The sequence below is a fragment of the Nipponia nippon genome, unplaced genomic scaffold (assembly GCF_047370975.1).
Source record: "Nipponia nippon isolate SJK-2023a ecotype South Korea unplaced genomic scaffold, ASM4737097v1 scaffold_11, whole genome shotgun sequence".
Lineage (NCBI taxonomy): Eukaryota > Metazoa > Chordata > Aves > Pelecaniformes > Threskiornithidae > Nipponia > Nipponia nippon.
In genome coordinates this window covers 18,076,979-18,365,336 of record NW_028262302.1, presented here as the reverse complement: position 1 = coordinate 18,365,336, position 288,358 = coordinate 18,076,979, and the positions used below count along the sequence as shown (strand labels likewise).

The 288,358-nt window shown below is 42.2% G+C and overlaps 2 protein-coding genes and 2 long non-coding RNA genes across 19 annotated transcripts in view; 2 read left to right on the top strand and 2 right to left on the bottom strand.

Annotated features, from left to right (window-relative positions):
* EVL (Enah/Vasp-like) overlaps positions 1–135,313 on the bottom strand; it is a 162,457-nt gene extending 27,144 nt beyond the window's left edge. Inside the window, exons 1-3 of one of the 6 annotated variants that reach the window (XM_087747690.1) lie at positions 135,250–135,313; positions 51,686–51,854; positions 43,950–44,127 (exon numbers count right to left, since the gene is read on the bottom strand). In XM_087747690.1, the coding sequence (XP_087603816.1) occupies positions 43,950–44,127; positions 51,686–51,854; positions 135,250–135,254 (352 nt within the window). In that variant the 5' untranslated portion in view covers positions 135,255–135,313. Of the gene's footprint in view, positions 1–43,949; positions 44,128–51,685; positions 51,855–60,749; positions 60,903–74,097; positions 74,203–90,858; positions 90,900–109,020; positions 109,225–109,488; positions 109,778–135,249 lie in introns of those variants that run through there. The other 5 variants (XM_087747689.1, XM_009467497.2, XM_087747688.1 and 2 more) reach the window with 5 other exon arrangements.
* Positions 135,314–146,059: 10,746 nt separating this feature from the next.
* EML1 (EMAP like 1) lies at positions 146,060–277,604 on the bottom strand. Of its 9 annotated transcripts, none has more exons than XM_087747678.1 (25): positions 277,420–277,604; positions 202,928–203,110; positions 199,935–199,997; positions 197,251–197,383; positions 188,193–188,327; positions 182,699–182,727; positions 181,199–181,225; positions 178,802–179,032; positions 177,840–177,969; positions 173,661–173,810; positions 171,580–171,649; positions 169,611–169,721; positions 167,169–167,264; positions 166,491–166,625; positions 164,946–165,045; positions 162,635–162,789; positions 161,341–161,466; positions 160,946–161,077; positions 156,739–156,806; positions 155,080–155,168; positions 154,466–154,563; positions 154,252–154,339; positions 153,968–154,063; positions 147,906–148,036; positions 146,060–147,625 (listed from the first exon to the last, which is right to left on the bottom strand). In XM_087747678.1, the coding sequence occupies exons 1-25, from the start codon at positions 277,445–277,447 to the stop codon at positions 147,500–147,502; spliced, it is 2,730 nt and encodes a 909-aa protein (XP_087603804.1). In that variant the 5' UTR covers positions 277,448–277,604; the 3' UTR covers positions 146,060–147,499. The 9 variants fall into 9 exon arrangements, with proteins under 9 accessions (XP_087603804.1, XP_087603802.1, XP_087603807.1 ...); XM_087747676.1 differs by lacking the exon at positions 277,420–277,604 and adding an exon at positions 232,323–232,621; XM_087747681.1 differs by lacking the exons at positions 178,802–179,032; positions 277,420–277,604 and adding an exon at positions 232,323–232,621.
* On the top strand, positions 156,819–188,372 carry LOC148056850 (uncharacterized). Of its 3 annotated transcripts, XR_015702313.1 has the most exons (5): positions 156,819–157,222; positions 167,408–167,517; positions 187,488–187,569; positions 187,775–187,923; positions 188,218–188,372. It is a non-coding gene; the product is annotated as an uncharacterized LOC148056850 (long non-coding RNA). The 3 variants fall into 3 exon arrangements; XR_015702315.1 differs by lacking the exons at positions 187,488–187,569; positions 187,775–187,923; positions 188,218–188,372 and adding exons at positions 167,850–168,020; positions 169,613–169,745; XR_015702314.1 differs by lacking the exons at positions 156,819–157,222; positions 167,408–167,517 and adding an exon at positions 187,094–187,206.
* Positions 188,599–206,061, top strand: LOC148056849 (uncharacterized). Its single transcript, XR_015702316.1, has 3 exons — positions 188,599–188,728; positions 189,913–190,066; positions 205,488–206,061. It is a non-coding gene; the product is annotated as an uncharacterized LOC148056849 (long non-coding RNA).
* Positions 277,605–288,358: the final 10,754 nt, after the last annotated feature.

The window sequence follows — 288,358 nt, the reverse complement described above, 5'->3', positions numbered from 1 at the left end:
ACACACTGGAAGCAGCCCCCAGGTGGGGTTTCTGCAACCCCTATAGCCTCCATGGTGCTTTTGGACCAGTGTGATGAATGTGGTGGGCTAAGGAAAGGGTCTGAAGTCCCAGCTGAATAAGAAATACATCTGGGCTTTGAATTCATGAGACTGAAAATTTTTGTTCTGCATATGAACAGAACATGATGATTTTGTGTGAAAAACCACAGCAGCCTATGGGAGGAAAAGAGGTGAGAGGCAGGCAGACAGCTCTCCCTCACTGCTTGATGGTTTCGGCACGTATTTGGATTGCAGAAGACTTGGGTTCAGGCACCAGGTCTGACCTGTTGTCATTTATATCCTGGGAATGTGACATAAACACTTGCTTATCCTGACCAGAACAGAAGAAATCATTCCAGATTACAAGTTCCTGCAAAGCTTTTCTTTCCCACAGAAATATTTTTCAAGTAAATTGACGTTTTCTGACAGAAAAAAAACCAGTTGTCAGAAGCATTTCTGACCAGTGCTAATCCCAGCATCCCCATTCAGGTACAGCCTGGGCCACCGTTCCCCGTGTCACTGGGCACTCCCCTCCTGGCCGGGCTGCTGCCAGCTCCTGGGGCCAACCTGCAAACCCACTCCAGGGCTCGGCTGGACGATGCATTTTGCTGTCTTCACCATAACCTCTCCCCTTCACCCACACACAGTTGGGGGAGTTCCTTGCTCCTGGCTGCACTGCTGCGCGGTCCCCCCCGAGCACCCCACAGGCAGACCAGCCTTGCGATGTGGGTGTGAAATCAGGTGGGCTGTGGCCCCGCTCCGGCCGGAGGGGAGAAGTTATCTGCATCTCCTTACACCACCGCTGCCCTGGTTCACAGCCTGGCTGTAATTTTAGCTCTCTTGCCGCTGTTGGGCAATCACGCTGCTGCTGCCGAGGCTCTGTCAGCATTGTAAACATCTGCCTCTGCCCTGAGCACCTCAACCTGCTCTCAGCCCCTTCGGTCTGTCCTGGTGGGGACTGCACGTGCCGGAGACATCCTGGCATGGCCACACGCCACGAGGCAGCGCCCACCGAGGGAGCCGGCGCAGGGATCGGGCGCAACATCGCTGTGCTAGTGACACTGCGCTCAAACTCATTAGTAGAGACAATTATCCTGGACAAAGCACCGATCTAATTAGCCTAGATAAAGCACATAGATAAAGCAGGGTGCCTGCACTACTTCTGGGGCCCAAGCTAGTACAACCAGAGTTGGATAACATGGCAGGTCATGCAGACCTAAATTTCCATGGCAAGTTAAAGGACTGGGAAGAGGGATCAGCCCGCTCACTGCTCCCCATCACTGCAGCTGGGCAGAGCCATGGGCCCCTCACGTGTGCTGCCATGGCGTTTCCATGCCCGGGGTCTGGGACTCTGCATGCCCTGCCTCATTTGACATGCCACAGCTCATGCGTTAGGCATGCTGCAGGGAGTGTCTGTCTGACAGGGGTGCAGGGACTGGGGCAAAGCACGGACAGAGGGATGAATGAGGCAGTTTTGTCCATGGGTCACTAGTGGCTCAGTTTTAAAAATTTTAATGCCATTAGGGTTTTGTTGCGCTGTGACAGAGTGCCTACAGCTCCGCACAGGATCCTGTTGGATCATTTGAATCACGGTAAGCAAATCCACCCTGGCAGAGAGAGGGAGCACACCCACCGAAGGGCGGGTACAGTGCCACAAAGCCTGCTTTCAGGCAGTTTGCCTCATTGCTATTAAACATTAACCTGAAATAGAACGAGTTTCAGAGAGTGTTGTTCACAGGCTGGGTGCCTCCACAGCATTTATAACAGAGTACATTAAATACCTTCTATAACGTCATTTACACATGGACCAAGCTTTTCCTCTGAGAACTGCAAAGAACTTTATCAGCCTTAATTAAGCCTCACCAGTGCTGTGAGGCAGAAGTTAAGTGACTCGATTACACCCAGAGCATGTCTGCACAAGTAAAGTTTGTTTGCATCAGTTTACCTGCAGGTGAGATTTGCTACTGACACAGTTAAACCTATGCGAAAGGTCACCTAAGGCACTCTTGTTCTGATGCAGACCAAATTAGTTTTGGTTTGACCTAAGGCAGGAAGAGTGCAGTGAAATGAGCATTTCCAGCTCTGTGCCAGAAAACTTCTCTACCTCCCTCCCTTGTCCCTTGGTGACCGACAGTGCTGCAAGTCTGTGGCAGTGCAAATTAAAACACATCCTCTTAAAACCATCCCTAGCAATGTTTTACATAATCTCATTTTACCTTATACTATGCTCAACAAGGAGAAGCGTGTATCCAGGTACCAACTCTCAGCTGAATTGTAGAAACTCCCAGCTTAGAAGCTCCTCAAAGAGCCATTCCCAAGATTGCAATTGCTTTACTTTTATCTTTTACCTTTTACCTGTAAGATTACTTTAACCTAACATGAAATGGGCCCTCCTTAAACTGAAATAAGGGTGTGAGCACAGGGGGTCTGTATGAAGTCTGTTCATTTAAACTAAAAACTGATTTAACATTCACTGCTGAAACTTTCTGATGTAGATAAGATTTAAGGACAGTGACAGAGCTGGAAAAACAAGCCTGGTATTTAACATGGGAGTGCCCTACCCTATCATTAGTTCACACCTCCCGCGAGTACGTATGTACAGGTGTGTGCACTGTGCACAGTCCTTTTTTTTTAAGAAAACCAACAAATTGCAGGGCTCCCTCGATGCACAACCACACGGCTGTGCATGTGCACTGAGCAGGAGGTAAGACACAAGATCCAGAGAGGAGTTACCAAATAGAAAGGCCATGCAAAGATCCAGTGCTGCAAGATGATTAGAAAGAAATCACCTTCAATTCCCCAGAAGTGCTACTGAACACATCAACATGAAACCAGTGTGCCTTTGACTCAACTGCTAAAGCTGTTAATTCAGTTATTTTGCATAAAATATGATGGCAATTGTTTGATTCTGGCTGTTTATCTGTCATGGCACTGGCACAGCATTTGATAATTTTTCATGCTAGTGTCTTGGTTGAGCTGGAGGAGAAAAACTTAGTTTTTTCATTCTGAATGCAATAAAGATGAGTCGGTGCTAAAGTAGCTCCTGCAGTAAGCAACTGCACTCTGACAGCAGGGATCATTTTAATATGTAAAGGACATGGCTCAGGTGCATTTATCTCAGCATCAGTGCCTCACCTCAGGAGCACAGCTTGGGTTACCTCTCACATAAAAGACAGCACAACTAGCTTTAAAAGAAATTTTAAAATACACACAGGTGACTGTGCAAACAGGAAGCCCTCCACAATGAGGTGGCTCCAGGGCAATCGGGGTCAGCATCTCCCCAGAATGCAACCTGGGGTGGTGGGACTGCATCCCCATGGTTAGGGCATGCAACAGCGGTGGGACATCCACGTGTCTGGTCTGGGACTCCCTGTATTTTATCTGATTAATGTAAAATATAAGAATTGCACGAGACTTGGGAATTATTTTGCTCTCAGCAGCTCAGCTGTAACAGGAAGAAAAAAACTGCATACTGATCTAGAATAGCACGAGGTGGTCAGGGCTGTGGGAGGTGGGAAATGAAAGCTGCAGTTCCCCCTGGGCAGGGGAGGTGGCTGAACCTTGGTCCCCCACTTCCCAGGGAAGTGCTTCAAGCACCAGACCTTGAGGATGGCAGCAAAGTGGAAGGCGATGCATGCACAGCTAACTGGATCAGACCCCAGCACCGTGGAGCCCAGTGAAGGTGTTGGGACAGGACCAGACCCCGTGCAGTGCCAGCTTTCCAAGAAACAGAGAATACAGCCAGCAAGACAAGCGCAGGAAACCTCCGTGCGGGTCAGGGAAAGGTGGAACTGGAGCATCCTGGGGGGATTCTCTTTGCTGTGCTGAGCTCTGAGCAAGAAAGAACTAATTCAGCGGCTGCTCAATGATGCGCTAATGAAATAGAGGCGGGTAAGGCAGCCACCTGCCATGCAGCACCGAGCGGGGACCGTCAGCATCTCCCTCCTTTGCAGGGGCTGACACAGGCGTTCTGCTGCATTTAGAGAAACAGCCTTGTTTCCACAGGCAGTTTCGTGATAAGTAAGCATCCTACTTAGTTGATGACCAATTGCTTTTCTTATGGGAACTGCCTCTGGCTCTAAGGAAAATGGTATGTGCACAGAAGCTATGGGAATAGTTGGGGTTTTCTTGAGGGAAAAAAAAAAGGCGTCGCTGAATTACTAACGGTGTGATTCCAATGTTGCTGGCTTTATAAACATGTACAGGGAAGGTGATGGGACAGGATGTCAATCAGTGCCATAAGTGAAAAAGTAATCTATAAAATTCAGGAGCATGAGACTAGATAAAAAAAAGTATTAAATAAACCCCACAATTATTAATATTAAATAAACAAGCCCACAAGCACTTCAGTTCTTTTTTTTCCCCTCCTTTTTTGATTATTTTTTAGAATGTGCGTCAAGCCTGTTTTCCTGCACATCCAGGTTTGAAAATTTTCAATAAAGGTTAAGATTAGCTCATAATCTCATGCCTCTAGGCAGTAGTGGAACTTTAAGAAAAATGCCAAATATCATCAGAGTCTTGTCAAAATGGAGAGCATTAGCCATAGTGAGAAGCTGTCGCCTCCCTGCCACAGCATGGTGGTCCGGTTAATGCTCCAAAGAAGCTGAGGGTGTAAATCAATACACACCATCTAAACATATGGCTTATATTACAAAGATATTTTCCTGAATTTGGTTTTAATGAGGATATGAATTGTTTCGCTCCGGTGACAGTTTGCCAGGCTCTGTCCCAACAGAGAAGGGAGCACTGCCAATGCTGGCCTCGTGCTCTGCAGCCAGAGCATCACTCAGCTCAGAAAGCACCTTCCCACTGATTTCACAGGGCAATGTCTCAAGCCCCGTGCATCTATCTCATGAAATATAAACTGAATATCTTCCTTTAGCTAAGTGTGACCATGGGTGTACTTCCACATGAGTACATGCATATACCTGTTTATACTCACTTCATACTTAAAATTCCTTACGTCAAATAAAAAGCAGGAATTCAATCCTTTTTTGGGACAAATTGCGTCTCTGAAAATCTCTGAAGCCACAGGGAAAATGAACCCAGCCTCTGGCATGTATAGGAGTTCAATCAGCTGATATTTACACACTTGGCTTGTCAAACATCATCTCTAGTTTTGTTCAACAGTAAGACTTATGACATTTAATTAGAAAAATATATATGCTTAGTGTAGCTTGGTGCAGCACCCAAGGCACCTAGAGCACCACGGTCTATTCCTGGCCCAAGTCCATGTATAACCTTGCAAGGCAACTCTCTCAGTTTTTAAGTGTCTCCTTCCTTTTTCACTCTCCGGTGAGACAGTAAACTCCTCAGGGCAGTCTTCTCCACAACATGGAGAACAGCATGGCCCCGTACATGCATCAAAGCAACATGTACATATAGAAAACACATTATAAACACACAGTTTGCGTCTAGCTAATGGTTAAGATCCAGACAAGATCCATTTTACCACGATTTAAACCCCAACACTGCTGTAAGACAACTAGGATGGGCATCTGCACCTGAACAGAGTGCTGGAAAGCAGAGGACTTTTCAATGAAATACAACTAAATGGAGGGATTTATGAAAAAGTGTGAAAAAACAACATTAGCAATGGGTAGTCCTCCTTGCCAATAAACACACAAATTTAATAAATTCAACAGATAAACAAAAGAATTCAAATACAGCACCTGATCCCCTTCCCACTAACACCAAAAGCCAAGCTCTCTGCTTAAGGGAAGCTAAAGTCCCACTAACTAGGAAGGTCCATAGTGAATCCTCCCATCCTCCTTAGCCTAATGGCCCAACGCTCCACAGTCCTGCAAATCCTCATTTCCAGAAAAGCTAACAGCAATTGACAATCACAGGCAGGTTATTATGGAGAAAAAAAAAAGGTGACTATCCAGATAACTATAGCAAGTATAAAATGCTGCCCTTGTTCATATCTGTTTTTTTAAACCAATATCTATTTCATGAGTACAGACACTATTCCTTAGCAAGTAAAGACAGAAGCAATCCAACACTTTGATTCAGAAGTCATCGTCCCATATTCTCTCTGTAATGACTTTGCCTGATTTAACAGCCCTGACTAATGCCGCTGTCATCTGAACCTAATGGGTCATTTCTTTCAAATATTATCTCAGCATCCTACTGCCCGACTGATGCAATTAAGAGCAAGTGAAAGACAAAGGATCTTTCAATGATCTACAACTGCAAGCAATTTCCCAGCACAACTGGATGGTGGCACAGAACATTTCCATGCAAAAACGCCCTGGCACAAGCATCCCTTCCCCCTCCCTGGGACAGCTCCCACCGGAGCACAGCATGCAAGGGATGGGGCATGCAAGGCGGCGGGGAGGTTTCCAGCACCTACAAGACATTCGGCACAGGATGACGCAGTCACAGTGGCAGAGGCAGAAGCAGTGCCAAATCCATTCCCTCCTGACCATAGTATGGCAGAAGCCTCCTCAGCGCACTCCTTTCTGCACCTTCCTCATGCCCAGCACTTACCGACCGCCCTGCTGCAGGCCAGGTTTCACCAGGTGTAATCTATACACCGCTGCAGCAGCAAAGTGGGCCTGGCCACTTAAATATTTAATCAGACCCTCTTCCTCACCTATCACAACGCTTCGGGGCGTCTGAAGCCAGACCTCATTGTCTGGACTTTCACATAATACCATGAAAGTCAGAAAGAAATTGCATTTTCTGCCCCCTGCCCCAATCAGACCACCATATGCTCGCCTACATGCAAGTAATTACAATAAATGCAAAGCGTGAACAAGCAGAAAGTTAGCTTGTACTGGGGAAAAAACAACTGCAAATGAACATGCAGGATCAAGTTCACCGGCAGTGTGGCTGCTGAAGTCGAAAGGGCTACACCAGCGATGAATGTCAAGCACTAGTTTTAAAATAGAAGTGTGAACATGCTGGATTCAGAAATAAATATGTATGGCTTAAAATCACCATGTACTGTCTTTCAGTTATTTTCATCATCCCATCACTTCTGATCTCCTCTGATCCCACCACTTTTCTCCCTTTCTACTTCGTCTGCTAATCACTTTCCTCTTCTATATTTAAATACGGCAGGTCTCAGAGGGGCAATCCAGTTGAAGTTAATGGACACTTTGTATGAGGAGGCTATATGGAATATTCATTCTCTGTCATCTTTGCCTTATCACCAGTTCTTTGATCTGTTTCTTTCCCTTCTCCTTGCCTTTGCATTATTCTGCCTACTGGGGACTTTACACAGCCCAATCTTGTACTCCTCAAGCAAATTCATAGCTGGTTTAGGGGACGTATCTGCATAGCTTCAGTGATACTACTCTGCTTTGGGCTGATTAATGTTTTGACCCACTGAACTTCGCAGGGAAGTCTTTTCTCTAATATCTAATTTCTAGAATATGCTGAATAAAAACTGTAAGGCTCTTCATATGGTTAGAGCAGGTGAAACCCCAGGTGGAGACAGGCTCATAACTACCTTGCGATATATCAGAGCCACTCCTATCCTTCTCAAGCAATACATATTCAGCATAACTGAGTAGTTGCTCTCTCTCTATACCTGCCTCCTACAACGTTACAACATACTCAGAGCGTTTGAGTGATACATAGATATTCTAATAGCAAAGCTGCTTATCATATGTTTTCTAATGCTTGTTGCTATGAATAATTGATGTCCCATTTTAAGTGTACAATATCGATACCTCTCAGGTATGCTCCACCACCAGATGCAGCAAAACAAGTATTAACTAATTAATATTTGAGACAGCAAAACCTCTGTTAATAGCAAACTATCTTTTTCACTTTGGCACCCAGACGGTCGAAATTCTACCTGCATATGCTCATTGTTTTCTGCTTGCTGGCTTATAAAGCCATTAGAGGCACATCAGCAAACAAGAATATTACACTCAAACCTGAGTGTAAATTCGGGTTTCCATAGCCATAAATGCCAATGGTCTTATGTAATTACTTTCAGAGGGTTTAAAAAAATCCAGAAATAAATTCAGATTAATAAAATTGGCATTAAAATAATAAAATTTTACACTATGTTTTATCACCAGGATTCCAGTTTTTCTAGAGAAAAAGGTATGTTCAAACCATTGCATTCTCAGTTTTGAGGACACTCCAAATCCTTTTTGTTCTCCTTTGCTTTCCTCCTATGTCTCACAATGAGGGGAAGCATCTGGCTGGTGTAAAATATCAGCTCTGATCTCTGAAGCACTGACTTATCCTGCACCACTGTTGGAACCACCTGCTCTTTCAAAAGAAAACACTACTACACAAATGCAGGCAATGAAAAACAATATACCAAACTAATGAGGGAATCTGTAAACACAGAGATGTACAACTTGGTTCTGTCATAAGGATGCATCTAACTTTTTTAAAGACTTATTTGGCCAAGAGTATCTGTTACCCTATATTTTCTTTATTATTGTCTTTATCTCTTACACACTCAGATTTTGGTCGCTAAGGGGTTGAACATGCTCATGACTAATAAAAAGCTGAAAAATATCCTTCAAGGCCAAAGAGCATCTCAGTGAATCTCAGACTGCTCCAATAGAGATTAACAAATTCCTGCAAATCCTTCTGCGGACTTACCACCTGCACAGAAAACACCGTGCCAACAAAGCCTGCCACGCTGCCAGGAAAATGAGTGAGTGGGTACGCTTACTTCTCCCTCCGCCTAACCCTAACATTAATGTAATACTTTTAAATAGCTCATTCAAACACAAAGTTGGGCAGCAGAGCCAGTGCCACCAGGTGACTGAGTAAGTGGCATAGCATGGCTGTAGGTGATCTGCAAGGAGAGCACATATGGACTGAGAACAGCTTCCCTCAGGGACTCCACCATCACTTTTGACTCTGAAATGAAGACTGGGATCCACAATCACGGCAGCAAGAAAGTGACCCCTCGGCAGTGTGAAATAGTGGCATGGCCCACAGGAAATATAATTAAAGAACCTGAGAAAGCAGCTGCCCCAGAGAGTATGACGTGACCCACCACCTCTGCTTCTTTGGGCAAATAAAGTTATGACTTGCTGGACACTATCAGTGTTGGTCTAAGTTTGGAAGAAAAAAATTCAGGTGTGGCCAAAAACATTGTGACCAAATGTTCTTATAACATCTGTATTGGGATTCCTAAGCTGTGGTACATGTGCCACCAGCTGTATGCAAGTCACTTAAAAGTGATACTCGGACGTGCAGCATGTGGTACCGGGCATAAAACCCCCCCGAAACCTCATAATTTCTTACTATCATTATTTGACTCTTGCCTTCACAAAGGTTACAGACCAGCTTGCCTGTGGAAGGACAGATGATTCCTGACCGAGCAGCGCTTGCAGATGTTGTGCACCTAAAGAGATTTTAAGTAACAATTCAATTGACCATCCCTTACTCCTGTATGAAAAGCAACCTTGACCCTGTTTTGAGCACGAACCAATACCAGCTGGCTAGAAGGCAAACACTCCCTCAACTAACTGCTCCTGTAATCCTTGCAACAGGAAATCAATTGTGCAAACTGCATTTTGACAAATATAAATCACTACTTAGTCTATAACAAAGGCTGACAAATCACTCTTGATGCCCAGCGCTTACCTGGTGTAGCAGTCCTCTGAAAGGAGATGTGCTAGAAAAATGTTTCTTTTTAAAACAGAAGTTGGAAAACTGTAATTCCACAATCCATAACAGTAAAAATAAAGGACAGCTCTGATCCTGCAAGTGGCAGCAGGCAGGCAGGTGGCTCTCCTACATGAAGCCTTTTGCAGGAAGGCTGTAATTATCTGTCTGAGCACCTACTGATTATATCTAGAGACTGTGCACATAGGAGCCAATATGCAGCTGATACAACTGGTGTCATGTTAATTTCTGTACATTTTGCCCTTAATTGAAAAGGTTGCTTTCCTTTTTTATTTATTTATCTATTATCCATGCTTGGGCAGGCACTTCCCAGAGCATTGGACAGCTAAGAACCCAGAGGCCATGCCAAAACTGAAATAACACTATGAAGTGAACCGAGTGCTTGGTTTCATGATTTTAGTAGTGTCTTTATCCACCAGCACTCTGAGAAGATCTGTACTCTAAAGAGCTCTGGAAAACACTCAAGAAGGAGACCGATGAACTTTTATGTTCCTCAGCTGGGCAAAATACACTCAAAAAGCCATCGTCATGCCGTTCCCCAGATCATTGTAGTCCTGAAGACGGAAACTGGTTTCTTTTATTGAGGATCAGTGTCAGATGTTTTGTCCTACCTATAGAAGCTGCTTATACTGAACCAGCTTTAATTTTTGATATTGCCTTTCTCTGCTCTCAACCTCCATTTCCATCATCGCTTCCAAAGAATTCCTGGGTACTGTGCTGAGGAGAGCTGAAGTGTTTCCCACCAGCATATGATGCCTGAGGGATGGCTGTTAGTCTACAGACACTGCACTCACATACCCTAGCAATTCGGTTGGAGTAAGGTTGTATGGAGCAGATGTAAGATGTGGAAGAAAGCACCCCACTCATCTCCACATTTTGTCTCTCTGGAGCTGCTCCCTGCACAGAGACCTTGGCTAAGCCCACACTGAGCCGGGACTCCCACGTGAAGTTGATGGATTCTCCCCCAAATTTCTGTGTCTGCAATACCAGTATAAGGGAGTGAGACCAACCCAGAAATACAGCATGTAACCTTCATTTCTTGCAGAGACAGCCCATGTTCAGGTGCCTACACCAAGACTCGCCCACAGGAGTGAGAAGACCCACCTGGCACAGCACCTATTTCAGACCTAGACCCTAATATATATTTCCAGTTACAAACAATTAAAGAGGGTGCAAGACTGAAAGTTTGTGCCAAGAAATAGAGAGCAAGAAGCAGTCCAGGCAGATGTGAGTCTCACAGACTGAGCCCAGAAAACCCCCATCAACACAAGTAAAGATTACAGCTACCAGAAATTTATCTGCGTTGGAGCGTCTTGTACTGATGCCATTCTCTAATAATATGCTATGATTAAATCATGTCAGTGTTTGTGGTACTGAATTAAACTATTTTTAAGAGACATGCTTGCATTTTACATACCTTTTCTTTGCAGGGTACTGCTAGGGGCAAAATAGCTGTACAGGAAAGATGAAGGCTGGTAAGACATTTCTGATGACAGTTGCCCCACTTGCAAGTTATTTAAGCTGCTGCCTGTCAGTAGCCCACAGCATGGTAACAATTAAATAGTCACTAGTAACATACCTGTATTACAATATATTGCTTTCTAAATTGTCTTCTACAAAAAATTTAAATTAATTTAACTGATGGGGAATTTTGAAGTCTATGCTACACTGCTATTATGATCATTTGGTATAAAGGAAGTGCTGGCATGGATTCGATACTTCTCAGAGGGCTCAACTTTAATTAATTTAAACTTGCAAACTGATTATGATTCACTTGAAAATGTTCAGAAAGTGCATTCTGTTCCCTGAGAGTAAGAAAAGGTATTTCGGGGGAGACTCTGGCGTACGTTTCAAATGATGCAGAAAGTCTGAGACACAAGAAAAAGCCCCAAACTCCTGTAAAGAGTCTAGCAAGCACAATTCAAAAATACTTCAGCGTTGCAAACTTCTGGTTGCGTCACCAGTCTCCTAAAACCTCCTCAGTTATCAGTGCCAATCTGAATGAGGGATGAATCCTCCCTGGCAGCATGTCTCTCCACTGATTACAGGAGGAGTCTGGGTGAGACTCCACGCCAGACTTTCAGTCCTGTAAATATAGCTGGGATGAGTCTAATCCTAAGAGACTAAGCCACAAGCTCTACCAAAATACCCGTAGATTAAGGGTGGGTTTAGAAAATGGAATATCACTCTGCATCTTGGCTTACCATTTTGCTCACCGCTGGTGACTCACCGTTGGGTGATGCCAGAGCGAGCCTTGCGGGGGGCACGGCATGCAAACTCTCCTTATAGTGAGTAATAAATACCTGTTTGGCTCTGCCTCACCATCCACAATGGGACCTCCCCTGCTAAATGAAACAGGCTTCCCTCCTCCCTGTTCATCCCCTGGAATAAGGAGCGGAGGTTTATTAATCACTGAGTTTGGGTGACCAACTTTCTGTCCTATTATCTGGCTTTCCTTATTGAAAGGAGGCTGGTGAGGTAAGCGGTTGTGAGACAACTGTGACACAGGGCATGCATCTTCCCTCCCAGCCCAGGGAAAAAGGACTTCCCAGAATGAGAGTTAAAAATAGCTGGTTTGCCTTAAAGGGCGTATTCACTTTGAAACACAGAAAACAAGCCTTAGCTGCCACCTCTAATATGACAGGCATCTTTAGCAGCCTGCTCTCTGTCAAAATACCTGTTGCCCTGCTCTTTCTTCTTCTCTTTAAATTTTTACCATTTCAAATTGTAGATGCTTTTCACCACATTATGAGAAGCTTGGGGGGAGACAGGGCAGATACGGCCTTCTAAATTACATTAAAACCAGCCTTATTTGCACCAAAAAAGCTCTTCAAGGTTATTTCTTGAAATCTATTGCAGCCCTGCCTTTCTTCCCACATTTCTTACATCAGCATTGTTTCAGCTCCCCAGTATCGTCTTTTAGCCCCGCTCGGTGCCGACCCACCCAGGCGGAGGGCCGGCTGGCCACATCCCGCCCAGCGCCAAGATGACCGGACAGTCCAGCTTGGAAACCGCAGATCAGCATCAGCGAGGCAGGTGCCCAAGCTCGGTGCTCTCAGAGGCAAGGTGTATCCTTTCAGACACGGTATTTTATCAGTGATGGTAATGAGCCAGTTGGGAAACCGTAACCGGGGAAGTGGCAGATTCTCTATCAATCACATGCAGTTATTAAATCAAGACTGTGGCTTTCTAAAGTATGCCTTTCTCGCACAAACAGGGCATTGCGTACTTGGTAAAGAATTTGAGGGCAGAACACCGTATGTTTGAACACAGAGGTTAGAGTAGATGGCTTTAATGATCTCTTCTGACTCTCAAAATCTAGGAGTCATTGGTTATCACTTTCTTTACACCAAAGATTTGCTTGACTCTTCTGGGAATCCATTTAAGCTTAAAAGCCTGCCAAGCTGAGAAAATTACCGTGATATTTCCAGCTGCTTTCCCCAGAATTTTACACGAATCCTTCTCCTGGCGTCGAGCAAGCCTTGCCATTTTACTTCTGAGCAGCTTGAGCAAGAAGCATGGTTGGGCTGCTCCTCTCTACAGCTCCTTATGGGCTCCCCCCTCCCCGTGTATCCCCTCTCAGGTATTGCCAAGCCACTGAAGGAACTGGGAAGCTTTCCTTGCCATTCCCTGACATGGGTATAAGCATTTCTTTGCAAGTCTGGAAGCCGGCACCACAACTCACGTCATTGAAGAAGCAGCTGACACGACCAAGCAGAGCCTACCAGGCCTGCAAACAGCTTGCAGATTTAAGTGACAGCCTAAATAAGAACCACTCTGAATGTTATTCATAATAAAGCTGAAAAACTAGCAATGTCCTGCACTTTTCTCGCATGGAGACAGCACTTGGTATCTGGCTGCCAAGGACGGGACCTGGTTGAACACCACCTCCCCACCCGCAGTACAAACCCACCCGAGCAGCCGAGAAACGTGAGCAATTCTGCATTGTGCTGATGAAGTTCTTAATCTACACGTCACCCAAGCTGAACTGCAAAACACGGCTGCCTGCCCTAGTTATCAAATGACCTGAAATTCAGCACGATCATCTGCCATAACAGCTGGTTCACTGACGAAGAGAGAAAAACTCCTGCCTGGCTGCTGAACCAGAGCCAGCGCCAGGAGCCCGGGGACCCGGCACGCCCGCCCTCCAACGCCGAGATGCTGCTCCCATCCCCCTGCATGGCACGGCCTCAAAACGTCATGTGTTCTTTGAATTCTGCACGCTGACTCCTTCCTCTACGTATTTATTTTTCATCTGTATCATTAAAAAGAGATTTCAGAGACCTGGCACTTCAAAGGGGAGAAAAATAATGAAACGCTTTTCCCTAGGAATTAAAGTGAAGGTGAGGCTGGATCTTGTCAGTTCTCTTTCTTTCTACCGAGGGTGCTACATGAATAATAAACAGCACTAACAAATTTACTTCTTTTTACAGTAGCAACCTATATAGGAACATAGCACAAAACATTAAAATGATTGTACGAGTAAGAGTTAAGTGCCCAACACAGGCAAAGTTAGGGAGCTAAATAACTTTGACAGACGTTATGAATTCTTTTTTAGGAGTGACTCATGTTCAAACAGGGTGATACTTTTTGAGGTTGTTTTGATGTACACCTAATTATATGTTTCTGTTCCATTGACAGAAAAATCTAAACACGTACTAGTAAATTTTTACAGTATTATTACTGAAAAAGGTAATATTAGTGATATTTATTACTCCTTAATAATGAAAAAAAACCCCAGAATTAAGTGTTTAGACTGTATCTTAAGATAGTTGCTTTCGTGCTTCTTCCCCAAATAGGAATGAAGAGTGAAAGCTGAACATAACATTTTATTGAAGACCAACCCTTCAGCTGGAACTCAGCGCTACTCCTTTGAACCCAATGGACACTGCTTCCTGCTAAACTTGATCTAGACTGCATGCTTTCTGCGATGATCTGTCCTCGTGGGTAAATAGCATTTTCCCATTCCCTAGCTGAAAGGAGAAATGAGGACTGCACATGTTCTTATTGGGATGTGTCTCAGTCCTGGAAAGTCCAATAGCCTCACACTGCTAATGTTGTGCCTAAGCAGCATCTGTCCTTGGATTTTCACCTACATAGCTGGTTGTAGCTGTTGCTGCAGCATCCATATGTGCATAAGCAAGACCAAAGTTTGGGCTGAACATATGCCTTATTCTCTGTGTTTACTTCAAGGTAGGCTTCAGAATCGTTTCTTTAGCAGAGAGAACATACTGTAAGTGAGAATATAACCATGAATATTTGATTAGGGACACATGAAAAGAATCTGAAATCATACGGTACCAAGACTTTAGGTAAGTATGCATGAACAAGCAATGTAACTAATGTATGCTTGTATTTTTATTGTTCTGCAGTCTTGCCTACACGTCAATGTGAATTAAACAAATTCAAACCCCACATTGAGCAGCATCAGATCTAATTGTAGTGCAAAATGTTTCCTTAATGAATTTAAGTTGTCATATTTTCTGCTACAAATAATATTATCATGCTACCGAATAAAAGCATATTATTAATATATATGGGTAATTTATATTAAGCCAGTTATTTGGCTAATTTATGAGAAAAGGCTGTGAAAATAAACATTTTATCTAGATTAATAAATCTTTTACTTGTGGGCTGCTGTCAGTGATGCCTTGGTTTTATTTTTAGATGCTGTTTGCTAGGTGCTGACAAACACATGCATGGAGTTGCTCCCTATCTTGGAGAGATCATAACCTAGGCCAGTAAGTCTCGATCTTCTAAGAATGGGATTCCTATTTGCGAGGCAGGGACACCCTCCAGCCATACTCCCATTCGCGGAGATCTCCCATCAGCCAGATGGGGAGGAGCGCTGCCAAGCCCTGAGCCTTGCGGTGTTCTGAGCCTTGATCTGCGAGACTGACACATACGCGTAATATATTGAGGATGGCTCGGTGAAACCCAAAGAACAAGAGTCTTCCCACTGGAGGTGGCTGTGCTGCTTTTGCAACTGTACGAAAATTCCTGTCTCCACCAATATCCTTGTTTTCATCTCCTGGAAGAAGGCAATGGTGAAGACATCTTATTTTACACTCGTGTGCTTGCCTGATTTGGAACAACATGCTTGAAGTGGCAGGTTAAGACCCAATTCTGCAGAGTGCTGAGCTCCGCATAAGAGGAGCCAGCACCCCGTCTCTCCTGGCATTACAAGGAGTCAAGAGCACATTCCTGAGATGTGTTGAAGTCAGCACCTTACTATATCAATCCATCCACAACTCCTCCTTGCCATTCATCTTAATCCTGTCCTGAATTGTTCTAATATCTAGAGCATGTGGCACAAAAGCCTTTTCTTAAGCCCCTCTTTCATTCATTAGCTGTGCTGGAGCAGAAGCAGGAACACTGGTATTGGTCAATTTAAAGTGTCCTGAAGGCTTATATCACTTTTGCACCTTCTTGGGGCATTTACTAGATCCTTCTTTCCATGGCTGAAGTCAGATCAGTTTAATTTTGTCTTATGATCCTTTTAAAAAGATGCTTTTTTTGGATGGTAATAATAATAATACAAGTAAGTTTATCATAAAGCTTTCTGCAACAAAATCTTATTCAGTCTTTATTTGACACACAATCTTAAAGTGTTGCTCTGTGAATTAGAGATAGGCTACTTGGGAAATGCCAGATGAGGTATTTGGCTTTCAGCTCTATCGCAATGGACAGCTAATTAAATGCTTTGCTAATAATAGTATCCTATGTTTGAGGAGATAAGCTTAATTACTTGTTGAATTTCAGTGGAGTTTTGCAGACATGTCTGCATATTCCTGAGAGCTAACCCAACTTTTGTTTAATACAATTTGCTCTCATTTCTATTTCTCTAGTTTAGATGCATCATTAATGAACATAAAATGTCACTGATGGAAAGAAATAAAGGAATCTGGCATTTATTAGCTAAACTCTGTTACTACATAAAAAATAACCATCAAGTCAATACAATAACAGCAGACACTCATCACACAAAACCCTCAAGGGAAGTCAATGGAAATCCTTCTGCTGACTTAAGGAGAAACAACAGGCAACACCTAGGATTGTTGTCATTAAAATACTATGATGTTTGCAATTTGCATGTAACCTGTGTTCCCTGCAATACTGTGAAGTTCATTACTTTCAATAAATAATTATCAACACTTTGACAGTGACCAGGGAAACTAAAAGGCTCTTCGCTTCCCAGGTTCTGTGGGAGATACACAGACTTTTCCCAGTGTCGCAGCTGTTCTTAGATCAAGATAACAGAGTTTTTAGCCTTCACACTCCATACTCTCAGAAAGCACAGCTGTGATTTGGAGCTAGTAGTACACAGCCTAAATAAAGGAAATATTTCTTGTTCCTGGAGCAATAATGCCATTTGTTCCATCTCCTCCTTGGGGCATGCCTACCCAACACGGCAGGGTCATGCCAAGGTGGCACGGCAGACCAAGTGAGCTAGGTAGGTGCAGGATAAGAACACTACCACACCAGGCATGCTTTGATTCCCATGCTGACTTCTGCACTGAGCCAGGGAGATGCTAATTCCCTCTGTGTTTTAAAAGACAGAGCATACTATAGAGACATTTGTGTTTTCCTGCTTTCACCCTGAGAAAACATTTTAAATGCTGGCCTGGAAGGAGGACAGCTGAGATGAAAGGCAATGTAAGTCCTCTATATCTAACTGGCCTTGAGCCAGCTCAGCACCAGTAACACTAGGTCCAGCTCTGGACCGCTAATACAAGAGAACCATTGACATAGTCCTGTGATCCAATGGAGGGTGATGAAGATGGCTGGGGACTGCAGGTGGCACATGAGGAGGGGCTGGGGGAGTCATCTTGTTTGGCTCAGAAAAGGGAAGGCTGAGGAGCAACCTCACGGCTGGTGCCAACGCCCAGCTGGCTCATGATGGGAAAGGCACAGCCCTGGAACAAGGGCCTCACCATGGTGGAGAAGTCTCTGTCCTTGGCGATGCACAAAACTCACTGGGACAAGCCTCTGAGCAACCTGATCAAATTTTGAATTTAGCCTTGCTTTAAGCAGGTGTCTGGACTGGATGATCTCAAGAGGTCCCTAAATAACTCTGTCTGAAGACACTGGGGAAATTAAGGAAGCAAATATCACTAGTCTCCACATCTGGAGAGCAAATAAAGGAACTTATCTGACCATGGTTTTTATTGCAAAATGAGTTATCTGCTGATGCCCTGGGGTCCACTAAGCAGCTTCTAGATCTTAATTAAGGTAGTTACTTCAAAGATAATTCAGCATTTAATACCTAAGTATACTCAGTATTCTCCTAAATGGTTTCCTGAATTTGAGCTCTGCTGTTACAGATGACCCCGTAAGAAACAAGGAACAAAAAAGTAGATGGATGCTGACTTGACCCTAAAAGACACAATGCTATTCTGTACGCTACAGCAAAGTAGTCCAAGCCAAAAGATGTACGTTCATTTAATAATAAATAATTTCATGATACTGTGAGAGCCCAGGATCTTTGACCTGGAACACTGTTTGCAGACTTCAAAATTCCCAAATGAAGTTAAGCGAGCTAAATGATGACAACTCCTCCAGTGCTACTCTACTCTTTCTGTGTCAAGAAAGAGTTGTTCTAGGTTATGATTGTTCTTGTTAATTAAGAGGGGGTTCTGGTACAGCCCATGCTGCAGAACTACACTCATATTTGGAAAAGACAAGAAAAATGCAGAGCTAAAATGGCTAGTGCTAAGAAAAGGAAAAGACACGCTGAAAAAACAAAACAGCTAGTGGTTTAATGAAACTTGACTTTGAGCTGCATAAATAAACAGGGCTACAGCTGCTTGCAGAATTTAGGAAAACGCCCTGAGCACATGAAATGCGGCGGTTACCATGGCAATTTACATACAGCCATACATCAGACAAATCCGGTAGCTCTTTTCCAGTTTAAACTCCCAACTAAAAATACAGGATCAGGTACAAACGAGCAAATCTCTTGTCTGCCTGGTGAGAGATTATTCACGTGAGTACTTCCACGGGGGTCAGCTCACGACCTGTGGTGAGTGACCACCCTCCCCATGTGCAGGGGTTTACAGTCTGGGAGCAGCTGGTTGCTCTATACCTCCACCCTGCCTATTATAAGAAGAGTATGGGGGGGGGGGGGGGAGTACTGCATAGTGCTTTTCAGAAAGAAAGGGATGAGACTGAACAAAACACAGGGCTGCTCTTTCTACCCCTGCCACCTGCTTGCATGGCACCCTATTCCATGGAAATGTACAGCAGCTCCTGTAAACCTTCGTACTGCACGCTATCTCCAGGGCCCAGCACTGCTCTCTGCACCTGCGACCTGGCATTAAAAAATCAGCTGTTAGTGCTCTGTGCCTGCCTGGATGCCCGGCGTGCCCAGCCTTGCCCAAGCACTGCCTTGTCTGGGGCCCAGATGTGACCAGCTGCCAGCATCCCCACACAAACACTCGTGTACCGGCTCTGGCTGGGATGGAGTTAATTTTCTTCATAGCAGCCCATAAGGTGCTGTGTTTTGGATTTGTGTCTAAAACAGTGATGGTAACGCACCAATGTGTGTTATGCTCCTTTCCAATTTCTGAAATTAGGGAAAGGGGGGACAGGGTAAGGGAAGCTGGGGAGCAGCTGTGAGGCTGAAATGGCAGAGGGACCTTCCCGTCCTTCCCTTCTCCTTCTGTATGTCCTTGCCAGCTGACTAAGGGCAACATTGCTGACTGTTCGAAGATGTGCTGAGGAGCAGGAAAGCCCCTGCCAGCTCACGGAGGGGATGCAGGCTCCAGGGCCAAGAATGGTGACAGCCAAGGGAGCAGGCATCCACCACTGCGACTGGCAGGTGATGCTCCACTGATTTGGGTTGCCTGGAGAGCCTGCCTGGATGTGCAGCTGGCAGTGCCAGAGTCCAAGCATCTCAGCCATGAACACCCCGAGCAGCCCTGTAATAGCTTCAGAGAGGCTGCGTGAGAAAGACTCTGACCCAGGGACAGCATAAGAAGAAAGAGTCGATACATCTGGACATGCTGTGAAAGGATGAAAAGGCAAAAAAAAAGATGTTATTCTCAGGTCTATGCCCAGAGGGGAAGTAAGGTGCATGGGTCAGGGCTCTCAGCTGCCAGGGTTGTTAACAGAGAGAGACAACAGGATGGGTGAGGGATTGCACCAGGCAGACTGCCTGGGCGCTGCAGGTGGGAACTGTGGCTGCACTCAGGGAGAGGGATCGCAAAATGGCTCTCTCTCAAGGCCATCCTTCCTTCAGTCTTTCTTCCTGACGGATAAACACACTGTGCACAGCTGTCATGCTGGTGCGTGTGGTCTTGGAGAATAAACAAAGGTATGTTCAACGGAAGATGGGAATGAAAAGAAATAGCAAATGACAAGGAAATGCAGAATCAAAAGTTCCCCTGATGATAAAGGTCTCTCTGCCAGACATCACGCTCTCCTCAGTAACGCCACACAACTGCTGAGGCTACAATTTCACTCTAAACAAAAACACTTTTATAAAATACTTCTTACCTGTGGTAATGCAACCGTGCCCTGAACAGCACGGCTCGTGGCAAGAGTGCGCTGTATGGACTTGCTGGAGACGAGGTCTCCTGGCCCGTCTCCTTCCTGCCCCAGGGGATTAGGAAACTTGGGAAAGAAGTTGGCAGCACAGCGAGTCCTCTCCAACCTCCCAATGCCCACACTTTGCTCTTCTGCACTGCGATACTACAATGCCACTTGGATCCTACCACAAGTAGGTGAGCACATGCTTAAACATAAATCTCTGAGCAGTCGCACGGGACGACTAGAGCGGTTACTGCTAAGTACGCACTCAACTGCAATCCCTAACCTGGGCTGGAGTGAATAAATAGAAGTGATGCATTTTAACAGCAGACCTGGAAGCATCATTACATTGTGTTTCCACTTGAAGAGTTGAAAATAATTAATTTTCAGAATATGGATGTCTGACTTTATGTTGCTTCTGTGCCAAAGCACAAGGTGTTTTGTCAGACTTTCTCCACCTGCCATCTCTTACTGTCCTAAAAAAGGAGCAAATGAAAGACAGGATTTTTTTTTTTTTAATTCATCAGTCTCTTTTCAGTTCACAAGAGATCTTTCAGTATCATTTAGAAAATGAAATTATACTCTTCCCCCCCAAATTGGGAATTTTAATTCAAACAAATCTTGGAAGAATAATAAATCTATTTAAATATTTTATTTTTTTTTCAAAATATCTAGTGCTTTTAGGATGATTGAACTGAAAGCCTGGAAACCAAAGCCCATCCTTTCCTCGTTGAAAAGGTTTTGTTTGGACAGGCTGCATACATTTCTGCTTCCTGACTAGCTGATGTGTTTTCATCATGTTTTCCATAAAAATAAATAAATAACAAATCATCTATAACAATGAGAAATCAGGACGATCCACAAGGCAGGAAGACATCGGTTTCTCTTCTGAGACCACCAGAGACAGCTTTTGGGCTATACGCTCTGGACCAGAGAGAACCAGATGGAGAGCCAGTACTCAGAGGCTCTCAAAAAGGCAGACGGGCTTTGCTTTTGAAGGACACTGAGCGTTTTTAACTCCCACAGACAGCACGAATTGCTCAGCTGCTCAGGACTTCTCAAATAGCTGCACAGCAGTCACTTACTCACTCCTAGACTGGACTTCTGCCTTGACTGAAATTTGAACAAGGGAACAAAGGAAAAAAGAAAACCCAAGAAAAGTGCCCCATCCTTGCACTAGTTGCCTCAGCAGCTAGTCACTCCATCCCGTAAGACGTTACACACATGTAACCCATACACGACACATACATGGCTGAGCTTGCTTTAAATGGCATCACAGAGCAAAGACATCCTTCCTCAGTTCTCAAGAAAGCGTGAGAAGAGAAAATGCTGCCGGAGCCCGCAGCAGGCCTGCTGCCTGCTTGCTACAAAAATATCAGAATATTCTAATAAACCAATTATTAAACGCAACTTGTCCTGTTACCTTGCAGTAGGAACTTGTTCTAAGCTGGCACAACAAACCATCATGCAATTCTCATTGCCGAAATATGCCATCCCTTGTGTTTGGATCTTCTCAGAAAAAAAAAAGAAATAAGCAAAAATACCATACTTCACAGCTGGAAAATAAAATAAAAAATGTATAATTACGTATCTGCCTTCTGTTACACTGAAATTAATTTTATAATGGCTCTGTGAATCTCTTCACAAAGATCAACTGCAAGAGAAAGGTGGAGGTGACCAGAAGGTCAGCTGAGTTAGCAAGTAAAGCCTCTCATGCAAGCAGCATTAAAACAGGCCATTCAGAAAAACCCATGCATGCTATGATCATTTCATGTATTACTCTCACTCTTCAATGGGAATAGATAGTATTTTAATAAACCTGTTAGTCTCAACAGATTTGGCTTCCACCAAACGTATAAATCAGAAGTGACTGCACGAAGGCAGTGTGTTGTACAAATGCCATGTTAGAGAATCAGACCTGCAGGATTTACGTTATACAGCAACTGAGGTTGACACACAAAAAAAATTGCAATTTTATTTCTGGCTAGCGCAACAGCTCAGAATTAATATTAGTTAACTTCTTCTGGATGTACAATTCTTTTATCCCCTCTTGCCATCCTCCCAGGGGAAAGTACTGACTGCTTTAGCAACCACGTAGCAATCTACTTGATAGTAAACATTATTATATTTTAAATAACAATAGTTTAAAGATATAAACTGTGGAGGGCTACATCCAGCTATTTTTTATCTTGAAGAAGTGATACTGAAAAACCCAGACCAGCTGTCCAAGGCAGGGCAGGGGTAGTGCTGAGTGCCTTGTAAGCACCATTACCCACATGACGGTTTTACTTCCAGCGAGCGCTTGGGCTGCTGACAGCCCAACGCGCCCCTTCCAGATGACCCTGCCGAGCCCACCAGACTGGTATCTCAAAAAGAAACTTCCCAAATGGCAACATGAACAGAGACATTGTCCAGCCCTGTGGACTGACTTAGGCAATCAGGCACAGTGTCCAAATGAGATGCTGGGAAAGGCTGCCACCTAAACATGGACCCAGTGAATGCCAGTGCAACCAGGGACACCCTGTGGGATGAGGAACTCCCCAGGGAAGGAGGGGGACATCATGTCAAATCCATCGCAAAACTTCAAGACTCCTGAGGCTGGTTTGCATCTCTGCTCACAGAAGCGGTAACAGGAAAAATGAACACAAGCCCCTTTAGACCACGAACGCCCAGGATCAGGCAGATTGTGAAGAGCCTGCATCAGGAGATGGCTTCACCCCTTACCCACAGCCAACGTCACCTGCCTGGCATGAATTGTGCCTGTCTGCGATCAAAGATTTGCTAAGCAAAACTTGAAATACCAACACAATGGATTGTACTTTTCAGTTTCAATGTTAAACACTACTTTGCAAAGGGCGGTATCTCTTGGAAGGTAAGAGAGGGCCCATCTTGGAAGTTAAGAAAGTGCGGTAAGTGAGCGTGCAAGTACGGCACGGCAGCGCTGGGCTCTACAGCAGTACCACACCAAAACTAGAAAATAGAAGCAGAAAACAGAGGTTCTAGAAAATAGAAAATAGAGGTTCTTTTAAACCTCTCGCTTGGGTCTAATGTCCTCTGCAGCAACGCTTACTTAGCTGGTGAAATGTGAAGGGCTTATTCACTCTTAACCTATTTTAGCAAAGCAATTCTGAGGTCCAAGTGTGAAGACGTTTCTGAACGGCAGGCTGGGCTGCAGCAGTCGACGCTGGCTGGGGGTGTATTTACTTTTTACCATTTAGGCCAAAGTAATAAAATGTTCACATCACAAATAGAGAGGAAATTGTAACATGTAGTATTAAACAATTGTAATAAAGCCCTTTTAACCCCAGGGGCATCAGGGACACCAAGTATTCATATCTTCTGTAATAACATGATCTATTTTTAAAACATATTATTAGAGACAAGGAGTACTTTGTATTTAATAATTAGTTTTCAATTTTCACTGTATTCCAATACATAAATACAAAGATACCTGCCAAACAGTTTCTGTCAAAACCTGTTTGTTTTTATAGATCGTCCCCCAAAAGAAAATTTAAAAATAAATTCTCTTTTGCAACCTTGGCATGAACAATTCTGTAAAATCTTTTTTTTTGTATATAATTACAGATATGTGCTGCACTGCATTGGAAGAGAAGAATTATAATGAGGTTTCTGCTCTGTATGTTTCGGCTTAACAGCTCAGCATTAATTTTCCTCAATCTTTAGTGAAGGCTCCCTTGCTACACTCCTCTCGTGAGCACTTCTGGTAGCAGCACACCTCCTCCCAGGGTAATATATATATAGCAGGGAGAGGAGACTAGGCAAGACCAAGTCAGTAGAAGAACTGAGCCATGGGAGAGCTTTAAGACAGTTGTTCTATTTTTTAATCAATCATCTTAGCTGAGATGAAAAATTGCCAAAGGAGCCATGAATAACACCTCGAGAAAGTTTTGGAGAACAGACTCACAATATTATGAAAAAGTGATACATTGACACTTTAAATCTGGATCTCGCGAAGTAGCGGGGTCACAACGATCCCTTACTATCATCAGTCAGAACCAAGGAAGCCCTGACCGTATTTATGAACCCCACAGTCACATTTGGGGATGCGAGTGCATTTTATTTCCTTTTCTAACTGGCATGTTTTACTGGTGAGAGCTAGCCTCTCACTGAAATACCATGAAGCCTATCTCATACCATCAGCATACCCCATTACCCTCAGGCTGAACATTATTTTGACATTACAACTACTCTTCTCAATGTGAAGCCCAACAGCTGAAAATCCAGTTCCTGCATATAAATTTTCTTTCCTCACCGAAGTATTGCACAAGACAGTGGTTTCCTCAAAACACTTCCTCAGGAAACCCTCCTGCAGGAGACGGGGCTGAACTGGGGTGAGAGCACAGAGCAGGAGAGGGACCAGCACGGGCAGGTGTGGAAAAGCAGCGGGGCTTTATTATCCCCCTGCAGGAACCCTCCTTTATTATCCCCCTGCAGATCCCTCCTGCAGGAACTGGGCGCGGGATGGGGATGGAGAGTGGCTGGGAGCAAGAGCCAGGCCCTGGGACTGAGAAAACAAGTCCATGGGCTCTGACTGATGAAGTGGGATGGGGGGGATGGCTCCATCCTATGCCTGGAGGAGAGGTCTGATGCCTACAAAGCAGCGCTTGGACCTGGCACTTTGCAGCTCAGTGCACTCAGTACTGGAACAGGTTGCCTGGAGTAGTTGTGGATGCCCCATCATTGGAAGTGTTCAAGGTCAGGTTGGATGGGGCTTTCAGTAACCTGAGCTAGTGAAAGATCATAGAATCATAGAATCATTTAGGTTGGAAAAGACCCTTACGATCATCGAGCCCAACCATAAACCTAACACAGCCAAGTCCACCACTAAACCGTGTCCCTAAGCACCACGTCTACCCGTCTTTTAAATACGTCCAGGGATGGGGACTCAACAACTTCCCTGGGCAGCCTGTTCCAGTGCTTGATGTCCCTGCCCAAGGCAGGGGGGTTGGACTAGATGATCTTCAAAAGTCCCTTCCTACCCAAACCATTCTATGATTCTACAATTAAAATTGGTGTACTGCAGATTTTCAGGAACAAATTCACCAACATTTTGCACACTGCTGGTGTGGGTGATCACCTTGCAGAGGGTTAGTGTGCTGATTTTGGCTGGGGCAGAGTTAATTTTCTTCATAGTAGCTGGTATAGAGCTACGTTTTGGATTTGTGCTGGAAACAGTGTTGATAACACAGGGATGGTTTCATTACTGCTGAGCAGTGCTTACACGAGTCAAGGCCTTTTCTGCTCCTCACCCCACCCCACCTCACCAGTGAGCAGGCTGGGGGTGCACAAGAAGCTGGGAGGGGACACAGCTGGGACAGCTGACCCCAACTGACCAACGGGCTATTCCGTACCATATGACGTCATGCTCAGCAATAAAACTAGGTGGGATGTTGGCGGTGGGGGGGCCACTGCTCGGGGACTGGCTGGGCATCGGTTGGTTGGTGGTGAGCAATTGTTTTCATTTACATCACTTGTCTTTCTTGGGTTTTATTTCTCTCTCTTTGTTATTTTCCTTTTCATTATTATTATTATTATTATTATTATTATTATTATTATCATTATTAGTATTGTTGTTGTTGTTGTTATAATTATATTTTATTTCCATTATTAAACTGTTTTTATCTCAACCCATGAGTTTTCTCACTTTTACTCTTCCAATTCTCTTCCCCCCATCCTGCTGTGGGGAGGAGTGAGTGAGCGGCTGTGTGGTGCTTAGTTGCTGGCTGGGGTTAAACCACGACACCTGGGCAGGCCGCGGGGGGCAAGAACTTGTTCTGACTGTCCAGGTCCACCCTGCCACTGCAGACCTGTGAGGTGCTGGGGGGACAGCCCTGCTGGCTCACACCACCCCAGACCTGCTCTGCCCAGAGCTGGGATGACTGCTCTGGTGGCTCTCCATCCCTCATCAAGTCTCATAAGCTGCCACTGTGACAGAGACAGCTCTGCCAAGGCAATGTCACACAGTTTGCACACCGTAATTGGGGTGGTGGGGTGTGGCAAGGGGAACCTGGATCCACACTGACTGCTGCCTGAGTCATCGGAGATGAAGCACCATTCCCTGAGGGGACCAGTAACATTAAGGATCCCTGAAGCATCCCTGCTTTGTCTTACCAATTGTAAACTTTATTCCCTATTGAGTTAGAATGACCTTTAATTTCTTTGAAATAAAAATCCGTGTGAATACGGTGCATTATTCGCATATACAATGTGATATCTATTTTCATATCCGTTCCAAATACAAAAGGATATTAATGTATGGGAGCAGGCACTTTCATCTGATAATACAAGATTTCACTGCAATTCAACATAGAAATCCATTGGAAAAGCTCATAACTCTCATAACTGCTATCTGTGTTTAATTCACACAGGGAATGGCACAGGACCTTAATCTGACATGCAAATGAATATAAATCCTTAAATAATACGCTCTCTACATAGTCATCATAGTAAACATGCCCTCATCTTTACTACCCCAAAATAACCCTGAACAACTTGGGTCATGATGGCAGAAGCCCCAGAGACTACAGTTCATCCTTAAGCGCTCTCCTATTAATAGGAACTTGCATGAGGGGAAAAACACACTCCAGCTGAAAAAAACTAAAGAAACTAAGGTTTCACTGTAACTTCTGTATTCACTGAGCTCAGTGAGAAGACTGAAACATGGTGAGAAAAGCCCAGGAAAATACATTTCAAAATCTCTAACTAGGGTTAAACTGGAAAAAAACAAACCCACCTATTTTTAAAGCACACATGAACAGAAAACACAGGCATCGTCATCCCTTTCACAGTGCTGTGGAACAAGGAAAATGAAACCCATAAATCAGCTGATTAGCACAACCGCTTATAAGGAACACAGGAGAAAACAACGCAAGCAGCCCCAGAAATAATGCCTAAAAATAATGTGTTTGCCTCCATGCTGCACCCAGAAATAGGGAGGCCAGAAGCAGGGGCAGCCCCGGGCAGTCACACGCCGGCACGGCTGGGAGCCAAGGGCTAGGACTACTGGTTTACCCGTCTTTCTACTCTTTACATCCACATTCCTCCTGACTTTACATATACATTTTCTTTATTTTATATTAGCAAACATTGCAAGTTTCTCCTCAAAACCACCAATGAAAAAAAGGACACTTTCAGAATAATTTTATATGATAAAAAACCCCAAACACCCTACTATATCTGTTTCTCATGTAATATGAGAGAATATTGGTTTAATTTATGTAGTGTGAAAGCTGACAATATGTTTTCCAGTTTTGTTTAAATAGCTACTGTTCTCACGTTAGCCATAAATGAATCTTAATGCTAAAAATAACCCACAAGAAAAATAATGTGACATCCAGTAATTCAAGATACTGCTGACCAGGAATCATTACTGCATTACTGTTTCTAGTGCAGCAGTGCAAAAAGAATCTGAAGGTAAAATTTTTAGGTTTAATTATAAAAATTATTTTAAAAACAATTTGTGAATCTTCACAGAAATTTATGGGGGTTTTTATTCTGAATAAAAGATATTCCTTTTCTTTTAAAAAATCACAATGTTTCATTTCAGCTTTTCAAACAAAACAGTTCTTTTTCTTTTTTTTTTTTTAATTTGCCTTGAATTTGAGCTTTAAAATGGAAAAGAATTTGAGCTTTAAAATGGAAAAGAATTTTGAATTGGAAAGCTGGGATTTTGTTATCGCCTTCAAGATAACCAAATATATTATTTTACATTATGTGCATTTGAAAAGAAAAGTGAAACAAAAGGTAATTTCAGAATGAAAAATACATACTTTATCTTCTCAGGAAGGTCAAAAGTTCCATTTTGATTTTAGTAAAATAAAAAGTACAATCAGATATAATGCATTTCTGGGAAAACGTTTTGGTTTCTGTTAAAAGAACCTTGAAAACCCTTGAAAACATTTTTCCAAGCCTTGATGAACTGGTGACTTAAGCACCTCATGCCTGGTGTGGACCTCTCAGTGAGTTCCCCAGGCTTGATGTGCCTCAAGAATGCTCCAGAAGAAACACACCGTTTGTTTGTTGCTGTATCTGCAATTTAACTTCAGAAGTTGAAGAGAAACTAGAACAAATATGAGCCGTGGCAGTGAAATGCATGAGAAAACCTGCTTATAAAACAGACTTCGGAGCAGTGCTTGCATACTCAGCCCCCACTGATGCGCCCAACATACCGACGCTGACCTTTACAGCATGACCAAGGACACATCTCTGCACTGCTGAGGTTTTTGCAATCGTTTCTCAATGTATCATTGTAAAAATAGTTTCCTTGTGTATTATGGCTTGCTAACTAGCCTCCCCACCCCCAGCTCTAACAGCTCAATTCAGTGGCCATCTGCCTACAACTTTCTGCACCATTTGCAGTGTCAGGGAAAACATTATTTAAAAATATGGCGGTGTTGAAAGATCTAACTGCAAAATAACGTGATCTAGGACAAGAAATATATAGAGCATGACCCTAGTTGGGCAATTTCTGGACATGCCAGTAAACTCTGACAAGCAAAAAGAAGGCAGTTGGGGGGTGCACTCTCAGGCTGATGAGATAATGAAAAGCCACCCAGGGGCAATCTCATATGTAAGAAAATCATTGCAGTAACAGTAAAAAAATGCAGTTACTCTGGGCTTACAGGAATGTTACAGCAGATAGATAGCAAAAAAAAGGAATGCCAGCTCGCCTAAAGAGCAATATATCTGTTTATTGTTCAAGCTTTAGCCCTGAAGTCTAAATATGAAATTTAGAGTGATCAGAAAGGTCAGAGAGATGAGGAATGAAATAATCAACAGAAAGCATGAGGCATGCTTCCCTTTGAGTCCTCACCTTTGTTACACTTTTCAAACCCTTTTTCCTTTCACAAACTAGGGGTAAATTCCTCATTTATCTCAAAGAGCCAGGAGTTTTGCTGCTGACTCTATGGGAACCAAGCTTTCTCCCAGTGCTTCCTGCCCCCACTGCAGATCCAGAAACCTGTCCACACACTTCGCTCACACATCTCCAGAGTGCTGCAGGGAGCAGCTTGCACGCTGCCCCTGCCCTCTGGCTCCCTGCACCCATCCACCCCTCCGCCCCGGCTCAAGGGTGCCCCTCCTGCGGTGTTGTGCATGCTACATCTTGCCAGCCTTTGCATTAGATGTGCCACCCTTGTTAGTCATCAGCAGCACTTAGTGATTTGGCAGGCTCTGGAGGACAACGAAAGGCTCGTTTCTTTTTGTCCAAGTTCAGTTAGCCTTACTGTTTTGCTGATTTAAAGTGTCTTCTTTTGCATTTAGCAAGGACCCTGTAAGATTTGCTGGTAAAGCATCTTGAGAAGTGAAATTGAAATGTATGTATTTGTAAATGATGCAGGAGAACCTAAGCACCCAGATCCAAATGTGCAGAGTCATTTCTATTGTGGATGCCAATACCGGTTGCCTATGGTATGCCAAAAAAAGAAACACCAAATATCCCATAAACTTAAGTGCCTTAGAACTGAACATCCATTGAATTTCAGGACAATCTGTATTCAGATGGATTTCTGACTATATCCAACCTTCTGAATGTCCTCCTGCTCCTGTCCACAAAGCACCAGACTTGCACGCGGGTACCTGCAGTCCTGCTCCTCGCTCTGCCATGCTGCAGGAAACGCACCGTTTCTTCACAAGAACGAGCAATTCACATTTAGCAAGTTCAAGCAGACAAAAGAGGTGATAATCTCAATGACTTGTGACCACGTGTTTATTTTTAAAGGTGTGACAAAACCCAAGATACTCCTCAGTCAATGCTGAATAATGTTCTTCCTCCTAGCAAACAGCCAAGTAGCGTCATTAGAAATACGTATGAACAACACCAGCTTCCATGTATCACCTGCTGCAAAGACACTGTCACACCGTACGTTGACTTTTGTGTTGCTACGGCTACACCGGCAGCACCAAGAGAAGCCACGCGGCTTGTGTGTTTAAGCCTGCTCCTTCCCAGAATGATAGCTCTGGGCATTGTACCCTGGGAAGTTTACTACCAGGTTCCACCTCTTGTAAGTTTTCGCTCAATATTGAGAGTCTGAACTTACCATCTGAAGAAGACAAAAGTTTGAGCAAACCTGGAGCAAGATCTTTGCCTGCATTGGCCAGGAACAAGGGATTTGGAAACATTAGCTTACCATACCTAGCTGTGGGGATCCGGCCATTTCTGAAAACACCAACAATACTCTCTAATGTCTATATGGCTGGCTCCCTGCCACCTCACCCATTCCTATCCTTCGCACTCTTTCAAGAAAAACAAGATTTGAATGTCAGATCAGGAGGTCCTGCTCTTCTCCCAGTTCTTCCAGTGTATGTCTCTAGCTGTCAAACCTTTAGATGGCAAGTTTCTCAGCATGGTCAATGCACATATTGTCAGTTCAAATACTAATACAACAACAGATTTATCCCTAACAACATTTTTATTCACAATAATACATTGAATACCTTGCAGAAAGCCATTTACAATATTTACACTAATTTATGTAGACAACATTATACAAGAGAAGACTCGCAGATGACAAATCATAGCTCATTGTCACCTACGACAACTAACTGATTCTAAAATTTCTGCTTTACAAAACACATTGGGATCACCTCTCTTGCATTGTCTCCCGGGCAGTACTTTAGAAACCCACCGCCTCCATGTGCGATGCAGTTTTACAGCTGCGCCTTCTGTTTAACTCTTGCAGTTGACAGTGGGGGCATGTGTTTGGAAAGCACCTCTAAGCCAGCTGCCTCTCAGCTTCCCCACAGCAGTATTCTGCCAATTTGCAGAACACCACTGGAAACTGAGAAGAATTCAATTTGTAATTCCCTTGGCTCCTTCTCATGTCCTCTGAATCTTGCATAAGATCAGAATAAAAAGGACTTCCATCCATTGAATTATGCATGGTCTTACAGTAAAAGAAAGTCATGTCCTCATTGTAAAAAAGTGATAGCTCCACTGATTATGTATTAAACTATAATCCTCTATGTATCTGTTGCCTGGATGGTTGTGGTACATCAGGCCTCTGTAATCCCTGGCCTCAAATTCACAATCGTCCTACACAGAGTTGAAACAGAACTTACCTTTCCCATAATCTGCGTACCTGTTTTTGCGAAGTACAAAATTTGGTTAATTATATTGCTGGGATAGGATGCCATTAGTACAGAAATAGTTCCGTCATGGATGGCTCTGTCAGTGCATATTCCCCTCTCTTACTGGACCTTCAGATTAGGAGGTGGATCAGGGCCCTCAGTGCTTACCTGCAGACCAGGGGAAATTGGTTTGGAGCTTGTCATTGCTTAAGCTAAGAGAAGATATTCATACATATTTTTGTCTATGGAAGTGCTGATGTTTTTCTGCTGTCTCCATAAATGAGGAAGGGAGACAGACGTAAGAAAGGAAGACTTAGAAAGGACTCAGGAGGAATGCCCTGGAGATGTGACAGAAAAGCACCGAGTAGCATGGCAAGAGGCTGAGCCTGCAGCTACAGTAAACTGAGCACACCGAACTGAGGTCTCCTTCAGAGGGTATCAGTCCTACTGACTATGAAATATCAGCTCTCTGGCCCATGTATAAGGACTAGTTTCTAGATAACATCTTCTAGTCTGGCAGTCACAGGTGCTTTCTCAAAGGATTCAGAAGGGTTTGGTTAAACCACAGATACCTGTAGCAGATACACTTAGGGTGCTCACTGCTTCAGAGACAAGTGAAGAAATGAAGCATTGTTTTGCAGACACACAGAGGAGGACGCTTCGTCACATGTCTAAGCCAGGGTAAAACTGCAGGTGTTGAGCATGTACTTGTGCCAGCAAAGGCAATGCTGCTGGAAGGCCATCACCCACCACACAACCCTTGGATCCCACCAACCAGAACTGAGAGCTAAGGGACCAGTCCTGAATTTCTTGGGCACCAAACTGTCACCTCAGTGAGATTCTGGGGAGATTAAGAATAGCAGAAGATGGGTCTCTTAGGTAAGAATTGGTCAATATTGGAAAACTGGGCTCATTTAAGCACTTGATTCTCTCCCTTAGCATAGAGGATAGGCTTGCACGAAAATAAAGCAAAACCAGTACAGTAAGTAACTACTGTTGTTTTCCTTCCATTTAGGGAATGAAATAGGCTTACATTTCTCCCTTACATTGCTGGGCCCACAGCATCGACCTCTAATACCGTGCTGTATTGCACAGACGAAGATGCACACACAGTTCTTCAGGCGCTGCACTAACCACCAGAGGGAGTCCCTGGAAACCAGCAGTGGAGGAAACGGAATTAAAACTGATGTTTTCTGTCGAGCACTCCAGAATACTAATCAAGACCGACAGATAAAGCAATCCATGCAAATCTGATTGACGGTGATTGCTTTGCAGGGTTTTGCTTTTTTATCAGTAGAGTTGGAGCAGATTTTTAAATGCACCTTCAAGACCCGAATCACACTGCCTTCTCCTCAGCTGTGCAGCTGAGCACGTACAAGTGCTAGGCGCTTCGTGAACTAAAATCACCTTTTAGCAGATTACTTCCTTCCTGAACTGCAGGACGATCTGAGATTGTTCCATTTTCTCACAGTTGCGGTTTGCTCCCTGCTGCGTTGCAGGGACTGCGCAGCTTGTCGAGCTACCAGCCAGCAGCACAGGAGTACATCCAGCCGTGGAGTGGAACGGAAACTATGCAATTATTGTGGACTAGACGCCTAGCAGTTACATGGCTGAAGTTCAGTTAAATGAATCCCATTTTCAGCTGTATTGCTTCACTGGGATTAACTGGAGAAATTACAACAGTCACTTCCATAAGGGTCTGAGGTTCTGCTTCCAGAATGCCACACAACCCAGAGCTGTTGGGTCTCTGACTTGGTGAAAAATAAGATGCTGGATGACTGCACGGAGTCATCTAAGAAGGCAATTAATAGACTTTGTGTGAGCTCCCCAGGGATTACCAGCCAGCAGCAGAAGCTGCTCTACATGCTTTACTGGCAGCAGCATATGGCGATTCACTCGCTGGCTGGAATTAATCAGTAGACTTTCCCCTTAGCTGAGCCTGCCGTCGGAGAGGGCTGCACAGCTCTGCCCTGCCTCCTGAGCTGCACCACTGGCTGTCCCCGCTCAGTCCTCGGGTCCTAAACGCTGTGCGTTTTGACCAGGAACATGTTTGTATTGAATGTCAACTATGGCGCGTAATGAAAGCAGAGTTTAAAAACAAAGTTCAAAACACTATTAATTTTATTTTGATTACATGTGAAAAATCCTCTCAACCCAGCAACTTATCCCTGACTTCTATCTATGTACGTGTGAATTTCTTCCCGAGTTCACTTCTGGTATAAAACCCAAAAATTTGCATGTACAAAGACCATCTGTTTGCAGAGCTCAGGCAGTCAGAGAAGTGATAATCTGATATGCATTGCTCATGTGAATACACACAAATGGACGCACGCAACACAGACATATTCTTGCGAGTTCTCACTAACTGTCCCAGGGAAATCCATGGAGCATCACTAAAAATACGGCTTACGCACGTTAGTTTCCAGGTCCCTAATTTATTATTATTAAACTAGAGGTTTAATTATTATTCTAGCTACTAATTAATTAGAGCATAATTAGAAATAATTAATCTATTAATTAGAAAGTTTGGGAGAGGATCATAGCAAAATTGTCATAAACCAGAGAGGGGTTCTTAGCAGCACTCCTTTACAGTCAGTGAAGAAAAAGAGAGGAAAAATAGGCTGAATTTTGCCTAGAGTTGCCTGGTAGAGATACCTAAAATACGTAACCGAATGTCCCAGGAGCATCTGTTGCTGTTCCTTGACCACAAAGACAGCCCAGATACAAAACCCTTTACTAGAGATGCTTACATTTCCACTCCAGTTAACAGGAGGATCATGGTCACACAATTATTACTTGTTTCAAGTGGGATCACAGCTAGGGGAGTGTAAGAATTACTGTGTAGAGACAAACTATTGTAAGATCTGGCTTTTAGCTGGGAACCCTGAAAGTCTACTAAATAAAAAAAGGACTAAGTTTCTTGACAACCCAGCAACTAATAAATCCAAACATATCTTAATCCCTACACATCTGTGTATCTCATCTCAAGTTAATCATTGATATAAATTAGCTAGTACGCAACAATTAGCGTAGAGTACCCATGAATAGTATAAAATACGTAATTGGGGGGGCGATAACACTAGAATTAGACAACATCATCATTATCAGAAGGCACCATTTCTGCAACATGATTGAAAATGAATACAATATGTATTCCTGTGTTAAGCATAGTCGGATACTTATTAATGTTGTAGAAACCTGGAGATGTCACTTTCCGTACAATCTCTTGGAAGTTTCTACAGTTTACTTTTCCAAAAATAGATAGTATTTGACAGAGCACAGCATCATCTTAAAAATCAGTCTGTGTTTGGTGATTCAGTTTAGGAATGCCTACTAGTAGTTGTCACTCTTTGCAAATCTGGATCTGTGTAACTACCATCACAGCACACTGCCTGGTCATTTTTTACTTTTAAGAATGAGGGCATCCTTTACAGTATTTAAAATAATTTATTTTCAGTATTCTTTCTCCTCTTTTCCTCTAGTGAGAAAAATTTCATGGAATGTTCTTTTCAACCTATACTATGACATTATGTATCATGAACTATACCAATATTTGGCTTTAAAAATAGCGTGAATCAGTCTGAAGAGTGGAGTTGGATGTCAGTGTATGTACAGAGGTAAACAGAGCATCATTCTGCATGGAATTACAGCACCTCTGATTCATGCAGGGTCTGAAAAGGAAGACAAACTGCCTTAAAAAAGCAATTCTTGTTCTGACACAAATGAAGTCATGTTATTTTAGAGACTACCCCAGGACACCAAATATCAAAGCACCTTAAGAATGACAGAAAATGAACACAAAACTGAAAGAAGTTTTCTGAAAAAAATCAAATCTCTTCGAAGGAGCAATTTCTCTTTCACTGAAAGAAATCAGATGCTCCATCGATAAATAAACGTCCCATAGCCTATTACTGTTGAGCAAAGCAAAATGCACTGAGACCTGACATGCCAAAGTATAGCATTGGAAAAGGTAAAGATAAAAATAGTGTTCTCATCACAAAAAGCCATTTGTTCCTCATACGCTTCAGCTTTTTGAAGAGCTGTGGACTCGAAGCCCAGGCTATGTGCTTACACAGGAGGTAAGAAGCCAGACTGGGGTGTAAACCCCCCCCTTTGCCCATTGCCTGCGTGGAGCAGAGGGGCAAAGTCAGGGCAGAGTCAGGGCAGAGCCCACCACTGCCCACGCAAGGAGCTGCACCCGGAGGGTGCCAGCAACACACTGCTGGTGTAGGCTGGTGGCAGGTACTCCTTCTCCTGCCACGTCCCCGGGGAGAGGAGAGGAAAGCAGAGGAGGGAGAGTGACACAGAGCTGCTTCTGAGGCATGGCATCGCCTGGGACAATAGGACAAGAGGAAATGGCCTCAAGCTGCGCCAGGGCAGGTTTAGATTGGATATTAGGAAAAAATTTCTTCACCGAAAGGGCTGTCAGGCACTGGAACAGGCTGCCCAGAGAAGTGGTTGAGTCCCCATCCCTGGAGGTATTTAAAAGACGTGTAGATGTGGTGCTTAGGGACGTGGTTTAGTGGTGGACTTGGCAGTGCTAGGTTAACGGTTGGACTCGATGATCTTAAAGGTTTTTTTCCAACCTAAATGATTCTATGATTCTAAGGCAGCTTTCACACTTCTGTCGCTCGAGGCTGAGCTCCACTCACAGCCATCACTTAACACAGCACATGGTGTACATATAGTCCAGACTAACCTCCCCCAAAAAGCCCTTGCCAGATGAAGAGGTATATTCAGCAAGGAAACACCCTACAAATGGTATCCAAATGCATAATGGCCAAAATCTGGCCTACACTGCTTGAACATAAATCACTAGACTTCTTAAATTCTGACAATTACTTTTTTTCTAAGCTAATATATTCTTCTGCCACTTATTGTAGTCTAGTGAAAAAGTCACACTGCATCTCCTAACACTGAGCTCCGGGAGCTTTGCACGCTTGCACCAGTTTCAGAAAAACAAGGGTTTGAGGGCAATGGTGCTAGGGAATCTCGCTACCAGAAGTCTTCGCTCTCAACGTGCGTGAGTCTCTTAAATCTCTCAACAATTTTCTCCCCACACAGTTTCCTTCCTGAAGTGGTTCTCATTTAGTGCAGAAGAATTCAGCACAGCAAAACACATCAGTGAGAGACTCAAGAGCCGTTAGATTTGTCATGCTCTTCAAAGAACAGAGGCACCTTTTGTTGTTTTAGACGTGCGACAGCGGCTCTGGCGCTGCCGCTGCTCTAAGCAGGGGTATAATAGAGTCCTGCAGAAAAGTGGCTAAGACGCGTACAAGCAACAGGCCATGGGTTTTTATTAGCATAACACTGGGAGAGCACTTCACTGCCCTGGAAAACTTTCTGCCATGGATCCCTACCATCTGGGGGACTGAAAAACTGAATCGAAAAAAATGATGCCTACTTCTATAGAGCAGAATAATTAAATAACGGTTTGATACTTCCTGACAGATGAATAATAGCAATGATATTTACAGTTCTAACACAGAAAGGAGTCTGTAATCCCAGTTTATCTATTCAAGAGTGAAGCAATTCACCTCCTGTGCTCTAGTCAGCTGGAGCCAAGCTAATACGGAAGATTAACCACTTTTACTCACTGCTCCTTCTGGCTGGGCCAACTTCTTCCAGTTCTGGTTTTAAACATGTTTCTCTTAATGTGAACTCAACTTATGAAGTGTACCCAAGTTCTTAGAAATGTCATATATCCATCTCAGGAAACCCAGGTTGAACTGAGAAGAGGGCACTTGAGCAGTTTTGCAGGCAGGAGAAGCTTGCAAGGAAAGTGCCCATAATTCCAGGAGAAGTGTTGGTTATTTTGGAAAAATGGTCATTGGGCTTGTATACAGGCTGTTATCCCCACCAGCACAGTAAGGAAGAGCCCTGGGAGCAAGACACGAGTGCTACTATGGCCTTAGCTGATGTTTTTCAGCTGTGGTAGCAAGGGACTCCTGCCCTCAAAGGGTCGGGCCAAGACGGGAACCACTGAACACATGATGGGGCACTGGTTGCTCAAGAAAATTCATACCTTGTTTGCTGTGTAACAGCTCATCTCTGTCCAGTTCGCAAAGGAGGAATTTATTCCTATAGTAAGCAATATACTAAAAGATTATTTATGTCAGGTGGATTTTTCTGGAACAGATACAGTGATAAAGCAATGCAGCAGATGAAAGGAAAAAACCTCATCATCTTACTTGAATTTTCCCTCCCTCTTCATTGACTTACAAAGCACAGCAAGTTAGATCAGAAACTGCCCTACCCGGAGAGCATTTCTGAGTGATTAAAGTTTATATTGAAACTGGAGTAGGCATGAGGCTGGAAAAATTGTGAAATTATTTCTCTAAACCTTTCTCTGGTGCTTTTGGAAGATGTCACTTGGGAAAGATTTGTTCCCCTGGGAAAGCTTTGTTTTAGAAGAAGCAAAAGCTTTTTGTATTTTTAACATGTACCCAATTAACCATTCCCTGTGGCTTGCTATTTTGGCTAGCACTAGGTGTCTGACCACATGGATCATATTTACACTAGTAAGTTTAAAAGCTTGTTATTTACAAGTTCTCTATGCCTGCATTATAAATAGGAATGACTTCTGGGATGATTTGGTTAAAAGACCTGCAGCAGAATGGCGTGCTTACGGTCCTGCAATGCCTACGCAATATGAGGTTACATGAGTCTTTAAATGTTATTAGCACACTTAAAAGTACAACATTCACAGAATACACCATCTTAGTGGTTTATAATCTGCACCAACACACCTGATGATAGCGTGGGAAATGAGTACACAGCACAGTATGCGGAGCGCCTCGCATGGGGCACAGATCTCTTTACACCAGCACGGTTTTGGAACCAGCTGGCTGCAAGTGGGCATTGTGTTCTGTGGTGGGTCCCCTCCATTATTGATGAGTTATTTTATGCATTATGCAGTACTGTAATGAAGATGCAGTCTTTTGTCTTTCCACACTGTGTACTCTGTGGTGCTGGGAAGTCTTGGGGCAATATTATCAAATAAAACAGTCACTGCATTGTAGAAGATGAATGCAGCTGCCTGACTTTCCCAGCAGTTACACTTTAGTGCCACTGAAATATCGAGAGACATGGGTCTAGTTGGAAAAATTCTAATGAAAAAATGAACTGACTATAACATTACAAAATTCTATAAAAAAAACATCGTGTAGACTTTCATCTGAAATGCAGTGCACCATAATCTTCACACACATCCTGCACTGACAGAAGCCTTGCAAATACTTAGGGCATCTAACAGGGAAAGAGAATGTATGCTATATACTGCCAGTTTATCTGCTGTTTGATGAATCAATGCTTTATTCTTCTATTTCTCCCCTTATTCTGCAGGGCTCAAAGTACTTTCCAAGGAACTTCCTCCCAGCAATACAGAAATGCAGACACTTCTGGATGAGGATACGAGCAGAATGACTGAAGGAATGGAAAAAGATCTCAAGCTCTGAAGAACTTCATCAAATCCAACTTACGGGAAAGGGGGCTGGAGAAATACCTGTCAAATAATCCACAATGGTGGAAAAGAAAACCCAGCAGATCAGCTAATCAGAAGAAGAGGAGTGAGGAGCAATCCTTCTGACTGCCAAAATGTCCTCCCTGCTGAGTTAAAGCTGGGTCTGTGAAGCTCCATGTCGGAAGGCACGGGGCTGAACTCTGCACCCTCTGTGACCCACGTGTCTGTATCGTGCAGTCTCTCAGCCACTTATATGCAGAACAAGAAAATGTTTTTCTTATAAGCAAAAAAAAAAAAAAAAATCGCTCTTCATTTTCTTCAAACCTCTCACCTACTATTCCATGCTTTCCTCCGACTTCTCCCTTCTTAGTGAGATAAGGCAGCTGACCTCTTTAACTATGACTAACTCTTCAACATAGCCCTCTGCATAAGGCTTTCCAGCACATGGTGTTTACATTTAGAAATACAAATTATATTCTTGCATTGTAAGTCAACAATAGCTATCCAAGCGCCCAGGGCAAAGACATCAAAAGAAAAGCAAAAGTCCATAATACATTATATTCACTATGTCATAGGCAGCATTTACCAGTAGGCTGCACGTATCAGGCTCTCAGTTCTTCTCCAAGTGGTACCAAGTCTTTAAACCATGGAAGGCCAAGACACCCTCAGAGCTGGTCACGCCAAGCCACAAAGCCAAGCCACTGCCTCCTTCTGCAGAATGTTCTGATGGAAACATGCAGGTGCTGCCAGGGACCAGCAGGGAAGCAAGGGCAGTGTCTGAAGTGAGCAGTAAGGAGGAAAAGACATGAAGCCATTCCTTTGCCTGTCTCTAGCAATTTGGTGAGCAAGAAAGGAGAGAAAATAGCCTCATTCCCTCTCTCAGGGAAGTGTAACCATTCACTGGGAGAAGTGCTGAGTGTGCAGGCTCCGTTAAGCTCTGCAGAAAGAGTTACCTTCATCACAGGCACCACTGGCTTTCCCACAAAATTATGTCAGGGAAGAACTTAGTGATATCCTCACCTTATGTCCTGCTCCAATAACTGGGCCATGCAGCCACTGGTCATTGCATTTGTTAAATCTAAGAGGATGTAAGACCTGGAGAACCTGAACCTTGTCTGCTTACCAGACATCAAACAGCCTGTGGGCAGGATCCGTGCAAAATGCTTTTTCCGCAGTGTCCAGCCTGGGCAAGAAGGGGTGATGCTCTGTCCCCAGTGAAACCCCGCTGCAGGTGACAAGGTAGGCCAGTGACACTCCTTGCATCAGGTAATTCATGCCAGTAAAAGGCCTGGCTTCACAAAGTGGACTCCCATGAAAAAAAACCCCAATGTAATGGGAAGTCATTTGTCATACTAATGGTCTTACTAAATGACACCATTAAAGAACCGTAACCATGAGATTGGTAATGAGCAAGCCAATGTTATCATTTGCTCTCATTTTGCAGGCTGGCTCACGACCAACTCTTCATTTCTTATTGTAAAGGAGAACAGATTAAAGAGACATATAAGGAAATCAAAGCAATTAGGCATATAAACAAGCTGGCAGGTAAACGATTGTGATTCAATGAGACAACTGTCAACCTCTAAAGGAAGGATGGTACACGTTTGTATTATTATTTTCCTTTTAGTCTTATTTTATCTCATTTTAGATTACTCCCAACATGATCGTTAGCATCCTTACAAAGCACAAGACTGAGGCGAGTACATGTTCAGCTCCTGCACTGCCAGGCTTGCTTTACCCCACCCTGAGGACATGCACTGGGAGAGGCTCCCATCGCAGCACTAAGAATTTGGCCACAGGGAAGACGGCCAGCCCTCCCCGTGAGTAAGAGTGTGAGTTCATCCACTGCAGAAATACGACTAGACAGCAAGTTTAGATTATGGCTTTTCTCCCAACTTTCCCAGACTTCGGGATGTCAGACCTCTGGGAGGAATCCCTCCCCAGGGATGATCTCGACATGTAACCCAGGTTAACATAGGCTCCTGAGTCAGTAGCTGGATTTCAGATCTGATTCAGCCCATTTAACCTCAGGCATTTAACGAAGCACTTGGTTTAGTTTTCACTAGTGTCCCATGTCATCAGCGTGGAGCAATCAGCACCTCTGTGGTGAATGATCACAGGTCTCATAGCCTCTCTCGTGAAGTAGTGGGACAGTACGGTAAATCTGAATGCTAGTTCATAACTGTATGTTCATTTGAAGTGACTCATTCATTTTAAAGTCAGCACTGCCTAAAAATTATTTCCAACTCCCCAAAACACAGACTGCTATCATTTTTTTAAACTAATTCAGCTTAGTGCGCCATTCAAAAACCCACACCATTGCTTTGCTACTAGGACTAGTTATTTTCCCAAATGTTACAGTACCCTGACTCCACATCTGCTGAAGATATGATGCAGCCTCATATTTTCTCCTGTAGTCTACCATGATTAATTTTAGTCTATGCAAGTGGGCGGTAGAACGAAGGGAGAAGCAGTCATGGAAGCCAGAATCTGTATCCAACTATGGGAAGATTAGCAGTACCTAAACACAATAATATCTCAGCAGGGAATGTATGAAACAAGTAAACATTAAAACCAGCACATCCCAAGTAGTGCATGTAGCATATCCCAGACTGTGGAGCTAGCAGAGAGGTAGGGTATTCTGTACTAAGGAGGAATGTGCCAGAGGGAACCTCTGTTTATCTCTCTGGTTTTGGTTGAGGATTTTATTAGCATGTGAGCAGTTCTGTGTATACACATGAACTCCTTAAAGCTGTCATCAATCTGCATAAGCACATGGGCAACTTTAATACATGGATGCACAGATATAATAACTACAATTTTTTCCTAATGACTTTTCCATATGAAAAATCAAATCCTAATGCAACATGCAGGCAGCAGAATGGATGGAGTATGCAGGCAGTGGCTGTGCCTGAAAAAATATAGGGATATGTGTGTTTGTGTGAATTCCTATCTGCATTAATTCTTGCCCACAAAAGCTTCTGCACTAGCACTGAGCCTAGAAAAGCAGATCTGAAAAAAACATTTTGTACCTTATATCTATTATGTACTTTTGCTGTTAACTCACATGCTGAGATCATTGCAATAACTGGGAAACCTATGCTGATATAAAAGTCCTCAATATAATCTATTATCAACTTGCAGCAAATATAATTTTAGAGAGAAATATTTATAAAAATAAATTTTGCAATTTAAAAAAATAATTTTGATAAAAATTAGTATTTTGGGAATTTGTTTCATAGAATCAGAGTGTTTTTTTAAAAAAACACAAATGCTGAAATTCCCTTTAAACCAAATTTCAGTTTTTGACAAGCTCAGCTGTGAAGAATGGGACAACTGGCAATCTTTGAAACTTTTAACACTTTATGTATGAGAGAAAAGGGACTGTTGAAGACTGAATGTTTACCAGACCATTTTTTTTCTATAAAAGAAAGTAGGAAATTTTTTCATTTGTGACCCAATTCATGTCTGTCTATGTGACAACTACAAACTTTAAATGCAAGCTCTTCAGCATGAGCTGGATCTTATATCTGTAAAGCATCTAACACACTTTGGTGTGCTAAGTAAATGAATAAAAGAATACCCCCAAAAATGCAAATTATTATTTGCTGTATATTCATAAACTTCTCAGAAATCTAATAGGCTTCCCAAGTACTCAAAAATACTTTCTTAAAAATACTTGTTGTTCTTTGCTAGGAGTAGCTAACATAATTAAAGTATCTACTTTAAGATAGTTTCTTTCATTTTAGCCTAAGAGCAATAAATTCTCATCTTGAGACTCATGTTTCCACAAGGCACCTCCCTGGAACAACCTCAAAATCCTGCGAAAACTCCACTCCCTTTGATGGGAAGAGACAGATGGAAAAAAACCCCCAAACTTAAGGGCTTTCAGAAGAAAGGCGGACTCATCATAGACATTAAACCAATCACTACATCAAGACCATAGGCAAAGTATCCAAATTTTGGAGTCTCATCTGGTGGTCTAAAAGGGTTGAGCACAGATGAGCAGCCAAAGAGCTCTGTACTCTTCAGACTTGCATGAGTTTAGGACTGGTGAGTGTTGGCCAGATTTCCTCCTGAACTCTCTTGCTGTGGCACAACTAGAGCTGAAAAAGTTCAAGCTGAAGAAGGCAGAATTCAGTCCTCAGTACTTCTAAATATAGCTCAGAATTTAACACATTTCTTGATTTTTGATGACTTTTGCCTTTGTCAGCTTAATAGGATGAATAGAAATAGCAAAAGAAAAAATATGAACTTTTATATTACAAAGACACCTTTTAGTAAGACATATTTGTGTATTGAAGGTTGTCAGGAGACAACCTCTCTCATAAAGCTGCTGTCCATCGCCAGTGAACACTGCAGTGAAACCTGGACAGCAGCAAGTGATGTAAACCTTGACTCACTGTGTTTTCAAAAGGAAAACAGGGCTGTGGTGTGTATTTTGCCGGAAAAAAACCCACCACACAAGGATTGCTTTCTGTTCCCAGCCCAGGAGCTGCAGAGAGGTCATAGGCGTGTAACTGAGGGCAGTGCTTCATCCAGATACCGCAGAGCAGAAACTGGTTTCCATTAAGAAACCAGAACTTTATTTTGGGCCCTCGTCAAGCTAGTGCAATGACAATTTCACAGAACAGTAAACTTCACTGCAAACTTCAACTGCAGTCAGTAGAGTACTTAGGAACAACATCAGTCAACGTCCAGAGTACAAGCGTTTGCATTTTACCTTATGAAATAACCGAGATGCCACACAATCCTCTTTTTGAAAGCTGGGCCACAAGAACCAATGGCTGTAGCTGACACCCAACACACTGGAAATACCAGCTCTGAGTTCTACCTTATAAAATGTTGCTAATTTTACTCTACCTTCTGTTTATTTAAAGTTATATGCTGCCATCTTACATGTAACACAACGCATACACAGATCCACATGAATCAGTGGGGCTACCTGCCTGCTGAGGCATTCCCAAATAACCATTGATTTCCTATTGTGAGTTAAGGTACCATGAAAAATTAGAAGGAAGGCAAATAAAACCTGAAAACATGTACAATTCATACCACAGCAAATGCTGATCTGAAGGCTGTGTAACAGAGACCAACTTTTTTTATTATACCGTGTTTTATAATGGCATACTACCCAATACAACTGCACTAGGTGATTGATAACAAACATTGTAGAATCAGAGATTAATAAAGAGCGTAGTGGCTGCTAATTTACCTCCATCTTGTGAGTTCATGATATTCAGAGCAAACAGCATTGCATTGGAGAACGTGGTAGCCTCTTCTTTGCTTGCAAAATTCAAGCCATAGACCTGTCGTGCATCGCGCCATTGATGAAAGGTAGGTGTTGCTTGATTGTACTTCAGTCCTTTCACAATTGAGTAATTAATCACTACCTGTGATTTGAAAGAAAGGGGGGAAGATTAAAAACAGTTCTGTTTCAGTGGGGAAAAAAAACCAACCCTTTGGTAAAGGTTAATTAAATCGGTAGAGGCAATTCATATAGCAGCTCCTACATGGCTGTACAGTAAGGCAGTGTGTGTTTCAATGGCAGAAGACCCACACCTGAGGGTGAGGTTTACAGCAGTTCAATTCAGCCTCAGGGACTTGCAAGCTAGTTTTGCAAAATCTATTACCTGCTCATGTTTTCTACAGCACCTCCGCAGGATACAGCTGTGCAGATACTGCAGACAGATGTCAGGAGTCAGGGCCAGCAGCTGTTGCCATCTTTTGGGGGATGATCATGCACAATTGTCAGGAAAAGAGCCAGACAGAGCTCTTGGCACTACCCCTGCCCTGCTGCAGATAAATGTTTGACTCATTGCACCGGCTCTGCTTTTCTCCTCCCATGTGCCTGATCACCACCAGCTTCTTATGTTGAGAGAGTTTTTTCTCTAGAATCAGATAGGCAATGACAAAACCAGACAACCAAATATTTCCTCTCCCACCTCCTCCCTTGCTGTACGTGCTATCATTTCCAGGTAAGGAGTGACTGCAGCAGAAGGGTGTTTCTGTATGTTTTGATTTAATCTGCTAAATACAATGCCCTGTTTATCCTTGGGCAGGGCACGTGGGACACCCAGCTACACAGTACACCTGGGATCCGACCAGAAACCTCCAATGCTAAAAGCATAAGCTGCTCTAGCTGAAGGTGGAGAGGCAGGGGTGTCTGCTGCACCACTAATAAGCCAGAAGGACCCGTGGCAGAGACGGCAGCCCTGAGATAGATACCCATCTGGGGACTGGCAATGGTACTCTGTTGTGATGCAAATTTAAGAAACAAAATGCCAACAGAAGGGATCATAATTATTCTCATAAACAGGCACAGTGCAGTTCAAAACAGAGAAGGAGTAGGAAATGGAGGCTCCCTTTTCATCAGCCCACACAGGCTGGGGGTAGAAGGGAACCAGGGACAGAGGAATGTAAAATTACAAGCAGGAAAAGTCTGAAGTTCATTCTTCAAATATAGCAAATCTAGTTTTGAATATTCGAGATTGTCTCTAAAAATGGAGTTATTTTGGCTGGAGTTTTATCAAGAGCCAGAGCAATCCTACAATTTCTGGTCCTTGTTGAAAGCCAATCAATGGAAATCCTCCATCAAACGAGTCTGTATGGCTCATCTGTAAATTAGGCAGGCTGGACACTGGTACACAGGATTAGGAAGAGGGACCCTGGTGCACGCTGTCCAGGAGCTCACTCTTAGCGCGAGTCTTGCCATCCTGGACTCGGTGTGATGGAAGCAACGACTAAAGTCAAGGGTATAGTGAGCCAGCAACGAATAAATGCTGTAAACAGTATTTATTGTTACAGGTGGATCCCACGCACCAGAAAACCTACCAATACATCTTTTTTGCTGTCTGATTGACCAGTAATTTGGAAAGTTTTCTGTTAGTACTATTATTGCATCTAAAAAACTCCAACATATTTAATTAGATTAACAATATTTTTGCTAGATGACTGACAATTCTTCTCAATTATAAAAGCAGAGTTTTAAAACTAATTTCAAAGATTTACTCCTAGCTCTGAGTTTTGACTTTTCAGTGGATTGCCAATTTAAACTGGCAGAAAAACACTGGACAAGCACCTAATACATAAAGAGCAAATTGTTTTTCACACATTCCTATTTTTGAAGGATGACATTGTCTCATTGATATAGATAGTTAACAGATGTCTGATAACTATACAATACTAATACATAAAAAATTATGGAAACCAGTAAAGGAACCACTACAGCAGCAGATAATTACAGATATACTTTGTTTCTGTAATGCATTTACTTACCTGAGACAGCATTAAACAGTGACATAGCAGATAGTTTTTGAATACTTGGTCTAGCTTTAGGCATAAATTATCCTGATGGTTATTGAACATGAGGCATCTGGTCCAACTGTTGCTCTCAAACCAATATCATTATTAAGCTTCCATGTAAATGCACTGGGCAGCAATCAGACCTACACTGCTTTTTTTGCCACATTTCACAGACAGATTCCTGACCTATGATCCAAAGGGAGATGCAGTCTACATTTGGTATGCAGGCTCCCAAGAGTTGGTCCCCTGAAAATGGGAACCGCATCGCCAGCACGCTGCACGGGAAGCCGCCCACACCAACCAGAACGATGCGGAAACCACGTCGCTCTGGTCACAGCAAAGCCAGGAACTCACTCTTATAGCTTAGATAGCACTTTTCTCTTGAAAAATGGTGACATCACCCCCATTCTACCACTGAGCACTGGGAGAGCCTGTACCGATGTTCCTCACGCTCAAGGAGTCTCTGGAGCATCAAGTAGACTCATGCTTGCAACCCAACAGCTTTAACATATACCAATTTTTAAGTCTTCCAACCACTTCTGAGTAGATTAACCAAGGGAAGGCACAGCCAATATCTTTGAGGAAATGTTTAGAAAGGCTGTGAGCGTCTACCAGGCTTTGCAAAATAAGTATTTCTCACCTACTAAAAGAATCTTCTGTGTCAAAGGACAGCACTATTAAAGTCCAAAGAGCACCAGAGGGTGTAGTGCAGTGGTATAATGAAAGACTGAAATTGTAAAAAACCTATGCCCAAAATCGTTTAATAGAAGTCAGGTAAACTGTTCAAAATTTGCTTTCCCAGAACATTGATCCAAGGAACTCAAAGAATCTGCTCTGTTCTGAGGGTTTGATCCCTTCAGTCTAATAAAGACAAAATTTGAATGTTGACCTTCAGTAATCATCAGGATGCCTACACATGTAATACCTTATCTTCAAACTCAAAACAGAGAGTTTAAAACTGGGAAATGAAACAGAAATCAGCCAGAGCTTCATTTTATCTCCTTTGGCTAATGTTTCTAGAAAACAGAAAAAAGAGGAGGGGCTCTTCTGCTGTTGTTAAGAATGAGTGCACAAAGGTATTTTGTACAGATGGTGTCGAGACTCTGCAAGGCACATGATGGTAAGTGCGTGCTTCAGAGCAGTAATTAAAAGAAAGAAGGTCTCCCTGTTTGGAGCGCAGGGTTTTTTTTACAGGTGTTTCTAAGGGATCTTTACTCTAAAGCTTCATATGTCAGTAAGATAGCATCTGCCACGCTGAGCAGACCAACAGTTCATCTTTTCATCTTCAGCTGTAGTTTATAGTAGGTGAATTGGAGAAACTTCCTGGAAATTTTGTAGAAAGAAGTAATGGATTTGTCCATAACAAACAGTTCTTCTTATAACTCTTCACCCAGAGTTTATCTTAAAAGCTGAAACATGACATTTTATGTGCCTATTTTTTTCTTTCCCGACCCCTTTTACTATTTTCTATCCTGAAACAAAGTAGTCTTGTTACTGATACAAATATCTGCGTTGTTTTGAATCCTGTTAAATTCTGGATTTCAATGATCTCGTAGGGCAAGGAGTTTCACAGAGCAATTGTGCATAGTATTAACATGTTGACACCTTTCAATGTTCCCATCACTATAATGTTAAAAAATTATTTGCTTCACTTCTACCTAGTACTCTCCTCACCCTTTCGTCTCAGTTTCAAGTGTAGGCTCTCTGGGGCAGGCAGGGCATTTTGGGATCTATGAAAAAAACTCAAAAAAAAGAAGCCCTTCCCTTTGACTGCAGTCTGTAGGCTGCTGAGCTATAAATTGTCAGCAGCAATGATGGTGGTGTTTGACAGGACTGACAGGAACGGGGCTAGAAGGGATCGAGGGGGCCTCAGGACCACATCTGAGGTGTAACCACAACCAAGATCACGGGGAGAGCTCCCACACAAGTCTTACCACCCATACTCTTGCTTATTGAACCAGAACAAGCCATTTTCTTGTTTCTCCAGAGTATGAAATGGTTCAGAAGTTTGTAATCAGCTTGGGGCTTGCCATGCTGCCAGTGCTCAGACTCCTCTCATGGGGAGCAGTGGTATGATTGCTAAAGTAGGGAGGATACGGTGTAGCAGCTAAAAACTGCTACAGTTGTGGCCAGATTCTTTATTTCTGTAAGCAGGCCCAAACCTGACCAACCTCTAATAAGTTACAGCGGTGCTTAATTGGTTCTTTATTTTTCAAAAAATGTGGTTTAGTTTATAACTCAAGAATGCTGTCCTCATTTCAGTTTTGGCTTAGGCTCAAATGTAAAATGTCCCACCTGCCCCAAGGCCCTGTTTTTACATTCACTTCTTAGCCACATCAATACACCAAACCCTCAGGAGATATGATTTACTTCTGACTCGCACCCTCCTCCCCGCCTATTTGTTCAGCACATGCCTTATGGTGATGAGATCATGCTAAGCTGAAATCACTTGATGCAAAATCATCATTTTAAACCCTCAGTTGATCAGGACTCTGAACTCGGGAGCTACTGCCTGTCAGCTACGCCATAAAGATGGATCACTAGCATGTTTTTAGCTTTGTGAACTTCTTGCATGGTGACTGAAGCTAACACAGTTCACCTTTACAACAGACTAAGTTAATAACGACAGATGGCAAGCTGCAACATAGGGGTAAACCGTTTGCTTGCAACTGTTAGGCTACAAGAAAAGGAAGGCTTCACAGAAACATCAAAGCTCATGATGTCAAGTGATTATAATACTGATCTGGCCTTAGCTTCAAACCAGTTCTGGCCTCTCTGGCTACTTCAAAGCTTCAAAAGTCTATTTCTGGTTTTCTGAAGATTACTGCTCATGCCAGCATGAGTCTATGCAAATGTGCATGTCTGAGCAGAGCAGAAAGGGGAATTCATGCATTGCTGGTCTGTAACTTAGCACTCCTGCAGCACGCAAGCATGCAATGAGCATGTCACCCAGACACATAAGGACAAGAGGTTGGGTGACCACTTCTTGGTGGTGAGAATGACACTCACGTTCTGTCACTCTAAAAACCATATTTCTTTGTGGTGAACTTTTTAGACACCATCAGCTAGAGAAGAAGATAAACAGATAAGGTAAGCACAGTGAGAAGATAGTATCATAAACTCTAACTCACTCATGCATCAAAAAAGGGCTAGAAAACAAAGGCAGCTAGACAAAGACAACAGAAGGACCCTACAGAAGAAGATACATGAAGAAAAAAAGAGGATGAAAATTAAAGAGAGAGATTATTAGAGGTGTAATATAAAACCAACCAAAATTAAAAGGGAAACATTAAAGGCAGGCAAGGGTGAAGTCACAAAGATTACTCTAGTCTGCACTTTGCCAAACAGTATGTAATAAAACTTAAAATTGTTCCTCTGTGGTATTGTTGTGCTACATATTTTAAACTCGTTTCTCAACTCCTGGAAATCTGTATAGCTTCATTAGCTTCATTATATGCCAAATCACATATTAGCTGAAGATTGGTCCTTTTCAGAAAAACATGGCTTTCCTGGCAAAGCAACAGCTTTTACTAAAACCTCACTTGCAGTGTGATTTAGCACAACCTGAGAGCAAGCAGGAAATGGCTTGTACAGAGAATTATTTTAACTGAAATTAATTTTTGTTCTCCTTAAATGCAAACGCTTAGCAAGCCTAGCAAGCTTATGATTCCATGTGAGACATATAAAATATATTAAATTCTGAATCTTTAGACTTTCAGAACATTCCTTTTAATAGTACCATGCTACGCTGTCTTGAATTTACATTATTCATAATACTGGATTTTTGTAATCATATTTAAGGTGAATACTTTCTTTTAGACAGTTTTAAGTGACAAAGGTAACCTGTACTTTTTTGTTTGTTTGAGGGAGGATTTTTAATCTTTATACTCTAGAAAAATATATTCTTCTACCTGTTTCCTTCTGAATGGAGATGATTTTTAGATGACATGCAGCCTCTTCATAAGTAGGAACATTTGCAACCAAATAGATTGTTACAGTTAATGCAAAACATGTCTAAAGTACAGATCAAGATTTGACTTTTTAATATATCCTACTCTTTAAATTGTATACTCTGATTAAGACAGACCTCTGGTACATAGTCTCCCTTACATATATATGTAGACTTTATGAGTTTTGCTTGTTTCACACCAGCTATTCAGACTCATCTTGGATTCTAGTCACATCATTTACATTCACGTGCTGGCTACGGAAAACAAACAGCTAGCATGGCCTGTTACAAAGCAGTACTGGCTTTCACAACTGACTAAGAAGCCACTGTATTTCATTTATTTTTGAAAATATTTTCTATTTTTGAAATGGAACTACATTAATGTATAGCCCTTGCTCTACTGAGAAGGACAAAAGCAGTGGCAAAAGATAAGGCAGAGGTTTCAAAAGTGCACTGCAAGGAGCTGAAAACCCCCACCTATTTCTATTCTGTGTTTCCTTTTTCAAAATGATGATTGCATATATGGACACTGTAGCAAAGTTACTAACACTTCTAGTAAGCAACCTGACTAGCTTTTCCAGTTGGCCTGAGCATCATTACAGCTGACAGCTGAGGGACATCATCTCCATTTCCATGAGCAGATCAGTCAATTTAACACTTGTGGCAGCTGAGAGGTGGTGGTGCCCTGGCTCCCACTCTCCAGCTTGGCTTGGCTTGGCTAGGCTAGGCTAGGCTAGGCTAGGCTTGGCTTGGCTTGGCTTGCCCTCCCCCTGCCCATCTCGTGCTGGTGGCAGTGCTCGTCACACCTTCCCAGGAGGCAATGCCACTCTCTGAACCAACAGAAAATCCATCACCTGCTTTCTTCTGATTCTTCTGCCAGGTTGAGGGCTCGAGGTGAGCATGGGAGGTGGGCACCCTGGGCAGGCTGGGCTGCCACTGCCGTATCAGCCTCACACCAACACACAGAAGGAGTCCCCAGCTCTGAAATGTCTGCTCTAAAATGCAAATGGCACAACAGTACAGCACCACTACTCTCCCCCAAGTATATTTTTGTAATTTAGGGTCTAAACATGACATTTGGTTATGGATGGTACACACCGCCTGGCACACCCATGAGCCAGGCTGCCGGGATCCGGTGGCCGAGGAAGGTCTGATCCCAGTTCTGATTATCTAAATCCCAAATAACTCCTCTAATACCTAAGGAGGTCCTGCGGACTTATGCTGCCATAAATCAGATCACAGTGTGCACCTAGGATTTTGAAATGCGTTATGAGGAACTAATTACTTATTACAGCAATGTAACAATCGTGCTTTGCGAGATGGCAGTGCAGAACGATTGATTTCTTCTTCTTTTTTATACATAGTACTACAAATGAGCAAAAAGTAAGTTAGGGGGAGCTGAGAGCAAAACCTGCAGAATGAAATAAGACTCATTTCACAAGCAAAAATGGAGGGGGGAAAAATAACATTAAAATCTCTCTGGCATTTACCAAAAGTTCTGTTTGCAAATAAGCAGTAATAAATTATGATACATTCTGTGCACAAAAAATTACACAAAATCTGAATGACTGAAGTAAACAGACTCATAGGCACCTTGCAGGGAGCAGGAAATGTTGCTAGACTGCATTAAGTATAGAACTGATGGTATCAAACGAGATCAAAGCTTAATTTACAGGAAACTTGATACAGTTACTCACTTGTTGATCTTGCAGTTTAACTCCAACTACCCTGAAGGTGTTAGTGGCCGTGTTGTGGTATATGTTGATTCTGCTGAATCCCTGCTGTCCAGGTTTGATTGGCACCCATTTCTTACTGGTATCGTCATAGACCATAACTGAAGCCCGGGCCTGGCAAATACTCTGTTCACTGGAGAGCAAAAACAACAAAATCAGGAAAAAAACCAGTGAATTTGCTGTGTAATATTGAAAACATCTAAAGGAAAAGAAACCAACAGAAACTATCAGAACTACTTAAAACATATGTTTTATAAGAGATTTGCTAATCTTTTGACTGCAATCTGCCTATTAAATTAAAGCTGGCATGTATGTGTTCATAGACTTAAAAAAGCTCCAGTATGCTGCTGTTTCAAACTGATAATCTATTTTATATAAAAATATTAGGCCCTAAGGAATAACTTGTACCACACAAACATTATGAAAACTGTCCAACAGTATGAATGCTCCATTTATTTTATGTACCTATTGGCAAGTGAAGCCTTTCACATTTGCATGAAAACTTACCAATATTTTACAGCTTACTGACAAAATAAACGTGACATCCACAGCTGAGTTACACATTTAAAACTGGAAGCAAGCAGACCTTGAACCAAAAGCCATGTTAGGTAAACTGAAGAAATCAATTACGTTAATCCAGCTGATGCCTAATACCCAGACCCGCTGAGGCACTTAGAAGTCCCAGAATACACAATGCAAAACACAGAGGAACTCTTTTTTCCTTCATCCTAGCAGCAAAGAAAGTGGGAAAGGGGAATCCACCAATGTCTGCATTCCAGTGTTAAAGTACACAGCCATCATGTTATACAGCATTAATAACTATTTTTCTTCTGTAGATTCACAGAAATTCATCAGTTCTTTACCTTTTGCTGCATATTCGTGACTAATACACGTATACTAGATTCATGCTAAAACACACCCTTCATGTACAAGAAATGCCACTGGCAAATACCGTTGAGGTGACATGTCACTACGGATCAGGATTTCAGTTCCCGCTCTCCTGACTTCCCAGCCACTTTTCTTATACCAGAGGAAATAAGAGTTCCTTATACGAAGAAAAAAATGAATCCTCCTAATTTTGGAGATTTGAGATCTTCACACAAAACAGGGATTTTCAACAAGCAAATAGTGCATCTTAGGCCTAAATAAAACTGTTAGGATTTATGTATGTCCTGCAAAAACCTTAAGTTCATGACTGCCCTATTAACTTTAGACCTATATATATTTATATATACCTCCCTTCCTTAGCCCAAGCCATACTAAATAATTTTCAGCAATGCAATATCAAGTAGTAATCCACTTTGCACACAAATCCTTTTTTCCTCCCTCTTGCATATACGTCTTTGTTTTCGTTTTGCCTCAGTAATGCCTCACTTGCACACAAATACACAAGAAGCTCCTGCATGGTGCTAAACCGTATTGCTGCACTGCCACCGTGCCAAATTACACCACTTGTAAATTATACCAACTGTCGCACACCCAAACCCACCCGACTCCGTCACTGTCATCATTTTAATGAAAGGGAGCACGTTACTGTATTAAGAGGATCTGTGTAGATTACAGCAGCAATTTTAGATCTTTTCTGATTTGTGGGTCTCAAAAAGATTTCCAAGGCAGATGCATCCCCCATTGTACACTAAAGCCTACTGACTCTGGCTTGTTTTATCAGTCACTTCGCATTGCCTCCAGGTAGCCCATGGACCTCCTGCAGGCTTTCAGAGTCTGAAAACTCTTCACAACATTTACAGAGGGAGCAACGATGCTAGCAGACACCTCCATAAAGAACAAGGTAAGAAAATTCAGAATAAATTGTATTTTTATTACATAGCATGAAAACAGCTAGACTCTGTTACTGGAGCAAGGTATTTAGATCAGAAAGACTAAACATTATTTTATTTATATTCTTCAGAATTTATAAAATCAAGCTCATCCACCAGTTGCTGTTGCTTTGTTATGTGAGATACCTGGAGAACAGCTGTGCCTTTGCTGATGTACTTATCCAGCAAATACCTCTCCATCCCTTTTTTTAAGGTAAGCTAATGTCTCGTGGCAGCTTCTCCATATCTGACACTAGCAGCTGAGGGATTTGAGCTCACTCCTGCCTGCCTAATCCTCCAGCTGGTGCAAGAGCTGCAGACTGGCAGCAGTGGCAGCACTGCCTGCATCCTCCAGACCTGCCTGGGGACACTCCCTCTGCCTCGGACTCACAGATGGGGAGGATGGGAGACAAATGCACCAGCAAAAAGGCAAGTGCACTGGATTAGCTTTGCCATGTGGAAGTGGAATGGCTAAAAATAATCTCTGGTGTAGTCCTGTGGCTGGATGGTGCCCACCTACCTGTGCTACCAGGTGTCTTGTGCCACCTCCAGCTCCAGGGGTGGGGGGAGGATCAGCTGCCCAGGGCCACAGCAACCCCCTGCCCAGCGAGCCAGCGGGCTCCCAAAAAACGTGGCCCCTGGGGGAGTCACACTCAGCCAGTGTGACACTGAGTTCTTCTCCTCAGGCCTTGCCAGTTGCTACAAGCCTTGCTGTACTAAAGTAAGCAAGAGCACACCACTGGTTTCATCAGAGCAAGTCTGGGACCCAATGTTGTCTCCATTTCAGACGAACTTTGGAACCCACAATTGCCGTGGGCTCCTTAATTAGTCAAAATTAATTAAATTATCCTTACTTACAACAAAGAGAACGCACCTAACCATACACACATGAGGGCCTTACCATGGCATTATTTGTAGCGCCATATCCAGATTCCAGTGGATACAGCAACGTTACCTTCAGACTTTGCTGCCACTGAAAACTACAGCAAAGAACCTCTCTACAGCCTCATGATTGCAATACAGATATAGACCCCAGGAGCAATATTTAATGCATGACAACGAATTGTTACTGTAACATAAAGTAACACATCAAGCTCAATCCCTGCTCTCCCTGCAGTCAATGGAAGTTTTTCATCGTTCATTTAAATGGAAACAGGATTAAGCCTGTTATCTGGCCTCCAGTGAAATAACAGAAAGGAACATAACATAAAACAAGCACAGCACAAGGGGAATCCTTTCCTGCAAAGCACTTCATCAATCTTTCAAAACCTAAAATGCCCCCAGGGACCCACTGCTAGCTTGCTGTCTCACCCTAAATGGAGGTGTAACTCTTTATGCCTGAAGACTCTTTACTGGTCCTACCCACAGAAAGCACAACTCTCCCACTGACGCTTTAAGGGGCTTCCCTGAATACAGTCCAGAAAACGTTCCTCTTATAAAGGTCAGTGAGAACCTCTCTATTACGCTCTGCAGAGTCCATTACTTTAAGCGTAAATCAAGCAAAATTGGTTTCACGAAGCTCCAACAAAATTTTCTCTTATTTTTGGGATCATACACCATTGATACTTATGTCAACTACACATAACAGGTAATAAATATGGGTTTTAGTCACACTATTGTGCAGTCACATTCTTTCTGCATGAGAAGAGTCTGGCAGATATCAGTATTTATACACAAAGTCATGAGTGTAGCTTCTAGAACTTGCCTTATCTTCCTAAGAATACACAAGTTACTGAAAACTGTGTGTGTGTTGCAGAAGACTCATCAAGTTTCACATACCTTTCCAAATATTACTAATTCCCCTATTGGTTTTTTATGTTACATTAACATGCAAGTTGTCAGACTCATCCACCTAGGTTTCCACCACAGGCAATTACTTGCAAAAAAGATAAAAATTGCATCATGGAGGGGTCTTAATTACAACATTGTTCATGTTTGTGCATAAAATCTACTCCAATGCACTGCAGCATGCTCTAGGGCAGATCTGAGACATCTTATTTATATGTGGAGGGGAAGGGGTTCTTCCGAGGGACCCCTTTACACCCCAATCCTAATATCCACCCTTATCTATTCTGAAAACATTTTCTCCTCAGTGCTTTACATCTGTGGGATAGCAAACCTCTGCACCAGGACCACTTGTTTGCCTGAAGTTAAAGCAAATCTGCTTAACTTCATATCTGATAGAAGCAGAGTGCATGGGGAAATCCTTCGTTCACAGCTGGCACCTAAAATCCAGCATTCATTGTTGAGATTTATAGAATATTGTTTCCAGATTACAAAACTATAAATTACAAAAAAGATATATGTTTGCAGGCAATACTGTTTGCTTCATTTTGTGTAACCCATTTTGACCCACTGTCTTCCTTTGTTTAGGATTCGTCTTCGCAAATTAGCAGATCAGCTGATTTGGAGTTAACCCTTCTTGAAAGGGTCGACTTTCACCCTTCTTGCCCAGCCCCAGTGAGAGTGGGTAGCCAAGCACAGTGCCTGGGCTGCGTGGCATGCTTGGGCTGGCCACCTGGATTCGTGGTATCCTCCTTGCTTTGCTATCTATGGTGTCAGCACCGCTTCCAGCCCCAAAGGAGTCATGTCAAGCTTAAAGGTACCAGTTAAGGTACAGAGACTACTGCATTCAGGGAGAGCAGTTGGGGGTAGCAGTGAGGCTGCACTTCGAGACACTGGTGCAATGAAGGTGGCTTCATCCAGAAATGTCTCTCTTCTTCTGTCTGTGCAGAACTTGAATAATGAAGTGCTTTCTTTCTGGCTTTCAGTTAATTTATGATTACCAAGGTCTCATAGCCAAAAAAGAGCCACAAAGGAGTATGGAAAAGATAACACAGGGAGTCTTAGGGAAAATATCTGTATATTTTGTGAATTATCACATGAGACTTAATGGGGCTGCTTGACTTCAGCTGGCTGACTGCAGGTAATTAAATAGGAGGAGGAAACATAGGGGGAAATGAAATGACAGAAATGACTGTGGAGGTTGGGAGTGGGGGAGCCATGGATCGGGGAGAAGTCCTCCTGCTTCACTCTGCCTAGCCCAGTGGGTTATCCAAATATACAAGCTCAGGACGGAATGACAAAAGTCCTCACATATAGAGAATAAACAGACAAAAGGAAGTCCGTCATAATGTTTGGAGGCAAGCCTTTGGTAGAGAGGCTCTGAAGGGTCTTCAAGGCTTTTCTCTTCTGTCCCAGACTGAGCAAAAGGTGAGAGGCCAAGCTGCACTGCTCCTTCGTTGACTTGTTTTCTCTACTTACAAGGTATCTTCTTATGAATAAAACCTTTGCAGAGCATGGTACCGAGTCGCTGAGCCCATCTCTGAACAGCGACCCCAGGCAGAGCCTGCTGTGGCACAGGGTTATCCCAGCCCTACCCCGGACCCCTGGCCAGCACCAGCCCACCCAGAGGGCAATGGAAGAGGTTTTAAATACTTTCTCCTAGAGCCATGGCAATGTTGTACAGCTTTTGGAGCGTCACCGAATCATGTTCACAAAAGGTGCAGCTAATGATGGCAACTAACCAACTGCAGGGTTAAACACCTAATTCTGCGGGCTCTACTCCAGCATGCCAGCTGGACCAGGAGACTTCTGCTATCCCCTATATTTACAGACACAACTGTTTCCTTGGGGCAGAAATTCACTTCGCATAAACTGTGAAAGCTCCCCTGAGAGAAATCAAGCTATCATGCTTTGAGCCTATTATAGATCTACCTTGTTTCAAGCTGCTCATGATTCTCTCACCTTCAAACAAGCTGTCTTCTGCTATTCTTAGGAAACGCAAACAGCTACTTTCACAAACATTTAGCTTATTTTTAATTTCTATTTCCCATCCATTCCCCCCCATGCACTATAAATGATTAATAATTAAAGATTATTTTGGACTGACCTAACCATCCTTATTGGTGTCAAGAAATTGTTAATACTACTTTGCCCAAGGCTTGTCATACCTAGGAACAAACCCTCAGCACACAGAACGTGCGAGATAGATAACTCACAAGCCATTTAACACATCTCGCTCTACTTGTCCACTGAGTCTGCCTACAGCAAGTCACAGCTGTGTGGTTAAACCTGACATGCAAGAAATAGATGCTGATGCTGGTTTAACAAGCCGACGGAATTCTCTCAATGTCAGCTTAAACAACTAACGCAAATATAAAATCCTGTATATGCAGACGTGTGGTCTGTGTGGTATGTATCTGTGTTAACCTCAAAATTAGTAAGCTACAAGTCATGTTCCTGCAGCATTTAAAGTGTACTGCAAACTCTAATGGACTAATTTGCTAAACATTTTAATTGGTTCTGCTACAACAAATATAATAATGACTGGGATGCAGGGAAAGTGTTTCAGTAGTAATCTTTACAGAAACAGGTGGACATTTGGCTCAGACAACTGGATTTACAGAAGAAAAAACCTGGGAGACCCTCTGAACACAAGTCAGTCAGGTCATCTGGGCTCATATAGACCATATCTGAGATCTGAGCTCATTACAGATAAAACTTGCTGTAGTGCAGTGGCTCTCCAGCCTTCTCACCAGAGACTCACCACCAGCTTTGCTCATGACCCCGTTTCTCATTGAGAGCCTCATTTCTCCAACACAACATCAGTCATGCTTGTGACTCCTTCTGGGACCTCTTTTTTCAAAGTCTGCTTCCCTCTGCAATCAAACTGACAGGACAGTCGGTGTCACCATTGTTCACTCTACCTCTGTCCCAGAGCACTGAAGAACTTATTTCCTCAGCAACGCCGCAAAAACTCACAGTGAAAGAACGGCATTTAGCCACTTGATCACATTAAAGGACAGTGGAAACCCATAGGGACTTTACATCCAGATAGGAGTTTGTAATCCTCAGTGACATGCAGATGCCTGAATGTTTTCTAGCAGGCATTTAGAAAAACAGCAGTCACAGTTTTGTATATAATATGGAGGTGCTACAACGACTATCTCCATTTGCTTTTCTGAGTCCCATTTCCTGGGACCCCTTGAAAAACCAACCCATGGACCCAGTGGTCAGAAGTCCTCGATTTGCCCTCACTCCTGGTTGCATGCCTGTGCAGAGAGACCTCCACGACAGTGTTGCCCTTGCCCCAGTCAGCCTGAAGTGAAACCCAGTTCCCAGGGGAGCTGCTATTTTTTAGTCTCCTGCTCAGCTTGCAGGTACACATGGAAGATCTGCCTTTGGTGCTGGGCTTTGGCTGCATCGCCAGCGGGAGATGAGCCTTTTGCACTGAGCATCTGCTGCAGGTGCCTGGCCACCACCTCTCTCCACTGTGAAACTCCAGCATCTAAACAGTTTAATATTAAATAATTACAAGAAAATAGTACAAATACAAAGCCTCCTTTGTAAGCAGCTCTCAAAAAGACTGACGCTGTTAAATACAGTCAAGACACACCTGCAAGATAAATACACATTTTACAGAGCAGGAAATGAAAATACTGGTACCTACAGCACTAACAAGAGTAAGATGAACACCAGTTCACCTGCACAAGGAAGAGTACTTAAGAGTTACTCTTCTTTCTGCTAGCAATGAGACATTAATTTTGAATTCTCCCTTATTACATTGGCGTACCCAGTGGGAACTTCCATGTCCAGTACCTGGTGCAGACATCCATTACAGACACTTCAGCTGGAAACCAAAAAAGAGACAGTTTTGCGAGGCACCCAGATCTCACACTAAGCCAGGGCTTTGGGAGATGAGTTGCTAAATTTGGCAACATGCATGCAATCCTGGCATGACCAGAGAAACTTGCATAACGTTCTGTCATCCCTCAGTGCTCTTGAGCATGGGAGAAGTGAGTAGAAACACAAAAAATAAAGTGTGCAAAATGATAATGCAGTGGAAGAGATGTTCCACCGGGGCCTGACTGTCAGTCCAGAGCAGCTCAGTCCTCAGCACCGCCAGTGAAAGCCTGCAGAGAGCCCTGACCTCTCGGTGTCCGCCACAGCACTTAAATAGCACATCTGCCAATCAGTGGAGATTTAGGACCAGCAGAGCGGCTGCAGACTGATGCCCTCGTAAGCCGGCACATCTGCTTAGTTTATGTTGCTGAGATTTTGAAACTACATGGTGGAGTTAATTTTAACCCATCACTTTTCTGGTAGGTTTTGCAAGCTGAAGCGTAAGAACCTAAAAGATTCTAAGGGGAACTCCAGTCAGCAGTATCTCAACTCAACATCTTAAAAAAATGCTTTAAGAGAACTGCTTTGCAAAGGGCACTTCATAGCGGAAGTGTAGTGATTCAAAGAAGTGCCACCGCTGCCAGGCAGCCAGAATCCCAGAGCCATGCTGTGCTCCAGGAAACTTTCCCTTCGGCTTCTGCCTGCTCCAACAAGGCCAGGTCACTGCTGTCTCCTAACAGAGAAACTCCATTGCTCTGTTAATGCTTTAATTCACGCAACATTTCTTTCTGCAGTGGAGTGTGATTCACTTTCAGATTTTGCGTACCACCTTGAAGATATACTTTGGGAGTTCCTAAAAATAAATATCAAGTAAATGTTTAGAATTTCCTAAAAATAAATCAGGTAAATGGCCTGGGGAAACACTATGAACCCAATTAGTCAAAAACAGTAAAAAGGCAACTTGACTAGATCAGGTTGCTACTAATATAGGCTATTTCCCCTCACCCTTAAATTACAGAAATAAAAACAAGAAGTAACTAATCTTGTAAAATATGCGTTATGCAAAACCCAAAACTGAACTGTCAAGTGAAAATACATGACTGAGGGCTCTCACTCATGGGCCAGCCATATCCTTATTTCAGGAGAACCATACCTAAAACAAAGGCTTTGAAAGATCATAATCATAACTAATCATCAGGAGAGGCAGACTCTTAAGTGAATACAGGAAATCAACATAAAGGTCTTTCATTAAAGCTGGCGTTGCTTTGACTTGGTTTCCCCTCAATCCCAGAAGAAATGCAAATAAATCTGTGGCAATTCCCCTGGAGCCAACGGAGGCAGACCAGGAATGAAGGAGGCTCGCTCCGTCAAGTCAGCCTCTCCCTCAGTGCCAGGGGATACATATTAATGTAACATTGCCATAAAAGCTTAATTACCATTCTATACAATTATAAATTATCCTATGAGGCTATAACCAAAACACAGACCTTCTGCCTTTACGACAATACACGCTCTCCTTCCCACACACTCACATTAACCCTGGTCAACAAGTTCCCTGCCATCCTGCACAGTCCCCAGATACTTACGTGCCTGCCATCGAGGAAGACCTGGTCAGGTAATCCCGCAGGAGTATACGCTCAAGTCCAGCACGTGCGCTTAAACCCAAACAGGCTATTTCACCTGATTACTGAGCAGAAGACAAATTTGGCAGGGAGACAAGCCAGGAATCTCTATGAAGGCTTATAATCAAAACAGGAAAGGGAAGCGCTACCAAGAGAGCAGAAGGGCAGGAAGTAACATTTGTACAGCAGGGGGAGGGAAGGCACTTTAAAGAAGAAATGTATTCTTTCTTTCAGCTGATTTAGCAAACAAAAGTCCAAACAATATAGATTAAGATTAGATGCGCTGCCTTTGCCTCATTGGTGGCATGGATATTAGAAACATTTCGCTTATTTTCTCAAGGTACAAGTTCGCTGTCCAAGAAAAAGAAAAAGCAAACAAACCTCAGACACAGAAAAAATTGCTATTATTCATTTATGACATGGATGTTTGCACGGTGCAGAACCAAACCCAGGGGCCCTGTCGGTACCGAGAGCCCCCGTTGTGCCTTGCCACCAGCCTGGTGTTGCCTGCCAGCTGGTTGGGAACCAGCTCCAGCCCAAAACTTGAATTGGCATGGCACAGTGCCCAGGCTACTGCACGCTGGCTCTCAGCTAGCATGGCATTACAGTTTTTGGATGGGAGCCACCTAGATGTGGTGCTCGAGGACATGGTATAGATGGACCTGGCAGTGTTAGGTTAACGGTTGGACTCGATGATCTTAAGGGTCTTTTCCAACCTTGACGATTCTATGATTCTATGATTCTACACCTGGCTAACTCGGGGTCCAGCCAGAGCAGAAGCTTTTTTTTGGTCACTCTCCAACCCCGTTCTCCTATTTGGAGCATCACCATAAATACATAAACTAAGAAATGCATCTTCACAGAAGGAGGTAGTTGATCAAGTAGCTTATAGAAGGACATGGAAGAAATCTCCAACATTTAAAAAACAAGACAAAATTTGCTCCATGGGTTATGTAAGCAGTGCGTGCCCTCCCTCCATCACCAGCAGCTGGGAGAGCCCCCGTTTGGCCCAGCAGCAGGCTGGCTCTCAGCCAGATGGTACCTGGAGACAGCAAAGATGAGACTTTGTCATCTCTTCCCTGCACTTGTGCCTGCCCCACGCTCAGCCTCCCACAAACAGCATGCGGGATTTGGCTTGGCGTAACCACTGCGGAGATCACAGCCATAAGCTGGAGGATACCTTATCTCACGGCTTCTGCTGTAGAAAATGTGCCATCCGCTATTGCCTTTCAGATAGTTAGTTCTATGTACCGCCTATTTTTTAATTAGCATGCCTTGCAAAACGAAGCCTCCTTGCGCTATGCCTGCAGGAGACCCCTGAAAGACTACAAGCCTTCATTTCCACCCTGCTATGGGCTGCCTACATACGTATTTGCATGCCTCCACGCTCCCGTTAGCAGGGAGGTTGGTTTTTCCCTGCAGTAACATTTCCATCTCCCGTGCTATCTCTGCAGGCTCTCATTTGCCTGCTCTGCCATTCTGTTAACTGGGCATTGCCATTTGGCTATGCCAGCAAGATGGCCTATTAACACAAATTGAAACTCTGCAAATTTAGGAATAATAATTGAAAATATCGCAGCAAAAAGAGTGGAGGTCTTGGAGAGCAGAACAGCAAATTAATACTTTAGTGCTACCTCACCAGGGGTAAAACTGCAGTGGTTTTGATGGGCTGCCTCTCAGTGGTGGCAGGCCCTTGAGACAGATCATCCTTCTCTTCTCCCCATTCCTTGGTTTTGCAAACTTGGCAAACACATGGATGTAAACACCCTGCAAACGCTGTCTAGTCTTCCCAGCTTCACCTCAGGGTGTGGATGCATTATGGCATGAGGAGATTAACAGCAGAGGGAGAACTAACGCCAGGAAAACATGACTGGGAGAACTGGATGGACCCTGCTGTGGTCTGGTTGCAAGTAGAGAAAGCTGGGTTTTTCGTCCCATTTTCACAGGAAATTATCTTTGGGGTTTTTTTGTCAGCGTGCTCACAAGTTCTCTTAACATGTCTAAATACGTCACCTGTTACCTGTGATTACACAAACATGGACAGTGCAAATACAACATGCAAACAACTGCAGAATAAACTCACTGGATGTTCAGAGATTCCAGCTGCCTCTCCCTGCCTCTGGCCATCACAAGCTCTCCCTGCCTGACTTTACGTCCTTTACCTTAATAGCACTTTTTAAGACACATTGCTTAAGAAAATACTTCTCCCATGGCATTACTTGAGCCACCCCACGATGGGATCCTAGGAAGGCAGTGCAGGATCAGTGTGTGGAAGGGGATAGGAAGGTTCATGCCCACTCGCGTGTCACTGCAGCATTTTGCTCAGCCACTTTGTGCCCACCCGGGTATTACACAAACCAGGAACGGACACGTTACCTAATCTGAACCCAGTTCCCTAAAGTGCAATGCAAATGAACTACCTCCCTCCTGTAAACCATTGCACAAAATTTTATCTCACCTACTTTGATCCCTTTTGCCCATCTGCCCAAACTCGACCTGGAGCAGCGATGGCACCAGGTAACGTCCCAAAGCGCTCCACAAATGGCAGAGCTGCTCAGTTCTTGAAGACCTGCTGGAAACACAGCAGGGACCCATGATTTTATCATGGAGGCAGCATGTAGCATCCCATGCACAGAGGTCTTCTCTGGGAGTCAGCACCAGAGGCTCTGAAGTCTCCACTAATAAGAGCAAAACCTGCAGAGCCCTGAGGAGGCCAGTCCTCAGGAGATCACACAATCCCTCATGTCCTTGCAGTGGTTTCAGAGTGCAACATACATGTGAATAACCTCAGATCCCCATTTAATATAGCAAGAAGAGAGGAGTGTAAGAAATAGGCCGAATTTGGCAAGGCACAGCAGCTATATAAACACTTCAGTGTGGCTTCTGTTGGGGAGCAAGGGCTACAAACGCCACTCTACCTGAGCAGTGGAGCAGAGTGCTTTTCACATTCACTGGTTTTCCTGTTATAAAAGATTGCTTTCATGGTCCAACTGAAAGATCTGCAGAAACGATTGGTGAAATGGCACCTAGTAAAAACATGGGTGTCAAAATCCGGTCGCTCTCATGGTTGCTAGTGCATCACCCGTTCAGCTGCAGCTTCTGATTCCTCTGCAGTAAATCTCTGTATGACTGAAGGGTTTCGGTTTTCAACTGATGGGGGAAGTTTAAAACCCAACAAGAAATAAAGTTCTCACTGACATTTAAGCAAAGCTTTACCTGTTGGGTTTTTTTAATGTATTTTTTTTATGTTTAATGAAACATTTTATTATTACTTTTCTGGGATTTCAGTTTGGCTGCATTTTCCTGATACTACACCTTTCTGCTTTGAGATCTGGGTGGATTTTGGGCACTACCTTGTTTCATTCAAAAAATCCTGCTTTTCATGAATTTAAAACTTGACTTTATTTGGAGTCAAGTTGGAGTCAAGAGTCAACTGCTTAGACTATTATAGTAGAGTTTGTCCATGTAAACAGTACTTTACTGCGTGTATTAGAAAAGAAGGACATAACCTGAAAAATGCAACTCCAAATAACTATGGACTCAAATCATTAACTTCCAGCTCAGCCACACTGGCTCCACTGTTCTAGGCAGAGGGATGCAGGAAGACGGACCAAGGAAAGCTCTGAGCAGCCTTTTCATTTCTGTTTTCATGTGTCTGGGATAGTCACTGATTTTAGGGGAAGAAGACAGCACTTAGTTGTCAGAATAGTCTTCCTGCTAAACCAAGCAGATATGATTCTCCTTACACACAAATATCAGCTACAATATCAGCTAGGATAATCTGGTTTTAAAGATTTGGTTCTCCTGGACACAAACACCTTTGAGCACAACTGAAAACTCCCAGCCTCCCCCCAACTCCTGCTAGCACTGTGCATGCCCAAAGCGCAGCAAAGAGCAGGTCACTACTGACACATCCAATGTCACGCCGGGAAACAGTGACAGTGAGTGGGACAAAGCCCAGCGCTGCCTCTCAGTGCTCCCGTCATAAGCCAAATTAATTTCATTAAGCACTACAGCATACATTCCAGCAGAAGTGCCTCTAATCACCCCTTTGCATTGCTAAAATGCCTCCGTGGCCCTGGACTAGAAAGGGAGCACTTAGAAAGAAACAGCACTCTGGGACAAACGGCGAATAAGACCCAGTAGCTGATTTCTATCCGGTCATCACAAAGGACTGTATGCTGGATAAACAGATTATTTCAGTCATGTGTTGAGATCTGCGTGAGAAGATCAGGATTCCTGAACACAGAAGCAAGGCTTTAGTTGCAATTATGTGAATATTCCCATAGGTTTCCGAGCAGCACGTCTGCTGGCCACGTACTAGGTTTTCATGTTCCAAAGATGTCGAAGTAATATATTCGCTTTCTTTAGGAGAGTTTCATTACCAGATGAAACATGATTTGTATGAGACAATAATGTTATATATTTTCAATCCTTAGAGCTACAGACTGAACTGAGAAAAGTGAGCATCTCAGCCTCAAAATGACTCCTCTCCAAATACAAAACCCAGTTAATTTTTTAAGAATGAAATGAAGATGCACTGTAGAATGTGTTGTGTATACTCTAAAAAGACTATTACAATCATAATACAAAACCAAAACTGTAACCATCTAAGAGCTATTTGAAGGCAGACATGATTGAAGCATTTTTTTTTTTTATAATAAACATATATTCCATACCTTCCAAATAACTTTTTATGCATGTATATCTGTTGGGTTTAATTCAGTGTTACTCCAAAAAGGCATCCTATTATACTGTACAAAATTCAAAATTTGCATATGGCAATGTCTTTTGTTTAATGACCTCATGATTAAGAAATCTTAAAGTTCACACTGAAACTGTACACTCAAATTTCACAGACTACAAGAAAATTGTATGAATAGATGCACAAATGCTACATAGCCGCATATAAAATATGAAGTTATATATTCAGATTCTCAAAACTAATTTCACAGCTGTTAATAGTCTTTGAATGTAAGACATTTCCTCATACACTGAGATTTGCAACTGCTAAACATGCTGATGAGACAAAAAAAATTCCTTGTTCTCAAAAACTTTAACCCTGTAGGTTAATATATGCTATTGCTCTCTCAAATCTTTTTTTCATGCTCTTCACTCATTTTAAAGGAGCAGGAGAGATACTGGATAGGAGAGTAGAATATACTTACTTAGTATTACAAGAGCTAAAAATGCGCCATGAGATCAGGTGCTAACTGCCACTTTGACAGCAAAACAATTGTTCCTGCACTGAGCATATTTTACAAACCAGAGTCTTCTGGAGACTGTTCATTTAGGATGCAGACCCATCACTGCTGAGGTCCAAGGAAGTTTTGCCATGGACTTAAAAGAGACAAGACTTAACCCTTGGTATAGATCCATTCAAATAGTGATAAATAAACATATGACAGAAAAAAATATACCAAATCTTTTAAAGGACCTGAGTTATGCAAGATTTGAGGAGCCCTATTTTTTCCTGCCAGGAAGCCCCTGACTCTCAATTCACACAGTACCTGTTCCTAAAATGATTTCATCTCCACCCCCTCGCTCCGCAGAGGGAACTGTCAGGACTCACCTGCTTTCAAGGGGACTGTCTGTTTTGGCTGATGCAAACAGCTTAGGTATTGCATTAAGGAAATAACTGTATGGCAAAGAATTAACTCTGTGGCTGCCTTCAATTTTCCTCTCTATAAACTGTGATGAGCAATGGGCAGTAAGCCCAGACCCCACGTTAAGCAGCATGGAACAAGTTATAGACCATATGGAGAGAAATAAACTGCCACTTCATACACAGGATATCTATAATGCTTTTTTGCTTGAGTCAGCTAATTGCACATCCGCAAATCAGCACATTTATAACAAATGTAGCGTTATGATATCATGGGAAATTTATTTAATATGATCAAAGTTTGCCAGAAAAAGTTCCCCTGAAAGTATGAAAGTACTTAAGAGTCCTGAGTGCCTGGGACATTTTACAGTCCTCATTAAACAAACATTTCCATGTTGTTTCATGGCAGGCAGTGGTGCAAAGGACCATTTCTTCTAAGCCTCCCTGTCAGCAATCTCACTGCAGCCACCAGGACCGGCATCTCCCTGCTGCAGGCAGAAGGCGCCTCCTTGCTTATAGTTAGAACCAGCCACACCACCCACACCTGCCCCAGCAGCAGGTAAAGATCCGTTACTGCTCCCATCAGTAGCCTCAGATGAGGCTTATCATCTCCTGCCTTGTCCAGAGGCTGAGAATTAAAGACTGTTAGAAACCCTCTTCTGTACCGCAGATTTTGAGAGGTGTACTTAGCTTTTCCACATAACTCTTTTTATGTTAAAACAAATCAATGACCTTGATCTAAAGAGCCATTAGCAATGGTCTGAGTGTCAATATAAACTTACTTGGGGTATCAGATGAAAAACATTATTATACTTATGTCACCAAGCCTATGCTATCCCCCACCACTGCTCCACAGCAGGTGTGTTTTCTCTTTCAGCTTGCGTTTTTCCTTAGACTTTAGTAAACAGATTATCACAAGTGGTTTCAGCAGCTGTAGGCAGTGGTCATTTGAACGGCATACATTATTTTTCATTAAATTCTCCTAATTTATGGGGAGGTCATATAAATTTCTGGGGTTTTGATTTGAAACAAGAAATACCAACTTTAACATAGTGTCAAAGAGAGATTAGGAGCTTCTCGCTCAAAACTAGCATTTGCTCATTTCTAGTACTAACCTTTGTTATTCAATGCTATCCAGTGCTAAGTAATGTAATTCAAACATCATGTTTCACTGAGCAGATAAGATAACTTGCATCATGAGACACCTCTATAGCATGTTGTGAGCATCATAACCCAGTGGAAGTGTTTTTATCATAAGCCTTTTAGAGGCACATGGATGGGTGAGGTACAGCCTAGCAGGTGTGAAGATAAGGAGAGGTTTTCTGACGTAAGGGATGCTGGAGTGAAGAGAAGGCATGTAAAAACCGCTTAAGAGACTGGAGGGGAAGAAGCTGACAAAAAATGATCAGAAATTACATTTAACTGTATTTTTATTACTTGCAGTTCTCTAAAGGCATGTGCCTGCCTCATGTTCAGGTTGCCAGACAGAACATTTGATATGCATTGGGAAAGGACTTTTCAAGACAGAAATACCATCCTTTAAAAGTCAGGGCCCAAAGCACAATAGTAAAGTGAAGGCCATGCTGCACAGGATGGCTGCAAAAGCTGGTGATCTCTACTGCTTAGGGAAGAAAGATGCGCTAGGATGGCATTTGTTGAGGTTATAGAAGGACGAGAGACTAGGTTCACACCAAGATGAAGAATGCCTGGCCTTGTTTCTACACCTGTTTCTGATATTTGCGCTTCTCAGAATAGGACAGGTTGGAAATAATACTTGGCTTATGGACACACGGAAACTTCAACTTGCAGAAGGATCCCTGGAGGCGGAATGGGTATGGTCAGCAGTCTGTCATGTCAACTCACCGCATCTTTCATTACCATTTAACACACTGTGGAGTGGACAGACAGGAAAGCTTTCTCCTGTAACAACAGCAGAGTATCCATATTCCTTCCACTTTTTTCGTATCTTACAGTAGATAAGTAGTAGTTCTTACAATAACCCCTTATAACATTTAATAGGATGCTGAGCTAGTTTTGCATGACTCGATACCTGCTCCATTCTTGCTGAAGTTGGTGGAAAAACTCCCATTAGCAATTTCAGCTGCAGCAGAAACATCTTTCATATCATCTGTGTCATCGGTCAGGCAGTAAAACAAGGTAAATGATACTGGGCTATTGGAGCCTCATCTTAAATCCAGAGTCTGTACTGATGGGCAATGAATGTGGCTTCAATGTTTGTGGATGCGCTTCAGCTAGGAAGAATAACAGATTATGCCTGGGCACAAACAACAGTCTGTACAACTGAGTCATAGTATGTATTTAGACTAAGTGTCTTCATTCTGATAAAAAGTGAACATTGCAGGTCTAATCATTTGTAGCTTTTCATCACAGGAAAGGTACAGCCCTGTTCAAGGTGGGCATAAAACAGCACCAACTGTAATGAAACTGTACTCAAAAATCTGTATATTAACATGCTACAATCAGCAGGGTTTTTTTCCCCCTAAATTTCACAAGAAGAATAATTTTCAGATTACTTTAGTAAAAATAAACACAAGGAGAGCTAGTGAATGGAGATGTGCAGCAAGCAAATCCTTTGTCCAAAACTACTGACAGTACTTAAATAACCAGAAATTATGCTGGCAGCCTATTCCTTTCCCCGCCTTCCCTCCTTCCATTATTTCTTGGCAAAGATTTGTCCCCATTGCCTGGCAGATAAAAATATTTCATGAGTGCCAAAATTGAAACAAGATCGCTGAGCCCATTTGTGCACCAGACTTGTTTCCATGCAATGTTTGGAATTTTACAAGATGACTATGTATTTTTCTAAATCAAAGCTGCACGTTGTTTGCAATGCACAAGACACCAAAGGGGAAAGGAAGGACTATTTCAAATAACGGCGGAAGTATTCTTGCTTTCCCGTGATTTGTACCCTTTTTCCACTAGCAACCTTCCTTACCTCTTCTAAAATGATGTTCTTGACTCTGATATGTCCCCGGTGACATTCCCATCATGCAGAGACACCATACAGTGCCACTTCTCAGGAGTTGTGTGTCTACTAAATGGCCAGCTACACAACACATGCAGGTTGGCAGCGAGCGGCTGGTCAACCAGACCAAGTGCTGCCTTCACCTCGGGAAGGGCTCCAGTTTCAATCACTCTTCTCTCCATCCACTTGCTGAGTCTCACAAACCAGTGACTTTTATTCCTCTGTCAAACTAGGCTGACACTTCTGAGTCTGCTGGTCAGCTACTGGGAAGGTGGTAGGGAGAAGGAGAAAGATGGGACAGGCAGAAAGGTGAAGCAACTGCATAAGCCTTATTTCCTTAGGAAAACAAACTAAAAAGAAATTGGTAGCGAGGGCCACCCAAAGAATCGCTGCTCACCTCCACCAGTGCCCTCACAAGCTCCTCCATCTGCAGCCAACAACTGCCAAAGCCTCTGCAATGGCATGCACAGTCCCTTTTAAAGTCAGCTTCAAGCTATTGCCAAATACAGTATCATTTCACTGCTAATGAGTAATAGTATCCAGGACTAAACTTCTACTAAAAGCACTTCAGGCAGTAAATTTAGGCATTTTGGCTACACGTGGCCTGTTGCTGATTTCATTAAATCTTATGAAAGCAATTCCCTGTAACAACAAAACCTGAAGGTGCAAAAAGGATTGAAAGCAATCATAAAGGATGCATTGGGACCACCCTGAAGAATGATCATCATCAGTCTTGCAGGCCATGTGACAGGTTTTGGAGTTGCCACGAAATTACTTGTATCCATGACATGGAGAAGACATTCCTATGGTTTGTGGCAATTTTCACAAATCGGAGTTGACAAACATTCTTCCACATTTCTTGTAGATGAGCTAAAAAGTCACTAGAGCCATGGTCTCCAAACATTTTTGATCAAACACCCCTATCAGTAAAAAACTTTATGCATTCCAATATATATTTAATTATAAATTATATACATGTACTACTGAAGTTCTAAAATCTTCTTCCCATACCTCAGTGGACTGTCTCTTGCACACCTCACTTTTGAGACCATTGCACGAGAAGATGACAAATAATACAGACCCTTCTCTGAGCCCCAAAAGGAAGCAGGTCTAGTAAAACGTCAAGATTTTGTGAAGTGACATCCTTTATTTCTACCGAGCCACAGTGCCCAGAAGAGTGAAATGTATCATGACTGGAAAATTGCTGAGGAAAAAAACCAAACAATTCTAAGGCAAAGCAATTTTCAGTAAAACTTCCAAAGCTGCGTACTAGAAATTTAAAGTCCTTCTGCCAATCTGGAAAGCTATAATGATTTAAAAGAAGGGGGATGGAATGAGTTTTCCTCAAGTTAATGTTGATTAAGAAGAACCAAATCACCTTTGAATAACCATGAGAAATGGAAGACTCAATTATTCTGTGGTGCTGAGCTGTAAAAAAAGACCATATAAATCCCTTTGACTTCAAATGTACACTTGGTAAATAGTAGCACACACAGTTACAGCTCATAAGGGTGAAAGTTCTGTATAGTTCCTATATTCCCCATCTTGTCCCCTCCTTCTTATTGGGAGTTACAGACTTTTTCCAAAAGTATAACTTTCTAGTTCTCTGGCATTTTTTTACTGCCTAAAACATGTAGGTTCTTTGTCAGCACCTCAGACAGACTTGTCAAAAGATAACCCTCCCAGCCAAAGCTTAACATAAAAGTCTAGCCCTTAAGCCACTGTACAGACTGGGAGTGTTCAACAGCCTATGATGTCAAGACGGGCTTTTCATAATAGCACCCTGGTTTTATTATAACAGCACTGAAATATTTAGAACTGTTCTTTTGCATAACTGATACAACATTTTGGAAAAAAAAAATTAAAAGGAGAACCAAAAATCACTCACAAGTCAACAAATTACAGAAAGGAGAGATAGATACAGAGAACGGAGAATGTTTCAAAATTGAACTCCTCTGCCAATGCCTTTCTGAGCTTTCTAAAGCTCCATCATCTCCCAAGATAACAAATTCAGGAGGGCTGAGACGAGGTGGTGGAGGATTTCTAAGAAGTAGCGACAAACCACCTGCAGTATGTCTCCCACTTGGCCAGTGTTAAGGCAGCCCAGCCTCTACAGTAATGCTAATAGCCACAGCCAGGTGGGATCAAAAAGCAAATTCCTCTTTCAGGTGCAGCAACCATTATTTCTCAACCCCAACAAGAGTATGGAAATCAGCATCCAAACCTGCATTATGATTAAATTGTTAATTAAAAAACCCTCCCAAGACTTTTGAAAGATTTAATAAATTGCCATAACCTCCAACCTCTTCCCCTACATCCATGCTGGCTTCTCTCTACACCCTGAAGAGCTTACCAAAATCAAAATTGATACAGAAACCTTCAGTCAGTTTACAGCAGGATCTCTCACAGTGAACTTTGTAATTGGTGTGTTATCAGCTGAGCAACGTTGCAGCATTATTTGGTCTCCTGAAACCAACTCCCCAAAGTGCAAACAGAATACAAATCAGGCAAAGCTCTGAATTGTCTCTTGGGCTGCATACTCAGTTTAGGCAGTTACAGCTTAATGGATAAAACTGTGACCTCTGAGACCCCTATTCAAATCCTGCTTGTGTTCCCGTGACGGGCACTGGAACTGGGTTAGGGAGCATTAGTTTCAAAGAACCATTTTCCTAAGTACTGTCTGCATTTTTTGCCATAAGCCTTTTCTCTTCAATATTTCCGCTTTTCTTGCCTGCCTCATCTCTTTCTGCTTAGGCTGACTGGCTTCTAACATCCAGACAATGGTCCTTATTTACTTAATAATACAACCACAGCTGGAACACAGACCGTGGATTTGGGGAACGCTCCTCTGAAATATGTGATGTGTGAAAACAAAACCTGCCTTACTCTGAAGGTTATGGTAGCCTGCGCAGGGAATGGTCTCCAGCTTTGAGCTTGGTGTTACGCAGCTAGTGGACTCTCTATTGTTTGTCTGGTTTTCCATCCTTCCCCCTTTTCTCTTCTGGATAGAGGCATTTTGCTCTTCAGAACTCCTCCTGCCTGCCCCAGAACATGAGAAAAAGGAAAATAGAATAAAACAACAGCTATTAATTGGTGTGCCATATGCCTCATTGCTCTCAGTCTCTCACTTCCACTGCTGCTTAGAGTTAGGTTCACACCATTTAAAAAATGAGAATAAGAATAAAACCTGCTGATACACGAGATTTTCCATGTCTTAGTTTCTATGCAGGCTCTCTTGGTCCGTGACACGCCTGAGGCAGGTACTGGCAGCTCTTGCCATGCACTCTGCCATGCTCACTGCTGCCAGGCTCACTGCCCAGCTCTGACTTTGCAGTCTCAAGGCACTGCAGTATTTAATAGGAACGCCACAGAAAACAGGCAGAATACTGCTCACTCAGCAGTTTGTACATCCAGACCCAGCAAACTGGCTGTGGCACCTGTGGGATCTACCATTCCCTGCTACACCAGTACCACGCTTGCTTTGCTAGCTGGTGCTCGGTGAACTAAGAAACCCTTTTATGAGCATAAGGTTCAGAGAAGAGAGGGTTTTGTTGCAGATTCCATTTTACTGGTGCTACCAGTATCCCTTCAAGACAGGTTTTGGGCATCAGTCTCTTCAAACCTAGCATCACCCCAGGGCGATCTCAGTCACGTGCCAAAAACGAGACTCACGCTTTACGTGCATCTATGCTCGTCTCAGATCACAGACGCTACACAAGATGCAACTCAGAGCCCCTTTGCACTGAGCAGCAGGAGTCACAGGCAGAGCTAAGCCACAGAGCTCTTCACAGGCAGGCTGGAAATGGTGTAGTACCTGCTCCGCCACAGCAACACCCGCATCTCCAAAGAGGGGAGGCAGACCATGGTTTTGTCAGAAGGAATTAACAGTGACCTCTTGATTTAATTAGTTGCATAAACTTACAAAAGGAAAAATTAGTATGATGGAAACCCTTGGAGGTCTCTGGGAAGTGAGTGTGCTCTGCTAGGATGGGAGCTCTCTGAAACCAAGGTGTGAGGGCAAAGACCCTCTGTATGGGCCACGACACCAAAGAGCCGGGAAACAGAGGGCTGGCTGAATGGTAGGAGAGAATGAGAGGGGGTTTGTAGATTTACATTTTCCTTCACTTTTTCACCTGTACATTTTGTAAACATTTGCAATTATATCATCCACTTCAGATGTTACAAGTAAGAACCATCACTTACATTTTGACATAAGCCAGCTTGAGATAAGGTTAGTCTCCAGGTACCAGACTAATATCACAGCCTTCCTCAAGCAAAATTGTGTCTCTGTTTATAACTGTGATGCTCTAATGAGCTCCCAGCTCATTATAATAAAGGGTAACACAGTGTGCAATGAAGTGTGCCTTGAGAGACACTGCATGGAGCAGTGTGAGAGCCAGCACTACAGGGCAAGGGAGAGAAAGAAATGTCTCCTCCCAAGCAGGGTTACCAGCAAACAACCAGAGCAGAGCCAGTGAGGGTAACACGATATCTTCAGTGTGAGCTGCGGAGACTCATGTTTCCAAAACATCAGAGCTTCCCAGCTCATTCCTAAAGGTACTGGCCAACTTGGTAGCTATCCATGACCCTCTCTGTGTCTCCTTCATTCAGGGGTGCCAAGAGCATCACTTGACCAAGAGTCAGAATAGCCCACAGGCTACTTGTACCGAGCCAATATGAGCCAAACCATTTACGCAAACTAAGAAACTGGTTATACTTACGCATGATCTCCATGTATGACTTGTTTTACACACAAACAACAGCCAAAAATTATTTCATCTTTTTCATTTACAGTATTTTGGTGCACATATAAGGACATTCTTATTCTGAAAAAAAAAAGTAAGGAAATAGTATCCCTTAGTTCTTCAACTTATATTCAATAAGAAGTCTAAAACCTACTTGAAAGACATCAATTGATAGGTCTGTCCTGCAGTAACAAAACCAAATTAAGCCCAATTCAGTTATTTTGGTTCTATTTGTTTTTTAGTGGTAAGACTGGGGTTTCTAAAGATACCTCAGGTAGTTATGTACCCCTCTGAAATCCAAGGGAGACTTGGCACCTGGTATTCTCTGTTTGAGCTTCTTTTTAGGAGCGGTGTTTTTGTTGGAAGTGTGTTGGATGGTTTAATTCCAGCCTACTGAAGAGCAGCCTCCAGGTCATAGATCTGCTGCAGCTAATTTGGCAGAAGCAGCACTGTCTCTTCAGAGAAGGGCAACATAAATCTGCAAATACAGCTTCTGTCTGGGGGAATAAACAGCTTTAATTTGCTGTAGAATGACAGTCACAAAAAAACAAAACAAAACAAAACAAAAAAAAAACCCACGGTAATAAAGCACAGATCCTCCAAAATTGGCAGCCCAAGACGAGCAGGAGGTGCTCACCAGTGCTGATGCTTTCCAAGGCTTTGGGTACGCTGTGTGGCCCAGGACAGGTCAGAGAAGGGATGATGGAGGGTACAGGCGAATGAGCATATAATCTGTAAGGAGTTACCTGCACCCGCCCTGATCCGTGTGGGGGCACATGTCACTGTAGGGAAGAGGAAACAGGCAGGGGAAAGGAAGCACAAGTGGTTGTGCCAAATGCTAATGAGAACATGAACCAGAAAAACCAGACCCAAACCATCCATTGTTCGTCTGTCCCAGGCACTGTTCTTCAGCGTGCTTCTCTTGAGGAGGAAAGATGGCTGTGACCTTCTCCCTGGCAACCAATGATAGAACCCGAGGGGTTCATGATATGCCAGGGGAGGTTTAGGCTGGATATTAGGAAAAGGTTCTTCACCCAGAGGGTGGTGGAGCACTGGAACAGGGTCCCCTGGGAGGCAGTCATGGCACCAAGCCTGACAATATTCAAGAAGCATTTGGACAATGCCCTCAGACATATGGTGTGAATTTTGTGGTTGTCCTAGGCAGGGACAGGAGTTGGGCTTGATGATCCTTGTGGGTCCCTTCCAACTCAGGACATCGTATGATTCTATGACCTCCTCTCTACTGCTGGCACTCTCCTCCCAGAGAAACAACTAGCTCATGCCTGTGTTAGCTCATTTGACTATTACTTACTCTAAGGAATAATCCTGCAGTTCTGAAATCTGAGAATTTCCTCTGTTGACTCACCAACTACTTAGCCACCAAAAGCCAAGATCACAGAAATAAAAAAATATATTTAAAAATATGTTGAAAAATTATTTAAAAATTAAAAAATGCTAAAACCAATGTCTAGTTTAAAATAATTTTCAACCTATTTCCATAATGCTACAGGCAATTTCAGTTAGCAAGATATGTAGTGCATTGAAAGAGAAGCAATCAAAGACATTGTCAGAAAAACAAATGGGATAAACTGTAAATAGCAATCACATCTTTCGGATATTCAAGATGGGCACCACTGGTTTCTTGGTCTTAAACGGAAGATCTATCATTATGGAAATGAAGCTAAATTCTACTTAAAAACAAATCAGAAAACGCAAAACCAAACTGGTGCCTCCAGTAGAGTACCCAAACAAGGATGATCATGGCAATTTTGCTCTGCATCAGTTAACAGAAAACAGTTTTAAGGACTATATTTCTCAACCTTCATAAGCTTTTACAGCTTACAGTACTGTTATCATTTAAACTGTCTCTAGGAACATACATTGCTTCTGTTTGAACAAAACCAAATCAATGTACCCCCCTCATGCAGGTCAGACCTGCAGCGAGCTGGGATTGCTGGGGAAGGTTTGCTTTGCAGCTCAGGCAGAGGGCTGAACGGGTTGAGGGAGAATCTCTTCTATGTATTTCCCTTTCTGCAGTAAGCAAAAATGCCCCACTTTGAAAAACAGCATTTGTAGGTTGTCACAGGATAAAACAAACCTTAAAAAAAGAAATCAAGCTTGACAAAGGGGCTTCTTCTTAACATGGCTAATGGCTCAGGTTCATCTACAAAGACGCTGTTTGACCTACTGCTCTAATTAGAGCGGTAGTGATGTTGACATTTGTGTTGTATAAAGCAGACATGTTAATAGCCAGAGGGAAAGCTGTCAGTGCCTCTAAAGATCACAGCATTCATGGCGATGCACGATGCAGCCTTTAAATATTCAAATAATCAATTCCATGCTTAACTTCTTTTACTGATAACAAGAAACAACCCCCAAATTAGCAAAAAAAGCCCCAAAAACCCAACCTCAACTTCAGTTAGTGTTAATGCTGAAAGATTAACAGGCAATAACATGAATCAGCTTTATTCTGCCGAGTATAGCATTTCCTTCTAGATTGTATGTAATCCAGTTTTGCCATGAAGAAACACAAGCAATTTATACTCCCTGTGTTTTTTCAGTTACTATTAAAATAATAACCACCTGAGACTGTGGTTCATACATTCGTATGTGTCAAGTTCACCTAAGCATGAAAACAGACACATCTTCTCATTTATAAATACATGAAGTGAGTTTTAATTTAACTCTTATCTATTGCATCATATTCCCTTGACATGAGCCACACCATTGCTACAGACAGGCACGTCACATTTTACAGGTCAAAATCCCAGTAGTAAATCCTCTTTGCAGTGCCCAAGTACCCTAGAATGATGGAGAGCCCTTAATGCCACGGCTCAATTAGCTCCACCCCACCCCGATTTTTTCCCCAACATGCGATGTTCTCAAGCCCACTTTTACCCAGGGCGAAGCTAAACATTAAATACAACAGACTGACAGGAGGTTTCGTACTGCAGTCCAAGACTGAAGCTCTCCATTCCCACCTCCTGTATCCCGAGGAAAGACGTCTCCTACAAGTGTGGAGATGAAGAGAGGCTCAGCCTCACTCATCACATCCCACAACATGCTGCTGGCTTGACACAACCCATCCTGGACACAATAATTAGAGCAATATGATAATGCACAAACCAAAAATTTAACTCTTATTTATCTCACTGTGCAGTCCAGCCTTCAAAACCACTGCAATGCGATTGCTACTGTCAATGACTTCTGAAGGAAACAATTTAACCTGGTAGGCACCATGCTGTCCAAGCTTAAAAAAAATAAGAAAAAAGACCTTTACTATGGTATGTATTTTGTTTATACATAGATTGCACCAAACACCTCCCATTCCTTTATTAATGCTTTCAATTTTTTCTCCAGCTTTTTAAGACTGTTCCACTTTCCTTTGCATGGCATCCCATGTGGCCAGCATTGCTCTAAGGGAAGGCACGTGAAGCTCATCTGTCTTCCCCATACAGCTCCAAACGCAGCGCACAGACATATATATATGAAACGTAACAAGATGATCTTAAAACACATTATGGTGAAGGGATCTGTGAGCCTGCAAACATGCTTGGAGGGTAGACTGTGAGGAGACACCCCTTCCGAACAGTGGCAAAGTTCTGAGTTGCTTCAGTACAGTAAAATCTGTACTTTGTTTGTTGATAATCAAGAAAAATCAAGCCTGAAATGACACTCATGTATAAAGAAGATAAAGAAACAGGGCCGCAGTACACTATACATCACAGCAGGGGAGGGAAAGTTAAGTTCATGTCATTCACTCTTCGCTGCACAAGTGCTGCTATTCCCTATTGGTCTCCACAGTAATTGTAAGTAGCCACAGAAAGCCATTTCCACTACCAGGACAGTGCTTTCCAGAAGCAGTTTTCCTGTTTACAATACCCTGGGGAAAAAGACGGAGGAATGCAGAGGAAGGAAGGAGATTCTCCCTCAAATTTGTTTTATACTGACAGAAATACATTGATCTTGTAGGAGTTTTTTTTTCTCATTTGCAAGGACATATCCTTCCATTCCCCAAAATTCTCTGCTCCAAAAATTAGACCGTTTAAGCATAAACTGGGGCATTAGAGGCAGGTACAACAAACATCAGAGGAAAGGGCAGACATACACACAGCAGCAGCAAGACACAAGGCCACAGCAGATGCTTTGCAGTTAGTACAGGGCAAGAGAAGGGATCTGAGGTGGGTGATGTGGCAGGTACGTCAGCATTAAAGGGGAGGGAGATGCTGCCCTGCATAAGAAATGACCGAGAAGGATGAGTTCAGAAATGCAAAGCTCCTGCTGCTGTCCCTGGAGTCACTCATCTCCTGCTCGCACACAAAGGTCTCCCAAAGAACTAAGCTGAGACCCTGTCTTTGGAGAAGGGGCCAAAAGCAACCGTCATTTTGACTCCAATAGGGAGAAGATTTTGGTGGAAGACTGCAGATGAACATTGCAATAGAATCACAGAATCATAGAATCATTAAGGTTGGAAAAGACCCTTAAGATCATCAAGTCCAACCGTTAACCTATCACTGCCAAGTCCACCACTAAACCATGTCCCTAAGCACCACGTCTACCCGTCTTTTAAATATCTCCAGGGATGGAGTCTCAACCACTTCCCTGGGCAGCCTGTTCCAGTGCCTGACTACCCTTTCGGTGAAGAAGTTTTTCCTAATATCCAACCTAAACTTCCCCTGGCGCAGCTTCAGGCCGTTTCCCCTCACCCTATCAGTTGTTACTAGGGAGAAGAGACCGACCCCCACCTCGCTACAACCTCCTTTCAGGTAGTTGCAGTTGTAGAGAGCAGTAAGGTCTCCCCTCAGCCTCCTCTTCTCCAGGCTAAACAACCCCAGTTCCCTCAGCCGCTCCTCTTGTGCTCTAGACCCTTCACCAACTTCATTGCCCTTCTCTGGACACGCTCCAGCACCTCGATGTCCTTCTTGTAGTGAGGGGCCCAAAACTGAACACAGTACTCAAGATGCAGCCTCACCAGTGCCGAGTACAGGGGCACAATCACCTCCCTGGTCCTGCTGGCCACACTATTCCTGATGCAAGCCAGGATGCCATTGGCCCTCTTGGCCACCTGAGCACACTGCTGGCTCATGTTCAGGCGGCTGTCAGCCAACACCCCCAGGTCCTTTTCAGCCAGGCAGCTCTCCAGCCACTCCTCCCCCAGCCTGTAGCGTTGCATGGAGAAACTAAGGATGGTGTAAACACCTTTCCTGAGCATTTCGAGGGAGCAGCCTGTGAGAGGACATAATCGACCCATGTAATGCCATCATGCAGAGTCCAGTTAAGGCATTTAGACTGCGTTATGGTGGCATTCAAAGTCCCAGACCCACCTCCCACACATCACCAGTTGGACTTATCATAGCACGGAAGATGCCTCCTCTTTTCCACCACATCCTTCTTTTTTCAGGAGGAAAGCAGCTTTGCCATAATGGGCTCAGAGCTAGCAAAGGAACAAGCTATATTTATCCTAGAACATTTGCAACTCCTGATGGATCTAGAACATACTATGGTAAAAAGAAACAAACGCTACTTTCCAGTATTGCTGTTAGCACTTGCACAAGCCAAGTGTTATAAAACAGCATCTGACGTGACAGTGCTTTGCCTAGACCCTGCTGAGACAAACCACCACCTGGAAGAAAACAGGGAGGAATCAAGCCCTTTCATTAACAGGAGGCCCCGCAGACCCACATCTCACTGAGAAAGTTTTGCAAATTCATGGTACAAATTTGTACTCTGTTTCCTCTTTATCTCTTCCACATGTAACTGGCACATGATTACCAGGCATTACTATAAAGCAATTTATTTCTCCAGACAATAGGAGGGAGCAGTAGGTTCCTCCAGAGCCAGTACTGCTCCTGCTTTTAAGCTTGGCTAAAAGCAACCATTGCAGACTATGGCAGCTGGCAGGCTCAGCCACAGAGCCTGCTGTGAACTACTGTTAACAAACACATTTGGTTTTATTAAGCCTTTCTTCTTCCTCCAAGTGTTATAGTCATGGTTTCTGGAGTAATCACAGGCACTGTTAAGAAACATCCTGGGAATGAGTGCTTGAAAAGCCCTCACAAGGTTCACCTCGAAGCTGCTGAGTGTAGGGGTTTATTGGCTGCCCCAGAGATGTACCTGCAGCCTCCAGGGTCCGGTGCTTCATGGAGGGATCGGTCTCAACTCCACAGTCCTCAGTTGCTTCATCCAGGGTGTCCCCTTCTCTGTGAGGTTCCCCAGCCTACCTCCCTACCCTGGCAATAGGGCTTCCTTGACAGACATCAATGTTAAACTTCAGATTAGTGTATCAGGGCAGCAACTCCTACTGTGCATGCTTTCAGACCAGAGCAGCGATGAAGCGGGGACCACATATGAATGGAGACTCTGCATCTGCAGCTGAGTGGGAAGGGAGTGGGGGGAATGCAGAGGAAGACACAACTTTCAGGGTTTCAGATCCAAATTTTTGTCCAGAGGAGCTGGACCAGACCACAACTTTCCCTTAATACCAGCCTCATACATGAAACAGTAGTGTTCGCAGTTATCAGGATGACCATTGGGAAATCTGTGAGCTCTCTTAACTTCCAGTGTTCCTAAGGGGCTGTGCCCATGGTGACTGAGAGGGCTGTGTAAAGGATGCTACAAGAACCCACACCAGGAAGCCAGTGGTTTGGCAGAATTACACGCTCACAACCCGCTATCGGGGTTTGGCATCTGCCTGAGCAGAGCCACCATCAAACGGGGCTGAGGAGAAGGGACTGAGGCTGCTGGATGGGGTACAGGGCAACAGCAACGTGCGGACCAAGTTTTCAAGAGGCCTCCAAAGCTGGACAATGAATTTTGCATGTGCTGAGCCTGCCAGGCCAAGAAGGGTTGCTGCTTCACAGCTGCTGAGGCTGTGAGCCTACTGCCCTGAAAATGGATCTGCTTCTCCCATTGTCCTGAAATTCCAGGCTCGGCTTACACCACGTTTAATTAAGTTTTGAAGCTTTCTCTTTTTTTTCCAAAAAAACAATACTGAATAATAACACTTCTGATTAGCCAGCAAAAGAGATGACTGTGCTATTGGACTGAAAGATATAAGGCATCCATAAAGTCTCAAAGGTACCAATCTGGGTACCAATCTAATGCAGTAGAGGAAAATGCGTAATTGCAGGCTCATATATTATGGAGCCAAAGCAAATTACCTGCTGATGATGTCTTTATAGCACCGATGCTGGGGATGGAGGGATGGTTGCCAAATGGAAACCCGCTCAGCCTTGGGAACCAACTGACGTTCCTATACCCAGGAATCACATTGTAGATGCTCACAGCAGATGGAAATTGATGGCTGTAATCTCCAGGAGGAGGATGCTAGCTGCACTAAGGCACCCCTGCTACCCACCCCATGTGGCATGACCATCAATCTGATGTGTGTTATTAGCACGATTCAAGGTTGCAGACCATTGCTGGAGAAAGAAATAAAAAATCCACACTGTGCAATTGCTGAGGGAAGCAGAGAAAGAGGATGGCAATTTTTGTCAGTTCACGGGATGACGATACGACCCTTGAGCAGCTCTGAAGTTAAGGCATGGGTATTAGTGGGGAACACGGACGTTTCTGCTCCTACAGCTACACAGTGTGGTTCTCTGCCTGCCTGGTCGCAGCATCAGTGCAGATGGTTTTTACAATGCTGGCTCACATAAAGGGAGAAGAATGATAGCGGAGATGACCTTTAGTGTAGCATCAGAGGTATAGTTTGAAGCGTTGTATTTCCACTGAAATACTGTTCAGCTCAGCGCAAAATCGGTTCTGTGAGATACTGACATTATGAAAAGTGATGGGTGGTGCTATACAGGGAGCGCTGCCTGCTACATCCAGCTGCACGAGCAAGCGGAGCACACCCACGTGCCTCGCGGTCGGCACTGCCGGTTCAGGGGATTCAGAGCCACCTTCGTCTCTCTGACTTTCTGGAAAAGACAGAATCAGGGCAACTAACTTTTTGCCATGTGCTGCATTTGCTGCCAGCAGATTTTCTAGCATGTGCACAGCCACAGCAGCAGCCAGATTTTGTTCCCCCCCCATATATCCATGGATAAATAAGCTAGCATACATCAAGATAAATTTATCTTGGGTGTAACCTCAGGAATGTCATTGTGGTAAGAACAGAAATCATGTGGGTCATAGTACAGATGAAACTGTGTCACTGGGGAAAATAATTTCAGATATATTTCTCTCACAATTAATAGCCACTAACTTTTTTAGAGGAAAGAAATGTTGAGAGTATTTTACTAAATGCAAGTTTAAGAGAAAACAGAATATTGATTTCAGAGAATAATTTTCAAATGCTTGTAATGATAAAACATTCTTCTGATACACAGTTCACAAAGATAACCCCAGGCCAGAGTAGGTGGAGACTAACATTGATTTCATTGAAGCAGACAGAGTATGCATCGGTTTGAAAGCTGGCCTTACCATTTTCCTTCTTTGAGTCAATAGCAGAATGGCATAATAGGAAAGCATTTTTAAAAATATCCGCTGTGGCTGATATGGCTGAAAATATGTTCTGAAACAGCTCTGACAACATACAGAGTGATAGAAAGTGGCACTTACGATATAGCATGATTTACATAGACATCCCTATTAGAACACAAGGTACTTCTTAAGACATATGCATCCTGTAATGATTTACTGCAATTTTTAAATTAGAGACAAACAGGAAAAAAACACACGCAGATGCCCATAAGAAGACACACAGTTATGTTTGTGTTCTTTCATCTTGGTGTTGGTAGACACTGCTGCAGTGCGCTTCTCATCATATGAGGATATTTTGTGTTGTCCTCCAAGCCGAGCAGCCGTGGCACATTCTACTTTCAACAAATGGTCCTGAAAGGCTGCTTTGCTTTTAAAAAGGAATATGAAGGGACTAGAGAAGGCCAAATTGGCTTGTCCTGGGCCCTGCTTTGTAGTGAAAATCTGCCCTCCAATTTCACAGAGCTGCTGTGAACCCCCTCCAGTGCCATCCTCCACAGAGCAGTCCCACCGCCAGGGCTGGAGGATCTTGCTTTCCATGTCCAGAGCCAGGTGCAAGTGTTAAACCCAATACGTTATTCAGCTACCAGATTTCACTGCAGATTTGGCAGTTTGCTAAGGTACAAAGGTTATTCAGCACACATTACTGCTTAGGAATCATTTGCCTATTCATAGCACATCATTTACATTTTTCGGAGTTTTTTAGCAAGGTTGTTCTAGGCACAGCAGATATTATAATAAAACATTTAATACATATTGGAAAGTCACCAGTTCTTGTTTCATTTTTGCAGATTGAAGGGTGAATTTCAGGACAGGATGAAGCAGATGTGTAATTTTTGTATCCCTTGTAGTGGTCTCAAAGAAAGAGTGAATAACTATCATTTAAATCTGATGGCAAGCTCTCTCCAGCAACAAAGACATCCCTTCTGCTTCAGAGGCATTTCTGAGGATTTTGCAAGATATCCCCACCTATGCCTTTTCTATACCCACCTCTTCTCCTCAGAGATCCTTTTGCCCATCTCAAACATTCATTTTGCAGCCACATCACACATCCACACCAAATCCCGTGTCTGAATCTGCACCCTACTCACCGTACTGTCAACAGAAAGGCTCTCCCCCTCCCCAAACCAAGGGGTATTGACACTTTCTATCAAGCTTTGTTTGTTTAAGCAGAAATTTTAGATACGAAAGCAAGAAATAAAAAGCCCAGAAAGAAAACCACAGTGGTGTGGCATCATCGTGAGGTGTGCCCTAAGCAGATAAAAGCTCCTGTTGTAGAGATTATGAGTAATTTTTAAAAAGGAGAAAGTAAAACTTTACACAACCCTACAAAGAAACAGTTCCTCATGTGAAAACTTATTCTTTTCATGTATGCTGTCCTCTCTGTATGGACTCCTCTGCTGCTTTGTGTATGGGTTTACTGCTGCCTCAAATACTGTCAGAGTGCCCCGTGTTCCCAGCAGAGCAGGGACTCTACTGCCAGCAAGCTCTTTCTAGATATGAAGCCTTTTCAAGTGCCCAATGACCTTCTGGAGCTTTTCCTTTGGAGCCGAGTTGAGTGAGAACAAACTACTTCTGCCACACGCAGCCTTGATTTTTCAATTTTGTTTAAATTAAATTGGGACCATCACTATGACACTTCCGTAGCATCTTCCAGAAACAGGGAAGGGAACAGAGAAGAGAATCCTTCCCCCTCTCCCAAATGCACCACCATCCATCAAACAGAACTCCTCTCTGTTGACATCTCTCAGGGACACAGTATGGGGGTGCTTTTAATTCTTTGCCTCTTGGCTGATGTGCTACAGTCTTTGCCTGGGAAGAGCAGGTAAAGAAGCATGGGAGGAAACTTATGTGGTTTGCGGTAGTTTCTAGCATGTTGGTTTTACTGAGCATTTTTTTGTTTTGCTTTAATCAGTCTCTTCTGTCTCACTGTCAGCTCTGAAGCAAGTCTTCCTGCACAGAAAGCCCAAACTTTCCATTGCACAGAGACATCAGGCTACACCACCCACGACTAAATCCTACAGGCAGTTATTTCCAGTTGGTGATGCCACAAAACTCACCCAAAGCCACCATGCAGGTGAGTGGCGAAGCCAGAATCAGACCGAGAAGCTCCAGACCACCAGGCCAAAGCTCAGATGCAGATTGCAGCGCTGTTTCTCCTCTGCTCACCCTTTTCAAACAAACCGCTATGCTTATAGGAAACCTCACCCCAAGCCCTAGACAGCTACTTGTGGCAGAAGGAGAAGGGAAAAGAGAAATAACAGTAGTAACAGGAGACAACTACAATCTCTAAGTTTTCACCATCTGCACACTGTATTTCCTAACAACGTACCTCCGTAAAAAGAAAACCCTTTTTAACAATGCTGAGGATTAAACCCCAGTCAAATCTGACAGATAAAAGCTTATTCAGAAACTCTGGGTATATTTCTTGGGGATTAATGACACTTAAAAGCAGAACAAATCACCGCACTACAATAAACAACCATAAGGAAAAATCTGCACTTAATGGTGATTTATTTCCCTTGCAGAAAACAGAAAAATTGAACTAGTTTGGATGAACCAAATCAAAACCATCATTTTTGGCTATAACAAAACTTTTATTTCAAATTAAACTAAAAACTAAGTGTTGCTTTCCAATTTGGGATACTTTAAGACCTTTCTAATAAAAGCAAAGGCTAGTTTCATAAGGGGACTTAAGAGCGCGATTTCACAACCACTGCGGAAGCTGCCTTGGCTCTGCGCCACAGATCTCTGTCCCAGCCATCTCTCTTCCTTGGAAGCAAGAAATTCTTGCAGAGGTGCAGGGAGCTGGGGCGGGTGCTGCAGCCTGGGGTGCCACCTCCCTCCCCCCTGCCCAGGCTCCTTCCCAGCACACGTTCATCTCCATGTGGGCCCGCAGGTTGTTCTTCCCAAAGCAGTAAGTACACAGGTTGATTTGTATCACTGATATTAATTATGATTTACATCAGTAAGATTAATTAAAACAGGGTTTCCTGCGCTATCTCCATTTTGGTTTGCATTTGTGCTTTTTAAAGCTATTTTCCCAAAGGAAACTCTTATTGGTGAGAAGAAACTTGGCGCTTTCTTAGGTGATCAGGAGAATACATTATTCAGTATCTAAACGCAATAAGCAATTACACAGATTAAGCATACCTTTCTTCAGAATTTTAATTTTTACATTAACTTAGGCAAAAGTGAATGATGTACTTTTTGTACCTCATAGGGTTTTTTTTTCCTGGTTTTGATTTGCCATGCTGTGTAGTGATGGAAATTTGAATTTTAATTCACAGCATACAAAAATAAGCTTATATAACTCCCTCGGTGCGATCTAAAAATTAACCTTAAAAATATTACAAACTAGAGATTAAGTATCATCTGCCATCACACCAAACTGACAGACTCTAAGTTTGGTCTCCTCCACAGCTTTAGAGCTAGCAGATCTTTATTCATAATTAGAACACCAGGAAAAAAAACCAAAAACTTTATGTTTATTCTATTCAGTTTCCAAATTTTGAATTCACATTATTCAGCCGATGCAAGTGAAGTAACAAGAATGAATGCAGCCCTCTCTGTACTTCTGCAGGAAGAGGCAACAGTGGTTTAACACTTAAACGCAAACTGCTTTCAGACTTCCACCTTTTCTGTGAGTAGACACTCTTTGTAACTTCAATACCCAGCATGAGGCACTGACTAAAATATTCTTAAGTGAAGGTAGATTTTAACAAGTCTTTTTTAAAGATATAAAACAAGCAAACAAAAACCTTCATCCAGCCAGGCAACGAGCTGTGGCACACACTGACAAAGGCTCTCAGACTAAAAAACATGAAATACAGTTTATATATCACCTTTTATATATTTACGGCTTATCAAAGGTAAAACTCAACACCTAAATCCTTCTACTAGGCTGCTTTCTTGTATTGGTTTTCCACCCCAGGTGAATTTCCATATTACTTAGTTTTAATAATAGCACATGTTCAAGAAAAGCTTTCTCGCTTGTTTCAGAATGAGACCTATATATTAATTTCATTTCCATAATTCACATTTACAAAGCTACTGATTTCCAGTTTCATTCATGATTTGCCACCTGATGCTGCTTCTGACCAAGTACCAAGTAAAGAACCTTCTCCCAATCTCTGAACCCGCTCAGCCATGAATTGACACGTAGCTATAGAAGTATTTCAACATACATAGCAAGACTTCAAGGAGACACTGCATCTCTCGCATCTCCCACCTTTTCCAAACAGTGTTCAGAATAACGATCAGGTAATCAGATCCACCAAAGGCAGAAAATAATCTAATAGTGGCTTTCTCAGCCTACAATTCTTCCAACACCTGTTTTTCCTGCTGTGTTTCATATTTCAAAGCTCTTTTAAAAGAAAAGATAGTGCTATTTGCTTAAAGTCCTCATTTCAAACAAGCCTGCTGAGTAGGCCATTAATAAAGTCCCACTAACAGAGACACCAGGATAAAAACAAATAATTACAAACACACTATTCAAGATCAATTTTAATCGCCAGTTAACTCCATTACCTTCTCTATTTCACATTTAACTGTCTTCTTTAACTGTCTCCTCATTTTTTTTTATCCAATTAAAAAAATCCTGAGAATAAAGCATTTTGCTCTTTATTTTTTAACTCAGCTGACACCAGACTGGTGATACCCTCCCGCCTAAGCCTTCTCTGCTGGCTCGTGAGACACCCTTCTTGCGACAATACACTTGACGGACGTGCAAGATGGTTCAGCCGCAACCAGCGCCTGGAAGATCTCTAACGGGTCCTTCATTAGGACTTGTAGTTGGAGTTTCACTCTCACTACCAGAAGGCAAGTGTCCAGCCGGCGCATGCAGTCCAGGAATGAGACCTGCCAAAGAGCTGCTCCAGGGTCTTGTGCTGCTCAAGCTCTTCATAACGTGCCAACACTTCTCCTATGCAACTTGCTGGCCCCAGCGCTGAGCTGCTATATGCGTGTGCCACAGAAGTTTCCCTGCCTCTTGCAAGTTTTCCACCAGCCTTTTGCAAAACCAAAGGCAGCATTTGCTTCCTGGGATATCTCGTGGCAAGAAGGCAAAACTGTTCTTGAGTTACTCCAGCCAGGCGACTGGCACGTTTGTAGGTTTTCTCCCCACAGCATGGAAGGAAGAGAGATAAGATCAGGGGAAGGGAGGTGGGGAAAGATGCAGCAAGAGGGGACAGGACAGACTGCTGAGAGACAGAAAGAAGGGGTCACTACTTGTTAGAAAGAAAACAAGTGGCGGTTTTTGTTTTTGTGTTCATCTAGTTGTCCTGGGTCAAATCCAGTGGAGGCTGGCCAACTTCCATTAGCTAAGCAGCCGGCCCACTGCATATTCTGCTTGGGGATTGCTGTTTCATTTCTAGAGGCCTTAAAGACACCTGCTAGAGCTCTCTGCTACTAGGGCCAAACATTGCGTACAAGGAAAAATATGCTTTGCTTATTTAAATGAAACTTTTAACAGACTGTAGGGCTTCTGGACCAATATCAACAGCAATGAATCTCTGTTTACCCAGACAACAGGTGCAACAAAAGCAAGGACGCTTCCCTCCCTTGGCACGCAGCAGGGCGCTGGCAGCAGAAGGAAAGGGAAAAACCCACAGGATAAGAGAGGGCAGGTCTGAAGGATCAAGATGGCCAAGAGGGAGAGATTTCAACCTCCCTTCCCCAGCTCCTTGCTGTCCTAGAGGATGAGTTCCCACATTCGCTCTTGACCGTGAGATAAGATGATGCTCTTTGGCATGAAGAGGTGATACATTTTTAGGAAATTTTCCAGTGCAGAAGTCTCCTTCTGGATCACACCCCAGCATTTCTCTCACTCCATGACCCTGCACTCCAGCCATGCTCGATGGCTGGTCACAGACCAGCTGCAACTGTGGGATCCCAACCTGCAAGGAGCCCTGCAACACAGCTCTGTAGGCATGTGAGATGCGGCACAGCTGCAGGGAAGTGTGAAATGGGTGTCCAAAGCATGAGTCACACGTTCCCCGTGCAGGCTGCACACTAGGGAGACAGCCCAGTCTTGTTTCTTCTCTTTAACCACTGCATTCACTCACTGCTGTTTGGAGCAATCTACCTCTTCCACACTTAGGCAGTAACCCGTGCTGGCGGGCAGCTGATGTGTTTGGGAGGAAAAGGAACGAGCAAGAAGTCTCATCTTGCAAAGAAGATTTTGTGAGTTCAGTTCATTCCTCCAATATGAGCATTTTGAGGGAAACAAGAGTCCAGAGACTCCAAGTCTGGTCCTTTTTAGACAAAAAGCCAAAGAGATTCTGGGAACAAGGTGCCATGGCTGGCAAATCAGAACAAGAGTTTAAGGAAGAAAGAACAGAGGCTGTGTGAGTCTGTCCTCAAAACACCAAATATAATCCACATAGGACTCTAAAACAAGTTAGAGCAAGAATATGAATAGATGTTTAAACAGACTGTTGTCATCTAGTAAATCTCACAAATCTAATCAGAAGTAACTAATACTGCAAAAAGCCTCTTGCAGTGGCATCAGATGTAGCATTTAACAGTCAATTTGCAAAGGCTATCAGTTTCTTTCTCCCTTTTTGGATGCGTTTAGCTGAATTTCACATCAGGTCTTGCTCCTGTCCCAGTCCATATTCACTTCAGTTTGTGACCCTACGGACATCTCTGTCTGTCTCCTATTCCCCCTTTTCTTTCACCTACCACAACAAAATCTCCAGGGTGTTTCTTTACTCACAGTGTTGGACTGTGGCAGATGCCCATCTCTGAATGTAAATACAAAATACCACCAAGCATCTGGATAGGCAAGTGTGCCTACCCAACCTCTACCACCTAACCTCATCATTACAGTGACCTTCGCCAACCAGTCTTTGGGGTTGCATAATCTGCAGATTGGATTCATGGAGCAGGGCCCCAAGTTAACGAAACTGTCCAACAGAAGAGTAACTTTGTACATTAGCTAAATTCAGTTTGATAAAGCACTGAAGATGCCTTTAAGCCCTAGGCTATCACAAAGCTTTGAAGCATATCCTTTGAATTGAAGTATGCATTCAAGTTCTTTGTTAAACTGGGGTCCATGTCCTGATTTGAATCCAGCTCTTCTCACCTAGCACTGAGTCTGTGGGGGCCACCTGATCAGCTGGAGAGCAAGACTAGCAGGATTTGCAAAGTGAGGATCAGATCCCTACTTCCCAAGGACAAAGGTTAAATTCATTACTGTAAGAGGTGCTCAAATACAAATATAATGGAGGCAATGTGGAACCTCAAAAGTTAACAGTAAACAGGACAATTTGCTGACAAGCCAAGAAATCTTTAATTAAACTGCTGCTGTGCCTCATGAGGACATTTGCAGGCAGAATAGAGTAGCAACAGTAACAATCTTTCAAGCAGGAAGACGCACAAGAAATGTCAGACACGGTTAGGTATGTGCACACTTAGGGACTTGCTACAAAGCCTCCTGAAGCCAATGGGTCTGAGAACAGTCTTAGAAACCCAAATTTAGGCACCTTGTAAAAAAAAAAAAAAAAAAAGATGGATGTATTTGTGATCCGTGACTGAATGCCGCTAAAGGGAATTGGCTTTCCTAATTATATTTATCTGGAGAATCTTTTTGATTTAAACACTCACATAGCTGTAACAATGTTATCTAATTTTGGCAGAGCAGAATAGAGTAGACTGACTAAAATTAGGTTTGCAAACATGCACCAAGAGACACAAGGCTTCACATGACTCATCTACTTCTCTAACTAACAGCCTCCCTCATAGACTAATGGAGGAATCCTCAAGAAGGATAATAATTTTCTCAATAAAGGCAGAAGATTTAAAGTAACCGTGTTATGAGCAATAAGAAGATACTGCATTTGCCCCGAGGTAGCACATTCATTTTCAAGACATCTAGCAATAGAAAACCTCTTATCTGGAGAAAGTACTTTTAAATATTTTCCTGGAAAGGTAGTTAAATCTGAATGAATGTGTTAAAGCTTATATATCTCCTGCCACAGGTGGGGTTGCTGGGACGTCACATTATAAAGCAGTGTGACATGTAAATATACAAGCAACATCATCCAGGAGGGGCAATCCAAAAGAAAAATGCCTAAGTAGAAGCTGTTTCCTAAAGAAGAGTGTCTCAGCCTTAGTAGGTTTACACCATGGGAGTCCCACTATCCCCAGTTTGCAAACAGTGAATCTGTTTTGTCCAAAGTCACCCCAGTGCTAGCACAAACCTAGCAAGAAACCCCAGGTCTCCCCAGGCCCTGCTCCCAATCCACTCACCACATCCCACCATGAAATCTTTCTGAAATCCATCCTGACGTTAAGTCTCTATAACAGGGGTGGGAATCAGAATAAATCTGACAATGTTCTGCACTAAAATGCTAAAGTTGCTGAGAGCAGTATTTTCTATCTTAGTTCTTCAAACTCAGAGAGAAGCTCCTACATGCCATACATGCCTCATGCTCTCCAAAGGCTGGGCCAAGACATAACATTGCTAGAACAAGGCTCTTCTTATCAGTGCCTCCAAGACCACGCAAGCAGGCAAGATTACAATAATCTGAGATACAGGGGGGCTCTCTGTGATGATACATTCTAGAAAATTTGACCAGTTAATCAAAACAACACTGGGTGACGCACATCAGTGTAGGAAAGACGAATTGTTTCACAGGCAAGGATGGCAGAAGGACAAATACAGCGCCTCTCCTGCAAACAAGAAGCACGACTTCAAGTTCTGTGCATACAACTCCATTAAAATTTATCCCAGCACTAATAAAGCTGTGATCATGCAGACACTAAATTCAGCTTAGTTGACTGCTATCTGTCCAGCTGAGTTTCACAGTCTCTGCACAGTCCCACGCTGCCAGGGAGCATCAGACAATGGTCTGCCGATACACAGGCAACCACACCCCCACTGACAGCTGCAGATGGTCTTACCAGCGCTTTTGAAGTCAATAACAGATAGCCGATGGGCAGAGAAGGTAGGCAGAAATGACGGCCCTGGGGCTAAAAGTGATGAACTGACACCTGGCGGGGCTCAGGGAGGGATAAAAAATGATCCGCACCAACGGAGGAAGCCTTGGAGGTGGAGACAGGGGAGGCCATGGAAGAAGACGGAGTAGTTTCCTACTTTCAAAAGGATTTAGAAGTCCTAGACTAAGGTTTTCACGCCACTTACTTACCTACCTTCTATTTCTGGCTAGACTCCTGGGTCTTTATTCCAGTAATGGCTTCAAATTGGGCAGCCAGAAGAGGGAATGGGAAAATACCCAGAATTGCTCTTTGCACTATACTCCCACAGGTTTAACTACTCTGGTACCCCTAATCCCCCCTTTTCCCACAGGCTCTTGGGTGCCTTCGTTGTTCTTGGGAACAAGACGATACAAAACTGCCCGGGTCTTTGAACTGTCAGGGCAGGCTATAAAGAGCTCCTGATGCTGGAGGCTGCAGAAGAGAACAGGCCTGTATAAAGCAGGGGCATTGTGATAAGAAGAAGGAAAGCTACTGTTTAATTGGTGTAATTGGAGACACCATGCCTCTTTTTATTGTTATAGGAATATGAAATAGTTACATCTCATTCTCTCTTCCACCTTACAGCCAGAAACATAACGGCACCAACATTTCACTTGCTGGGAATAACTCCATTTTCTCTGCAAGCAAAAAGTCAAGGAACTTTGTATTTTTAAAAATGAAATCTGGGATTAGACCTGACATTTAGAAGCTTCCAAAACTGGCAGGCCCTAGGGCCAGGGACTCTGCAGTCCTGAGAGGGCAGCTGCGCAAGTTCAAAGAAATGAAGTGCAAGGAAATTGCATAAGTTGACCTCCTCTGCCCAACACTTCCATGCTTCACTGGGCAGGCATTCGTGAAGATGAGTAAATATTATAATCAAAAGCCCAGTCTTCACAAGGAAACTCACTGAGGCAGCTGGTCTCCATCCCAGCTTAAGAATCCAACTCTACTGGCCCCTGTAGAGGAGCAGGACCCTGACACAAGCACGTTACCTTTGCCTTTCTTTTCTTATATGACTTCACAACCCTTCTTATGTCTGTAGATGAATAAAACCTCTTTGCATAGCCACTGTCATTTCACTTGCAGACCTGGGCAGCAATCTCGCAGTGGGGAGTTGAGTCCAGCAAGCCAGTGAATGTGTCTTTTCTTTCTTAAGGAAGTGTAACACAGCATTTTCTGCTAGAAAGAAGGCTCGGCTGTTCAGCACCTTTTGAACACATGCTCCTAGAAGAAAAATATCTGCCACTATAATTAAGGGTAGAGTGCTTAACTAAAGATTTCTTTTGTCAGCACTCATTTTAAAATAAGAATTTGTTGCCTCGTTATGCCATTTTAATATTGGATTGCCCTCAACCAGAACATCCGTGTACTTAACCAGCTGCTTTAAACAACTGCCTTCTTTAAAACTAAGTCAAACATATTATGTGTTTTATTATAGCCAAATTTCACTGTGAAGTTCATTCTCTCCCATGCCATTGTTGGCCAGAAGAGAAATGTCAATTCATTTCCAAATTAAACAAAAAACCAAAAACCAAACCGCTCTTACTAAAGGGAGAGCAACTAGTACCTTATAACTGCGATGAAGATGTTAGCACAGTAACATTAAAAATTATTTACATATTCATCTACTTAATATTTGATAAGACAGTTGGAAACATGCCCCAGTAAACAGTCAAGTTCAGTCACTCTGCAGCTGGCAAGAACAGGGGAAGAAGAGATCAGCTCCTGGGACGCGCAGGTAATTGCAGCCTTCAGTTCAGCATAGGCTCAGCTGCTCTAACTATTGGCTTAGGATATTCACGTGCACTTTTAAAAGCATGGCAGCATCTCTCAGAGCAGTGAGATGCAAAAGCTTAGTCAGGTGTAAGAAGGGATATGGGATTTCTTCTCCCAGAGCTCAACTTTTAAAACAAAAAGTTATCAGTTATCCTTGTGAGAAGGGATTTAAAATGTAAACTGGATGTAATGAGCCCATCTGCCCGAGTTTTCAGAACGCATGAACCATGCTCAAGCTCCATGCTTAAGCTGTTTGCTTTCATTATTCCCTGTTATTTCACTGGTTGATGAATTATAAGCTGGACCCAATACAGGAATAAAGTAGTACCGCACGGAGAAGATCCCCAGCTACTCTACACAAAATGCAGCAGTTTGAGACTTGGAGAAGATGATGGCAACAGGAGCACAGGGATTATTTTCTTGAAGGGAATTTCTTTTTTAGTGTTTGGGAACTACTGCACCAGTGAAACTAGGCTGGTCTAGGATGACATTTAAAACAAAACACTTAGCAAAAACAAGTGGTTTCAGCAAATGTCAGCTATCCCAGCTTCATTAGTTAATTGATCCAAAGCAAAAAGAGAATAACACCCACGTGAGATGGCAAAAGTTACAGATTGTCAATGTAAGTCACAGACCAGGAGAAGCTCAGCATACACTTTGACACATCTGCTTTTATGTTTCTGCTGTTCACTGCATCTGGAACCTTCTTAAATCTCCTGCAATTCTCTCCACAACTTCTCCAGCATCCCAATAGGCAGGTAGGTAAATCACCAAGAAAGCTATTCTCAGAGTCTTCTTTATTTGGACAGGTTTTACTATGCAGGCACAGGTAGCTCTTCGAACTTTTAAATACATCTTTCCCTTGGAAAGCTTCGTGACACCAAAGTATAGACATTTCAGTGGTTTAGGTGCTATTACATGTCCAAAATAGCTAAAGCACAAAAAATTTTGGCAAACTACAAGGCAAATCATACAACTTAGCATGCAGGGAGGACTTTTATAAATAATCTGTATGAATACAAAGGGACAGGCAATATCAGTTAGGATGAATTAACCTGAGAATATTGATGTAGTAGTGCTTAGGGTACCCCCATAAAGGTGGGCTTCAGATGGCTGTGTAAGCATCGCAGGCACTGCATTAGAAATACATTTCAAGGAGAATTTAAAGTAAACTTAAAGAATGAGGACATCCCAAGGGATGCTGTAAGCATCAGAAAAACAAATAGAACTGCTAAGTGTTCGCTACAAGAGGACAGTAAGCGATCTTGTTTGAAGAGGTGCAATCAGAGCTGTGTGAAACATCCCAAGTAACACTGAAACCATTCTGTATTTTTCTGATTGTACCCCAATCACAAGCCAACTTCTGTCTTGACTAACACCACATTTTACAAGAGAGCTTATTTACTCCATTTCCTGAAATAAAAAGATGCGTTCCAGCAATAAAATGAATTCAAAGCTGTGATCTCACCCAAGTCAATGAGACAGTAACTGGGTCATTCCCATGTTTGTACTTTGAAACTGTAGTTTAATGGACATTAAAACACAGGGGCCAGAAGCTGGAGTAAAGATGATGAGAAAATGAAAGTGCCACACACAAAACCCCAGTATGAAAAAGGCAGGCTGCTGTAAGCCATCATGTGGGCCAGATGACGTCTTAGAGATGCTTACACTGTCCTCATTTCTGCTTCACCTCGCCCAGCCCAGACAACCTCTAAGTTTCAGTTCTTCATTTGAACTCCCTTAAAATCAGGGGAAATAAAAGTGTTTCTAGAGCATGCTTCATCTATTCCTAAAGTAGGCGGCTAAAACAGGTCAGATGAATCACGCTAGCAGCAGCTTTTTCTCTCCATTGATTACACAAGGAGCCCACAGGGACCAGGTCGGATGTAGACATTCAGAGTTAGGGGAAATGAAGCCCATCTCAGACATCTGCACAACTGCATCCACAGCACTCCTTATCCTCTCATGGCTGAAAGTGGGGCTAATTTCAACTGCAGAAAAAAGTCAAAAATAGAAGGCAACCAGCCTTCTGAAGACTGATGTCAAATCTGAATTCCCAACAAGGGAAGGCCTTTCTTTCCGTTTCAAACATTTGAATTAAGACTATGGGTTGGAACAGTCTGAGTCATGATCCCTATTCCCTGCACTACATCTAATCTGGAATCTGACATTTGGCATGTCATTTAACCTCATTTTTCCTACTAGCTGCAAAGTAGAGATAATTATAACAATTCTGCAAGAACGCCAAGTCTTAATTGATGAAGATCTTTAAAGTGTGCTGGGATTCCAGTGCCTCTCATCAAACCAGAGATACTATTAACTATCATATGAACACTATCCTGATTACCATCACAAAGACAGCATTTATCCAATATTTACCTTTAAACCAGCTGAAATTAATTTGCACGTGCTTTTTTTTTGGATAGTCCTTCTCAGTGGTATTCACATATCTATTTCTCTGGGACTTGTATCTTCTGATCTGACACTTTGCAAGTTTACCACCATGTTCCCTTTTTTGTTGCCTGTTAAAATCATGTACTACTGCAAAAAATATTTTTTTTTGCTTTCTTCCTACATATGGCTATATATAAATATAAATATAAATATATATATATATATATATATATATATAAAAGCCCACACATTCTGCCATTAAGTTTAGCAGACAAAGAGATTTGAATTTCGGTTATGTAAACAAATCTGCAGCCTTTTGCCAAGTCTAATGGACAAGTCTGAATAATTCCTGTCTAGAAGCCACACTTGAATCCCTGTACACAATAACTTGGACTAGAAATCAAAACAAAGTGTCATTGTCTCCATCCTCTATTCTCAACCCCAGCAAGGAAGCTCAAGGAAAGTGCTCACATAATACAAATGCTTTCATTTTAATCTGAAAACGGCTACCATTTACAGCATGATGTAGAAATACACACACAAAAATATATAGACATGTAAGTATGTATATGTATATATACACACATAGAGTCATGCTTCAGAGGGATGGCATCCTTGGACCAGTGAGACCCACAACAGCAGGGCCCTGAAGCCAGGATCTCGCTCCTCAGTGCCACTCTCAGCATTTAGGACACCCTGTACCTCCACTTCTCTGGCTTTAACACACAGGTTTAACCTCCCTTTTCTTTGACATTTATGGATGAAAACCTCTCTGCTCATTTTAATTATTGTCACACAGTACCTCTCACTGGGAAAAGCCATGGGACTGATCCTGCACACGCCGCAGCACCTTGCGCAGAGCTAAGAGGAGGAGTTCCTGCGACCTGCAGAAACCCCGGGGCACCCTGTCGAGGCAGGCTGCTGGCTGTACATTGCCACGTCGAGGGGAAGGAGACAGTGAGGAAAACTTTTGGAGGAGCATGAGGGCTGAGGCAGACTCCCGCAGCCACGCTCGTGGCATGAAGGATACACACCGCAGCGAAAGCAACCTGCTGACACCAACAGAGACCAGTTTCAGCCCAGTTACTCACCAGCCGTGAGACACAAATTTCCCCCCGTCCCCACAAAGCTGTGATCACATCACTGCTCTGCCGCCCCTTTTTGTTTAAACGCAGACCCCTCCTGCCCTGTGAGAGCTTCCAGCCCTCGCGCAGGGCTGTCCTCAGCGAGCAGCAGGCAGAGCTCCTGGCAGCGCTGCGGTGCTCGCGGTCCAAAGCACAGCACCCCGTGTCCGCAGGCACACATGCACCGTTTCTGGTAGCATCTGCACTGAATCTCAGCATTAGAGACAAATCCTCAGTTCTCTGGCACAACCGTCACTGTCAGATTTGATCCCCTCTCGAGGTTACAGAGATTTTGGATTGAAGACTGGAGTCCGCACACTAAACACCGACTACAAAAGAACAGATGACTCCTCCAGCCCGTGTTCCTGGATGAACGGCTTCCAGTCACGGACATTTTGGGGGGTTACAGCAAGCACCGGCGTGAGAGGCTGCGACCCAGCACACCTGCGCCTCCTCGCTTGTCTACCAGCTCTGTCCCCGCTTGCCTCAGCTTGCTTGAACATCGAAGTGAAACTCAAAGTGACAAGCAACACCTGTTTCCACAGCTATTTTCCACACCCAGCTACATCTAATCCTTGCTTCATTGCCTCCTTTAAAGTTTAATAATGGTTTCAGTGAGCAGTCTTAGTCAAGTTTCTGACTTTTTCACTTAATGCTTCCATGGCTGAGCTCAGACATCTGAAGGAATCTGGGTTTAAGTAATCTGCTAAACACAGAAAGCCCTGGAAATACGCTTTCTGCTCGTCATCATCTTAAACCACGAGTGCAAAGCTGCAGTACGGTGTGTATTTTTCCACTGTAGCAACGCAATGGCAGGGTTTTGCTTCCCTTGCACTGGATTTTCTTAACAGCTCCTCTACCAGATGGACTCAGTAAAGTATAAAACAGGATGTACGTCTCAAAATGCATTCTTAAAATTCAAGTTTCTATTCATGGCACCCACCAAAAGGCTCTGTATCATCCCTTTAAAGTACTGAAAACCAACTAGAAGACCTGATTGAGTTCATAGATTAGTTGTTTTAATTTACACACGTGTAATTCACATATGTGCAATTTGCAGATAAAGATTTTAAAACCTCAGAGGTCCCAAGAATGCACCAGAAACTTGAATTTGGCAAAGTGTGACCAGCTGAGTGCTGTACATGGATCACAACACATACTGGGGAAACTGATGGGGGTAAAACCCGAAGAAGTAAAAGTGTAGCAGGCTTTCCGACCTTGGTGGTACCCAAACGTGGCAGTCCCTGTGCGTGGGAGCAAGGCAGCAGCTGCCCGGCTCCCGCCTGCGCCCCCGAGAGGGAGCTGCCATCCTCGGCATTGCCTGGCCAGCCAGATCGACCTCAGATCCTTCAGATGGAACAAACCAAAAAAGCAAAGCAAAACACATTCCAGACCTCAGAAGCCAAATCGCGCATCTACAGGGAAAACCAGTCCGTATCTGACCCCTTGCTCTCCCCTCGCCCACGCACAACAGCAGCCAGCTGAAATCCACAGTATTTGGCAATTGAGGTTACCCTGACACAGACCCAGGGTCACACAAGCGTGGCCGGAGCTCAGAAGGGACGTGGGAAGCTGCAGGGACTGAGCTCACACCCACGCCCAACGCTTGTGAGCTGGCAGGCATAGATGGGGTCCTTTCTGGGGGGAGAAAATTGTACCTGACAGGAGCACAACTGCAGCGGGGGCCGAGGTGATGTCAAGTGCACAGCGTCCCCCTCTGAACAACCCCTCCGCTTCCTAAGTCTCGGTGCTAGGAAATCACATCATATTTCAGGATTGATTTTTCTCTTACTTCAACCTTCAAAACTAGGATATTGTTACATCTTTGTCAGCAATGTCAGGATTTTCCACAACAAATCAGACAGCTTTTTAATGTAAAATTACCTAGATACCTTACGTGTGCTATACCCTGTGGGTACTTCATTTTCACCTTCTTCTGCAACAGGATGTTTTCTTTCTCCTCCTTTTCACACTGCACTTTATAAATAGTTTAAATAAATGCCTATCTTTGTTTAATGAGACTGTGCTGTCTGAGTGAGTTTGGAAAATACCATTAGTTATATGGAGTGGCTAAAAATGACTACAGGGGAGCTATTGACATGAATGCGTTACCTATTATTAGCACCAATAATCTTGTCTAACAAGCCAGTACAGTCTTTGAAGTGTCATCCTCAGGCTCAGCTCAATCCTTTTCCAAAGATGGTGGTGGGTTTTTCCCCACCTTTGTATTACTATGTATTTCGGATTCCTAAACCATTTGCTGTTTCTCTTGCAACAGAAATGTCCCAATACCATAATGGGATGAATCCAGTTGCATCATATAGCACACCTGCATTTGACTCAACAGACTGCCTTATTTGCTTTAAAGCATGGTGAAGCTTGGGCTGCATTCTCTATTTTCAAAGGACATATAGTGATGGTGCAATTATCTGGCTTAACTGCGACATGCATCTATTTATGCCCAAGCGGTAAGGTAACTGCGTGTGACCTAAGGCACAGGATCTAGGCAAGAACCTCTTTCTCTGATGACAAGGTCACAAGCAAAATGCATTTAATTTGCTCTAGCAGCATCCTTCCAGGTTACAAATGAATTTTTTCTTGACTTTGTCCCTCTTGTATGTGCTTCCGAAAAGCATTTGACCACCGTTGCCTACCAACCATCATTGCCTACCACTCCATCAATTGCAAACATTTACTGACACATCTCACTGATGATGTAAAAATCACACGGGATGTTGTAGCTTGCCAGTTTTAGTGTGTTTCTGTGGAAGAAGTCTTCATCTGTCAGTCTTATTTTCCTGCAACATGATACACTGAAAAATCACAGATGTAAGAAAATCACAACTTCTACAACATTAGGGTCAAAATGCCTGCTCCCTCCATTCTGCAGTACACACAGACAAGTTTAGAATCATATTTTCCACATTGTTTAGCACTGAAAAACAAACATAAATTTTCAAATAATTCAAATATTCCACATCTATGTGAACCTTTAAAGACAAAGGCCAATTTTCTACATAAATAGTATCCAGCTGGTTCTCCTCCCTGGAATAATCAGAGCAGATACATGCTCTTGTGAAAATCTGATCCATGTAAAATGAATTTTTCTTGATTTTTCAAATATGGTTCTTGGATTTCCTTTCCCCAATTAAAAGAAGAATGTGACTTTGATCTCAAATAATTTGTAATGTATGTCAAAAAGAGTCTTATCTATTACTTCCATTTTAACCCAACTTTATAAGAAACAGCCCCTTGCCAAACAGCAGCAAAGCTGTGCTAGCTGGGCAGAAGAGTGTTAACTACATGAAATGCAGTTAGCATGAAATCACATCAAAAAGTGCTGTCTCATCAAGCAAAGACTATCTGTGGAGGCAAGGTCTGCAGGAATAGTTCTTTTATTAGACCAATTCTTACAGTCAGAAAAAAGGACAAGCTTTTTGATACAAAATCCCCTTTCAGTCTGAAACAAAAGTTTCATCTCTTTCTCTAAATTTTTATCAGTCTTTTTCTCCTTTTATTTCCTTCAAGCTTGTTTTTTCTCCCTCTTTCCTTCTCTCCCACAGACAAATTTAATGAGAAATTAGTCTGAGGCTTTACAACATTGCTAACCATTGATACTTTAATGAAAAGAAAAGCAGAAGTTTTACTTCAGAGAATTATCCTTCTTCTGGGTGGCTTTGATATTTTCTTAATTTCTTTGTTTGAAACTTCTGTTTCAGATCTGTAAAGGGCTTGTGTAATCACAAGCTTGGCTGTTTTCACCAGTTACAGAAGTTGGTTTAACAAAAGATATTCCTTTTCCCTTCGAACACTGCCTCATTTATATCTCTAGACCGTGACAGCACTACAGTAGCATGTTTTATGGAAATACATTGGTTTCCATAAAGACAGCACAATCTCTCATGCTCTGTAGATAAATGCCTAAGACACTTGCCTAGGGTGTGGACAACCCAGATTTAAAACCAACTCTGTGTGATTTTAAGAATGGTTTTTCATCCCACATCATCCAGAATCAGGCAAAGCAGAATTTTTAAGTCTTCATATCCTGAACCAACACAGGGACACCACGCCTGCCGATCGATCCACACCAAAACAATCATACTACAATGGAGAGTATCAAAGTGTGCACTTTCATCAAAGAAGAGCTGGAGAAATTTTATTCTCATTCAGTTTCAGATTCAAACCCTCAACTCTACGTCTGTGAAACAGAGCCATCATCCTTGAGCCCAGCCTAGCAAGCATCTTTGCTGGACCATTATCCTCCAAACTTCATGGCACTTTACAATATCAACTCCATCTGCTACACACATCTTTTGCCTGGGAAGGTTTTCCTCTACGTTCCTCTCACCCAGGTCACTTCCTTTCTTCTTCAGAGCTCAGCTTTGCTTTCATGGCACCTAGACGGAAAGAGAGGGGCTATTTTGCAGACTTTTCACTCTCCTCACCTTCCCCTGCTCTACACTAGGTACAATGAAGAGAGACCAAGTGTCAGCTTTCTCTAACTGCTTTTTGAATACTGCAAATACTACCCAATGGACAAATTTGTTTTCTCATAACGTTATCTAAGCCACATTAGTCTCCAGCAGGAGGCAGTAATAGTTTCCAAAGGAGACAGACCCAGCTGTGCTATGCAGTCCAAAGCATGAAACTCAATCCATGTCCCACCTGGGTGGCATGAAGAAGCTCTCCAGCTGCTGGTCGGCCAGTAATCTGCAACTATAGATATCACCTTAAAGGGAAGACACTCTAAACATTTCATTTTAGTTCTGTGTAATCTTGTGAGCCAACACAGCAGCATATTAATATGAAGAAACTTCAACATTTGATTTTTCAACCGTACTGTCAGCTCCTTTTTTTTTTCTCAGTGTGTATTTTAACAAACCTTCATGAAGCACGAGCCATGGGGTTTTTAACCTCATTTTACAAGCAGCTGATCTAAAGCACACAAGGGTGTATGATCCCAAGCTGGGATAAGGGAATGGACACACCTTACCCAGAAAGTGTCCAAGGACGCAAAGCATCAGGCTTGCAAAAATCTTACAGCTAAAGGAGGGTTTGATATACAGCTCTGGGCACAGGCTCCTGTGTAGGAATGGCAGGAAGCAACTTTCCATAGTTTCTGCCCGTTCTCACACAGAATTTCAATGGGAGAGTGAAAGGCTCACTCCTTAAAAGCACACTGAGGTCCTCAGATGAAAAGTGCTTCTAATAACAAAGCATCACCTTTCTTGCCAGTGTTCTTTTCCCCATAAGCATCATATCTTCTCCACCTTTAGCTGATGAACACAGAGCTTATGAGGATGGGGTTCGAGTTGATGCTATGTGTAGTCAGCCTCTCCTAGCAAATGATGTTGTGAGGTCCTACCCTCCCTCCTGTGCAAAAAGAGAGAGGCACAGGTCACCCCGTCCAGCTCTGGGCTCCTGATTCCTGCAGGAATCAAACTAGTTCCCAGGAGAACAAGGTCAGAAGTCCAGCCCAACTCATGCTGGAATAAGTAGGGAAAAAGTTTTCCCCTTCAAAGGCAATGATGACCTTTAAGGACTAAAATGTATCATAGGAAGAAGCCCCCATATCCTGTATCTACCTTATGAATAGCAGAACTAGCAAGACCAACAATTTGCTCTGTTTGGCCTTGCTGCACAAGAAAAGGCAAGAGGGAAGCTGGACATCCACACTGTCCTGTGGCTGAAGTTAAGGGTAGGGACAGGGATAATCAGCATCTCTGGAAGAAACCAGGATGGCAAAATCAAGCATCCACCCCTAAGAAGCTGGCACTGCAGGTAAGAAGCAGCGGGCAGCAGCTGTTTGCCATGAAAGTTCAACTAAAGTGCTTCAAATCTTTATAGACTTTACACTAAGGCTTAAAAGAGACAGCCAGGACTGAAAATGACGTGCTCTAATGGATGCCCATAGGTGTATTTAAAAATTATCATAAATTCTGTTCTTTAAAGAAGCCATCTGTACTCATGTGTTTGTTTTCATTTTAAAGATTGACATCAATTTTCAGGTGTCTTGATAACTAGCTTCAGTTCTGAAAAGTGTGTCTGGATCCTCATTAAACAACAGCAGCCACTTCTTGTTTGCTACTATTACTACAAGGATGGTTAAAAAAAGGGAGGCAGGGATAAACATGTACAGGAGATGAGAGAGACAACAGCAGAACGCAGGAACAGGTTACCATGCCCAGAAGGCAAAGGAAACAGAGAGGAAATTCCTTGGTTTTGGAAATTAATTATACTGCAGTAAATCTCAGGTAGTGTAACCAAGTCTTTGGCACCAGTGAGATGGTTGCTCTGTAGGGTGTACACTTGGACTGCGGAAAAGATGGGAGCACTGCATACTTCCACAGAACGTTTCAGGCACCAAATACACCCCCACAGACAATTTACATTGATTTTAATGTGACTGGGAATTACCTCCTAACATACACACCAGAGTTCCTCCAGTCCAATAAATATCCTGGGATAAATCTCTTTTCATATTTATATCTGGGATAAGATCATACTCCTGGGCACCAGAATATTTTCCCCTTAAAATCTGGCCAAAACTAACTCCACCATCTCTAACAAAGAGTCTCTTCACTAGAAATATTACAACATAGCAACTATGAGAATAGTATGTGCTTATCTTCATTCCCAGCAACGGTATTCTCATATTAGTTCCTTAGAGGTATTTCTCTCCTCCTCTTCAAATGTCTCTGTGCTAAACCACTGAAATATGTGGCAACTGCAGTGTCAGTCGTCACAGGGAAAAATATGTCAGCAAAAACATTTGATTCAATCTGCTGTTTAAGGAAGCAACATTTCTTCAGGGTGTATGCCTTGTGTAGATAAATAACAACTGTCCAAAAATCAAGGATCTAAAATCAATTTCAAATATCAAAGGGCAGATTTCAGGCAACTACCTTCAGCAAAAGAAAAATGCAAAACTACTTCATTTTTCTCCTTTTTTAATTTAGTGCAAGTTTGTTTCAGAACAAACCCATAAAATTTAGCCTCTTGGTCACAAACTGAAGGGTGAACTCTTAAGTGAAGAATGATGCAAAGGGTACTATGGATCTTACAGAAACCCTGACTTGCCCCCCCCAGGCACATGCATCTTCTATGATAAGATGCATCATATGGAATATTCACATTTGCAACGTGAATGACTAGATTTGCCAATTCCTGCATGTAATCAAAAGCTGCTGCCTCAACAATGTATTTTTCTGAAGTTTTGCATTCAATTTCCCTGTATCCACATAAGGACAAAGGAGAGGAACATGTCCAGCTGGTTCGCTGGTGGACGTAGTCCATCGAGGAGCAAGTGTTGAGCAAGCAGAGACTCGGCAGGCCTGCAGCTTCACTTGCCTGCTGGAGCTGAGCTGCCCACTTTAAGCTTTTAGGTTCACCTATTTGTGGTTATTTATTAAGCACCTACAGGACATTTAGAACATGACAATGCAATCGGTGAGCTCGGCAATGCAGGTTAGAAGGGGCTGAGATACCACAGCCAATTATGGTCTGCCAAAATACTGTCCCTGGGTTTTCTCAATTTTAAACTTGTTTGCTCCCTTTCGTTTTAACACCTTTTGACTTCAGCAACAATTACTCCCTGATTCTTTTTCCCTCTTGTCAGAAAAGACTAAGTGCACTATTTGGTATGTTTTTCACTAGCTGCTCCATCTAACCTGGGAGGTCAGAGTCACCGACTTGGAACAACAATTTGTTCCACTTCTCCGTAGTGCTGCAACCCCATTACCCCTCTCCACAAAAGCTACACTGAAGTAGTCTTTTGGCAACTCTCCTGATGCTTCTTGCTCATCAGTATGATCATATTTCTTGTAGAAAAGACCAGCAGATCTTTTTTGTTGTTTTTAAAGAGCAATTCGTGACACAAGCAAATCCCCTTAAGTGTCTCACCTACAGCTTCCTGAAGTTGCTTGACTATTCAAAACACAGTTGCACTTCTGAAAATTAGGGCTATTTAAAAGGTCTCCTTCTTAGGAATTTTCAGCAGGAAAAGCCACAGGAGACAGGCCAGCATCCCCTCGGGGCACCAGCCTTTTGTCCCTTCCATAAATCATCTTTATATTTCTTTGGGGGAGAGGGAAGGAAAAGCCACCTGCCTTCAAGTTTTAATATCATGATCGTGCTCACCCTTTATACTGTTCTTTAATAAATGTGCCACCTACCCTGGAGGTATCTGAACTGTTGGCCATATACAGTGAATGCTGAAGCCAAAGTCAGAGCAGGTGTTTGATGGGCACCTGCCACCAGAATTTATTTGCAGAATCACATTAAACCCAGAATTCTTCACTAATTTTGGGCAGGTTTTCATTTGGCAGTAGCGAAAGCAGAGGCTTAGGTGTTGGAATTCCTGAGTTCGGTTCCAGTTCTGCAGCTGAACTCAGTCACGAAATGCTTGTAGGTAAAGTAAACTCAATGCCTGCATTTGCTCAAAGACACAGGGGCTCACCGACTCCCAGGCGGCACTGCTTGACTGCTGCTGCTGCTTTGGGGATCAGCAGGTGAGAGGTTCCACACGCATCACGGTACCCAAATGCTTTACGTTCATTTTGAACTTTGATTTCTGTTCATCAGTGGGTTTTGTTTCCCCTGTTCATAGCCAGCTCTTTGACAGACTCATTTTCCCTCCTCTAGTGTTCTCAGTTTTGCTCGGCGGATGGGGGAATAGAAGATGCAGTTAAAAATACTGCGATGCCATGGTGGGCGGTGTACCAGAAATAGACAGACACTGTGAAGAATACCAAGTAATATCACAGAAAGATAAAGGCATGGCAACAAAAGAAAAGAAAATGCATTTGTGTTCTGCTGCTAGAGGGCTAAATCTGGACTGAAAATACCAAATGAGGAGTACCGCTTGTGGCCAAGTGTACCATCCTCCTGTTGGCTGCACGTGCAAAGTCATCTTATGACAGTGCAGTCAGCAGGAGATCATAAAATCGTGGCTGATGAACAATGTTACCTCCAATTAGAAACAAAATGTACATGAGCTTTGGGGTTTTATGAAGATGGTGCAGAAAATCAGCAAGAAAATGGACCCAACTGGTATCGCTCAGAAACCAGCAGCCTTTATAAACTGAGAAGGGGCTTAGCTCCTTTAATCCTCGCTTTAAAAGCAATTGAAGTTTTTCAGGGGATAGTAGGTTCTTCCCAAGAGGAAGATAAACCAAGCTTGGCCAATGCAAGGAACTATGAGATTATTCAATGGATTTACCCCCTTATTTTTTCTGAGGCTTAAGTCTCTGTCAATCCAGCCAGTAACCACAGGGGTAATACTTCATCCCAAAGGCCTGTACAAACAAATGTTTCACAAACAGCACACCAGGGTCCCTTATCCAGCTCTTAAGTGAGACACTCCTGCAGAGAGGTCCAGCAGCTGCTTAACACTTCACAAAATACCCTGGGACCATTTCACCAGGGAAGTGAAGAAGGCTGCATCAAACTGAAACCGCCGGGGGAACTCGTGCAGCCAGACTGCAGTGACACCTCTTGGCATTGGGCTGGGGTGCCACAGCCCCCACCGCCCGCCCGGGGAGTCCTGTGGGTCTTTAAGGCCCAGCCTGGAGGCAGAAAGAAAAATGCAGAATAGCATATACAGAAATGACATGCATGGGTTTGCATGAGCAGGCACCAGTGGGGTCACCACTTCTCTAGCTACTTGGGTACTCAAGCCCTGTAGGTGCACTGAAAGATGGAAGCAGCCGTGCTTCTGCAACATGCATGCCAGCACCTGCTTGCAGGTCAAAGTTAAGATGACAGATGATTGCAAGCTTATGTTTTATGCACATGGAAAATGGCACCTGTAAAGAGCATAGGGCCACCAAGGACCAGGGGCCATTAGTCCAGAGAAGAGTGCCACCTACTGCTACAGCAACTTTGCTTCCAGGAGCTCATGGGAGTGAGACTTCCACCCAGCTCCTCAACTAGACCCTTTTTTTTTTTTTTTCCCTTTATCTTGCAAGATATGTTTTGATCCTATCAAAATGTAATATAGCCACAGGCATGAGAATAATCATACCATAAAAAAAACCATCAATATGCAGATACAACCTTAACAAAACACCACTGAAATGCCTAATAAAACAAATGCCACTTAAACACTGAAACCACAGCCCTACCAGTGCAGAAAGTTTAAAAGAAAAGGTCTAGCAGTCTGCACATCAAACGTTAATACTATTTTCAAATCAAGTCTAAGAGAGGACAACAAGTAATTTAAAAAGCCTAATGGGTGTGTAATCAGCATTTGACCATTCTTGCCATAAAAGTAGGTATCTTCCCAGTCCAAGATGTCTAGGAAAGCCATGGAAAGACAGCTAAAGCTTTTAAAACAGAAATTTTAAAACACTTTCTTTCTCTCATGTAGATTTATTGAGAGTTTCACTCTATTAAGCATTGGAACAGGCTGCCCAAGCATTGGAACAGGCTGCCCAGGGAAGTGGTTGAGTCTCCATCCCTGGAGGTATTTAAAGAACGGATAGATACGGTGCTCGAAGACATGGTATAGATGGACTTGGCAGTGATAGGTTAATGGTTGGACTCAATGATCTTAAGGGTCTTTTCCAACCTTGACGATTCTATGATTCTATTAAGAATAGGACCCAACCAACCGGGTGAAATACAAGTAACTCTGTGGGCATAGTAAGTGGCAGAGTAAATTTGGGGCCCATTTGCAGCTTAATTTACTGCCAACAATCAGCGATGTCAAGATTTCAAGCATCTCCTGACAGCCCTATGACAACTGCAGTTACACAGCATTATCCGGTCTTCTAGTAAAATCTTCTCCCTCAGACAGCATCACGCTGCATTTCACAACAGGAGAAGTACACACAGTCAGCCTGTATCTCCTCAGCCCTGATGTCTGGAATCAGGATATTTGGGGGGGTGGAGGGGTGTCCTGTAGCTGCTTTTACTGCTTTTGACACCACTCACTTCCACATAGAACTGATCACCAAATCACAAAATAAGGGAACTTGCCAATATATTAAATCCTTTAACAAAAGGCAGAAATAATGTTAGTAATATTTCATGTGAGGTTAGAAAGTTTAATTTGAAAATATTTGGTGCAGAATGCTCATTGTGTATACAGAGACAATCCATCCTCTCCTCTAGTTACATACTTGGTCAAACAATCTCTTTTTTTGAATCAAAAAGAAAAGGTATTTTTAAGATACGTTATAATAATGATATACAGACAAACATATCATGAGGTGATCCCTAGTGCTGTTACAACATTGTCACCATTTTATCTGGACAATTCTATAACACGGGTTGTAAGAAACTGAACACACTAAGCAAAACAAATTTTAAAAAAAAGTGAGACACCCCCTACCCCACAAATACTGACCAGAATTTTTTCAAGTCCAATACTGTTTTATTGCAGATAAAATAATCAGCTCTGTTAGTGAAGGCAGAAATTCTGTTTCATGGCTTCAAAAATCTGTTATGGTTTTAAGAGACCTCAATACTTGCACAAGGATGGAGTTATATTGGGGGTGGGGATGGAGGAGGAGAGGGGGCAGAGGCAATACAGAGCAGAACCAATATCAAATAAAAGGTGCTAATTTTATACTCTAACAATCACAGTTGCTCAAATGTTTGCAAACAACAAACCAACCCCAACAAACTTAACCATATTGTTATTTTAAATGTAATTCATACGGAATTCTGCAGCTACAAGATTATGAAAAACAGACATGTATTCCCCGCAGCAGCATAAAATATAATCCTATATACAAATCCAAGCATCAATTTTCTCTTCTCTATCACAATCAGTATTCAGTCTTGAAGGAGGATCTGTCAGATTCTCCAGAACCAAAAATAGCAAAGACCCTTTTAAACAGAACAGTTTCTGGTTTATATTTATAACTACACTGCACTCGCTGCTTCTGGCTGCCCGGCGATGAAATTTGTGCAAGATATAATCAATTACCCAGCTTTGCACTTCATCATGCAGTTAGCTACCGTTACCTGCATCTTACCCTTCAAGCACTTCTCCCCATGCATAGGGTAGAGATTTTAAAACGCAAGAAATATTTGCACATTGAAGAACTAACTGTAGAGCTGACTGACATTACACAGCAAAAACCTGGTGAGAACAAAAACCAAGCACACATGTATAAAACAGAGAGCCTACCTGAATTCTTCAAATGCATACATGGCCTAGTAACTACACAAATGCTCTGAAATTTAAAATAATCTTCTTAACGTGCAGGAGGACCATTTAGTTTGTCAAACTGCAGCAAAATGCATAATGACGAGACAGTATATTTGAAATATTCTGAAGAGAAAGGGTATGCAGATACTGGCCTGCAGCCTACAGCTCAGCCAGCTGCTGACAAGCAGCAGCTAACAGGGAAAGGCGATAGAGTACCATGTGATCATTCCTGCAAGTCTGATTAATGCAGTATACTCCAAGAATACAGGCTGATATCTTTATTATTCAAGCCAAATAAGTCAAATACTGTACACGACAGGCTCCACGGCTAAATTATCATTCACATGCCACGTCAAAATCCGCAAACGCAAGCAGAGGATACTAAAGAACTAAGCATATATCGTAACCGAAGAGGTTAATTAGGCCCGTTCAAGCTGATTTTCTTACCTTGTAGTGATATTTTAGTCTGTGTTTTTATTCATATAAACCATCAGTGATGGAACAAAAGACTGCAGCCACAAACCTCCCCTTCCATGAATGCCAGAACATTTTAAGTAGTTTATCTGCTAGAAATCATTTCCTCTGTAGTCTATCCCCAACCACTTTAACTCCTTCAGCCCTGAATTCGTTGCCATAAATCCTATTTGCAATGCCACGCGGGCCTTTTATGGTTTATAGGGTTAACACCGAGAAATCACAGCAGTGCAACTGAATGAAGCGGGATAAGAGCCAAAGGAGTCATATCTGCGAAATCAAAGACAGGAGATAGGAATGAGGAAAGTTGAGAATTTCATGGCATTGCAGTGTGCAAGCGAAGATGCTTCAGCTGCCTAGCAACAGCGCACGCAATCTCCACGGCAACAGCGCAGCAAGCACTGGGGTCAGAGCATCGCTGCTGCACACACACCCGGGGGTGATAAACCGGAGGCAACCTCTCTGGGCCCAGCCGCAGCACCCCTGCACCGGCCACCCCACGCCGGTGGGACCTGCCCCAGTGCCAGTGGCCGGTGGGGGAACCGGGAGCGATGAGGCACCTCGGGCACAGGGATGAAGTCTGCACCTACTCTATGTAGGGCGGTCCCACCGAAGCGGAGCATGGAAACACATGGGCATGCTCCTGGAATAGCTCAGCAACAGACAAGGCATCTGCTCCTCTGAAATAACACGGCCTGGCAGTGTCACACGCCCTGGTTGAATAAACATACCTCACAGCGCAGGGGATCAGACCCCAAAACACCAGGAGACGGAGTTCATCATCCCCATAGCAAGCCCCTGGGAAAATCTGGACATGTAAGAAACACAGGCTGGACAACTGCCATTATCCGTTCGCTTAGGGATTGCATGGGTCTTATTCACAGGGAGACTTCACCAAGGCTCCTGACAGCCCCAGCTGAACTCAGCAAGGTGCTCAGGAGGGACGGGATGAGGTTGTACCATGCGCTTGTGCACACACTGGATTAGCCTCAGCATCTTTGCCACAACAGTATGCAGCCACCTAAGGATGCCAGCATCGGGCAGGCAGAAGGGGAACAGGCTCTGCCATGCGGCTGCTGGCTAGGCAGCAGATTAAGGGAGAGGATTGCTGGAAATGACGGAGATTCAAATCCTGGGAAATCAACCCCTCACCTGGGAGGGAGAGATTATGGGGCAGTGGGAGAACACACTGCCTGGGAAAGTCAGGAGAAAGCAGAAAATTCAAAGTCACCTCTGGGGCTGCCCGCCACCTTGGCTTGCCTCTTGGCCTGAGGTTCACCCCGCTCTAGGGCAGTGGTTGCCCCACTGAGCCTCGGGATTCGGAGACTGGAAAAGCACATGAAGTACAGACAGCCACATCTCCTGGACACAGCGATCTGTGACAGGCTATGGGAACTGGGGCATCTGATCGCACGGCTCTGAAAAATACAGGCAGAAAGGGCTGGAGTGAAAGGCAAAGGCACTCATGGCAAAAAAACAGCACTGGAAACAAAGAAAATCCACGTTTATTTGGGGCATGGTGTTTTTAATGCAGTAGTGACCTTGGGTTTCGTTTTACTTCCTTTAAAACAAATGTGATAGTGTTAAGTGACAATAAAGGCACGCTCTAGGAACACTGAAACACATGCAGTCACACCATCTGACAGAAATTAATTATTCCATAAGCATCCAGAAAGAGAGGGACTGCGAGGCAGGTGCTTCTGGCTAGAGCCTAATAAAAGATTAAAAGTAGCAGAGAGGAGAACAATACAACCATCAAGAAAAGCCATCTTCCATATTTAGGCTGAACTTCACTAGAAGTATGCTTACTATATACAGTACCCAAGCAGCCGGGCACTTGCAGGCAAGTGTTCTGCCACTGACTTGGTAGGAAACAAGTTTTTACCTTCAGAGTCAGAGCTAGCCAAGATCCCTCACGGGTGAATGAGGAAAGTCTGAACAACTGTTTTCTTGTTCATCCCAGTCTTCCTCTAACTTGAATTCAAGTGGAAGAGGGCTGTTTTTCACTTGAAATGTGTTTATTTTTCATGCTAGCTAAAATAAAATCCCTTCTACAGAACTAACAGCAAACGTAGTGTACTGTTTCCCCTAAGTATTCATTCTCCTTGAAACAGAGTTGACAAAATCACTGTCTGGTCTTCCTATTTCTGCAACTTCTTAAGAGCCACTATGCAAACAAACAGTCAACTGTTCAAGTCAAGGCTTCCCTCATCAATGAGTTCACTGTGAACGACTCAAAAGACAAACACCCTCCAGAAAGCTTTCATATTCAGTAGAGGTCAGCTGCTGAAAGGTTTCAGTATGATAACTTTTTTTAGCTTATTTTTTTAGCCAGCACTTTCACAACAGCTCATAGCACTACAGAGAGCAAACGCAGGGCTCCTATCCTGTGAGACAACCGATAGTGTCATTTTTGGTTAATTAATTACTAGGATTCCCATATTAGATGGTAAGATTGTCGTATCGTTGACATGAATGAGGCTCAGCATGCAACTACCTAAGAGAACTCGCCAGGGCTTCAAAAAGTCACGTGAACACATGCAATGGCCAAATACATAAACAAATGCAGGATTATAATACCTCCTTATGACTTTTATAGCAAAGACGACTGTAACTTCTCATGCCCTGAGCTAGACTGAAGGTCTCGAGAAGCAGATAGAAGGCACGTCAGAAACCACAACCAGCAACAAAATTGTTTACAAGAAGGAGTTGTTTATTCCCTGCCTGGCTGTATAATCAGTCCAGACCTTTGATGAAAAATGTCCCACACTTTACCAGAAAATGAAATTACATCATGGAAAAGAAAAATGACACTAAGCAGAGTTGTGGTGGGGTGATGGATGTAATGGGAACTGAGGGACCCACATTCCACCTTCTGATCCAAGGCCAGATAGATGTGGCAATAGGGGCTCCTTCCCACTGAAGAAGATCAGTAGCTTTTGGAAAACAATTTGCAGTTTTAATTCCAGGCTCTGACAAACAAGTGAGACTGTGACAGAAGTGGTTATCCTTGATGAAAGCTTGACAAAGAAGCAAAGGATGCAAAAAAAGCCTGGATATATGACAAACCAGAACAAGGCAGAGGAAAATGGTGACATTTTTGGCCTTAGCTAGTATTTAAGTGACGTACAAGGGCCTTGTGTTGATACTCTGCGTAAGAACTTAACTTCCCCAAGAATAACAGCTTGCATTACCAGTATTCAGTATATCAGTGTATCAGTATTGGCCCTCTCGACCTGAGACTCCACCAAAGCCGTGGCCAGATGCTAGGTGACATTATCCGATCAGAAGCAGACTGAGATATTTTAATGAGGTAACTATTTATTCCCTTGCTGAAGCAAGGAAAAAGCCACTAACACAGAGGACTTCTGTCATTAAGCCTGTATTATCACTATGCTGAAATGACGTTCAGACCACTCTAAAAAAACCAACTGCACTGAAAAATCCAGCATTCACTTCAATTCACGAGGAAGAAAACAGAAAGGAGAAGGGAAATGAGCCAACAAGAGCATATATAATCAGTATACATCCACTGCAGCTCTAACATTTCTGCACAGTGGAGGATGTGGCAATCACAGACAGCATCCCAGAATATGCTGAAAAATCTCCTTTCAATAGGATTTTCTCTGAGTTCAAAAGTCTTTCCTGGGCTTAAGAAAATAAGATTTTAAAGGATTATTGAAATAAAAGAAGGAATAGCTACCTTAGTTTGTTCAGGTACTGGGAAAATTATGGAAATAATTACAGTGACCTAAAGTTTACTGAACAATAGTATATGCAATATTGGAGTTTTGACTCAAACCTTCAGCTGTTAAAGGAAAGGAGGGTGGGGTGGAAATGAACTCTTTTTTTTCCCCTCTTTTAATCAGTGGGATTTCTATTCTACATTGCCTTAGAACGCTACATGAATTTTGATGCACAAGAATAGTCTGACCCAGATTTCAGACTGCTCCTTCAACTCTCTGGTCTTCACTCTGACCACTAAAGTTTTATTTTGTGAAGTTAACCTTCACCAAAAGAAAAAATCCTACCTCTGTTCCCTCCTCATTTATACAGCTTGAAATTATCACAGCACATGAACATTTGCACAGCAAAAATCACTTTTCTCCCTCCCAGATCTGGCCTGAATACACCTCATGCTCTGCAAATCTCGAGGCTTGGCCTGACCGCAGGACAGCTGATGTGAGGTCTTCCCTGCGATTTTTCTCCCACGGCTTTCCTCTTATCATACTGGGAGGAGCACATACCATTTTCATTAACAGATACTCTGTACCAGGTGCAGGCAAGCGTACAGCATCTGACAGGGCTGAAATGGGATGTTTTTCCAAATACAGCCCCATCTGCCTTATCCTAGTGCTTAAGGGAAGGTGCACTGGAGTGCACCAGAGAGAATGGGATTCTTACTGATTTTCTAACCAGTCCTTGGGGATAGCACAAGTCATAACTTGCAATCCAACAGAATTGAGCCAGTCAGAATCAAAACTAAAAGCACCATACAGATTATTAAGTTATCGATCACTGCAATAGTGCCTGAAATATCCAGTCAAGTTTAGGACTGTATGGTGCTGACTGCCATATAAAGCTGAAAATAGAAAAGGTCCCTAGGAGTTTTAATAGGCAAGACCTAACAATCAGCAACAGACAAGGATATTTGCAGCCTTTCAATACCTAAAGGGGGCTTATAAGAAAGATGGGGACAGACTTTTTAGCAGCATCTGTTGTGATAGGACAAGGGGTAGTGGTTTTAAACTAAAAGAGGGCAGATTTAGATTGGACATAAGGAAGAAATTTTTTATGATGAGGGTCATGAAACACTGGAACAGGCTGCCCAGAGAGGTGGTAGATGCCCCATCCCTAGAAACACTCAAGGTCAGGCTGGACGGGGCTCTGAGCAACCTGATCTAGTTGAAGACATCCCTGCTCATTACAGGGGAGTTGGACTAGATGACCTTTAAAGGTCCCTTCCAACCCAAACTACTCTATGATTCTATGATTTGAGATAAATGTCAAATTAGTAAAAGAAGAAATACGGTCATATCACTGAACATCCAAAAAACTAAGATTCAGTCTGTATAGGTTGCAAATGTTAGTGGTATTCCTGCCTGAGTTTCTGCCTGCTTATGAAAAATGATTTAAAACCATACAAAATCTCTTTCAAGGAAAGGTACAGGGCTGAACGAATTTGAAGGGCAAGGCAGTAATGTATTATTTATTCCTAGATAAACAATTATCAACCATAGCTTTTTCAATACAGCACAGATTAATTTGAATCACACCACACATAAATGTTGCCTTAGCAATTATGAATTATGCTGCCTCAATACTCACCTGACAGCCACAGCATCTTATACCTGCTACATTTTTGCTTATTAGTATCTTAATCTGTACAAGCACAGAGCAGAAGACATAGAGGACTCTTTCAGAGAAAATAAAAGGAAGTGTAGGCTTCTATTTGGAAACTTCTTTCAAGCTAGCTGTAATTAGCCAATTTGACTTTTTTCAAGTTGTGAGGGATTAAGTGGGAAAAAAGAGAAGCAGGAGGCTAAAACCAGACTTGCATTATCACCACTATCAAATGAAATGTCAATGGATATGAAAATAGTATCTGAATAAACCACTGTCATCTACTAAACCACACGCTGACAATTAAACATTTGGACATTTATGTGGGGTGTATACATCATACATAAACAAACACAAACGTGTACTTTAGACATGAATACAAATAAAGGTAGTCACATACCCCCATAAATATCCTCACTGCTTGCCGTTTTCAAAAAAAACAATGGCTTAGATCTTATAAGCATTTAATTTATACAGTGGCATGTTTGCAGTCAAAAGTAGCAGCCAACATGAACCAAGCAACTTCCCACACACAGATGAGCACATTAATGCCTACTGAATTGTGGACTCGTTATCAAGTGTATTGGCAGGCCAGAAGTTATTCTGTATGGAAAATATCAGAGTCTACTTGACATCTCTGGTAAACATTAGAAGAGTACTCCTAGTAACAACTGAGTCTTATACCTCGGCACTCTCTAGTTAAATGGTAGGCTGTAGACAGGAGAAAAATCAAGGCTGAGTTTTATACTTCTGCTTCTATCTGCCAAAAGTAACCTCACTGTAGTCGATAAAACTCCATGGGCACCATGTATCTGTTGAGCAAGCTCTCTGCAGCACAAGATCACAGTGCCAAGGTCTTAGGAGCTATTAGCTTATGATGATGACTTCACATAGACATAATGTCAAAGCTCAGCTTAGATCATAGCCCAGAATTTCACCCAGAACATGTATGGATTATCCAGTGCAAGGCATTTGTGGCAGAGAATTTACCAAAACTTGGCTGATTGCTATCGCATTAAGATATATACTGCCCCTGCTTCCACAGGAAGTTTTAAGAACACAATAGAGTCCTAGTGCTTTAGTTAATACTTGCATGCTCTCGGAAATGAGCCTGCATGTTCAGACCAGACGACCACCAACAAAAAATGAACAAGTTTTTCCTTCCCTGATAACTGATGCAAAAGACGTTAGAATAAACGTGTGAAGAAATTATTCATTACATACTGTGGAATTCTTTGTTCAGAAACAGCTTCTGACAGCAGCACCAGACATAAGGTGTGGCAACTTCAGAACATCATTTGCTCACTCCTATGAGAACATACACAAAAGTTTTGATTCCTCCAAGGCTTCAGGACAGCCTAGCATCCATCAGCAGTTTTACACACTAACCCATACGACCTTGCTGGCAGGAGGGAGGGTGCTAGTGGTGTGATGCCACTGGAGCTATGCTTCTACCCAGAGAAAGGTGACACCAACAGCACACTGGTCAGGTTCTGGCCTGCCTTGTACCAACAAGTCTTTACTCCAGTAAGGCTTTTGACAGTGTCTCCTATCACCTCCTCATAGACACACTCATCACTGTGTATAAATACGTGATGGGGGAGTAAAGAAGACAGAGGCGGACTCTTCTCAGAGGTGAGAGGTGACAGGGCAAAAGGCAACGGGCACAAATGTTGAAATACAGGAAATCCAGCTCAAACATAAGAAGAAACTTTTCTACCATGAGAGCAGTGAAACACTGGCACAGGTTGCCCAGAGGGGTTGTGGCATCACCATCCTTGGAGATATTCAAAACTCAACTGGAGAAGGTCCTGAGCAGGGGGTTGGACTAGGTGAACTCCAGATGTCCCTGCTGACCTCTGCGACTGTGTGATTCTGCCAGCAGGACCTTCCCATCCATTGGGCATAGCACAGCTTGCTTCCAAAGTGTGCCTGGCTGCTACAGCAGGTGCTGCACAAGAAACACCAGGTCATTCCCACAGCCTCTCCCCTTCATGATAACTCATCTCACGTGGCATTTATTTACTGACAACATATGCTGTCTAAGTAAAATACACATAGTGGAGGAAGATTATACATAATCTTTAACAAAAAACATCCATGCATTTAGACTACAACTTTGAGACTTCATGCTGCCTTCTTCCTCTAAGGCTGGAGGAGAGTTATGGGTGGCCATGAGTATATTCAAGAACACAGGAGACAACTCAGGGATGCCTTTCTCTGAAATGCATGCAGCTTGGCAACACTGCACTCTGCAAAGGGTCAGTGCAGCGAAGGCATGGGTTTCTGCCAGCTTTACCAATTTCTTCGCAGAGCATCAGCAAGACCCAATGTTTTTGAGCCAGATACAGCAAGGAGATATGTTGTATGACATTCCATGGCAAATCAAAGCCACAGCAGGCAGTTTAAGTTGCAAAGTATTGTCTTAAGTATCATGTTTGTATCCTTTATTTGTACTTCACATGAAGACTGAAGATTGAAAAATTTATTTCTTTTTTTTTTAAGAACCTGAGAAATATCACAACTCCTGCTCTTTGCTGCTCCTGCAGAACTCCTTGGAGAGGGTTCGCTGTTTTTTTCAGTGAAACATTATTAGGTCTGACACTTTAATTAAAGGAGGTGTCAAAATGAACACAAAAATATCTTTTTTACATAAGCTACGTGTTACACTTTAGAGTCAAATGCATGTAAATTACAACTGCATCACAGCAAAAGCCTTTACACAATCCATGAAACTGGGCAGCTTTCAGGACCCCACATCATCTGAACATCATCAGTTCTCCATTTTCCAACACTAATGAGGACGAGATTCTGTTTCCTAGCAAACAGACGAGCACTAACATTCATAAAGAAGCAAAGCAGTAACACAAACCCCATGTTTCGGGCACCTTGCTTTGCTTTCTACATCCAGGATTTTCCATACCTCTCCTAATTTTCCTGTGAGCTACCTAATAAGACCCGGATTCCTGAGATGGGGAATGGAAGAGTGAGGGAAGCCACCCTGCTTGCTTCAGGACTGCGTAGCCACCAGTACTGTTCAAGACTCTGCCACATTCCTTGCAGCCAGAAGAAACCAGGTGAGCTTGGGAGTGACAGCAGAGTAGGAGGTCACGTATATATGCTACTTGCCCAGCTATAGCTGCATGGCTTATCATTTCTCAACTGAATGATCACATTTTCTCATTCTGTCTTTAAAAAACCACCTACTTAGGCTATACAACTGTGATTAACTGCCTATGGCATGGCTAGTAGCATTTTTACAGCCAAGTAAGGAGAAGTAGTACAAATTGCCCTACACTACCATGAATCAAGCTTAGTACTACACCTATTGCCTCCCTGCCTGTGCTGACTGGGTCCTTTTCATCACTCAGGCTAGACTAGCAGGCAAGCCACGCAGAACACATCCAGTCTGTCTCACAACTGGGTCACAACCTTGGGAAAGGCAATGACATACACTTTTGTTCATCCCAAAACTGCACAAAGAAGGTGTACAGGACCAGGAAAGGACAGAAGGGGAAATCAGGAGTGGGTTTTGCAATCAGAGGGCTCTTGGCTCCAAATCCACTGACTGTTTTTTGTACACCAAACCCCAGAGCAAACAGCAGCAAACAAAAGCTTTTTCCTCCCAACAGCGCCCACTGCTGAAACGTTGCATAGTCTTGCTGCTGTCCTGCCTGGCACTGCTTGGGGTTCAAACCCAGGTGTCCAGGCACATGTACAGTGTCTGACATCCAGCTGGGCTCTGGTCTCCCACAGGTCATGGCCACACATCCATCACTTGGGTACTCCAGAGCATTTGAAATGGAACTGGGCACCAATTCAGTTTAGACAACTGACTCATATCTTTTGAGTATTAAATATTTATTCATGAGCCAAATCCTACTTCCCTCATCTTTGGAAGCAAAGAGAGGTGAGCATGACCTGTCCTCTAGCATGAGATACATTTGTCTTTCCAAGTATGAATGACTTCCTGAAGGAAATGGTCAGGTCATCACAGATAAACATCCCAGTCAAATCCTGGCGTAGCTAATTTCTAATGAATGAAGCTACAGAGCAGTCAGTGCATCCCAGTGACCTTGAAAGGGAAGACAGAATTAGCAAGGCTCTGCAAATGAATTCCCGAGACTCATAAAATGAGAGATCATCACAAAACCTCAAATACTATCCAAAGCTTATTCCCCTTGCTCACAAAATTCCTACTAAGTTTCCAGCCACAGACAGGCATCACTACTCTTCTACATTTTGAACTCACATTTCTACCTCAGAGCACTGCAGATCTGCCTAACCTGACACCTGCTCCTTCCAGCCTCACATTCCTAGTTGCATTCCCCATATCACCTGCAAATAGCTCAAGCCCTCTTAAGTTACAAGTATCTTGCTTTCCCATCCACTGCCACGGGCGCTACCACTCTCTGCTACCTCAGGCTGCTATTAGATGAGCACAATATTAATTGACATTAGTATTATCAGACAGTGTTGGTGCCTGGGAAATACAAGCAATGCTGGACCCTTGGGCTGCCTCTGCTCCAGGCTCACCACCCCTTCCACCTGCCCTTTCTCCAAAGACAGGAGAAATATTACCTTTGAATATTACCTGAATATTACCTTTGGCACTGTAGGGCTGAAGACAGAGATAGATCAGCCTTTACAGCTGCCTCTTCACCTTGTCAGAAGCAGAAAGGCGCTGGACAGAGCAGACAAGAGCTGAAATGTATGTTGGGTCAGTATGAGCACAGGAACAGCAAGAACAGGACAAAGGAAACCCAGTAAGGACAGTGGAGGAGAGGATCCGATATCCTGGGGAGAAGGATATTGTGTGCCCTTTGTGGGATGTAAAATCTGAAGGGTAGGTACTAGTCCCACAACCAGACTGTGTTGACCTCACCCTCTGTCCCTTGACTTCTCAGCCTCTCCAAAAACTATATTTATTTAACAGTATTGTTGATGCTCGAGGGTGTCCTTTCTGGTATGAGTGTCATGACAGATGGCAATGCTTGTCGTTGTGCCCCAGGTCTCCAACACCAGTGTGGTCTGGAGGTCCTCTTCTCTCCGCACTTCACTAAATTCTGTGGCTTAAGTCTCTGCAATATTTTTATATTCTACTGGTTTATCATATAGACAAGGGATTCAGCAACAGCCACAGTGATCTTTAGTTTATAATCACACAACTTTCTTCTCTAATCCCTCCTCCTCTTTCAACTACCTCCTCTGAAACCACTTCGAAATGCTGCTATGATAATCTCTCTCCTCTCTCGTTCTCCCCATACAACTCCAAGTCTAAAATGCTTCTGTCTCTGACACCTTCCCTTCAGTTTATTATTTATCTCTGTCATACAGGCTCTTTTATCCCACCACAGTTATCAAGGCGTCAGGAACATAAAGGAAATGTTCCCAAGGAGTGTAAGGAACAAAAGGGTGATGGCAGACCAGATTATTCCTAAACAATCCCACACTTACTTACATAAACAGAAGGTAGCACTCAACAAATGAGTAGTGAAAAAAGAAAAAAGGGTATAGAGAAGTAATTATAATAAAAATATATGTGAATCTGCTCAGGAATACTGAAATACTAGAAGTTTTTCAGTTTACCTTTGAAAACGTGCTTTCTCTACATATTTTGGACCAGACAGAGGTCCAAAGGTGTCTTTGGCCTCTTTTGGCCAACATACTGGCTTCTCCTCCAGCAAATATTCCTCGGGAGGAAAAAAAGGCATGCAACACTTGCAAGTTATCACTGCACAAACACAGGAGATTCCTCGCTGAAGAACTGTATAAAGGAAACTGTGACGGAGCCAAAATATTCTCTTGTGACAGCCAAGCTTCTCGCAACTTCCCAAATAAGGCCATGACTTTAAAGAGCATGTCTTTTCAAAGCCTCATTGATTTTCATCGCCTCATGAAGAAGTACATTGTTTATGTGTCTGGGTGTGCTGATATTAAAACAGGATGAGATGGGCACAGCTCGGTTGTTTCCAAGCCTGGTTTCCAGACAGAATGAACTGAATAATCACAGGAAGCTTCCAGAGGCTGACAGCCCCCTTTGGCCACTATCTTGGAGTCATTCCTTGTGCAAGCTGAATCTAGAAGGTGTGAAGATGCTAACAGGGACATCCCTGGTACTCTGGGGATAGATTTCAAGGGAATTCTGAGGCACAATATTATATTTCTTCCAGCCTCCTGAAGTCCAGAGACTTTTGCATCAAAGGTGGGGTTCGTGTTAAAGTTCAGGCCAGGTTTCAGGGCATTCCTCTATTTTTCAAATACCAGTTTATTCATTTTCAGAGAAAGAAAAAAAATGCTATGGAATTAAATCAACTTTGCTATATCTAGTTCATATTTATTATCTGTTCTGCTCCTGAAGTCACTCTAATAGTTTCAGTTTGGCAAATTGTTGAAAATGACCAGATGCTTCCGTTCTGCTACTTATTTTACACTTGAAGCACAGCACTATGAAATCAGATTTTTTTTGCACAATCCTTTGAAAACAAAGCAAGTCCTTAAAAAACACCCTACAGAAAAACTTGCAGGTCTCAGCCATTCCAGTTATCCCATCTTCGCAATTATGTGTCCATTCCTGTAATAATCATACAGCAAAAAATATACTCACAGATCTTTAAAGCCATGGACAGGAAAGGAAGAAAAGCAGTAAGAAAATGGGTCAGTAGAGCTTGTGTATATTGAAAGCACAAGCTAGTTAGGTGATGGCTCATCAGAGGGTACATGCTGTAGTATTACACAGGCACAAAGGAGAGAAAAAGTCAAAGGAAAACAGTAAAAGCCAGAGCCGAGCAATACATGACAGTTGTACCTAAACACCAAGCAAATCAAACTTGGTGGTATCTAACTTTAAGCAACTCCAGCAAGACTCATGACTTCTTCTAGTCCATGTGCTACATAACCCAACGGAGAGTGAACTTCCAGCGTATGAGTAGTGCTGGAAGCAGGGTGTCTCTTGCACAAAGGGTTGATCTGAGGTGAAACGAGTCCCCACCCTCTTCACCTTGATCACACATTCACACTCCTGCACCATGCAGCCACAAACCAGGTCAGAAGCTGGCTAATCCAAAAGAAAACTGATTAATTTTCTTTGTCTGGATTAACAAATTAACAAGACATCCAACAACAAAATGCTTATGAAGTTCCACACAAGGAGAGTGGTGGGAAGGTCCTTCTAGAGCCAGGGGGAATAAACAGGCAATTACACCAGTTTAGGCATAACTAATAAACTGTCCTGTAGGGTTTATCTACATGAGAAAACTCCAGAAAAGTAATCTGAATTAACATTTCTGTAATGAATCAAACCACATTAGATCCCTGCAGACACACTCATTATTAATTAAATCAACCCTATTTCATATTTAGTATAATTTACTTTGATGTGAATTAAGCTTAATCAAATTAAGGTCACTTGAACGCTGAATCAGAGAATATATACAATGGTTTCATTTAGTTTATCTCATTTACTTTACATTCATATTTTAGGTGATTTGGATTCATTTTGCTTCACATCCACCTGCAGACAGCTTTAGAATACAGAAAGACAGCAGAGAACAGAAGAGATGCTGGAAAACTCCCCCCAAAATCAACAGTTTTGAGCTGTCAATGAATTCATTCCCCAGGAAAGGGGTACTAGAAGCTGCGTATCCTGCTGAGGACACGCTGGCAGGGCTGCTGCATGCTCACTCTCCGTGAAGGCTCTTCCCTGTCTCTCCATCTTTACTGAAGTTCCTCAGGAGCCCAAAGGCTGGAGAGAGAGAATCAGACCCTGCAAGTCTTCACCTCTCCAGCCTCCTGCTTTTGCAATACCTGAACAAAAGCTGATGGGCCATGAGAAATGCGTATCTTGAAGGAAACTGAGACAATCCTCAAGGAAGCTGAGGCATTTGATGTGGTTATTTTTTAAATAGCAGGTCACTAAAATATTTGACATGTTTTGTACTATTAGGAAAACACAGCAGTTATCAAAGTTGTTTTTAATAAAATAACAAAAATCATAAAAGCCTGCTTCTTTAGGCAGATGTGTTAAAGTCACTTGTCATGTTTATTCACAGTTTTAAGGTCTTACTCTAATTTTGCTTACCCTGCTCCAACACGTAAAAAGTCACCACTGAGTCTTCTAACAAACTCCCTTCACACTCCTCTTACGTGACTATGCTTTTTACCATTAAACAGATTTTTCTGTATACACAGATGTGTAGACAAATGCACTCTGTGGTATTTAGGGCACTAGTCATCTAATATTTTCTGCAATGCAGGTACCATCTGTGAAGCTGAACTGCAGTTCAAGCCTATCATATTGACTTGGGTGTTGGGGAATCAGAGATGGAAATTGATATTAGATTATAATCCCACTGCATTCAAATAGAAGACAAGGACTCTAGCAAGGTCAGGCTTAACCATAGCCTCTAATACCCAAGCAGACCTCTACAATGTTTGTTCAGGGAACCTTTAGCTGTGTTGTTTGTTTTGCAGTGTCCACTCAGGATTATCATCTCTTAAGGGTCACAAAAGGTATCCAAACCTCTCAAGCAAAACGATGATGAACAGACTCTGATGGCAGTAACAGACGACAGCTGGTGTCAGGGTGCAACTGAGTCTGCAGTGACAGACTTTGACCAAAGTGACAAAGAGATCAAAGACTGGAGACCAGTGTCAAGAATAAGAGGCCACAGAAAGCATTCCTGAGTAAGCAAGAAGGACTATTGTTTTAGCAATTTAGCCTGGAAATCATTAGCGAACGACTGGGTTAATCAGACTGTGTGTGATTTAAATTTGAGCTCCTGGAAGCAAGAAGTCACCATCAAGAGGAGGGTCGGACACGGAGCATCATTTCCACTGGGGCTGCCCCAATGTGCCCTGGCCTCACCACAGCTTTCCCTCCCGCTCCTCGCACCACTGCTGGCACGATGCTGACAGACATTTACACAGCTCCATGGTGAACCGGTTCAGGGAATGGAGCCATCTGAAAACAACGCCGCTCTGTTTTCAGACTGGGAGCACTGACTAAACGGGACCTGCACCAGTACCGATGCCAGAGCCCCCACCACGCTCAGGACAGTGGTGACAGCTAACAGCATGATGCGAACAAGCCGAACAAGCTTCATAGCTTGAGACGTGTCCTTGTGTGCATTTATTGCTCTTACAAACTCATTTTCATCTTCCCTAGCTTGCTGCCTACCTCAGTCTCCCCTCTGCTATTTCTGTAACACTCATATTTAATACCATGAAATTTTAAAATAGTATGCTGGCTCAGGTCTTCTGAGATCCTGCAAAGGGTTGCAGTCACGCAGTTCCGGCACTATTTTTGTTTAGCAAGGCAGGGCAGAAGAGACAAGCAGGTCCTTGCAGCTCATCCTTGGGCAACACCTTGAGGACCACAAACTGAGGGGGTGCTCCCTGGGTTCAACACGACAGGCCCAGTGGGACCCCCCACTACACACACACGCTCCTCAGTTATGCTACATGCTCCGCCCATCTTTGTTTGCTACTCATTTACATTTTTGCTCGTGAACCCCTGAAAGGGAAGGAGCCGCCTCACCTGCCTCACTGGGATGGCTCCACCAGCCCCAGCCCTCCCCACTGCTTCTCAGCAAACCCACTCCTTGTACCACCGGCCTGCCTCCTCCGCTCCCCCGAGGGCAGGGGTTGCTTTTGGCTTACTGCCAGGTTTTCAGTTAATAATTGTTCATTTGGCAGGGGAGGATATTTTAAATGAGATGCTTATGTTCCTATTTGTATATGTTAAAAGTACGGACTTCCATACACAGGACAGGAATAGGGCAGATTTTGGCTCCTTCCTAAAAGCTACCAAATTCCCCCCACTGAGCTTTGCCCTCAAATGAAGAAGCGAGCCTTCGCTGCTCCATTAGACTCCAATCCCGTCAATACTTGCACATGTACTTAGATTTATTACGGTCAGTGGTCTTATCACAACGGTCATTAGGTTCACAAACATCAAGGATGCTGTTCCCAGTAATAAGGTCAAGAACGTGTACAAGTCTTTTCAAGATTAGGACCTTAATGCCATAGCATCAGCCAGCCTTCCTCCTGCCTCCAGCATTAGATGTGGGCGGCTGAAATCCCCAAGGATGGAGGGGGATGGCCGTCTCCAGGCTGACTTTTAGGTAGAGCAAGGCACTGCTCTGGACTGCTCCTGGGTGTGCGATGAGCTAGACAGCCCTGGGGATCACCACTCGCCACGGCAATCTTGGTGGCAGTTGTATGTGATTCATATGCTGTGAACTAGCATTTGACAGCTCAACGCCAATTGAAACAAATAAATACTAAGCCAAGAGTCAGGAGGTCAGGCTCAGGGAGGATCCATCACAACGCCAGGCTACCGGTGGAAGTACAGGGAAAATCCATCACAACGCCGGGCTGCCGGTGGAGTCATAAGACAGTGTTGTGAGGTACGGATCACTTTGGTAGCTGCTGACAAAGCAGCACTTCAGTGAACTCCTCTAATGGAAACCACTACACGTGCCAAAGCACAATGAAGGGACATAACTCCTTGTTCCACCTACTCACAGATGGTTTGTACTACCAGACAAATCAAACAACAAACAGGGACAGATACAGGGCTCTTTATTAGCATACGGGTAAACTGAATATATAAGACCACGTTCTCTCTCTTCCACTTACCTGACTAGTCAAAGAAATTAATTACCTGAGAATAGCAAGGCTGCTTTATTTGGATGACTCAAATCCCTACTTCTCAACAGAACATCTGTCAGATCAAAAATTGACTTAGATTCACCTAGATGATGTATTTAATTATTTAATAGAAAGATTAGCTGCAAATGTATTGCAGCACTCAATGATAATTCATGACAGAGTCAGAATATTGAAGTTACCTCATTCTGTCAAAATACGCTAGTCCAGTATTCCTCTCATTTTAAATCACAAATCCTTTTCAAAAAGGAACTCACAGATTATCTCAAATCCCAGTTCTGTTTGGCAGGCGGGAACGAGAGCGACAGACAAAACAGAGTCATTTAATAAGATGATTATTTTAGTATCAAAAAAATTTAACTGGCTAATAACAGCAGTAAGGAGCTAATGGGCATGAGTACATACACACAAAATGCATGAAAATATGTGCATATGTGGATGATTTTAACTTCCTTGTTTCTGATTTTTAAAGCTTTCTGTAGGCATGTTTGAACTCTCTTTTGATGCCCTCTGGACTACACACTACAAGTTGAGTAGCACTGGTCTATTCAGTGCTGAAGACATATCCCTACTCATCCAACACACACATACCAGACTTATTTCCAATTACAGTCTTTTCACTTGTATTTACTTATTTAAGCTAACCTTTTATCACAAGCATTCAACGCTCCTGGTTGTGTTTAGCCATTCCTGCTGCATGCAAACATACACCTGTGGAACGTGACTGCAGCCAACATCCTGATCTGCTTATAGCTACGGCGAAAAAAGCATACAGCATGCAATTAAAGGGATTACGGTGACCACGGCCCTGCTTCTTGCTAATACCATTTCAGTGTATTTTCTAGATCCCCTCATTACTGAGGGAGTGGCTTACTAAGGAGGGATAATGGAAGGAAGCACGGGAAAGAAGCAACGCACATGCTGACTAAGAAGCAGCAGCGAATGATGGGAAAGGGAAAAGAAGAAAGAGGAGGAAGGAATGAATGGACCGCAATACACAAGGAACTTCAGTATCATGCTTAGCACTTAGTATAAATATGCTTGTCATCCTCAGAAATGCTTTTTGAACAGGAGACTCCATTCTAGCAAAGCAAGGACTTCAACGGGACCAAACTTAAGCATATCCTTAAATCCTGTGCTAGACTGAGACCTAGCTACTTCATCATCCTGATTCCCTCTCAGGTAAGTATTGTCACCCTCCAGCAGATAAAGAAATGAAACCAAAAAGGTTAAGAGATTTAGCAGCCACAGACCAGCCAAGGAAGCACAGCACATCTGCACCGTGGAGCTCACCATAACAACAAAGACCAGGCCTGAACAGCCTCGCTGCAAAGCCAGACCCAAACTACGTCCTCCCTACTGGCCCATCTACCCGTGCCTGCACCCATGGCAAGCTACAATTCGCAGTACTGCATTAAGCTGAGTTGCTCTACACAGCTTTTTGGTTTTGCTTTTTTTTTTCCCCAGTAAATCACCAAAAAACACGTCTATCTATCCTGGCACCTATGTGAAGCTGAAGAGAGAGAGAAGAAAACTATGAGATCTCAAGTTGCAGGAATGACACCTACTGCCTGCGAAATGAATTGCTCACCTAAACAAGTGCACTCAACGGTGAGGGGCTTCCAGAGAATAAAAAAGCACATGGACATGAGCCCGCAATGTGCGCTTGCAGCCCAGAAGGCCAACTGTATCCTGGGCTGCATCAAAAGCAGAGTGGTCAGCAGGGCGAGGGAGGTGATTCTGCCCCTCTGCTCCGCTCTGGTGCGACCTCACCTGGATCCCTGCGTCCAGCTCTGGGGTCCCCAGTGCAAGAAAGACGTGGACCTGTTGGAGCGGGTCCACAAAAATGGTCAGAGGGCTGGAACACCTCTGCTGTGAAGAAAGGCTAAGGGAGTTGCCTGGAGAATAAAAGGCTCCAAGGAGACCTTAGTGCAGCCGTTCAGTACTTAAAGGGGGCTTATAAGAAAGATGGAGACTTTTTTACCAGGACCTGTAGTGACAGGACAAGGGGCCATGGTTTTAAACTGAAAGAGGGTAGGTTTAGATTAGACATAAGGAAGACATTTTTTTATGATGAAGGTGGTGAGACACTGGAACAGGCTGGCCAGAGCAGTTGTGGATGCCCCATCCCTGGATGGGGCTTTGAGCAACCTGATCTTGTGCAAGATGTCCCTGCCCAGGGCAGGGGTTTGGACTAGATGACCTTTAAAGGTCCCTTCTGACCAAACCATTCTGTGACTCTGTGAAATAGGCCCAGCCTTGCTGCTGACTATCAGGGTGATCACATGGAAGCCTGCAGAAAATTCAGGCAAGGAGGGAGGTTTAGTGTTGAATTTCTGGTCAACAACATGTATAACTTAGGGGAACAAAACCTCTCCATCATGAACCCAGGTGGAGAATACCTTTTTTGGACTGGGAACATGGCTAGTAGTTAGAAAATGCTCACCCATACAACAGCTAGGCTACATAGTTTGTAACACAGGCGCTGGGGAGCCTGTGTAGGAGGGTCTGCAGTGGATAAGAGGAAGAATACAAGCAGAATCTCAGTAAAAGACAAATTTTAATTTGTAGTAGCAGCATTCCCTGGAGACACAGTTTCATGAGCATTTCTGATGGTGCCAGGGAGCACTGCCTCAACCTTTCAGCCTTCTGCTTGCTCCTACCCTATATATACACCCTTCGTGTATGGAAAGTGTGAATTTTCTTTTCTTCTGTCTTTGTGTGTAAAAATTTCATGATCTGGTTCACCCTACCAAACCACAAATGGCTAAGTTGGCACAGCTGAGGGAAGCAGGAATGAGAAGTCAGAAGAAACGTATAAACTAACACTGAACTTGAAACAAATGTAAGGCTTGAATGCCTACATCAAGAAGGAAAATCAAAAGTTTCTGACCCCCACATGTTTCTTCCACTCCAGGACTGTGAAATATCCAATGAAATGTAATGCTTCACTAGTTGTGCTGTTACAGAATGGCACTTTAGATAGTCAGAAATGTGAAGGAGGTTTCCAGGCTCAAATTTCTGGTAAGGACTTGCCCAGTCTGTCTCCTCCGATTAATAAAAATAGATATTCTTAACACTTTTATAACTCTCAAGTGAAGAACAGTTTTGGAAAGACTGTCAATACCATTCTGAGTGTTTGCTCAACGCAAAAATGCAAAGTCTCACGGGAAGAAACATTCTGCAGTGCTAAATACCCCAGAAATGAAAAAGAAAAAAAAAAAAAGACTAAATTTAAACTGGTTTCAATTTCACACGGTCACAATGCAGACTGAAACACACTTTGAGTGTTACTGGGTGATGTGTGCGCACATCCATGAATGCAGAGCCATCACCGGGAGAACGTGCCAGCTGAACCATCAGGTTATTCTGCTTCCTATGGTGGAGGCTAGAAACGTCTCCACTAGCCCAGGTACTGGGGAACAGCCTATCCTTACACTGCAAAGCTCCCCACAGCCAGGAACAAGGTAGATTAACCCAAGCAACGCTGTGTTCTGCCGTGACAGAGCGACCTGGACAGGCTGGATCGTTGGGCTGGGGCCAACTGTATGAGATTCAACAAGGCTCAGTGCTGGGTCCTGCACTTGGGTCACAACAACCCCATGCAACGCTACAGGCTGGGGGAGGAGTGGCTGGAGAGCTGTCTGGCTGAAAAGGACCTGGGGGTGTTGGCTGACAGCCGCCTGAACATGAGCCAGCAGTGTGCTCAGGTGGCCAAGAGGGCCAATGGCACCCTGGCTTGTATCAGGAATAGTGTGGCCAGCAGGACCAGGGAGGTGATAGTGCCCCTGTACTCGGCATTGGTGAGGCCACACCTCGAGTACTGTGTTCAGTTTTGGGCCCCTCACTACAAGAAGGACATCGAGGTGCTGGAGTGTGTCCAGAGAAGGGCAACGAAGCTGGTGAAGAGTCTAGAGCACAAGTCTGATGAGGAGCGGCTGAGGGAGCTGGGGTTGTTTAGCCTGGATAAGAGGAGGCTGAGGGGAGACCTTATTGCTCTCTACAACTACCTGAAAGGAGGCTGTAGTGAGGTGGCAGTCGGTCTCTTCTCCCTAGTTAACAAGCGACAGGACGAGAGGAAATGGCCTCAAGCTGCACCAGGGGAAGTTTAGGTTAGACATTAGGAAAAACTTCTTCACCGAAAGGGTAGTCAGGCATTGGAACAGGCTGCCCAGGGAAGTGGTTGAGTCTCCATCCCTGGAGATATTTAAAAGAAGGGTAGACGTGGTGCTCGAGGACATGGTTTAGTGGTGGACTTGGCAGTGATAGGTTAATGGTTGGACTTGATGATCTTAAGGGTCTTTTCCAACCTTAATGATTCTATGATTCTATGACTTACACCCTGGGGGCCTCACGGCAGCCTGTCTGGAGGTCTGGTGTCTTCTCCCTGGGCTGCATTACGGCTGTACTCCTGCAGGGATGGGGGCTTTACTGGTGCGTGGTTCAAACGCGTCTTGGTGGAAGCTCTGAGCTTTTTTCGGTCGCTTCCCCTCATTATGGTGCGTTAGCTCAAAAAGCAGATGAAATGGAAGTCTTGGGTAGGTGACAGCAGATGAAATCCGCCGAAGGGCGAACAACAGGGTGAGATGAAGAAATGGTGGTGCAGCTACTCCGCCTCTCCTCCCTGCTCCTGAGAAACTGAACCTAGGCACAAGGCTGAGAAAAAGGGGGAAGCACTGTGGATCCCTAGTGTTTTGCAATGGCTGTGAAGAAAACAGAAAATACATCCCGAAACTCCCCATCCTGTTGTAGGAGCAATACCAATGCACACTGGAGCAGTTTTTAATGCTTATCTACTGCAATGAAGGACAATACCAAAACATCAGGTAGTATTTTTTTTTTTATGTAAATAGAAAGCAGAGGAGATGATACTAAGATTCAGATTCAGCAAAGAAACTTGAAATATCTATAGTGACCTTCTCAGATAAAGAAAATCTATAGCTCATTCAACTTATTTTAATTCTGTAATTATTAGGATCGAACATTAGTCAGGATTCATTTTATTTTGGCAGCAGCTTTAGAAATCTTTTCTAAAGAGGTTCAGTATTGCTCCTTATACAGTGCCCAGAACTGAGAGAAACTATGATGGATAGCAAGAAAAAAAGGAGAAAAAAAAAAAATCAAATCACAAAATTGCTAACTTGCAAGATACAGGAAATTATTTGAGCCTGAACTGTGTTTGCACTTTTGGAAAGATTTTGATGATTTCTTCCAAGAAATACTTACAAATACTTAAAATACTTACAAAGAGAGAAGTACTGTACTGTCCAAAGGAAGCACCTAGCCAAGTGCAAAGAAAAACCATGCAGATCCCTTTAATCACAACACACTTCCAATGGAGCTGTTCTGTGTTAGGGTGTCTGCTGTTTAACACGGTCTGCGTGATCCAAGAAAGGACAGAAGTGGAAGGCCACACAAAACCACAATACTGAGTTAAACAGACCTGCACGCACTTGAAAGATTACCTTCAGCCTCGATTATACCACTACGAGAATACAAGGCAAAATATTCCAAAAAAGAGGGAATGCACAAAAAAATGTTCAGTGTTTATGCTTTATGTTAGAGAGGGGAAAATAAGTTTACTTTTTAAGTATACAGAATAACAATTAGTATAAAAGAAGTACAACTGGCCTGCCTGTTCACATGTCCTGACAGCAGGGTACGTTGAAGGACACCCAGCATCGCGCGGTTCCCAATGAGCCACTGCCCCTGCCTTTGCATGGCCACAGCCAGCGTGGTGCAACCTTCAGCAGAGGTCCAAAATTTGCTAACAAAGGAGTTTGTCTGCAGCTAGAGCTAAACTGCCCCTCTAAAGATCTAAGCTGAGCCAACAAAAGCAATCTTCCGTCAGCAGCATAGTATCCACACTTGGGATTTTGCTGACGAAACCGTGACAGCCGAAGGGCTGGGTGTTTTCTCATCGAGTGACACTGGCAGAACTGCGTAGCACAGATTCGGCTTGAAAGGCTGCAAACCTAAACGTACCCAAAGGCACGACTGCAGCAGGTGGTGTGACAACTCCCAGCCGCCCCCAGGAGCCCACAGCCACGCACGCCACAACGCCAAGGCACATAGCAAGAGTCAGAACGTGGCGGGACAGAGTTTTCAAATAAAAGAAAAATTACCTAAGTAACAAGCATATTGCTCCAGTTCAGAAATCAATTACTAAGTGACAAGGTTAAATGAAGCTTCATAGACAACTTGATTCTATTATCCATCTCAGGGGATGCTACTACTTTCCTGCAGGAGACAGTACACTGGGCTACATAGGCCACTAGTCCAGTGAGGTCAGTAACTCCAATTCTGATGACATTATAAACACAAACAACACATTCTCTCTAATCTGTTACAGATGCAAACAGAAAGAAACAGTTAAGAAAACTTAGAAAATAACACTGCATACATACGGCTCCAGTTACCCTCCAAGCAAACTAAAAGCACTGGCAAAACTCTTAAGTTACCTCATGAACTGCTTAATGAATAGAAAATGTGGAAGACAATGAAATGCTCTATACATTGTGTTTATTGGAACAAATGTAAAGACTTTGCTTGCTTATGTCTGAAAACAAAAGGTTTAAGAAGAACGATGTATACAAGCTTCCTGTTATTAAAACAGGTTTATACTGTGACTATTCAGGTCTCTTTTTCTCAGGGTGTTGCTCCATCCCGTTAAATTAGGGCTACATACAACAGCTTTTTAGGATTTCCAGTTGGCAGCTAGACAGAAATGTGAGAGCAAAAAGGTTGACTTTAGCTAGAGAACTCCACAAACATTAAGGTGCTAAGGGACACCGTTTTCTCTGGTAACTTCTGTACTGAACTCATTACCTTGGGTCGGATTAAAGCACGTGTTACCACAAAAGAGTAAGGAGGTATAGTTTTTACCTGAATAATCCTATTTAGAGGTTGTTTCCATCTCTGGATATTCAGCGTACCTTCTGTTTAGAAAAAAGAAAGTGCTTAAAGTGGGAGGCCTTCCCCCACCACTGCCTCAGGACCGCAGCACAGAGCCAGCTCACGCTCACCACGGTCATGGCAAAGAGAGAGACAGGGAAGATTTTTTCAGGGATACACCCAAAATGCTATAGCTGGTTTTCATTTTTAAGAACAGAGACCACTGAAACACAGATGCCTTATAAACTACATGTATGACTAAGAAATGTGAGGTTACACCTCAGCTAACAGAATGTAAAAATCTTATTTTCATCTACAGCAATATTCGTAGACATTTTCCCAAATGTGAGCTAATTCTGTTACTTCCAAGAATAAATGAATATCTGCTGTAGAATAACCTCAACATTTGTTGTACTAAAGCAATATTTTTATATACTACGAAGTAATAACACCTCTGCACTTTAGCATTTTCCACCCAGGAATCCTAAACCACTTTTGAGACAGAACATCTATTATAATCTCTTCTATTACTAAGACCTGTGTTACACCCACTACATACACACTTTATACCTCTGAAGTGAAGGCATAAAGAAATTATCAAAAAAATGGAAACCATCACATAAAAGCAACTGTGCAAAGAATAGCACTGTAATCTATTCACCACAAAAAGCAATATAAATAAAACACACATGGCTAAGCAAATGTTTTAAGAAGGTTTTTATTAAATGATTGTATAGCCTGCCAGGGTCTTTTGGAATTATATAGCCTGTATTTATTAAACAAGAATTGGTACTGAAAAAGGGTTTAGGTGATTTGCAGACATATATTTACTGACAAGTACAACCTATTCAGTAATGTCTGTATATGCAAGGGAAAAAAAACAGCAATGGAGACCTTTAGAAACAGGAATTAAAAAAAAAAAATCCAAACCAAGCATGTACGTTAAAGTATAAAAGTGGTATTAATAAGAAAAGACTATTTTAAGTGTGATACACCTGCAGTGCCAAGCGTCATATGGGGAAAACGGGAAAGGGCAGCTGTACAAATGGGTGCCCAGCACCACACACAGACCCACTTGGGGTGCCGGCTCCCCCACCTAGACCAGACGCAGCCTGGCGTTAGGTGTCCAACCTAGAGAAGCACCCCATCCATCATCGTCAAAAGTGAGGACATGGGGCAGTCCTGAAGCCCCTCCTGGAGTTAAGCTGCTTTTTCTTTCCAAAATGCCCCATAGCTCACACCTCCTCTGAGCGCGCCCTAGCTCTCACGGCGGGGATTACTTTGGGTGCATTATGTACCCTAATTCACAGTCTGTCTTTGTGGGTCTCTCTCTTTCCTCCTACCTGTTCCAACAAAAAGCACAACCACCAACTGCAGAAGTTCATGCGGAGCAGGGTACCTTCAGTGGGAGAAACTCAGAATTGTTGCAGCCTTCCAGCTAGCCCCGTGGTGTCTCCTCGGGGGTGAAAGATGCGCTGACCAGTCAGAAAGCCAGCTTTCCTTCTTCATGGGGGAAGAGCTCTGCCAACCCTTCTTCACAGGGAAGAGCTCTACCAACTGGGCTACTAACTGAACGGGAAGGGGCAAGGGAAACCCCACTGCCCTCTGTTGTGTTTGATGACTTATCTCTGGAGGTCTCTGAGCAGCATCGTGACCAGACCAGGTGAGACTGATGCACAGACACCTTTTGTGTGGAGACCAGAGGGATCTGAGCCATCAACTGCATGACACTGCAGGCTCATGTGCTTTTGGCCCTCCTCAAGAACATCATTTTAAGCAAGTGAAGAAAACTAATGGTAATATAAATGACTAAATAAATCGATGCAGCTCCAAGCCTTTGACACACAGGATAGTGTCAGGTGTAAACACAGGTGTAAATGCAGTGAAGGTTTTTGGACTTCCACTGTACTTCCTAGGAGCAACGCCAACCTTGCAATTCAGGGATCAGGCACCACAGAAAGGTATCTGGCTTCAAACTGTTATTTCCATTTTTAAGGTTTCCCAAAGCGGTTTTACTTTGTTAAAGATAATAATTAAGTGGAAAGAATCACTAGTATTAGAAGATGAATCAGAGGCTGGGTTGCTCCAAGATACTGACAGCTCAAGCGAACTCTTGAATAAATGAGGAAAGAGAGAGGTTTGGAAGAGTATGAACCAAAACAACATCTTCCTTCCTTCTACCAGGCACTTATCTGGCTGCAGAAAATCTGGGGGGGGGGGGGGGGGGTTGGGGTTGGTTTTTTTTTTTTTGGCTTTTCATATTCACAATAGACAAACCGACCTCGGGAAAACTATGAGCTGGAGCACTCACAGCCTGATGAGAGAGACCCCGGGAGATCAGGCACGACCTATGCTGAATGCTCGGGAGAAGCCGCACCCCCGCTCCCCTCGGGAGCCTCTTCCACCGCCCCCCACACTGCCCCCCCCCGCCCGGAGGGGACTTCGGCCCCGGCCCCCTCCCGGCCGCGCCGGGCCGCAGGGCAGAGCAGCATCGCCCAGGATCCCCGGCCGTACATCGCAGCACTATTTGCAAAGCGCTTACAGCCTTCTGCAACCGCCGAGATAATCTGTCATATGGATTTAGGCACTGACAGTCAACCATGCCAAAAATGTCACCACCCACTCGTGTTATCCATCCGGTGAAGGACTAGGAAGCGCCGCATTGCTTAACCTCTCCTCCGCCTTCGCCCGCACGGGAAATCCCCACCCCCCACGGCGTGACACCATCACGGGGGGACCGCGGACCCCCCCGCAGGCCGGCCGGCTCGGCGGGGAGCCCTGCCCGCGGCGCTGGGCGCTGCGCATCCCCCGGCCGCCCGCACTCACCTCATCTTCCCGGCGGGGCGCGGCGGCGGCGGCGGCCGGGGCCGGGGCCGGGGCCGGGGCCGGGACGGGGGCGGGCGGCGGCGGGGGGGGCTCCGGCGGCGGCGCCGCCCCACTCGCAGCGCCGGGCCCCGCGGCGCTACCCGGGCAGCGCGGCGGCGGGCAGCCCCTCCGCCGGCCCGGCCATGTTGCCGGCTCCCGCCCGGCTGCGCTGCCTGTGTCTGTGTCTGTCTGTGTGGGCAGGACAAAGCGCCGCTGCCGCCCGCCCCGCTCCGCTCCGCTCCGCTCCCACGCGTGGCGGAGCCGTGCCGCCTCCCCGCCCCGCCCCGCGCAGCCTCCGCCGTGGGGGTGGCGGGGCAGCCTGCCCTGCCCGGCCCGGCCCGGCCCTGCCCATCTCCGCCCATCTCCCCACGCTGCTGCCCGCGGGGGGAGCGCAGGTGAGGCAGGGCGGGGGCGTGGGGAGCGGCCGCGCACCGTGGGCGGCACCAGTCGCGGCTCCGGGCTGCGCCGGGCTCCTCGGCCGGTGCCGGTGCCGGTGCCGGTGCCGGTGCCGGGACGAGGGCCCGGGGAACTGGACATGCCGCGTCCCCGAGCCGTTCCCGGCCGAAGCAGGGGCAGTGCCGCGGTTGCAGACCTCTCCTCTGCGAAGTGATGTAGCGGTCCTGCATGCCAGTGTTAAAAATCGGTGCTTTTCTGGATGGAAGCAAGGGCAGAAATCGTATTTCCAGCTCCTATTGCAGGGAAGTTGTGTTTTCTGCTCCTTCACCCTTCCCGCTTGCCCCAGGTGAGTTTCCCCGCGGCTCTCTCATCCTGCTGTCAGCTGCATCCATCCTCCGCGCCCACCTTCCCCACACACCCCGGGGTGCCCTGGGCCTCCTCCCAGCCCCGCTGCTTCTCCCCATCCACCTCTCCTCCGCGCTTTACATCCCAGTCCCATCCCTGGCCCTTTGCTCTTCTTCCAGTCACCTCCTGCCAGCTCTCTTGCGCAGCCCGAACTGGACGGTGATGATCTCCACCAGCGGGAACAGCTTTGCAGGTGCAGAGGCTGGAGCTTCCCCTGCCTCTCTCCACATCTCTTTGCCTCTTCCCATGTACCACCCACTAGAAAAAGATGACATTGAAAGTGGTATCGCTTGGATATCCTCAAGGATCTGGCACGATGAGGGACTAAATACTGCAGTTGTTTCCCAGGTCTTTCATATGTAGGTCACCATAACTTCATTGGCACTTCTCAAGAGTGAAGGCTCTTCAAACTGACAGTCTGTGGGTCCATCTTCCAGTTCTGCATCATCCAGTTTGGACACAAAAAAAACCCCCAACAACCATGTAATCCCACAGCAAGCAGTGGGTTTCCAGGCAGCTAACATGTGTGTTCACATTGTGTCTGGAACAGAAATGGTTTCTGGCCCTCTCCCTCCCTCCATGTGTCCGTGTCCCCATTAACACCGCTCCCATCACTCCCTGAGACCCACCTCCATCCACACGTGCCGTGATGGGCAAGGGAGCCGTAGCCCTTGTGTGCAGAGGCAGTTTTGGGAAGGTGCGGGGAGCGCGGGTGGGCTGCGGGGCAGCGCGTACGGCTGGAAAGCTGCGCGAGGTCTCAGGGGGACGTGCCCGTGGTGCAGAGCACGCAGAGCGCGGGACCGTGCTGGAGGCTATCGGGCATGGCAAAGCCTGTGCAGGAGGTACGGAGTGAAGCAGTGGGGCCCGTTTTTAATATAAATACTTTACATTTTCATTTCCATTTCTCTGAAAAGTTAAAGTTTTCATATATTCAGGCCAATACAGCACTTATTTTTACTGTAATAGTAGCCTATGCCACTAGAATAAATGCTGCAAAAATCAAGGCCATAGATTTGGTGCCCTGGAGACCTATTTCACCATTGGCTTGTCAAGCCTTGCCGCTGCCTACTGCAGCTCAATACTAAATAAAAACATACTACAACAATCACAACAATAATAGGGCAGCAACAAAACCCGTAGTAGTAATAACGTGTATGCCTTCTGTTCAGGGCCTTGCTTGTTTCTTAGTAGCTAATGCATATCTGGTAATTGCTATTTCCAGTGATCATTAAGATGTTCAAAAACTAATTAGGGACAGAGTTACTGAAGGGCCAGGGGGAGGGAGCCCCCACCCCTTCTGCGCCTCATTGGCACCGAGCCCAGCTCATCCCTTCCCTGTCCCAGGTTTGTGCCATCCTCTTCCCAAGTCACCCCACCAATTAATATAAGCTCACTTCTGGCAGAGGTGGTCTCTCCTAAAGAAGCAGCTCCCCTCTTACTAAGGGGCCTCATTTGTTTGAAACTAAAGCTTATAGTCCTTCTTTCTTATACGCAATTATCCTAAATTTCCTAGAAGGTACAATATATGTTGCGCACATAAATAAACAACTGTGTCAGACCATAGGTCTGATATGCAGTCTCCCCCATGCAGTGGCTTCATCCATGTAATTTGCGATGGCGTTGCTGAAGGTAGCAAGCTTATGAAGAAATAATGAGCAAAAAATAAAACCTATTTTCTTATTACTATCATCTGATTAATCCTTTAGAGTGTGGGTCACTGACCAGCACATGCAACATATGGGAGACAGCATAAGGCAAGGAGGATGCTTATTAAACTAGAAAGTTTCACAGTAATTGTACTAGAACTTAAAACATGATTAAAAGAGCAAATCCATGTGTGAGTTCATTGCTAATCTCTTTTTTTTAAAATGTAATTTCCTTAAGGTAGGAAATCAGGCACAAATCAAATAGGCAAAGAAATGTACATAAATCAGGGCGTGGTTAAGATGCAAAACTAGAGCAAGCAAAAACATCTTCTGCAAAGACTTTTACCTGGGCTCGTACACTGCACAGCATAAAGGAGCACCTGATGCTGCAGAGACACTCGTGAGTCTTTACAAAGAGCTGAAGCTACAACCACCGCGTGCCCCAGCACCGACACATCCAGCCCCGCAGCTGCCCAGAAGGGACTGCGAACACCCGGGCAGGGCACGCGTGTGGCTTCCACCACTTGCAGCGCCGTACCTGCACTGCCTCCTGAGAAGAGGTACCGTCCTTGGGCAAGTTGCGACACCTCACTGGCTATAAACTTGTGCAATGTCTGCCCTTGCAAAAGGTTGGGAGGCTTAATTGCCCATGAGGTGGTTTGAGAACTGACACAGAAATGCAGAGTGTGTAAGGTTACCGGTCAGTTATATTGGCTGTTTTATTTATTCTTATATAAAGAAGCAAGAGAGAAAAGGAGAAGAAATTTTATGTACTGTTACTTATGCCAATCTTGCTGGCTATTAACGGCACAGAAATAGGAGAGCAGTGTTAAAAATCTTTGCTGTATCAGAATCCACGAGGCTGCTTCTTCAACGTTCATGGGTTCAGGTGTCCATCAGATCACTGTGTGGACTGAAAAACATGACCGAACCATGTAATAATTGTTTTGCTGGGACAAATCTTACACTATATTGCTGTCAGACCTATACATCTTCTAAGAAACTTAAATCTGTTCATTGGTATGAAAAAAAATATATAATCTCAGATTGTAGTCTTGTCGATTCACCTGCTCTTTTGCTAGGGGGAAATCCTGACCCACCAGGGTGCACGTCCATCCTGCTGGCCTCCTTGGCCTTCCCGCTCCCCCTCGCAGCTCTCCCTAATTGCGAATCCTCCTGCACGGCCCAACAAAGACCTGCACAAGAAAACTGCTGTCCCTAGGGTCACGGCTTTCCTGGCTGAGACCTCCTGCACTGCAAACCCTGATGGATATGCCCCTGCCGGGTCCTGCTGCAACAACTGCCTGGAGGCCTGCTCTCTTTGTCACTTCAGAGATTTCACATTATGAGAAGGAGGAGGAGGAGGGAGAGGAGGAGGGGGAGGAGGGGGAGAAAGATGCCTTCCTTAAACAGTCACACAGCCTGGGGCAACATCCTCTGTAAATATCCCCATATCAGCAAGCTCAAGGTCATCCAGTTGTTTTTCTCAGTGAGTCAATGCCACGTCCAGAGCTACACACTGGTGCAACAAGAATCTCATGGTGAATTTTTTCCCACTGAATTTGTCCAGCTCAGAGCTTTCTCTTGAAACTCTCGGGCTTCCCTGGGGGCTTGTCCACAAAAATACCTAGCTCTTTTCAAGGAAAGCAAATGTCCACAATAGCTTGTTTGACACACTTTTTTTTGGAAGGCTTTTCCCAAGCATGGAGGATTTAGCCTTGTGAAAGTCACCCTTCAGAGGAATTCATTATACCAATTCATTATACTATGTCCAGTAATACACATATGCACTCATTTCTAAAAAATTGTTCCTCAGTCAGCAACGTGACTCATAACTTTGCCAAAGCTGAAGCTGGGTTTCAGTTGTACCATTTCATGGACACCTTGCTGGGGCAGAGAGAACCTGATTATGAAATTCAGGCGCCAAGTGAGATCCAAAGATCCCCATAACTCAGAGGGGTTCGGACCTGGATGTTTAGTTTTCACCCATCACCGTGCCCATGTTGCTTGGCCACTTTTAGACATCCCCTGTGGTCTTCGGCACCATTTGGCAAAGGTCTAGGTCCCACCTCTGATTTGTTATGGCAGCCCAAAATCCAGCCCTGGTGAGGCACTGGCGGTGAAAGCGTGCACATTGCGCACCGCCCGCACGGGCAGGCAGCGTGGTCCGTGCTGCAGGGACACCGAGAGAAAGAAGCTGCCGCAGGGCTGCAACCAGAGAGTCCCCAAAACCTGGATTTCTTTAGCAATGCTTCATCCAGTCTTGGGGTGAGGAAGAAAGAATGAGAAGAGGCTGGAACAAAGGATCAAGTGGCAGAAGACTCTGGCAGGAGCTGAAGGGAACAAGAGAATGGAGACTAGAGAAGAATGAGGGAAATACAGAGGTTTGGGATTTTTTTTAACAAGAAAAGGAGAGAAAAGGAAATTAGATTAAAACAGCAAAACTGAGGAAAGGAAAGAATGAAGAAGCAAAGAAGACAGGAAGGGGGAGTGGTGTAGGAAAAAATACACCATTGATATAGTTTAATTCTATGTTTTATTATATGTCCTCAAGTGAAGATGGGAGCCAAGGAAAGGAAGGGTCCAATTGCGCTCTCAGGATGGTGGTGCGGGATAGTCCGCAGGCCAGTACCTTCTCTCGGAAAGGGAGGAGCCCACTGGCACTTTTATTTTTCCCGTTACGCCTCAGGAGAGCAGGGTTTACAATCACTAGGAAGGCTGAAGCAGGAAGCTGCAGCTTTCCAGGCAGCCGGGAGGAGATCCACGTTGCAGGCAGGCCCTGGGACCTGTTACGGTCTTAGCTGTTCGAGGCCATCAGTGCTTTTTCCTTAACAACTTTTACACGCAACTTAAGGAAAAGACACCAGTAAACCACAAGCGCGTAGGTGCCCAATGTGCAAAAGCCAAACCAGTAAGGGTGTTTCCAAAGACCACGCACCTTCCTGTGGTACTCAGGCAACAGTGGTCCAACCACCCCAGCAGCATTCCCAGAGATGCATTTTCATGATAGGGTGAGGGCAGAAGGGCAGGAATGGGGAATATAAACACGCCCCACAATTCCAGTTTTCCTTTTAACAAATAACTTTGGCTTCTTTGAAGAGATACTGTCTCAGCTGATGGTTTAGCCCCATCTGAGCATTTCCAAAGCCTGTGTTTTGATACGGCATATCCCATGTCAGGGGATAACATAGTGCCCTCGGAGGACAGTCTGTATCTTTGCTGTCTCTTGCAGAGTAGGCTGTACTGAGCCAGGCAAGGAGTTTTATCATTATTAAAATCCCCCTGGTCCTGCTCTTGCAAAGTCAAGATTGTTTGGGCTTGAGCTTTTTAGAAAGAGGCCAGGCTTGTCATGGCGGGGTAACAAAAGCAGCAGCATTCTCCCCCAAAACTAGTCCGAAAGATCTCAGCACAGAGGCGATGCTGTGCTCGTGAAGTCAGGGGTAGTCGGGATGCTCCAGGCTGCTAAGCTGTGTGTGGCCAGATTTTCTGCTGAACAGGAGCTGTGCATACGGGAAATGCCAGAGGGCTTTTCACTTAAACTGAGCCTCCTGTCTGCTTGCTCTCCAACTGTTCAAGCCGTAGACAGAGACTCTCAGAGCTCAGCTTCTGCTCTTTTTAGGTGCTGTAAGGAGGCCAAAACACTTGAACCTCTGGCATAATAACCCCCCCTGTGGTTATACACTGATGTCATAAATTCGGAATTATGACGTCAATGAAAGCTGCTGAAAAGGAGAAGCTGGGCAGGAAGGAAGGAGCCCTAAAATGTTGACATTTATCTTAATGAGAAACTGAATCCAGAATGAACAGCCAAGGCAATTGATTTTGTAGAGAGGCGTTCTCTTCAGGCTGCCTCAAGCAGACAGTTCCCCCTTCAGCACGTCTCTGCAGTGCGAGGGCAATGCAAGGCAACGACGAATTGCAATAATCTAACATGTCTGCAGAACTCATCCAGCCTTTTTAATTTTTGCTTTCTAACCATAATGACTGAACAGCCTGAAGGAGATTTCTTTAGCCTACAGCCTGGAATCTGGAGCAAACATAGCTCACGTAGTACTGATAGCCAGAATCCACAGAGCAGCTGAATTTGCTTCCCTCTGGTTACATGTTTATTCTAGGTAATTCCACGGGTCGGATTTTAAAAATGTTCATCTCTTAAAAGCTCCTGCTAAAAACCCATTCACTTGCATGGAGTCCCAGAAAACAGGTCGCCGTTCTCATGGTTATAACCTCAGCACCTCAGACGGGACCCAAAGAGGCAGCCTTTAAGGTACAGATGTGTCCACTACAAATGAATGGAAATGTCTAAATTAATTTAATGTAGTTTGCAGATAGCCAAAAGATGGTAAAAACAAACCTGCGCTAAGTTGGGACTGTGGAGCTGGTGAGGAGGAACCACTTTTCATGGAGTCCAAGACCTCAAGCTTTCATAAAAAGACAGACAAAATGCAAGGCCCAAAGAAGCGCCTCCAGAGCCTGGTGCCACTAACAGCGCAGAGGCTCTGTCGAAAGGAGGCACCTTCTTACACTTCCACGTTTGGCAGGAGACCGAGGGAAACCCACAATGCTGTGAATCATCCTGATTGACAAAGGTCCCCCAAGTGGCTTTCACAGATGAGCCCATCGGTATCACCACTGACAGAAATAAGGTCTACCAAACTTAGTGCTAAAATGCAGCTTTGGCCGAACTGTCGTCAATACCTCCATGTAAATTATCACTCAGTCTTCTATAATTATTTAATGAATTCAGGGGAAAAAGTTGTTCCATTAAGAAAAATGAAATTGCCGCAGAACTGCACGACTAAGGAGAAACATAAATCTCTCCCAGCAAGAGCGTCAACCGCTGATGTACTCACTCATCCGGCAGCCAGCAGCCTCCGTCCAGGAGCAGACAGATGTGGGTGCTACTCTGTCCTTCCCCTCAGGAGTCGGTTCCTTATCTCCCATCTTTTGGGCCAGGAGATGCTCTGGCGTGGGGCATCTCCTCTGAAGGGCAGCCCGCTGCAGCACGAGAGCGGCACGGCAGTGATCGGACCGCGCCAGCGCGGCTGTGAATCCCGGCCGGTAACGGAAGAAAAAGATTTCTGTTTAGGTTTCTCGTAAGTCTGTTCTTTTCACTAGTAATTAAAGTGACATTTTCCCTGCCATCTGTAGGATTTTAGAGGATGCAGTCGAGTGATCTGTCAACAGCCCTTCTTCCAGGGATGGAGGAGAAAACACAACTAAAAGACCGCCTGCTTCTCTGAGCAGAACCTGAAGAAATGAAAAATGCCAACCCTTGCAAAAAAGGGGCTGGTTGCCCCTGAAAGCTCTTCTCACATGAATAATTTTGAAGGGAAATAAAACCTTCTAATATTAATTCTTTTGAAGAACAAATTTCATCCAAACATTTCACATAGGAAATATGACCTTGTCTTAATCAGAATAGCAAAAATCCATTTTACAAAGATGATTTGCTTTATGAGAAGATTTTTTTAATCATTTGAAATGGTGGGGTGGTCTTAATTCGCCAGCATTAAAAACTATTTACTATCGCTTACATTTATCTCCTTTCTTTGCTGGTTTTTTTGTTTTTTTTTTTTTTTTTTGTACAGTGACTAATTTTTGTAGCGCTCATCTGTTGGAAATTCCTAATACCTGTCAGCTTTCAACAACCTGTCAAAACTGAGCACTACCAAAAATATCTATGTAATAATCATCTTTCAGGTAGTAATTCAAATTGTACATACAGAATTAAGTTGAAAAAGGCTGTGGTTTTGATATAATACAAATATGTGTCCTTTAGGAGTAAAATAAATATATGAAAACAGGCAGGAGAGGTAAACAAAATGATGAAAAGCCTCTACTTTAAAATGGGCAATGATCCTAAAAACCAGATTGAGTCTATGTTTGTTTTATAAGTGTATAAAGAAAGAGGAATAAGTCTTTTGAAAGCATATGTATTGTTTTCTGAATAATTTAAGACTTGGAGAATAGATATTATCAACTTCAGCAGCTAATGACTCTGAATATCCTGACACAGGAGTGTTACCTGACTATACACGCTCATCATTTTGGACAAATATGGCAGTCGTACTGCTGTAGTGAGTGTAGGAACACAAAATCCTATTGCTAAATGCCATACGACAACAGAGAAAAAAAAGCCCTACCCTAAAAAAGATTTTAAAATCTAAGTATGTGATATACATTACAGGGCTGCCCACAGACAAACAGAGGACATTCGAGAAAGGAGACACTGTTGGTCCCCTCAGTACATTCATACAAGGAGGGCAGGGAGGAAGGGGCTAAAGCAGATGCACAGTCACTCATATTGCTGAGTTCAAGTCAAAGAAGCAGCGTGGATACAGGATACAGTAAGAAATGAGGAACCCAGCCCCAAAACGATCAGAGAGGTAGTCAGAGCCACTGGTTTCATAAGCAGTTAAGGGCAGCAAAACATGCAGGTAAGGGCTAAGGTGGATGCGGTCCTGGAAGCTGAAGTCACAGAAGAGCACTGCTGGAAATGAAGGGAAGAAAAGCAAGAAACAGGAACTGAAACTGAGGAAAGCTGAAAGGGAGTAGCTGAATGCTTGGTAGACAACAGCAACTCACAAGAGGCACAAAGAGATGAGTCTCTTCTTTGAGAGCCAAGATCAGGGGAGGGAAGGAGCAGGAGCTGAAGCCCAGCCGTAGCTCCAGCCATGGACCTGAGAAGCAGCTTTACGCTCCATGGAAGGGCAGGAAAAGACAACTGCTGCCGGTGCAGTATCAGGTGAAGGAATCAGGTGTAAGAGTCCTGCGTGCTGCTGAGGGAATGAAATACGCAAAGTTCAGGAATAACTCTTTCTTTCTTTTTTTTTTTCTCTTCTTTTTTTTTTTTTTCTTTTAAAGCAAAAAAGAGGACACTCCTGAGAAAACAAATAAATGCAAGAACGAAGGAACAAGGGTGGAAGTGGGGAGGGCTGAAGATTATGTATAACAATGGTGAAATTGTGTAGAATTTCCTGGATAAAGAAAGAAGAATTACTTTAACGGTCATCAAACGGATATTGGCTCGAGACGTTACCCACCATTCGCCAATTCAGCTAATGCACTTATCAGGTTTTCATAGAGGAACAAAGACACATTTAACACCAAAAGTTAGAAAGAGAGGAGCACCAGAAGCACAGATAGGATGGGATTGTTGAAAATCCCCTTTGATCAGTAACCCTAGGGATGAACTTGCAGGATTCCTCATCTATTTCTTGTAAGGGATAATAGTTTAAAATGAAGAAGGGGATCACAAATACACTATTACATCCCAAGAGTAGCACCGTGGGAGAAGGATGAAAAGGGAATGAGCCAACCCAATTTGCAGCTCCTGTTTTCTCTGTTGCAAGTAATGACAAATCACCTACAATTCTGAAAGCAGAAAATCTGAAAGCACCCCATCTGCAAAAGCAAAAAAAATTAATAAACAGAAGCATCCAAACAAGATGAGAACCTGTCACTTGCGTATTACAACCTCTTAGGATTGGATTAACCCTAGAAAGGGTAGGGATATTATGCCTTAATTTCACACACTTCAAGCAGAGGGAGATGGACATCGCCATCCAAAGAACTCGTTCTGGTGCTCCTCTGTCCATTTACTACTTCTCCACATTGCTCCTGCCTCTGTACAAGCTCCATACAAGCATTCATACAGCTGCACAGCTAAACCAGATGAGGAAACTGAGGAAAAGGATTTGCTGTTTTGTAGTAGCTGTTCTTTGCTTGCTTGGCCTTTTTTTTTTTTTTTCTCCTATCCTGGGTCCATCCCAGCTGGGTTCTGCCTTTGGCCACAACTACTCTTGTGCTGCTGCACGTGATGGGAATAAGCAGCTGGGGGCAAGACCTCTTCCTTCAGTGACAGTACTAGATAATGTCAGGTTAAAGTGACCCTGAAACCCTGGCCTTCGGAAGTCTTGCCCGAGGATGAGTTCCTAACCCACAGAAATTCTCAGGAGCTCCTGCCACGAGCATAACGCTGTGCAGTGGAACGACGCTCCTCCACCAGCGAGTGCTCAGGCACGTGCACTGGGAGGCAGAACCAAGGCCCCTTGTAGGTGAAAGCACGCGGCATGTCCCTCTTCCCTGCCGTGAACCTGGAGCTTCGCTCTCTGGGCGTGCATTAGGGATCACATTCCCAGGGTCATGCTCACACATCAAATTATGGACCCCAAAATCTAGATTTTATTCCCAAATATTTTCAAATGCAGCTCCAACTGAGAAATCACAAATGTGTGTTGTTAAGTGAAACCTTGCTTCTTCCATAAGTATTTCACGTTGAAACAAAGATATTTTACCAAACAGGACGAATGCATTGAAAATTCACTTTAATACATGTTTATTGGTGTCCTGCACTTTCAGTGTAGGAGGTTGGAGATGTAATAAAAAAGTTTCAAAATTTATTGATTCCATTTCATTTAAATCACTCTAAACAACCAGTGCTTTAGAGTTCAGAGAATTAACGTTTACTGTCCATTACAAGCGCAATTTTAATATTACCTTTTTCGAGTCTGCTTAGAACGCCTCTTTTTTAAAATTCTTCAGATACATTCCTCAAAGTAAACAATACATTTCAATCTGTGTCACAATCAACATTGATAAGGCCTTCTTAACCATTTTATACCACCTCCACTATTACTTCATTGCAAAACACAATCTTATTTCATACTATAAATATCCATCCATGCACAAAACACAGGGGTCAGAAGTTACACATTAATATCTCATGTAGGCTTCCAAGACTTCCTTTACCCTCTGCAGGTTTATGGTACACTTAAAAAGATATCTTTAGACTTAGTCTACTTGGTCTTAAAATACAAATATACAATATCCATAAGCATAAAAAAGTAAAGCTAGATGGCCTTACCATTTGTTATGAACTGCTAAAATCTTATACATGTACAATATAGCATCATGCTGATTAATATACATATTAGTTAAATATATCAACCAATAATGGGGATGTGGCCAAGCTTTTTTGTTTTGTTTTCAAAAAGAAATTGTTCATATACAAGTAAAAAGATTTTTAATTTAAACTCATATGGAACACCTGAACCACATAGACATCTGTAAACCCTGCTGAGATATTCAGGTCAAACTGGGGCATAACCTGCTGATTCACTTGAAGGGGAACACAACTCCTCACGAGTGGTACCCAAGGTGTGCTATTCCCAAGAGAATGCAAATTTACCAGCATTCACATTTTCAGGTCTAGAACACTACTTTTTGCATCTTACATCTCAATTTATACTTTTTGTATCTATTCATCATCCTCCATCAGAAACAATTCGGTACCTCGACACTGTCATAGATTTTTCTGAATAAGTAGATATACAGTACAAAGTGTAGATAGTGAAACAAGTAAGCACATATATACAGTCTTTGAAAGGCATTTTTGTGACCATTTTAGCAGTGTTTATAGAAAACATTTAAGATGATAGTCACATTCTGCTGATACCACTGTATTGCAAACTGTCAAGCCACATTTCTTATATTAAACTTGTACTGCGTTGTATATTGTACAACAGAAGAGAAAACGATCATTCTTAAGGTGTGACACAATGAAAAAAAAAAATCACTAGACTGAGTAAGGTAACCAGCACAGGGCTTAATTTTCCTGAGGTTTGTAAGAATTTTTTTAAACAAAAAATCACAGTGACCAGGCTAAACTGCAAACATACTGTTAAGTTTTAAATATACAGTTTATACATAAGTTCTGTGCATGGTCGACTCAACTGCGTACGTTCACACTGATGTTTCCTTTAAATGACTCGCCACTGCATAATACTTGTATCTTTTCCGCCTGTGGAGATGAGATGGGTGTCTTCACAGAGAAAATCTACATTAGTTACATGACTACTATGTCCACCGTACACATGGCTTGGAGCCTAGAAAACACCATATTAGTGAGAATATAAACTGTCATAAAAACATCGTTGTAACATAACATTCATACGACAATGAAACCAAGGCATCACATCATTCTCTTAAAGTATTTTAATATTAAATTAAATTTTAAAGTTAATTGTAGTCTCAATCAACCTTAAGTAAATCCCTTAGGCATATACATATTCCCATTCTTTTTTTTTTTTTCTTTTTGTACATAGGCAAACAACATTTAATGCATTTGCACAAGTTACAAGAGTAAATTTTTTGGAAATACCTTACCCTAAACTGTGAGCATGGATATGAGAAGAGATGTACTTTGCCAAAATCATCCCCTGTTGATAACAGTTTTCTCCCATGTGATCGACAGACAGCGTTGATATCTGTTCCATCTGAACCTTCAGGCCATACACCTGAAACACAGAGGGAGTAATTAAAGGCTTTTATAATGGAAATAAAAGTGACAGCTTAAGTTTTTGTTAAAATATTAATAAAGGATTACTTGTTTAAAAAAAAGAAAAAAGATAAAACTGTAAAAATAACTGCAGCTGAGTCAGGTTGCGTACTTCAGTACCAGCAAAAGACCAGATCCTAACAGGAAATCAAGCACATAAACAAATACTTTCTTTCCTCTAGTCAGCAAAGTGCTTTTTACTCTGAAAAAAAGAATTCTGCTGAATTACAGTCATGTGTCTGAGCCTAAAAGAATTTTCATCTGGTTATGTAGAAAAATAACAGTTACTGCTTTTATTTTCCCTTCTGCTTATGTATGAGCTAACATACTTTCCTCATACTACTGTAGTCTAAAAAACTGCCTATGTAGTAGGCAGTTCAACATACTTTCAACATACTTTCTTCATATTAGTAGTCAACATACTTTCTTCATATTACTAAAGTCTAAAACCTATGAAACAAGAAAATATATAGTTTAACATGTTATTTAGTAATTAATAGAACCCTCAAAAAGAAACCGAACCTACTATAAATTTTTAAAATGCTTTTGTTTTACTCTAAGTACCTCTCCTCTTTCCTCACATACTCTACTCCTTGCTGTTCTGGCACAAAGTGGTGTTCTACAATTAAACTGTAGGCTCATCAATGCAAGGACCAAATCTATGCACCACATCTTTAAAGCCTCTGAATACTTGCCTGTAATAAACTGTAATTGTAATAAAATCCAACCAGTTATTGAAATGTCTTTTTTTTTTTATGCAATACTGTGGGTTTTTTTTATGATTTTCGTAATTCAGATTTTATCTAATCCCTACTCAACATAAATGATACCTAAATTTCAGAGACCACTGACATAATCAGTTATGATGTGTGTTCTGCCATTATAATTTGGCAAAAACCCCCGCCTTGTCTTGGCGTTACGCTTTTCAATGACTGTCCCTATGTCACACATCCTCTGCAGTGTCCCCCTGAAGTCCTACCGCTTGAGTGCATGCTCTTCCTTTGCTGCTATTACAACTCAGGATGAGACGGTTGCTAGTCCCCCTGCTTGCCCTCCCACCTCCTGGAAGGATGCCTGTGCCCACAGGCAGGGCAGGCACACTCCAGCTTCCCTTCTTTGGGCTACTGATAAGACCAAAGTGGGCATCTGCCCTGCACTGTGGAAACAGCTAGCCTTCAATCCGCACGTCATTCTTCCCAAATACAGTCTTTGTATCATTGCACAGCAATTCCAAAGCACTAAGAGGAAGTGATTCCACGTCTTTATATGGAATTACAAATTGTTGTAAATAAAATGAAACACAAAGTACTGATTTGTGGGCTGCCACTAACTCTCCAGATGTGTGTAGAAACACCTCTTTGGTAGATCGGGGTTATTAAAAACGAGGCAGGGAAGAAAGAAAAGGAAGGTGCAAAGAAGAAACACGGTAATTGCTACTTGTGGAATTATGAATACATAGAATGAAAAGACACAGAAAAGCTGTTCTAAATAATTGCTTTGACAAAAAGGAGGCTGTATGAACATCAAATGCTAGCTGAAGAGACAGGCATCTTTATGACAAGCTGGAGATAACCCCTAAAGGAAATGGTTTAAAAACGCAGATTGCCATTTTGAAACGGGGAAAGGATGATATCAGGGCTGTTTTTTTGTTTTGATTTTTTTTTTTTTTGAGAGTCTGTGGTCTTTCAAAATTTATTCCAGTGCCTCACTGTTAGTTTTTCTGAATATATGAGCTGAATCCCCTTTGCTGAAAAATTAGTCCATTTTTTTCTTCCCATCCTCTGCAGACATGGTAAAAGAGATCGTTTCCTTTTTCTTATTTGAAGATTGATGTCATGCTTTTTTTCTCCTCCTGTTCCCTAAAATTCATTCATTACATCTCTTCTCACAGAACAATATTTAGATGGATAATTATTCTTGCTAGTCAGCACATTATCTGTTGGTCAAACATGCAAAAACCAGAAGCAGCTACTCCAGCTGTGACTGAAGCAGATACTGATAAATGGACAATTACTTCACATTTTGCATGGCATCCTTTTCATTACATATCCCACTAATGCATCTGCCTTTTCTACAACAGCATAATGCTGTTGACTCATGTTCAGTTTATATGCAGGAGTAATCTGATCTTTCTGTGCAGATCTGCTCTCTTGCCTGCTCTTCTCCATTCTGTATTTGTACAACTGGGTTCTGCTGTTCAAGTGCGCAACCTCCTATTTGTCTCTATTGAATTGCCCCTTTTTTCATACCATTCCTCTGTTTCTCAAGACAATTTGCTAATCCTGCAGCTTCACGCAACCTACAAATTATACGTGCTGTTTTATCACCCATGCTACTAATAAATATATTCAAACATAATATTCAGTGTACAGCCTTCTAGCCAGTTTTGAACCCAACCAGCCTGAGCTCTGCTTTGCTTGCAATGTTGTCATGCTTTGCACAGCATCTTAGATTTCTTCTGCTCCTGTCCTTCACCTCAAATACTAAGTTTTCCAAAACTGGGCACGTGATATGAACTGATGCCTTGGTTGTGTATCCAGCAGCACATGGCATTTGCAAGAACATGCAGATCAGTAAGTGTTTTAAAGTCTGTAGTCCTTCACATTGACATGTGTTTGTATCACTAAAATACCCTCCACTGGACACACTTTACATGCTGTTGATCTTCAGTTGAATCATCTCTAAACATTTCCAGGCTGACTAATCTGTTCCCATGCTTGAAGACAGGTGTTCAACAGATCCATGTTCATTTTCCCCCCTGCATTGGTTACGTTGCTGTGCAAGTGCTATGCATACCATTTGTGATTTTTATGTGGTTCTACTAGAGTGAGAAAATATCCTTAGCTTCAGTCAGCCAGTAGCTGCTGAAAAATCAATATACGAGATGCCTCACATCCTTGATGCGATTGCTTCTTCTGTGTCCAGTGGGGCAATCCCAGCAAGCATTTAAAGACTGTTCATACTGGCTGCTCTGAGGTCCCAAAGTACTGAATAGTAGAGTGACTTCTAACATTACCAGACTGGTCTCCAATTTATAATTTATGAGTTTATTCAATTTATTATTCTAGCCACTAACTTTTCACTTTATCCTCTCCATATGGGCTCTGAAGGTAAGTATATGATTCCACAGATGTTGCACTCATTCTTCTCCATTTTTTCAGTACCTTGCCTGTTCTCTGTGAGGTCCTGAAAATAAGTACTAATGGTCTTGAGATTATGCTAACCAGTTGTTTTTACAGATACAAGGTTCATCACACTCAGATACTTTGAAAATATCTAACTCCTAACTATTTTCTAATCTATTCCGTCCCTACTGAAAGCAGAGGCCTTATCCTTTCATTACTGGCTCTAACTGGGTTAGTCATCAGATTGTAGCAGGTCTTCTAATGAAGACATACTAAAAAGAAAAAAAAAAAAAGTTTTTTTTAAACACTTCAGCTTTAGCAGTGTCATCCCCCCTCTCCCTCCTCCCCACGTAGCAGACCAATATTATCCTTGGCCCTTCTTTTATTACTGTACTTGTCACTTGCATTTATGTTTAGGTTTTATTTATGTTAGGTCTGCTTGGTCCTCCAACACAGTTTCTACTTTCTGCATTCCTCTTCCTTGTAGGAACAGCTTAACCAAGTTTGTGTCTTGTCACCATTTCTATCTTTCCTCTGGGCTGGCAGTTTGTGCCCTTCGTACCTTTTAAGGAATTACCACATCTCATCTTTTCTCCAACTTCTGATCTTCCTTAACAGGGCTTTGGACTTCAGCAGTTTCCCTCCCCGACGTCCATTATTTTCATTTTGTTGCTCTTTTTCCTTCCTATTCCAAGGATCACACCTCCCTGATTCCATAGTCATTCCTACACAAGGTGCATTCACATTCTCAGCAAGTTCTTTCCACCTCCCTAGAATCAAATCTGGAAGAAACTCCCCTCTAGGTGCTTATCTATTTCCTGTAGCAGAAGAATTTTGAGAACTTGCTGGTTACGCGGTGTACTTGTAATTCCTTTCCCAGAGACACTGGAATATTTAAAATCTCACATCCTCAGAAATTCCTGTGATTTGACTGATTCTGCTAGCTATTAAAAAAAATTCCATTCATTTGATCTTTCTGGAAGGACAGGCAACAGTATAACCCTGCCACCATTAATATTCTTTTTCTCATCTATAATTATTATGCATTATCTTTGTAACTTCCCAGTCTGAACCTAACTGTATAGCTATGAATCCTCAGTATATATATGGCACCATGTTTTCACTACCTTGCCTGTTCTCTGTGAGGTCCTGAAAATAAGTACTAATGGTCTTGAGATTATGCTAACCAGTTGTTTTTACAGATACAAGGTATATAAAAATGTTCCACCACTTTGGCATTACACATCCTTTCTGAATAAGTTACATCCTTTTACTTTAAAATTCCATTCATTTGATGAACATCCTCACAATGTGTATTACATTACTAAAATAATAATTACGATAATTATTTAAACTAGCAACTACTTTCATTTATTCCTCATCCCTGCTGCTCTAGCCTACAATACCCCAGTTCGGCATGGAGGACTGCAAGTACAAAAAAAAGTATATGACGTTTCCACATGTTCCCCATTGGCCCAGTAGATCATTTTGTTCCACAGACCTGCTCCAAAAGCTGATCCGTTCCAGGGGAGAAAAAAAAGCCCTTTTAGGTGTGACATCCCTCTCCTACGAGACCCTATGCACCACTAGCAGCCCCATATTCTCTTAGCACTATATTTTGCATTAATCCAAATTATAAAGTAAGGAATACGCACTTAAAGAATTCATCATTTCAGAATATCTGAACCTTTGATGCTAAATGCAAAGACTTTGTGTCTCTGTAACTGTGTGTCAGGTATACCCAGAGCCCAGGAATATGCTAATAGTTCTATAAGGGCCTTCATCCCTCATACGAGAAGCATATTAAGTTAACATGCAGCCAGTCTTCTAGGACTTCCTCCTGTTACTGAACTGTGTGTTGCAGTGATACTCATGCACTGCCTGCCAGTTAAATTTTAGAAAATTTGAATGTTTCTTCCTAGCATATTGCTACTGCCATCCCATCTTCTAGGCTCTAAAAACATGTCCCTTCTGGCTGCTTTCAAACACATCACTGCATCTGCTCTGCTTGAAACATGGGTGAAAATCTTCCTTGCTTACTGCTTATACTAAACCAGACTCTTCTCTGAACTTCTACCATGGCTTCCTACTTTATCTTGAGGACTCAAGAATTTGAATCTTCTTGTACTCAGGTTTTGTAACGATTTGCCTAGTTCTGCGCACACATTGTGGAAAGAGCAAAAAAGCCCAGAGTACACTGGGGAAAGCAGCTCCTTCAAAACTGGCAGAAGAGAAGTCCCATGGAAACAAACCATCCTGATTCTGTTACGTTATTCTTCTTTCTTCTTGCATGCCTTTCACCTCATTTAATTGTTATATATTGTATCAAAATACATTGTAAGTATTTAATGACAGATACATTCACCTGTTTTGTGTTTCCACAGTAACTGGTGCAAATGAAACTGGTTCTGGTAAGGGGATTTGGCCCAGTAGCTGCCTAAATAAAGGATAATTCCATAGAACTGGTACTTTAAATTTAAAGAGATGAGAATCGGCTCTAGTGTAACAGAAAGGATAGTGTGTGATTTCTTCCTTGTCTCCCACTTATGTTGTAATTTAATATTTATACTTGGAGCTAGCAAGAATACGAAATCAGAGTCTTTCTGGATTGAAATAAGAAGACAGATTGTAATAAAAATGGCATAACAGAAGTTCTGTATTTTTCCCTGAAATATGAATAGTCATGTTTCATACGGAGAAGTTGGCAATCCAAGTGTTTGTTAACAACAAGAATGGTAAGAACTTGTAAGAGGAAGGATACTTACCAAAAACATGGAATCCTAAAGTACAGGTGTAAGTGGCCCATTCTAGATCTCTAGTTGTTTCAACACTCACAACTTGTTTACAAGCAGAGGGGATCCCTACAAAAGAAAAAAAAAACAATCACATGATAACATTTTTAATTCTCAAATTGTATAGAATTTTGATTGCACCAGATGAATTAAAACATATGGTCTATCTTGGCAGTTATATGGTCTCATTTAAATTTTAAATCTGCATTAGACTGCCTGAACTTTGCACAAAAGGACTAAATATAATTCTTACTCACAGTATAAGATTTCATAGTCTCCTGAATTAGACACAAGATATTGTGAATTAACAGACCAATCCAGATGAGTAATGAAGCTGGAATGACCCTATAAAGAGAAAAATATTGTATTAACTGCACTAAAGGTATCTCTCAATGTGACAGTGCTAATACAGTGCTACAAAACATACTGAAGTTGTTAATGTTGCCCAGGAGAAAAGAAAAGGTGACTTACCGAACATTTGCCAATTCTAGTGTACTTTCTTCCATTTTCACTTACGCCATATATATAAATACAGTTGTCATGGGAACCTATTGCCAAGAAGTTTCCATCTATAAACACAAAAGTAAAGAGTAATTATTCCTATAAGAAAGAACTAATTTTGAAAAATTAGTGTGTCACAGACAAGAGGAGCTGTTCTTAAAGGCCTTGATACCAAAAAATGAAACAATAAAATTATATTTTTTCTTTTTCAGTTTCTTCTTGATGCATGTTTCAAGATTACAAAACAGCAAGTTTATACAGCAAATATTACTGTTAAAAACATGACACTTCTGGAAGCGGCTACAGTCCATTTAGGGCTAACCTGACTGCAACAACCTGCACAGTTAAGTCATATTTGTTTTTTTCCTTCCCAGTGAAACCACACTGAGCATGTGGTGGAGGGAGGGAGGGAAAAGCAAACTAGAGCTTAAGACACCACCCATGCAGTGTTGCCAATGTTGCATGGCATATTTATTTTCAATTTCACTATGGCAAGTGGGGACTTATTTTAAAAACAAACCAACCCCAAATTTAATAAAAAAATTCAACACTTCTTTTTAACCAGTAAATAAACGCTCTCAAACCTGGTGAGTAACGCATTACAGACAGCTGTTCGTTTCCATCTGTGTGTACAGTGACCAAGTCTTTTGTTTCTGTGTCAAACACAAACCACCTGTTGTAAATACAGAAAGAGGCCAATAAATCATTCCATAAGGAATTTAAATCTACTGTAGTCTTGACCAACTTTTCTTCTGTCAAAATAGCATAAGTTTTACACCAGCAAAAGAGAAACAGAAACTGCTACTCGGTTTGGTTTATTTTTACTTTAACAGAAGGATAGTTTCTTTCCCATGTTTTTTAACCATAAAATGATCAGACATTGACCCTGATATCAGTCTTCAGATTTTAGTCTGTTTTACTGTATGTCATGCATTAGAATAAAGTAAGCACTACATATAATGACCCTTCTCTACACTATGCTCACGTTTAAATTGATGCCTACATTAAATCCTAGCGCTAAGGAAAACACAAGCAAGAATCAGGACCATTCTCTTTTGATAGAAGGATTAGCTTTATTTATTAATTTATTTTTAAGTTAATTAATGTATTAATTTTAATTAATTTAATTTAATTAATTCTAATGAACCAAAATTTAATTTGTGGAAACACGTGGAAGGGACAAAGACAAAATTTGCATTTCAATACTTGCATCAATTATGAAAGACAAAGTAAAGATTCCTCTCAAAGCTTCTCATTTTGATTTACTTTATCTAGTAAATAAAGTAAATTTAGTAACTAAAGTAAATCCTTTATTTAGGATTGATACACAATCCTAAATAATCTTGGCTCATGACCTATAAGCATTCTGTATGTACTCAGTTAAGTGGAACTGTTTTCAATACTAACAGCAAAGTCTGCCCTCAAGTGACATTAAAGGAGAGGACGAAGCTATGGTGAAGGCACTCCTTCCTCCTATGACAGGCAACCAAGGCTCAACCCAGCGTCCGCTGTTGACCCACTGTGACCAAGGGCTCAGTCTGCCCTGGAAAATGAAGATACTACTTTTCACCCCGGTTTTGTCTGTCTTGTTTATGCCTTACACTCTTCAGGCAGAACAAGTCTCTTAATACACATTTTTACACTATGTCTAGCACAGAGGAACATTTGCCAAATTTTTGCTAAAGCCTCTGGTTGTCACTGCATTAGGGATAATAAACCACTTGCTAAATTTTCCAACGAGCAACATTTTTCTATGTAATTTCCTCTACACTGCCCTACAGGCCTGAGAGAAGACCTCTCTATGCATCTGCAAAGTTAACTCATTATCTCAGACTCCTCCTTTAGGCTCTCCTTTGCCACGATGGACACAAAGATTTAACATTTAGGTCACTGGTATGGTGACAGCACCTCCCACGCACAGTCTCACTGCTAACCCAGGCTTCCTGCCCTGTCCAAATCCATCTCCTCCCACTGATCTTAGATTGCCACCCTCCCAGGGCAGAAACCACCTCTTCATTCTGTGTTCATGTAACACTCGGCAAACATGGGGTATGGGTCCAAGACTAGGGTTTCTAGGTGCTAAGGCAATACAAATAAATTTCATTCTGAAATTCAATAGAAATCAATAGGGGGTGAATATATGGCGTGCATACATCTGCAAAACAAGAACATGAACTTGGACGTGAGCTGAAAAAATCATGTAGTATTTGCTGGTGCCCAAGGTGTAGCTCTGCGCATCTTACCTGCCCGTCAGCGTCCCTACTGCAACAACAGATGCTGAAGGATGAAAACCTGAAGACTGTGCTGGATCCTAAAATGTTTCAGAGGAAGCACACTTTTTTACCAGTCCAAATTATAACAAAAACAGAGTTCAATTATCTGCCTTAGGAACAGAGTAAATCTCTCTTGTTGATTTTCTGGGGTTTTTATTTTTGTTTTTTTTAATACAAACTTGAGGGGAAAAAAGCATTTTTAACTGATTGAAATATTACCCAATGGATTTTTTTTCCCTCTGTACAAGGCCACTGTTTACTTTTCTTCGCTATCTAAAAATAACTTGGCAAGTGATTTCATAACAATACCACTGGCAAAGGCAGCTTCTCAACAAATCACAAACAAGTAAGAGATAAAAATAACTTCTTAAATTAGAGCTGACCTAAGAATTAAGTATCAAAGCTGCAGTTTACCTACTGTCTAAAGGACAAGCAAGGACCTTATTCAACAAAGGTAGGCATCACTTTGCACGGAGGGGTAAAGCCTAACTTCTACACACGTCAACACCTTTTTCAGCACCTGCCAGTTGCAGCTTAGTGGGAGATTAAGGGCATAAACTGGGTTTCTTATGTTGATATGCAATTTTAAAATATTTTACTTTGTATAGTGTATTATTATGGAGACGGGTAGAATTGCAGTGTTTTTCTTGCAATTTAAACATACGCCTAAAAAACAAGGTAAGCATTTTCTTTCTAATACTTGTGCAGTTACAAAGAACGATCTCCAGAACTCTTCGGGTTATAGCAGAAAGTCCCAAAATAAATAGCTTATTTTTTCTGATACCTGCCAAAAATAATTTTTAAATGTAAGCAAAAAAAATGCAGTAACAGGTCTCACAAAAATGCTTATGTCCTTGATTTTCTACATTCTAAAATAGTATCACATTGTAGCCATTTTAGTAAACCTGTTCACATTTTTAGCAATTCATAATTACTAGCCCTAGAGGGTAGGTATAAGGGATATTCTCAGTAATTTTAAACAAGTGACTAATTTCAAAGACGTTACTAACTCTAAAGAAATTTCAGAGAATTGTTGAGATCCAGGATTTCTATACGCATGTTCTAAACCACTACAGTAGTCCAGAAAGGAAAATTTGCTAATTTTTTTAAAGTATAATTTCATAGTAAATGCTAAAATATTCTCTTGAATAAACCAGAGGTTTGAACAGTGAATTTAATCTGAGCAGTAACTTGTACTCCTAACTACATTATAAAGCTTTTACATAGATCTCTAGGACACAAACAAGTTAACATGAAATGATTTATTTACTCTAGATAATCAGTCACTGATTTATGAAACATAGTCTCAGACATTTCAAGTGGTTAATAAGGAGATTATTGTCAAGACTGATAATAGAAATCTTGTCTTAATGAAGCGGTGTGTACTTGGAGGGGAAAAGAAATAAATCTAAGTCTAGTTTATTAGTCCTACTGCTGTTACCATCAAACTTTTCCAAAGAATCAAGGTAAATAAAGCAGTTTCTTAGGTGTTTCAATAACAAGAGTTTCTTAGAGAGTGTCTTATATTTGCAAAACCACAGCTAAATATTAATTGAAGCTCACTGTAATTCATAATCAACTGAACTCCTGTTCTGCTTTTCAGAGGACACAAAGGATAAAACAGTGGAAACAATGTCCTTTTTTGACTTGATGATTACTTAAGTAACTTTATGTCTGAGACAGCAGCTTATCGGATTAATAGATTTGCTCTTGTTCCCCATATTGCACTTATCTCCACTAATGATGTTTCACTGTCAACCCAAAATTCTAGATGCTCTTTTCTTTAGACTGCAAGAGAACAAAGTGCCAAATTTTGCACTTCTCTTCATGACTTATTCTCCCAGCGTTTTTGAAAGTGTATGCAAGTATACAAAAGCATACACCTTTACACTGAGAAGAGCAAAAGATCACATTAGTACCTGCAGTTGCATTACATGATGATTTTTTTCCAACAAAAAAAGAAATTTATTAGGAAAGCATAAAATATGGTACCAATGATTTTACTTTCCACTTCAGGATATTTATAAATAAGACTCGCACAAAACCAGTCATGCTCCATTTCTAAACAATCAAATTAAAAATTTGATCCACAAAAAAAATATGATAAAGACCAGAAAGGTCTATGTAAAAGTTTCCAGTCGTGTCATTGTTCGAGTCCCTCTGAATTGCATGTGAAGGAATTGCTGCAATCGAATGTTTTCATATTCCATACAGTACAATACAGTACATTGCTATTGCTGTATTTCAAAACAAAAAAAGGCACCAGTTTATCTTTTTTTTAGAAAGTCTACTAAGACAGATTCTGGAAAATTTGGTTTATAACTGCTCATTGATTTCTAAAAATACATTTTGTCACTGAAGTTCGTAGCCTAAGTGTGCTGGTATTTATTTTATCTTACATTTGGCATCTTGGTAACAGTTCAAGAGATTTTCAAGCACTTTTGGATTTTGGTGTGTCTCAATATTTGACCATTCCCCTAAGGCCTAACTACAGTATTCCTAAAGACTGAAGGGGAGATAGCTTATTTTTAAATCCAAATCATATATAATGTATCTTAAACCCTAAAATGATCAAGAGGTAGGAAAATGCAATTATCTGCCTGCCTCTCAGGCCAAACTCTTAGTATTATTGATTTCCACTTTATTTTTTTTTTTTTTACGTTAAAAGAACTACTTTTATTTTCCTTTCTTGTAAGTTCTTATACTACAGGCCAATCTGTCTTTATAATCTAGGCACTGAACCGTGAAAATACGGATCCATCTCTGAGGCAGTAACTGTTGATTTGGTCTCTCCAATTAATTCAGAAGCTTCCTATGTCAACAAAAATACGGATCTTAGAACATATGACCTTGGTTAGACAGAATAAATTCCAATTTCCACATTCACCAAGCAAGCACAATTTAACAAGTGCATACAACTGGAGAGGGATACTACGAGACAGTTCAGCAAATGCTATTCTGTTAAGACTGCTTCAGCCTGATGCCACAGCATACAACTACTGCAGATGCATTGTATTCAATAAGTGTTATCGATACTAGCTTTAACTTAAAGTGGTATGTAGGCCTGAAAATGAACAACCTTTTTATGAAAAAAAAGTTGCATAATTAAGATTTTCAAAACTTCATGTAAATTAATAAAGGATCGTTTACTATATCACACAGAAAGCACTTTTGTCAGCAACATGAGGGTCATCTATAAGTTACTGGCTACAATTTGATCTGCAAACCTGTGTATTGGATATATATCTATACCAGGTGCTGTTTTCTTTTTCCTGAAGTAATTTTTGAACTTTTCCACTGTACAGAGGGCAGATAAGAAAGACTGAGAACTTCTTTATTGTGATCAGTACATGTATCTCCAAAAAAGCATACTCTCACACCTATTAAAAAAAAAATGTAGAGAGAAAACTGTTTGAAAAAAATGTGATAGTGGCATCTCAAAATAGAGAGATAAAAGCATCACTGCTGTCTCTAGGAGATAAGCCAATGTCTTTTTATGGGTAAATATCTAGAAAAGTGATCAGGTGTCAAAAAATGTATGCTAAAAAATCAGTTCCTAGTGATGCATGTAGTAATCAAGATCACATGTTACCACAAAGCCATTAGGAGTCTGCAGATGCACAGCTGAGTGCCTAAGTACAGTATAAAATTGAGCCGCCACTGAGTATTCCTTCAGTACCTAAACACCAAGTTTCATACCAGAGATAGGAAGTGAAATTCCAAAACATTTGTTTATTTGTGAACAGGATGTATAAAAATACTAATAAATCATAGAAAATAAATGAAGAAGGCGAAAAACGTCACCAAAAAAATCTTTTCCTTCTGAATTCTGACTGTCATGCTCAAGATAGTAGTAGTAGTAATCCTGACCAGAACTACTTCTAAATTATGAAGATTTCCTAGCTATATATTTGTGGTTCTCTTCCTAATAAAAAAATATAAATGTCAACAGCATTGTACACTTCTATATGATACAGCATATAGATCCATATAACCTAGGATTTACAATTCTTGTTTTTAAGAATTTTACATCTATTTTCAGAAAGACAAATTTTATGACTCTCTTTTTTTTTCCTCAAGTAAATACTTTAAGATATTTTTAATCAATAATCTTATGAAAAACCCAAATCACTTGAGAAGTTCTGTAAGAGTAGAGTTGTGTTTAATAAATTTATACCTCTATAATCTTGTTCCAGATAGGACGATGAGTGGTAGCATCCCAGAGGGTAATGTGTTTGTCATGTCCACAAGTGAAGAACTGAGGTTTAGAGGAATGGACTGCAAGTCCCCAAAGCTCATCAGTGTGACCCTACAGAAGCAGAAATATTTCTTGACAAGAAGAACAGTACCATCAAAACTAAACATGTTTAAACAGGATTTAAATGACCAAACTGTATATTAAAGCATTACAAAAGTACATTGGCTTAGAGAGATGCGTATTTATAACGTTATTTATTGCCAAAAGTACTGTAATAATAAATCAAATGAATGCATATTTATGAAACTTAACTTCAAGCAATATCTTTACTGCTATTACACAGTTCAAAATGTTCTTGTAAGGCAACAGCTTACCTGGGTAATTGGGAAAAAATCTCCTGATAGCGTGCCCTGTAGGACGAAGTTTCTAGTGGTTCCTATTAATACAACATCCCCTTTTCCCTCTGCTACTGTTCTTATTGGACCAAACTGCTCTGGAATCTATGGTCATAACACATAAACAGAGAGATAAGTCAGACAATTAGTCAAGCATTGCTGTTTTTAAAGACATATGGCCTACCAAATGCATTTTAATAAATGTTGCACAGAGAAGAAACGAAACGGATGAATATATATGCCTGATTCTCGAAAGTTTGTAACAACTTGCATCAGCTCAGTAACTGTCTTTATAACACTACAACAAAAGACATCCTTATCTACAGAACACTCCATTTGCACAGGTAAACCAAGTATTTCAACAAATAGAAAAGGTTCCTTCATGCTGTGTTAACTCGATCGTCATTTAATTGCAGCTCTGATATCAGAGTCAGAGTTTGCATCACCAGTACTTTCTTGCAACGTATGTTTCTTTAATTGCAGCCTGGGTTCTGAAAGAGTCACTGAAAAAGTCCAATACAAAGTTCAAGGGAAGATGTAAAATTTCAAGTCACAAGGAATACCACCGTAGGAACAAATAAGAGAAAAAGAAGGACGCCACACAATGAGCACGTACCTTGTGCTGTGTTAAAAACTGAATTACCAAAACAGACACGCCATTCCAATTGCATATGTATTTGAAACGTTTAATAATATACAGTAGAGTTGAAACCCTTCCTCAGAGTTTCGTGGTGATTGTTCTCTTACATTCAATATATAAACAGGGATGTAGTTCTGTTCAAACAAATTCTGCTTTAATCTTTTAAGTTCCTACATAGCAACTGAATTCATTTTCAGAATTTCTTTTTTAAATAAAAAACAGCACTAACCATGAAATTCCTAAAAAAAAAATTTAAGTACCGAAACCCCCCAAAAATCCACACATCATTTTGGAAAAGAGGAAAGTACAAAAACATTTTAATATTGTCATACTGTGAAGTGAAAAATGACCTCACATTATTAATTGCAAAGAAAGGAAGAAATAATATGAAAAAGTATTAATACCAGATTTGTTCTCCAATTACCGCAGATCTTACAAAGGAAATATTATGTTAATGAATAGGCTATCACAGGAATAACCTGATGACTCAAATGATACTGCATTTTACTATTGATTTGCTTTCCCACAGAATATACATCCATAAGAAAAAAAAATTATTTAAAAAGCTCTGTCCAGAAGACAGCTAAGATTTCATTTTGAGTAGCAGAGTAATTTCAAGATAGGTGATATCACCTCAGTTTTGTGAAGTTTTTGGTAATTTCCATTCCAAGATATCAGCTTTCGGTCTTTTCCACCTCCTGATACTAGTGTGCCATCTCGCAGCATACACAGCGCAAATATTCCACCTTCATGCGCCCCTTGAACCGCGTGGCTTATTCTATTGGTACCTGGATAGATGAAGAAAAGGTATTACGACGGAAAGCTTACTAGCTCCTTTTTCCCCAGTTGTTTTTTCCTCCGTTTCTCTACTACCACCTGTCAAGGTTTATATCTAAACAATGATGGGAATGGAGCGTTGCACCAGAAAAAGAATGAATTAGTACATCTTAAGAACATATTCCCCCATCTAAAAAAAGAAAAGTATACATATTCACTTAGTCTAGTTCAAACACAAAGTAAAATGGGTTCATTTAAAACCTTACCCGGGGGTTTAAGCTAAACTGTTTGACATCACATTTGACCTGCAGTAGCTAGGTTTGACTGCGCACCTTATCAACAAAAACCCCATAACCCAGTCACTTGTTATCCTCCAAGGATACTCCACAGCCTCCAGACACCTAACTTGCACCAAAATCTGAGTAAGCTAATGGTCTTTGCTCATCTGGCAGAAAGTGCTGAATTACTCCCCAAAAGAGTCTGTACCTCTTCATTGATGAACTTGGCTTCTTCAAGTACCTTTTTAGTCTCAAAATACCTTCAAGCCAACTACATTAGATTAAATATCTCTAATTTGATGAACCATTACTATTATGAAATATAAAGAAACAATTACTAGTGATTCTATTATTGAAATGTGCACCTTGCATCAAAGCTTGGCTAACTATCTTTAGCACAAGCGAGGGGCTAATGCAAGTTAGGAAGAAACAACTGCTTTTTCCTTTATACATCCCATTTGCCTCTACCCACATCTATGGATATAATGTGTCAGTTACAAGTGATGTCTATTAAGACAGATTTTGCTAAGGGTACTCCAAACTGGTGGAAGCAGCCCTTGCTTGAACACAGAGCTCTGAGTCAAAAGTAGTAAAGACACAGAAAGTACACTGTACTGAGATAGAAAAACAAGAACAACATTTTTGTCCGTCCCAGAAGAACCAGCAGACGTGAGGAGATCTTGCAGCCCACAAAGAATTCACTTTCATTCCTGGGAGAAAGGGCAGAAGAGGCTGCTTGCAGTCAAGGCAGAAATTGGTCTACCTGCACGAAGGCAAAGCAGCCCCTAAGCACTGCGCTGACCCTGCCGTGTCAGCAGCTGCCACTATCGCCCTTCTCTGTTGGTAGTCCAAACTAACCAAGAACAGGGAGGAGGTGGGACTATGCAATTTCTAAACTCCGTTTGGAAGGAAAAGCGTTGAACTGTCTTGCTTTAAACTATCATAGGAAAAAGAAAAGGGAAATAAAAGAGGAGCTGGGTTACAAACACCATATCCACCCCTTTACTCAACAGTTGTGTACTGGTCAAAAGCACAAGGAGATAATTGGCTGGTGGTCCTTGGACGAAAAAAAGTCTACAAAAACAACTCGGTAAGGCTCAACTGTGTAACTGATTGACCATGTTGCTTCCCGGGTCTTATATCCTTCAAGTATCTTGGGAGAAGGCACTGAGTAAATAAGAAGCAGCTGTCATCCATATCCCTTCTTCCTTTACTAATAAGGCCTCCTTTAGGGGATTCTCCTTATTTCTATGCATGGCATCTCATGCACTAAGTAAACGTTTAGGATGTTGCTGCTGTTCGCCCTCCAGCAGGCATTGCCTTCTGCTGCATTAAAGCAAAAAAGTCTCTTCTTTCTAGAAAATGCTTTTTAAGAAGTTTGTCCTATCCACCTCTTCTTTTGAAATAAAGCTGAGGAATTCGATTAGATCTGCATGTATTTTAGCTTGACTTTCTAGGAAAACAAATAAAGCTATTTGTTGTCCTTTTAAAAGTGTATGTCAATAGGCATAATTTTTGCAAACACTGCAGAGTGACAGTATAGGAGACTGGAGATCATCCATTCTATTAACAGTGTTTCTTACTATCACAATGATTAAGGATAAGAACTTTTCCTGCCATTCCTTACATCAGTAAAAGCCATACGTGGTGGCATAGCTCGACTCAACATTTGACCATAGGGAACACATTCTATAGAATTTTGTGCTCTAGCAGTCAAGTATATGTTCTTTAGGTGCTCGTAGAGGAGAATCCAGACAATCTGCTGGATTGGTCTTGACAAAGAACTTAAGATAAACAAAATTTAGTCTTCTTAAAATGAGGCTACACTCACGTAAAAATTTAGAGTATTTTATATTAAAATTCCACTATTAACTTCAAGCTTGTCTTACCTTTGCCCCAAACCAAAATGTTTCCACTTGAGTCTCCTGTAATAGTATCACCATTTTCAGAAAAGGTCACACACAGGACAAACTTTGGCTTCTCTTGTTTCTGCACAGTTACAAAAATATATATACTCACAGCAACACATAACCCATTCATTTTAATTGTACACATCTGAGTAATTTAGTTTAGTCTTATACAGCTCTTATTAAGTAAATACCTACACAGGAGTTAAACACATTCCTACAGTCTAAACAGTTAATCTGTGCAAGGGCAAAAGACCCATCAGCTGAGGTTGGTGGCCCAGTCCTGCCCCCTTTAATTACACGTTGTGGATAGAGTGAGTGAGAAGGCCTGCCAGCTTTTAACACCAGACCAGGAATGCTCTGAGATAAACCAAATTCCCCAACTCACACATAATCACAAAGGCTTTAAGTATTTAGAAACGGCTGAAGATGCAAACAAGCTTTATTACTGCAATTTTTAACTCCAAAGTCCTAGGGGAAAAGTATTACTGGAGAGTTTCGCTGTAGTGTAAGAATTAAGAATCCTAAGGTTCAGTAATGGAAACATTGCTTTGAGACCCTGCATTTAAAATACTGACAGCAACAAAACAGTGATAAGGGGACAAAAAAATTCACTAGCTAGTAGCTTCCAAGAACATTATTTACAATGTTTGTTGACTACCAGCGTGTATGGCCACTTTCTCCCTCAAACTAAGAATGTTCTCAGCTAGGGCCACCACACTTTTCCATCTGCAACAACCACAGAGAATAACAGAGGCAGAAATCTGCCCAAGTAGCTTAGAAGTTAAAAATGAATGAAAAAAAAAAACCCACAAAATTTAAATGCATTATCTCAGCATCTTCTCCTTATTTCACACAAAGTATATAAACTGACATTGCAAAATAGTTGTTTTGACTATACTTGTGAGCCACGACTGCACAAGCAGTTAGCTAGGCCCTGGTGGAGTTATCTGCAGTCACTGCAAACGTCCCTCATTTGTGCGTACAACTGCTGTAGAGCTTAGTCTATATTTAAGAACAAAACTAAATCACGACCTTGAAATGAAAATGATATTTACCAAACAGTGGCCAGTTCAAGCTGTATTTGAATTACGTATGTGTATGTATCTGAGCAGAACACGGGAAAGGGGAAGAATATTCATATTCACGTAATTTATGGTGTTTTCTAAGTCTTTCCTCTGACAAAATAGAAAAACCCCATCATATAACATACACTCTATTTGTTTAGCCTGAGGTAAGCATAGAGAGCTTTAAGGTAATTTTATTTTGATGGGAGGGACACAGTATAAACAATATAGGAAAAGGAATGCAAGGAACAGAATGGTAATTGCATCTCAAAACTTCATCGTGGTGACAACCCATGGAAAAAGCTCTCACTGTCATACCATGAATGCTACCTGAATTTCTGTAAAATTTCAAGTTTAATAATGATCAATTGTTTTGATTTACTCAACCCTTATTAACCCTTACTTCTGTATGACAGTACCATTATTATAAACATAAAATTACGGAAAAATTTTATTTTACCTCAAATAATCCTTGCTTTTTAATAAGGGAATTCCCTTCTAGTGTCCAAAAATAAAGGTGTGATTTTCCACAAGTAACTATTATATTTGTATCAGTAGGGTGAAAATCTGCAGCAAATACAGCCTCATTAGAGCACTTGGAAGGAAAAAGAAAAACATTGTATCAAAATTTAAAATTCAAAGAAAACAAAACAATATGAAATGGTTCTCTAGTTAGATTAACTGATCAACTTCTGATTTAAGAAAACTTCTGAGCTATTAATTTATTAGTATAGACTGGAATACTTCGGTAGAATACTTTGAAGCCAAAAGATTTTATGTTTTTGTAAGTTAGTGTCAAAAGTTATCCTTCAAAACTATTTCAGATAATGAGAAATTCTACACAAAAGATTAGTTTAAGACGTTTCTTTTCTGCATATGCTCCTATCATTGCTGCCTAGACTTTTCTAATCAATTCTAGAATGACTACAACAGCAAAATTGAAAAAAAAAACCAAAACCACAACTATTGGGATAATCTCAACAGTAAGAGAGAATATTCCCTTTCTTTGTGTTCTTTGCCTTTTATAAAGGGAAAGTGTTAAAAAAGCACAAGAAGTTCAACATAGAAAAAGACACTTTATGACAAGAAATCCAAATCTACATACAAGCAAGTAGTACAAAATATCTTATTGCAACACCTTGACATCTGCCAGCTTTTCTTCTTTCTGCCAGTCCCACACAGAAAGCACATGGTCGTTTGAGTCATCCACGGAGCACAGGCTACTTCCTCCATTCTGAGGGAAAACACGGAAAATATTAATGCATCCCCCAACCAACATTAGAAACACATAAATACACATTCAAAATAATTAAATACTTCTGTGTAGATGAAAGTGAAATATTTACACTTTAACTGTTATTTTTTGTTATCCCATAGATCTCCATGAAATATAGCAATTCATAGGATCATTGAAAAATAGGGCTAAAAAGGGATCTAGAAGAGGAACTCTTGCAAACTGTAGACAAACAGACTTTGTCACGAATGAGGTAGGTATCTCTGTTTAAATATTCAGTGATGGAAATTCCCAAGGCAAACTACACATCATTATCCATACTATTAAGAAACCTTTTCCTGATAATTATACTGTTTCTTTCACTGCAATTTAAACCAGTTACTTCTTCTCAGATCTGCTATGGACACAGGGAACAATTTTATTCTTCATATAGGAACAACAGATGAAAATCAGGGAACATAGTAAGAAATTAGAAAACAACTTATTCCTGACAGGTATCCTTTCTATAGTTATGTCTTGTATCAGTCTTTCTAATCTTAATGACCCTAATTCCTTTAGTCTTTCTTCATGCATCATATTTCCCAGACCTTCTCCAGTTGGTATCCATTTTTCTGATGTGTGAATCCAAAGGCTGGATGAGGAACTCCAGCTGAGACTCTGCCTGAGCTGAGGGGAGCTGACCGACATCTGTCTCACTACTGATGGTCACTGCTGTACAATCATCAGATCTTTTTCCAAACAGTAGCTATCTGGAAGGTAGGTTTTGGACCATTTATTCCAATCTTTGGTGTTCATTCCTAGCTGTGTGTCTACAGTGGAATAAACCATCACGTAATGTCTAATTGCTTTCCAACCCATTCAAATACGATTTTTGTATCCTGTTGCTCCTGGCATCAACTATGTTAGCTTTGACTGCAGATGAGCTTGCCGGAACAGACTGAGCCTGTGGTTACACAAGCAATCCTTTGGCAGCCACGATGACACAAACAGTCCTTCCTCTGCCACCCATAGCACAGACGCCTGGTTGCTGCCTTTTGAGCTGAGCCACTGCAAAAGTTTGGGCTATCACAGTGAACCTGTTTGGGGAACAGATCAAATCTGGTGGGGGAAAGAAGACCCAAGCAAGCTCTGCTTCATTTTGTTTATATATGAGGTTGCTCGGTTGTTTTCCTGATGAATCAGGCCCCTAATACACATCTCAGACACAGCTACAGAAATAACTGTGCCAAGGCAACTCCAGAGGTGGGACAGAGACAGGACTGCGTAGCCTGAAGAGAAGGATGGCTAAAATGAGATAAGCAGTACTGCTACGGGATGGGAAGTGATGCTCAAAACAGGCCAAGCTATGACTGTGAAATCACAGCATAAAGCAAACATATTAAACACTTGCTTTCTCCTGGCATCTGCCAATAGCAATCCTTGGTTATTAAGTACCTATTTCTTCCTCCAAGGAGATATTTACAGGGTATTTGCTTGCTATTCCATTTTATTTATCCTTCAAAGCTGACTGAAATGTTAGCTTTCACCTTTGTATTCTTAACCAGCTCTCCCAATTCCCTCCTCTCTTTTCTACTTTCTATAAAATACTGTCATCAACAGATTTCAAGTGTTTGTGGAAACTTTCACTGAAGTACATTTCACCTGTGGAATACACCAGGTAGTCCTCTCCTTTCTAAAAATGCTTACGGATTCTGTTCTACACGGAGGGTTTCTAGACTTGTGCGTGTCAAGTTACAGATTCATGTTTTTATATGGGACTTGAATGCTGCCTGTGTCATCTTTTTTTACCTCCCTGAGAGACTAGAGTTCAAAGGATGGTGCCAAGAGGCTAACAACAGGATTTTAATTCTTTACAATCCTTTATGCATATGTCTTTGCTACTTTCAAGCAAAAGATTTTGCTTCTCCTATGGGAGCTCCCATTTTTTAAATCCAAAAATCAGTGGTATAGGCCATTGAAAAGGTCTTTCATCAGTCACTCTTAGGCACAGTGTAGAGAGTTAGATGCGGAGAGAATAACTTTCTTATGTAGGGAGAAACGCAATGGGATGATTAAAGAGAAGAAGGATACTGAAATTTCAAGAACACAAGTATTTCTGCAACTACTTGTCCTTGAAGAAATTAATTGCATTTGATGGTACGCATAAGGTAGATCTCTGAGACTGCTGAGATATTGCTAACATACACTGTTGGAAACAAGTGGGTTGCAAGCTTTCCTCCTCTAAAGGGGAAGCTGAGAGAAAAGGCAGCTTGGAAGTTTGTTTTGGTCAAGGAAGCTAAGTTTGAAAGACTTCAAAGACTTGTTCAGCAAACATTCTTAATACGACTATTTATTTACTTTACTTACAGATTTAGAAAAAGCAATGCAAGTGACAGCTCGGTCAAAAAACCCCATTCCGATGACATGTAGTGTATTCAGAGTTACAGAATCCCAGACACGCACGTGTGGTGGCAATTGCTATAAAATAGACACACAAACAACGGTGGCAAAAATCCATCAGGATTTAAAAAAATGAGAATGCATCCAAAAAACACTTTAACGCAATTTAAGGTATGAAAATTATCAGAACTTCTCTAGAGTCACCCACGTAAGCACAGATATGCTACAAATGATTGCTGATTACTGCGCCTAGAACCAGTATCTGGGACTGACCATCCAGAGTGGACAGCACATCACTGATCTTTTTAGTTCACTGAAGATAACGAGCACTGAGAGATCCTTCAGTAAGTGAAAACTGGTGATGACCTTGCAACACGGGACCTACTGGTAGATCCAAGATCATCAGTTTAAACTGTAGCAACTGAGATAATTCTGGTCAACATCAAACAGCAGGTGCAAAAAAAAGATTAAGAATTTCTAAAATGTAATTAATTTCAGTGTCATAAAAATGGCCGTAGAAAAGAATCATACAACTGTAATCAGAACTAACTTTCTCTTTGTACGTAAAATTCAAGGCACACATAATGGCCCAAGATGAATTCCCTATGAAAACCAGGTGGTTCCCCCTCCCTCCCCTCTCTCCGACTTCTGCAGCACACAGAGAGCCCCACGCAGGCTGAACCTCGTGGAGACAGAAACGCTTCTCAAATCCACTAGAGGGCAACCCCAGGAAGTACTTGCTGATCAAGTTTTATTTTAAAAGTAGTTAGGAGTTTAACAGAGTATCTTCAACTTTTGCAGGAAAACAACAAAGGCCATGTTTTACTTCCTTTTTTTCCCAGTCTTTCTTGCTAATAAGTAGTGAAATTGCCCTTAAAAATAAATAAATCAAGGCCACCGCAGTATCTCAGTCACGTAAATGGCTTTTATATAAGCTTACTTATATACCACATTCCCCTCAAGCATAGACATCAAACCTTTTGATTTTATTTCACAAATACAATGGTAAGGTGCTGTATTTATGAAGTTAAAAAAATAAATACCAGAGGTTTTTCAACACACAATAAAAATGAAAAGTTTATGTTACTCAACTAAGTTATCTTTACATAAACCTTATATTGCATAACTGGGATTTTGTTTTCCTCATTTACTTAAAGTAGTTAGCATATTGATAATCCATTTGTAGCCTAAAATTCTTCTTTGACATCTATCAAAAATTTTGCAATAGTCTGGCTGTGACATCAGCTGCATACTCTGCTGAGTAACTTTTTCCTCAGGCTTCTCCTGCCTCTGCTTGTACCCATTCTTTCTCATTTGTCTTAGCTCTTTGCAGCAATGTTCATCTTACTCTGTTCAAATAAATTCCTAGCCTGCAGCTAAGCTTTACAATAATACAGGTAATAATAGAGAGAAAAATATTCTTGCCTAGATGATGGCAATGGTTGGACTCGATGATCTCAGAGATCTTTTCCAACCTGAATGATTCTATGATTCTAAGAGTGAGAATTTATTTTTTTCAGCAAACAACCCAAAGCCATTCTTATTTGTACTTTGGTTTTGGTAGCTGTGGTCAGAAATGAAACTGTATGGTGTACAATTTAATCTCCGCTGCTTCTCCTCATTTTCCCCACATCCATCTGCCCTCTCAGGTCTCCTTTGTAGCCTCATCCTTCCATGTCTCTTTTGGAGACCAGCTCCAAATTTACCCTCAGTCTGTGTAAGTAATAGAACCAGAAACCACTGACCGATTTGGATAATGGAACTGGGTAACTTTGATAGTGTGCAATAGGCACTTTCAAATTAAGTTTTGCTTGCATTCGGTCCTAAAATGTAAGACCAATTTAACTGCAACATGAAACGAATATAGCATGTATCCTCTTAATAACATAGTCTTATGAAATATAAGCAACTATATGTCAGCAAAGGAGTCACCCACTTTTCCATCCTTGGATGTCCCTGCAACTTGACCTGTTGCTATAGTGATCCTATCAGGATGGACAGCCAGGCTAAAAAAGAAAAGAAAGAGAGGTCAAACGTAAAGCCATTTATTATCTATTTCATCAAACTTTTACATGACCTTGTAATAAATAGCCCTATTTTAGTCATATAAGGCACATAGCATAGATGTAAACATTTTAAAAATATAAAAACAAAACTGACAAAACAATTTTCATGCTCTTTCATTTAAAAAACTCCTCTTTCCTTATGAACAAGGCAGTAATTTGCTTAAATTGTAATACTTAAAAGCATGTATCAAACAAGCCCCAGTCTCACTCATGTTGGGATTCATCTCACCTAGATTTAAATGATTGCAGTGCATAAGGAGTTTACAATTAGAGCTAGTTATCTAGCTTCAGTTATCTCTAATCAGAGGTTGCAGAGATCTGGTTAGTACAGTCAGTGCTGTCTAGTGACAATCCTCCAGAGCAAAGAGGTGTATCCACTCAAACATTGCTCTTCAGACTGTATTGACCAGATATTCAGTGACTTTTATAGGGAGATACCAACTTCTCTCTAATACCTCTCAAAAGGTAAAAAAAGTCCTTTAGTGAGTAAGAACAGGATACAGAAATTAGGAATTTTGATTCTAAAATTAAAACTGAGATTTTAAAAACTGTGATCAATGTTAACTAGTGTCTCTGAGAAAAAACAACCTAAAATTTATATTAAAGCCTGAAGTACAGTCTTTTTTTGCCCTAAATCCTCTCAATTCTTTTTTCACTGCATCTGCTTTGCATACAGTTCTAGAGGCCAAGTGCTCTGCAAAATAAACTGTGGCAATAATTCATTCAGCTTTATAATGCAGAAAGGTATCCTCTTTCCAATAAACCTGAAAGCTTTGAAATATCTAGAGAGTCAGAAAATTTGAAAGAAAGAAATGAGATGGAACAGGTCCAAGTTAAAAATCTCCTTGTAAAACAACTAGCTTATACAAATAATTCAATTTTATGAAACATGCTGACAATGCAACCAGCTTTGGCTATCAGGGACAACAGGTGTTTCATAATGCTTAATCTAAAGAAGGGACGTCAACCTCATTTCACACATTAGGGCCCATCAGATAATCCGGCTGCTCTTTTTCAGCTACACTCAGCAAGCAGACAGATACCGTCAAGATAAACCATATGTTTATTTAGATTTCAATTTAACGATACTGTTATTTCCTGATACCTAGTATCCGCTAAGCTTGAACACAGCTAAATCGCTTTGAAGCCCACGCTGGCATGCCTGCATGGCAGCAGCCAAACCAGGCTGCTCAGGACTAGTTTACAGGATATCTGCCATGATGTAGACATCACTGAAGACTACCAGGAAGGCCACAGACGAGATTAGAACTATTTTGTTGGTTAGATTGAGCCTAAAGGACCTGTATCTGGGACCCAGACCCAGGTGAAGATGAATAATTCAATCCTACTTAAAAAGGGGAAGGAGAAGAGTCTAAAGAAGAAATTAGTGTTAAATCATCCTAAAAATGAAGTAATGAAAATGAGTAGATCCATAGATTAAGGTAGATTTCTACTTTTCTGTATTCTCAATGTAAAAAGTATATTAGTTATGGAAAATAAATTTTCTCAAGTAAATACAAAGCGGAATTGTTACCAACTTAGACGGAGAAACAAGCAGTAACTTGGAGCACATCAGTACAGCAATTGCATATAGACACACCCAAACCAGGCAGCACAGCACATACAGCAGCAGACTTCAAAGCAGGTTTCCCAAGCAAACTCAGGCTCTGCTGGGGACATATTTGGATATTCTCAGGTCTGTGCCATCACGCCCTGACAGCAGCTGCTTCGTGTGCTGACTAGACAGAGCTGTAACAGACATCTGACCTTCTTACCACAACTACAGTCAGACCTTTATTTGTGCAAAGGCACTGTCAGGCATAAGGACCCAACCCATGCAAGACTTAGAGGTTAAATCACTTGAATTCTCAAAACTATATTAAAAGAACAAAACATTACCTCCCAAGTACTGTTTTCTGAAGAAAAAAAAAAGGGTTATTAGCTGACTTACCACTTCACATCATCATTATGACCAGTGTAATGTCTCTGAAGTTGCTCTTCAACATTGAATAACACAACTACAGATGCGATGAAATATACGGTTTCGCCCGTTGGAAGAAGATACAGATTACTGCGACAGTCCCGACCCCTATATCCATAGCTAGCATGTTGGTCAAGCTGCAATAACATTATCTACCAATGAAGAATGTTAAAAATAAAGAAAAACAAAATGGATTTTCTGTCCCTGTGTTTCCTGAAGTTGGCATCTCTTGGCTTGAGCACGACTTTATCACTTGACAGCCTTCAGAACTCCAGCCTTCCCTTACTACAGTAGAGAGAGCTAAAGCATTTCACAGACTTTGAGGTACTGAAAACCTACGCATTCTACAGAAAATACATGGTAAAGAATACAGGAATTTGTAGACATACTATCCCTTTAGTATCCTCTGGAATTTGCTAAATGCCAGACTAAGGCAATATTAATTTTGTCCCAAGTGTATTTACTATTTACACTGGTTGACTAATTAAAATAAAAAATTAGACTTGATGGAAACACTAATAAGTCATTCAGGACGTCTCCCTGCATTACATTAGGACTGATTGCATTATCCTGTGTGCAGGCTGATTGATTTCATTATTCTGGGCATTACCAGCCAGATGGATATGAAACCGTAAAAGGGTTACATCATCCGTTCCAATTTATTTTTGTAGTATTTAAAAGGCAGTGGCCCAGATTCTGATGCTAGTCATATCAACACTAATCTAAAATTAATCCAACGAAATAACTGGAATGAACCCAGAAATAATCTCATTTAGACCAAATGTTAATTCAGCCAAATTATGTAGTTTTATTCTTCTGAAGAGTCATTAGGGACTACAACTATTTTGGCTTTCCTTTTTTATGGGAACAGAGAGAAACAGCATTACCAGAATCTTGGCAAAACAGAAGTGCATACTAATTCAGGCAATATGGAGAAACTGGCTGTAATAAATACATGAAGAGGTACTGTAAACCCCAATTATATGATATTTAAAAGATACTTGTGCACTATTTTCTAGGGTCAAACCCAGTCAAACTAAAATACTCATGTTACCATTATCCAAGAAGTAAGTATGATAGTTATCTTACTTCTAAACCAGGAATTTAAATAACAGCTTGCTCATTTTTTTTCTAATAAATGCAATAGAAGTAGTGCTGCATACCCAACCATCAAAATGTGCATTCAAAAATACAGCTTTTGGACTCTCAAACTGGAATATTGCAGCCACGGTTCCTTCCAGTTTGAGATATTCAAATTTGAAGACATGTAAACAACCGATATCTTCAAATTACAAAGCATTTATTATCGATTTTGAATGTGTCTGTAAAGGTTAGAGTTACTACTCTAGCTTGCAGGACAATGTTTTATTTTTTTCTATAAGGCCAGACACCATTACCAACATTATAGAGACATTCTTACGGAACAAACATCTGTACATAAAAATAGCTATTAAATGGGAAGGATTACATTCTTTAGGGAAAATCTCCTTTATTTATGATTCTTCCTGTGGGGAACAATGCTGCATTCAACCCTTCACATGATCGCTGTTGTCAAACACTCAGTTTCTTTCTATCAGCCTTTTTTCTCACATGTAAACTCCTGGGGTTGATCTCTCCTTCTCCTCACTGTTTCCCATACTCGGATTCGGTGGCTTCAACTTGGACTTGGTAAGATGGCACTTCAGGGAACGGTATCTTGACCTTTTCTTTTCATTTGGCCTGCAGTTTTTGTTTCAAACCTCCTGCTTGCCAAGTGAGCTGGTCTCAAATGGATCCATGCAGACCACCACTCCCGCCCTGATGTCCCCAGTGCTGATTTCTCGCTCGGATTTTACCACCTTTGCTCCAGCCCTCCCTCACACTTCATCACTCAGCATTTCTGTTTCTTCATGTCTGAATATATCCGATATGGTCTGAACCTTTTTCAGCTTACCCAGATACCTGCTAACATGATTGTAAAACCCCTTTAGGGTCCAGGTATGCCCTGAAATCTACACACATCATTAGATTTTTCTTCCTTCTGTGTCTCATCATAGTCTGCTCTGCCCTTTCCACTTGTCCATCTCAACTCCAGTATCTTGTCTCTCTATCCCCATTCTTACATTGTAAAGCATTTCTGGCTGTAATCCCACAGCCAGGCTGATTTGTCCACTACAAAGGTATTTTCTCCTACTCCAGTTCTGTTACCCTCCAAGCAAACAGCTCAGCTTCTCCAGCTTAACTGGAATGAATGCCTGCAATATCAGTTGTTTTTCTGCTGTCTTTGTCTTTCTCCGTAAATTATTTTACGCTCCTGCCCCCAGCTTTTCTTCTCATCATTATAGTTCGTAATTTGGGCATTATCTTCTCTCTCTCTCTCTCTTTTTTTTTTTAAAGAAGTATTTTATATACCTAGTCATTGGTGTTACTTTTAAGTATGGATATCAATATTGGGCTTAACTGCAAAGAAATAAAAATCTGAAAAAGTTAGCACAGTTTTTCTTGAAAAATATGCATCCTCCTCAGTAACTACTTAAGGTCAGTTAGATCATTTTATTAATTTATACCTTTTGCACTCATAGACAACCTTTATATATAGGATGCTGGTGGGTATACAGACACACACCTGGAAGGACATATGAATATTCAAACTAAAAATAATACTCCATCTGGCAAATATTCAGCCATTTAAGTAAGCTTAAGTGAGAAACTAATGAGACTGAAATCATGACCTACTCTAATTATAATTTCATATAATAGTCTGAAATATTAACTTCAGCTTCCATCTACATACTGCTAACGACAATCTGGTTTGTTTTGTGGTTGGGTTTTTTTGTTGTTTCAGCAAGCATTCTAACACTTTCTCCCATATCATCCTTAAGCAAGGGGCATCTTACAAGTGTAAAAAGATATCTTTCAATTCTGTTGTGATATATGGCGAGAGCCTGTACAACAATTACATGGTAAAATGCTGCAAGCAGTATTTATCACTCTAATCTCAGCCATTTTATTAATTTTGTGGATTTTTTATTTTTTTAATTCATCTGCAGTTATTTCTGTATGCATTATCTATGCAGTTCCAGCAGAGTGGGGTAGAACCCACCGGCTCAGCTGCAATAGGAATAATAAGAATGGTTACTAAATCTGTCATTAATCTCTGCTGAATACAATGGGACTTTTGGAAACTGTGCGTATTCTGAAGCCACATGCAGTTCTATATATACAACTTCGAAAAAGACTATTTGCAGCCTGTCTTTTTTTTATGAAAACAAAGCAACTTCCTATTTACACTGTTTGGGACCAAAAAAAGAGTCTTTTTCTTAAAACAGAAAACCTTATGGAGACTTCATTTCTCTAAAGATAGTGGATATTACAAATACACTCAGATCTTGTTGTATTTATATTTTTATCTTGAATCATCTACTACATATACTAAGATGTTACAAAAATGAAATGTCATTTCTTTTTTCAATGAAGGATATATTTTCTCATGTTTAAAAGTGAAATGCAAAAATTTCAGTATGTAATGAAACACTGATTTCTTTCAAGTTAGAATTCTGTAACTATGTCCACTCATAGAAGCCAGTGGAAAATTCTGGTTGTTCGGTATTTACGATGCTTAAATACAGTTTAAAATCTAAATTAAAACATTATTTTATGTATGATATCTTATGAATTTTTATCGCTAAGCACCTATCAGTTGCAAAGTGCTATTCAATTCAGAGCTTATTCAAGTACTGAAGTTGATTATAGCATCCTCTAAAGGACAATGGTGCACATTTTATAAAACACAGTTTAAAACAATAAATTACTGCTGAGAATCAGCAAAAAAACCTGAGCTTGTTTTATGCATACTATAATTAATAATCACCCCTCACTACATTCTTACAATATGCCTAGTTTAATCTTCAGCGAATTAGCATGCTCCAGACTTAACCTTCAGGCAACATTTAAGCAAAATCTTTCTTAAGCTGCCGCCCTATACTTCACAAGGTGCAGAACAGCAGCCTCAAGAAATTAACACCTATTTGAATGGAATGTTGCTTCACTAATGAAACAAACCCTATTAATAAAGATTTTAATTTTGCTATACTTCAGCTTGAAAGTTATTTAAAACAAATCATTAAGAAATCATTGATTTCCAGTATTCCTCTAGCACAGAAAGGATACACCCATTCCAGTTTAAGCCTCTTGGCTGGTAGCTCTACTTTTGCTTCCAAATTGTAAGATTCCACTTGGTCTTTGGGCATGTACATGGTAACAGGACGTCCACGAAGAAACATTTTTACGTATCCTTCCTCTACAAAAGGTCAGAAATGTTTAGTGTTACACAAAAAAAAAAAAAACAAAAAAAACCCAAACCATCAGTGGAGAACTCTAGTGCTCCTCCATCCCTTCCCACTTAACAGTTTGGTGCATTACAACTACAGCATGACATGCAATCTCAAACTCGGAAATTAAGCAGGGTTTTTTTTTTTTTTCCCTGAATCATAATCACTAAGCAGATTTTTTTTAAAACATACAAAGCCCCTTTTTCCTCTAAATATTTTGAGCAGCAGAATTAGAACTAAACAATGTCATGAAGAACTACAAAACTGAAAGGACTGAAATCAAAACTTCTTTTTGTGAAAAATAATGCTACAATATTACATTTTTTAAAATATTAAAAATGAAGGGGAAACATCAAAGATTACAACTAACGCAGAAATGCCACTTAAAATTAATTTTATTTTTTAATCAATATTTACAGTGGAGCATCAGCATCTAAAGTATTTTCCAACACTCAGTCGCATTCTTTGCATCTCAGTGTAAAGATATGCTTTACACTTGATACAGTGTTAGAGATACATTCAAAATAAGGAACACAAACAATTAGTAAAAGGAATCATGCTGATGTACATGCAGAAAAGGTATGTGCTTTAAGAATTACTAAACATTGAAAAAGGAATGACAACATTGACAACACATTAAAAGAAAGGAAAATGACATAGAGGAGAGAAGCTACAAAAACTGAATTGGCTGACAGAAGTAAACATTTCTAGAAGAAAATACTAAAAGTAATGTGTTGAACTGGTAAGAAATATTTTGGGGGGAGAGAAGCAGGAATTAATAACAGATCTGGAAGTACTGACTTGGGGACTTCATGGGGCTTATAAAACTAGGAGATCTGGCAAATGCCATGAAGGTCTGACTAGGACTTTTGGGAACTGGCAAGGCCAAAGTGGGTGTCCTGTGAACTTCTGGTGAAGTTTGTCCAGATTCAGAACGTGCTGGCTCTTGCTGCTCCATCGGCAGATCAAGGGGTTCAGCCTTGTTCTCATGCGAATCAAGCAGTTTTGGAGTCAGTGACATCTGTAGAGTTACTAGACAGAATAATCGTGGGCACAGAGGAAATGGAAGGGCAGAAGTAACAAAATCATGTAAATGAAAAATAATTATACAATTTAGGACTTTTAAAATTATGCTATGAATTGTTAAGTATCATTACAACTATACCATTATTTATTTAATTTGAAAACTAAGGCTTTATTTTAATTGGAAATACGCATACGCTACAAATCCTGACTAAATGAATAAAAATTATCGGTTGAACAAATAAACATCATAGCTATGCTGTATTACCTAAATATATGTGTATTTTGCCTTTAGACTAATTCATTTGGGAAAGAGATCTACCTGATCTGTCACAGTAAATTTACAGCTAGGGCTCTAAAATCCCTTCATTTACAGAATTCATACATATAACAAAACCAACAGAAAACAGAATGCTAAAAAGAAGCAATAATAATGGGGAAATAATGGTGACAGATGGTTGGAGCTTAAGATGCCTATTAAAATGCTAGAATACTGGAATTGTTTTTAAAAATCTACTCTAATAGCTCTGTATTGGAAAATAAACTATAGAGGGTAGAGCATTAAATAGCAGAGCATTACAGCACTATTTGTATGCACATGCAGCATATATTTAATGAGCTTGAAGCACATGCCAATACTACTGATACTGGTGCACTGGAAGTCAATAGATTTTCAGCAGTGGCAACCCCTGACTGAGCTTATCAAAGGCTGGGAATGAATGAAAGTTTCAGGTGAGAAGAGCAGTTCAATGAATGAAACTTACTGGCCTCATAAAACTTGCATTTAGCCATCTACAGTGGAAGTATTTGACCTAGTCACTCAAAACTCCTTTTTAGAGTAAATGGGGAGAAACAGGTACTTTTGGACAAATTAATCACATGTTAAGGCACATGTCCAAAAGCAAGTATAGTAAATTATACTAAATATATTATAACAAGCATATAAATTATTCCTTCAGAATGCCCCTCTCTCTCTCAACTATAAAGTGGAACTGAGGATGACTAGGTCAGGCACAGAAATCCATACTGTGTATCTATTTCTAACTTTTGGTAATATTAATTCCATCTGTACTGATTTTTGTTAGTAATCCAAACATGTTATCTACATAACCAATTTACATCCCTTTCCTCGTATTTTTTTATAGCTAAGTTTTTAAGACAGCAGAGTTCTAAACGTGAAGATACAGATGTAAAGACAGACAATCATCAAACTACAAAGACAGACCAATGGTGAAACTTTTAGACAAATGTATCTTTTACATCTGCAATTTTGTACATTTGAAATTGCTGTTGAAAGTAACTGTAAAAATTAAGTTACTGAACTGAAATAAGAAGGCACGTGAATGCCAGTAGGATCTGCAAAGGAGACCACTACTGATTGCAGGCATAAAATTGTACAAAGAATACACAGAGGTAGAGACTCTAAACGACTTTGCCTTGAGAACAAACATTCTTTGCTTTGTGAAATTTTAGATTCGTTGCAAAGCTGAAAGACGCTGATTAGTGGAAAAACTGTTAGGATTTAGCTACCTCTAAAAAGCAAGGCAAATCTGTGATTATATCACAGACATAAACATGCATCAAAAATGTGCATATTTACACTACAGTTTAGCTAAAGCGTCAGAAAACAATATGGTATGTTTACCAAACGTAACTCTGCTTTATGACACCGAGCAAAAAGCACTGAGAAATTAGTTGGAGGCCTAGGTCTGTTTATCCGACATTCAGAAAAATCTACAGTCTACTCAGTAAGAAAAAGCAAGGGAAAAACCAAGGCTTCTATAATCATGTTAGGCTAACAGCAAAACAGCCAACAAAGGGGCAAATTCTGTATGAATTTCAGCAAAAGTGCAGAACACCATTTCAAACACAGTGAACATCCACGTGTTGCCATATAGCTCTCTCAACATATTTTTTCTAATTCAAATTCTTCTGAAAAATTCCACAGGAATCTAAATTATAACCCATTATTATTATTAAAGTGCACCTCAGGGTTATAATTCAGTAGACTGTATAATAGATAGTGTAATATTTTCGTTTCATTCAAAAGAACTAGGAAAGTCTTAACATTGCAAAATGCACGCAAGTTAGAAAATAGCTGTTTATACACTGGGCTTTTATCCCATCAGTACCATTTTGCTTCGAGAGCTATGAGGTTTTGGAAGTGAAGCCTACCTTTGCAGTGCGTCACACGGCGCTTCCCTTGTGATTACAGAGACAGAGACAGAAGGGCTAGATAAAGATGTGTTTGAATACAATAAACTCACTAAATACCTGCTCTACCGGCTGTCCAGTCGTATTCTGCTGGAGGCTAACCTGCTGCTTGACAAAACACTGAGCCACACTCCATGCCATACATTGGGTAATTACAGTGGAAACCCTTTTCCTCCAGCTAGGGGCTCTGTTTAGTTCTTCTATCATTAACATCCTAGCTTAAGCTCCATTATGCAACTCTCTGCTTAAAGTAAGTAAAATACCAAGTATAACTGACTTAGAAAAAAATCATTAATTTCAGTAGGAATTTTGTCCAGGTGAGAAGGGTAAAAGTAGTGTCACATCTGTTTAGTTACTGATCTTTACCTACGGGGAAAGTGTCAGAAGAAAAATTATTCCAAACACCTTTGCTTATGCAGTGCAAGGGAAGGAGAAATGTTACACGAGAAAAGTATATTCTGTGCAAATCAGAAGTTTTCTTTTTCTAAAACAACAGTTTTCATGAAAGGGGCATGAACTGCGATTGCATTGCCACAAAATACTTAAGCGCTTACTTAGTTTTATATATTATTGAGTGCAAAATCAATTACACCAAACCCTACGTATGGCTTAAGAGCTTTATTGGATGCTGATCAATCAGCTCAGTAAACAAAAGATTTTCTACTTTTTCAGTTTAATGTCTGATTACTATCACAGAACTATACACAAAAAGAATATGATACATTTGATAAATCAACAGGTTTTTTCACTTCCTTATTTCATTAAAAGAATGCTTTTATTTTAGTTGTCCTTGGTTTATCAGAACAAAAATAACTGTTACGTATACTATTCCACTTTGTATTTTTATTGAGATTGTTCAAAAGTTTGCAACTCTCTAATGACAAGGACAGATTCTGCTTTCACTTATACCTACTATTTCACTTTCAAAAATCTTTTTGCAGGGATAATACATAAGTAGGAAAAAAGTAAAGTGATTTTCAAATTAAAGATAGACTTCTAAAACTGTAGTAACAAAACACCTTTTTTATTTGTAATTTGACAAATTTTATTACAAGGCATTGGGACAGATGTGACATTCTGTAACAGTAGTTGAGGGCTCCCTTTTATGACTAAATTAACATGACAGCATCATAGCTGGAACTTGGCATATGCTTTAATTAACAAAGCCTTAATAGTGCTTTGAAAGAGAAGACATATCTGGGGTAAGACGACACAACCTTTTTCTTCTTCGTCTTCTTACAAAGAATCCTAACTGTAAAATAAACCTATTGGGCCAATAAAAACTAGAGCAAACTGATCAACTTTTTTAAAAATACGTCATCAGTAGCCTGTAAGTATCATGTTTAGATTCCCAATACCAGTTCCTAGGCAACCACGGGGTGGGGGGAGAAAAAAGAAAAAAAAAAAATTCTATTATGTTATCACAGTTGTTATCTACTTAAAAAATTTCGAAGTTCCTACCTGCACTGAACATTGGTTCCTTGGGTTTGCTGTGAAAATAAAGAAGAAATTTCTATTTTAAAAAGCGCACACATACAGTCTGCACATATAAAGGTATCAATATAAAATTTAAAATATAATATAAAAGGGATAAAATATTTTTGTACATATAAATAAAAATACTTTTTCAATTCAATTATTTACAAGCTAAATCCCCAGGCACACACAAATAAAACCAGCACATATTGTGGCCCCTCGACAGCAGGTGTTAAAACTTTTATGTTCAATTCTCCTTACATCCTCAAAACTACAGATTTTCCTCTCCCAGCTACCAGATCCTCTTCCCTTGCAGAGCTAGTCCAGTTACAGGAAGACACAGAAACCAGTCATGCGTAGCTGCATCAGCTTTGGGTTCCAGTCAGTGAGATCTGTTACTCCAACGCAGTTTACAACGATCACAAAAAGCTAGGAATATATCCTTAACTACAAAATCTCCCTGCATACATGGAGCAGGGAGGGCTACTGTATCAGCGCATGTGTGGGTGTTCACTTCCTTCATGGCTTTGTTCTCTCTGGATTTAAGGAGCAAATCAAAGTTTGAATCCTGCTTTTCCAAAGAGTTTACACAAACATGGAACTGCCCAAGTGTTTCTTGGTGAATGACAGTACTCGATAAAACCCAAAAAGCACATATCCATCGTGATTAAAATGTCTTCTCTTTCTCACTGCACTGCTGCCTGGAAGACAACCTGAAATTGGTTTGTCTTTTTGTCTTGAGAAAATATTTGGCAAAACTTGAGGGTAAAATACATGAAGCATATGGAGAAGGAAGAAGCAGAAAAGCTGAGGAGCTCTCTGGATAGTACTACCCTGGCCAGAAATAAGCAATCTTTTTCAAGAAATGCCAGTCATTTGTTTTCTTTGTCCTTTGCCCCTGTATAACTAGCCTTGACGGTGTTGTTTCTGATGAAGCATGAAAGGGACACAACGCTATATTATGCCGTTATTTTTCCTCCCAGTTCCATTTTCTTTCTATCCAGTAAAACTTTTAAAATATCAGATTACTGTTGTATGTTTCTTAGGGTGATCCCAAAAGGATCCTATCATTTTGATGGAGAAATGCTGAAGTATGAAGTATCCCTAGAGCTGTAATGCTATCTCCACATCCATTCCTAGACTGCAGTGGGTAGGTAGAGAAACAAAAAAAAAAAAAAAAAAAAAAAGAAATGAAACTGGATGGGATTTTTGCACACAATTTTTTCTAAGCATAAAAGATTCTCTCTCTACAATAGAAGTTGTAGCAAATAATTTTACAGTATTTTACCTTTTGCCTTGATTTGACAGTTATACTAATAATAATACATTAATTAAGAATAATTAATGATGAAAACAAAACAAAAAAAAGAATTCTACTGATCCTACCCATTGATTTAGCAACTTTTCATAATATCAGCCATGGTATTAATCATGCATCAAAATTCATGCTTCAAGCTGGCGTACACAGCCAATCTCATCTATATAAATAGCATGATGTGTTGCCATTGTTAACACCAACATTAGCATTTTCTTTTATGAATGAAGATATTTTTAGAAAATAAAAACTTTATGGGATGGAGCACTAGTCAGAAATGCTGCCATATTAGAGACAAAAGAGTCCCTAGTTCTGAGCAGACCATGCTGACTTATTCAAGCTAATCAAGCTAATGTGAAAGGCTGATGCATGACAGTAATAAAGCAAATCATGTGTACTTTCTAATTATACAAACCCTCACCACACGCAGAGCTCAGAGCTCTGACAACCCTTTTACTTTTTCGTGAACTTGAGTCACTTCCTACTTCCCTTAGGAAGGCTTACCCCTGGCTCGTAGCCATATGGAGTTCGGACACCCCATCGCAGCATCGGCGATTATGGTAATTTCCTTACTCCTTATGCTTAAAGCTTCTTAAAATAGCTTTCTATAGCATTATGTTTTTGCCTAACAGCCTACAACTCCATAAACTTTGAAAAACAATAATTTCATGATTGCCTTTTTAGATTCCTGGCATGCATTCTGCTTTAAGCTTCATCTACAGACCAGACATAGAATCATAGACTCATAGAATATCTCAAGTTGGAAGGGACACATAAGGATCAATGATACAAATAATAAGGCTGTGAATAGATGGTTAAGTACCACTGTCTTCCTCACTCTTTCACCCACACATTTAGCTTTAGGAGGACAGCCTTAGCCCCCAGTGTACAGAATCATGCTCATTTTTCTTCTAGTCCCATGACTCTTGCTTTAATTTTGCACAGTGGCCCAGCTGCAACAGGAAGCACGAGGCAAATCTTTACTCAGCCTCTACCACAGGAGAAGGACACCCTTCAAGGAGGCGGAAGCTGTGGTGCTGAACACCCTGAGGCTGCATGTGTCAAAAATCAGGGAAAACTCTCTACCCATACAATGATTGTTCTTACAGTGACACCAACATCACTAGCTCCAGCTAAGGCAGTCTAACACGCACCCTCGATTAGTTCCTTGGGATGCTTGCACCTTATTTAAGCATTGCATCACTTGTGTGCTGGACCTCCTCCCCCAGTCCGAAGTAAGTGATTTCTGATCAATGCTGCTGCTCAACCCTTTGTGGCCTAACAACTGCAGAATGGCATAACCATTGGGTTTCTGTTAGAACAGCACGAAAAAATTAAAAATGCATCGCAAGTACCATTATCAACTTTAGAGCAGAAACAAAACAATTTTGCAGATAACCATTAATTATGTCGTAATGCTTTATTTCTCAGCTATTTTGGCATCCATTTTTCAAGTGCGCAGTGCCTCTAGGTAGCTGCTAGAAGTCATATCTTTCCTTAATTTAAATGAACAACCACCTAATTCATAATATCATTGTATTTCTTTAGTAGCTTTAACATAAAACTGATTTCAGATAATTATCATCTTGTGCAGGTAGCAGAAACTCAGGGATATCTTAATAAAACAGATTTTGCAAAGCACTGTACTTAGATTTTGACAGGTTTATCTTCCACTGCACAACACACACAGATTTCACCTTTTGGGAACTTGAAATTTTTTGTTAAAAAAATTGATAAAATACATAAAGAAAGCACACTGCAGCATCATCACATGTTTGTTAAAACCTTTTTTAAAAACTACAGTTATTCGGAAAAGTAATGACATTTCACCATCGGTAGTTGTACTTCCTCCTTACATTCCAGAAAGAAAAGTCTTCCCATCTAATTATAGAAATTTAATTTTTTTAACAAAAAGTTTTCATAAGAAATTTGTTTTGTTTATATAAGGTGGGGTTTTTTGAATTAAGGAGGCCATGACGTAAGGGCTGTTGCTATAATTCGATGCATGCCATAGAGCAGGAAGTTACACATATATGCTAAATAAAAAGTAAAAAATCAGCCTTAGAAAAACCTATCAGCTTCAAGAGATCAATACAGAAAACAGCAGCTCCTTGTTAATGAATTCACTGAGACATCATAGCTGTATGACGTTATGCACTATTGCAACATTTGATAGAATTTCCAGCTTAAAATAAGAGCAAGCTTTTATGTTCTCAGCAGTCCCTTCACTGGTCATTAATTTTTTGCTTAATTTTGCCTTTCAAAACTTTCAGGCTCACTTGTCCCTAAGAGTGCTGATATTTGGGTTTCTGCTTCAGCGATATTCTATCGGATGTATCAAGGTATACATTCTCTGTGCTAGAAAGGTCTGAGATGTTTAGTAACAATTTGGTCCGAGTCTGCACATGCAGAAAGAGACATGGCTCCTAAGTAATCCAATAAAAGATTGTTTTTCCTCTCAAAAAATAGTATTTACTGAGGGATTACTTAAAGAGTTAATTGTCATAGTAATTTTTTTTTTTTGCAACTGTATTTCAGTCTTCCAGGAAATTTAAAGTGAAGTATAAAAATCTTGTAAACAAAACCAAACCCACTTCTATTCAGTACCATTGCAGCATTCTCATCTCTTCAAAATACATTCCCCAAAGGCTATCTGTTGTTTATAATTAGTTTACAAAAAATTTAATGAAAAAAAAAAATCATATGCTGAGATAAAGTCAAATTTTCAGAAGTGCCAGAAGGCCCAGCCCTGCAGAATTCTGTCAGCTTATAAAAACTTCATTCACATGCAGAGATGCACATTGCCGAGAAGATTTTACAGTGACTAAATTTTTAGTTTGTGTAAATATTTAATTGTATCTTCCCTGGTTACTATTTTATAACAGTTTCTCTGATGGTATTCTTAATTTCTCATTATTCCCATAATTTGCTAAGCCTCTCACAAGCTTCACAAACTGCACACTTGCTGGCTTGCTTCATAGCTGAAAACATAAGGCAGGAAGCAAACTATTAATAATTTCATCACCTATATTTAGACTTTCCATTACTACATAACCACCTGAGTCACATCAAGCGAAGATGCTGAAGGGATAAAAAGGAAGGGATGTTTTGTGCCATACTGTCGGCTCATGAGCAACCCAGCGACTCCTATGACAGCGCTGATGCCCATACAGAACGGGTAAATTATGTTATTATGTGATCTTCATTAGCATTCTGTTTCTATGGTCACATCATCTGTGAGATAGTGAAACAGTACCACGAATGCCACTTTTTGGTGGTGGGAAACTGGAATAGGACAGGTGAAGTGAAATGGCCAAGACTAAAATCTGCCTAGCAAATATGGGAAAGAACCAGTTGAGCAATACAGTGACTTCACCACAAGCACCAATGAATCAGCTATTTGTTCAAGACCATCCTGAGTCTGAAACCCTTGGACAAGACATTCTCTTTTCCTTGTAGTGTCAGCAGTACAGAGAAGCATCACCAGAGATACACAGAGACAGGCATCACTTTATTCTGCTTCTTTGGATAGCACTTGCACGTAAGCCTCTCCCTCCACTTCTCATTAATCTAACCCTTGGACTGAGGCAGTCATTGCTCAGACACTGGCTGGGCATCAGTCTACATTTGGGAGGTGGTAAGTGATTGCCTTTCCATCACTTGTCTTGGTTTTTCTTCCTCTTTCCTTCATTTATTGAACTGCCTTTATCTTGACCTATGAGTTTTCTCACTTTTGCTCTTCCTAGTCTCTTTCCCCGTCCTGCTGGGGGAGAGGAACTGAGTGGCTGTGTGGTGCTTAGCTGCCAGCTGGGGTCAACACATCACAACCAGGAACTTGAAGAAGTACATGTCAGGAACTTGAAGACCAAGGGAAACCACTAAGATAATGGAAAATGTACGTTTAATAATTACAAACTTTTCCGGGCAACCCAAGGTTCTCACATTGTTTATGGTTTGGAAACAAGGAAAATAAATTTCATCTAAATTTAAAAGCCTGGTTTATTTGAAATGTTTTAAAATATATTTTTGTCCAACTCTTGGAGCTTTTAAGAAAAAAAAGCTCCCAATATTTGCTAAACTAGAGAAACTAATTTCACTAAAGAAACTAATTTCATTATTAGGGCAGTAAGCAGAGAAAGGAGATAGATATTTAGATAACATTACCTTTCACTGTTCTTTTTACCACTAGATGAACTGCTGGTGGATCCAGTGCGGTTGCGACTCCCTTTGGAATCTCCATAGCTTTCCCTCCGACTGCCTGGGGACACACGCTCAGCTGAACTGGTTCTCTTAACGGTGCTAATAAAAAAAGGAGCAAGTTTTACAGTGGCACTTGTAAAAGCACATATCTCTATGAGAAATATTTTTGAGAAATGTATCAAGTAGAAAGCTGACCCTAAAAATAACTACAACTTTGGTTTTAACCATAACTTGATTTCTTACAGAGCCTACATAAGAATTTTGCTGAGTACCTGGTGCAACACAGACAAACATACTGCTTTTTCCTTAATCATAAAATAGAAGATGGGCTAAACTAATATCACAGAGTAAGTTGCAATACCTATTTTCCAGGTCACATTTCAAGTCTCTTGACTACTACTCCACACTTCTGGACTTTCGGAATCTCTTAATAAGAAGTGAAAGATTTAAAGAGAAAACATTACCCGACACCTCCAGCCAGACTACACAGAATGCCAAAAGTAGGTCAAAATTTGAGCACGAGCAAGCTATCTTTGTGTCTTCATTCAGTATCAATTATTCTGCAGTTCAAAGCTAGTTTTAACATACCCCAAAGTGCAATTAATGGTAAGCTAGCCTGCATTTTTTCGTTAGCTTGTCAAAAATGTATGCTTCCTACTTACATGTATGAATAGATTAGATTCCCCACATCCCCTGACAAGGGGTTTCTCAAAGGCTTAAAGCTTGCCTTACTTTCTCATTCTTCAACTATCTTTCCTGCCAAGATAGCTATCAGGGAGCTCTTGTATGACTTTATGGCACCCCTTAGAGACCCAGCTCTCTCTGATGGAAAAATGTGAGCCAAAACACAAGCAGTTATTATTTAGTAAATTAAGAGAAGCCCACTCAGAGCTTACACCTAATAAGAGACAAATTACTGCGGTTATTTGTTAGTCCAAAGCACTTCTCCATAAAGCAGTGCTTCCTAGAAGGAGAAGGAGTAGCTAAGGGTAAGGTCCCGAGCTGGGTGATGCTTTTCACTTTGCTGCGCTCCCTGTGCAGCAGAGAGGCACAGGCAGCGTTACCCAGACCCAGGCAGGAATCGCCCCCACGGCGGTGGTGTCAGGGTCTCGTTTTCCCCCCACCCCAGTTCCGTCCTGTTTTCTCCTCTCCAAAGAGCAGAACGGAAACATGCCCTTTACCCACAACATCCCCATAACTAAATGGCCACCTTCAGCAGCTCTCTCACCCAGAAGCGATCACTTTCAAGCTCACACCCCTCTACCCAAATCCCAACCACAAGCTCCCTCTCTCTGTGAAAACTTCACTTCTTTCTGTTCTTGCTCCTTCAAGGCCCAGTCTCATCCCAGTCGCCCCTTTTACCATCCCCAGCCAGCTCCCTCTTGACCTCTGTACACCCCCAGGATGCTCTGCCTACCATAAGGCTCATCTCAAGCATCCTTGAGGACTATTCCGAACCTCCCCATCAGCCCCTAACAACTACCCCTACACTGGTATCTCAGCTCTTCAAGCTCTGTCCCACTTTGTGTGTGGTATAAGAGAGGCATTGGCTCTTCATAACTAAAAGAAATGAGACAGGCTTTTCTGTCTGGCCAAAAAATATTCAGCTTATCAACTGTACATCACCATTGATACACTTTTTTTTTCTAAAATATATTCCTGCTCCCTCATGTCTTTTTACCAGCGAGGAGGGAAATGTTTCAACACCTCAGCTGAGGCTCAGTTACAGAAACGGTGGGAACAACTGAACCGGAGTCTTTCTGCAAAGCAACCACTCTTCTGAAAGGAAGGAAGCCCCCATCCACCACAGAGCAGATGCATGTTACGATGCATCTCAGGTAGCTTGACAAAAAACTTTCTGGAACATGCAATGGTAGAACAGATATTCAGTGCCGCGTTTTTGTATTAAAAACAAGCACGATTCAAACAATTAAGCTGAAATTAAAAAAAATACTGTTTCTGTGGAGAGAGCGATGTAAGAGAGCAAGCAGAATGCAAAGTTACACACAGGCACAGAACAAAATACATTCAGAGGAGAAGGGAAAAGGCAGTAAAAAGAATTCAATTCTGTCTTCATTTCAGAAGAAAGTATCTCCTACACTAGCCTAACATTATCCAAGTCATCTCAGTGTCAAACATATGGAAAAACCTCCTCTAGTAAATTAAATAATATAGTGTTAACATTTAACTGTTCTCCCTGCTTCTCTCAACATCATCCAGTTTAATACTACTCCAGTTAAAAAATAAAGGCTTGATACTGGAAATGTTTACTCCACATAACATATCTTTATTAGCTTGAGTCCTTCCACTACTTTACATAGAGTACTTGCAAAAATATCCACTCTGTGTGATTTTGCAGGATCAAACCTTTATTTTGGCATCTTTTCCTAGTTAAGGAAAAGAAGAGGAAATATCAGCCTACATTGAAATTAAATTAAGGAAATTACCAAATTATACTAATGTTAGAAAAAAAATGTAAGTTACAGAAGCAATTTTAAACTAATTTTAATGTTGCTTGGGGTTTTATTTTTATAGCTACCAACATTCAAAAGATGAACTGGTGGATAAAAAATGAACGGGTGGCACTAAAGCTTAAAAGTGTAATGCTATCTTTGTTCTGAATAATGAAGTCTCGTATCAGTATAAAAACTACTTTTACCACAGGAACAAAGTTCTTTTAAACTCTTTTGGCTTATGTCCATTATTGCTTAAACTAATTAGCAATGCTATCTTCTGACAAATTTTATTTTAAGCTTTCCACAACAACCAAAAAAGCCCAGTGAGAAGTACTAGCAGGTGGTTGCAAAAGAGGATTATAACTCCATTATATTAACTCAATTTTGGCATATACACATTTTGGTAGCGATAGTGTTAAACACCAGGGATTATATCCATGGCTACAGTAGATACACTATTACCTGAGGAGGAACTTAAAACGACAGAAAATATTCATTTAACTTACAGGTTTGCAAGAGTATAACTGGATTCCAGAATTTGGCTTCCACATTAGTGATAGGAAAGGAGAGCATTTTCCATTATTTAAAAAGATAACATTTGGTAACACAATTTTTAACTTGTTTAAGACAGTAATGTGGTGTAATGAAACACCCCTATAATAAAAATTATGTTAGTATGAGATAACGCAGATACCATAACTGAAATTATTATCTAAGTTTTGCAATGCATTTATCAATGATGAGAAAGTTTTAAACATGAACTTCTGAAAATGTTAAAAATGGGAATAATAATTACAGTTCTACCATGTTAATGCTTGTACTAAAACAGCCACTTTTTGTGTTGAACCGAAACGGAAAGGAAAAACAACTGAGCTTCAACACTACAAAGCTATTAAGGATCCCTCACCTTAGAGCAGGCTTTTTCAGTTTGCATGCATTGAGAAGATTCACAGACCTGCTTAATCCAGATTGAGAGGTGCGTAAACAAAGCAGAATAAAAAGTGAATGCAACAATAAAATGTGGAAACAAGACATTTAAAACAACCTTACATTAGAAGACATAATTGCATGCTTTCAAGATATGAAATCACGTGCAAGAGTAAACAACACAGTGCTTATTGACTCAGTTAGATGTTTGATCATTTCAAACCATACATTTAAGAACACCAATGTATCTTTGAATGACAAAATCTCAGCAATGCTCCAATACACTGACCGTTTCTAAAGCGACTCAAAAAAAAAAAAAAAAAAGAAAACCAAAGAGGCTATCTGAAGAAACAAGACAGATGATCCAGCTAGAAGACAAAGACTATTAAAAAAGCAACATTAAAACCAAGAAAATAAATCCTCATATATACATACATATACCACCGCATAGCATGAATGTTTCAGATGGTTGCATTACTGAATCGTGGTGAACAAATCTGGCCAAAATTAAAATAGATATATATTTAATTACCAAAATATGTGGGGAAAAAAATAAAAGCTTTTCAAGAAAATAGATTAAAAAATAGCACATAATGCTCTTAGTACCTGATGATATTAATAATATTTTGAAACTTGTCTAGCACTCTTTCTGACCCTCATTTAAATCAATTAGAATAAATACAAGAATAACATATGACTTTAATTTCATTATGCCTTTGAGCAAAATGCACTAATAACTTTAATTGTTAGAGATATAGTGAAGTGGCATAATAGTTTTGCCACTCGAAGCTCAGTGGAGAGGGATTTCTTTTTTAGTTTATATTCGGTTTATTTTAAAACATTTTCTTTGAGAGTCAAGTGTTAAATAGAAGACTTAATTGCAGGTTCGATAGAGTTTGTGTGTGTGCCAGTTACAAGCCATCGTTGCCCCCAGAACAGAACACAGAACATTAATTCCAGGCGACTGAACAATTTCCTAGGGGCCATGTGTTTAGACTTTTGAAGAACAGGAATTTATCATATTAAAGTATTTTATTCTCCCTACAAACAAAGGTCTTTATGTTTTCTTTGTTCCAGCTTCTTCCTTTTGATCTCCATTGTCAGAGTTTTGCACCATTGTAATACTTTGCAATCTGCTGGGGGAGAAAGAATGACTGATTGTCTCCTTTTGAAAGGCAAAGTATGTGCTAGCCTGCAGCCTGCAGCAGCATCCCTACTGGGAAAGGTACTGTCTGCATTCTCCTCCCTTACACTTTTTTTTTTTCCTTTTTCCCCCTCAATTCTTGGAAACAAAGCTATCCTAGATGAGTCACAAAACCCTAGATTTTAATAGGGAACACAAAACATTACTACTGTGTGCTGGCCAAATTCCAAAGACAAATTTAGTGTTAAGCAGCGAACTTCAAGCCACATTACATCTGAAAGGAAGAGCGCAGGGGGAAGGGAAAGTTCTGCTCACGATACACCAAACTCATCTTATTCTGAATGAAAATTTCGAACCATTATTCTATGTACAAAATTCAGAACAGAAATATGGCAGCGTTCAAAAAGCTGGTACTCAAAATAGCTTTTACGCTTCTACAGCACAAAAGTAATAAATATATCAATTTTATAATCAAACCCTCTGAGCAAAGGCTTTTTGCAAAGACAACTTTGAAGTACTTTACAAAGGCAGGCAATTCTTGATTATCTGTGTCAGGTGATTATCCAGCCCATCGCAGAATCACTGCAGCTTTACATTAGCCGGCTTGCACCTGGAAGCCGCCCAGCTGTGTTCACACGGCACCCCATCACCTGAGCACTGCAGCGCCTGTTGCTGCTGGACCAGAATTTTTGGCCCCAGTATCACCAGCACCATCAGGCCTTCTATCTTGCACTGTATTACCACCATATACTTTTATAATCCAGTTGACCTATGTTTTGTATTTGTGCTTTTGCTCTACTCAAGTTATTTCATCCCTTCCTTAACTTGGGTAACTGGGTGCCGACCATATGAGACCTGAACACTGAAGGGGGGAGGGGGGGGTGCCCTCAATTCTAATTGAAGTCAGAGTCAGTTGAGGCTACTCAACACTTCGCAAGATCTGGATCTAATTATCACATTAGGCCCTATAACAACCTACTGATATCCAGAGATACACATTTCACATATGGAAACCCAATATGCATAGAGGTTAAACAATTTGCATAAAGTCATTGAGAGAATATGTGGCAGAACTCAAATGAAAGCCTGCTAGTTCCAACCCTTTCAGCCTCGAGCCTTTTTTATTACCTCCAATTTTATATTCCTGCCAGAAGAAGTAATTTCCATTTCAAATATTAAATGGGAAATCAGAAAACGTAGTGAACTCTGAACCACATCTCCTTGGTAATCCAGCAAGGCAGATAAACTGTATACCAACCTGTGGGTTCAAATGAGTTAACCAACATATTTAAATACGGCTATTCTATGAAATGAGATTGTGTCTGCAGACATATCAATAAGCGCATCTGTTTCTAAGCAGTGGAATGTATGGATACACACTCGGTCCCCACAGACATTATTTGCATGTATTTATATAAATACGCACAACATACTGTTTCAAGGGACAGACATGTAATTTCCATCAGGTATCACACACTTCCTAACCTAAATTGTGAAAGCAGCAGAGAATGGACAAATTAGAAGTTATTTATTTGTTATCCACCTTTTTGTAACTGTGTTCAGTAAAATACTTGTGAGGGACTTGATTAACCTGGATGTTTGTCTCCTTTGAAGATAAGATCACAGGTACCAAAAAAATTTAAGATCATGTTTTTCTAGTATAGTAATAGCAGATACTTGTAATTCACAACAGCAGACCAAAGGTTTAAAAGAAAACTCAGAAAAAATACATTTTTCTTTCTTTTTTTATACTTTCACTTTTCAAATTTTACTTTTTCACATTTTGAAAAAAATCAGATTTTTCAGTTCTGCACCTATATTGTATAGGAAAAGTATTAAAAGTATCCAAGTTGAAATTAATACTTAACTCTAGAGCTGCTATGCCAAATTACCATATTTTGGACTAAAGAATACCTATACTACGAAGCGGTAGCAGTTTTAGAGTCAGTTTATATGAAAACTGCACTATAAAACTATGACAAAAATCAGAACTAAAAAAAATTATTAAAAATTACACACCATCTGTAAAATGTTCAACACCGAGTAAAGCTTCTTAACACAAATAAACAAGTTCTACCCCTTAAAAAAAAGCTATTCTATCTTGCTGCTATATTTCCATTACTGTTTTATGCATAAACATAGTTCTTGAATGTAAAAGGGTCCATTGTAAATATAAAGTATGAATGAATTCATATTACTGAGTTCATAATTAATTCATCTACTTGACTATTTGCAAGTAAGCTACTTGGAACACTTAGTACATCATCCTTAAATGTTGACTATTTGGAGCATGATTTACTAGAAAAACATGAAACCTCAGCAGTTATTTTAAGGTTCATTAACAAAAGCTACTAAAAGTAGAGACTAATTTACCAAAAAAAGGTTTGTACAGTAATTCATTGGTGAGGTCCTTACCATTCCACACTCTTCATGTTGAAGTATATTTATAGGCAAGGCATAGAAATATACTTTAATATAATTTAATAAAATTTGCATATTAAATACTATCAATACAGAATTTTAGAGCATTTGAAGGGAACAGGAATTCCATAGCACCTGGACTTAAAACTGCTTTTTGCAGGACACGCAATAACCCTGCTCTCCTAAGCACTCTTAATAAGTGTCCATCAATTTCAGCAAAACTGCCCATGTGTATTTTTTTCTTTTCCAAAATTGAATATACATTTTCTTACCACTTATTTAAAGCTCCTTCAGTCTAGCCTCTTCAGCAAAGAGAAGGGATAAAGCATAATAAAAGGACATTAAATCCTTATCCTGTGGAAGACTTTCTCATACAGGAACCAAGACAGTCCAAAAACACTCCCTAAGGATGCTCCCTAAGGACTTTCCCACTGGCACTCAGGGTATCCAGACTGCAGATGGGTCAGGTGGAAGGGCTGCAGCGTGGCATTATCTGCAGGGATCCTGAGCTAGGATAATGCCTACAGGCTGCAGGCAATACCGCACGGACTGCCTGAATTACACAATGGACTCTCAGAATAGAGAATCTTGACCGGCATTTCATCCACCCTACTCTGGGGCAGAAAGTCCTAGGCTGAACCTTAAGAGATGGAGAGTAGAGACTCGGAATCACACCCTCTGTACACAAGTGAAGCGTGCCAATGCTTGCGCTCTCTCATGTGTTTTATAATTACTATTGAAACTTTATTAGTGAGAATGAAATTATGAGAATTATTTAGAAAGAATAACTTGTAAAGAACAGTTCTTTAAAAATTCCCCATATACAAAATAGTACTCCTTTTTAAACACTTATAAACTTTATTTTTTAAAAAGCAGGTTCTTTCACCCATTTTCAAAATTCTGATAACATAATTCTGATAATGGAATAGTTTATACAGTATTTGCCTGCCTTGTCTTATCTTAACGGCCGATTCAGACCAGCCTGCCAAAACCTACAGCTGAAGCAAGCCCCAGTTCATAGGCACTCATAGGATTACATTTATGTGACACAAACAAATATGGTATTTTCCAAATTTAATTGTGCAAGGCATAGCTTCTGTCTTCTCTACAATAACAAAGCCTGGAGTTTCCTGGAAAATCAGTCCCCTTCAACACAGTAACAAAGACAGGCATATCCTTAGTCACCATCTCCCCTTTAAGGAAAAATTCTCTTTACAAAAGAGACCTCAGATCTTAGCAGGTTAACACTCTCATCTCCACAACTTGCCCTCCTCAGAGTTGACAGCATCATCACTACAAAAAGCTGAGGATGACACACAACAAAAGAAATGTAAAAAAAAAAAAAAAGCCACGCTATTATCTTTTACAGGCAAACCATACAGCAGATTAGCACCACAATAACTGTCACGTGTAACTTGAACCTGCTGCACCCGATCCATTGCGTTCCCTATAACCTAGATGTATAAAACATGTAGCCCACTTAAAAACACCACACACACAAAGCAAATTGAGACAGAGCAGTAATTTCTAAAAGGACTTAAATACATGCTAATGGTAAGATATCTAAAGATGGATGTTTTAATTTGCATAAATATGTGCTAGGCATAGAATTTTCCTCCTCCCTGAGATGCTTCTAACATTGCACATGCAGTTTCTATGACAATTTTTAGTGAGAGGAAACCACCAAAGGTAACATACTGATTTGTAATGATAGCACAGTTTCTCTGCAGACTATGTATCTTCTACTAGCTCCTAAAAGAATCCTTGTGCTACTTTTCATGTTATGCAACAGCAGAGTAAAAATGCTTTATCCTCTCTATGCTAGACTGTAGTACAAGAAAATAACACAAACTAGTAGACCAAGCATCGTGCCTTCTTTCAGTAGTCATGGTAATAACCTTAATTCTAATTAGACCAAATAAATTTAAAGCCTCTTAGAATGAAATCCATCTCTCCTTTTCTTTCTGAACTAAATATTTAGACCATTGCTTTGCAAGTAAGAAAAACGAGAGGCTTAAAAGAGGAGATACACTATTTTCTCAATTTAACGATTATGTTTCTGATAGATGTGTACCTTTTTGCTGCTGGTGATACAGTTTCCTTTCTGGTTCCTGACGGGGAAGGTAAAGAGCCACTTGGTTTCTTTGGTAACACAGTTCCGTTATTAACAGTAGTCCTTAAAGGCAGGGTTTGTACCAGCGGTCTTGCTGTAAAACAAGGAGAAGATGAAATAATAATTTTATTTTTCCGTTTTTTCTCCCAAACAACATTAGAATATTTAAAAATACCTGTGTGGTAGGCAATTTTTGTTTCACTATTGCCAAATTCACCATAGATAAGGGTTTTAACAAGGAGGAATTTTATTATTATTATTACTTTTTATAATCCTATCAAACAAGTGATCTCCATATGGCTTAAGCACACAATTCTATAGCCTGTCTCATCTGTAAAACTCTGTTCTAGCTCAAGGAGCTTAGTGGTAAGTGCGAAGGCAGCCGTTGCCACTGAAAGTAGTCCTGCTCTCTTAAAAGAGTATCATTCTCTTGCCCACCTGGACAGCATTCAGAAGAGTGCTAGAAATGAAGGCAGGTTGCCATCCCAGAAACTCCTGCTCTTTATCCCTCAATGTTCTTGCATGTTTTCCACAAGCAAATGATATATTAAGAAATCCTTATTCCCCCCCCCAAAATCCCTTCTTTTAAAAAAATGTGGGCTTACGTTTGACAAAAAGGAATTTTACCCTTTAGTTAGAAAAAGTGATTGAAATGAGTGAAACAGTGGATTTAATGAGCTGACATCATCTACCTTTGTTCTTCTGATCAAACGTTGGCTCAAAAAATGATATACATGTCATACTTGTAATTAATATTAGAATAATGGAAAAGTCGCAATCAAGTACGTTAGAAATTAGTTGCAAAAACAAACGGTGATTAAAACTGCAAGCAATGAGTACAAACATGAGAACTAGAGTGGACCATACCCTGAAAACACAGGCACAAACACAACTAGTGCTCTCCCTGCAGCAGGGAAGAAAGCTGTGTACATCACTTGAAATTCAACAGAACCATGTATCACAAGCCGGCTCTATAAAGATGCCAAAAGTCTCTGGGTTCGGAGAAACAACACCCCAGAGAAGGCGGCAGTCACAAGTCACTTAAGGAACGCAAGATAAAATTTCACTGAACTTGGAGAGCATAGCAGAGAGCATACCTATGAAATGTTCTTTGAAAAAAGACTGCTGAGGATAAATAATCTAAAAAGCAAAAATTTTAAAAAATCTAAAAATTAACAATTGTACGCAGTCCTAGGTTACATTATGATAACATCTTATTGTAGCACTGACGGCAAGCATTTACTGACTTATTCACCTGAAGTTTTCATATACTGAACAACAGAAGATAAATGTGAAAGCCTGTGCCTTGACAAGATTAGGTCAGTAAATATGGTCTACCCAGGAATGCAAGTTTCAAGAGAAACTTTGTCTTGAAACTTTGTTAAAATATATACTTGTTTGTCATGTATTCATCATTTGTTTGTTCAGAGGGGAGAAATTTAGGTAACAACCCATAAGGAAATATTGAAGAAATAAAGCTTACTGGGCTTAGAAGCCTGAAGGATGACATGAAAACAAGTCAACAAAGAAAAAAAATAAGAAAAATCTTATGCATGCTCACTGAGGATCAGAGAGCCTGTGACTGCAGAGGACTGATGGGTGAGACAGTATCGTTCGTACCGCGGATAGGAAGAGCAAGGGCTGTCTGATTTTATGTGAAGCTTTAAGGCGAGGCTAAACAAGACTTAAATTAATTCATGGTGCCTTCCAGCCCTGGCTTCCATGATCTATTTTAACAGACTCATGCTGTCTTTAGAGCTTATACAAAATACTTAAAACTTACTGTACTTTGGCTTCTCATGCTTCTGTTTGTTTTTTTTGGGCTTTTTTGTTTGTTTGTTTGTTTGTTTTTGGTTTTTTGTTGTTTTGTTTTTTAATTAAGGGATTCAGATATCACGATCCTATTTACTTCAGTATTCATTCTTCCAAATTAAACTCCTTCTACAGTTTTGTGCTGGATGCTTTACTGCTTGTTTCCTGACTAAGTGCTGCAATGCCGTAATTAATCTCTGTGTATAAAACTGATTCTGTTGCATATTACAAAAGCACAGATAGCTACAGTGGAGCAGCTGTAGGCTTATTTCCTGACAAGATTTCTGTAGCTCACAAAACTTTAATGAGGCTTTGAGAACATGAATTAGAACAACAATTAAAGTTAAATTTAAAAATTAATAAAATATTTTCCTTCTTTATAGTTATATAGAAAATGCCTATTAAAAAGTAGCTGGAGTGAACTAGCTGGAGTCTGGTTACTCTCCTAGCCTTATGAAATCGAAACCAGCAGCAGCCAGGAATAAGCCCTGCAACCTTTAACAGAGGGTTTGCTTCAAATCCAAGCCAATCCAGAACACACACTTCTGGAGCTGGAGATTTAAAGATCCAGCCCCACAATCATCTAGCGTGGAAAGCAATGCCATGAAACTACACGGCACACAGAAAAACTATACATTATTCAATTAATCCACTATTTACTCTGGAGGCATTTTGTTTTATTTACACCAGCTATTTCACACCAGTGGTAACTGACGTAACAGTCAAACAACCCCAAACACCTCACTGCTATTATGTCAGTAACTCAAACACATCGGTATTATTGCTTTGTCAGTAAGGTTTATTTTGGAAGTTCTGTTGCTTCAAGATCTTACCTGTGGTAGCAGGACTGACATGTTTATCAGCCTCAGCAGCAGCTTTTTTAATCATACTCTGATCTATGGATTAATAGGGCTGTTAAGTTTACAAACAAACCAATAATTGCAAAAGGAAAGAACAACAGACACAAGTAAAACAAAGGCAGGAAGCCATACTGAACTCCACCAAGTGGCTGAATTAAATAAGGAAGGGGGTAAAAAAAACCCAAAACACCATTAGTGAAGGAGCTCCACAAATGGACAAGATAAGCAGCTCACTTTCCATGATGTACGCTGCTTTTAAGCTGCCTAGTTCAAGTCTAGAACAAGAACACAGACTGAAAACAAGCTAAGTGCTTTTTTTCATTATAGGCTTGAAAGCCTGAAACTTGAAATCTTTAAACCAGTTTTAAATCTGAAGTACTCAGAAAATGTCATCTTCTGTCCCGTGAAGCTTCTCGTTCCGGACTTTAAACGGTACACTGGGGATCCTGTTTTCCAAAGGCACGAGCCTTCCCCCAACACACATACACTTTTAACCCTAATCTACTTCATCTATAGATCAAATGAAAGAAGCAGCATACAACATGCTTCAAACCCCAGTTTGCATGGGTGAGATTTGTGTGACACTCTGTGAGCTCAAATTCCACTTTTTACAATTCTAAATGGGGAATTTGTTATTAAACGATCGACAGAAAGAAAATGGATCGAGTCCCATGCAGCCCAAGTGGCAAAACACAAGAAGCCACCCCTCCAGTTTCACCCACATCTAAGCAAACCCCTCTCCTAACAGTCTCCATCACGAGCCTCCGTAATGCTATTCCAATACAGAAATTCAACTTAGTCTTATGGTAAGTAATTGCATGCAGTCTGTTACAAAGTAGCTGTGCCTACTACAGGAAAAACAGGCCAGCATGGGAAATCTATCGTATTTGACAAAACTGCTGGAAGAAACAAACGATCAGGATACTTCAGATTCTGTTTTATGTTACAGAGTACATTTAATAAGGCTGACCATACACTAATGATACAACTGATATATAGTAAAATTAAAATTTCTTTACATAAACCATTACAGTAGCAATTATTTCCAGAAATTAGTTGGATTTAGTTGGCAATTATCAGGACTCACTTCAGTGATTTGTAATGGATGAGCAAGTGGCTTTGCAGTCCTCCATTTGCATTATCACAGTAAAACGTCTTACACTGTCATTTCACACATGCATTAAGAAGTATCCATGTCATATACACATTTAAAAAAACCAAAAAAAAACCAAAAAAAACCCCAAAAACTCCACAAACCAAAAAACAGCCACAGAAGGTAGAAGGATAGGCTTACAGCAGCTTTTCTTCAACGTACATTGAACTATGGCTTTATGATCTGCCACGACCAAGAAAGCGTCTCCTGATTTAGAGTTCAACTCTGCTGACAGAATCCATGAAAATCTGGTCTGCATTTTCTAAGTAAAGCCAGCAGGCAAGAAGAACTGATTTGGTTTCAACTCAGTAATAATTATTAGACTTTATTTCCTCCATGCATCGGATAATACCTATTTTACGGACAACATAAAGTCTCTGAATGCCTTGTACAACCAGATTTGGTGGAACGTTTTGTCACAGTGGAAGCTATCTTTAGTAACATTTAACTTATCTGATATTTTAATTTTTTTTTTTGCAATCAAACAGACAAAAGACAAAATGAGGAGAATATAACAGAAAGGGAACAGGAAAACAAGACCACAGACATTTACTGCATATTCTGGCCAACAACTAGCATGATATACAATCAACTAATCTGGCTCTGTAGTTCTGTCCCTTTCTCCTTTCCTCATCTCCAGACACAAAACATTATAACAAACACAACGTCTCAGTTCAGCAAATTAAGTAAGTAGTTCCTTACCTATTCTGTTAAATCAATGCCTAAAAGTCAATATCTGTCAAACTCACAAATATATAACGGCAATGAAAGGAGGTCCTAATTTCCAGCTGAGAAAATTATGAATCCATAATTACATATCATACTTCTGATGTGAATTAAGTTTTTAATTTATATTAATATATATTGGGACCCCAAAACAAACAATTTCTTAATTTAGACAATAGAGAGCCTGTGAAGTCAGCCATACTTTTCTTCCACATCTAGGTTGCCACCGCTCGTACTCCTAAGACTACCCAAAAACACCTCATGCATTTCTGCTAAGCTGCAGATAGGCAAGTCTCCCAGGCTTTCGCAGCCTCACTGACTACAGTAAATCACGCCGGCTGGGTTCTAATAAACCCTTAATGCCGCGAAGCGCCGGATGTTCAACTCCAGCTTTTCTGATCTGCGTACAGACAAACCCGTTCTTGCAGAGCAGGAACCAAGAGAGAGCACGCTGCAGCCCACGGGCGCAGCACGGCGTACTGCCGAGTGGCAACGCCTGCCACATCTGCCACCTCGCTGGCTCTGGATCTGCTGCGCTGCAACGGGGTCAGGCACCAGCTGCAGCTCTACCTCTCCTTCGTACCTGTGGCTGGTGTTGCACCACCTCCTCAGTCACGTCACATCTGCGCTAGCTCAGAGCTCTGTCTTTGGCTATGCCTGCACCATCCAAAGACACTTAAGACACATTTTTAATTAAGTGAAAATTACATTTTACTTAAATGTAATTAATGTTTTCTATCAGAAAAAAACTCTTCGGAGTTTCACCCATAGAAGACAATACATTCCCCAAAGAGTTTATAAAACAATCTTGATCAAAAGTCAGGAAGTGGGAGCCATGGTTAAACAGAGGGAGTGGCTTAAGCGGCAAGAACACGGAAATGTTTCACTGGTTCATGGGAAGGCTCACAGATTTAACCACTTGGATTTCTATGTGCTCTCTTTAACAGGTTAAATTTCAAAATTATTTCTTTCTTTAGTTTGATTTGTTGATTTTGAGCATTTCAAAGATCCAAAGAATAACCTATTTTAGTATATATAAAACACTTTGAATGGCACTACCTATTTTAGATATATCTGAAATGCAAACCTTTGGTAGGTCCTTTCTTGTTCTGCATGGCCTGCTGTTCCTCTGTAATATTCAAGCGTCGAACCACATCGGCAAGGGCAGATTTGAGCAGCTGGATGTCATCTTCCTGCATCTGGACACGTTGCTCCAGAGAGGCAATGCGGTCCGTTACCTCCATACTGCTTGCAGCAGAGGCACTGTCATCTAAGTAAAACAGCAGAAAAAGATGGATTATCAGCAATGTGTAACCATCAAGGCATACCTTATATAACTGGCTGCAGGTAAAACCAAGGTTTTTCTCAGACCCGATGACCTCTTGAGGAAGAAAGTTTAAGTAACCAAAAGGAAGAGATGAAAATAAAATAAATAATTAAGACAAGTACTTAAGTAAGATGTGATAATGAGGTTGGCTTCAGGACTACTTAGTGTTAATTGGGCCCCACTATCAATTATCTACATGTCTGAACAGGAGCAATCAACCATCACCCTTCACTGTTCTGCTCAACACAACATTCTGGCACTGGCAGTCATTCAGGTAGAGAGCTGTACTTTCTGATATGCTACACACCCCTCCACATTTTTCCTTCTCACGTATGTGACAGAATGTATACATTAGACATATATAAGCAACAGACAGGTTTACATTTTTTCAAGTTATCGTCCACAGACTGGAGAATAGATATTAACCCCATCTGCTAACTCCTAATGTATACCAGCAGCTTTATGAGAACATTTCCTCTGACTGAAATAGAAACATGAAATAAATTCAGAATTACTCGGTAATTGTACTGTTAAGCCTACAAATTCTTAAAACGGTCATTACTTTGCATACAATTCACCCATTATTTGGAAATAACCCACAGAAGCTTAAAAGCTGCAACTCCCTGATGAGGACTACACATTCTTTCCACCCAAAACTAGTAATAAGAATATTTTTCCTTAATGAGCACTTTCATTCCACTGCAGTTCCTATCACATAGAAACATTGTAATTTCTTACAATACTAAGTTGGGAAAAAGAAGAAAGGAAGACAAAAGCAATGCCAAAGATGTCAAAATCAGTATCTATTAGGGAAAAAAAATTGTGCGGTTTTTAAAGAGAATTGCAAGGTTTTATTTAACTAGGTGGATTTGAAACCTAAAAAAAGTTGGGTATTAACTTACTGGATCATTTTAAGTAATGTTAGTCAAGTGATGATTGGATTATAGCTTTCATTTGAAGATTTAATAAGTTATACTTTAGCAAAAATGGATGTTTATGCTACTATCTACAATCATAATTGACTTCTCGCTCATTCCTAATGCAAGTCCACAGCACATATTTCTTTTGTTAAAGCCAGTCTCTCTTTGTGAGGAAACTGGTATTTGTTTTCATTTCTTGTGTACTTCTCCTCCATTCCAAACCAGAGTTTTCCACTTCTTTTGTACAAGGGCATAAAATGAAAGTTAAATGACTTGTGCATAATAATAATTAGTGCTGAATTTTAAAACAAAGTGTTTCAAACAGGAAAACAACAGCTTCTGAGTGCATTTAAAAGCATGTCCAAAAATGTTAATACCTACTAACTTTTAATCAGAAGGATCTGGGAAAAAATTGCATTTAAAATAAAAGAATTATATATATATATATATATATATATATATTCATCTCCAAACCACCCCAATACAAATTGTTTTTGAAATCTGTTCATAAGCTGTGTTTGGCTTTCTTACCCCTTGCACCCCCAACAGCTATCTGCGGTTACCAAAAGCTGAATTAGGAGCAACTCGAAAACAAAGACTATAACAACATTGACAGTCCATAAATAGCTACAGGCTAATATAGTTTAAATTGCTTGTTAATTCTGTTATAGGGTTTAAAATATCAACATTAGGATATTGTTAGGCTGAATATAGTCGTATTTAAGTACCCAGTTCTAAAGAAATTAAACCAGAACTCAAGTTCCTGAAAAATGCTGAAAAACTTTCCCCACGACAAAGCTTTTCAAACTTTGGCCTAATCAGACTTCTGCTCCACACAGGCCTCTGTCCTGCAGCTGTTACAGGTAATTAATCCCCAAACTCAGATTAGCAGCCATGCTGGCAGCAGTATGAGCTGCCTGCAGAACTTAACCTCTCCTTGTACAAACAAAAGGCCCACGCTGCTCTAATGACTTTACACTTTAACTCAGCTGGAAATAACATGGATTAGCATACTGGACAATAGGCAACCAAATCAAAAGCTTGATTTAACCAATACAGGCCAAATTCAAACTTCGGCCATTCTGCCAAACACAGGACGGCACGGCATCTGAGTTCAGTCAACAAAAAATAGCCAGTTCCCAAATGCAGGGCAGAGAAGGAAACCCAGGGAGAAATTGGTTGGTGTTAAAATGTTCTAGCCCTTGTTACAGAAGAAAATATGCTCATTGAAGTATCAATTTCACTAATTTTTAAGTTTGAAGAAACAGTATTTTTGCTCAAATATAAATCTTCAAATAGTAAATCAGTGGCACTGGTTTATTTACAATCCCATAAAAAAAATCCTCCCACTAGTAACTATTAAGATGTACATCTCTCTCTCTTCTTCCCCCTTCTCCCAGCTGCCACCGCGACCCTTCCCCTCGCATCCTCGCTGACCAACAGGCGCCAGCCAACCCTTCCCCTGCACGCAGCGCGTCCATGCCTTCCGCCATCACCCTTCTTCCTGGTCCCTGCGAACATAACCCTCGTCCTTGCTGCAACCTACAACTTGCCTTTTTATGACGGTTACTTCGCTGGATGCAGTTCCCTTCCAAGGATGCAGAAAAGAATAAAATTTGTAACAACTTCCAGCAAGATTGCAACTGAAGACAAGATTTCTTAGAGCCCAGTCCCACTTCGCTTTGCCTCCCCTTCGCACGCATATAAAAGTAAGCTAGAAAAAGAGACACGGAATATAATAAAACTACGTTTTCTGAAGAATGCAAAGTTCAATTATAAAATAAGCATAACCTGTTTGTTATGCAAGGAGAGGATGGAATGTTCTTGCCGTTGAGATCATTATATTCAAGTATGTTGAGCAATAAAGTTGCAACTTCAACGCAGCCAAATAAGCAAAGTGGTACGGTACCAGAAAAGAAAAAATAATTCATGATATAAACTAACCAAGCAACAACAAAAAAGTCACAACAGATGTCATCTACTCTGCCCACAAGAGCAAAAGCTGTATCGTTAGCCTAACTTGTGATCTGCCTCTGCAGTATACAGCTCATCCTCACAGCAAAGAACATTTGCGAGGAAATTTTTAGCCCACATTTGTAATGCAATTTAGACTCCAAGTAGAGTCATCTTATTGTTTCCAAGCCAATATTAAATTTAAAGTGACTATACATTTTATAGCACCTAGTTCCACATTTTCTCATGGACAAAGCACATCCTCAAGGAACTCACACGGGGTGGGCTGGGAGGGGAGCACGGGGGGTTCAGAGGAAGGCGCTGTGGGGTGTCAAGAGGCCACCGCCTCCTGTGCCTTGGGGTGGTCCAAGGTCCACGGTCGCTTGCAGGGTCCACGCATGCACTCACGCGGCAGCTGGGTTACAAGCGTGCTTTGGTTGTACAGTTACAGTAACTGAGAGAAAAGCGCTTTATAATAATGATGTAAAGATCCTCAAAACCCTTCAGGTGGATCCAAGGAAATATAAAGCATGCTTTTAAAAGAAATCCACATAAATAGAAATCTGCAGCAATAATACACAACAGTTACTGCACATCTTTGCCATGTAATAAGAATACCATTATATCAATACGTGCTACTTTTTGCGACACTAAATTCAACATTAACAACTCTAACAGTGTCAATATGTTTAGGTTTAGTGACCTCTTTGCAACCTAGCGGTCATAAAACCCACAGATGTTCACTATCCTGAAAGGCGTATGAAGGAGACTACAAATCCTAACAATTTGCCTTGAAGCATTAGATCTATTTATCAGTCACTACCACCACTTTTCCCCATGGACAAACAGAACAGACATCATATCACCTACATGGGTAGCATCGATAGCATGTTAGAATTAATCATTGCCTTTTCCCCTCAATGGGAAGAAAAAGGACTTTTAAAGTGAAATTTATATAACCTGTTTTTAGAAATCTGAGGTGAATCACGTTCTACAAGTGTTCATTTCTTTTCATGAATTATAATGCAAGTCTAAACCACTGTCTCAAACATGTAAATCTGCATCTCATGACATAAATGCCACCTACAATGTCCAAAATTAGATAAAATGAGGAGTTATCAATTCAGATGCCTTATTTTTTCATCGTAATACATATTTGCGGTAAAGCTTGGAAAGAAGAGTCATTTGTCATTTATGCTTTGCTGAGATCCTGCAGGTTTCAAAGAGAAGGCAGCAAAAAAAGGGAATGTTCTTCATGCCTCTCTAAATTTTCCAACCAGCTAATCCATGATCTCATAGATTGGAAAGATTTCTTGTGGCAAACTAAAAGACAATACTGAGTCAGATGACTAATCTGCTTCCAGACCGTCTTCCAGTTTTTCAGCAATTTATTACTTGAACTTAGCCAAATGTGAAGAAACATCTGAAGCGAAGCCAACAACAGGACATGTATGCTGTTTACAATAATCATTTCAATATTATTTCATTGTATGTAGGCTAAAGCAAAATGACATACTTACACTATTAGTTAGAAGAAAGCATATTAAAATGCATACTATTTTCTATAGATGTTACCTGCTAGAAAACCTAAATCTGAACTGTCCATTAATGGTGTAGGCAATGATTAAAATTAAAATAGACTTGGCATTTCCCCCCCCCAGAAGAACTACTTTATTAAACTTATTATTCCACCTTTGCCTTATGCAGATATTAATTTTGTGACTGTCTTGTCCAGCTCAGACCATGGCAGCTGATTAAGTAGTGGAATCATTAGGTACTGATTCTCAAAAGACTAGCAAACAAATTTGAGTTTATTCAATCTACATGGTCTCTTTGGAGCACCAATTAACAGGATCAAATTGTACACAAAGTACTTCCAGAACTTTTCAGGATATATTCTGTGCATTATATGTTTGTAAAGTACCTAGCAGAATGGGGGTGTGGTTGCTAGACACTACTATAATACACTTTAAAAGCAGCATCTTAAAGTCTTTGCCAGAGTTGTCCCTGAATTTAGACACTCTGCAGGACATCAGAGAAGAAAAACTAAGCCTTCTGGGGATAGCAAATTCCAGTGGTCTCCGGCAAAAATTAAAGATAACCCATGTGATGGAAAACATGCCAAAGGATGGCAGCGAAAAGGCGGCATCACCCGCACACAGAGATGGCCTTCTTCTAGCATAAAGATATAGATTGTGCCAACAAGCCTGAACTGAGCTTGACTGGTAGGAATACTGTCTGTCACTGAGAGATACCGGTAAGTGTATCACACTCTGCACACCTCCTGAAATTAATTGGTACAAGTATTTGCATTCCTTGGAAATCACTATGAACTTCATGACCGCTACTAGAGCCTTATGAAACACGCACATGGACAGAAGGGAGTTCTCCACCCGCCACACACCGCCACCTGTATGGTGGAACACAGTAGCTGCTCAGAAAGCCCATGACACCAAAGGAGAGAAAGTTAAGAATAGCATTTATTAAAAAATAAGCAAACAAAAAAGCACAATCCCGCAACTGAATTTAGATAGGGAGAACTATAGACTGGATTTGACCCAACATACTAGCAAGTAGGTAAGAACAGTGAAGATGCTACACTTCCAGAAACATTTTTCCACCTGAAAAGGCCCACGTTTTTCAGACTCCACTAACTCTGCAAATCTGTCTGATGTGGCATGTCACTTGGTACACATTTGGCAACCTCCCCTTCTCCTGCCCACATCATCACTGAGATCTCATGCAAGTAATTGAGTTGCTTAAACTATTTTCTTCAAGCTCCCTGGGAGTCACACTAACACTAACTTTCAAATGACCTCTCCGCTTCACCTCTCTCAATGCCATCTGTTTAGCTTGAAACTCTTAACAGTGCAGAAAAAAAATCCCTCTGTGGCAGGCATCTCCTGCGTCTTCAAAATCCTGTCCTCCCTTTTTGGTTCATTTCATGCATCTTTGAGTCTGGGGCACAGAAGTCAGCCAGACAACCTATTTGATAGATACAGTCTGTCTGACTTGACAGCAACAGAGAGAAAAAGGAGAATTAGGAAGAGACACAACCATCCAAGGTTTAAAATTAAAACATCTCGCAACACGAGCAATTCGCTGTGGCACATAAACAGGGGAATGCAGCCACCACACCATTGCCAGGCTTAGATGCAAGATCTGGAAAGTACCAAGTATTCCCCTTGTAGCAATTTCTGTGGCATAATGTCAGCAGTCGTTTGCAGACCAAAAGACTCTCTGTTCAAGAGAACAATGGGAAAATAAAACAGCAGGTTTAGTTTCCTTTGACAACACCATGCCAAGCCCCTTTGTTTAAAAGATTAGTGTCGACAGCATTGCACAGACTAAATATCTTTCCTCCATCCACTCTTCTAATGCAGAACATTGTACCGTACCTGAAACATAGCAGCAGCTTTCCAGGCTTGTCTCCTGGGGACAATGACAACACATATGGGCAACAGCTTATCATAAAGTCTGGTACATACTGGACTGGTCTGCTAGACCCTGATTTGACCAGATTAGAGCTTTCCACTGTGAGAAGCAAGTGGATTTAAAGCCCAAAATAATGTTATCCTATTTAATCTTGTTATTTTGTGTGGTTAGGGAAAAAACAGACAAATCTTTAACTACAGTTAAAACTGTAAAACCATGTTGCTTTACGTGAAGTTTTGGAAAGCAAAACTAGTTGCCAGCTGAACGCTAAAGGAACGGCCTTTATTATGTCAAATCCTCTAATTGCATTTCGCTATAAAAGTATATATAATAGGATAAAAGTGCAAGCACCATGTATGCTTTTTTAGCTGGAAAGCTTTGATTGTGAGGAACAAGAAATCACATCTAATCTTTAAACCTGATAGCCATAGGAACGATATCATGCCTATCTATAAGCTTATATATGTATATATGCATACAGTCTCTGAACAGGTAGGACAACTTTTCAGTTCAATCCCTATTCTAATGCACGTACTTAAGAGTGATTAGCATTGCAAGGAGATGCCCTAGTTGGGTACAATCAGGTACATCTCACAGTAAGTAATCTGAACAGACCAGATTAGTTTTTCCATGTCCTCACAAGGTATGTATGTGTAGGAGGAAACAGGAAGGAGACAACTCTATCCCACACATCCACCTAATGCCGTACTCTGGACTGCACTGGGAACCCAAGAGATAGGTGATCTGAAAGAGACCACAGGGACAGTAATGTAAATCATCTTGTGAGAACAGACCACTTCTAAACCATTCTAATAAAAAAAAAAATTGTAATCCAAATACTTGTTCATCTACTATATCTACTTAGTTGGACGTGATGATCCTTGTGGGTCCCTTCCAACTCAGGACATTCTACGATTCTATATATGGACTACAGATAGTTATTTTTGTGAATAGTATTTTCCCTCCTCTAACATAACTAGCTATTGTAGTCCAATATTTATAAAATCTTATTACTGTATTTCCCAACATGCACTGAGGAATAACTTGTCCTTTTACAGTTTTACCACTAGAAACTTAAAGACGAGGAATATAACTTCCTAAAATTAGAAGCAGAATTTGAAAGGATAAATCCATAATAGCAATCATCACTCAGAGCCTCGCAGCTGGGTGCACTGTATTCATTAACAAAATGGGAGAGAAGAAAATGATCTTAATAGAAAATTCTCAGAAAGTTCCTCGTGGCTAATTAGTCAGCAATCACTGTAGCAGAATTATAAGCATGTGCCCTTGACCTGCCTGTAGCTGTCGAGCTATAACCAGCGGCTTACTGTTTTTTTCCCCCCAGCAGATGGTAGATGAACTTCTATTTGGAAATCAACGAGTTAAAAATGATCTTCTCCAACAGTGCTTAAGCGGAAGATGGAAGAAATTTTTGACATATCAATAAATTAGAGGAATTTTCCCCAGAAGAGGTCTATCAATGTAAATGGCTTTACAGTTCAGAGTTACTGTGCTGGCTCTGTTCAGCATAGAAATCAATAGAAAACATTTTAACAAATTATCATTCCTCCACATTACGCTGGGATCAGTCTGTACCATAAAAAAACCCCCAAAAACCCACATTGTGAATAAAAGCCAGGAGAATAAAGATGACCTTCTGTCGCATAATATTAACACAAGGGTAGCAGTCAGAGAAGTGACACCATGGGATCTGCCTAGTTAAGAAGCTGAAGATACAGTCTAACACAAACTTGTAAAGAAAGGAACCGGTAGGGTAATTAATCAAGGTATCTCAGGGCAGAAGAGTTGGGCTTTGTTTTACCACGTTATCTTCTTGGTGATGCGCTGAGGATGTGCCTGTATCACACCCTTAGGAACGAGAGAAGAAAAGCAGATTGTGGAACATGGGAGAACATTTATGACGAGTCTCATCTCCACATCACAGCTACAGCTCAACGTTCAAGTCATTCTACAAAAGCTAGCAAGGGATGAATTCAAATTCATCACACGATGTACGCTAATAAGACTTCAGCTTTTGTTTAGCTCTGTTAGACAAAAAGAACCAACTTAGATGCAAGATTTGCTTCTGCTAAACATGTTTTAAACCATGCGCAAATAAACTCCACACACCGGTACACACAAAATATTTTCTTAGAAACTTTATCAGTACTTAGTTCAATATATTTTCCCTGCCTTTAAAAAAAGTGGGTGTCTCCACTGGATTCTGCAACTATGCTGTATGCAAGCAAAGCAGAAAGATTTATTTTTACTTAAATCTGTCCTGACTGCAAAAGGCAAGAAAACTGATTTAAAACATCTTTTAAAAGTTACTGATGTCAGCCTGTGACAATGCATTACTAACCAATTTTATTTTGTTTGTTGTGTACTTCTTAAGTTATTTTCCTAGAGAAAAGCTGATTCACACTAGGAAGAAACCACTAAGACATATCAGCCACTAGTCGATCTGCAATTAAATGCAGCCTTTACATTACATTAGAGAGAGCACTATATAAACACTTCAGAAACTATTTGCGTTAGCATCCACTCCTTTACTTTCATAACTTTCATATTCAATATTAAAACGGCAACTGATAGTCAAATTTACTTGGACCATTAACTTCTTACCTATAATTTCTTATAATCTTCCTTTTAATGAAAATTATAATCATATATGTGTAAGAATCGAAAAATCTCAGCCTCTAATCAATAGCATTTATTTGTAAGACATAACCCCCCCAAATATTCTGCATTTACACTTCTTAAAGGCTTACCAGCTTTTCAGATTGTTTTCTGTAGACTCAACGTAAGCAACATAATAGATAGAGAACAAAACATTCCTCCTGCACCTGCAGAAGGGGTCACTGATGTCAAAAGCAGATTTATCACTTTTGCAAACTCTGGTTACTTGTTCTCAGCTAATGGCTTCACTTCCAGCAGTGGTCTGACTTTTTTCAGAACTCTGTACCTCGTGAATATTTTAGTTTCTGAAATTAATGCAATATAACATTAGGTTTCATTACAGGTTGTCACAAAGACAAATCACAATCTAAATATTTAAAGGAAAAAATTCTTTCAAATTTAGAAAACTATTTTAAGTCTTCTTTTAAAACCTGTCTTGTTCAGTACTGTCTTTCACAGTAATGTACAATTTTTTTCACTATTGCCAGTTAAGCTAGCGCTCATGAGAAGTAGTTGAATGAACTAGTGACAGCCTTGCTTGGATGGGAGAGGAAAAAAGCACACAGGATGGCCACAACAGACTGGAATTTTTCCCATGTTGTCCATCTTTGTATTCAGTTAGGGTTAAGTCTTGCTTTCATTTAATTCTGACAGATATAATGTATTAATATAATTAACAGTAATATAATTTTTTTATTCTAAAATCTTCAGATCACACATTCTCACTCTCCAGCAAAAAATCTTTACTGACATTAATGCAGAAAGAACAAACTGCCCTTGACAAGGACTCGAATACAGCCAGAGACACTGCATTTGATAGAGTGCTAGATGTCCTGGTAAGATCCAGGAAGACAACTGCTTTAGGGCTTTTTAGGATACAGAGAAGGAAGGAAATCCCTTTATTCCCTATCCTTAAAAAAAAAAAAAAAACCAACCCAAAAAACCCAAAAACCAACTTATTTCAGGTTTGTTTCAGGAAACAGAGAAACATACATAATCTGAAAAGTTATTTGGTTTAAAATGAAGCTCCTCTAATCGAAGACAATTTGCATTCTTTTTATTTTTAACTGGATTCCCTAGCATGAGATCATATTTTATTTTTACCACAGTGGGGTGCGTAGCACTGTCACAGATTTCACCCAGCTGCAATGCCATTCCCAGCACACTACGCAAGTGTGGTCCTGCCGCCCTGTGAGAGCGAAGGAGTTGTACTCCAAGGCCTGCCCCATCCTCTGCAGCATTTGGCAAGGCTACAACGACATGCACGTTGCCTATTTTTAAAAGAAATTCAGGTTTTCATGGAGGAGGAGACGAAGGAGGAGACAGAGATAATCTGTTCTATAGCTTTCATGTCTGTCGAAAAAAGTTTACAAATACGCTTTGATCAACTAATGCAGTATTGTATCTCCGCAAGGCTACACAGAGAGTCCTCAGTAAAAGGGAGAGAGCCAGCAGATGCCTGATCCGCCCTTGGCTGGGAACAAGCCCCAGGCCAAGGTCCAAGCAGAGCCTGGCTCATGACTGTTCCTCTCCCTCAAGGACTTTCTGGGACCGATTTCCTCCTGGCGGCAGTCAGTACTTCTCCTAGATGAGTCTCACCTGAGAGATCACACGGGTGAAGTCTGTGGAGAGCAAATCTTTTTCCAAAAGCCATCTCCTAATAGCACTGAGCTGAAGCACTAGTGTGAACAAACCCTGCAGAAAGCCTGGCTGATAAGCTCTTGTCGCCCCGTGATTACCGAGCATCTGAGCTTCAACCTTCATGATAAGGTGGAGCCTACCAGCAAAGACAAACCTTTAAGGCTAATATGGCCATACAGCTTTAGGGTAAAAGTTCTCTTATGCTTTCTTAGCTCTGGATATGGGTGGACCTCCCATAAGTCAGACCTCTGTATCCAAGTGTACAGACACAGGTAGAGCAAATATAGCCACTTGAACTAAATTAATTTAGTATTTTCAGGGTTCTCACTTGTGAACCTGGAATTTATTTATTTACTTACTTACCTTCCCCTCTTTGATCCTTTCTGTTTTTCTTTTTTTTTTTTTTTTTTTGTAGGCTACAACTTCAGAAGTCAAATTCAAAACATGCCAGGACACCATTTACCATTACAATCTTTATTTACGATTTGAACAGGTACATTTTTTAAAAGCAGTTCTGAACACAGATTAGCGGTCTCCAAGTATGTAAAGATTATTTCAGTGATAAGATTTGCCCAAAACAGCACTCAGGTATAGTAAACTTCCTCAACACAGCACAGAGCAGTAACTTCCATGGGCAGTAAGCCGAGCAACATACTGAACTTGGAAATCGCTAGATTTACGAGAGGTGGGAAAAAGGCTGAAACTGATTGGAAAACATTTCTCCCTACTGCACTGAAGAGAGAGCTCAGAAAACAATATCTGCTCACAGCACATCAATTTTGTAAGCCAGACAAGGCAAGCCAGAGATGCCTTTTCCTAAATACTCTTTAGTTCAGCAGAAGACAGACAAGAGTAAAGTCTAGTACAGAAAAGCTTCAGCATGAAAATACTTAGTTATGTAAGAGACACAAACATAATAAACAATCTCATGGTAAGATACACAGATCAGAAGGTCGTATTCCCAATATTTAACATGACCATTTAGGAAAACCCCCAGACATCAGGCTCTCTCCATGGCAGAGAAATCTCACCCCCAGAGCGGCAGCTTCCCTGGGCCACTGACCCAACTCCTCACGCTCAATGGTCTTATTTGTAACAAACAGTTTCCAAATTCTGATTCTTCACCAAAACCAAGCATTTTGTATTTGTAAAGTCAAAATTTTAAGAGAACTGAAAAACAATCTGGTTGATCAGGCATCCCCAGTTGTACTCAAGCCAACAAGCAACCGCTGTAGAGGTGAGCACCACCAAGGCAAAGGAGTCACTCAGTCGAGCAATTAACTACATTCTAACCACACCTCCCTTTTTTTTCTTTTTTAAAACGGAAACAAGACAGCTTCATAAGTTTTTCACTTTTTCACTTTCATCAAGTGAAAAAAAACCACAAGTATTTTACTGAAAAACACATTTTGAGCAGTCATTCACAGTGTGATAGTTCCCATTTCCCTATTCATTAAAAAATTCCTAGAAAAATATAATTAATTTATATGTATATATTTACTGTATTGCAAGTAGTTCAATGCCTTACTAGCTCTCCTTGCCAGAAAAAGAGGGGCTTTTGGACTGGATATCATTTTTACTGGCTTTATATTTAATGGATTTCTAATTTACATTAGATACATTTACTAGATTTATTGGACACAGGGAAAGTCTCTTGTGAAATGAATGAGGCACAATTCCTATGAAAACTATAGGGGGTGATGAAGTAATTAAAAAATCTTGTAACACATGAACAAAAGAGTTGTGGTTTAAGCTTCATTATGCAGCCTTAGTTCTAACATTTTCATAACTTCCCAGAGCTTAAAAAGGAAACCTGAATAATTTTCCTAATTTTTCCAGAGGTGTTGAAACTTTCTATCTGCTTGCTATTTCACCCACAGAAGCAACCGACAGCAAGGAGAGTATATTAGCATCTGTGGATCTGTACCAGAAGATAATTTTTTTTTTTTCCATAGACAACTGCCTACAGCAGAGTAAAGACAAGACCCAAGAAATGTGCATTTCCTTACAAACTCTGCAAGGGACTATGCTCTCATAGTGCAGGTTCTGGAGGCTTCTGCTCTTCAACCTGCTCAGAGTCTGGCGAGACACTGGAGCAGGTTGCCCAGAGAAGCTGTGGATGCCCCATCATTAGAAGTGTTCAGCGCCAGGCTGGATGAGGCTTTGAGCAACCTGATCTAGTGGAAGGTGTCCCCTGTGTCCATCATAGGTAAAATCTACCCCTGCAGCCTTCAGTCAGGGTCTCCTTAGCTGTTCTGTGGGGCTAAAGACTATGCAGTCAGGTGGGGCAAGGGCTGGAGGACATTCAGGTGTGCTGCTGAGACCTGTACATGAAGGCTGATTAACACCAGTGCTATGAGAGACTACAGCACGCACAGCAGAAACATCATCTGCTATTTTGGCAGCTCCCATCTGATTTCTGAAAGACTCGCAGCCTGGCAAACGGGACAGAGCAGCGGTGTGGTGGGAAAAGGGTCCCCCCAACAGGATTGAGTCCTCCAGAACTCAGCTTGACCTTCTCTCAAGGAATCAAAATGGTGCGAAAAATTTGCAGAGAAAATAGTATCTAAAAACAGGCAGCATGGACCAGGCCCTCACAACTGCCCAAGGACAAGTCCCTGCAACACAGCCAGCTGCTGCTGCTACTAACTTCATGGAAGAGCTTGCCCCGTATCGTAAGTCAGTACACACAGGGACGCAATCACCTCTGTGAGCTGCGTTGGGGAGCCACGGTCCCAGGGCGTGGGGCGAGCGCCTCCCACCAGCCGCCACTGCAGAGGGCTGGCAGCGCGGCCAGGCTGGGAGCTCAGGGGGCTTCAGCAGGTAGGAGTGGGTCCCTCTGTGTTGCGGGAAGAAGCTGGGATCCAGCAGGTGGAAAGTATGGAATTAGGCTCCCAGCAGGCACAGCACCCAGGACATGCACAAAACCCAAAGCATGCAGAAACATGGCAGAAGGAGAGGGGGCAGTTGCCACTACCTGAACCCAGTTCTGCTGCCACCACTACCTTTGACCTGCTGATGATACCCTGCCAAATTAAGCTGGATGTCCCAAAATCCCACAGGAATACTAAATGCCATGTATTTTCTTCTGTCTTGTGCTTATCTCCCTATAATCCATTACCTTTTGGACTAACTGATATGTTATCGCTGCGTCAAAGCCCTGCTCCATCTTTCCTCCTTCTGTCCATTCCTCCTCTTCCTCGATACAAACTACAGAAACCATCTTCTCTTTCAGCCGTTTTTTCCCGTGCCCTCAACAGGAGGCAAAGGGCAGGAACGGTAATTCTCAGAACATACACTGCAAGAAAAAGGTTATTAATCCAGAAAGTTAATTTGAAAGTGAATAAATAAGACACTAGGTGTAACTGGAAGCTAAGGCACACAGTTCTAAGATTATACACATAATATGCTGTATTAAGAACTTCTTACCTAGAGAAAGGAGTTACTCGGAAATAGAAATGAGAGTGCCAGTAGGTTGTTCCAGCTTCTCTTGGATTATTTCAAACAGATACAACTCATTTTCACTTTAAAACCTCTGCTGTACACAACTGTTCAGAGGGCTTCATCTTCAGCGCAACAACGTTGCTTAAAGAAAAATGCATACGAACTTGCATATCATTCATATCTAATGCCTTGCCAACCCACACCTTCTTTTTACTATCTAATCATCATGTGAAAGTCTGTCAAAAGTGTCAAAACCTTTTCTTTTTTTTATTTAAGCTGCTACTTTTATCATAACGAAAAAAAAAAAAAAGGCTGAAAAATTCTGAAAGATGTAGTCACTTTAACAACCTTCATTTGTTTCCCAAGGTTTGTGCTTCCAAAAGGTTGGAAGAATTCCCAGGCCTTCATTGCACCCTGTGCCAGCCACCTTGGGAGAAGCCTTGAAGGACTGAGCTTATTTCACTGCCTCACATTTCCACTCCCACAGCCGTAGAAGTCGGAATTCAGCTCATACAGATTGCAACATACGATAACTGAGGTTTAATATGCAGCTCTCAACCATAGCTCACTGAAGGACAGGTAACAGGGACTCGTAAGAGCAACAACATGTCAATTCTCCCTGGTCGTAACTGGAAAAAAAGAGGAAAGATTTCACAACCATGCAAGTTGCTGACTTGTCAAGGGAGTCACAGAATTGTTCTTTGCAGCACAGAATGATTTTAAATTTTTATACAGGTCTAACATTTAATTTTAGTACAACAAATGGTTATATACAAAGAGAAACTAAATAAATATCTATGCAGCAGAACAACAGGTACTACAATAAACTGCAAGTAAAAACAGATCATTTACACTATTGTTTAAGATAAATGAAGTTTCTACTAAAAAAACTACTACTACATTTACAGCAATGATAAAGCTTCCACACTGCACAGAAGTCATGACAACAAAGACAGTTTTTTCCTTGGCTTACAAAATTAGGTTTCACCCTGCTGAACCTAAGGGATCAGTAAGGACTGATTGAACAACCTTGATCCAGAACCCCAACAAGCTGCCTTGCTCAACCGGGAACGAAATGGTTCAAATTAATTAAATAAACTAAGGTCTGAACAACATTGGTGCCTCTGCAGAGCACCACGGGGCACACTCCCCTTGTTGCATGGGGTTTGTGCCCTAGACTAGATCTGAAATGGCACCCCATGCCGCTCGGCTCCCTGCAGCAGGCGAACTCGGACAGCCTGGTAAACTGAGCAATGGGTGCATAACACTAACGCTTCTTAGTCACTTTACATATTTCAGCCAATACTAAATCTAGTAATCTTCGTTAATACTAACCTGTGCAGTGCAGGAAGTGCTCCATACCACAGCTGGGAACACCCAAACAGAAAGAACTTCACCCTGCCACAGTCAAGGTGTTTGAAATAGTTTTTTTTTCATCCTGACGTATTTGTCCTAATTCTAATCCACTCCCTCAAGACACTTCTTTTTAAGGGAGTCAGACTGCAAGAAGTTAGGAATAGCCAGGAGAAGGCGGCCTACATGTATTTTGTTCTTGAGGGTGCCCTCACGAGCAGTGCTGAGAGAGCACCCAAAGAGCCCTGCTAGGAAAGGTGAAGGCAGAGAGGTTTTTCCCTTGGTTGCTGCTTGGGATACAGACTGCCATGGACTTTGCAAATGTTTGCTCGCTAAGCTGAGTGCGGGACTGACAGATACTACGTGGAACCAGAATTACAAAGATCGAAATGCTTGTGTTGTTCTCCCAAATATCTTTCTTCATCTTTTCTGGTACTTGTCAGTGGTCCATGGGGCATCATCTAAGAAAACTGGGCTGTAACAAAATATCTCCCCCTTGAATCTCACGTTCCACTTCTTAAACGGGTTAACCAGTTCCTAACGCTACATATTAAATCTCTGACAAAAACATATGTGGTTTTCCTCACCATTGATTTTAGCAATTGTTTCAAATTAAAACCAAACCACAAAAGATACACAGTCTTCGCAATGCTTTGTAATTTTAGGGTCTTTACTAAAAATCAGCCGTTTCACTTATTCTTGTGCTTTGTGTTAAGCTTTTAAAATATCTACATACTGGAAAGAAGAAAAATGTCAAAAGCACAAACTTTATTATCCTTCTCCCTGCTCCCAGAGAGACTTCAGCCAGGCAACAGCTACTTCAAAGCTTCACATCGCACGTGCCTAGAGACTTAAACCAAGAGAAGCAACGGCCAAATTCAGGAGGCAGTAAAAGGCTTAGATTTAGAGGGCTCCCCAAGGCTGAACATTTTTTTTAAATTAAAAACTCCAAAATAAAAACTAGAAAGGAGAAAAACCCTGAAGTTACACCGTCCTGGAATAATACGCACACAAATCTCTCATAACCTTCTGAGTCACAGCTATGAGGGTTAATAACCCAGCACCGACCAAATGGTTTCTGGGCTTCGCAAAATCCTACAGAGCCTTGCAGGAATCAATGGAGCTGCTTTAGGCTTACTTCAGCTTCTTGGAAGCGTAAACAAACAGGACACACAACTGCTCTCTCCAGTGCAAGGCGCTCAATCCAGGCCTTCCTACACGGGACCACTGAAGATGACTGCTAGCTCCTGCAAGAGTATTTTTCTTTAAATTCCTCAATGCACAGAGATCTTGTAGATGATCTTCCCTTTGCATCGAGTCTGCTGTAGTCAAGAGAACTGCTTCAGTTGCAGTCATCCAGACTTGATTCTGAGAACTGAGCAGCAGCATCACACTGATGACGTTTGTTACCAATTAATTCACGCTCTATTTTTAGGGTATGCTTTTTCCTGCAAAGTTGTGGAATAATCTGATCAATGTGCCTCTGAAACCAGTACGTTCCCAAGAAAGGTGATATAAGGGAGAAGAGATCGTTGTTCTTTTGATAGAAATTATACTTCTCTCTCAAAAGTAAAAAAGAAAATTCCAAGAAATACATAGTTGCAAAGTTTGAAAATGCAAGAAAAAAAAATAGATGATATGCAATTAGGAATTCAAATCTGTGTGTAAAAATGTTGTAAGTACACCTGTGCGCCTGGGGCTATTACATTTTTTTGCATCAAATGTGATTTCATATTCTGCAAAGCACATAAGAAGAATTGCAAAAAATATTGAGATTCATAGCTTCCAGGGAGGGGAAAAAAAAAAAAAAAGAAAAAAAAAAAACACAACAAAATGCAGACACACATGAAAGCAACCACAAAAGCTAAACATTCAAAGAAATGCAGGAATCTCAATGGTAAAAAATTTACGTTAGTCCACTGTGCTTTGAATGGGTAACTGGATTAAAAATTACATTTATGATGTATATGTAATTTTCCACCTATATGAACTTTTAATTCAATTATAAGTCACACTTGCAGCAGTCAAGAAGTACTTTTCCTCTTTATTACAGTCTTTTAGTGGCTCTGCCTGCCTCTCCCTGTATTGCCTCACACATTGTTTTAAAACTTTACCTCCCACCACTACTCCTGGCACAATACAGAAAAAAGGGGATCACTTCTACCTGCTACAATACAAAACAGATGGGTATCGCTTCTAACTTGGATTAATTTATTGATGCCGTGCAACACATGGTGCCACAAGCAGCTGCAATGACAAAAGCAAGGGTCCAGTTCCACAAGACACAATGGCCGTTCCAGAAGCCCCCAGTTTGCCTGCAGCACCCGCTACTCCTATAATTTATCTTCTGCTGCCTCTGGAAGCTGATTTAATTCTCCAACCTGGCAGAAAACTCACTTTTGCAAAAGCAAAACCAAAGTACCACACACAAACACTGAGTAGATCTTTTTGTTTCTGTTGGGTTAGCATGTTAAATTAACTCTGACAAATTAGTCTGTCAAGTGTTGAGTGGGTAAAACCACAGAGAGCAAGAGAGGGAAGGGGAAGGGAGACCTTCCTCCCGAGCAGCCGCACGGTGTATGTAAGCTTATCTGCCTGAGCTATTGTAGCCTGAAAATGGGAATGGATGGCTGGGGGCGGCATCAGGTTTGCCCCCAAGACCAGAATCCACTTAACCTCAGACTCCTGAATTTTATACTACTATCTTCCAGCTCCCACAGCTCTCTGGTTTGTTAAGCTTTACTCCTAAGCAACCCTATACACCCTCTTACAGAATAACATCTGAAAGACCAAGCTTGTCATCTTTCATATCCCTTATTCAGTCTCCCCAATCTACGTTACATTGTATTTTTTCTTTTAATTGAAAAAATTTAAACATTATCACATTGTGTTACTCATCTTCAAAGTTAGAATGACTTTATTACAACAGTATGCATCAGAAACAACGTAAATTTTATGAAAAGAAGTAGATAAAAGGAGAAAGAGTTCTTTCAATTTAGCTTTGCCCTGGGCAGGGGGGGGAGGGAAAAAAAAAAAAAAGAAAAAAAGTAGTAGGTTGTCCTAGTCTTGACTCCCCCTGTTCAAATAAATTTTAGAAATAAGCATATCAATCACCCAGGGCTATGTGTTCATGTAAGAGGTTAGGGTCCCAGCAAGAGTATCCTACCTAGGAATGACAGCTACAGAATGGAATCTCTCAAATAACTTACACATGAGACAAGGCTGGAATAAACCACACTATCCTGTTCATTGCTGCAAAGTTCACCTTAATGCCTTGCAATCACGAACTCCATAAAAAATGAGTAGATACAGATATATTGCTCTTGGGAGACCACACCAACACACATATTCTCCAGCTTCCATGAATTTTAGTTATAAAGCATTCGCTTAACACAACAGAAAACATTTTTCAATTCTATAGCTGAACATTTAATCCCACGACTCAGTTTCTTGACTGTTTCCAAAAACCAAAACAAAGCATCCAGGTCATAAAAGAAAGCTGAAATATAGTTCAGATAACTAATGATTTAATTCAGCTATAAATTTGTTCTGAAAGACTACTAGTGTGACAGTCAGAAACATTTTTTTCAGACTTGTGCAGATAATATGCTTATTCTAAGTCTTTCAGATAACAGACTGTCAAACGTAGCAAAAACAATCTAAGCAGAACCCACCATACAATAATCAATCACACTGCGGGGGGGAATTCCATAATCAAACACCTTACTATTTGTATCCTGCTTATTCAGCTTTAGAAACAGAGATGGAAACACTGAGCTATTAAATAATAAAAAGGCCAGGTACGCTGCTACACCCATACCTCCCCCCTTTAAAATGACTGGGCTTAGATCTTCCAATGAAGCAGAACTGTTGCAAATGTAAAGCCTTGATTTTGGTTCTGTCCAATCCATTAAACTTTGCTGAAAAGAAGTCAAGAGTTTCCAATTTTCAGTTCGGAACACGATCAGTGTCCATAATGAGCTTTTTGATAAAAAAAAAAAAAAAAACATTAATGAATCTTTGGACCTACAGAAGTGCTCAAGCCCAACACAAGTCCTACGGTCCCTTGTTCACGATATTAAGAAGCTCTTCTCAAGAGTGGAACAACAAGTTAACAACTTTTCAGGAGTAGGGTACCAACAACATTTCTTCCCAAATTAGAAAGAATGCCGGTAAGAGACCAGAGACCGGGAGACAACATCTCAAAGACGACGACAGCACAGCCGCCCCAGCTCTCGCTGCCACAGCAGCACTGCCCGCTAACTGCGATAACCACTGGCTCCCTATCCGTATTTGAGTTTGGAGCCAGCGGGTGCCAATCACCATGCACCCCTCTTTGGTTCATATCGTGGCCGAGTCGTGGCAGCGCACTCCAGCAGCGCACCAGGAGGGCTTGAGTGCTGACATGTGTTTGGGGCACAGCATCGGACTAGAGCTAGTCCACGATAAGTGCAGGGACGTACGGACACCCGAGTCCTCACCACACGCTGTTCTGCTTTACAGATTTCTTCCTCTTGTCCCACATTTCCTGCTAATGTAGACATAGCGCTAAAATACAGCATCTCGGAGCTAGTCCTCTTTTAAAGTATTCTGCCCTTCAGCTGCAGATCCTGCAGCATACCATTCGAGAAAAAGTTTATCTGTATGCCACGGGTAGCTGACCCCAGCCTACATGTCTGCCAGGACACACACCAAACCCCCAAATTTTAAAAATGGATCTTTTCTCACTTCTCAGTAGAGAAAGGCCTTGAGCCTTGCGAAACATATAAATGCTTAACTTAAAAATTGTATGTATAAAATCTTTTGTCCCAAAGGATCCCTAATTAGTTCATTAAAACATCTGAACACAGAGGAAATTACTTATTTCCAAACTGAAATACAGCCACCACAGGGATCTCACACATACGCACACACCGTCTAGCATAGAAGGGAGAAAAAGAAAAAACCTACCCTCACACCTCCCTCTGTGCATGGCATTATACAGTTAGCTCAATTACAGTGGTGTATATTTTTTACTATGAGAGACAAAATTTCTAAGAATTCTCATTTTCTTAGAGTCAACTGGAGTTTGCCATGAGTATTTTCAGAGTTTGAAACCGCAGTCCTACTGAAGTCCACAGCCAAACTCCCATCAGCTGCACAGCATCAGGATTTTGTCTCTTACCCCAAATCACATCAGTAATTGTTCACTGTGTTACACTGAGCTATTTTAAATATGCTTTATATCCATGCCTCATATAATCCATGGACATGAACTCCTTAAATTAAATTTTAAAATTCAATTCAAAATTCAATTTCTAGGTTCACAATTAGGAACCTAAAAAAGATGGCCTGATTTTTCAGATCACTTGAGCATAGTCCTGGCTGTCACTGCCCTATTATTTTGGCCTATATTTGGAAGACGTAAAGCAAAAAGGCAGCAATGCAGACACCGATTCAAATAAAGACTGGCCCGAGTCTCAGGATATGCTAATGCCTGTAAGGTTTTTATCGGTTTAGATAAAGACCCCGTTGCCCCCTGTGGCCCAGCCAGCCTCGCCAGACCACCCACCTAGCTGCAGACCTCGCTCACCTCCAAGAAGCCATCCTCCAACGGCCTGCAATTCATCAGACATTGAGCGGTAGGACCATGTCATGTAACACATTAAGCCTGACACGCTTGCTTCAGGGTCAGGAGGAGGATCCACCTGCCAGACCCCGCAAGCTGTTTAAAGCAGCATCTCCATTTGGGAGGTGGAAGGATGCTTTCTAGGCAGCAACAGGTCTGTGTAAAACAGTTTGGGAAATGCTGGACAGGGAAGGGGAAAGGAAGCAACAGAGCGGTAACTGGTTTCAGTAAACATAAATATGAAACTGACAGTCTGTCAGCATCTTTCTCAGGTTTCAGGATGATTTTTTTTTTTCCACCAAGGGGAAAAAATTTAAAAAAAGCTGCTCCTAATGCAGCTGACTTCAGGGTACAAACACCTTGCACGGCCTCAGGGAAATTCTAGACAGCACTGCCCAGTCATCCCCACGTGGCTGTTGTCCTGGTTTCAGCTGGGAAAGAGCTAATTTTCCTCCTAGTAGCTGGTATAGTGCTGTGTTTTGGATTTAGGATGAGAATGATGTTGATAACACACTGATGTTTTAGTTGTTGCTAAGTAGTACTTACACTGGTCAAGGACTTTTCAGCTCCCCATGCTCTGCCCGGTGCACAAGAAGCTGGGAGGGGGCACAGCCAGGACAGCTGACCCGGACCGGCCCAAGGGCTACGCGGTACCGTATGGCGTCATGCCCAGTATGTAAACTGGGGGAGTTGGCTGGGGGGCATCGATCACTGTTTGGGGACTGGCTTAGCATCGGTCAGTGGGTGGCAATTTTTTCTCCTGGTTTTTGTTCCTCTCGCTGTTGTTGTTTTCCTTTTCACTACGATTTTATCATCATCGTTATTATTATTATATTTCAATTGTTAAACTGTTCTTATCTCAGCCCATGAGTTTTCTTACTTTTTCCCTTCTGATTCTCTCCCCCACCCCACCGGGAGGGGGAGTGGGAGCGAGTGGCTGTGTGGTGCTTAGTTGCTGGCTGGGGTGCAGGGGGAAACCTCAAAAGCCGTTTCTGTTTGTTGTGTTTTTCACCACAGTTGTAAGAAAAATAAACATCTAGTTTTCATGAAATACAAGGTTCGTTACAACGTTTTAATTAAAAAATATTTGCCTTTACTAGCTTGAAACAATGACTGTTTCTCTATCTTTTCTATTTACATATTGAAATGCGCTCATCTATTCTGTATCTTAGGATTAGGCACCTGTTCACACACAATTCTCGGATGACTACAAGCCAGTAGCAATGTTTCATATATTGATCTGCAACGGATTACAGAAGTTATACTTAAAACCAGAAAATATTCCTTCTTTCCTGTTTGCAGGAAACTTACGTAAGTTTCCAATCAAACACAGGGTCTACGCTATGAAGAAATGCAAACTGCATTTATCACAATGAGGCGTTTATTTCAGATTTTAAATCCAAAAAGGCAACTAGTTTCTACATTCCACAATATCTAAAAACACTGCTAGAGGCCTCCAATACTAGTTTTCAAACGAGTATATTCTATTTACTCAATAATCAGTCATTTCAAAGCAAGACAAGACCATGTCAGATTTTACTCTTTGGAAGTAATGGAGTGTGGACCATCCCACTTAATTACTTTCCAAAGAATTAATTTAGTGAAATCATGTTAACATATCATTATCTTCACCCCATCTCCCTAAAAACCTCAGGGAGCTACTTCCACATTTTAATTATGTAATGGACGAACATTTTAAATTGTGTTTCATGGAAGAAGAGCATCATCTATAGTTCCTTCTGCACTCCCTCTAAGCCTTCACATTTCCTTATGGTTGCCCAATTAGTGTCATTTACGAACAGCAAGCACCCCACAAAAAATAAAGTCATTATACCGCTTCACACAACCTTCCTACTTATTCTCTCACATCTTTCTCAAGATTTTAATGATCAAAAGACAGGTTCTTCATTACAGCTTCGCAAAATTTCTCTTGACAAAAGAACTGCAGCATCAACTTTAAAATCTTCATCTTAAATTTCTAAGGAAAGGAGAAACAGGAGGGAAGTCAGGATAAAACCTATTAAAATGTATATCACTGACTGGTGTACTCCCTCACTGCCTCCTCATGTATTCACTTTTTAATAATGTACTTCTAATATAAATTTAATCCTTATTTGAATTGTTTGCACGTGGTTTAAGCTTCAACAAAAGAATCTGAGTTTTGCTATTCTTAATTAGAACTTAAAACACATATTTTATCAGCTCTATAAAGTACTATTAAATTTTTAAAAAACTCCTTGAAGATCAGATAAAGCATGTTTTTCTGATGAGAGCCCAATGCTTTAATTTGCAATTCTGTATGTTGTTTTATTCATGATAAAATACTTGATACTTGTAGTTTCTCTCCATACTGCTAACACTGACACAGATTCCCTATTGAGGTTCGACTGTCACTGAAGGATTCTCCCATGACCGGTCTCTATTTTCATCTGTTTTTAAAAGCCTAGTTTAAAAAAAAAAAAAAAAGAGGGAAAAAAAAATTGAATTCCAGTAACTACAATTAATGCTACCCATGACTAAAATGAGCTTTAATAATTCATGATTTGGAAATACAGAGCTAATTAAAGGGCAACAAATTCATTTTACTTATATAGTGTCTTATTAAAAATAATAGTTTGAGCTTTAATAGGCTAACAATATATATTGTTAACATGTCCATTACAGCAAGTTATTTTTATTTCATAGTGTACTGATTTATTCTGCATTCAATTACTGCACTTACAAAAAAATCTTTCTGCATGCCACCCCTCCCCTGTCTTCCAGGATAGCAGAAAATAAGTTCTAGAAGTAAGTTGATCAAAAAATCAACTTATATTCTATATAGCTCCAAAATGTGCGAAACAGACACTTAATGTAGAGTCCAATCCAGCATTATATTTAAGGGTTCGATTGTAAGAGCCAGAACAAACCTCAGTGAAAGGAAAAATAAGAAAATGGTCTCCAAGCAATTCTGGGTAATAAAATCTTCTACTGTCCTACAAAACTGATAGAAGCTTTACGTAGGGTATCTCCTCCACTCCTGAGTTCAAAACATGCTGCTGTCCTGAAGAGAACAGGTCTAGAGAAGAAACATGAGAAAGCCTGGTTTGTTTGTCTGTCTCTGTTGTTACACGCTTTTGAGAAAAACAACAAACACGAGTAATGCTATTAACATGTTTGCAACATCTTTTCATACACACAGTGCATGAATCTGCCCAGTGAGAACCAAATTAAATCCAACTTTGCTTTGCATTATTCCTAGGAAGTGATCACAGTAAAACAAATTACAGTCTCTTCCAACCCTTGACAGATTTGAACTAGTGACCTGAAAGCTATAAGGCTCAACTTACCATTGTTCCTTCCCTAACCCATGCTATATCGTGTGAGTTTGGTCCAGCTGTAGGAAGAGAGTTACTGGCCGTATTTCGGAAGGTTAGGGAGAGGAAGCATGAGAGTCAAATGGGAAAGAAGAGCCGACTGCTGGAATAATACTGTCCATAAAAGTTTCCTGTTTGTGGTGTTCACTTCCTCACCGACGGGGCATCACTCCGCTTGTAGATACATGAGTCAGAGAGAAAATGTGCATCTATTTGATTTATTTTCAGGAATGGTGGATAATTACAGAAGCAGAAGATTCAAACTGGAAATAAACTGACCAAAACTAGTATATGAACTGATTCACACAATTTACTTTTCATGACTTAAAAGAAATAGTGACTGACAGTTATCAAAACTATTAGCTGTCAAAAATCTTAATAATATGATTTAGTGATTTTGGGGGGAGGGAGGGAGCAAAAAGGAACTGTTACTTTTTAATAGTGGGGTTTTTTTAATTATTATTCTGACTTTTTAAAATAAATACTAATATAGTTGGTATCACTTCAAAATTTTCTCAAACTCTAAGTTTTTCTACCAGCAATTACACTTCAGGTAATCAGTTAAACAGAACTGTAATTAATATTATGGAATCCCTTGACAAAGAAATCAATTTCATTAAGAAACTAATTGTTCTACACTTTTTTAACTGCTTTACCCAAATATTCTAAATTTGAAGTTTCTGCCAAACAAGGCATCCATGGTTGCAGAAACAGCCATTTCACAGCTACAATTTTCCCACTAGCCAAATGAAGGACATTAAAAAGATGCTACAAGTTGCAAATGAATTAAGGGTAAATTCTCACTTCCTCCTCTAAGGAATCACAGATTTCACCCTTTACATTCTACATGCCTAATAATCCTGCCCACAGCCACTAGCATGGTGAGGGCCATGTTCATTAGGTCATCGTTACAGCTATAAATGGACAGGGAATTGTGGTCAGAGGACCCACGAACCTCTGCCCACACCCTACATGCCTCCTCGACCTGCCTATAATCACTGCTGATCACTCTTGCAGCTCAGTAAATCAGCTGGAGGCGAGATGAGCGCTGTCTATAGTTCCGATATGTGGCTTGTTCTGTACAGTTTCATGTCCTGCATGGTTCTCTCCATCACTTCTTAAGCAGACACTAAAAACCTCAACGCTATCTTGCCTTATCAATATTCTACCACCTTTACCTTCAGCTTAAATAGCACATTACGAACACCCTGACTGACTGTAGATAAACATAATGGCTTTCTACCCAAGAACTACATAAAAGTTACATCAATACCAAGGAGGGTATCTATAACCAGGCATGGTTTATATTATCCAAGCTTTACTTTTCAACACGCAAAATAAACCAACAGTGCTCTTCATTACCTAGAAAGTGAGATGTAAGTTGAGAACTGTCCTTACATAGGCATTAAGAGGAGTTATTTTAGTGTCTTACTTAAAAATGAACAAACAGAATAGGCACAGCAACTAGCAAAACATTTTGTGCATCTGAAGAGACCGTCCTCTGAAAATCAAGAGGGAGATTTCAAATGAATACGATAAACTCCTCCAAAGTAGGTACGTACTTTCCTCTGAGTTTACAACTAAGGAAACTAAGGCAACAAGAATGAAAAAACTTGCCTAAAATCACATCGCAAGTTTGTATTTCTTGCTTTGATGCCAGCTCAGACTGACACTTGCGTTCATTAACATAACGTTTCCCAAACGCCAACTCTACCCTACTGTTCCATAAAACAGAACTGCAGAAAGTAGGTGTCTTTGAACTAGCTGTGCTAAATATTTGCCCTAGATTGTAGACATGCAGCTCAAAACGAACATATTTTCCTCACCTCTTTCTTCTCTCCTTTCCTTCTCCATTTACCTTATTTTTTACACATTGCAAACCATAAAAATACCTTACTAAACAATCATGCAGACTAGATCTGCATATGAAAAGAATGGGGCGGGGGGGAGACCCAAATTCTTCTCCTGAACCCAGAGCCCTTTCTAGAGGGAAAGGGAGGCTTGGGGTAAGCTTGCCCTTTGCCCTCACGTTACTGCTTTCCTCTCTGACCAGGTCCTCCAACAGCCAAGCCCCTGCTCCCCCACCCCCATCACAACCTCCTGCCCACCTCTGCGCCCTCCCTCCCGCATCCCCTCGGCAGCTGCCACCCCGAGCAGGGACCGGGAGGCGGGAGAAGCTGCAGCTGCCCTTGGCCCAGGCTCCAGCTCGTTTGCTGCCCTACAGGTGATCCGCAGTTATTCTGGCAGGAGCGCAGGCTTTGTATCCTGATCTTTCCAAACACAATAGGTACAGGCAGCCTCTTTATCATTTCTTCAGTCCGAGACCATCAGAAAATTCCATCATGACTTTACTTGTAAAACTAAAATTAATCCTTTCTTCTATGTTCATAACAGAAAACCTCTCAGCATACAGCGATGATCACTTCGAGTGCTTGCCAGCCATTTCTGTATTTCACTTTACCCTGTATCAAAATCACATTTTCCTTCACATCTCCACCACTTGCTTGCTCTGTTGGTTCTTCTTTATGCCTGCCCCACTCCCGACTTCACATCGTCTTTCATACTACCCATTGTACCTGCAAGACCTTTCCACTTCCCTGAAAAGCAATCTCCTTTTCCTCCTTCAACCTCAAAACCCTCACCGGCATTCTCCATCTGTATTTTTTTTTTCTCATGGGTCATGTGCATCTGTGTGAAATATCTGATCACCTCAAGGCAGTACTCAAAGGCCTGATTCTCTTGTTCTTCCTCATCTCATCTAACATAGTCTCACTGAAGGCTAACTCATGAAAGGGAAAGGCTGCTGAATCAAACGACTTTCTTTTATAAACACAGAATAATACAAGTTTACAACAGCTCTTGAGCTCACTATCTAGAATGAGATGACAGCTAGGCGAGCGACCTCATCAGTAACACATTCTAGAATGTAATACTTAAGGATTAACCAAGATTTTAAAACCTATGTACAGCATAAATACATACAGCTTATTTCCATCATGTATAATAGGTGCTCAGAGTTACAAAATCAATGTAAGTGACGGTTCTCAGAAACAAGCTACTCTGCTTATTCAAACTATTCAGAAAGCGCTGCTACTCCTACTGTTCCCATATGTATGCTGCTGTCAGGATCACTGTTAAAGCAAAGCGCAGGGATTCTGGTAGGAAGACAGCTTGCTTATAAATGGGCTAGAGTATAAACTTTGAAATACGTTGCTGTATGTTTTCTTTTTAAAAATACTTAACAATGAAATATTTATTAAGCTTAGACAAAACAGGCATCTGCTATTAGTGTACAACCCCCGTACATAGTCACAGTTTTCTCTCCTGAAGAGCTCCGAGAATACGGCGTCGCCACACAACGCGTAGCCCACACGCGCGACTCCTCGTGCCCTGAAAAACTGCTTCCACCATCTCCAGGTCCACATGTATTAGAGTTTTCTGCTAACCTGTCCCTTTCTTGCACCACACCACACAGAAAATCATGTAAAATTTGTCATCTTCATTTATTCCAAGAGAAGAGGCAGCTATGTTTGATTCAGTTGCTGTCATGAAGCAATTTAATATGAGCCAGACTCCAGCTGTTCAGATAGCAGTAGAAAGCCAGACCACTACTAAAATCTGGAGGAATGAGAGACCCACAAATCAATTTTCAATGAAATATGAGATTATGAATGCTCGCAATTTTGCTGCTAGACAGCAGTAACTAGAATCAAAATAAGGTATTTTGAGATTAAAGTCTACCACGAAGAACTCTTTGTAACATTTAGGATGCCAGATTTATTTCCCCCCAAATAACAGTAAACACCAGCTAGCTGAATAATCCCAAATACTATGCAGGCCGGTCTCCAAATACCTCCTCTGAGGATGCTGGCAGTTCCTCCCCTCCTTCTTCCTTTTTTACGACCTGTCACCGCAGCCCAGCAGCTCCCCTGTCACGCCGCCACCCCACTAACCCCTACCTTACAAAATAACAGAAAGAAGCATCAGCAACTGCACGCCAACTCCCTTAACTCCACACAGGCACCTGACACCTAAAAACTGCCCTTCGCTGTCGCGGAGGGCCGCCGGGTGGGCTCGCCGGGGAGGGGGGGGGAGCGGAGCGGGGCGCGGGCAGGGGGCGGAAGGACACCTGCCCAACCGCACCGCGCCGCGCCGCGCCGCCGCGCACCGCTCCGCGCCGGCGGGACGGCTCTCCCCGCCGCCGTGCCGCGCCACTGCGCGCCTCAGGGCCACAGGCGTGCGCGCACAGCTCGGTCGTACACATACATACCTATATATATATATATATATGTACGTTGGCATACGCGCAGCGGAGACACGCAGCGGCGGGTAATCGCTTGGGCTACCAGATCTGCCTCTGAGGCAGATACACACACATACCTATTTTATATATATTATATATATACATATATATACACACACACACGCACACGTATCTATACATATTCCCGTGAAGGAGGTGCAGAAGTTCCTCACGGAGGCACCCCAGCGCCAAGGGCTGGCAGGTTTCCCGCTGTATAACGGGGGAGGCTGAGGGGGTGAAGTTTCCTCCCTCCTCCTCCTCCTCCTCCTCCTCCTCCTCCTCGCCCCGAGTTACGCTGCGGAGCTGGGCGGCCCCGGGCGGCGGCGGCGACGCCGCCGGCAGCCCCAGGCAGGCCCGCTCCCGGCGCTGCCTCCCCCGCGCCGGCCTCCGTCTCCGCCCCGCCGGGGCGCCGGGACCCCGCCGCTCCCCGGGGGCGGCGGCGGGAGGCGGCCCCCGCCCTTACCGTTGCAGAACTGGAGCAGCGAGGAGGTGTCGTAGAGGCTGCTGTAGCTGGAGAAGCCGTCCTCCATCCTGCCGCTGCGCTCCCGGCCTCCCCTCGGCTGTCCCGGCGGCCGCCCGCTGCCTCCTCGCCCACACGCTGAGGAGCGGAGGCGGCTGGGGCCGCGGCGGCCTGCTGCCTGCCTCACTCAGTTGCCATGGCAACCCATTCACTCCGCCGCGGCTGGGGCTGGGGCGGCGGCCGCTCCGCTCCGCTCGGCTCCGCCGCCGAGGCGAGGGGGGAGACCCGCGGGGCGGGGCGGGGCGGGGCGGGGCCGGGCGCCGTCACGGCGCGGCGGCGGGGGCGGGGGGGCCGCTCCCCTCCCGGCGGCGGGGCCGCTCCCCCGCTCGGCGGCCGCTCGCCCTGCGGCTCCCCGGCGGCGGGGAGATCCCGGCCCCGTCAGAGCGCGGCCGGCGGGATCTCGCGGGAAGGAGCCGCTGGGCGGGCGCGGGCGGCGGGAGGGCCGGGAGAGCGCAGCGGTGAGGCCCGGGCACCGCTAGCTCCAGCGGGGAGAGGCGGCGGGGGGGGGGGGGAGGACCGCGGGGCGGGAGGACGAGCCATCAGCCGCGACTTTCGGCCATTTCTCCTCAGCGGCCCCGCCGAGCCCCCGCCGCGGGGCCAGGCCGCCCCTGCGCCGTCCACACCCGGGCCTCGCCTGAAAGAGGGGCGAGCCCCGGGTCCGCCTGCCGCGGCCAGGGGCCCTGCCTGCCGCCCGACCGCGGGGCCCGGCGGGACGGGCTGTCCGGGCCGGGGCGAGGTGGAGCGGAGCCGCCTCCCGTCCCTGCGGAGGGAGGTGCCCGCCGGGTGGCTCGGGGGGCGAAGGCGGAGCAGCAGAGAGTTACAGGTCGGAGCATCTCTGGGTGCGCGGCAGAAGCGCTGCGGGAGCCGCCGGGGCGCGCTGGCAGCTGGGGAGCGCAGGGCACGGCCCGGGCATCGCGCCCCGCTGCGGCACCGCGCCGCCGGCCGCCGGCTCAGGGGGCGGCCCGCTGCCGCCGGCCGCCGCAGCAGGGGGCCGCCCGTGGCCGCGCCGCACCTCCGCCCGCTGCAGCGGCCGTTCCGCTGGGCAGGGGTGCGGGTGTCGGGGTGATACCGTAGCCGATGCTCTCTTACGATAACAAAGAGAAGATACAGACTGTAGTTTGTTATGCCATTTTATACAGTTTTAACTGTTTTGTTTGAAGAATATTATACGCTTTTCCAATATAGGGTACCAAAATAATTTCAGCTGTTAATATTTGTATCTAGGTATGTTTATAATGTCCATTCGTGGTGAGATGAGGGTAGTGGTACAAAACTGGTAGCTAGTAATATTGTAAAATTCTTTATACCTTATGGGCTTCAGTTTCTGTGCTAGGGATGTTGAAGTGTCCGGTGACGGAGAGGCATTTTTATTTCAAGCTCCTCAAGGGACACAAGAAAAACAGTGCATGTGTCATCTTGAAAAATGCCAAAGCACTTAGCGAAGCATGTCTTTGGGTCTCGCTCCTTTCAGGAGCTTTTTGCAGGGCAGTTCCATCATGTGGATCCATTTACAGGCATGGGTTCGGTATATCCGAGTCTTTTCACCAACCACGAAACCGTGGTAGCGCTAACACAAAAATATGCTATAAAATTAGGCAGAGATATCAGTTCCATATTAAAGCGGAGTGAAAAGTGCTCCCTCCTGAATTGCCAGTGCCAATATCGGTAGGGCTGAAGTCATCTCCAGCACAAGTACTTACCCAGCCTGATGGTGCTTAACTTGTATCTGACAAAAACAACTGCATTTTATAGCTGTGGGCTATAAAGTAACAGAACTTTGTGGTAGTTTAATTACGTTTAAAAAAAAAGCATAGAAGAGAAAATTACTTCAAAAATACTAAAGACAGTAGATTTTCTTAACGTTTTAAATGAGCCATGATTCTTTCTGATCTCTAACACAGAGCCCTTAGGTTTTCTCATGACCTTTTCATTCATAAACCATCAAACTTTTCGAAGGTGCCGTATTGTTCTAAAGAATTGTACACACAGAAACGCATACATGCATGGGATTTTTGGCAGACAAGTTACAATAATAGAAAAATGCTTATTTTTAATACAAGTTTTAATTAAGAATTTCCTTCATTTTAAAACATTATTGCCGTGATTAGGTTATACTTTTTGAGGTTGGGAAGTGTTTTAATATGCTAATTTTCCACCAGCTAGAGACAGTTTCAGCACAAGTAGCGCGCTCGCCATAAGATGTCAATGTTAGCTTAACCTATACCTCCTTCAGATGTGCAAGTTTTGCCAAATAAATCTATGAAATCTGTGCTATCTAAAAGTATTATGTCTGTAGTAAAAAATGTGTTGTCAGTGAGAGTGCTACAAAGAGAAGAAGCATAAACGCCCAATAACTTTTACGACATCTGCCAAAGCAGAAGAAAGCACAAAAAGGCGCAATGCAGCTCCGTTTCGGAGACTGGGAATTAAAAGTCACTTAGGAACTCAAATCTAAACCCGATCTGAACGCGGCATTGTTAAAGAAAGATACAACATCTTAAATCTTACAATAGATTACCCACCAAAATCAGTTGTGAAGGTGTCGGTGAAGCCTATCGGCTCACTGCGCTGCAAATCAGTGATGTGACAGCTCAGGGATGTGACAGCAAATGATCTCGGCTCCAGTCTCTAGATGCTGTTATGATGCCATTATATTCCGAGGGCAAGGGTTAGAAAAGGAAAACAGTTTCATAATTTAATTGCAATGATTTCGAGACCTGTTACAATCTTATTACGCTAAACTGCACCACAAGGCACAAAATGAAAAAGAAATTCTGCCTGGCTGGGGGAACAATGGGACAATGGATCTGAAGGATGCACTAACGTGTCTCTGGGAATTCTACTGGGACGGTGAAACAATGGAAACGCTTCTTTTTGTTGTCGTTTTTCCAGTAAACTATAGCTTTAATCATTTGTACAGACCAAAGCTGGTGCATTGGAAAATGGGAAATTATATAGCTGGGACTGTGGCATCCTGAGCAATACAGTGGGACTGGTGTGTCTGGAGGGGAGTTGTTGCTGTACATCTGTGCACGCTTATTGTTGGCAGCGTCAGAAACTCTGGATGATGTTACATTTTTGAAAGCTGTATTTTGTAACTGATGATTTAAGTTTCATTTGTATTGAGTAGTGTAATACAAATGACTATTTGCTAAGTGAGAACAAAAGAGCTTTTACCCATCCCTAGCTGAATTTTCAGGAGTTAATACTCCAATTTTAGGACAAAGAAGCCTTACTTTCACTCCCTGTTAATAGGCTATAGTCAAATAATGGTGGTGGTTTATGTATTCATGTTCCTTTTTAATTCCTATTTCTTTTGCATTACTAATAAATACAAAAAATACCCTGCAGCAGGTTCATGTCAGAAGGATTGTAGTTCATAACTCTCAGCAGTATAGAATTATATAGTATTATAATATGATGTTATAGCTAACCCTACTCTCAAGTCAAGAGCGAGCTGTCCCTGTCACCGTGTCAGTATGAAACAAAGAAATCTGAGTTACAGTATCCTCTTAAAATCCACTAAAATAGCAGGCACTGATTATATAAATCTTATCCCTGCACTGTTTGCATTTTGCGATAATGTTGAGAGAAAAAGCCCAACACAAGCACGTTTCGCCTGGCTGGTGGAGAAGGACTTTTGAAGAGCGACTTTCCCTTCTGGGTCATTTCTGTGGCTCCGTCATTTGACAGCGTCAGGCTGTTTTCGCCGTTTGGTGATAGCATGGACAGTCTACCCTTCGTACCTGAGAACGCCATCGCCTTTGGCGGGCTGGTTCGGGGAATGAGCTGATGGTGCTTGGGAAGGGAAGGGCCTTGGGATTTGGATGCCAGTGGCAAAGCCTGCCGTGCAGAGCTGCTAATGGCATCGGGTGTAGTGGGCCCCTCTTTGCAGAGTTTCCAGGAGGCGAAGGCTCGGTTCACCACAGAGGCTGGAAGGTTCTTTCAGGTCAGTGCAATGCGTGTCTGCTGAACAGATCGGGAAGGCCTTGACGGCCGCTGCGTGCACTGAACCTATTTTGTAACTAGAGAAATCTTCATCGGGCAAAGCATCTGTCACCATCAGCCAATGTGCTGGTTTCACTAAAATTTATCAGTGGATATAATTATAGCATCTATTTTACCGTGACTAACTTTTGAAGAGCCCCTCAAGCTCTTTAGCAATCGTTTGATAGGTCACATTAACTGCAGCACGATCAAAGGGAGCGGAGCTCATTTCTCTAGCTCGCTGTGTTTCCACTTAAGACGTAAGAGTCCATTTCACGATTTACAGTCTTACTTAATGCAGCAGTCAGTCTCTGCTCGAGCCTGGAAGGTTTTAAATTGCATGTTTGTTCAGGTTTTGCTTTTCCTCTCTAAGTCAGAGGTTTCATCCATTAAAAAACTGAAGCACTGGAGCACTTGGTGCCTGGCCCCAGGCTACAATCCAAAACACAAGGTACCACACGTGCTTCTCCCTGAATAATCTATCACTCATTTAAAACAGAAGAAATGGGCACCTCTTCCAGCTGTTCACCACCGGCACTGGGAGTTAGGTGGTCTGAAAGCCGGCATCGGGGCACAGACCTCCTTTCACTGGCACGATGCTCTGCCTCAGCGTTGGAGGACGCGGTGCTTCGGCCGGAGCCACGAGGCCCAGCAGGAGCAGCAGGCTACGCACCGCAGGAGCCCCGGGGAAGGAAGAACCTGTGCCTGGGTTTTAGGCACTTGCAGGGTGAGATCAGCACTTAGCAGAGGGGGGCTCTGGGGTTAAGTTTTGGATTTAAGCAGCAGCAGAGATTGTTTGTTATATTTAAGAGAATTTCATGCGGTGAATAAATTGTCTTCATTCTTCAGAAGTGGCTTTTCTTCACCAGTAGACTATCTCCAGGTATTAGAGTGGGGTTCTCTGTCAGGGTCCTATCATAGGCTCAGATAAGGATTTCCTCTCCTGCTGTGGGGTAGGAAAGGAAGAAGCGCCTTGCCGCCCAGTCTCCTTTGTGAAAACACTTCAACCGTTGGAATAGTCGCTCATTCTAAATAGCAGGGCTCCAGCGTTTCAGCCACAGCAGGGGGCTTCATGAATGTCACTACAAAGCACGCTTCGTGCATGTGGGAAAGATGGGGTATAAGGGGAGGATCACCATTATGCCAGCACAGTCTGAGCGCATTAAAAATACAATATAACAAATGTGGGATGAAACCATCAAAGGTATGCATGTTTTACAATCCGAATGAAAATATGTTGCAATATGTCTGTAGAGATCATGTTGTTTCGAATGACATATATTGGAATTGTGGCATTTTCCCTATAATTAATAAGAATGTTCTTAATCATCCTGCCTAGGAAAAAAAAAAAAATATTGCTTTGCAGATTGATTAATTTGTAAATACAAGGAGAAGGCTTTGAAGATGAAAAGAATAATGACACATTTATGAGGCTTCCCCTTCAAAGATGGGAGGCTGCTCAGCAAACAGTGGTGCTTTTAGACTTGCACCATCTTTTTGAACTAAATGTTGTCTTTATTTTACTTATTTGGAAAACGAGAGGGAAAAGATGACACAGCCAAAGTCACACCGGGCAGTCAGTGACAGAATCAAACCAGAATAACTACCAGTTAAGTGCACTAACCATTAGACTCCCCTGCCTGCAAACACTGAAGGTATTACTTGCACCGTTTATTATGAAATGCTTTCAAGCATAGTGCCTGCAGTGGAAATTCCCTTATTTTTGTAAGGTCCCCTAACAAGTTGGGTTCAATGCACTTCAGTGTATGTAATGGCCAACGGCAGACTGGTTACACACACAGATATAACATTATACTAAACTGATGAGAAGCAAAATACACTACAGATACACAGGAATACAACTCCTTTTCCACCTTCTGTGCAATCCGTGCTGATGGGAACAGCATTTCTGAGATATTAATACTCTGAGAGATTGATGTGAAGAGGCGCAGTGATGGATAGCATCACATGAGGAAATGATCCGTCCGCTCTTCAAAATTACTCCTTAAAAGTTTTCAATTCTAGCTCAGCTCTGCAATGCTATTTTTCATGGCTTCAGCCGTAAATGGAGGCTGAAAGCTTCCAGTAGCCGAGCTCTGTAAGATCCATGCGTTCGGGGGCAAGAATCCTACCTCCTGGTAGAATTGCTTCTCTGCTTTCAGGTACAATAGCTTTGGCGCAGGTTCACCCGTTCACCGGACAGGGCACAGGAGGGTCATCCCTACAGGTCTGTACCACTCCCCACGGGGAATTCCCTCCCAGCAGAAGGAGCTTTCCTGCACCCACTGAAACCTCGGGGAGCCCCAGGCATGTAGGTACTGAGAAATGCTTTCAGTGAGTAAGAAAAAGGGATGCTTTTGTGTGGCTAGCACCACATAGACGCTCCTCCTGCACGTGGCTGAGATCACTGATTTTTTTTTTTTTTTAGTTTTTGTGTTATGATTATAAAGATGACAATATGACAATAAATATTCCAGAGGTCTACTTTATGGATATATTTAAGTCATATTTTCTTAGAATTTAATATCTGGTTTATACAGAGCCACAATATAAATCTGTGCCTTCTGAATTATATCACAGAAGAAAAAGACTAGAGCAAACTATAATGCAGATGTATTTCTTTAAATGATGCTTAAATAACAGCATAGCAAATTGATCATTCAAGGTGTACACAAAAATTGCCATTTTTTTAACAAAGTTATACTGAAATAGTCATTCTGTTCAATTTTTAGACTGAGAATTTTAATTTGACTGCAGCAATTTACAAGAATGTGTAAAACCCAGAAACAGAAAAGAGGGTATCTGTCCAAAGGATATATGTCAACTACAGTGAGAAGAAGCTAAACTAGAAGTCTCTCTGCTGTGCAAACAGATACCCACAGTGCCTGTGAACAGAGGGAAGTATCTCAACACTATTTCTTACATTCCTCATGGATTAAACTTGTGCCTTATCAGCTCTGCTATTCATAATTTCCCACCTTCCCATGTCACTTTTTCACTGTTTCCAGGATCCAGCACAATTAAGGGTGTCTCATGGGAAATGATGCGTGCTAGGGAAATTTACTGTCGGCCATGTAAATAATAAAGCACACATAAAAATGTATGTGTAAGATGAAGCACCACATCCGTTCAATATATTAATGTTAGAAGGGGCTAGCCAATCTCATTTATGTCACTTTCTACATTTGCAATAAGAGCTAAAATTGGTAATTTATGTTACTGGAAATTTGCCCAGATATGGAAAATGAACTATGGCAAGTGTCTTGAGAGGTAATTGGAAAAAATACTGCATTTCTTTAAGTGATTTTATATGTTATGCTTGCTTTTAGTTAGGGATTTATTGGAAAAGCTAATTTGCGTGACTAAACAAGTCATAGGAAGTAGTTGCAGAGTTTATCTGTAATCTTAACTCCTGCCATCGCATATGCCCATTTACCACCTCAACTAACCTATCTTAATGTTTTGCTTATCCATCTCCTGTTAAAAGAGGTAGGGGGAGAAAGAAGACAATATTCCGTTGGTACGGTGTGGGTTATTTCTGCAGGGGACAATAGAAAGTCCACTGGTTCAAACTCATTGAATTTCCATGAGCTTTTCCCAAGCGGGTGGAGCAGCGAGAGGGTGGAAGGCAGGATGACCTACAAGGGATACGCGGGAAATTCAGCCCACTACACTCACAGATTCCTTTGATATCTGCCAGAGCCCAAGACCACCTACATTGAGACCTTCATCCCTCCACTGCTTTTGCTGCCTCAGCCCATTTCTGCTTTCCCAGTACAAGATCCCAAGACACAACCTGGGGATGGAAGGAAACGGTTAAATCAACAGCTAATCTAAACTTGGCTGGCTCGAGAAAAAAGCAATACGGAACAACCCTTTCCTACAGTTTTCAACATTACTTTACACTAAATTCCAGCATGGGCTGTAGCTTTTATTTTTGTGGGTAACTATAGGTTTGTTTTGAATTAAACTTTTTTATTTACTTTGGAACAGAATTTGGCTTGGAAAAGACTTTTTTGTTCTGGTCTGTGCAATCACCCAAGGACCACAGTGTGATCAGAGCAATTTTGTGTTACATCTGTTTTCTTCAAAGTAATTTCTTTCTACAGATTCATAGCAAGTGTATCCAGAAATGCAGATAAATTCCACTTTTCATCTCCTTTTGACATATAAAACTTAAGAAATAAAACGCAATAAAGTAAGTGGTTCAACTAAAGAAGCTTTCACTGAATTTCCCAGGAACATGAATAGACATCGGGGTTTAAATTGCAGGATCAGGTCTATCAGTAATAAAATATTTGGGTTTTGGGGAACGAATGCTGGTTGTTCTTAAAACACCTCTGCCAGCCAGTGCAAGGTGTAGGATTACTAATCCTCCTCAGGGGAAGCCATGCGTGGCATTCTTCGCTTTGGCGGTGGCATTCAAGGGAGTCCTGGATAGAGGAAAAAGTAATAGGGGCAATAATGACAGTCTCTGAATGAAGCCCTGAGAAATAGCCCAGGCCCTGCTGCCTGGCTGCCAGCCATCCAAGCATGAAGAACAATCGTGCATTTGTTTCGGATACCAAGTCACCTAATTTTAAAAATGCTTCCTGATGCAGCCCTTTAATTCTTAAGTATTTCACCACCTGACGTTTCTCTCTCAAGCTTTCAAAGAAGAGAGAGAAAACCAGAGCTACGGATAAGGGAAAGGAGGGAAACTAAAAGGATTTTGTCGTTAGTGCAGTCATAATTCAAGAAGAAAAGGGCAAGAAGACAAGCTCTTTTGAACTTTTGGATGCCCGATAACCCCTCCTTGTCCCACCACTTTCCGACAGAATAAATGCTGGAATAAAGAATAGAATGAATCTCGAAAGAAAAATATGTATTGTGTGCCATAAATTATACAAGTAGATGCAGCCATGAACGAAGGAATTAAGAACCTAAAACCCCTGCAGCGTGCACTGGCCGATGAAGGACTGGGGGTTGCCATGGGACACTGCGTGACCACCGTGCAGTCCAGGCTAGGATCTCACTCTAAACATCAGCTTACAGCCCTGACTTGCGGGGGCTTGCTGCCTTCCTAAGGCATTCTTCCTCTTAAACACCTCTTTTACATATCAGTAGCTGTTTAATGAATGTTTTGGCCATAACCAGCTTGTGGTGTATTTTACAGATGTCTGAGAAATCCTGCAACGAAGAATTTTGCATCTTTTCCCAAAGCCATGCCTTCAGACAAATATTCCCACATGAAGGGGAATGAGTCCCCCTGACCTAAGGGATGGGTTGAATAGGCCAAGGACCAAGTCTTCATCTGCTGCAGCCTTGCAGAGCACCATCAGCTTCAGCTGAAGTCTTGATTTCATTACTTTTTATTTGTTAGAAAAAGTGTTATATACCTTTATGGTGCTATATACAGAAATAATTACAAATAACCTGGCTAGCTGGTTAATGCTCATCAGAGACTTCATTCCACTAAACAGTTGTTTGGCAAAGTCAAAACTCTGGATCCAGATTTTTCAGATTTACACATCTATAATATCTCCTCATTTTTCATGACATTTTTTTATTTCAAGACATCAGCAGCTATTTTCTTATTCAGCAATCATTTCAGCAGGAAAAAAAAGCTTAGCAATGTTGATGCAATTTAGCTTCATATGACCAATTAAGAAAAAAAATTCTTTGAAAAATAAGTTGATGGCATTCATTTTATATCAGTAAGATGTTTTAAAGAAAACCTGTATAAGAATGTGTAAACAACATTTTGCCAACTTCACTATTTTAAATGTCGTGTGGTGACCATCCAAGAATAAGGACTAAATAATACTTTATGCTGGAAAAGAATACATATGACTCATGATTTTCAGCTGTCATACACGTGAACGTGTGGAAAATGATGCAATTAGAGACTAGAAGCAGAGCAAAAAATCTGTTTTCATTCAGCTCTGCTGAGCAGATCAGAACTGCTGGAGAACTGTGGAAAAAATGTCCTTTTCCCTCTTGCTCATGTCCTCCATGGGCTATGTACTGCTCTGAGAGATATCGTACTCAAGCAATACAATTAGGGGACAGTCCTGATATGATTTAGCATTTTGTACTTTTTCTATTCATCTGGTGAAGGGTGTTTATTCTGTCATTCGTTCACCATTTCCTTCCATGTGAAATTAGGAAATATGGCATGTGAAGACTGAAACCCGGGGTTTTTCCATCCCTGCATGTTTCTCCCTTGGAGCTCAGAAACTCAAGTTATCCCAGTGTAGAAGAAGGAGAGGAAACATAGTAATAAAGTCCCTGACTTCATCACAAGGCCCTTTCTGACCTGATCAAAAGAAACTATATGGAAAGTGATTGAACTATTGAGGATAAGTATAGATGCATGGCAAAAGTATGTTGAGGTAAAATCAGACAGACAAAAGCACAAAATAAGATACAAGCAGGGTCAGTGAGGTAACAAGATGTCATTCTACAAATGCGTATGAAGAAGGACAGGGGAGTGCTGGCCCACTACTCAGGGGTGCGAGACAACTATCGACAGGTGACACGGGGAAGGCACAAGTGATTAATGACTTCTTTGTATCTGTCTTCTTTAAAGCTGTATTTCAACAAACGTGTTAAGCCAGTGCTGTTGCTGAAAAATGTCACTGGACCCTCCCTGCTCCACTCCCTTGCCACCTCCTCGCTGCCCTCCTACATCCTGCTGCCACAGCGATTTGTAAGGGCGTGCAGGGACCTGGGTGGGGGAACTGATCCAGCTGCAAATGAACCTAGCAAGTAGCTGATTGTTACTAGGATCAATCAGTTCTGCAGTTTGAGTCATCTCATGGCTGCACCGTATTCAGGTAATTTTTTTCAAATTAGCTAGACTTGTTGACTTCTTCCTGTGATGCTTAAAGGGCAGACGGATCGAAGGACAGGTAGTTACTGTCTCTGAGTGACTAGATGTATAGGGTGTCAGAGGATCAGAAATAGGAAAGCATGGTGCCTGTCTTTAAAATGGGAGAAAAAAGGAACTAGGAGATTATTGATTCATCTGGTTAACTTCAATCACCTCGCAAGTCTGGGACTTTTTAAACAAACTCTTTATAAGTGCCTAGAAGATAAAGGGGAAGTAGGCAGCATTCAGCTTGAGTTGTAAGAACAACGGCTGCCAAACCAGTCTCTAGTTCTTTCTATGACTGTATTGTGCTGTGGAGAGGGGAAAGGCAGTTGGTGTCATATAACTTAACTTCAGTAAGGCTTTTTGCAAACTCATGACACTCATAAGCAAATAAGGAAACACAGCCTTGCTGACCCTGCTACACCTGTTCTAACAGGTGTAAGACTGCTCAGGTAATTATACCTAAAAAGTGGCACAGAATGGCAGGATGTATGAAACACGATTCTGCACGGTTTTGTCCTGAGTCCCATTATATTCCACACTTTCATTAGTGACTGAAAAAGGGAGCAGAGGACATACTTAGTAAATGTACAGGTCACAGCTGGGGAGCTCTGCAAGTATGCTAGTCAATAGGCAGATTAAAATTTAAAAAAAGATCTTGGCAGCTTGAAGGAACAATCTGTAAAAGCAAGATAAAATGTACTAAGGACCAGTACAAGGGACTACATTTAGACAGGAATTATCTGCTGAAAGGTGGGTAATGACTGGTTAGGAAATAGCTCGACCAAGAGTAGACCACAAACCAAACATTCAGTCAGCTATGTTATGCAGAGTGGAAAAGGCAAGCAGCATACTGGGATGGATAAATAATCCTGAAAATGTATGAAGAAATCCTTCCACCCTAGTCAGCATTGATAACGCATCAGCTGGAGCATTAAGTCCAGTTTAAATGGGATTTAAATTGTATCAAGAAAGATTCTTGTTCGGGTTAGACATTAGAATAAAAAATCCTTCCAACTGTAAGGGCAGTAAAGCCTGGGATAAGTTGCCTGGGGACGTTACAGAGCATCCATGGAACATCTCTAAGATCATTTTAGACAGATGTATGTCCTGTTTGATGTGATATGGCTGGTCCTGCCTTGGGTCAGATTGACTAGATGAACTCTCAAGGTCTTTTCAAGCCTCGGTTTCCTGAGATCCACCGCACTGAGTTATTGTCCAGCCCGTTAAGCTTTCTGGGGAACAGTAGCTGCAGGCCCACTGCCATGGGCGTTTTGCTGTTGTTCTTCTTATGTGAGGTTCACAAGTATTTGTCTGGAGTGCATCAAATAATCCCGCTTTACTTACAAAATCTCTGTCAGTTGCTATCAAGTTGGAATAATATAAATTAGGACATTGCTCCATTTTTCTGTTCTGAGGAGGTCAAATCTTGCCCCCATTTAAGTCACTGGCAATATATTCCTACCACCCCCAAGAGCAGCTGATGAAGAAAACAGTTTAGTTAATGTCATACCAGAAAATAAAGTTGATATGAAAAAAAATGTAGTCACTTTTCTGAGCACTCGTGTGTACAGTGCTACTGTTCTGGGGGCTGGTGATGGAGAATCAGCCTTTCTTCTCACGGTCACTGGTGTGTGTCAGGTCAGGTCTACACGAAGCAATCCTAGTCCACTAGTGCTTGTTAGAAAATGAGCTAATGCCCCTTTCCTTCTTATGAGAAGATACAAAGCAGAGTCAAAACTTGGCAAAAAATCACGATCACAGTTGCAGTAGTGAAATGCCAAAAGCCTGAGTAGGCATTGGGACTGAGGTGTCCCCACTGTCCGCTTCCAAAACAATACGTGGGATGTCTGGGTTTTCATTTTTCTACTCTGTTCCCTTTTTTGGATCCACTCCTGTAGTGCTCATATGGACAAGCTGATGAAGTAAAAAGCCTGTTCACACTGACAGCAGTATTTGCTTTCAGTTAAAAGTGTCTAATTGCTGTTTAGCAGGGGAACGTGTACACCTGTGGAAAGGAGAGATCTCTCTGGGTTTGATGCTCCTGAGCATCTGTAATCAGCACATCTGAAAATACTTTAAAGTGAGCTCAGTCTGTATTTGTCTTCATACCACAAAGTACTGCTAGGGACAGAATTGAATGTTTGGGTCTGTTTATATTATTCCCTTGTATGAGATGAAAGGCATGTATGCCTCTCTTTTCTCTGCATTCACAGACACCTACACATAAAGGCATTCTGTACAAACTGTCCTCCCTTTCCCTCATAAAAGACTGATAATCTAGTATGATTTATTTCTTAGCAGCACAATCTCCTAAACAGGCATTGAAAATGATCATTAACCTTGAAGGCTAGACTATCTATTTTCTGGACTTGCCCTTCACAGTGCTAACAAGAGTAGTTTCTACAAGAGAAATTTGATGTTTACATTATCTGAGATACACATTTAAATTAATAAAATCTATTAATCTTTTATATATTCCAGAACCTAAACCACAAAGTTTAAAATGATATCTTCACACGTATGAAACTCAGGTTTGCTGTTCTGCTTAGAGCTAATAGTGTGACATTTGAGAAGGCTGTGACACTTGGATTTGTGTCCAACAGAGGGAGGTGTTCCGAAACGCGGATTTGGTCCAACCTCTTTCGAAGTTTAAGGAATTCAGCTGAAGGGGTGGGGGGAGGGGCCCACACGAATGCAAGTGAGCAACAGATACTTTGCTACTGCAATTCAATCCATTTAGCTGCTCTGTGAGAATCCAGGTGTGGAGTCACTGCCTACTTAGGGAGTCAGACCGACTCAGAAGATTTAGGATCAGCCCAGCTGGGATGATTTGGTGGAAGGACTTTTAGATCAGACAGGTGACAATATCATCTCTGTGTCACAAAGGAACTGTGATTCTCTTAAAAATAAAAAGCACTGTTTGGTTCATACTGCCTGCTCGATGTAAGACAAACTCAAGCAGAGGTCCAGTCTGGTAGCAATTTGGGTTCAGTTTGAAGTTACTCGGCTGTGCCTTCCTCACAGGCAGTCACTATGGCAATGGGAAAATATTGTGAGGTATAGGAATGATGGGAATATGAGTCAGAGAGTACAGAAAAAGGAATGTTCAAAAACATAACTCCCAGCAGGCACAGAGTACACTTTTCAAAACATATGCACAAATCGAGGATGATAATCTGGTACTGCTTTGCACCGGTGTGTTTATTGGGGAATGCGGTCAATAAATAATGAGCCGTAGTGCTGCATATTTTCAGCCCCTCTGTTATCAGGGGGAAACAGAAACAGGCAGTGAAGGAAACGGCGGCACTCTGCTCTGCTCCGTCCAGCCCTGCACCTTTCCCCACGGGACCGCTGTGCGGCTGGAACTGCGTTTATCAGAAAGGGACATGTTTGGACAGATTCGGTCGAGTCAGCAGGCGACTTCCGTGGCTTTTCCAAGTGGAAAGGCTTCTCCTTTCTCTGGCAAAGCCACAGAGGCTTGTGGAAGCCTCTGTATGAAGTCTCCCTTCTCACTGACCCTCGTCCCATTGAATTGGGATTTGGCCCAAATACAAAGGAATTAGCCCGAGGCAAGAGCCATCCTGTGGGGAGACATCCCTACAGAACAGCACATGAACAAGAACTACCAGGCTAACCCAGACCTGTGCTCTGGCTGGCCCAGTACCAATTGGGCTTCAGCTTGCCACACAACAGGCATTTATAAAATAGCTTGTCCTCAGCAGAATTTTCTCCCCGGGTTTGTTATTTAGTTATTTAGTCCCAGGAAGCGTGAAGATAGATATTTATAGAGATATATATACATACACATACATATTTTTTTTCCTTGTTTAAAAAAAAAAATTCTACCTCATGCAGCTAATGATGATTGCATGACCTGTATTAGTGCTAGTCATTCTCTGAAGCCTTTATGCTTTTGGCCTCAGTAGCACTCTGACGTAGTTAGTCCCACAGGTTAATTATGCATTGTGCAAAAGCCTTTCTTTTAATCAAATTTATGTTCTGCCTTTTACTTTGCTTAATGTCTTTTTATCATTGAACTTTGAGAAGCACCAAATTAACTACTCTCTCCGTAGCGTTCAATTCTTTCCTACATCCCTCTCAAGCTTCCCCTTCAATTTACTCAAATCTTTCAATCGTTTCTGCCCTGAAGGAGGTGAGAGCTTCCTTCCCCGTGGCTTTCTGGGACCTGTGGAGTCTGGGGGCTGTCCCCAGGCTTCCCCTCCTGACCTGCAAACCGCTGCTTCTTCATGAGAAATTCAGTGAGCTGAAGCTGTCCGCTGCACCCTTTGATCTTGCTCCCCTGAGTTTTACTATGGGAAGTACAACAGAGCCCTGAGGCATCAACATGATTACACTGTATTCTTTTACCTTAAAAATACTGGCCACCAGTATTGTTGCTCAGCAACATGAAATTGTGTATCACTGCTGGCTTCATTAAACTTTAAAAATATTTTTCCTTGCCAACTCAAATAAATAATTGACGATGATTTCAGTGTATATTTAGCATGTCCATTGGAATTCCAGTAAGTAGGTAAAACAGTTTTTATATTTCTAGAATTTAGAAGAAATAACTAATACTGGCTGTAAAATAAAATGTATAGCTGAAAAATACTTGCTCTTACATAGCAATTTGTAAATCGCTCAAAGAAGCTGTACTGAATAAATGTCGAAATGCTATAAAAATTATTTCTTTACTGAACACACTGCACCTTCTTTTTTTTGCAAATATCATTAAATCTTTCTGTATAGTTTCCTACGAGAAAAGATTGCAACAACTGATCCTTTAACTTCTTTATTATACATGTATTTGCTAATATAGGCAATTGAACACAATAAGTATGCATAAATAGAGAAGAACAGATTTCAACATATATATTTTCTGGTTGAGTAATAGTGCCTGGGGTTATTAAAAGGGAATGGGTTGTAAAACTCAAGTGTACTTTTTGTCATCTAACTGATGGATTGCTTGTTATTCACCTTTAGCATGGGTCCCAGCTAAAATAAATTGCTGCAATCCTTATCAGCAGATTCTTTTCTATTATCTGCATGAAGTCTTGGTTTTATCTAATTGGTGGCATTACCAGAACATTTTTCTGCAAATATAGAAGTGTCTTGGTAAATGCAATTGCTACTTTAATCCATGAGAGGCGCGTTTAGATGCGTATCTGTGAGCAGAATGGAGAGAACCTGAGCTAGGGAGCTCTGGAGATCTCCAGTCTAAATGACTGCCAAAATAAACACGTGTGGAGATAGAGGGATTAATCCTATAATCCTTACTTAGGCAAAATTCCTGCTATCTTCAGTGAGATTCTCACTGGGGAACAGCTGTAGAAATTGGCCTAAACGAAGCAGCAATGAGAAAGCCCAAATTCTGCCTCTGGGTGCGTATGTGTGACTTCTGTAAAACCTGAAGTGTGACGCTCCGGGCCTGGGATAATCAGCACATAAATTCCCACCAAGCTCTACAGTGCCAAGACTTTACTTGGTATAAATACCAGGCATATCCATACCCCCATAGGGAAACGTTTCTATCCAAGCTTCACTAAGAAGTGAGAAAACAAGTGTGAAACAAAACTGACATTTGGAAATAAAACGTGCATTTTATTAAAAAATGTCTTCCATTTTAACCAATCCTAGGAGCGTTTGGAGCATTTGCCTTCACTGAACTCAGACTTATTGCCCCCATTTTCCAGCTGGGATGGAAAACCAACATGCAAAGTTAAGTGATTTTCCACAGACCACACAGCAAGTGATTAGTATCATGGGGACGAATTAATCTTGGGTGTAAATCCATAAAGATTAATGGAGCTCTAACAGGGATTAATTTGGCCCATCATCTCTAAGGATAGCAAAACCAATTAGGTGATGTCATTAATCTTCTGGTTAGTACAGGATTGTTTCTTAAGCAATGCTGAAAGAAAGGCAATAGAACAGAAATGACCAAAGGATCCACTAAAACAGATGAATCGGCCATGCCTTGGCAGAGGATTTGCAGCAGGAGCCTTAAATAGTGACAGCAGCCCTGATGTTCCCTCAGGCTCCCATCCCGACTGAGACGCTCTATGGTAATCATTTATTTGAGGATTGGAGAGTCAGCCCAGATTTCAATCACTGACTAGGTTCACGTCTTTTCTTAGGGCAAGACTTCCATGAAACTGATTTGGAGTCAAATGTATTTATTACAGCCCTGGGATCTTCAAATCTTTGGAAAATACAAAGTGGTAAATGGAAAGTAGCACTTGAAAGATTCATAAATTTTAAAACTTCCACTTTTGGCCTGACAAAATGTGAACTATCCAATTAGAAATAAGTCTTTAAGAAGAAAGTATTGCAAAATCTGTATAACTGCCATGTTCTGAGATTTGGAAAAAAATATTTCCTTATTCATTTGTTGGGATAATACAAAATTTCCCATCTTAAATACCAAAGATGTTCCTGATGCTTACAGAAGGGTCAAGACTGGCCCACAGCAGAGAATGATCTTTCTTCTGTTTGCCCCAGAAATTTAATTTCAAAGAGAAACTAAATTAGACAGAAAGTTTTTTGTTAAAGGGTAATGACCAGTTATAACAAATGCATACTAAGCAGAGATGAACAGAACAACGAAAACTATGGTTTCCAGACCATGCTTCATGGAATGTATGGAAAAAGAACATCTGTGTCATTGGCAAGGTCTAGCATGGGGACATTGAATAGGAGATAGTGAATTTGTGCCCAAAAGTTGTGTGCATTACCCAATAGGCCTGGTAAAAATGTTCCACTGGGATTTTGAAAGCAAAACTTGGCAACAGTGAGATCATTAAAGCCCTACTGCATAGAAGCCCTCATTCAAAATGTAATAATATGTAGCAGGTTTTTCATTGTTATTAGGAGAAAAAATATTCTAGCTGTAATAGGGATCTTCCCATTAATAGTTCGGCCTGAATAGGAGTTTCATGGCTGAGATTTCATAATCAGTGAAATGACTTAAAACTCCTTTCATGGGGATGTTCTTGGATAAATTAAAACCTCTTTCCTCATTTTATATAATGTAGGAGTTCAAATGAGGTGATGTGCTCAGGCTGATACTATGGCTCTATTCGGGAGGGAGGACGCCATGATGCTCCCTTGTCCTGCAGTAGAGAAGCAAGGCTTTGCGAGGCAGGGCTTTCCAGCTTCCTTCCCACCCCAGCTGACTGAGCACCTTTTAGGAATGTAATGACACACTGCCGAGTCCATCTACGAACAAAGGATGCTAAAAAGAGACACGGAGTAAGCACCTAATCAGAATATGAAAGGAACTTGAATTCTCGCAGGGTGACTTGACTATAGAAGATGGGGTAGAGTGGACATGCTTCTGAGTCAGTGTTGATAGTACATCAGCATAAATACACTTAGAAGTCAGTACTTCTAAATACCGATGTTCATAAGCCTAGAAATTGTGATGTGGAAAATTTCGTCAGCCAAAAATAGTAAATAAATGTACCAGGGAGTGTTCCTACATGGTATCATCTATGTTTCAGAAGGGCAATGAAAACAACAGGAAATGCGCTTCAGAAAAAGCTGTCAAATTAGGCCCATAATACATAAAAAGATAAAACAACGTCCATTTTAATATCTTCCTTTGGCAGATGGATCTAAAGAAATATTCTGAGAAATGCTCCAACACAAGCCTATGTTTCCAGAAGGCCTTTCAGACTGTAAAATGAAAATGTTTCTGTCTCACTGTTTGTTTCTGACAACTGTATTTGGTGATTGTTAGAGGAAGAAATGATAAAAATATACTTTTTTCATAAGTAGCTATTATATTGAACATTATAATTTCTAGGCAAAAAGAAAATTCTGAATATAGACAGTTGTATTTCAGTAGACTAGCTAGATTAATACTAGTTTTCCTTTTAAAAAATCATTAGTGATTAGGGCAAATGGGTAGTGACCCTGTCACCATTTATCCAGCCTCTCTAATGTGCAAATATACCTGCAGCACAGTGCTGAAAGCACAAGGCTATGTAAAACCAGAGAGTAAATGTAAAACTGTGCAAAAGCTATGCAAAACAAGTGCAGTAAATGTAAACTCGTTCATGCTTCCAGCTCTGGTGTGACCAGGGTGGGAGCTGGATACAGGTACTTTATCTCGTCATCTGCAGCTAATGTTTGTTGTAGAAACAATACAGCAACCAACACAGCATCACAGATACTAGCTCCATGCAAATAAAGTTCCATTAAAAGTGGTATTTCGTGTTCAGGGGGACAAAATCAATACTTCAGTGCTGTAGTGAATACCACAGTAAAAATACCTGACACTCAAATCCAACTTACTTCATAAAAAATAACTCCACACAAACAATTACAGCCTGTCAATTCATATATCTTTGTTGCCCTACTTAAAACACGTGTGTCAGAAATAATTTATGAGGGATGATATGTGCATATTCATAGTAATTACTGCTTCACAAGTCCAGTTGCAGTAAAGCTGGAAGATCTCGGAGAATAACAGTAAGAGAAATAGTGATGGCAACTGCTTCTAGGCGCTGTGGAGCACAGCGAAGCCCAGACTTTGTCCTGTAAACACTGGGTTAGCTGTTTGCTGATCATCTGATTGGTACGGTCACTGCTGATTTCATTGGCAATTAGCTCTGGTTCTGTTTTAAGGACAGAGTAACAGGCATCCTGAAATGTGTGTATTTATGGAAAAGCCTTTTATGTTCTAGTCTGGATATATTTGATGCTATTCAGAGGTTTACTGGGTTCTTTTTTCCAGACTGCAACATAATAATGGAAACATTTATTCACTGGCTTGCATACACACTTAGTGCTATATATGGATTGTGGGCACAAATGAAAGAGCTGGCTTATATCTTAAAATCAGAGTAAGAGAACAGACTCCAAGTAAGTATGTGAAATCTTCATGGTCATTTTCACCTACCCCTTTTACTTCATATTTACATCAAATTAGCAGCAAATTAGCTCCTTACCATGTCCTTTCTAAGAAGTGGGAGTTTCAGCTGTGGTGCAGCTTGCCCTTTTCAGAGGTACCAACTCAGTCACTTGCTGCCATCCCACAGTGCCCAATGTCACCCTGAGGGACGTAAAAACTCATTTCTACCAGCAAGCATCCCTTAAAATGTTTTGGAAGACAATACCAGTCTGAAGCAGATGTTACAGGTCTGCCCCTGCCATCTCCGTAGGGAAGGTACCACCTCGAGGCCCATTTTGGAGGGAACACAGGTGCAGCACAGCGTCTCCAAGGGGACTAAAAGGGCCCCTCTCACAGAAAACAGAATGTAGGTGCCCCAGCAAGTCAAGCTGGACACAATCCCCTTGCTCCAAGCACACAGCTGTCGAGGGGGTAAATAAGAAGGCGAGACAGACCAAGGTCTGAAGTACATCCCACAGAGTCAGTGTCCTGAGAGCATGAGCAGCTGGTTAATCTGATTAAAGGAGATGGAAAAACAACTTGAGGATGACACGGCCAGGGGGAGAAGATCAGTGTGCAGTAAAGGCCAGAGAAGTGCCCGGACACACGCATAGCTCAATGCCAATACCAGCACATGTGCAGGAGGTGACCCAGCACGGCTGTTCCCTGCATGGCTTCGTGGTACCCACCAAAAGCCACCGTCCTCACCTCCCCTGAGTGCCCAGCACGCTGGGCGTTCCCTTCCCGCACATGCTGGGCAATGTGAACTCCAAGAGCATGATTAAAAGGAGTATAATTTATCTACATCTAGCTACCTTATCTCTTTATTTTGAACAAAGAACCCGTGAGGATGGATTCCTCGTTCAGTCTGTTATAGACTACAGGCAATACATGACCCAGGATCTTCTCAAAGATTTTCATTAGAGAGGAAAAATACCTGCTTTTCCACAAACCCTGGCATTCGACCTCCCAGCCAGATAGTTTCAGGTAGCTTCAGAGATCTCACTGTACTTCTGTCTTTCAATAGCTCCTGGATGTCTGACACAGCCCTACGCTTGGCTTGTGCCAGGATGAAGTGCCTTGGCTCCTTAAGGGATCTCCTCAAGGGATCTCCTCCATCTTCAGTGTGCCTGAGCCTATTCCACAAGAGCAAGCACAACATTTTCGTAAAGCTCTCTCTGAACAAAGCAGCCAGCTCCAAAAGCATCTTTCTACCTGGGCTGTCTCAGCTGCTCACTGTTAATGAGCCACATGCTATATAATACAGCGATGGGGCTGTCAGAAGGGGTTTTTGAACCTGTTCTCGCTGTGCAGAGCCCAGGTTTGATACATGCATAATTCAGATAATACCGTTTGCTGCTGTGATGCCAATTGCCAGACTCGGGCAGCTTTGTGGGATCAAGCGCTGTGAAGCGAAGGGCTGCTGAGGGCATTGGCAGCGGACAGCAATTGCTGACAGCACCTCCTGGGATTATACCTGCAGACCACAAAGTCGCTGCCGTGTGCAAACAGCAGTCCCTGGTACAGGAGAGCTGCTCTTTCTGGTGCTGGGGAGAAATGCAACACATTCTTCTCTTTTAAATCTGGTTTTGATTTTGGGGTATGCTGCCAAGCTGTACAACGCAGGGGGAAAGACAATACAGCTATTTAATCTACATAGATTAGTCTCTGCATGAACTCCAATCCCGGATTTTCTTGGCTAGTTCTCAGGATGGAGTTTTCTTTTGTTAGCTAATGAGTAAGGTAAAAAGATCTACAAGTCTACCATTTAGGAAAATGAAATATATTTAAAATCAGGTATTTTGATTGCTTATCTTGCTTTTTTCCTTACTGACTGAAAGTACAGTTATGTATAATCTCAAGATAGTAAACAACAAATCCCTTCTTATTGAAGTAAGTTAAACCATTAATGGCATTACAGCTTGCTTTAGATTTACAGTCCTTTTCATTCTGCCACCTGTCTACTTTTCAGACTGCACTGAAGGAAAAGGAAAGCTACTTTCTGTTCTAAACTCATACTAAAACACTCACTGTGAACAGTCAATACTTAAAAAGAAACAAGTCTATTAGCTCTTCAGAGCTCAACAGTGAGTCAGAATGATTTTTCTTGCTGTAGTACAGTATTTAAAATCAGACAATACAGAAGAAGATGCTATCTTACAGTATCATATCCAGACTAGAGAAAACATCATTGCAGTAACCCTGACTACTTACTACTTAACACCGAGCCACCATCACACTTAAGGAAAATTAATTACTTTGTAGACGGAGTTAAAATCCCAGCTGTTATAAAATACAAGGTAGTCCTCATGTCAACAGCAATGTGGAATTAAGTAATGGAAGAAACGAGTGACCTGCACAGAACTCTGGTGCTCCACTGTGGTCTGCCTGGGCTGGTTCCTCGGGGATGGACTTCATGTTCCCCAGCGATGCCCCCGGAGCAGCTGGTGGGTTATGTCCGGGACCCAAAGGGCTCTGCATGAGAGGCAGCTGGGTGCCTTATCTTCTTTTTATTTATGTGAAGGTTACAATGGCAGCAGACAGCAATGCATAGACGCTAAATTAATTAAGCTGTTTTTAAGCCACAGCATTAAGCTGATGTCATAAGAACCTGCTTAGGATGGCAAGGTCACTGGAAAGGGAGAGTACACCTCCTGCAATAAAGAATTTGTACTTTGGAGGGATGGTGTTGGATGCCTTGTGTGGACTTGTCGAACTGCTTGTTTTTCAAACCTGGTACTGCCTGGAGAAGTACTTTTTCTATCCATTGAAATATCCAACAACATCTCTGATTTAAACAGAAGAGCTAATACACCTGCTTCAGCTGTGAGCAACGTATACTATATACTCAGAAATGCATATATTAGATATATTTGGAAACACGCAGAACTGGGAAAATATTTTGATGCAAGATAATGAATTTGTGTTTGCGTACAAGTGTGCTCAGATAGGCACGTTGGTGACCGATATCTGCTCAGCTTTCAACTTGCATTGACATGGTCTTGCATTGCCATTTTGCATTGATAGTTTATGCTGTGTGACTGAGCCTGAGATTTTTTTCTCTATTTCCTAAGTAACTAGTTTCATAAAAATCAAGAACAGCGACAATTGGTTTTGAGTTTCTTCATAGCCTTACACACAAAAAAAAAAATATTAGGGTGACTCTAACAGAAGAAATAAAGCAGGTGCTGATGCACTGCAAGCTCTTAATGATGCTATTGCTTCACTGTGAAATATTTCTACTAGGAAATGTTGAGCATCTGAACTGTAGCCATAATCCTCTCAGACAGAAGCCTTTTCTACAGCTCGTATGGAGTAAGTACAAGCCTGTGTCTTCAGCATTAATGGAATCAGCTGAAGTGAGTAATGCTTTGTGTATCCTAAGGCTGTGATCCTGTAAACGTGGTAAAAAGATGGCAGTGTTGGATTTTGTAAGCAGGCAGTCCCACACGAGGTGAAGTGAGTCAGAGCATTCGAGATGGATGGGCAGCTCTCAGAAAGAAGCTTTTGTTCCTCGTCTCCAGGCTCTAACAGTCACAGGGAAATCGTCTCTACCATCTACCTATTAGCATCAGCATCACTAGGGCTGTTTATGTGAGAAACGCTTATGACTATAAGCAATGGTCACACAAGGAGACTCTTAAATCAGCATCCTTTTTTTTTACCAAGCTTAAAATGACCACAGTGATGACCCACCACCACCTCCTGTAAGGAAAAGCTAGAGGACTGCTAGAGACACAGATGGGGATCAATTTGTCACCGAGAGTTTTACAGTAACAACTATTTATCCTTCTCTGCAGTATTCATACAAACAACTGAAGAGAAACATTTCTATTCACTACATGGCAGTCTCCTGCCCTTTCTTTTCCTGATAGCTGTTACTTGTAATTGCAGCAAGAATAATATCCTGAGGGCTTTATGCTGATCTGCTGGATTTGAACATCAGCCTCTCAATTTACAGCCTCCATATCCCCCACCGCCAGATGAGTACACACGGTTCCTGCTGTCCAATAAAAGCTTACAAAACAAGCTTAGACCTGCGTAGATTTTACCACCAATTTCATACAAGGAATTGAATGTAAAATCCACTTGGTAATCATGCAAAACCGGCAGGCAGATGAAATAGCTCTGTTCTGCTCTCGATGCTGCGGGGCACATTTTGTCCCCATTTGTGTGTGATACAGCAGCACTGCAGGCAGTGAGCTGTACGGGGTCTGAAGCCGGGCAGCGCCTGCCAAAGAGTGGATGTGCTCTCTTAAGTGTTTCTTCTTGTAGCATCTCAGCGTTTCTGAGTGCTCGGAGGTTATATACCAGCTATGCTTCAATGGTGCAGAAAAGCACTTTCCATTCAAAGTGAATAGTCATCAAAGTAATAGAGAAAATTGTTAAGTGCTGCCAATGGAGACATCTTTGCTTTTTTATAGATGAGTTAATGGAATGCCCTGCCACAAATCACAAGGGGTTTGCAGCCCGTTACTTCCAAATGGTGAATATAATAATAAAAACAAATATTGTGTAACCCACTGGTTTCCATTATTGGGATAAATTATTGGATTAAATCATGATCCCCAGAGCTGAAGTCAAAGGATTTTGCCCAGAGCAACGATTAGGATATCAGAAGATGCAATCTCCCTGATCCCCACAGGGGAGCTGAGGGGAAGCATGGGAGCAGGGGGGTGGCAGCACAAAGGGTGCCTGACACCCCCGTTCTCCCCACCACGTGAGGGCGTGTTTGGGAGAATGAAATGCTTCTGCATGGGCAGGCGCGCACACACACACACACACATATATATATATATGTCTGTGGGCCCTGCTGCACAGCCAAGCCAAGGGCACTCTGAGCCCCGCCTATCCATACAAGGAAGCCCAGCATTGCTCCATATGGATTTTTAGCGGCTCCTATGTAGTGGTTCACAGTTTTATCGAGGCAAAAGGCAAAAGAAACGTAGGCACTGCTGCTAAAAATAGCCAGTTATGCTCTTGATGATTCATTCGTTGGTGGGGAGTACCCATAAGTGCCTCTATCTAAACAGTCAGTTCTCTGGCTCAGTATCTCCTGTGCCAGCTTGTATATGTCTCCCCAGTCTTGCTCAGTCTGTTTTCCTATGGGTTATATCTTCTTTAGCTAAATATATTAGGACAGTCTATTTATCTCCCTCCATGGCAGCAAGACCCAAGCATGACTTCCTCCCAGTCTAGGAATTTCATAAATAAATCACTGCCCATTATTTCCCTGGGAGCATATAGCATTACAAAAAACCAAAGCCAAACAACAACAACAAAAAAACAACCAACAAAACCAAGGAATCATCCCTTTCTCATGTTAGATATGTTGGAACAATAACAGAAACAGGAATATGCCGTTAAACTTCAGTGGCAGACCTCTTTTTGCATTGCTCAGATTTATGCAAGTAATAAATAATTGCGCTGAATGACTTCTCGAGGTACAGCTAATGCTGTTAGAGAAAGAAAGCTTCATGTGATTTAACTCTCCATCCCCCAAACATGCACACTCAGAGTGATGACCAGGATTTAAATCACAGTCCTGTAAATTGCTGTGGATTGGGAGAAAATGAAATTGGGCCCTTTGGTGACATCCTTGTAGTGCAAGTGACTGTTTATGAATGTATAATTGAGCTTATTGATAGGCATTTTGAACCTGAAACAGGCTCTGTTTGGAGCTGTTGGATTTCTTATTACCTGTTACAAGATCACCATATTTCTGGAACTATCATATGTTTTTTTGTAAGCAAGCTCTACCCATCACTAACATCCCCTAGGAAGTAGGAGGGAACAAAATGCTTCTTCAGTTGCACTATGGGCTTCTTTATGTCTGCTCCAATGTGAAGGGCAGGTAAATCAGAGGTGGTTGCTAGTAGCAAGTGTGCCCATGAACGCTGGTTCCAGAGGGAATGAATCTGGGATGCTGTGATTAATGTCTCTTTCCTTCTTTTTTTCTTTCTCTTTTTCTTTCTTTCTTTTTTTCTTCTAATGGGATCTCATGTTTGACATCTTTTATCTTTCAATGCGGGGACTTACTGCTAACTAATAAAATAAAGCTGGTTTTAATTTTTGCTGCTAATGGTCATTTTGTGAGGTATTTAAGTTGCAGTAGGATAACTGGGGAATAATAAATAAATCCTTTGGGTAGTGATACTTAGTTACCAAATATTTAATCTCCTCAATTTGGACAAGCCACATAACCAGATTTTAATGTCATTATTTTTTTGGTAATGAAATAGTATTTTCATGATACATTCACTGATATTATTTGGCAGTCACCTTTCTTATTTTTCTCTGTAGACACAATCTGTCTTTTTTACGAAATATTGTTACCACTGACAAAGGTAGTGATTTCTTTAGCCAGTCAGCATGTAATTCTACATGTCCTTATTGGAGCACAAGAAGAGATAGCAGCATATTTGTCTTCCCATTTGTAAAAGTTTCCCCAAACACTTTCCCTTCTAACAGCACATTCATGATCCGTACTGCACATGCTTAGACTACACACATCACGTTAGCAAGGCAACATCGGCAAACTTGTGATTTATCCCTGTTTTCCCTCAAGAGTCGGGCATGCACAGTTCCACACTTGAAGAGGAAAGCTGCTGGCTCCCAGCAGCCAAAAAGCACAGCAAGGCTCATGTGCTGCGGCTCCTTCTGAATGAGTAAGCAGCTGAAAATAATACTGCTTACATTTTCTTTGGCAATGGGGATTATAGACAATATTTATCCTCCTTTTCAAATTTTCTGTGAACCAACTAGTGCAAGATCACAGCTAACATAACTGGAATACAGACTCTAGTTTGTAAGTGCTGTATCTGGCTTCATCTCTGATGGACCAGCTTTGAAATACTGATAAATTCATCCATGAGATATTCTGCTCTCTTCTGCATAGCAGTGGATTTTGCAGCTAGTGTTTCTCTTTTTATGCAATCTGACCCTATCTTGGTCCCTCTCTTAATGGTCCTCACTATCAGCCAAGGCATTGATCTCTGGACTGTGTCCTAAATCCATTCCTGGAAGGGCAATGGAGGTGGGTATCAACCTTTTTTTCAGTTCAACCAGTACATGCCATAGAGATTACATTTGTGCAAGACACAACAGGGCAAAGATACACTTGTCAGTTGATGCATGTTTGGATCAAACAATTTAAAAGAAAAATAACAGACGAGATCTTGAGATTTTAGGAACCTGATTTTAGTCCTAGCAGTAAGTCCAAGCTGAGCTCCCTGAAATCAATGAAAAGACTTGAATGAGCAATGAGACAGACTCAGGGTGAATATTTCCAGACAGGACTGCAAACTACCTCAAGGCATCTTGCAAATGATAATTTCTGCTTGTAGCAATGACACCTAGCACTATTCAGTGGCCTTTGGGGGTTCGTGCTTATTCAGCGGTGAGCACTTAGAGTATGCCTCCTGCAAGAGACGCTCTGGGATTGATTTCCAAGTGGTTGAGTAGCAGGCTGTCCCACTGGAGAGCATTAGGAAGAAAGGGCAGCAGCTGCGAAAAGAAACAGAGACCCAAGCAACTCCAATAGAAAAGAACAGCACTAGAAAACATCTGTGAATTTGGCCCTTAAATCTAGATTATTAATAGCTGCAGAATGGGTCTCCTTTAAACATGGACCTTCATTTCTTAAGTCCCCAAAATGAACTCTTCTAACTCTGATCTCTGAACCTTATGTGATGACTTTGATGTTTACAGTAAGTGAAAAATCATTTTTCTGATTGCTGCTCCACATACCTGGCACTTTTGCAGTAGGTTCTCTACAAATAAAGAAGATAATGATTGGATGCCTTTTTATAGAATTGTTAAGTGAATAAGTGAGATTCATGGGCACCTTTATTTCCTCACTTTCCAGAAAAAGAAAAAAAAACTCTAACAGCCCTGTAAAAGTCGGACTTTTTTCCAACTGTCATCAAAACAGGCAGTGCAGGCTAGCACGCAGGGCAGAAGGACCATTAACATCAAGCACCACCGACAAACCAAGCAGGGCTGGAGCTTGGCAGAGGACCAGCAGTCCTTCCCCGCGCAGCCACACGGCACCGCCAGGGAAAAGGTCGAGGTCTGTCCTGGAGGGTCTAGTGCTGATTTCTACACCGCTTCCTAAATGCTTCTCCACACAGTCTGGTCACAGTATCCCAGCCCAGTTAGTTAGGATCCCCTCTGCTAGAGGATTTGAATCCTCTCAAGAAGCTGTAGGATAAGCACCAGTGCTTATCTGCTCAGCAATGTCAGGACTCCGGCATTTGTGGGTACACACAGAAGTGGCAAGTTGGGCTGAAAGGTCTGAGCTGGCACTTGGAGCTCCAGCTGGCATTGGCACACCGGCATTGGAGCTCCAGTGCTCAGGATAGGATTTGAGACTCAGGTACCCAAACCTTTGCTCCTTCCTGGGAACCCGAGCTCTCTGTGGGCTTGAAGTGGCTTAGCAGCCTGTGATTCACTCAAGAACCGTGAAAGACCTGAGGCTAAATTCCAGCCATCCCATGAGATCCAGGTTGGGACACAGGCCAGCTGGGCCACCCTTTGCCACTAACTGGAGCAAGGTCTAAGCATGTCTAAAAATGGGCCTCTGTCGTTATTCAGGAAAACCTCCATTTCATTTCATACATTTTATATCTGAGTAAGGGCTCAAAAAACCCGAAACAAAACCAAAATAAGAATTGGATTCATTAACTATTAATACTATTCATTGCTAGTATTTCTACAGTAGCATTTGCATGCATGAAACTTCAGCACAAATGAAAATATATCTCTCCTTCACATATCTTACAAGTTCATTTATATGCATCATAGCTTGTCAAGAGATGGCAAACAAAAGACCTGGGAGGAAGAGGATTTACTCTGAATAAGCCGATAGCTACAAATGATTCTGAATCATATCGGAATTAAGTGACTTAGTGCCACTAATGCCACTGGCACTGCTCCTAGCCTTGACACTGGTGAGGGACTTAATCTAAGAGACTCTTTTGATTTCTCAGAGGCTCCTAATGGTTAATTTTCTATTTCTTTTCCTTTTTTTATTTCTCCTTCTTTAGGACTTGTCAGACAGAAAGGCTGATTTGTGAAAGAATCTAATCTAGGCTATGCTTAGGTTATGACAGGCAGGAGATGGAGGAACAAAAGGGGAGCAGGACAGAAAAAACATCTTGCAGTTCGGCTGAGCCACTAATATTTGCTAATTGCAATAAACATGATAGTGCACAGAAGCTCCTAATGAGCTTATATAAAGCATTTTAATGGGACGCTGTCAGGTTAAACATTGTGTTTAAAAATATAAATGTCGTTAATAATTCCAGATTAAAACAGAATGAAGTTTGAATACCCAATTAATTTTTCCCCCTTTGTGCCAGAGTCTCAACTGTATTTCACACAACTCAGCCACCGAAAACAGACGGGGCTTTATTCTGCTGCTTTCAGGCCGGAACACACCTACGAGAGAGGACAGTGCACGGATGTGCCAGGCAGCGCTGGAAATGCAGCTGCAGAGATGCAGAGAGGTCATGTTCTGTCCTGGCTCGCCAGGCTGCCTGGGCAGCTCTTCTTAGCTTTGGCCCAGCCTCGGACTCCCGGGACAGCATCTCTGGGGCTTGCATGAGAGTTTCCTGCTGCAGCAGCAGCTCTGGGGCTTGCAGGAGGGTTTTCCCCCAAGGATGGCAGCTCTGGGGCTTGCAGGAGGGTTTTCCCCCAAGGATGGCAGCTCTGGGGCTTGCACAAGGGTTTCCTCTGGGACCGCAGCTCTGGGACTTGGAAGAGGGTTTTCCCTGGATGTTGCTCTATGCAATGGAGCCATTGCAGCTCCAGCAGGACCAGCCCGGGGGTCCTCACACAGCACTGGATCGCACCATGCAGCTTCATTTTCTTGTTTTAGCGCATGACTTAAATGTTTCCATGTTTAGATTACAGGTCTTTCAGAGCAGAGTTTAAATCCAGAGCAGCGACTATGTTGAGTTTAACTGAAAGTGAAGGAAAGAGCCTGTGGAAACTCCTTCACAAAGAAGTTTTGTAAATAGTGGTTTGATACTATGGTGATGGGTCCCTAGAACTGCCGACTCCATTTTTCTTTCTATTCAATCCCGTAGTTTTCTTCCAAACATGCAGATCTTAGTTCTGTCCCACATGGCAGTGTTGATTGTGCATTTTTATGCATCAAACAAGTGCCAAGGAAATCATACTTGGAGAATAGCGATGCTGGATCTACTTCCCAGCTGAGCCTCTCACAGAAAGTGTGGGAGGGGCCCAAATGCATTTCCCTGCCTTGGTATCTCCAGGGGCCTCTGGATGTACTGATTTACCCTGGGTTTTGGTAAACCACAAAGAATGATCCAAATCTGAGAAGGGTGAGAGGGCAACGGGTCTTGCCCAAACAAGAAAATCCGTTCACGGACTGAAGGGCTTGGGTATGTTGCTGTGTGGAAGCAACACCGACAACGTGCTTAAGGTCACATCCTCTGCTGTTCGCATCATCTGCCTGTTGAAGCCCACCTTGGTGCTGGCCCTGCAGCCCCGCAGCCCACCCTCCCACGAGGGTGAGCCCAGGATGGCCCCGCTCCTCCCTACTATAAGAGGAGCTGGACCATGCTGGCAGCCTGAACTTGGCCTGTGGATCACAGGGTGTCTGATCCCAAAAGCCCCTGGGCTTCAGGCCATGATCACCACGAGTCTCTTCTGGTAGGTGCAGCTTCTCTCTAGCATTTGAAGCATCCAAGTGTATCTATTCCCACTTACCAGAAAGACACTGCAGCAAATTTAGTGGGCTTCTGTATTTGCTATCTAGCAAATTCTCCTCTCCCAGGTGGAAAGATACTCTGCTTGTTTTATACTGAAGAAGGAGAAAAAATAAATGGTTCCAAATAACCCACAATCTGGATGACTTCAACAGAAGTGAGAAGCACTTAGAGCGTGATAGAAGGATTACCGTCGCCACATATCATTATCTGGGGGAGGACAAGCCCAATGTGTTGGAAGCTTTGTAAACATCTCAGACTGTTTAGGGAATTTGCAATACAAGCTGAAATGTTTGAAAATGTATTTTCCCTAAACCGTGCATTTCCCAAATGAGTATGGACAAATTTGGGTCTGGAACAAGTCCAGTGAGCATGATGAACTACAACTAGGGAAGAGCAGGGGCAATTGTTTTGTGTTACCCCCTCCCTCTTGGAATGATGCAATATCTCTTAAATTCAGTGGGAGGCAAAAAAAAAAAAAGCCTATGCAATGTAATAAGGACAGAAGTTTCTTGTGATTTCCTCAGCCTCCAAGCCTGCTGGGCACAAGTCTGTGTTTGCTATATACTGCATTCTCCTGGCCCAGCAGATTGAGCAATTGATTGTGTTTTCTGTTTACTGCTTTTTCCAATCTCTTCCGTAAGCCAAAGTCAGTACAGCTCCAGCTGTACTTTTGAACCCATGTTTAAGTGGTGTGGAAATAAATCTTAATGAGATTGTCCAGCCCTATTACCTTAAGTAGTATACCTCAAATGAACTCTGCTAAAGGCTGTAATTCCCTTCTGAGATTTCAGTGACATGAGCAAGTGGTTCATATTTCACTATTGTGGTTTGGGTCGTCATCGGATACTTGGTAGAATTCCACCTTTATTGCATAACAATTGGAGAAACCAGCCTTTATTAAAGATGTGCAAATAGAAGATGCTTTCCTCTAATAAGCGCAAAGAAATTTCTCCTAATCTTCACTCCAAGCAGAAAATGACTTTTTCATTTATACTTCATGAGTATTCAGATACAAAAACTTTATTCCCATAAATTGTTATGATTGGTATTTTGACGCTTCATATTCCATCTCTGGATAAAATCAAGGTATTTTCCCAGGACTTTTTGCCAGGCAGAGCAAGGAAGGAAGCGACAGATGGGCAGGACTGGAAGAAGGGAAGAAGGGCCAGAGAGGTCTCAGACTGGGTGTCTCTAGGGAGCACTGCACTGCGGCAGAGACACCGCTTATTTAGGATCTCTTGAGAACCATGTGTGCAGTTGAAGAGAGACAATTTTTAAGAAGTATTTGCCTAAGGTAATATATAAGAAAGGAAGAGGTGGTCTTAAGTCTTTGGAAATCTGCAGCAGCATACTTCAGGGCACAGGGCATGTGCCCTTCACATGAAGGGCATGTGGAGCTCTAGTAGGTAGCAAGAAGAAATCAGTCTTCGTAGCCCAAACCCACTTGGCTGTGCAGTAAATGGTATTTTTAGATCACGTTCTGCCCACAGCAGTCAATGGGTAGCCCACAAAATGAAGGTCCAGAGGAGAAATCTCTCCTCCTTGTCTAAATTTAGCATAAGGCCTTGAAAATACAGAGAAGGCAGCCAAGCATCATCAGTAGTCAGAGAATTTAGACAAGGAAGATAACTCAGTTCTGCTAAGTGGCTTTTGGCAAATAATGGAAGCAGAAACAAGGATCTAAAAACCTTTTTCTGAACTAAAGTTAACCTCTAGCTCCAGGCAGAGCTATCTAGGGCTATCCCTGACCATAGACTGAGCTCAGTGAAAAATTAGCCTTCCTGCTGATTTTTCACACCTTTTGTAGATGTCTGATACCTCGTCAACACCCAGAAATCTGAGCACTAAAGGATGTCCATGGGCTTATCAGATGCTAGTAACTGCTGGGAGGAGAGGTCTGAGACTGCTTGCAAGTAATGAGTGATTTGGCACAGAGGAACAAGACCAAGCCTGGAGAAGCTGTACCAGAGGGTGCCTGCCCAGCTGCATTCGCTCCTCGGCGTTCTCCAGGCAGCCGACTTGTAAACAGGCAGGCCTGCAACAAGGCAGTGCACTGTGTAGTGGAAAGCAAATTTGATCTCCCTGTGCTAGCTCCTCACTCTAAACAACTCTGTTGGAGTTCACTCCCAAGAACGCAGGCGCTCCGAGCGGCAAAGACACAGCTGTTTGGGCGGGCTTGGGGCCGTGCTGCGATGGACTCATGCTACAGCCTTGGCTTGCCCTTTGCATCAACTCATTAAATTGTCCAGTTGCCTCCAGCTCTCCTGTCTCCCTGAAGGGAGCTTAATTAATGAGGCAGATTGTCAATTGAGCAATCGCCTCAGAACAAGGAAGTCTTTAAAGATTTGGCACCGTTATCTAGGATAACCCAGCTGCTGAACTTCATTAGGAAAAGGAAGAAAATGCTAAATGCACACTCAACTTTGAGGCACATTTCTGCGGGAGAAAGTAAAAGCGAATTAGGAAAATTGAGTATTTTCTAAGCCTGTGTCTCCCCCTTGGACAAAACGGAGACGTTCAGCTCCTGGCTACCATTGTGTCTCACAGCCATGGAGCAGCAAGCTTTCTCGTGCACCTTGGGGTGCTCCTCTGCCTCCTCTCCCTGCAGGAACACCTGATCTTGGCAGCGAGGGACAGTGCTGAAGCCTCGCTGGCGTCAGTTATGTTTTGGTTGATCTGAGCAGTAAGGCTGCTACAGTAGGGAGGGGAGACTCATCAAGCCTCAAGGAAAATGTGTCATCCAGTCATTTTTCAGTGGTGGTCTCCTTCCAGCGTAGTGGGAGAAGAGTGAAGAGCTGTCTTCTTACTCCCCCTGCTTTACAGGACATCAGAGTAGGCAGGGAGTAGTATAGGACAGCAAAAAGACTCTTCATGTGCTACTTTATGTGTGGGGAGACTCCCCAAAGACCTGAAGAAACCAAATAATTGTAGGAGAGGAGTTTGCTGAGAAAACAAACACTCCTCCTGTGAAAAACTGTGAGCAGATTGAATGCTTTCCCGGAGTTTTCCAATTTTTTCATTAAATGACTCAAAATGGAAACAAGCAAAAATGTGGTTGGTGTTTAAAAAGACAGTTTTTGTTAGAGAAATATTATTCTCCAGCCTACACATGTGAGCACTGTGTGCCTCAGCCTGCCATATCTGTGCCAGACATTGCACGTTCTCTCGCACTTTCCCACATGATGCTTCTCCTTATGCCTTATATGTTTAAATACCTGACCAAAACATCTTTGAAAGAAAATCCTCCCTCTCCGGTGGCATAAGACTCCCCATATGTTGCTGACTGGGTGAAAACAGACGGTGCATAGACATCTTGATAACCTCCAAGAACTCATGACCCAAGAAGCCTGGCTTTAGAAAAAAAAAAAAATAAAACAAATCTTATGAGGCTCATGATAAACATCAAAGAGTTGGCAGCACTAAGACGAATCAAACAGTTTAGGTGAAATATCCCAGAGAAATTGCTTCCACTTCATGAATGTACTGTCTGTTTTCAAACAGTTATGCCTGAATATACCATTTGGAATTTGTGATAGATGCAGGAAATAATCGTTTCCTTCTCAAAATCCTTTCCACATGCGGTCCATATGCCTGCAGCACAAGCGGATTGCAATCTCGTGCCTAAGTCCGATGGGTGTGAGAAGGCCAGCTGACTGTTGTAGCAACAGGACAAACCTGGCATCCTCTGATCTGGGGTAGAAGAGCTGTAGAAAACGACAGATTTAATGTCCTGGGGACAAGCTGCCTGTATCAGAGGTGCTTGTGTGTGAGGCCATCGACAGAGTAGAGTATCTCCAAACAATTGGTGAAGTATCAAGTTATTATTATACCAAGTATACTTATTGCTAGAGATCTATTTATGAGGTGTCAGAGTATTTTGTATTTTATGACATATGTGTTTCCAATAAGCTGTTTATCATGACATCACAGCTTCACCTGTTGGAGATACTGAACATGGTAAAGAATGCAATTACAGGAAGATCAAGGATGATTTCAGGCTAAGTCAGCTTGAAAAGTGTTGCTGGGAACTGGATTGCATCTGTGCTTCAGCTGCAGAGCAGCTTTCAAGGGGAGAAGAGTTGCTCCACAAAGCAACTGTGGAAACCAAGCTTTTCACAAGTGGTCGCTGACAGCGCATTCCTCATCTCCCTGTGCCGGACCTGAGATGGCAGATCTGATTTACAGACATGCCCAACACTCACAGCTGCAAATGAAGTTTGAACATATGAAATATGGTGTTGTGCTGGGTGCTCTGAAAGAAGAGCTCCTCAGCATCTTGGATTTTACACCCATATCAGTGGGAACTGGTCTTGGCTTAATCTTGCTGTGCCTCAGTCCCTCGTATCTAAACTCTGAATAATACCACACACATGGCTGTGACTTATTGCTAAGTCATATCTAGCAATGTCTCAGTACGGGAAAAATGAAACATTCACTGAGTTTTAATTAGGTGCAAATATAAATAAGTTTCTCTGAGCAATCATGCTGGGACAAAGAATGACTAATGCACGGTGCTTCCCACGCACCAAGGGAGTGCTCACTGGTGAGGTCTCACCCAGCAAACCTCACCAGCCACACCGCACAGGGCTCAGGCTGTCTGTCTTAAGAAGAAGAACCAAGCTGACGCAGCCACAGTCTGTACCTATCGGTCAGGTGGATAGAGGCATTTCTGAGATTTTAAGAGAATCATGATCCAAATTCACTGCAGTGAATGGAAAGGCTTCTCTTGGCTCCAGGGGGTCTGGATCAGGCTCCTAAAGGTCTTCCTTCCCCCAGAGAGCAGGAGATGCACAAGTTTTAACCTGAAGCTAGGTCCTTCGTAATTCCTGTGATATGATCAAGCACAACCTGAGACCCTCAGCTTGCTGTCACCTTTGTAGATTTTTGAGTACTCAAAAGAGTGAGTGTTGCACAACGATCTTTTTTTGTGTGCTTTTACTCCTTCATTGTGTCAGCAAGGCCTCTTCAGGCAAGATATCTAGATACAGGAGTTTTCACCCAACCCTGGCTTCAGGCTGGACACTCCTTGCCTGGGTAGCTGGCTGCCTGCTGGGGTCTGACATGTTTTTACAACACACGGAGCTGCTGAAGTGCAGGGTTATTCTCTCATCAGAGCTTTTGGGGAGAAGCAGGAACGACCATGCCCATCTGAGTGAACCAGGAAAGCTGCTACTCACACAAATATGCCCCAGCCAACAGCCCTGGGGCTCCTCTCCCACTGCTGGTTGCAGCAGCAAGGATTTTACCATTTTCACAGTAGTTTTATTAGTTACTGGGAAGTGTTCTGGGTGCACCGTGTGATTGAGGGGTACTAGCGAAGCCATAACATATCATGTAGCTCCACAAAGAGCACATCACAAAGGATAATTGTGCACGAGTGCTGTGCGGGCAGCAAGTAAATATATTTGTCTGCAAAACAGATGAGAACTATGTGAAATGTCAAGTTTGGCAAGTAGTGTCTATGAGGGGATTTTGGACCTAAACCTTTCAAGCATCTGTCCAAACTCTTCATTTCATGCCCTCATGCTAGCTGGTGTGGGTGAAAGCCTTTGCTCTCTCAAGGAGCACTGAAGCGATGGAAACATGAGCCACGCAAACGGTGCTGAGAGTGGTGATGCGGCGCCGGGGGGGGGGGGGGGGGTCCTGCCCAGGTGGTCAGGAGGAGCTGTCTGAGATGAACGAGCCATTGGCACCTCTCTGAAATGCTCCCTGTTATCTGTGATGGGGACAGCATTGTACTTCCCTGAATCTTCTTGGAATTTGTTGTGACTCCTCAAGGGCCACAGCCAATTTACTGAGCCCAGTTTGGAGTCATTTGAGCAAGGGCTTGCAGAGACAGGCTTTTCTTCCAAAAGCAATTTCTGTGATTGACAGACCGTGTGCAGAACCAAAGAGCAGCTCTGACCAGTCCCCACGTGCCCCGCTGACTCAAGGGTGACTTCAGCTGCTCCATGAAACCCAGGACTCCTTCGGGGAACAGATCCTGGGCACTATCAGCAGGTCCATGCCCAGCACTTGGCGTTTGTCAGGAGTCCATTCCTCTGCTCCAGAGTTTCTTTCCCACAAAGGAGAAAGCATTTGGGGGATCTTGCCAGTCTTTTAGGTGAGTTTTAGAGGAGGTTTGAGATCTAAGGGAATCTTGAAGGCTACGAATTTAACTATGGAAACCGTTCGTGCGTGATGAGGGAGCTGATCACAGACAGTAAGGAAAGAAATGACAAGGACAGAGAAGGAACTGAATACGTAGATGAGAGAGTGGGAACTCACCAGGGTGGTGGGAGGGCAAACTGGGCATTTAGTTTGGAGTCTGAATGGCAAAATAAGGGAAGGGTGCCCCACCCTCTAAATTACTGCCTGTGAAACAGGTCTGTAGCAAGAGAGGGCTCCAAACAGCAAGAAGTAAATGTTAAATGCAATTATGGCTTCTAAATGCCGACGGCTTAACACAGACTATGTTGGAAATGCTGCAGATGTTGTGAGGCATGGAGGAGAGGAGGAGAGAAAACACATCAGTTGTTTTTTGCATGCCTTAAGTTACTGTAAACATCATGGAATAAGACTGTTCAGAAATGTGCTGTACAGCTTGTGCAAGTGCTCTCACTCACAGACCCTGGAACAGACTACGGATTCCAAGTATTTCTACAGATAAGCAAAATCCTCCTGTCAGTGGGGGGGCAGGGAGGAGGAGCACTTGTGAACTATGTAGCATCTTCCGTATTTCCTTAACTAGATCCTTAACCAGCATCCCAGCTGCAAACTTTCATGCTAACTTCAACTGTCTCTAAGGGCTGCCTGGAAGAGCTCTCCTTCCCCAGCGCTCCCCCGCAAAAAAAGAAAAAGGAAAAAAGGAAAAAAAGGAAAAAAAGGAAATAAGTCCTCTTTTATACTCCCAGATATGATTTCAGTACATTTCTGCAAACTTAGATATCTGAAAATGGGTGTTAATGTCTCTGCTAGCTCAAATACCCCCCACTTGGAGCCCCAGTAGCGCATAGCACACATACGCACATTTTGCTTTAGAAACGCGGCGAGCAGGCGCAGCCCCTGCCACCCTGCCAGCCAAATATTTAGCCTCTTCCACAGAAGGGCACCTCACCTGCTACATTTTACATGCAGAGGCTGAAGATGCAGGCTAACCCTGTACCTTTGCTCATGACACTCCCAGAGCATAGTCATCTCCCACCTAACTACCACCAAGCCCCAGGGACAGGATGCCCATGTCCCGCTGCTCCCATGCTGCCTTTTTCCTATTTCCAGAGATTGCAAACTTTGAATCTAGTTTTAAGAATTAACTTTATGAGTAGTGGGCGGGGCTTGTACTACACAGCTACATACTGCCATGCTACAGCCGAGCTGGGCTTGTTGAGAACAAGCCTGGCTGCAACAGAGAGCAGCTTCTTTCCTCTTTGCTTTTGATGACAAAGAGTCAGCTTCGCCTTCTGTGGCGTTTTACACAAGTGCAAACGGGGAGTTGCTCCCAGACCTCCGTCTCTCTCCCTTTCCCAGCCCTGCAGCAACCCCTGCATGGATTTGGGAGGCCTCAGATTTCTCCCAAACGGAAAAGCAATTTTTTTTCCCCAACAAAAGATGTGAGAAGGTGGACGGGAAGAGACTATGGTTGGGCCGCTACAGCCTCCTTGCTTTGAAAGCTGTGTTTGAACCTGGCAGTCCCTCCTCAGCAGGGAGCCATTTAAGCAAGGCTCAGCCCTCACCAGCCTGTGAAGCAGGTGAAAGCTGCACACAGGTGATTTTAACCCTTTACGGACTGTTGGCTGAATATTTTGGATCATGGGGCTGTCTTGAAATGCCTCATGGGCAGAGAGGGCTTTCCAGGTGTGCCTCTGGCAGGCTCCCACCCCTGTGTCTCAGCAGGGCTTGCTTGTCACCATAAATCTGCTTCTGGGGGTTTTCCTGCAGAACATGGTTTCCTGGGGCACTGGAGTCACTCATTTTTCCTGGCTTGTTTGCCTGATCCTCATGTTCCAAAAACTCTTTAAAACCCTAAAAAATAATGATTGCTTCGTTATTGTCGGTGTTTGCCCCCTCAATGCACAGCCTCCGCTGTTCGAGGCACTGCTCAGACAGATCAGGGACCCACAGCATTTCCAGAGGGAGCAACAGAGCAGGTTGGCAGGAGAATTCCCAGCTGCCAAGAAAATTCTGGGATTTCAGTTTCATGTGCATCAAATTGGGCCAAAGAACACAGATATTATTAAAGAAACACAGGTTTTATTTTACCCAAGCATTCCAAGAATTTTTGTCTTACTTCCCACTCAATTTAAATTTTCAAAATGTAGTCTTTAGAGATGTATTAATGTATTGAAATTGTCAACAAAATGTTGCATTTCGATTTGGTGACCTCTGTATTTTGTGATGGAAGAACACTCTACCGGAAAATTTGTGACTGGCTCTGATAGTTAACGTTCATCTTCTGACCTGACTTCCCAAATGCAAAAGGAAATGAGTCTGCCAAGGGGTACACGGTACATTTCTTCACTATGAGGGTGGTGAGGCACTGGAACAGGTTGCCCAGAGAAGCTGTGGATGCCCCACCCCTGGAAGTGTTCAAGGCCAGGCTGGATGGGGCTTTGAGCAACCTGGTCTAGTGGAAGGTTGGAGCTAGGTTGGAACCAGATGATCTTTAAGGTCCCTTCCAAAACCCAAATCATTCTATGATTCTGTGATTCTACATACATCAAGATCGGAGTTTCTGTGTGGTGTTCATCAGTTACAAACCCTGTTAAATAATACAGAGTGTTCCTCATTCTCATCACTTTGCAAAAATTAGCGATTAGTGCTTAATAATACTATGATGGTGATCATTCCCCTGTACTTGGCACTGGTGAGGCCGCACCTCGAATACTGTGTTCAGTTTTGGGCCCCTCACTACAAGAAGGACATTGAGGTGCTGGAGTGTGTCCAAAGAAGGGAAACAAGGCTGGTGAAGGGTCTAGAGCACAAGTCTGATGAGGAGCGGCTGAGGGAACTGGGGTTGTTTAGCCTGGAGAAGAGGAGGCTGAGGGGAGACCTTGTCACTTTCTACAGCTACCTGAAAGAAGGTTGTAGTGAGGTGGGGGTTGGTCTCTTCTCCCAAGTAACAAGCGATAGGACGAGAGGAAACGGCCTCAAGCTGCGCCAGGGGAAGTTTAGGTTGGATATTAGGAAAAACTTCTTCACCTAAACAGCTGTCAGGCACTGGCACAGGCTGCCCAGGGAAGTGGTTGAGTCCCCATCCCTGGAGGTATTTAAAAGACTTGTAGATGTGGTGCTTAGGGACACGGTTTAGTGGTGGTCTTGGCAGTGTTAGGTTTATGGTTGGACTCAATGATCTTAAAGGTCTTTTCCAACCTAAATGATTCTATTATTTATGATTCTATATAGATCTGGAGAAGCCAGAGAGCCTGGAGGCAGAGGGCAAGAGCCAGTGGGGATTTCCTTCCCATACCTCCCCAGGACAGGGCTTCCCCCACGCCCAAGCAGGCAGAGGATGGGATGTTGGCCCAGGTGAGTATGGCAGAGAGCTCTTCGGAAAAGAGGGGAGAGCAGGAAATCCCCTGGGATTTCAGCCAAACCAGATGAAGCTGCTTCATGGATAGGATGCTCTCCTATGGAAAGTCACGTGCAGAGAGATGATGTCTTCCCCAGTGAGCCTGGATCAATCGGCAGCTGAAGCAAAAGAACAACCCACAAAATGGCATAAATGCTGGCATTCGGAAATGCTTCCTTCTTGAAGATTTATACTGACCATCAAACATTTTTACCTTCGCTCTCTAAGATGTTTGACTCAGCCATGTCTGTTGCAACTGCAGAGCATCTTTAAATGACTTGGCTGTGGCAGGTAGCAAGTTAGCCAAGAGCAAGGCTGGACTCGTAGACCTTCAGATGAAATCCCTAGACAGACTTCAGGCATTCCACAGTGGCACCTAACTCCAGCAACCTAAGCAAGGCTGCACAGCTTCAATGACAGTGCTGTAGCGGTAGTCATTCACAGTCACTCTTCACTGGGGCTTCACCCCCTTCTTTCCCAAAGCTGAAAGCTTTATATGTGGGGTTTTTTTGTGTGTGTCTAAGAGTACTGACTGCAAGATTTCTTGTGCCTCAATGTGCAAAGCTAGCTCTGCAGGCGTGGGAGTGCCAGCGCCCTGGCCTCAACTTCCCCTGGCCCAGGGATGTTCCCAGGGAGCTCCAAGCGTGCAAGCCAGTGCTGGTGGTTTAAGTGGGATCAGGAGCCGTCATTCATCCTGCAGACCACTCTCTTGAGATGCTTAAGACATGCCATTACCTTTCTAACCTGCAGCAGGTAGCTGGGTTGATATGCTGAAAAAAACCTTGCCGCTTCTCTCCTTATCCCAGAGCACTAAACACAGTCTGCACAGCAATTCTGCAAGGTGATTTCAGTGTGTGGCCTTTCACTTCGGATCTCACCCTGCAAACAGTAGTATTCAGTGGGACCACTCACATGGCAACATTAGTGTCCGAGTCAAGGCCTTTTATCTAAGGTTTAGATTGCAAAGCAGAACTGGTGCTCCAGCCCTAAGTTGGAGGGGGCCACAGAGTTATCTGCAAGACTCTAGACATTTTTTACCAAACCTGATGAAAGATTAATTTAAAGCATAGTCCTATTCTGAGTACATGAAAGTGGGGCAATTTTATTTGACAGGAGTACCGCTCATGCATGTGCTGAGTCATTCCTAATGATTTTTTGTTACAAAAATATACTTGTGCCATATTTTATTCCCAGCGGCTGTTTAGAGACAGCCCAGGCTGGGAGATGGAGGTCTTGCTCCCTAGCAGCCTCTCTGGCTGAGCTAAATGGACTCCCCGTGATAGTGCAGAATATGTGTTGAATTTCAGGAAATCTAAATTCCTGTAGGTTTCTGGGATATCCTGATTCTGAAAGCACCAATTTTAGCAAATTGGCTCCAGTCTGTCTTAAAAACATGTTTGAAATGTGTAATTTTAGCTTTGAAAGGAAGTATTTAGCTAAAGAGTCAGGAACATACTTCAGATGAAAGGTCTTGTTTCCTCCTCTACTGAAACGAGGCCAATAAAAGTTTGGGAGGAATTTTAGAGGAAATTCAGTTAGATTCGCATGCCACCTGCTGCAGAACAAGCTAAATCAATTCTGTTTCTTCCCTTCTTAGTCCTGTTTTAGTAAATAACAGAGAAAGTATGTACATATGAGACTCCCAGCGTCTGAATAGCTACTCCCTCTTCAGCAATATAATCTTCATCTGTTACGGCTGAATACCTTGTATCATTGCAATGGTGATGTTATCCACAAAAAGTTACCCGTGCCATTCAAAGTCAGTCTGTGGCTGAACTAAGAAATAAGAAAATAAGGAAAGAGGCACTTTAAGAACCTTTGCGTGACTCCAGAGTTTTTTTCTGAAGTCAAAAGGATTGTGTTAAGAACCAGAACCATCATGACTCATATATTCCTAATCAAAATGCTGGGTGCGTGAAAAGCTGCCCAGTCGTATGGAGACTGAACTACGTCTCCTTACAAGAGAAAAATAATGCACACAAGAGGAAGCACTTAAATAATTGATGTGCTTTGCTTTTATCTGCATGTAGGAATGACAGGGAATCTATGTAGCTGGCACTAATGGATAGCATCAGTATGTCAATAATTGCTAATGAGAAAGAAATAGGAGTGCATTTGTCCTGAAGTGACTGATCTTTCTTTCTTCTTTAGCTCCCCGTGTTACAATGGGAAATTAATAGTGTAAATTTTAGAATTCTGTTCACTAATAGATCATTTTGATAGCAATGCTTTCAAGTGCCTTTTTTGGTATTAATTCAGTCCAAAATGACTGTACACTTGCTAACATTTAATCTGCAATCTGACAGCCAGGATCCTTTTTTTATGTCTTCTGTGCTACATTCAAAAGACAAAATAAAACTTTGTTTGCATCACATGTTTAATTTTCCATTCCACATCAGCAGAAGGGTGCAGCCACACTGGAATTGAACACAAAACAGAGATTTAAAAAAACCCAATGCTTTCATCCTGAAAAATTGCATAACCATTTCCAGCATAAAAGTGGGATACTCTTACTGAATAAAACTTCTTGTTGAAAAATTATTGATATATCGACCCATTCATATCCAGCTATTTAATTCAAAGATTGTCTTCAGCAGTTCCCTCTGGGTTGCTTGTCCAAGGGAACAATTACGCAGCTGTTCTTGCTACATTCTTGTGTAGGCTGAAAGCAGGCTAAAAATTCTGGCATTAATTTACTGTAACTACAAGCTGCGGTTCTCCAGGTTGTTCACGAGGCATACCCTTTGCAACGACGTTGGTGGTGAAGCAGTACGTACACTTGACACTAATATTGTGCTTTGGCTAAACTTATTTATAGCTCTGTGCATGGGTATACACAGACGCATGCATACGTCCGTACAGTTTGTGTTATAAGCAGGGCTCTGGATTCTAGCCACATTGCAGTGCTAATGATATCTGTCACTGCAACAACTTTTTGCAAATATATTATCTGTCCGCATTCAAACTCAAGGATTTTAAAAGTACAAGCCAGCCTTGCTATGCTGATTGGATTCAGCAAAGTGGTATTTCTGCACTAGTGGATACTAATCGCTATTTCGGAAAGTTCGATGCAGTTTTTTGCAACCCTTTTTATGGAGCTTTTACTGCTAAAGTTTTAAACTCTGAACTAGGTAGAAAAAGAGCAATAACCACAAAGAAAATGATTTGATTTCAAAATACCTTGACGTGAAAAGCAAGCTGCCAGCAACTGGTTCACTAAAATTGCTTAATAACTGCACAGGAGTGCCACCATATCTATCTCCAGTGCTGGTTTTGTGTGTATGCATATAGGCACGCACACATCTATACATACATGAACCAGAAAATTCTGCAAGGTCCGTGCAGCGGGTGACCAGTTGGCTGTGACCGGTTACGGTGGCCGGCGCAGGGCAGGGTGGTGGGAGGCAGGGTGAGCCCGGCTGCCAGGGAGCTGGGCTGGAGGCAGGGCCAGCTCCGGCTGCGGGACGTGGGAGGATTACCGGGGGAGCAGAGAGAAACGAACCTTTCCTCTGCATATGCTGGCACGTTTCCGATCCACATCCACATCTAAACATCACTTTATCTTTACTTTTCATTCCTGCCCATAACAAACTGCTTCCTTCCCTCAAATCATGCATCTACGAACACTTTTCTGGAGGAAACCTCCTAGATCCTTTCAGCAGCAAAGGTAATTGAGATATCAGTAACTTCTGCACACAACGTGCCATGCATGCTCAATATCAGTTTCATCATTAATATCAGATGCCAGCTAAATACTGTCACTGTCACCCTGAAATATCCCACCCTCAACTCAGAATGCTTAACAAGCAAACCGAGGCCAGGCCGTTAAAATCAAAAGCTGAAGAAGGGAAGCTTTGCTGGTTAACAGATCAGCCCTTTGAGAAGGTAAGCAAGAAATATTCATCCTCATCTCTCCTCTCTTTAGACAATGATAGCAACTATGCAATGGCACAGGGAATTGCGCAAGGCGCAGCTCACTCTGCACCATATACATAATTTATATTTTTCCACTCCGGTTTTGAGTGTGCATTTTTGGGATTGTTTTTGTAAGATGGAAGCAGAAAGAGGAGGAAAAGAAAAAAAGCACTGCAGCAGCCTTCTCCTTCTCCAGCCCCACTTTTTAGTCCAGATCCTCATCTCTTACACACAGCCTTCACAGGCTTCACAGTGAAACACAAGTGCTACATAGTATCTGTACATATATATGTATATATACAGATGTGAAAAGAGAAATGCTTGCCATGGCAAAAGGAAAAAAGGAAAAAAAGAGATGGTTTTAATGGCCCATCTCTTTATTAGTAAAATGCCTTGGCAGAGAATTACTCTAGCATTTTGACAAGAGTTTCCTTTCGTGCAGACAGTCTAGAGAGTGTTTACAATTCCTATAGAAGTTAGAAAAAACAGCTGAGAAACACGCTTCTTGCTGACGTGCTCTCCTGCTTGGTGAAGTTTGACATATACAGCCATAAGTGCTAGTAAAGGACCCCTTTCCAGATATAGGCAAAACACGTAAGGCACTTATTTTGAAAATAAGGTACGCTTCTATTTCCTTTCAGCAAATACACCCTTCGCATTACATTTATCTGCCCTTGCTGCGTCCGTTACCGTTCGGGAAGGTTTATCAAGGCATGAACACAAGATGTACACAGCGCGCCTGGTCCTGCGTATCCCATCCCCAGAAACTCTCCTTCCCGAGCTCAAGACTACACATGTCAATACCATCATTTCTCCGGACACAGACACTTCAGACCATCTGCCTGAGTTACCGAACCCTTCCTCCTATCCAGCCCCTGTGCCTTTAGAGAAAATCCAGGCGATACCACCCGCGCCAGCCCTCCGCCACGGGCTCGTAAGGAACCGCACCGGGATCCATGGTGGTTGCAGGGAGTTTCTCCTCTGCCTGCCACGGCTCTGGCTCCCTTCGAAAGCAAGCAGCTTCACGTATGACTTTGCAATCTGAGAATGTGAGCTAGTCGGCAGGACACCGGGGTAAATATAAATCTGGCGCTTACCCACAGGCAGTCCCTCGCAGTCTGACATCGTGCGAGAAGTCCTCCTCACCAGGGGCTTAGGAAAACCACAGCAGGAACGCAAGCACGGGTCCTTCTGCTTGCAAAGGCGGGGGGGGAAAAAATCTAACACTTTACAGCCACCCTTCTCTTACACTGTACATCTACCCACCCAGAGAGCTGTAGCAACAGTCCCTTCCCTGCCTTCTCATTATGGGATGTAAAGATAAGAATGTGCTTTTGTGCCAAAAGAGTGTGCTATTGGTGGATAAATTTGTTGTCATCCCTCCCCTTCGCAGAGTTTCCTCTTTAATGTCACAGAGGCACATTACCCTGTCGGAAAGGCCATCGAATATTTATGAAACGGCTTTTAAGAGCTAAGCCGCAAATCTGCGCTGGAGAACGGGGCTAATTGCTGTGCGGTGGGGTTGGTGGTGGGAGCCGCACCGCCGGGGCACTCCTGCTTCCCGGGGGGGCTGGGGGAGAGATGGTGGGCTGGGGGATATGCTCTGACATCTTGCTCTGTACCTTCTCCGTCTGCAGGTTAAATAAGGGTCCCAGCAGAAATGCTCGCTGCTGAAAAGGGGGCAGGAGTCAGGGTGCGTCTGTTTAAGGGGGAAGGGAAAAAAAATGGTCTTCTGTTTATACTGTAATATCTGAGACATAGTTTTTGCAGCACTGTTACTAAAGGCTGCTTCATGGTATATATTATTGTGAGTGCAGATTTCTCTGTAACTTCATGACTTTTTCTTGCTTAAAATATGCTGCTTTAATGCTGCCTTAGTGAAGCATTTTGCTCCTACAACTTATTTCTTTAATCTTTGGAGATGTTTATGTGGGATTTGCTTGGTATGAGATTTCCAGACGGGTCCAATCAGTAGAGAGTACCCCTGCACACTGCTGTGTTCATGAGGCACCTTAATGAAGCGCAAGCAAAGGCTCTGGCAGCATTAGAGCCATGGTAGGCTTGGCAGAGATGTGTGGGACCTGGCAGGTGCCCTCAGCACCCGAGGGCTGGTTTGCTGCTGTTTTTTCTCCTGGGAACAGTCAGGGACAGTCTGGGCTTTACCTGACACAGACCTTTAGTATCTGAGCCCTTCACAAATGTCGGGGTTTCAGACCCAGAGCCAGTGTGAGGGCTGGGAGGAGAGAGAGGCAAGGGGGGCTCTACTGGGGGGCTCTGGGAAGCACTTCCAGACCCTGTGGCCAGCCCCAGCCCCTCAGGGAAATGAGCCATTGGAGCCCCAGGGGTCACCTTTCTTCAAAGTGCCTTGAAGAAAAAAAGGCTTAATTTACATAACGTATACTAGGAGCTCAGTGCGCTGAAAAATTTGGGCTAGTTTTACTTCTTAGATGCTTCAGTCTAAGCACCCAAAGGCTGACACTGCTGGCTCTACCTGCTTTCTCTCTGAAGAGAAGCCTTGTAATACTCTGCTGGTTACTCAGCAGCATAGCCAGCCATGGATTCAATTCAGGATGTCAGGCCAGTGACTAAGAAGCTAAAATAGCTGCAAATGTAGATAGTTACATGTTCCCAAAACCACCCCTCGGGTTGCCTGCGTGGAGTTGGGCGAGTGGGGCCAGGGGTGTCCCATGGCCACTGGGGTTTGCCAGCCTGAAGATCTATTGGCATCATTCTGTCAGGGACAGCCCTTGTCGGTGGCTGCTTCTAGGTCTGCTCATGCAACAGCACAGGGATATTCACTGGCATAAGGCTGATCCGGATGGCGGCTCTGGGGAGAAACAGAGCCTCAGGCTGTGCTCTTCACCAAAGAGGCTGTAAGAGGAGGAGAAGTGCAGGGCATCGTGCTTAGCCTTGCCATCCTGCTGCCACCCACAGACTCAAGGAGAGGTCTCTAGCTATTCTGGAAGATAGGGAGGCATGGAGATGTCTGGTCTTAATCTTAGTATGCATCTGGGAAAGGAAGAAGGCTTAAACCAGACCGGAGGACTTTTCTTCCAGTGCAATTTCACTGCAGAAACACATTGCTCCAACGTGTGTGAATTGAAGCTTTCTTAGCTTGACCCTGTGCAAATGCAGGCTCCCAGTTCTGCAAGCATTTACGTGCCAATTTAAATTCAAGCCCCACTGAAGTTCCTGGAACTACTCACAGTTATAAAGTTAAACACATGCGTAAGTATTTGCAGGATCAAGGGCTCACCATTCTGACTTGTATTCACGAAGCAAACAGCTGCAGCTGATTTTGAAGTTACCTCTCACAGCTGTGTGCTGGTGCTCCTCCGTTGAAGGTTAGAGCCCTCCAGCAGAGCTGGACAACTGCCTGCGCTGAAGGCACACCAAATCACAGACTGGTGTCTTAGCTCTAACTCATCTTCAAGAGCAATTTAAGGAACCTATGCCTCCATCACCCCCGTTACGTCGTCCTTGGCCAAGTCTGCTACAGGCGGTCAACATCTTCTGGAAGAGGGGAAGAGAAGCCAGCAGAGAAGCTTGAGGGGGGAGGACAAATACATCTTAAACTATTACAGCAAAGTTGGCAAGAGCTTGTCTGCCAGAGCCATTATTAGGATTTGGCCTTGGGAGAGCTCTTCAGTGAAACACTAAAGCATGAAGTTATCCACGGGATGAAAAGTTGAACAGATCAGATCTAATTCTTACAGTGATACTCACAAACACCTTCCTTTGATGAGAACCACTCCAATTAAAAAATTAGCTTTGATCCCTGAATATTTTAGTTATAATGTTGGTTTTTGAGAGGTTATAAGACTTTTTTTTTTCGGAGTAGAACTGAGCATTTCTTTTAACTTCCCCTGTTTCTTAGTCTGAAAAGAGCCATGCTTGCTTCTGCAGAAAGGCCAAGCCTGGAAAATTTAAGTCTGAAAGGAGAAAGTTTTGGGAATTTATGAATAAGTCTGGTGACTGTCATGGCAAAAAACGCAAAAGCCAAAAATTGAACTAAACAATAAAAGGTGAGAAGTAAAGCACGTATTATTTTAGGAGGTATTAAGCTAATGTGGGAAATGTGCTAAATATCTGTCAATAACTGCTCTCACTTGGGCTTTCCAAGGAACCTGAAGGATGCTTATTCCTCAACACACAGTGAGAACCGGTCATGAATCTGTCTGCTTCATACTACTGCCCGACAGATAGTCCTCTGCATAAAATCCATGACAAATACCATGAGTGGGATGGTAAATGTAATGTATGGAAGGAAGTCACTGGAGTATTTCCTAAAGGTTTGCCTGGACTTATTTGGTCTCATGTGGAAGACAGTTGCATCGCCCTGATGCATCCTGAAATACTAGCACTACCTAGGGCTTTTGATATACTGAGAACCTGGAGCTGAGCTGATATGGCTGGGGAAAGAGGACATATGTGGGGAAACCTGGGTGCAGGGCACCTACAACGGTACAAGTACACCTTAGTGCCCAAATACTATCTGTCACCCACAGGAGTAAGACATGTAGTGGGACTTAGTTTCTAACCTAGATGTTTACACATCCCATTATGCTCCTGATCTAAGTAGTGCCTAATTGCCTTGAAAAATCCCATGTGGGGTCATAATTTTCCCCACAACCTGACAGGCTCAGCCATCTGACTGTGCAAAGAGCCAGATCCACCCAAAAGCTCCCAGCTGGACCAGGGCTTTTGCTATTGCTGACTCGCCTCTCACTCAGCCACGGCTGGAGCCAGTCTCGTCCAAACCTTGTAGGAAAAGGAGGGAGCTGCCCTTCTCACTGTGGGATCTCAGGCCCTGCCAGACGCTGGCCACCTGCTAACATTACTGGGCTTTGCTAAGCTCATCACTGCTGTAGGAGCATGGACGGATTTTTCTCCTTCCCTCTGCCTTTCTCTCTCCTGGCAGAGGGAAATCACGAGAAGTGAGAACGATTTCTTTCGCTAACCAAGTCAGATCTGATTATTAAATCTGCAATTTTCCATGAGATTGAAGCGAGCGCCTTACTGCCCGCTTTGGCAGGCATTCATATCTCCCATCAGCACGATTTCCACGCAGTTTAAATAGAGAATGGCCGAAACGCGCTTCTCCCTTCTAATTTATGCAAATTCCCTTGGGTTTTTTCTTGCCGTGTGAAGAGATTTCTGCCTGTTGGGTACGGGAGGATTCAAGGCCGGGGCAGGGGGAGGGGAGGGGTAGGGATAGAAGAGAAGCTGCAGGCTGATACAAGCAGGTTGGCATTGGGACGTGGGTGACCTTCTCTGACAGCACTGAAGAGCCCGAAACGCAGTCCTGCAGGCGGGGACGGTCCCCGGGCACTGGGACGGTTCCGGTGCACGACCCACGCTCAGACAAGCTAAACATTCCTGCCAGCACAGACAGGCGAGCTGAACAAATTCAGCTCGTGTGTTAAGTCTTTTGCTCCTCGTGTTGTTTTCCCTGGGAGTCGTGGTTAGGAATTTGTTAGCAAAGACTGGTTTTCCCCCCTTGAAAAGCCCTGTGGCTAGTGGGGAGAGCATGGGCCTTTCTGTCCTCTAGCGTAAGGGGTGAAACTAACCACAGCTTTTGAATTGCACCGAGGTAAAGTGCAGAGAAGCAAGAGGGGACCACGCTGGCCAGCTACCACCCGCCCCACTGCCAGCCCCACATCTCCTGAGTCACTGGCAGGGTCTCAGTGCGGTCCTGGCCATACCTATGGGACCAGCCAGCCAAATCCAGGGTCCGTGGGATGCTGTGCCACGTGCATATGCAGCAGAGAAATGTCTCCAGAGCCGCTGGTCAGACAGGCCTGAACCTCTGCACGGCAATCAGCAGGAGCCTGCCCTGAGGAAAGCCACCAGGCTCGGACTAGAAGTCAAGCGCCCATCAAGTCCCAATAATAATAATAATCAGGATTTTATTTCATCATTGTTTTCTGACACATTCTGTTCACATTTCAACTTGATGGACAGGTAGTGTAATAACGCAATCAGAAGAGAAGCTGGTGCACTGACAGGACCTCGTCTGGGTGCACCCAATGAAGGGAAAGTGAGGAAAAAAAGGCAAGATACAGCTGCCAGCTAAAACGGTCCTCTAGGAAACAACAAATACAAAAGTAATAGCAGCCCCCCTAAATAACTAGGTATATCATCCTTTTGCATTAATCTGTATTTTTTTATTAACAGGATTTTCACTAGTCACAATTGAACCTGAGCCTTGTATTCAAGAAAGGAAACATCTCCATCATCTCCTCTGATGTCACCCCAGAGAGAAGATTAGAAGATTAACTATGTCAGCTGACGCCAATCCAATGGCAGGGAAAATAATTTTGCACATTCAAAGAGAAAATGGGGGAGAAATTCCAGCTATCTCCAACAAATGTGAACCTTACCAGTGATAATCACTGGCTCGCAGAGAAAACATTTTATGCAAACGTGCAGATATACAGTAAATAAAATAAGAAGATCAAAGACTTGGAAGAGGATTTATCTTAAGGAAGAAATGAGTGGATAGTCTGAATCTCGGTGGCATTTTAGTCTCATCTAATTTATAAGCGGTTGTGTTCTCTGGGGAGGACTTATGAAAGGCCATTGAAATTATGTGAGGAAATAGAAAAACTACATCCAGAAGACAAAACTGGCTTCTGAGCTGTTGCTGGCAATGTCTCCTGACACCCCGGGTACCAAAATGAGCTTGCCCTAGCACTCAAATGAAACGCATTTACACAAGGATGGAGAGAAGGTGAGCACGACAGTGTGAGCCCAGCTTTTGGCATCTGCTGATAAACGCAGGTGGCCCTTTGCTGGCAGGCTCTGCAGGGGTTACCCAGCACAGGGGAACCGAGGCTGAAGCTGTTTTCCCATCGATACATGGTAGATTTTCATGCACAGCTGCAATTAGTGTTAATGGGAGTTCCCTCTGCAAATGTTCCAGGAGCTACTGAATAGTCTCCTGGTGAACATAAAAAGCCAAGAAAAATGATACAATTTAATCTGATCTTGCTGCTTCAGGTTTTAATGGCATTATTTCTGTTTATTTCAGTGGGATTAAGATTGAGTCTTGCACAGCTGAGTGTAGCTGCATTTGCTCTGCACAGATCTGGTGGAAAAGAGAGTGTCGAGGCCTGAATGTAAATATTGCGATATCAAGTGGTGGGTTTGAGGAGAAGGTGAGAGTCTTGCAAACCTGATTTGGCAGCTGCAAAAATAACACTTAGGCAAACAGATGGTCTCTGCAATGAGGGAAGTCTTTAAAAGATTCACAAATTAATGAGCTCTGCCAGGTTTTTAGTGGTTCCTACCAAAATTCCTATAAATCAGCCTAACTGGGCAGGGAGGTGGAGAAGAGAGGAATCAATAACTTCCCTAGACAGTTTGTATATCCAAGATTAGCTGACAAAGGCTTCAGAGCTAGAAAATCCCAAGAGGAATTACGGGGGCGCAGCATTGTCCTTTTGGAAGGCAAAAGCCACAACGTTCATCATGTACTATCAGTGCTCTGGGGACTAATTGCAGCCATCAGTGATCAAGGATATTGGTCTGGTGATAAAGGAAGGTGAGGTGTCAGACGCTCTGAATTATGGGCTCATCCTGGGGACACTGTAATGTGTTTTGAGGGAGTGAAAGCCTCCTCCTTTCACCACAGGTCAGAGAGAGACCACACCCTCACTTACCTTCAGTCTTCATTAAAACCTGGCCCAGACAGCACATTACCAATGCAGAGTATTTACAGCAGCCAAACACAGTCTTACCTTCAAATAAATGACATCTCATTTCCATTCTCACCTCCAAGACTTTCTTCCTGCTCAGTGCTATGCGCTGAAAATACATCATTAAAATTGTCACTGGCCAAGTTTAGCCACAACAGGTAACCAAAAGATCAGGGTTTCATCCCAAACTTGGGAATGACCAGCAGCAGAAAGAGAGCACCAGAGAGATCTGATAATACTCCAGCTGATATCTGTCTAGCTGATCTTCTCTACCAAAGCAACCGCTGTCTCCACGACACTGAAGGAAGGTCTGCTGTGCTAGGAGACAGAATTAATTAAGGAATTGCTAATGGAATCAGAATTGAACAGCAGGGGAAATTATTCATTAGGGTATCTGTGAAGTTTGTAACGTGGTGCACTTCACAACCCACTTTCATTTGCTTCTTTGCAAACGTTCATCACCAGTGTTTGACAGCGGGAATGATCTGGGAGTTTTCATTCTTAGTCATTTGGAGCCGCCTCCGTCTTACAATAAACACAGTCACAATTAACGGAAGCGGTGACCTTGTTGGCAATTTCTGCAAAGAGGACAAGACTCCTTGGGAATAGTGAATAAAGCAGATCATTACCACATAAGTGACCTCTGTAAGTCACATTGGGGGTGAGGCATGTTGCTTTAACAGCACATAAATAGTATTTCCAAGGAGTTTTCATTGAAAATGGGATTGGATTTGTTTTAGGTTCTCCGATATTGATGTTTTTGACTACACGCACCTCCAGCTGCCTCAAGGAGAAATTCAGGACCACCTTGGTATGGTTAGACTCTCAACTCCGGAGGCGGGAAGCCTGGGCTAAGATGCACAGTGGGGACTGCAGCATCTTGGTGCTGAGCCAGGCAGTGTGGGGTGACGGGCACTCAGAGCCCCGGGGGGGTCGAAGTCCTCCCCTGCCAGCATGGAGAGGAGGAAATCCTGGAAGGGGGTGAAGTGACTTTCCTAGGGTCACCCTGTGAGGCCATGGCATGGTGGTGGGGAGCCTGGTCCCTGCTCCACAGCGGGCAAGGGGGAAGGAGGGGAATGCACTAAATCAGGCTGTCAAATTGGAGAGCTGCTTGCAAACAGGAAAGACTCAATAAAGGTTATTTGCTTATTGTTATTAAAGAAAGGAAAGAGAGAAAAAAAGTTTTTCATTCAATGCTCATGAAAAATATGAGACTCTTTACTTTTCTTTTTATTAAAAGTCTCAATGAATGGAAAAATATTTTTGCCCAGCAGGCTGATGGTGCTCCTGGCACTGATCTCTTGGGGCTTTGGTTAGGAACAGCTGCTGCAGGACTGCTGGATAAGGGGCTTTAAGTATGTAACATCCTTTCACTTAACCCTCTTCCTCGGTGTACTGAAGTGATGCAGCTGGTCCAGCAGAGCCCTTTGTAACTGTCCACTCACCAGCCTGGCTGCAGCTGGCTGCGTTGCCGCAGAGCTGGGGCAGCTTTGTGGCTTGCTCGGTGTCCACCTGGCTGGGGTTGCTCTCCGATAAGCTGTAGTCACTTCTACAACCGAAATATCTTGCGACTTGTTCTCCAGATACTCAATAGTCCTGCAGCAAGTGCTTCTTTCAATATACGAGCAAAGGTCCGAGCCTGCCCTGGGAGCCAGAAGCATTCAGGAGGCACAGATGAAATGTTTTATGCTTTAAAATTGCAGGGACAAGCTTCCTTGCAATTTCCTAATTAGATGCATGAAGCTGCTTCTTCCTTCTCACTCTCCAGTTCTCATCCTGGGCTAATCTGGGGACTAAATTTCTCCTGCGGCCATTTCTGCACGCAGGCATGGTACCCTCACGGGAGTGAAGCAGTCAGGGGAATGCCAGCATTTTCACATGCAGTTAAACAAACCCAAGAGCTCCCATCTCAGGGCAGAACGAGGGTTGTTGCTGCCTCACAACACCCCCCGGGGCTGCTCTTGCAGCTCTCAGTGATGCCTTGCTCATATTGTACCTTTACTCCCCTTCAGCATGAACCCATGCCAGTATTCTTGCTGTATCCTGGATCCATTCCTCACCTATCACTTTATTAATCCATAGAAATGACAGGAATTAGTAGAAGTAGGCGAATGCTTGTCTCCAAAACCCTGGGATTCAGCTAACCAACAGGGTCTGCACGGAAAATCATCATCAGATGTGCTGAGATGCCATCCCCGGGCCATCACTGCAGTGGCTAATTTGGGCTAATCAGGGATCCTGGGATTCTTGAAGTACAATATCAGTGTACAGCTCATTACATTTTATCACAAAATTATACTTAAAAGTTACAAAACCTTATTAATGATGAGATGTTAAACTTGCACAGAATAGACCAGAGAAGCCCAAAGGCTGCAGAGCTGAAAATTAAACCACCATTGATACTATTTTTCTTTTAATTTAGAAAGTAGCAGAAGCCTAAGAGAAATTCGTCTCACAGCAGAGCCCACATTTAAGGAAATTCCACGTATGGTCAAATGTCAAGTTGTTTCTTTTGCAAAGGGCAATGTGGCAATCGTATTTCCATTTGGAGAGAAGTTTTTTCCTTCGAGCTGAGTTTTTCAGTGGGGGAAGGGAGAGAAAGCAAAGTACACTTTTCCTTTCAGCACACATGCATTCAGAAACCTGGCTGCTCATTTTTAAAAGGTTACGGCTCCCTTCCTCACTCCTCCCCGTGGGCACAGCCCGGCCAGCCACACCTTCACTGCCGGTCCTCCCTTCCTAAGGTCTCTTCTTCTTCTGGGAGGCTGCTTGGATTGAAGTGAGTCCTTGGAAAGGCACATGCTGCTGGCACTGAAATAACCGAGACTCACATCCACCCATCTAAAGGCAGAGTTTGGCCCGGTGCTTTCTTGCCAATTTAATGTTCCTTTTCATCGCCGTTTCCTCAAGAAACAAGATTTGCAGAGTCCCTTCTGTAATAAATCCTCAACCCACTGGCTAGTTCCAAGCAACGACGAGGTCCAAAAGGCACTGAAGTTCCTGCAGTTTCCAGAAAACATCTGGGACTCCGTTAAAGGGGAGAGATTGGACTAGTTTAAGGCTGCCTGACTTGAGACAGGCTGGCAATGTGAACCGCAGTCAGTGTGCGTGGCCAGGCTGGCCAGGCAGCACACACAGAGCCCCGAAGCTGGCATGCGTGTGTCACCTCCATCCCTGCCAGTGGCACAGATGGGGTTACGGGGACGTAGGAGGAAGGCAGGGATCGGAAAGGGCAGGCTGGGGTGTGAGGCAATACTGCAGTGGGGGCTGCTGGAGAGCGGTGGGGGATTGCTGTGATGTGGTGGGGATGCTACAGATAACCCAAGGAGAAAATGGGCATCACTGCAGCTAGAAAAATAAGGCACACAGGGAGGACAAAAAATTCATATCAAGCCAGTGTTCATTAGCGCCACAGGGGTGCAGGGGCTGGTCCCGTCCCGGCAAGCAGCCTGCCGAGGCCCTGCTGCCCACTGACTCCTTGCACCCAGCAGGGCTGTGCTGGGCCTCAAACCCCATAGGATTTGGGGTTTCTTCTTGTCCCTGTAGGGCTCAGCCCTTTCAGGAGGAAGCTGAGAATTCATCTGTTTGTTTCTGGAAGTCACCTTCATCACCTTCACCTTCCTCCCTGACCTTCCTGCCTCCCCTGCCTCCCCCTACCCGCGCGGCTCAGAGGTGGGAGGTGCAGCTTTCCCAGCTGCAAATCCTCCTCCCCGGCTGTTTCGCTGCTTCGCCAGGTCACCACCAACCTCAGTGGAGAGCCCCCAGCTCTCCTTTCCATTTCCCCCGCTCACTGCTATTTATTGCTCGGCGATATTCAGGGGAGGAATGCAGCCTGTCCCAGGGAAAGGGCTGCTGCTGCCGGGACTCGGCAGGCTAAGTTTAGTTCCTGGCTCTGCCAGGGATCGCCTCTGTGACACTAATCCAAAGATTAAATTTCTCCCTGCCTCAGTTTCCCTCTGTAGATAGCAAAGTTTCCCTTTGTAACCTGTCTGGGGCAGGAGCTGGTTTATACTGCTTGTTTACACTGTGCCTATCTCTGGAGCTCCTGCCCTGACTGAGATCTCCGTGTACTTCTATAATTAGTGCACTCACGTTGTGTTTTCATTAAAGGTCTTGTTACGCTTTTGATATGAAAGACAAAAATACTAACTAAAGCTGAATTATAATTCTTCATGTTACGCTTTTTTGTTTTGTATGGAGTTCCATTTAAATTGTAATTCTCTAACAAATAAAATGACTCTGGGATTGCTTTCACAATTCTAGATACTGATGTGAGAGCTGATGTGGCCACAGACAGTGTCTCAGTCTTAAAGCCCTTCCCATAGGCTCCCCCGGA

Coding starts and splice junctions, on each gene's coding strand:
- EML1 (XM_087747676.1), bottom strand. CDS start 232,389: ATGGAGGACGGCTTCTCCAGCTACAGCAGCCTCTACGACACCTCCTCG. Junction 162,790..164,945: donor CATTTTGGTTTGGGGCAAAG/GTAAGACAAGCT, acceptor TCATCTATCCAG/GTACCAATAGAATAAGCCAC. Junction 161,078..161,340: donor ATTTTTTCCCAATTACCCAG/GTAAGCTGTTGC, acceptor CTGCTTCTGTAG/GGTCACACTGATGAGCTTTG.